General features: G+C 44.7%; 3 protein-coding genes, 1 long non-coding RNA gene and 1 other non-coding gene across 5 annotated transcripts; 1 reads left to right on the top strand and 4 right to left on the bottom strand.

Moving 5' to 3' along the window:
• Positions 1-2,674: 2,674 nt before the first annotated feature.
• Positions 2,675-75,618, bottom strand: STK10 (serine/threonine kinase 10). The gene is made up of 19 exons (XM_037906216.2): positions 74,810-75,618; positions 57,227-57,391; positions 31,965-32,013; positions 28,974-29,123; positions 26,593-26,665; positions 25,509-25,703; positions 25,282-25,363; positions 22,974-23,108; positions 19,632-20,210; positions 13,989-14,119; positions 11,733-11,856; positions 10,222-10,401; positions 9,874-9,966; positions 9,576-9,705; positions 9,057-9,181; positions 7,870-8,058; positions 6,756-6,881; positions 6,262-6,375; positions 2,675-6,144 (listed from the first exon to the last, which is right to left on the bottom strand). Exons 1-19 carry the CDS (start codon positions 74,963-74,965, stop codon positions 6,004-6,006), a joined length of 2,937 nt encoding a protein of 978 aa, XP_037762144.1. The 5' UTR covers positions 74,966-75,618; the 3' UTR covers positions 2,675-6,003.
• A 6,173-nt stretch (positions 75,619-81,791) lies between these two features.
• On the bottom strand, positions 81,792-84,087 carry LOC122461567. Its single transcript, XR_006283519.1, has 3 exons — positions 83,983-84,087; positions 83,542-83,654; positions 81,792-81,897 (listed from the first exon to the last, which is right to left on the bottom strand). It is a non-coding gene; the product is annotated as an uncharacterized LOC122461567 (long non-coding RNA).
• Positions 81,865-88,261, top strand: EFCAB9 (EF-hand calcium binding domain 9). Its single transcript, XM_007062377.3, has 4 exons — positions 81,865-82,000; positions 84,506-84,654; positions 85,774-85,950; positions 87,579-88,261. Exons 1-4 carry the CDS (start codon positions 81,865-81,867, stop codon positions 87,729-87,731), a joined length of 615 nt encoding a protein of 204 aa, XP_007062439.2. The 3' UTR covers positions 87,732-88,261.
• Positions 88,262-91,175: 2,914 nt separating this feature from the next.
• On the bottom strand, positions 91,176-197,772 carry UBTD2 (ubiquitin domain containing 2). The gene is made up of 3 exons (XM_037907000.2): positions 197,551-197,772; positions 146,486-146,722; positions 91,176-98,347 (listed from the first exon to the last, which is right to left on the bottom strand). Exons 1-3 carry the CDS (start codon positions 197,618-197,620, stop codon positions 97,950-97,952), a joined length of 705 nt encoding a protein of 234 aa, XP_037762928.1. The 5' UTR covers positions 197,621-197,772; the 3' UTR covers positions 91,176-97,949.
• On the bottom strand, positions 196,145-196,341 carry LOC114020095. Its single transcript, XR_003565004.1, has one exon. It is a non-coding gene; the product is annotated as a U2 spliceosomal RNA (small nuclear RNA).
• Positions 197,773-288,358: the final 90,586 nt, after the last annotated feature.

Genomic DNA, 288,358 nt, shown 5'->3' on the forward strand with positions numbered 1-288,358 from the left:
CCAGCTTCTCGTCCACTGTCACCCCTAGGTCCTTTTCCGCAGAACTGCTGCCTAGCCATTCGGTCCCTAGTCTGTAGCGGTGCATTGGATTCTTCCATCCTAAGTGCAGGACCCTGCACTTATCCTTATTGAACCTCATCAGATTTCTTTTGGCCCAATCCTCCAATTTGTCTAGGTCCTTCTGTATCCTATCCCTCCCCTCCAGCGTATCTACCACTCCTCCCAGTTTAGTATCATCCGCAAATTTGCTGAGAGTGCAATCCACATCATCCTCCAGATCATTTATGAAGATATTGAACAAAACCGGCCCCAGGACCGACCCCTGGGGCACTCCACTTGACACCGGCTGCCAACTAGACATGGAGCCATTGATCACTACCCGTTGAGCCCGACAATCTAGCCAGCTTTCTACCCACCTTATAGTGCATTCATCCAGCCCATACTTCCTTAACTTGCTGACAAGAATACTGTGGGAGACCGTGTCAAAAGCTTTGCTAAAGTCAAGAAACAATACATCCACTGCTTTCCCTTCATCCACAGAACCAGTAATCTCATCATAAAAGGCGATTAGATTAGTCAGGCATGACCTTCCCTTGGTGAATCCATGCTGACTGTTCCTGATCACTTTCCTCTCATGTAAGTGCTGAATGGCTGAAGGAGAGGCAGAAACTGTGTAAATGGTAGGTACAAGATTCAGACACCTTGTCCCTGTAGGGCCAATACTATACAACACCTCAAGCCTGGCAGGAACTTGAGAGAAGACACAGATGTTACTCTGTATAGTTTTTTTGTACAGGCAACAGCTTAGTTTTTAATTTGGTGTTTGGAGGGAGGTAGATAAGGATATTTTTAAAAATTCACTAGATCTTTCAACATTTTCATAAAAATACATTTATCCTGATGTTTAAATCTGACCCAGGTTTTTGTACAGGAGGTACAGTTTAAGCGAGGATAATCTTATAGGATCATCCATTCTACACTAGCATAATCTGAAAGCTGATTAGGAAAAATGATTTCTGAGCAATGTACAGGAGACTGTCAGCCCTGGTGGGGAGGTGCAGCTAAAAGTAAGATAGTTTGCTAGATTCTTCTACTCTGGTGCTTGTCACATCATTACTGGAGCATTTGCCCGCTGGCAGTAGCTATATTGTATGGAAGGGGGAAGCCAGGGAGTCTATTTGCGATTACATTTTTGTCAGCATGGCGTTGCAGGTGTAAAACAACATGAGCGGTCATGTTGGCTGAAGGGTTGCAGATTCCAGTCTCTAAAGCCAAGACGACAAGAGTGCAACACCATTTATTCAATCTTGGCATTCCATCACCCAATCAGCTCTCAGTCACATTTGTTTTGGGGTTCCTTTCTAGCCCAGTGACTAGAGTAGACTGAAACAAGAAGGGGGGTTCTGACTGCACCCACTGAGGAGAGGAGCGTTGCTTCCCAGGCCAATTAGAAAAGCAGCAGTGCTGTTTCTGGCAGCAGAGCTACCCCTCCTTCCCCACTTCCTATAACCCCTGCCTGAGTTCCCATCCTACAGACCAAGATAGCAGAGCTGTAAATCCTACCTTTCCATCCTTAGGCCTCTCATGGGCAGAGATTAAATGCATGTACTCAGAGGTGTCTGATCTCTCTGTTATTCCACTGGGGTCCATTACATCCAACTCTTACGCAGACATCAACGCACAGGCAGTTCTTCAAAGTCGCTTTGCTTTCTATTTCCACCACCTACTCTATTGTCCTGGAGCACATCACGTTCCCATTATAAAACTATACAGTCTCAGCTGAGAGCCCCTCCTCCAACTTGATGCTAGACTTCAGGCACCAAGGGGATAATATAAACTGGTTTATAATTTGAATTTATAGCAACATTTATTAAAAAATGAAGTTTAAACAGGCCCTATGGCCTGTTACAGACAGAAACATTTAGACAGAGCAGACTAGAGAAGTAAGTAATGTAGAAGCCACAGACAGCCCTCCTGAATAAACACAGTAAAGAAAGAAGTACTGTATCACAATCTTATGATGTTCCCAAAGCCAGAGTCCACCCCAGCAAAAGATGAAACCATGGTCTAGGGGTTCATGACACAGAACTGGACATTAGTCACTTAACCTCTGGGTCTCATATGTAACCATATGCAGCATCAGAAGTTGGCATGGCCAATTCACAAATGTTTGTAAAGGGTTTTGAGCTCCTCAGAACTAAAGGTGTCACAGCACTATTACTATTACTGACGAGTTCAAGGCAGAATACAAGTCCCATTGAAAGTGCAGTTCCTCGCTCTGCCAAACAGCGTCACTCTTTAACTACCTTTAGATTAACATCAGCAGGCACTTTAGAAGAGCTACAGCTTGAAGCTGAGATCTAGAAGAGAGGTCTAGCTTCCCTGCAGAGATCCATCAATACAAAGTTGCTACACGCAGCGACAGCATTTTCAGAGCCACCAGCTCGATTCCGAAAATGGAGACTCTGCTTTGCAAGGTTCATAGCCCAGAACAGGTATCACAGAGTCCCCTCACACAGAGAAACCCAAGTATACATGCAGAAGGCTATCTCTGCCAATCTGAAGCCAAGTTCACAGAGTACACAGAATGTTAGACACATTCAGTATCTCACTTTGTTACTTTATTAGATTATTATTCAGAGTGACTGCCCCACTGAAGACACTTTACAAAATATTTCCAAAAAAACCTTTTATTCAAAGTCACATACAAATGACATCCCCTCCCCACAACAGACAAAAATAAGTTGGTTTTATTTGCCTTAGAAAAAAGGTTACTTCTAAAGAGGGGAAAAAATCTGGCCCTTAAAAGGAAGAACAAGCTTCCTTTAAATGTTGCAACTGTAAAACGCACTTCACTGCTCTCCTTTTAGAGATCAGTATTGCACTTTTGTAAAGCTACAGTGCACCTATACAGCAATCGAGAGGCAGCAAATGGCATTGGAAAAAGAGTTCCCAACCCCAGGTTAAGAAAATGGCAACAAAGTTACAGGTTCCCAGCCACCAATAAGATGAACTGATGAGCGAATAACTGTTGATTTACAAAGAGCTGGCATATCCCATTCAAGCTGGAAGCCCCCATAAGTTGTCCCCATCATCTGCTGCTGCACAACATACAAATCAAACTCTTGCCCAAGCTAGGAGTAAGTCTAGGTCTGACTGATTCTTCAGCATGGAGTTCGGAGAAGCATCTGTCTAGAATACCGTGTTCATGTTTTGACATGTTCCTCCTCTCTGTATTTCCAGCATAAAGATTTAAACCGGAAAAGTATCTTATGTGTAGGTATTCCAGAAAGTCCTTCCAATGATCAACATTTCAGCCACACACGCATTAAAGATGAGGGGGCGGATTCCAATCACAGGGACACTAGTGATTTCACAGAGTTCCTCTAAATTTTACAGCAGCAAGACTGAACAAGAAATGGCCCCAGGGCTACTGTAAGGTATTTCTAACACTATCAGAAGGCTCAAGTCAACCCAGGTCCTTCTTCAAAGACAACTCACTTCCTTCATTCCTACATCGACTCCCAGACAGACAACATCACCATACAGGATGGTACATCACGAAGGCACAGCTGATATGTAGGGAAATGGACCAGTTATACTGCAGATAGAGGTAAACTAACCATTTCAGAAAAAGTGCTGAGTAGTGAGTAAAAAACAAAAAAATGAGGACCCCGAGGTCTCAGAACGCATGGTGCTTTGAGGGAGGTACAACCAACTATGCAGTTCTTCTGTGTGCATTTCTTTTTCTGTTGAAGTATCAGTCAAGCCTCCACTATGTATGGCTGGCTGCTTAGGTCAGTCTGTCAGAGATACTGGGAGAAAAGTAATAAAATAGTAATACCTTTAATTTCATAGGGAACTCAGAACAGCTAAGAGGACTCAAGTTTTCAGGAAACTGAAAGATACTTTTTAAAAATTCTAAATGGATAGAAAATGTCCCCCGCTTTGGTACAAAGCTGTTTTGAAACTTACACCTTTGAGCTGCAAAGTCTTTTAACGTCCCATGTATTTAGGATTCTACGCTATCATACGTGTCTCCTCAAGCTGGTGCTACCTAGCAGAGTTAGTGAGTCTCTTGGGACACCACCTGAGATGATGACACAGTTGCTCTTAGGTGGAATATTTTTTCTAAGGATCCCATGATTGGAAGATATGATTTAAGCATAAAATGACAATGTGGCACACAGACCAAAGGAAGCAAAAGCTAACTGCTACCAAATGATGTTCTGTGATCAGACAGTCACACAGGGGATAGGATGCTACATATCAAGGCGCCCCGTACCCTATGGCAGCTCTGTGCTCTTGTCAAAATCAGAAAGCAGCTGTATCAGAAACACAAGAATCACTTGCTACTCTGCTGACTGGAACAGTATAAGGAGACTGGCCGCAGACTGGATTCCTTGGGACTTCTTAGGATTGGCAGTGCCTAGGCTTGGATAAGGGAATCTTACTCCTACCCAGTCGCTATTACAAAATGCATTGTGACAATTAAACAGAGATGTAGACCATCATGGTGCCAATCTGTGTGTGTTGGGGATGGAGAGAGACTCTGATTTGCAGCATCGTGTGGACGTGGGTGAAAAAATGTAGACTGAACGTGAGGTACAACTGCCCTATCTAGTTTTGTACAACCCCAACCCCTGGCAGGAAGCCAGAAGAATGTGAGATAAAGTCATGACAAGTCTTTGCAAGGTCTTTGCTTAAGAAGCTTAGGCATCACTTCTGGAAGAAGTTACTCTATACAGCTACAAGCCAGCCGGAGGTGTCAATTGCATCTTCCCCTATCACCAATTTAAGATCCAGACTGCATGGGTCTTTGCCAGTTTCAATCCTTTGAAACTAAGCTTTGCAGCAAGTAATGTGTGTTGCAAAGGTCTGGCTGGCTAATCTACATGCTCCAAAAATGCACAGCACTTTCCGAACTCCAGCTCGTGCACAGCTCTGAGGGCTGATAAAAGTCTTTTCTGGAAGCAGTAACCCCCCATACAGAGGGCACATGATCACTATTGACACCTCAGTGTGTTGAACTGAGTAAAACCATGAACCTCTCCCTGCTCCTCCTTCCAACCATAACCTTTCTTAGTCGGCAAGAGTTTTAGGCTGGCCTAGCAGCTTAGCTGTGATGCTTCATACTGCCCTGTGGGACAGCCAGGTTTGATTCTTAGACACCATACCCCACACAGTCCTGCGGGGTCAGCGAGTGCCACAGAGTAGCTAGGAACCTGAGGGGGAGCTGTGCCACTTAACAGCAACTCCCAGGGCAAACAAAGGAAAAGCAGACACATTTCAGCGGGGGAGCCCAGCTAGTCCCCCAGGGTTTAAATTGGGAGGAAAAACTGCTGAACCCCTTTCGAGCAACCAGGGGAGATGGAGACCACAGTAAAACGCAGGTAACTCTGCTTTGCGTTTTGTAAGAAAACCATCTGAACCTTTGTAGGCCTCACGGATCCAGGAGGCCAGGGTAGCATCACACAGTGCTAATGCTGACGAACTGCACCCAGCCACTGCCCTGGCAACAAAGAAGGGAAGGAGGTAGCCACAAAGAACAGGGATGTTTAAATAACCACTTTGAACAGCATTTGAGCCCCTCTAACACCCCTCATGTCCATAACATTTGTTGCTCCAATCTAGGATTGGACGCAGCATGGGCACCAGGCTCATCCACAGGATAAAAAGAGTTCAGCAGACAGCACGAGTAGGATCACGGGCAGAGCCCTGCCAGCTCTCCCGGCAGGGAGTGTCACTGCAGCTCTTCTGGAAGAGTGAGCCAGCCCCAGGAAATGCCACCTCTGCTCAGAATCAAGCTGATCTCCCACAGTGTCAGAGAGAAGTAGCAGGAGGCCGTATTTCTCTCAGGCTGAGCAGAGGGACAGAAGGGCACTGCCCTGCGGGAGGCTGGTGTGTCACTGAGAGGGTTCCAGCAGTCCTGAGTTGCTTATCCACAGCTAACCAAGGTAGAGCGAGCGCCAGCTAGCTTGCCGGCCTGCCCGGATCCAGGCGTTATGAGCACTCTGCAGAGCTGAAGGGAACGAACTTGACAGGTTTGTTTGGGGATGCTGGGGTTTGACCATCTGCCTCCTCGCTCAGTCTGAAGAACATCTCCTGCTCCCACTTCTTCTGGTTCAGCTCGTCCTCCAGAGCCTTAATGCAGAAATGAACAAACAAGAGAGTTGTACTTGCGGTCACATGCTGTCACTGTATTGACACAACCCCTGCCAGCCAACCAGGCTCCAGTGGCCTGCATGCAGGGAATGTTACCTTCTTCCGTGGCCTCAGCATATCCCGCCACTCCTTCAGGTGCTGGTTGTGGTTTTCATCCAGGGCCTTCAGCTTCTGGGTCTCATGTTCCACCAAGAGGTGACACTTCTCATTCTAAATAAAACAGCCAGAATAAGGTATAAGGAGTCTGTGGGTGGACTGTATCAAGGAGACACTAGAACCATCCCCTCCCTACATGCCCCAGATGAAATGGAGACCCCTCTCCACCCAGGCTCATCCTATGGTTTTACACCACTTCTGCTGAACCTTAGGCAGCTCAGAGCTCTGAACTATGATCACATGTTTAAGGGAACTCTCTAACAGGAACAGGTGGGAGGGTTTAGTCAACCTGAACTGCCAATTCCCACAACCATATTTCTCACAGCAGCCAAGACCCCTCCTCCGTACAGGCAATGCTAGTGGAATGGTGCTCTCCCCCACTCAGCCTATACGTCTGGCTGCATACGTGCAGCTCTGCCGCAGTGTCAGGTTACCTGCAGTTGCTGCAGTTCATTCGCGTTGCTCTCACACTGGGCACTCATTTCCTTCATCTGGAACTCATGTTTCTGCTGCTGCTGCTGCCGCTCTGCCTTTTGCCGCTTTTCTTCCTGCTGAGCAAACTGGAACAGAAAGCAGGCCCCAGGACCCTCAGTCACCCAAGCGCAGAGGCTGGCTAAGAAGTTAATGAGCTGACACCATCAAAGGAATAAAGAGCCAAGGTGGGGGACGCTTCAATGTTCAGTTTAACTGTGACATCCATATATAACCCATTCAAAACAAGCTGGCCAAAACTCAAGCCCAACTCCACAGAGTCAGGCGAGAGCCGGTGATCAAAACAGGTGCTCTTTTAATTGAGCAACTTTAAAATGAGGCTTCACCTCTAGCCTGGAAAATAAACATATGATGGACCTAAATATAGTGGTTGCTGGCACTCCCCTAGGCTGCCCCAGAACATCCCAGACCCACGTGGACATGCAGTACCCACACGCAGGTATTTTTATGTGAACAAGAGCTCATCCTGGAAGTGATCCACTTCATTGTTAAGCTGCTGGGCCTGCAGCAGGCCTGTTATGCTGCTGTTATTTTACTGAAAATCCACTGAGCGGTTGGACGAGCTGGGGGCATTCAGCAGCAACCCCAGATCCGAGGAGCAGTTTTCACCTCCGGCTCCTAACACTAATGAACGTGGTCAATTCATTTTAACAGGAGATGAGAAATCATTTCCCTTACTCCTTATAACGGGACCTGCAGGGACGTGGCTGGGTTCTGGGGGTCTAGGAGCACACATCCCACTGACTTGTTCTAAGTCACTTAGGTGCCGCCTTTGGAAATCCCTCCCTGAGTGCAGGACTCTGCACTACTTTGATACAGGCTTTCATGGGTTACAGGAGGACCGACAAGTTATACCACTGCTTTCCTCCCACAGGGCATATCAATGCTGCCCCTTAGTTTCCCAGGGTGGGCTACAGTTGAAAGATGGCTGGCGTTTCCCTCTAGCACTGCTATGTCGCCTGCAAAGCAGTGCAGTGCTCCACCTCTAGGCCATGGGGGAAGTTTCCATAGCACCATGTGTTCTGCAGCATTACCACTTGGCTCAGTGAGCCTGACCTGTTTTATCTTCTCCCTCTGTTCTGACATGCTCCCGCTGGAGTTTATGTGGAGGCTCTTCTTGTACATAGCCATGCGGGTCTTCCCTTCACTCCTCTGGATTTTGGGGAGACGACCTTTCTCCTGCTGCTGCCGAATCCTCAATTGCTCTATCATTCGCTGGTTATACCGTTGCATTTGCTCCCGCTCCTGGAACAGCAAAGCCGAAAGGGAAAGAAAGCAAGGTCAGCAAAGAGAAAAGGCAAGTCAGGCCGATGGAAAGCATGAGGGTGGTTACCGTGCTGAGGAAAGGTGGAGAACACCACAGCACTGGTGACTAGAACAAAAGCTCCTCCCTAGGGCTATAGGAAAACAATGTGAGGGAGGCTGTCAAACAGGCCACAGGAAAAGCGGGGGATGGAGGTTAAGATGAAGAAAAAGTGGCAACCCACAACAGGGATTCAGATCTGTCTGAGCTGCCATGTGCTCCCTTCTGAATCCGTGACATGGCCTGGTGGGCAAGGATTCCCCATGCTCCAGGTGGGAGTGGGGCCCCTTCCATCACAAAGGGAGAAATGAAGACACAACTGATCATGGGCAAGATGCAAAGAGCCAGAATCTGAGCAGATAGTTCTCCAGGTAATTTGTATCATGGCAACATTCCAGGTGCAGAAACACAGGTGCAGTGCTATCCTTGTCCCTCAAGGGTGGCAGGTGGGCTCTTCTCCACAGAACAGCTAGGATCCTCATTTGCCAATCCTGATCACAGGTATCTTACTGAAGGATTTCAAGTGAGTCAGGTTAACTACAAAGCCCTGCTGCTTTCATGCAACTATTTCATACTTTCAATTCCCCTGCCATCCTGTAAACCAGCAACACATCAGAGACTTTCTGGAAATAGCTCATTGTCTAAGGTCTCTAAGCACATGCCTCTCTCCTTAAGGCAACGCTCTCACAGCCCAGGGAAGGGATCCCACATATTAGCAACAAAGCAGGCTGATATTCACTCCTTGTCCTGCTACATGCCCACTCATCTGCAACAACCACCATCCCCCTTTTCCCATTCCCTTCGCTCTCAGGGGCACGCAGTTCAAAGAGTGGGAATGACAACTCCTTGCAGAACCACCAGGGGAAGGTTCCAGGCAGTGGCTCACTGCCTTGCTGGGTGGCAGAAAGGGTCAAGGTCAGGAAGGGCTGAACTCTGTTACCTTGTCATGCTTTCGGACCAGCTCATGTCTCTGGAGGAAATACTGGTCCTTCAATTGCTGCTTGATAAGCTGGTGTTTCTCCTGTAGGTGGTGCTCTTCTAGCTCCCAGATGGAGGCTTCTCGGTCTAAGGAAGAGGAGAGAAATTAAACACACACACACAAACTCTCTTCTCCTGAGCTCTAGCGATCCCATTACTCAGGAGCAGTAAAGCAGATGAAGGGGCAATCATACACCACCTCCTGTTTTCCAAGAGGCCCTGGTTGCAAACTATATATGTGAATTGTCTCTTGTAATTATGAGGCCTAATTGGTTCGTATTTGTAAAGCGCTTTGGAGATTAAACCGCTAAGTATTATTATTATTAAACATTCAGGCAGGATCTGGCAAGGCTGTTTATTGCTAAATCCTTCTCCTGCCAGCTTGCAGCTAGGTCGGCATCTGTTGTGTATGAAGAGCCAGCACTGGATAAACCCATCACTACAGCATTTGTTTTCTCCCTCCCCACCCAATCCCACTCACCTCTCATGAGCTGCTGCTTTTTGTTCAGGCACTCGCGCTCCTTGTCGCAGATCTCCTTCCTGTTCTGCACCGTGATATTATTCATGGCCAGCTCCAGATCCTCTTTCTGTTTGGCTACAAACTCTCGTTCCTGGGGGGAGATGGCAGTAAAGTGAGCAGTTTTCCAGTTGTTACTTTACGTGCACCTTCGGTATTTTAAGCCCTGTGGCACTTGGAGGTAAGAAGCCAAGTCACCATGTGCCCCTCTCCTGCATCCCCTCTGCTCTTTGGTGTGGGGCTAATTCTTTCTTGGGCTTACCAAGACTTGCTTCTTCTGCGCGAATTCCTCTGTCTTCACCTTCATGCTCTCCTTGCGGACATACCGGGGAAGCTTCTCAACCTCGGTCTTGACCTTTGAGAGAGGAGAAGAGATTTCTCAGTGGGTAACTTAGGCTGAAGCTCCACCTCAGGAGCTGGGCCACAGGAACAATCCTAGGGCATAAGAGAAAAGCAGAAGCCTCCCACTGAAGACAGCTACGGCTGCCTCTCACCTCCCCACCCTCAAGCTATCCCCTGGGTAAGGATTCCGTGATCCACTCCTGGAAGAAAAGTTCTCCATAACAGCTAACGCATACCAGTTCTTCCTCTATCCCCTTCCCATTTTTACCTCCTTCTTCTTCTGTTTAAGCTGCTCCTGGAATTTGTTGTAGTCTCGTTCCTGCTCAGCACGGATGCGCCTTGCCTCTTCCCGCCGGCGTAACGAGTGATCTTGTTCCATCTTCTCGATCTGCTGCTTCTGTTGACGTTCTAGGTTCTCCAGCTCAGTGTCGTAGAATCTCTTTTTTGCCTATATGGGGGGGGAAGAGAACGAGGTTCAGACTACACCCTCTCTGGGCTCTATTCTTTCTCAAATCAAAAATAGCAAGCACTGAAGGAGTTGAGCCTCTTTTCATGAGTAGACACAAGAAGTTTATGAAAATGAGATACTAATTGTATTGGGCAGAGCCAAGCCTGAGGTGGGCAGGCATTGTGCAAATGTCTCACCCCCAGTTCTGCCAATGCACCTCCATCTTGAGCGGCAGAACCCCCCTTATTCCATCTCTGGCTCAAACAGCTCAGCAGGTGAATTTCTTTCCGAACGTGCAATATCTTTCTAGTAGCGACAGTCATGGGCAGAGACTGGTGCTGGGAGAAGCCCAAATGTAAGATTTCATGCTCAACATCCCTAGGTATGCAAACCACTGAAGGACATTGCCTTCTGCAACATTTCACTCTGTCGATACAGACATATCTGTCTTCTTTCTACTCTTGAGTCACACCAGCATTATACCAGCGTCAGGAGAAACATGGGCCCTTATGGGATATGGTTTGATAGTTAAGTGCCTCAGGAGAACTGTAAAGGGAGCACATCTTAATGTTCCTTAATGTGTCACACCACAATGTTGGCAAAAATCCTAGCAAGCAGGTACTTCCTTTTAAGGAGGGATTCAACTGGACACCATGTCAAACAGGTCAAGAGTGTCTCTAAATATTTAGGGAAACGTGAAATGCATATAGTCCCTCTTGGCCTCCAAGCAGAACTGGGGGTTACTGACAGGACACACTTATCTGCTGGCTACTGAAAGGTTTTTTAAAAAAACCTGGACTTGGCTGTAAAAAACATCCATTTACTTCACCACATGCTAACTTCTCTCCCTTGACCAGGCTCAGCTCAGCACACAACCTGTAAATTACTGCAGCACAATTCACCTGTATTCAGTTAATAGTACCCAAAATCTCACCTATGGCCTCGGCTCTGACACCACCAGAATATGGGGACAAGAGCTGGCCCAGCACCTCCCCTTTACTATTGGATAGAGTGGGTATAAAGGAAGTTCTGGCCCACAGCAATGGGTTCTGGCAAACAAGCGTAGGGCTGTGGCTCCCATAGGGTTTCCTTGTTGTGCCCTCTCTGAGTGATGCATTCCACCAGCAAAGTGAATGCAGCCAGCATCGCTTCAGAAGAGTGAGCAAGGGTTTAGGAATAGTTTTTAGTAGCTTGCGTAGGCTGGTCAGCAAGGATATTCAATGCCTATTGTTAGAGCACATGGCATCTCTCACTCTGTATCTGAAGAACGGCTGCAAAGGAGAAGTCAAAGCAACCAGGACGTTTAGGTTCACCTTCCCCTTCTCACATACCGTCATTTCTTGTTCAAAGCGCCTCAGCATTTGTTCCAGCTGCAGGTGGTGTTTGTTGTTCAGTTGGGTCTGGTTCCGGTGTTCCTCTTTCTGAAGCAGGCGCAGCTCCCGCAACTCCTGCCGCCTAGAAGGGTTAAAAAAACCCACCAGTAAAATTCCAGACTTGGTGCCTTCCCCATGTAGGCAGAATTTGTAAGTGAAATAACATGGGAGCAGAAATAGCATTTTCAATGACTATTCAGCCACAGTGCAAGCCAACCAACCGCACAGGCACCCCACCTAATGATCAGGAAAAGGTTACTGCTTTGAACTTGGGGAGCGAGGTAAATGCAGATTCATTGATTTGCATCCAGGCTCCATGGCACCAGTTCTCTGTCTGTAGGAAGGCAGGATGTTAGCGATATTAACAAGGGCAAGAGGGTCAAATCTTACAGGCAAGATCGATTAGCCAGCAGAATAGCAGTGGAAGCCCCATTGCTTGGGACAGTTAAAACTTGTCTAGAGAAACTCCTTGAAGATATACTTGTAGGAAACAAGCCTTTCCTACCCAGCAGGATAAAACTGGTCTATTACATCCCATCCAGTCTAAATTTATAATAGTCTTTGCAATACAATTCAGCCTGAGTTCGGGCTGCCCTGCCCATCCTGCAAGTTCAGGAGTGAGGGCAGTCCATGACACAGATGGTGGGAAGGGTAATTTTCCCATGTGAACCAAGGAGATGTTACACCTCAGATCTGATCTAGTCATTTGCCTTGCACTGAAGCATCTATTAGGGAGTCCGAGTGTGGTTTGAGTATCACATCCATGCCCATTTGCCAGATTTACAGGCTGGCTCAGCTGGAAACTGATGATGTCCTGGGGTGGGGAGTGTGTGTGTGTGGGGGTGTTCACGGTTTTTAAGTGAAATTCCCAGTGTGACCTTTGCTACAGTGCATTAGCGTTATGCTCTTCAGCACATCACACAGTCTGGGAATCCTGCTGGGAAAACCACTTTAGAGCAATTTCCCTTATCAAAACACACTCACCCCATTACATCAATTGGCCCAACAAGATCAGCTCCTCTCCACTCCAGCCTTAAAAATCACTATCTTGGCACGTTCCAACAAGCAGCAGGAAAACAACCCAGATATGAATCTTGCAAGTGGGAAAAGATATGCAAAGAAAATGCACTAAACCTGCAGGGCAAACCCTGTGAAATAGCAGCTTTCCCTGAATGCACTTTTGTGCAGTGACATGTGAGTTTTCAACCCCTTCTCCGTCCCTCTGCCAATGGGAGCTGTGGGGGGCAGTGCCTGGAAGCGAGAGTAACGCATGGAGCCCTCTGCTCCCCTCCCCCCTCCCAGCGCTGCAGAGGCATGGTTCCGGCCGCTTCAGGGAGCAGTGCGGGGCTCGCGGCGCCACGGGGCACGCAGAGGGGCGCATGGGAGGAGGGGCACGCAGGAGCTTGGTGGGCCGCACTAAAGAACCCGCGTGTTTGAGACCCCTGGCTTAGAGACTTGTCATCAAGCAAGGGATATCCTCAGCGGGCCCTCCAGAGCAGTGTTGAGGGATCTTGTTGTAACAAAGAATCAGGCCCTAGATTTTTATAAGCCTTTCATTTCACTGTCACCACTAATCATAATGAAACCAGCAACAGCCCTCTCTCCCCACACTAGAATCCTAGAGGCTTGAAGGCTACAAAAATGTAACTGAATCAAAGCTTTGGAGGGCCTGAACATGCCCAATTCTAAGTGATCCTCAAAGTTTTACAATTCCTCTTAGTTCTTCCGTTGTTAAAAGTATATCTGAGCAAACACAAAAGCCAAGGAACAAAAGCACCTTGAGAAGTTTTATTAGTTTATTTTAGTTGAGTTGATGGGTCACACTGATGGCTCTGGAAATGGAAGTAAGCATATCCACGCAACAGGCTTAGCCAAGACAGAGGCAGGGCAAGCTTCCCCCACAGAGTGCCACTAGTAAGCCTCAGCAGAGAATGCGTGGCCCATAAGTGAGAGGGTACCGCAATGTCCAACGTCAGTGTCCAATCCTTAGCCTATACTGGGACTGCCAACAAGGGTGCCAGTGAGGTGGTTTGTACGTTGTGCACAGCTGCCCATTGTGAGTTGGCCTGTTCCCATTAACATTTCGCTACCATGTGAAGAATTGAGGTCACTACTGGGTATGTGCTCAGGTGAAAGGCTCTGTGTCCCACTGTTAGTCCTAGGAGCCAGCCAAGCCAACCCTCCCAAATTCCCAGTGACCAATTTCCAACTTGCCTGAGGAATCTCATCTCTTCATCTTTCTTCTCATCCTCGCTGATGATCTTGGAGGTGGTGATACTCACTTCCACTCCATCCACCACAAACTTCCGGGTCCGTTTCAGTGTCTTGTTGTGCATCCTGGAATCCTAACACGTAGTAGGAGAGAAGGAAAAAAACAAAAACAAAAAACACAAGAGAGGTCATGAAATGGAATTCTAGGTTACTGTTTAACGCACACTATGAGCTGAAGCTGCGCCAGTGGCCTGTATGACAGCCAAGCACTATGGCCAGAGATCTCAAAATAATTCCATTAGCATTTTTAATAAAAGAAACATCAGCCTCCCAACAGAATAAACAGAACTCATTCAAAACTAAGCATACAGCTTTGCCTCATTTATCCTGCAAATCCACACTGTGCTCTCATTTATTGTTAAAATGAAATATTGGGATCATATTAGGACAGTCAGCATCCTCAGTACAAAAGCATTACTTAAAGGAAAAACAGAAGCAATCCAGCAATCATAGAACTCTCTCCTCCATACCTAGCCATATAGATGGCTGACGTCAGGGTCCCTCTTGTTCATATCATGAGACTAAGGCATAAAGAATCTATGGATGTAGGAATCCACAGACAGGACATTTGTGACCTTTCCCTTTTTAAGTCGGTGACAGCTTGTTGAAGGTCCCAGGGCTATGTCTACACTGCAATTAGACACCCACGGCTGACTCTGGCTTGTGAGGCTTGGGCTGCAGGGCTGTTTAATTGCTGCATAGATGTTTTGGCTCGGGCTGCAGCCCAAGCTCTGGGAGCTTCCCACCTTGCGGGGTCCTAGAGCCCAGGCCCGAACGTCTACACCGCAGTTAAACAGTTCCTTAGCCTGAGCCTGCTGGCATCAGCTAGCTGCGGGTTTTTAAACTACGGTATAGACGTACCCCGAGTCACTGCAGCTCCCACTAAACGCAACAGGAGCTGCAAACACTCAGCACCTTCAAAAGTCAGGACATAAATTCCTAACTGGTGCATTTAGAATGATATCCAGCTTTGTCTGCTGGATCAGAATTTGGGTCCCTATATTGCTAGGGATTTATACTTTGCTAATCACCAGCAGCTCTGAGCTCCTTACAGGGAAGAAGCAGAACAAACAAATCTTTGGCTCACTTTCCCTAGTACAGGTAGAGACAAGCGTTTTCGCTCTCTCGTTCAGTGGTGCAGTAGGCTGCAGTTGCCATCTGTTCTTACAGAGGCACTGAATACGGTTAGGCTGGAGGATAGGGCCCAGTGACTGAATTTCTTTGTCATGAATGTGGGAAGGAAATGACATAAGCCATGTGGCATTTTGGAAGGTGGCCATAGGGGTGGAAGGAACAGCAGGAGGGTGAAAAAGAAAGGAAGAGGGGAAGGCTAGAGTGAGTCAATTCTTTTACCTTCCCCAGCAATGACGACTACGTTAGGGGAAAAAAAGGTTGCAAGAGCTTCCAGTGAGCCTGAGAAGCCCAAAGTTTACTGGGCCCACGAAGAGCCTGTTGCTCAATTCAGCAACGAAGGGAACAATCAAAGGACTTGTTTATATGAAGGAGTTGCGCCTGTATAACTTAAATCTGTTTTCAAACCAATACATGGGTGCAAAAGGCTGCCTGGATATTCTTGCCTAAGACTAGCTTCATCTGGTTTAAGTCAGTAAGCAAACTACTTAAGCTAAAAATCAAAAGAAGGCACCTGTAGCCTAAATTACAGCCAAATAATTATGTTAAGAGAACATGATGGTTGCAAAGCCAAACATTCAGAGGTTAGGAAATGCCAGAATTAAGGTTGCCCAGGCTACCTTAATTTAGTCCATTTCTGCATATGTATTATGGTATAGTCTTTAATTACATGATCACACACTATTTTTCCTGCTTCATTCAGTGCACAGTGCTCAGTTACTAAGCAGATATTCAATATCTCAGTGTGGCCTCATGTCTTACTACCTGCACAGCATTCAAACTCCTGCTCTAAGACGAATTATTAATTTCCTCAAGGGCATATCTGTGGCGCTCGGCACTATAGCATTCAAGTGCTTTCCAAAGATTAGTGAGTTTGTTTTCACAATACTCCAGAGAGAGGCAGTGTGGCCTAGAGGATAGAACACTGAACTGGAACGCAAGACCGGGGTTCTAGTCTGGACTCTGCCACTGGCTTGCTGGATGACCTTGAGCAAGTCACCTTTACCTCTCTGTGCTTCAGTTTCCCCACCTGTAAAACAGGAATAATGATACTGACCTCCTGTGTAAAACTCTGAGATCTAATGACAAAAAGTGCTCTACAAGTACCACTATCATCATCATTCCATTCTACAGATGGAGAACTGAGACAGAAATTAAGGTCAAGTGTCCACTAATTTTAGGTGCCCATCATGAGATGCTTGGGCCTGATTTTTCAGTGTACTTAGCATTATATAGCTCTTTATATGTTTCGAGCACAGCTCCCATTGACTTCATTTGCAGCTGAGTGTGCTCAGCCCTCAGAGTAACATGCTGGGCACTCTGAAAATGAGGAACACACAGTTAGGGGCACCTGTGAAGAGTCCGGTTTAGCTGACTTGCACAATGTGACATAGAAATTGTGAAGTAGGGGCAGAATCCAATTCTGCAGGTATTTACTGACAGCAGAGGAATGTTGAGAGACAGGACTCTCAGGTTCTGTTCTAGGTTCTGAAGGGGAGTGTACCCCCCAGTGGCCACAGACCCTTCTGTCCCTATTTCCTCCAGCCTGTGTCCTCATCCCAGTCTCCCCTCCACAATCTCCAGCTCCTTGTCTTAGTCTCCTTGCCCAGCTAGTCCCAGCCAGTCCCAACCCTACCCCCCTCGTCCCTAACCTCGTTACCAGAAAAGACTGAACCATTCTTGCTGATGTTTCCAGAAAAATTCAACCCAAGGCAGACATCCAGCATGGAAAATTTCAGCCAAAATGGTATGTCTGGCAAAGAGTTATAAGCAACTAAAACCAAGGTCATATAATGGAAAGTGTTAGGCAAGCTTGACTGTAGGTGTCTTTACAGCTCAGACTATAATAAGGACATCCACACACAGGTAACTGCACAGGTTTACTGATATTGGTTTAAATTCACACCCTAAATTATTTCAGTGCAACTTTCCACATAGACAAGCCCTTAGTCCTGTATGATTCAGTGCAATGTGCATGGGGCTCCATCTAGCAACAGCACATGTACGTGTTGAGATTCCATCTGGAGGACGACGAGTAGGCAGTGAAGACCCCCCATGTCCCTCAGCTGCCCCCGGCATCTGTTCAGTATATGAAACAAAACAGATAAGCACAGCCACTTCCCCTGAATGTAAATCGGAGCCGCCTGGAAATCCCAAAGCATGCCAGAAACAACCTCTGCAGAGCACAGGCTAACGGATCCCCTCCCCGCTGCCCAGCTGGGAGGAAGGGAATTCAGCACACAGACCTCAATCCAGAAGGACTAAACATGTGAATGGGGGGGGCTCAACACCTCTCAGAATCAGGGCACAGAGAGGAAGTTTGTGCCTGAGCTCTGCTTTCACATGAGAACTTTTAAAAGAGCCACTAAAAGCCACACTTGCAACTGGTTGCATACTAAAGCAAAAAGGAAAAGTTCTACACAAGTTTGTAGCAAAATGGCCTTGCCCACTAAGATCTAGAAACCAATGGGGAATTCTGCCGTTACAAGCAATGGTCTAGGAGAGCCAGTCAAAGGGCTGGGAACTAGGAACGCTGAAGCCCTAACTTTGGCTCAGACATGGATCCCCCTCTCTGGAGCTGGACAAGTCACTTCACCTTAAGTATATGAGGGGCGGGATTTTACAGATGGGGACAGGGATGCCTCCCCACTTCATGGGAGTATGGCAAGAACTAATGTTCACGCAGTGCTTTGAATGGGTCATAGGCTGCATCATGAACAGCTAGTGGGTTGGGGGAAAAGCAGCACAAGACTTCAGATTAGATTCATTGACTAAATTGGTGCCAGAATCCCAAACACGCAGTATGAAAGGTAGAAATCAACCTACTGTCTTGTGGGCCTTTCAGACAGTGTTACTGCTTCCCAGCGAGTACAGTACAGGATCCAAAGCTCTCCACTAGAGCTAGATGTCCTCATTTTTAATCTGAGGGTGCTATCAGTATAGTTAGAGTCACATCTAGCTAAAAACGCAACAGCATCTCTCGTCACTTATTGCTCCCTACAACCCGCCCCCCGTCAGGGAGAACGATTAACACATGTGATACGTTCTTGGCTAGCCTCTGGAAGTGGATCATTTATCACAGGGAGACTAAAGAGAAGGGATGAGACTGCTATACACAAGAGCCCCCACCAGCAGAACTGTGGACTCCTGGTGGGGAAGTGCCAATTATTCCTCTCCCAGCAGAGAGCAGAGCTGGAGGAGGAATTTTGTTAGGAATGCTATTTGGGCATGTTTCTACACCTGGAAACCATCACTCGCACAGACAACTGGACAAAGATCTTGTGCAATACACACATCTGTGGCTCTCCACGTCACATTGCACCTCGCTTCTCCTTCCAGGACTCAGCAAATAAAGTCACTTCATTTATTTTGTGTCCTCGATCAAAGCAATACTGACCCTTCACGCTGAGCTTTGCAATCATCCTCACTGGTCTCCCTAAAAGCTAAGACTGCATGAAGATCTGAGTGCAAAGAACTGTTCAACCTCTGACACAAGCTAGGCCAGAGACATGGCACATTTGAGAAATCACAAGTGATCTCCATCGAAAACTCACATCAAATTAAGTTGTCTTTTTATCAGTGTTTAGGGGAGAGAAATAGGCTAATCAGCACCGTACAAAGGTGCAATTTAGTTCTTTCGTTTTTCTGGCTGGGACTTGTTCACAGACTCTGTTAAGGCCCCGCAAGGGAGAAGGCTGGAGCAGTTATGTCAGCTTCAGGTTTCCCGCTGATTTACCAAAGACTATAATTAGTTGCAGAATGTAAAAGCTTATCTAGATTTCACTGGCTTGGAATCTGCGACTGTCAAGGGAAAGAGCATGCAACATACAGTAGCAACACTGAGAAAGTACATGTTTAAAGGGAGTAGCGGTTCGGCTCATTCCCCGTACCACAGATTAATAATCATTACATACAGCCTCTGCTTCCAGGTACATTATCTGCCCTTAAACCAAGCTATTCCCCAGCCTATGGGGTTGGTACCCATTTAAAGGTCTATTGCTGAAAGCTTTGGATGGAGACTGGAATTATTTTGTGGCTTGGTGTTTATTACAGTGTCACCTGCCTGGAAACTGAAACCTGGGTGCTTTGATGCGTTTATGTGATTGCCTCTGCTGGGATGATAATTTGCTGATCCTTACTGCAGTATTCAGCCATTAAACACAAAGCAAAACCAAATTCCTGCACTATTCATCTTTATCTACCCCACCCATCACCAGGGTATCTGGATCCTCCAGTAACATCATACACAAGGGATAACTCCCTTTTTCTTCCATGACAAAAGATCATCGCCATCCGGAGGGGAAAAAAACACCCAAAAGTTTGCCAGGTGCATCAGGAAAGGGGGCTGTCTGGAAGGAGTCAGGGGAGTCTAACAGGGTCTCAATGCCGAGGTCTGAATATTTAGTTCCAGATTAAAATCAATTTTTAATCTTTGATTAATGCCCCCTACCTTACCTTCAGGGACAGCGATCCACTCTCCCTGTTAAGGGACAGATCGGCAGACAGAGAGAGGGTGAGGTCCATGCTTTCCGAAGCAGAAGTGCTGCCAGAATCCGAATCCCTCTTGGACTTACTGCTGGCAAACTGAATAGGCGAATCCAAATTCCCATTGGCAAGTTTTTCCCCAGCAGCATTTTCCAGGTGGTTGCTCTCCGGCCAGTTCCCAATGCTCTGACGATCTTTGTTCACTGGCTCCAGGGGCTTGCTTTGGCAGCTTCTCTCCTCCATTGGATTAACCTTGTCATCCAACAGTCCTGACTGGGAGTTGGTGATTGGCTCTTCCTGGGTGTTGGGCACGGTTCTGCCATACTCCGTCCCAGACGACTCAGAGCTGCTGGTGGTTTTCATGGAGTTCTCGCTGCCGATCCCTTCATCTGAGAGTCTGTTTCTCTGCCTGTCTGCAGTCTCCTTGGCCGGCTCCACAGACAATTTGGGTCCATTCATCTCCAGTGGGGAGGGGGATTCTGGAGGTTTCTCTCCCTCAAAACTCAGCTGACTCACCTCAGAGGGGCCTCGCTTGTGAGTCCCAGAGGGCTGAAAGGACAGGGAAGAGAGATGGGACAAAGCTGAGGCACACACAGCATCAGAGTGAAACTCAGATCACACAAGCGAGGAGACCCAACTGAGCACCCGAGTGACACAAGACTGTGGGTGCTTCCTAGTGAAAGATGCACGTCCGCCAGTCTCACTAATGCACTGAACTGGTATTCCTCCTGCCAACCCCCACCTCTTTATATTAACTTCCATTCACAAGAGATAGAAGCCCACATGCTTTAGGACTCAGCTAGCCATTAGCTGCTTAGGGTTTAGGAAGAAAGGTCTGCCCAGGGTCATATTGTTGCATTATTGTTCCCCATGGGAGGTTTTAAACACTTTACCCTTGAGGCATGTGGTACTGGCTACTGTCAACGTCTCATAAGACTCGACGGACCACTGGCCTTATGCAATATGTTCATTCCTCTCTTAAACTCTCCTCCCCAGAGCCAGGATTCTGGAGCTGTGACTGGATCCTGAGATGCTGCAAGGTTCACTCAGATTAGTGGCATGCACAGGTTTGGTTTGCACCAGTCAGACTCTAGTTAGCTTGGGGATGAGGGTCAGAAGTTTGGGAAAATTCTAACAAAGTGTTGCGTTGAATGCTGCCACAATGTGGTTTAGCAAACAGAGTCCACAGGAAGAGCCTGCATTCTGGGGAGGAGTGATGGTTTGAGTCCCGATGTCAATGCTGTATACCTGGGCTCAGCAGGCAAAGAGCACCTGGACTGTTTGGATCTGGAGCTGCAGGTCCTAGCCACATGCGCTGACCTCAGCATTTTCCAGAGGTCTGTCACAGTGTAACATGGAAGGACAATACTCCTTATGGCCCATGAATAACCAACACCATAGGAGACCCAGAAGAGCTGTTATGATCTACTAGAGCTGGTTTCTGTGTTATCAATCCTTGTACGGGGAAGCAAGGCTTTGCTAGGTGATCCCTTTGGGAGACAGCTAACAGCAAGGCACAGAGAAGAGTTACCCCATTGTATCTTCATTCTGCCCGCTCCTTTTAGGCTACATCTATACTGCACACCACTGGCAGCAGCGTGTAGGGTATGCGTAGCTACATGCTGCAGTGAAAAGCAGGTTGTGTCCACACCACGATGTGTAGCTACACGGGACAGAGAAAGGCTGCCGGACCCTCTCCTGCAGCAATGGGAAGGCAGTGGGGCACTACACTGCCACAAGTCGCAGTGTTAAGGAGGGAAACAATACTTGGATGTACAGAGAGCCATGTAGGCTACATAACCTGAAGCTCTGGAGTGTCTTTATATGCCTAAGTAGCGCCTCAGTGTCTAGACTGCTATTTATACCCATGCTAGGGGTGTGTGCAGTGTATATGTATCTTTAGACACCGCAAGTGCTGCAGCCAAGTGGCTTTTGCTCCAGAAGCTTTCCTGGGAGAAGCTGTGATTGGACCTGGGTCCATTTCTCCTGCACAGTGTGTTTAGCTGGGTTTTGCTCTTGAGCTCATACGGCTGTGAAATCCTGGCAGGGCAGTTTGGGTTCTTTCCCAAGATACCGTGCTCGGCCCAGACTACTGCTGCTCTCTTCTCTTGGCTAAGACCACTGGGTTTTTAATAGCTCCTCTTTTGGAGCTGGGTCCAATTTCAATAGTGACCATGCTGTGTGAGTTTAAGTCCCTGTTGGATCAGAAAAATCCTGACCTCCTGCTGGCATCTCTCCCACAAAGGTTCTGGGGTAGCCACATACTGGCCTGCTCTCAAGAGCCTTAGACACTGGCATCGGAGGCAGCTCTGCCAGCCCCTGTCCTGGATCTATTGGTTATGTCTCTCTGCCACTTCGCTGAATTTTCTGCCTCCATCTCTACCTTGTGCTGTCCAGCCCCAAGCTGCCCCAGCCTCCTGAGTCCTTACCCTGCTCACCATCTTCCTGGAACAGCACTGGACCACTTCAGATGCTCTTATTACTGCTTACGTTGTCTGGGGAGAGGAGAAGGGGCAGGAGGGCAAGGCACTCACCTTTCTTCCCTTAAGCTTGGAGATGAAGTCATGACCCCACAGCCCCCCACATCCCGTGGGGCGTGGAAGTAAGAGGGGAGCACACAGACAGCTCCCAAGCCTAAAATATTTTCTGCTAAGTCACCAAATGGGCCTGGTTATTTTAGCCTTTGTTAGGAGTCAAACTGCCATTCCCCCTCTGTTCTGAGCTTCTTGGGGTGACCTGTCTCAAGGAGCCCCCTGGCAGCACATCATGAACCAGAACCCAGTGCTGCCAGGATGATGTTAATACAGTCAGCAGTGCCCTGATCCCAGAGCAACTGGCTGTTGCTTCAGCTACCACTGCCCAAGAGCACTGCGTCACTGGAGGGGTGTCAGCAGAGGGGAATGCCTTCCCTGCCCTTGGAGCCAGCTAGCCAGGCTGCACTAGCGCTGCCGTCCTGCTGAAAGCCCGGCATTACCAGCAGCAGCAGTAATTGTGGGTTCCTCCTCTGAAGGGAAAACTTGGCATCCCTCCAGCGACATTATTTTCCAGTACCCTAGGCAGGCGTGGAACTGCGGCCCCCACCCCTGACTTCCTGTCCACCTGAATGGACTTTACAAGGCAGCAGCCTTTCCTCAAGGGAGTCTGAGGCAGAGATGGTTAAAAAAAAGAAGTCACTGCTTTCAATCCTGACAGTTTTCTGTAGCAACTTTGTCCTGCAGCTCTCCCAGTCTGCACCTTTACAGCCACTTTATAGGAACTTTCCACCCTCTAAGAAATAGGAGAGGCTGAGCGGAGGGAGAGAACAGGACTTACAGACAGAAGTTCCGATGATTCATCCTCTTCTCCTTCCTCCCGATTGTCTTCGATTTCCTCCATCACTTCGGCCTTTGCCTCCGCCACCAGCTCGCGCAGGGCTCGGTTGCTGGTGACCTTGTTAACGAAGGAATGCTGCAAACCCAATCACACACGTGTCAGAAAGACTCCCACCTCTGAACCGGCCGTGTCAGAGCACACTGGGGCAAACAGACTCAGTTTATTTTCTATTTCTAGTCAGTTTCTAAGGCCCTCGCCAGCTAGCTAGCATTACCAGCTTTCCTAGGTTGAAATAAGCCCAGTCTGCCCTGTTTGGGTCCTGGATTCAAATGTCCCGCCAGAGATCAGAAAGCCTGGCAGTTAAAGACAGTTTCAGCCATTAGCTGTGCCTATTTGTGGATACAAATCCAGAGCTTTACGTTGTTTTGAACTCAGTTTTGTGTGGTATGAGGGACTGCATGTGGATACAAATGTTGTAAACACTACACAGCCTTGCAAAATACAGCGTTAACATTTACCAAACAGAGCCACAGCTGTATTTAAACAAAAGGCACTTGCTGCAGTCGTGATACAGTACGATGCCCTCTCCTTGACACCGAACGACTCGGGAGCAGAATCTCAGGTCTCCGTGATGCATGCATGGTGTGGGTCTCATCTGAAGGAGAGCGGCATCTTTAAGAACCATATGTATAAACAGAGTGGAGGGATGTGTAATGGAAATTGCAGTCAAATCCCTAGTCACACACAGAGCGTAGATTTGTGCTAAGCTTCATCAAGAGGCCATGGAGTATATTGTATACTTCCTGTTATTGAACAGGGTAAACACAGCCCCAGTCGAACTTTTCTGGGTGGCAAACCACAGGCTAGTGCTCTCTCATCCACTCAGGGTTATTAGGCCAGAACTATCAATTTTCCAGATCAGAAGCTGATTTAAAGAGGCACATTACATACCAAATGAAATGCTCATCAGTCAAACAAAACCACATGACTGACCATTGTGTAGAGCTTGAAGCATCAAGAAGATACGCCAGCACCATATACAAGTTATTCAGATAGGCGGTAAAAAGCATTTAGCATTTTAAGTTTTTGAAGGCTGAGGGTGGGGATGTGAATTTAACTTCGAACAGCATCTGCCACCTTGGCACATCTAGGAAATCAGAGCCCATTCCTGCTTCCATTAGAGTCAATCGCAATTTTGTCATTGGCTTCAATGGGAACAGCTTTCGAATGCTGTGGGGCCCAAAACGCAGCAGGCACTTTCCAAACAGAGGATGAGATTGTGTACTCTGGAGCAGGGACAACCTACACTTTGATTGTTAGACTTCGTTATGGATATTCCGTACAAAAGGTCAATGCTCCTGAGTGAAGCAGCCAGACGTCAGGAAGCGACAGATTAAGATGGCCTGTGCATCCTTAACACTGACCCGTCTGCATCTACATCACGGAAGTCCATGGTACAGTCAAATGCCATTCCCTCCCCTGGATCCTACAGCCATCCTGGGCTGGACTGCGAACTCTCCAGTTGCTGATCAGCCCCACGCTCTGGCCGTTGGTGTTTAAGCATTCAGATTATTTTCTATTTCCAGTTTACGGCAGAAGCTTCTCCCTGGACAATCCCCCTCAACTAGGTCATCTGGCAACCATTACTGCAATATCTTGCTCCCTCCAGACATTCAGGTGACCAGACAGAATAGTGTTGTCGGAGCTAGCCCGAAAGGCACTGCATGCCAGTAGTGGGCGCTAAACAACTTGCAACCTCTACCCCAAATACTACGTACGTCACTTCCACTCCTTACTGATCTTTGGGTAAGAAGGACCCCCAAGCTAGGGTGACCAGATGTCCCAATTTTATAGGGACAGTCCTGATATTTGGGACTTTGTCTTATATAGGTGCCTATTACCCCCCACCCCCTGTCCCGATTTTTCACCATTGCTATCTGGTCACCCTACCCCAAGCATTACTCCTAAATTATTGTCTGTTGCACAAGTGCACAGGGTATTCTGGTCATACCAGAGAGTTTGTCCAGACACAGCCTTTCAACAAGCAGACACATGAAAGCTCATAGCTCAAAGCTCATGTATAGCTCAGTCTGCCTGTAAGAGGGTGTTACCAGCACAGCGAGAAACCTGGAGACGTACAAGTGGACTAGAAAACTAGGGAGGACCAGTAAGTTTGGCTTAAGACAAGGTTTGGGATGTGCACAGGTTACTTAGACATGTGAAGTGCTTAGCAGACTCCAAGACAAGCTAAACATGCAACACAAAGGCCAGTCTGAAGGGGTCAGCTCTCTTGAGGACATCTGCCTACCTCCAGTAGCTGTGCTGCACTTGGCCGAGTCTCAGGGTTCTTATCAAGTGCCGTCTTCAGGAAGTCTTTGAACTCTGGGGACCTTAAAACACATAATGATTGGCAAGGAACTCCCTGGATGGAGTCTGCATAGCACACGGTACAAACAGCTGAGCCCAGCATCACTGGGAAGCCACAGCAAAGAGCTTCCGTGCTCTCATACGTGTGGGAGTCATTTGTCTTCTTACCATTTAGAAGGGCAATTGAGAGTGGGAGGGTCAGACTTGGCAATCTTCAGCAGGACTCGCATGGGGTTGAGTTCATGGTGAGGGGGCTCTATCTGAGCCATTTCTATCAGTGTTATACCCAGGGACCAGATGTCGGCCTTGTAGTCATAGGGAGTGTCCTTCATGGTTTCACACATCACCACCTCAGGAGCCATCCTGCGAGGGAGAGCACAAGGGGGAGTGAGGACTGTCCGAGGCATCCTGCTACCAACACAAGCATGTTTCCAAAAGTAGCCTGACTGCATACAAGCCCCAGGAGTCAGTATTTAAACCATCTCATTGATCTGCAGCACTGGACCTTCACCTGAAATAGGACTTCAGAGCTAGCCAAGGGGGAACAGCAGCCTTCCCACGGTTTGACAAGACCCATATTTCCCCTCCTCCTCCCCCATTCCCAGATCGGCTGAGACAGCCTAGGCAGTCTGTGAAAACCTCCAGGGCGGTGACATCTGGCACGGATGCTGCTTCAGACAATAAATTAATGCTCATTGATCCCATTCCTTCAGCACAAGGGTGATTTAGAGATTAAATTCCTAGAGTGAGTTGTGGCTCCCATGCACTTGGAGCTGCTTCAAAGAACATTCCACCATATGTGGTGGGGGAGGAGGAACGAGAGAGAGCACATGTCCCAGATTCCACCCACTTCCAAGTTGTAGAAATTGCACTGGGTTTGAGGGAGGGGTGCCATTCCAACAGAAGAGTATTCTGAAGAGCATTTCTGTTCATCTCCAGCTGCCCCAACACACTCCTTGATGCCCCTTTACGATATACACAGTTGGGGAGACTCTTGAAAGCAGAGAGGGTACAGAACGGGTATTTTCGTTATTTTTTTCTTAAGATTTCTGAACATATGCTAAATCCTCCTATCCACACTCGATAAGGCAACCTGGTTAAGTGGACCCTATGTTCATCATATCCTCGTCCCTAGCAAGACAATGTTATACTCCTAGATTTCTGGTCTGACCTCCAAAAGGTGCTGAGAATGCACAGCTCCCACTGAATTCACCTTTCAACATAAGGCTGCTGAACAAGCCAGTTTACTCACCAGTAAGGGGTCCCAATGAAGGAATCTCGTCTCTGCAAAGTTTTAATGTTTTTGGCAGACACTCCAAAGTCAGCTGCAAAGAGATTAATCACATTAGATGCTCTAAAAGAACCAAATCGTAAAGCAAAGCCAAGAGTGCCATGCAGTATGAATATGCATCCTCTCTAGACCAAATACTGTGAATTAAACATACCTATGAGTTCCTTCCACCTGTGAGACCCTAAGAATATTTCTCCAGGTTAATGGACCTCTTTGCAAGACATAAAAGAGCAGATACTCCATGCAAGCCCATTTGCCAAGTCTCTTAGAGGCACAATTTGTTAACAAGAAGTCTGCCTTATTTATGTCTCAAAAGTAAAAGTCAAAATTACCTCCTTTCCCTTCCCCACAATCCAACAAATGGTAATTATTAAGTGACATTAGCCATCTCCCTCCTGGTTAACAGGAAGAATTCTGTGCCTGCTACAGAAGAGACACTTTAGGCAGCACCAACCAACTCAATAAGACTCCACAAGCAACCTCATGCCTTGGGTGTCCCTAAGCCTCTAACTGCCAGAAGCTGGGAGTGGATAACGGGGATGGATCACTCAATAATTGCCGTGTTCTGTTCATTCCCTCTGAAGCACCTGGGATTGGCTACTGTTGGAAGACAGGATACTGGGGTAGATGGACCATTGATCTGACCCAGTATGGCCATTCTCACAACTCTAAGAGGTCATCAGTTTTGCTCTCATTCCAGCCCAGCCCCGTCTCTGTGGTTCTTATTCTCTTTGGAAGATTCCTTCCCCCATCCCATCATATATCCCTTAAGGAGCTGAGTTAGAAGGGTCAAGTGATTCTGGGTTGCTGATTGAATGTGGCCCACAGGAAGATTTAAATGGTCACCTGTTGCCTGTTCACTGGTTCCCATGTAATGAACTGGAACAGATCTCAGTCCTGTTCCCAGACACATCATAAAAGCCCACCATCACTACCAGCACCATCATTCCTGTTGGCAGCCTCAAGAGAGAGGCCTTGTACAATACGGGCTGGGCTGCAGAGAAAGAATTGCCTCTCATCCCTAGGGAGTAGAGGGAGGTCAATTCAACTCAGGCTCACAGCATGTTGGCAGAGCAGCTCTTCAGGGAAGCTTGCCCTGCCTTGTGCCAGGCCTGCTCTGTGGATAGAGGAATTAGTCCAGTCTCCAGCCCTGCCAGTCTGGCACATTACTCCAGCATTGATATTCCCCTGGGAAAGGGGAGACTGTAGAATACTGCCTGTTTTTGCATTGCACATGTTTCACACCCAAAGTACAATTTCTGGGCATCCCGCAAGATGCGAAACAAAACAGAAACAGTGATTAAAATAACAGAAGAACCATCACTGCAAGGAGCGACTGGACAGAAGAGAGATGCCCTAAACGTAATACAACTCTGTTCCTTTCCCTATTGTAACCACAATTGCAGAACAGCAGGAAAATTCTGCACCTTTTATGCAAGTGTTGGCATCACCTGTGGTACATTTTTCAGAGGAGAATTCATAACGCATGATCCAAAGCCGCTGCCTGACCCTGAGTGACTGTTCAACAAGCCAGTGTGTTACAGTACCCATGAAGACATTCGGGCGGAAGACCTGGTGAAGCAATTTCCTGAAGGATGTGCAAGCCAGACCAACACTCCCTCACTGTAGGAAGTCCCCTTACACGATAGCTGATGGGAAAAAAAGAGAGACATGCTCCCCTTCCTCATTTCCATCTCCCATTTGCTCAGCTGCCAAACCTGAGCTTCAGGTTAAAGAAAATCTATAGAGCAGCAGGTTTCTGAAAGCTGAGGTGCAGCCAGAAGGCAGCCGGCTTTGCTCAAGCAGCAACGTCTTTATTCCTTCCAACTGTCTTGCTTCCGTTCTAGTCTTCTGCCCCAGTAGTGGGCAGAAAGCTTCCCAGCATCTTTATTTCCACCAGGTATTAAGTAAACTCCTCAGATTAAACACACTGGCTAGTTTCACAGCAGATTTTGCCTCCCAAGCGTGTATCCTACTGAGTGACATCAAGCCGGCCCCCTTCCTCCTATAACCATACCCAATAGATAAGGATGAGAAGCAAGGCTTCAGGGCAAGAGACCCTTACAAACCAGTGCACATTACCCCTCTCCCATTGGAGGAATGTTTTGCATTTGAAAAAATGTTAACCTGAAGTTTTGTTTCTGACGTACAGATAACAACCAAGGCTTCTTAAAATGTGGCTTGTAAGAGACTGTGCACAATTGCTAAGAGTTTATTACAATACAGTCACAAGTACAGCAACGCTACTCAGGGGAGACTGAATCGCCACCAATTCAGAATTATACACCTAGCAAGCATGCACCCATCTTCCCTCACTGTGACATCCCCAACTAAAAGCTCACCGAGTTTGATATCTCCATCCTGGGTCAGTAGTACATTGCCTGCCTTTAAGTCACGGTGGATGATCTTTTTACTGTGGAGGTAGACAAGAGCCTCTAACATCTGGCGGCAAATCACTTGAATCTGGGGTTCCGTCAGGCCTCGATCCAACTCTGCAGAGAGACAGCAGTTAAACCAAGAGGGGATTAGAGAGGCTTCACTTGAGCAACAGATGCAGCCTGTGACCCAGAGACTGTGCAGCAACCTGTATATGGCCACTATACATCGGTTAGGTCAGTGGGACACCAATACAAATCGCTCCAGTATTGAGAAAGTTAATTCCCTAAACTCAGAGCACAATATTCCCACATGCTTTCAGAACTGGTGTTCTATTGAACTCCCTGGGACACACACGTTGGTCAACTGGCATGAGAGCGTCACAGATGGCACACACATTTCCCTTTGAGGGAAGCCTATAGATCAGTCATCCCTGGAATCCTAAAAGGGAGTCTGATTTCCCACCTTGAGGGCTGGACAGAAGTACTCACCACTGGTGCACTGTGGAGAGAACAGACCTGAATTCTAATTGCAGGAGACACCAGAATCTGCACTGAGATACTGATTTGCACACTAAGGCAAGGAGGACTGCAATCCCTGCCCCAAACAGTGAGAAGCTGGCCACAAGGAGAGACATGACCTGAGTGGTGCTAGGCCTAGTCACCAGACACGTGCACAATTCATACAAATTTGTTGGCCCAATGGTAACGACAGCAACCTTCTCTTTCTGCAGCTCGTTGAGACGCCCAAGAAACAAAGTTATGTTCCTGTGTGCTCTCCCTCACCAATCAGGGAGATCCTCACTCTATGACCTTTATCGCAAGGCACCATCTCAGCAAACCGTCTACCTTGCAGAATGTTGAGAAGAGTCAGGCCTCCACTCCCCTCTCCCCACCCAGCCTCCTTGTGTTAAATCTTCCCTCTGTGCCCAAAGTTTAGTAAAAAAATCGACAACACTGGAACCTGCAGATCCGGGCAGCTGGAATAGATGTAGCTGTGTTCCAGGCAGCTAGAAGAGCCTATTGTACACCAAAGGAGGGGGCAGACTCAAGGACTGAAGAGAGCTTATGTTAAGTAGGACAGCCATTCATTCAAAGCCAAGGAACTTAATCGCAGAATCAGAGAAAAGATGCTGGTTCAGCGGTTTTGTTTTTCTTCCTACTTTTCCACCTCCCGCTTCCCTTCAGTAACTCAAAGCTGGAGATTTTCAGTGACCCTCAGCTAAGAGCCTGGCCGAAGCAAGGCTTTCAATGCACAGCTGTTCAGGAGCATGCTATCAAGACAAAGTCAAAGGCAAATGTAAATGGTTGTGACTTTCTCATTCCCCTGTCTTCCAGACCACCTCTACTGTTAAGAAACTCTTAGTCAGACCCTCTTGGGACTGATTTACCTACATGGGCAGCAGCCTTTCCCGATCCCCAATAACCTATTGAATATACCCCGATACTGGTAACCGTGGAACTGGGAGATTATGGCAACATCACCATCTCCTGGTTTATATGGCCAGGCCAGTCAGTTAGGATTTTGTAATACCTATTTCCTCCCTCCCCCATTCTAAACCAAATTCTCTGCAAGGCTGGCTGCCTGGCTATGAAACAGGAGATACCAGGCCTGATCAGACAGGAGTCTAGAGCCCCAAGAGACTTAGCATCCCTAGTTTCTGTTAGGTGGGTTGGAGCTCTCCTGCCCCACTGGGACCCACCACTCAGTTGGAAAGCTCAACCATAGCAATTCCACACCACAGCCCCAGCACTGAGAGTGCAGCTTCGCGGTAGAGAGCGCATCGTCCCTTATCAACTGGGTGTCCTTGCCCCCAAACACAGATGCCAGGCTACCATAAGATATGGTGATTTGGACACCACAGCGGAACACTGCAGTTCTTTAGGCAAGTTTCCTGAATTAGGCACAGGTTTCCGATTTGCAGACTGGGAACTGAAAGTGATGGGCTCAGCACACTTCTGCAGGAGAAAATAGTCAGATCTTCATGACCACTGGGGAAAAAACCCCAGGAGAAAGTGACCTAAGTCGAGGTTGTGACCTTATCCCACAGCCTCCAGATGAGCAGAGACCAGGAGCACTGCTGTCACTCCCCGACAGGGGGAGCCTCTTTTAGGGAGGGACTGTGGCTTCATATAGGTTTGTACAGTGCCCGGCACAATGGGGCTGTGATGCCAATTGGGGCTTCTGGCTGCAACTGTGCTACTCTAGCTGACATCAGTATGCTTCATAGCAATCAAAGGCCAGCTCCTCTCAATGGGAGGCAGGGCCCACATGTGGAAGGGAGGAGTTAAAGTGGTGGCTTCATGGCATTAATGTAAGTCTCAGTCTACTCTAACACTAGCTGTTTCGATGGATTACTGACGCCAGGGGTAGAAAGAGACTCCGTGAGACTCAATGTCAATGACGCCCAGATTAACAGCTAAACCCCTTTTCCTTTTACTGCAGGGCTTTCCTTAGGCGCATACAATTGACACGGCATCAGCATGCTGTATAAAAAATGGAGTCCCAAAAGAGACCTCCTCAGGCTGAAAGTATTATAGGCACCCATCCCCCCTTAAAAAAAAAAAAAAAAAAAAAAAAAATCACTCCCACCCCACTGCTTGCCAACACTGAGCAATCTATAGACCACGCAGCAGAATGACACAAGGAGCTAGGAAGATGCCCAGAGGTTGCCAACTTAGCCAACACGCAGATTATGGAGAAGAGGCAGAGGCTCCATAGTTAAGGCTGCAGCAGGGTTTCTATTTAGTTACACAGAAAACCACAACCCACCCCCCTACAAAAGCCATGCAAGAAGCCACGCCTTGGGAGGATAGTGGAGGATGTCACGTCTGCTGCTAAGGAGCACAAGAACATTACGTGGCGGGGGGGGGCTGCCCTGCAGTCCTTGGCGTGCTGATTTCTCTGTCTCCGACATGTCCCTAGTCAAAGTAAGGATATTGATTTGCAGCACTTACCTAGCATGACGGCATCCACTGCCCCACCAGGGCAAAACTCAATCATGATCTAGCAAAACAAAGAGAGAGGGGTTAAAATCAGTTATAAAGAGATCTGAAACCTGTATTTCTGAGTACAGCCCATGTGACAGGGAAAAGGGAGCAAAAAGGGCTTGTGCTGGAGTCAAAACTACTTCCGCCTCCCCACTCAGACAAGGCTAGCTTTTGCTAACCCTCTGTCCTGCTCAGATTTATTCACCACTCCGGAGGCAGCACAGAGACACTCAGTGTTTTTTCAAAAAGAAAAGGAGTACTTGTGGCACCTTAGAGACTAACCAATTAATCTCTAAGGTGCCACAAGTACTCCTTTTCTTTTTGCGAATACAGACTAACACGGCTGTTACTCTGAAACCTGTCAGTGTTTTTTGTTAGCCAGAGTTTCATTCCTGATGCTACAAAACCGCAAGTTCTACATATGCCATGTGCTCCTGGAGTGAGAGATCTCCCAGGCGATCATGGGACAGAATCCACATGGCACTCTGTTGTTCCCGACAGAAAGGATGCACACACGCAGAGCACATCCCTCCGAGAGCTTCCCTGAGGTCCCCACGGCCCACAATCTTAGGAAGCAGGACAGAGCTTTACTTGGCTACAGTGAAGGAAGTTTTGTTTTATTATTATGCTGACACACACGTGAATCAAAGCCAGCCTAGACCCCCATACCTGGAGGCCCATTTGGAGCAGCCTTAAGGCTTCATGTTTGTTTACAGCTTTTGATACAGCAGGGGCTGTTCCAGGGCGGTGGACTTGCCAACAGGATGAGATAACTGTCACAGCAGAGAGCTGACGTGGCTGGAATTACTAGATCACTTTTTTTTTTTTTAAAGGGGCTTTTTTACGTTTGGTTTTGATTGCTCCACAGTTAGCAGCTTTCTCCTGGTTTTATAAGTGATTTAAGGAAAAAATTTTCAGTACAGAGCTGTAGTAACTGCCAGATCTTTGTTACCTCCACTATGGAGGATATACTACGTATCGGCTGGTATCCCCGCATCCTCCTGCACCATCACCAAACACCCTTCAAGGCCAAGTCCCAGAAAGTTTGGTCAGACCCAGCTATGTCACTCAACCATGTGAAAAATTCACACCCCGAGAGATATAGTTTAAGCTGACCTAAGCCCTAGTGTAGACAGCACTAGGCCACTGGAAGAATTCTTTCTTCGAACTAGGTACTTCCTCTTGGAGAAATGGATTTACTACAGCGATGGAAGAACCCTTTCCGTCTAGTACAGACATAGCCACAGTGACTAACCTTCTGGCATCCCCTCACCCAGTGCTGCTGCTTAATCTGTTGATATGATCACTGCTGAAGAGCCAGGCCCTGCGCCAATAGCCCAATGGTGAGATAGACAAGACAAATCTCCCACATGTGCTACAAAGCTGCAGCCACCAGGCTAGCCCTCCTTGCCGTGCTGCTCTCGCCGCAGCCAACATGCTACTTGCAGGAAGTGCCAGCAGAAGCCATGTGGATACCATATTTCCATGCAGAAAGCTAAGAGGCTTTCCAAATTGACCAGCAAACGCTAATACGATTGCAGCCTGGCTAGTGATTTACTCCTCGCTCAAGAACAAAAGCCTCTACATAGTAGGATTAGACACAAGAATGGATTAGTGACATTTGAGATTATGCCTCAGCGTGCTGCAGTGCTAGATGATCACACAACTGCACCCTTCAGGAGATCCCAGGCAAAGAAGCTGCAGCATTGGAGACTCAATCACATAAGGCCGCTTTACTGTATGTTAGAGAGGGATCTCATCCAGGTTGGTGGGTCCAAAGTTGGGCCACCCAAGCCCACTGGCACTGGTCTGCAGACTGCCTGGGTTTCCAGCCCGGCCTCTCACACCCATCCATCTCAGTGAGAATGCTTCAAACACCGTACTTCAAAAAGAGCTGCTCTGTGCCAACAGCGCAGCTCCCCAGAGCAGCCCAACAACCACAGCATGCATTCATGGGACAGAAGTGGGCTCAGGTAAGCAAAGAGTCCATTTTCAATCTTTCAGGGTCTGAGATAAGAGTATGGAAAGATACCTTGCACTATAAAACCACCCTGACTGTGTCTCTTTTCACATCCTGGTACCACACAGGGCAACATGCAGAGAGGTTTAGTGGCCAGAGTTTGCTTCTGAGGACAATAACCAACTAAGCTAAGCCCCCTTTTAGATGGGGCGACTGAGGATGGAGCGGAGTGACCTACAGCTCTGTGTGGAGCCAGGCATTTCACGCTGAGGTAATACTGATCCACACCGCTTTGGGGAAGGACACTCTTATGGTTAAAAAGCACAGGACTAGGACTCAGGAGATTTGGATTTAATTCCCAGCTTTCCAACTGACTCACTGCGCAACTTTGGCCAAGTCACATCGCACTCCTTCTGCCTCAGATTGCACAGGTGCGCAATGGAAATAATGCTTCCCTGTTTTCGAGACCACCTGAGGTATAATTCATTAGTCTCTACAATGCTTTGAGCTCCTCATACTGAAGGTGCTATAGAACAGAAGAACTGCAACACTGGGTCAGACCAAAGATTCATCTAGTCCAGTATCCGGTCTTCCAACAGTGGCCAGTGCCAGGTGCCCCAGAGGAAATGAACAGAACAGGTCATCATCAAGTGATCCATCCCCTGTCGCCCATTCCCAGCTTCTGGCAAACAGAGGCTAAGGACACCATCCCTGGCCATCCTGGCTAATAGCCATTGATGGACTTATCCTCCATGAACTTATCTAGTTCTTTTTTGAACCCTGTTATAGTCTTGGCCCTCAGAACATCCTCTGGCAAGGAGTTCCACAGGTTGACTGTGCGTTGTGTGAAGAAATACTTTCGTTTGTGTTAAACCTGCTGCCTATTAATTTCATTTAATGATCCCTAGTCCTTGTGTTATGAGAAGGAGTAAACACATCCTTATTCACTTTCTCCACACCAGTCATGATTTTATAGACCTCTATCATATCCCCACCTTAGTCATCTCTTTTCCAAACTGAAAAATCCCAGTCTTATTCATTTCTCCTCATACGGAAGCTGTTCCATACTCCTAATAATTTTTGTTGTGCTTTTTTGCCCTATAGAAGGGAAATGTACTACTTTGTGTCCCTTACAATCACTGTACTGAGTGCCAGCTGGCTCTCTGGAGTCAGTGAGGAAATTACCCTGGACCGGGTTAAGAGATCCACGGCAGATGCAGCAGCACGAGGCAAAGGCGTCTTCACCTGCAGAATTGCGAGGAATGAGGCAGAGGAGAAAGTGCCAAAGGGGAAAAAGCACTTCCCCTGGACTGAGCATTAGAGGGCAAACAATCCAGAATGATGGGGACTGGCATGGAGTTTTTTAGCAGTGGTACATTCAGTCACGTAATGGGGAAGGATAAGATGCTAAGGCTATTGAAAAACAAGAATCCCCCTCTGCTCTTTCCGGGAGCAGCAGTGTCAGAGCAGGACCATCGAGAAGGGATTGGACTCCCTTCATTCAGACAGCTCAGCACCACTTACATTGCTTTCATGAAGAAGGGCCAACCAGAAGCTGCCAGTAGTTCCTTGTACCACCAGGCAGTACACCTGGGTTCAGTTCTTGGACCTACCTTCACCCTGGGGTTCACAAACCTCGAGCTCAGCCCAGGAGAAGTCAGTATATAAGGGTCAGTTCAGATTCCCAATGAGCAGTCACCAACATGCTTCCTGCGCTGTGCCAGAAGGTTCCAGCCACATGCAAGTCCTGTTCTGGGAGCATCCATGTTTACTTTTGTACTTTGAATTCTTTGAAGCTGTAAATGGCAGGGGGCAGAGCTCCAAGAAGAGATCGGAACTCAAAGCCCAGCCCTGAGGCACTTACACCTGTAAGGAGTCCCACTGACTTCAATGGGCAGAGCAAGTTCTGAGCATCTCACAGTCAGCCCCTTAGGGTATGTCTACACAGCAACTAGACACCCACTGCTGACCTGTGCCAGCCGACTCGGGCTGGGGCTGAGAGGCTGTTTCACTGTGGCATAGAGTTCTGGACTTGGGCTGGAGCCCTGGCTCAAGGACCCTGCAGGGTGGGAGGATCCCAGAGCCTGGGCTCCAGCCCCAGTGCAAACATCTACACAGCAATAAAACAGCCCCTCAGCCCAAGCTCCATGGGGCCAGCCCCAGGTTTTTCTTTGCTGTGTAGACATACCTTTAGACGCCTGGATGTTAAACTGGTTCCCAGACCACCCTTCTGCTGGGTTACACCTCCCACTGAAGCATTTACGGTCAAAATACTCTAAAGCATCCTCCCTCAAACGCAGTCACCCTTGAAAGAGAATGGAGTGCCACAGAGCCAGTCAGCTGACACAGGTGGGAAGCGTCATCTAGGGGGTTCTTGTGCAACAGGAGCCTGCCGTCACTCCAGACCCCCAGAGTTCCCTGGGAATGGATACTTGTGTTCCCAGCACAGCGAGTGGAGGTTGTTCTATAGGTTTGGCCTGAAGAGAGATTACGAGTTTGTATGGGGCGGGGGGGGAGCAACAAACCCAGCTTTGTTTGGATCAATATTTGATGTGTTTGACCTTTGCAAAACCTCATTTTGGTTTACAGTATGAGAAGGGGAGAAGGCAGAGAAAGCCAGGAAAGTTAATACATCTGAAACACAGGCTGAGCACAGAGAAAGGGGGCGGGGGAAGGGAGGCGGGGAGGAAGAAAGCCAGACAGTGGGAATCTTGGAAGGTTTAAAAAAAAAGTATGCATTTTCAACTAGGCCGGGGATGCTAATGAATAACTAAGGGTCGGGGCTGGTTGGTCTAAACATCTAGAAAGCATTTGTGCTCCTTTCAGCCCTGAAATCAGAGTTTAAACAGTCCAGCTCTCACAGTTCCAAATGCATGAAGTCCAATGACCTGAGTTCATCTTTTAGTGCTGGATACACTATCCCATACATTCCATCCCACAGAATGCAGTGGGACACACACACACAGGACCAGCCTGACACAAAATAAAAACCCAGGCATCATTACTATTAATAAACTGAAGCCACATCGAAAGCCAGTCCTGGATGTCTCCAGGAACTAAGACTCTTGAACTTGAAGCCATGAAAAGAGAGAGGGTTGAGGAAGGTGGCAAAAAGCAGGATTTGGACATTACACAGACAGGATTTAAAGCACGAAGGGTAATGATCTCTCAGTCATTCACATGCCACAGGGCAGGCACCCTGGTGGTCCGATTTAAATGAGGTTCTGGGCAAGTTTAGACAGTTGTAAAAAGAATTGTTGACAAGAGTCCATGTTTCTGCACACTGATTATGCCTGTAACTCATTAAAAGACATTGGCTACAGATTAACCCTTTACTCAGTTCTATTTTCACCTGTTTTGATAAGCTAGCTAACTGTACTGTATTTTCTGTCAATGTCACCCTGCAAATCACAGGTAGCCTGGTACCACCTCACTCCATGAATGATGCCAATGTTAATACCCTGTTTGCTCCCATCTCCTCCTCCCTGCCCTGTGCCATGCTGACTTGTCTAGATATCACACCCTCCCCATGACACGCCCCCCTTAACTCTCCCCAGTCCCTTTAAAAAAAAAAAAAAAAGAAAGAAAAACCCTCACTAGAGAAGAGTTTAATAATAATTCAAAAGGGGGCGGGGGTTAGGGAGAGAAGAAAAATCCACTGCCTATTCATCCTGCCCTCTGGCTTCCCTCAGGCATCTTTCAGAGGGCAAGCTCTTTAGGACAGGGACTATGCATGCTGTATGGTACAAAGCACATGCCTGGCACTTAACCCTTCAGCAACAAGGCACAGCGGCCTTACAAAAGGCACGATAAACCAGGATTCTAGCCACTCCCTAACCAAAAGCCTACAGGTTTCGTACAGACTGCGAACCGAAGATTCAGCATGTGCTGTCCAGTCACCTGCAGCCCTAATGGTGTCTTGCAGAAGCCAGCCAGCAAAGGCAGCAGTTATTCTACAGAGAGGTCACTCAATATTTATAATCCTTGGCAAGCACAGGATCTAATGCTGTTAGGATGCAGATTGCACAGCCTTCTCAGGAAGCTGCCTCCTAAAACTACAAAGGTTGGTTTGGAGATGTGGTTAGCCGCCGCAGCGCCCCCCGCCCCAAAATCAGGAGTCTCAGAGTCAACAGTAGAGCCAACAAAGTCTGGGCTGGCATTCTTATGAGCAGTTAGGAGAGGGGCTTTGGCAAACATCCTGTTTATAATAATTTTTTCAATGCAACAAGTTCAGGACTTCCTTAGCAAAACCTGCTGGGCCCATCTACGGGTCTGAGCTCCAGAAGAGGAAATTTAGCCTCAACAATAGCTTTTTTTCCCCTTTTCACTCAAGTTGTTAAAGCAGACACAAATCTCGTGGGTTACACTCTTCAGTCTTTGATTAACACTTTGTATGCTGTAAATGCAGCACCACCCAACTACATGCTGTGTTTGTATTTGTTTTCATCACAGAGGGACCCAAGAGACAAAAGACAGACTGCTGACAATATACTGTTAATGTCACCAGAAATCACAAGGACCACTGATACAACAGAGAGTCTAGAGAGATCTCTTTACTGAAAGTGCAACAAGCAGTCTCTTGTCTAGCCCTGGCACCAGATACTATGATGGGGGCTTTACCCCCACCACCTTTACCCCCAAATTACTTACACACACTCGCGCAGCAAGGAGAGTATTTCAGACTCTTGTAGCCACTACAGATGTTGATAGGTTGCAGACAACTGCACAGACCTGAGCAGGACGTTGGAGTGAAATACCTACAACACTGATCTAGTTTTCAGTTTAATGGGAAGTCCTGCACCAAAGGGGTTAATTTTGTCCCCCAGAATCAAGCACATGGGCACAACCTACCTTTTTTATGATCACAAGGGCGAACAGACTCACCAGAATCCCGCAACAATAGTTAACTTGGGCACCTGTTATGTGGGAGATCCTGTCTCTGTCGCATGTTGGTGCCAAGCAAGAGCCCTCCCACGCCCTCTCCTGTGCACTTGGAAAGCTTCAGGGAAGCAGCAGGAAGGGGATTTTAAGAGGATCCAAAGAATCCACACGCCTTCCAAGTTTTTTCAAACCGCCGCAGAGCACCTGTCCCTCCCCTTGCTCTTTGCGCAGCCAGCCAGCAGCTGTATTTACACAGAAAGGGCCACAGGAGGGACACATTTCCCATATGGTAAAAGTAAAGCTCATCACTCCACCACATCACCCTCACCCCCCCCCCCCCGCCCCCCAAAAGTGCACATTTAATGTCAGGAGCACTTCTGACTCAATGATTATAGAGCTCGTGCTGTGTTACAGATCTGTTCCTTTGCAGAAAAAGTAACTCTCTCAATATGTAAAGAAGGAATGGTGTATTGGACCACCTGGGCTTTCACTCTGGTTACAGCCCCATTAGGACTCTTCAGATTTGGTAACAAAGAAGCCAGAATAATCCTCATTCCCCAAGCCTGCAATAAGTGAACACACCCAATTTTCCAGCAAAGCTGATGAGCACACAAAGCCCAGTAACTTGCTCATGCTCACACATTTCCAGGAGCTACTCAAATCTTTAATATAGGGCCTCTGATTCCTAGGGGTTTGCTGAAGTCACGCTAGTGCTCTGAAAAACAAACACTCACAGAGGACAAGTGTCGCTTTCTGCCTTTACCACTGCTTCTACTAGAAGCTACAGTTCATTGGTGCCCTGTCACAAAAACACTTTAAAAATGTTCTGCTCCCATCAGGTCACGGTTAAGGCCAAGTGCTCCCCAAAACAATGTCACAGCTAAGAATGAAGAGTAAACCGTGTTTTTTCTCACCCACCAGCCACTGCATTTGCCCATGCAGAATGGGTGTGGAACGAATTTGATGGAAGAAGTTGGGGGAGGAGAGGAAGCCTGCCAAAGGGTTTACAATGAAGAGACCCAAACCTGCAAGTCATCAGATTCTTGCATGGTTTCTGGTTTCAGATGAACTTCCTTTCTCTTTCACAGAGCTCTCTTGCTCGCCCCTTCCATCATCCAACACAGAGTAGGAAGTAAGCTTCTTTATAAATGGTTTCAATCTTCCTGAAGCAAGTTTAGGGAGCTCATTCAGCTCAAGCGTAACTGTTTTTTCTAGGGTATGTTTAAACTCATGTATGTAGCTTCTCTCTTTTTAAAAAAGTTTGCACTTATTTTGCCTATACACTGAAAGTTCACATGGTGAGGAGCAGCTGATGTCTCTGAACTATCACTAGTAGTTGTAATTAAAGTTGGATTAAATGAGCAAGATCTGCCTCTCAATTAAGCCCACTCCTTGAGCATTTAAGAGGCATGAAGGGTCACATAAGCCTATGCACTGAGCACCTGTGGTCTCCAGGTCAAGGATGAGCCATGGTGGTCATTCAAGACTAAGCAGGGAGCGCAGAGTCAATAGAACAGTTTCTGCCCTGCTATGATGCTGCAGAGATATTATCTTTGTGGCTGAACATTAAGCAGACTATTGCATCTTAACAGCAACACTGCTCTGGAGTGTCAAGGCTGCTATTAGATAGTACAAACTGTGCTAGGCAAAGTGACAGCAGCGTTTAAAAGTTCCAGGTCAGCTCCCTTCATTTAAGCATTTATTATTGAGCAGTTCACAACTCCTGGGTGCTGGATTGTGTACACCCCCAGGCATGAATTCTCCTCATCCCCAGCCACATGGGCTGAACAGCAGTAACTTCCTCTGCAGAACTGTGCTGAGGTTTTTAACCTTTACCGCTATCAGCGGGCTGCTTTTCGACTACAACAAAAACAATAAGCAGCAGCATCCTGCAGCTGTGTGTGCTGCGTGGAGCGGGGTTTGAAGCAGAAGTCGTCTGTGCCTCTGTGCCACAGCCACCTTTCAGTGCGGCATTCCCATATTCTTTGCTATACTACTGCCAGGCCTATGTGGGAAGCTTACGATCTCCCCTCATCACATAAGCTGAAAGTGCTCTGGGCACCATCCCTTCACCTTAGTCATGTGACACTATCAAACTCTCATTTATCTGGAAGGCTGGAAAGTGCCAGCATTCCAAGGGTTAATTTCTAGGGAAAGGGGAAACCACTTGATGGGGGGGGGGGAGGGGGAATGTGACAGTGCAGTGCAGAGAATCATCTGGTGCCGCTGGCTGCAGATTCACTACCCCAGTATAGAATGTTTACAGCCTTCTAAGTAAACACACAGATGCTGCCTTAGGTGGTGATGGGAGAGATGCGAGGCCCATGTTCTCTGACTCATTTACAAGCTCCTGCTGTTAAAGCTAGGAACTGCCCCATGTGCTGCAGTACGTGCTTCATCTTCATTTACACCTATACAGAAATTAGGCTAAATTAATCATATACTTTCCACCTTCCCCCTTTCTTAAGAACTCCCACTAAGCCTGCACCGAACTCAGTAGCTAGTTACGTCTTGTTTTAAGGCTAGTTCCCACGTCATTTTTCCCCTCTCCCACCCCAACCTGGGCAGTGTTAATATTTTTCACGCTGAAGCAGCTATCCTTTAGGAGACCATGTTGCCACTTCAGATCTGGACTAAAAAACAAAAGGAAACCGAGTAGCGGGAATGATGAATGGCAGGGGAGAGGAAGAGACAGACACTCGTAATGACAAAAAAAAAGAGTGAATGTTTGTCTCGTGACCTCCAGCTCAGCGGCTGTATCTCGGCCTGGAAGGCATTCACCCGTATTTCCTGTTGTGCCTTGAAAATCAGCAACCACTGATCTTTACAGCCAGATGGAGTGATCCATCTGTTTGAGCAGCAACAATCCTGGCAGGTGTGTATAGGGGGAGAGGATAAAGAGATGATCTATTTCTCCAGCCCTGCAGGGAGTTTACCCACACTCCCTTACCAAGTCTGCTTGAATCCACAAGACTGTTTAATTATAGGCCGGGGCAGTATTTCCACAACAGTATGGCTGCGACCTCAGCCCAGAAGCAGCAGAGAATAGAAGATCCTTCTCGCCTGCACAGTTCACTGAAGTAAAGTGGATTTGAAGAGGGGAGGGGGAAGGAGGGAAGAGTCAGGAGCACATGGTACTGAGGTGCGTTAGTAGCAAAATGTGTTCAGTGTTGTAGATCTCAACAAGAGCTGAGGTTTCCTGGCATATATCACACCCGCTTACTGGAAAAGCAGAAGCAACACAGCAAATAGCAGCAAGCCCTGTGATTCACAGACCTCTATTATGCAGTGCTGAGTTAGTCAAGCCTGAATAAGGAACCCCGATTCAGCACATGTGCTTTACAGCAGGACAAAAAGGTAGATGGGGTTCTCTCGGGAGTCCAAGATAAGGGGGCCCAGACTACCTCCAAAGTTTTTGGTGTCACAGGGGAAAACAGATAACCGAACCCTAGATTAGAGAGAGTATGATGGGGGATGAAGGATCAGAAGAATGGTCAACAGGGATTTCCACCTACTAAATAAAAAAAGCCTTTTGGATTTGTTAAGAAAAAGTTAGCACATGTGACTCCATTTTGGTTTGGGGCCCACCATTGTTTAAATGCCAGCACATCATACACCAGGAGGAGTAATCCTTAGATACTGAATCCCTGTGAAAATCCTCCTCCTTGTCTCCAGCCTGCCTTGACTCCCAGTAACCAGGTGTAATTTGTAGCACTTGTGTGCGTGTCCTACCAGGTGTAATTTGTAACAGATTCCACTAAGTGTCAGGAATGACGCTGACAGAACATCCTCTTCCTGTTCTGCTGCTCGGGAGAGATTCTTCCCATGAACAAATTCAGAAGGGGGGGGGGGGGCCTTGGTGCTCTGCTTTCAAGTGTTGAGACGCAAAGTACAGTTCTGCTCTGAAAAGCAACTTCCTGGGTGCATGTGTCAGCATCCTCTCTGCCAACATCAGCCACTAACATCTTCACCCCTTTACACACATTAGCAAGGCAGAGCCAGCACCGCTGAGTGAGAGCGGGATTCCCCTCCTCCTCGTGTACATCAAGCTGATTAATGCAATTTAGTAAAGAATTATACCCAGGCAGCCCACTGAAAGCACAGGGTCCTCAGCAACATCTGTAATCCCTTATTACAGTAATGATATTGTAGAAGTAAAGAACCCAGCTTGACTCTCAGAGTCCAGGCTGCATTTGCAGGGGTGGTGGTGAGAACATTTTCACTTACAAAACTGAGCACGTTTTGAAAAACAAGAGACAAGAAAACTCCACAAGACCAATGTTATGTGGCATCATTTTTCCAACTGCAACCTCTAAGCAACATGAGGGCAGGGTCTGCTTTAACGGTAAAGAGACGGTCCAGGTCCTCCTTCCACTGTAAGAAGATGGAAAGCAGGAGGACTAATAATATACCAGGGAAAACACTCTTAAGCAGTGTCAGTTTGGGTGAAAACCACGAGTCTTGTTCTGTTGATTAAATTTCAACAGCCCAGTGGCATTGGGTAACACCCGGTTGGTTGCCTTGGTAATAATCATCCCCATCATGGGTGAAGTCCTTCCATTTTCATTTCTAACAATGGAGTTCCTCTGATTGCACCATCTGTGATTAACAGAAAGTCACCCCGCTAGCTTCAGAGGGGAGAAAAGAAAAGAAAAAAAAAAAAAAAAAAAAAAGAGAAAGATTCAGAGTGATAAAAGCCATTCAATCCCTGTAAACAAGTCGCCATCTATATCTCAAAAGAGGACTGGAGCTCTCTGGCACTGCAGTTAAACTATGGAGAAAAAGAAAGCAAGTGCAAAAGATTTCAGTTGCAAACCTGGCACCACCCTTCTTCCTCTATTAAAAAAAGAGTCATGGCCTTTGGTCCATTCCTTCTCCCCTCCGCCCAGTCATCCTGCAATGCAAACATTTCAGACCAGTGTCCCCGACACACTCTGGGTGCAGCACGCATTCCCCTCCCACTCTCCCCAGCTATACATAAAGCTGGAGGAATTCACCTTTAGAACAGTATCCTCTATGTGAACTATCCCAACCCACTGAAAACATTTCCTGCCTTAGGTGCAGGACAGAATTTCCCTTCATAGCACCCAGCCCAGGAAAGGATCACGTTTCCTGGCAAGCTCTTTACACAGAAAATGCTGGCATCCTTTCACCACTTTACCAAAGTGACTTGAGGTATTCGTGTTGGCAGAGGCAGAAGGTGTGGTTCAGAGGCAGACCACTCTCCAGCAGGCTGTTGCCCGAGGGGACACCATACTAACTCTCCCCTCTAGACTCTGCACAGACACAAATTAACATCTTTCCTTAACCCATCCATGATGCTCTTTCAGCATCCATTGACAGAGGCTGGGAGGCACTGGAGTGATGGGAAACAGGTTGGTCTCCAATCAAGGAGAGGTCAGGCCATCTCTAGGAAGGGGTGGAGTGGGGGCGAGGCTGGGGGGCAAAGGGGTGGGGTCGAGCACCTATGGGAAAGAGGGGAAGTCGGTGCCTATGGTGTGTGCGCGCATGCCCACACACACACTACTGGGCAGCATTTCATGATGGGGTCTGGGGGTGCAGAAATTAAAATTTCTGTGGAAAGAAAGTACTTGCCATTGATAAAATGAGAGGGCAAAAGTAATGTTCGCATTGTGATACAGAACAAGCAGACTGAAGGAAGCAGACAGCCTGCCCTCCTCTTGGCCTATCTGGCAGAGCAGTGGTTCTCAAACTTCATTGCATTGCAACCCCTTTCTGACAGCAACAATTACTACATGACCCTAGGAGGGGGACCGAAGCCTGAGCCATCGCAAGCCCTGCCGCCCTGGGTGCGGGGGGCCAAAGCCAAAGAGCTTCAGCCTCAGGCCAGAGGCCTGTAACCTGAGCCCTGTCACCCAAGGCTGAAGCCCAGGGTGACAGGGCTCAGGCTTCAGCCCTGTGCCCCAGCAAGTCTACCGCCAGCCCTGGTGACCGCATTAAAATGGGGTTGCGACCCACAGTTTGAGAACCTCTGTGGCAGACGCAGAATTATGAAGCTGGGCAGTTCTGCCAGCTGCCAGAGGAGACACTCCATTTATCTCAAACTCACCCGCCTTAGAAGGGTTGTTAATAACGCAAGAGAACATCTTTTCCCCCTGCACACTGACTAAAAGCTAGTCTGCTTCACACTGCTACAAGTTACACCCCAAACTTTATTCAGAGTTAACTTTCCTCTTTTTCCCAAACACCTGAACTATCTTCTTCAGGAACATAGGAGAGCATAGAATACTAAGTTGTCGGGTTTTAGTTTTAGCAACTACTGCTCACATAAACTGGCCTCAAATTTGATTGAATCCACTCTCTGTTTTTTTGTTTTGTTTTATTTTTAATCACATAAGCATTGTTTTCATTACTGAAAGTCAGTTTTGACTTTGTTACAAAGTCCAGGGGATCTCCCTGGTACCTTAAGCCACATTCCTTCCCTCAATAAAAAAAAAAGAAAAAAAAAAAGAGTCTGAAGTCCAAGGGTTAAACTCCCATCAGAAGGCGAATGAATAGATAGAAGAACACATTCCTGCACCTGCTTAGCTTGGCACCTTCACTGGTACTCTCCTGTTAGCTGCTTTCCTAATGCATGCCGAGGGCTGGAAGAGAGGGGTGCCAGTTCCACTGCCTTCAGGCTCTAAATCTGGCCCCATATGATGCTCGTGAGCTGTTGGTGAACCGTCTGGCACATTGAACAACAAGACAGAATGTTCTTCTAAGAGAGATGCTATAGCTCACCAGTAAGTTCCCAAGCAAGAATGTATGGCCTGTTTTATGCAGGAAGTCAGACTAAATGACCATAATGCTCCCTTTTGGACTTAACAGCTATGAATTTGCTTACATAGCCCCATGCCCCCACAGGATCTGCTCCAAATGGCACAGGGGTTGAGAGAGTCTTTCATGAACTCTATTTCATAGAATTCTGCAAGGTCAGCGTCACACCCACGCAGAAATGCACGAAGGGCCAACAAACAATCAGCATCCACTCCACCCCATCAGCTGCACCCTCCCTCCTAGGCAGCAACAAGCCCTCGTGCATACTAGAGATCTCTGGTTAAGCCATAAAATAATACAGAAACCCTCATTGCTAATACAGTAAAAACCCAAATGTCAACAGCTTGTCTGACATGGCAAATATTCTGTAGGTGGAAATGAAATAATTAGCTCTCTGTAAGACAGGCAGCTACAAGCTTGCCAATACTCTTTATGAGAAAAGGGCACTATTCACCAGGGACTTGAAGTATAATAGATCATTTTCCTGGAACAAAATAACCTCCAAGGAGAAATATTTGGAATAAAAAAGATCAATCCCCATCAGCAGGGGAAGAGGCAGCAAGACAATAAGCGAAAAAACCCCATACATATTTTTGGACTTCACAATGGAGAGCTTCATCTATAACGAAGCATGAAGACAATCATACCACCACCACCACACTCTCATATAGTACTTTTCATCTGTAGATCAACGTGGTTAGCATTGTTATCTGCATTTTCACAGATGGGGAAATTGAGGCACAGCGAAGGGAAGTGAATTGCCCAAGGTCACACAGCAGGTCAATGACAGAGCCAGGAATGGAACCCATCTCTCCTGATTCCCAGTCTGGTGCCATATTCACACTGCCAACATTCCCATGTTGGATGTATGTTGAAATGCAGGGTTCCCGAGAGGCTGGAATGGAGCTTGGTAACAGTCTTTTCTCTGCTAAGTAACCACTTCAACCATACTCCATGCTGGCAGCAGCCCACAGTCATCACCACATGAAGGTACCCTCCAAAATAAATTTGTTGTCCCAGTCCCATTCTTTGTGGCTACATCACAGAACCACCATCACAACGGCACCCTGTTGGCTGTCTCAGCAGAGAGGCTAAAGAATAAGTGGGTCATAAAGCGATGCTGTGAACAATGCTATCACAGCAGTCTCATTATTACCTTGTGTTCCCATCTGCTGTATCCACCGGATGAGCTGCAGACTTAGGCTTGGTCTACACTACAGAGTTAGGTCGACCTAACTATGCCAGCGTCTACACTACAACCTTGCTCCCGCCAATGTATGTGCCCTACTACACCCACATAGTAACTCCACCTCCAGGAGAGGCGCAGGGCTTATGTCAGTGTAGTTAGGGCAATGCAGTGTCTGTGTTTACAATGTATTCCTTACATTGGCTGTTGGCTAGAGCCGTGAAATTGAGAAGAAAGCCTGGCTCCTCAGCTGGGCCTCCGCTCTGAGCTGGGCTCTCCCGCAGGCTCCCGGCTTGGGCTGCCCCTTGGGTTCCCTGCTCCCCCCTGGGAGCATGGCAGCCAACCGGACTCCAGGTGCAGATCTCCCCGCCAGAGGCAAGAAGCCCCGGGTGGTCCCCCCCAGCAGGGACTGAGAGCTGGAAAGCAGCTGAGCTCCTGGGGGGGAGCTGTGCAGAGCTGAGACCCTGGCTCTCAGCCCCTCCCACTGCCCCTCTTCAGCTGGTGGAAGTGCTCCTGGTGAGCATGCACACCACCGACAGAAGTGTGGGCACCAGCCACCGTAGTAATTACTGCTGTGGTTATAAGTAAACCCAACATAGGTTGACTTAGATTGTAGTGTAGACACGCCCTTAGACGACGCTCTTCATGGCAAAGGCCATCTCTATTATACATCTGCACAGTGCCTAGCACAAGGAGGCTGGGGTCTTTAGGTGCTAGCACAAATACAAATAACCAATCCTGCTCCCCTCGGCACTGCAAGATGGGCCCTTCAGGGGGCGCTGAAACACACTGGCAGAGGGAGACATTGGCCGCACCTTGCATTGCTGCTCTTGGGTGCAGATTGGCCTTTAACCTCAAAGGCACCTTCCAAAAACATTATTTCCCCTTAAATAAATAAATAAATAAATAAATGTTTAAAAAGCTATTTTGAGTATCTGAGCACAACTGCTAGTCTGTGCTCTGTCACCTGGTTTAGTAACCAGGGAAAGCGCCCTTCTTTGCATTGTCGAGATTAAATAAAGTCCTTCCAGCTGTGCAAGCCACTAAAGCACAGATCCATATCCCAGGTACTCCTCCGAGTCAGACTCACATTCTGAAGTAGCAAAACACTTTCTTGAACTAATGACAGAGCTGGGGAGGGACATTCCCATTCGAGTTCAAAACCAAGCACAACACAGGTTGAAACACTTCCGATCTAATCAAATGGGTGCAAAAGGCAAAGACAAGTCCATTCCCCCGGTAAGTCACAGTTAGTTTTTTTGGACATCACAGGAAGTTAACTTCCGGCCCACTGGCGTTTCCACTTTCTGACCTGTCAGTTTGATTACTCTCATTACTCAGCTTCCCCATGGGAAGAATAGTTCAAAAATACAAGCAGGCAACAGATTCCACTCACCGCTCTGGAGTCAGATGGAGCACGCCTATGGCTACTAGGAGCTGCCATCTTTGTGACTGGGTGGGTCACTTATGTCACCTCACGCCAGGGGCATGAGAACTGCAGTATCCTGTTTTCAAAGGAACAAAGCTGCATGGCTCCACTTTGTACTGAGGTCATCACAGGGAGGATTAAAGGCAAAGCCTGACGGGTTTTTCATGAGTCTCCCCCTTCCATCCGAGTGGCCAATCCCAGTAATTAGTGTGTTTGGGATTGTGCTCTGGCCATTAAGTACCCAACTGCAGAGTTTGCTGCTGTGGTACTTATCCCGCTGCTCGATGCAGACCAGAGGCAGATTGGTACGGAGAAACCACCTCTCCCCCTTTGTTGTGCCCTAATAGCTGAGCTAACATGCCTGGTCTGAACACCTGGGACAAAGCCTTCACTGTTAGAGGGTTCTCAGCTGGAATTTGCTTCCCACACTGATCTGATATGGCTTGAGTTGGCTGGCCTTCAAGGAATGGTTTAAAGGCCCCTCTACTCACGCTTTTGCCTGACAGGATGAGGACTGAAGATTTAATAGCTAAACACTCAGGAGGAGCCTGTCAATTTCAGTTAAGATTCACCAATTTGAACAGACCAAGGTTTCTGCCTAGAAGGTGGTGGGTGTGTTTTTAAAGGAATCACAGTTTAAGATTCACTGAATTACATCAAGCACACGTTTCCTAACATTTTACTGACACGATAGAGTACAACTGAATTTTAAAAATTTTACTTAGTTATGATACTGGCTATTCACTTTTTGCACATATCTATCAGCATTTCACAGTGGAGAGCCACTAGTTGGTTTCCCTTTTGTTTCTAGTCAGCTTTGAGCTTTAGATTCTCCTAAGCGATCACAGTGCTAGGATGCTTGGGTTGGAAACACAGCAGGGAAAATGTTTATTTGCATTTCTTAATTGTTTTTATGGAATAGTTTTTAAGTTAATGGAAATATTTCCATGGCTCTCAAGGCTTTGAAAAAGCACTTTTAAAAAAGAAAAAAGAAAAAAGAAACCTTCAAGTTGAGTCCAGAGAGGAACACTGCAATTTATCACTCATCACAGGATGGGCTCTCAGTTTGGTTTTGAATCACTGTAATACGCCCACCTGGAAGCACCTTCATTAATATCAATTTATGTGCAAAATTTATGTTCTTAGCATTTCATTTAATAAAATCAGTGATGGTGCAGGCAGGGGGTAACATGGTGAGATGGGATGGAGGTAAATCCTATCTATAGCTCCCTCAAATTTATGGGTAATGAAATTAAGTTCCCAGGCTAGTCTTCTGAAAGTGTTGTGCAGGTTTCCTTTGAGGACTGACAGGTCAGATATAGAGGGATCACTTTGTGAAAACAGGTCATAGGGTGTTTTTATGAACTCACACAGGAAAATGATAAAAAAAACCCAAAAAACAAACAAAAAACCACGTCTCTCCGGTACAATAAAAACTGACATTCACTAGATCACCCCACCTCAAAGATAAATATTCCTGCTGCACCTGTAACTTTAAGTTTGTCAGTACCTTGGAATGTACGACTTTCTGGTCATACACCAGGTGTGGTAACAAGCATTAGAAGAGGGGACTGGAAGACTCAGTGGAACAGTGAGCCTGTGGTAGCAAAATAGTATAAATTGTCATGGATCTACTGATTTCAACACCAGCTGAGGATAAGCCCCCAGGTCTTGGCAATTTCACACTGAGCAAAAAGCCAATCACTCATTTAAGCAACCTGCAGGAGCCAGTTTGTGCTACTCTCTTCCAGTCCTCAGAGGGAGCTACTTGGATGTCAGAGTCCAAACAGAAAAGGAGTACTTGTGGCACCTTAGAGACTAACCAATTTATTTGAGCATAAGCTTTCGTGAGCTACAGCATCTGATGAAGTGAGCTGTAGCTCACGAAAGCTTATGCTCAAATAAATTGGTTAGTCTCTAAGGTGCCACAAGTCCTCCTCTTCTTTTTGCGAATACAGACTAACACGGCTGTTACTCTGAAACAGAGTCCAAACCTGCATCCCCCCACAAGCCGAGGATGTGCTAACGCACAACAGCCAGGCAGAGATTAGCTGGATCACGTAGCAGTCACATCTGAGTTCTAGGGCATGGGTAAGTATTTAGAAATAAACAGAGCAGCCAGTGAATCCTCTGCTGTGCTTGTGCAGAGGTTCTCCGGTTAGACCAAGTTTGGGGTGAATTTTAGTGACACAGATATAATCGTTGGTTGATGAGAGACCTAACAAGGGCAGGAGCTGTGCTGTACTTAGGTTTATTCAGTGCCAATCACAGTATAACTGTTCAAAGCACTTTCAGGGAGGAGAAACATTTACTACAAAAGCACAAAACAGTGCATAAAAGCGCTGATTTAGACCTGCAACGCTCCTGCTAAGTGAGATGTTAAACATTAAAACATAACAGTATTCATCTCCAGGGGAAAGGACTCTGGGGGAAAACATCCTGGGAAAAGGAAAGGAAAGGATGCACCTGATGAAGTGAGCTGTAGCCCACGAAAGCTTATGCTCAAATAAATTGGTTAGTCTCTAAGGTGCCACAAGTACTCCTCTTCTTTTTGCGAATACAGACTAACACGGCTGCTACTCTGAATCCTGGGAAAGTATCTTGCACACATGTTATCTGCTGAATACACCTTTCTATGACCCAAGCTTACTGTATAAGGGAGAATATTTCCCTGGTATTTAAAGTTGGGACAGCTGGACTTAACATAGCAAATCTGATACTTCAGTGTCAGCTTTAAAAAACAAACAAACAAACAAACACCGCACACATTTTATTTCTAATTAAAAGAAGTTAAAAGCCACCCAGCGCCTCACAGGACTCAGTATCCTGGGGCAGCAGGTAAAGAACTTTTTATTATGATGCAGGATTTTCAAGAATGCTTGGTATGAACTGGTACAGGGAAAGGGAACAGAAACCTGCGGAACGCACCATCTTGGTACCATTTGCTTTTGATAAGGATCTTTGAAGCTGGGTGTTCCCAAAGCAAAGGCCATCACTAGAAATGGATGCAACAGGACATGCTAGTGTGAAAAGGTTAATTTCTTACCCAGGACTTCAGTTCTCCTCTTTAGTTACATTAGTCTTATTTTTGCCCACACTGTCCATCCCTAACCTCACTGCTCCCTTGGATGGCTACAACAGAGTGTAGCCCAGTGTTCTTTCCCTCCCCCCAATCAGATCTGGAATGCAAAGACACGGACATGACCTATTCCCATGGGCAAGAGGACAGGGAAACTGTGATGGTGCCATATGGATAGTTACATACAGCTGGAATTCAGGAAGCCCACACAATGTCCATGCAATATGCACAATGATCAAAACAGACACATTTATCTGCCCACTGCAAATTCAAAAGGTTTTCGTGGTGGAAGTGAAATACCTGCAAGGTAACAGAATCTGTTCTCAAGCTACTTCAGTTAGGTACTTACACATACAGAGCAAGCAAACTGGGCCAATTCCATAAACTGAGTCACTAAGCCAAACCGTTAGCTAAATAAACTCTGATGGCCTACAGATGTGCTCTGGCAAAGGTAAGTTACCAGGCCGAGGCTTGAGGTTTTAGGGCGCCTGGGACCCCTGCAACGAGCGGGTGCTGCGGACCTGTGGGATCGGTCGACGCTACGCACGGCTCATGCGGCGCCTCATGGTCTCGGACACCATCCGATGGTCCAGGGACATCTACATCGAACAAATCACCAGCCACCGACAGTACCAGGTGTGAGCCAGAACGATATCGTGCATCAACTATGAGAAAGGGACAGAGAGACTTTTTCCATTGGACCATATGAACTGGAACCATAAACTCACTGAACATTAAATCTCACCAAATGAGGATAAATCCATCCTCATCATCGTATCCATTCATTGTACTCCACACCTGAACATAGCCATTATATGAACAACATACCCTCATATCTCAATGTCTGTACTTTGACCCGTTAACCTTTTACCCCCAATCGGGGATATTGCATATTATGTATTCCTTACACCACCCAATACTAAACCGAACTTCACACCCCTTGATAATCTGTACCTTATTCCCTGATAACCAGAAACTTCTACGCTTAAACTCTGTACCAATTTTAACATATTAATAAAATTATTAAATTGGTCTCAGGAAAAAGCCTACTTACATGATAATGGGGGTTTCCTTTAGTAACCCACAGTTTATAGCAAAGCAGTAAAAGTATCCCACCCACAACTTACTTCAATTAGAACTTCACACCTTATGGAAGAGCTTTGTAGACATTAATAGGGGTTAAAGCAATAGGGTTTTATACAAATTACCCTAAAAACCTATTGATTTAACTTAGGTTTTTCAACCCACCTGTAAAATTCTATAGCTGGGAGATATGAATGATCCTCTATCCATCCTATAGAATGGTCCAAAAAAACCTATAGGGTTCAAGCCTGGTTTTACTGAAAAAAATCAATGGAAAAACTCCCACTTACTTCAGCTGGCCCAGGATTTCACACAGAGAGGTTCTAATTCTGTATTAAGTTCACAGGACTTTTCTTTTCAGGATGCCAAAGGGATATATTTGTTACTGTTAAAACAGACTGTCAAGCTGTAAGCCAGACTCCCTCTCTGCAGGTCAAAAAAGTCAGGTGCTCCGAATAAAGGCTGGTGGAGAAAACATCAGTCCAAGAGAAATTCCACTCCCCCCGAAAGGTTTTTTTATTCCCCCCCTCCTGCCCTCCCAAAAGAGAACACACACAAACAGGTAGAGACATTTGAAAGTAGGAGACTGCAAGCTCCTCTGGCCCAGGGCCATTCCTTATCTGCTCTAAGCATGTCTACAGCTCCTAACACGTGCAGTGTCTAGAAGTCAATAAGCAACGAGGAAGACAGAGCATCCAACAGCTGCTATTGTCTCTCCCCAAGAAGAGAAATTTCAGTAGTGCCGACGCCAAGCATTCAAAAATCACGAGGTCCAGGCCCCAAAGAGTTGTGAGTTTATTTTTAATAATAGATATTGCGGGCAGGTGGGGGGATTGTCTTCAGGTTCCTGAGCCCATAGGCTGCACTCAGGTCACGTTTGCAAGCTTTTCTCCCCAACCACAAGGGCTATAAACTTGCTTTTATTTGCATGAGGGTCTCCACCTTGGTTTAGAGCCCCAGTTCCAGCAGCTGGGCTTTAAGAAACGCACACCAAACATCACCAGGCTCGCGATAAAAGTCATGGGAGGTGGCAACACTGCAATTATGGGAGCTTCTTGGGGCGGTTTATAAGTAGCACAAGCTTGCTTAGCCCTTGCCCAGAGCAGAAGAAAGTGGGGTGAGTCAGTAACTACTGGCACAGTGCATGGAGCACAGCATCACAGTGATGTATTATAACTTAAAATTCCTCATACAGAATGCTGTAATGAGGCCAACTCCATCCCATAAAGCTCACTGTGGTTTCCAAACTCAGCACTGCTTTCACCTGTGGCCTGCAGCAGGCTTTCACGCTCACACTCGAGAATGCAGGGGTTTCTTTTCACTCAACTTTGTATAGCTCAGGGGTTGCCGGGACCAAAATGAGGGCGAATAGTTATTTTAAATGAACCAGGGTCGGGAGCATTTTATACACCTTCCACCGTGCAAAAGTTAGCTCCACAAACACTGCACTTAGCGGCCTACCAAAACCTGGGAACGGCAAGGGCAGTGACTGGAGCTCCCAGCAACACTGAAAGCAGATGCTGCTGAATCCCAGGTTTCTTCACGTCTTTTCTTTATTAATTCAGGAGCACTTGCTCTATCCACTCAGTTAGCTGCTCAAAGCTGGGGCCAGCACTGGAACATGGACTTCAGTCCATTGAGACTTCAGTGTCTGTGTCACGCAGGCTGCAGCTATAACCTACGCACCTTCTAGAGAGAGACACACACAAAACGGGTCCGCTCTACAGCCTTAGCGAAGAGCCCGTTGGCTTTTAGCTCATGCGGTAGAGGCTCGTGCACGAAGCTCCAGACGTCCCAGGTTCGATCCCACCTACCAACGACCAGGGTCCGTCAGCATTACACAGCAATAAGATGCTGGGAGCGGAACGTGCCACTGACAGGGAGGCTGAGTAAGTCATGACCTCCGCACCGGCCAGGCAATGCCCTACCGTGCCTCTACACTTGGGGCACGCCACTCTCAGAACCCTGGGGAACCCCACCTCGCTGCCGATACGGCACAGCACTCCGATTTCCTTCTGCTGGAGTGTTCCAATAGCACTTTTAGTAGGGCTTGGCTCCCGCACTGACCGTCTGAGCCAAACATTTTATCGGTTCTGCCTCTCCGACTTCTGAACACCTCCAGAAGAAAACATTTACACGCCATTCTATTTAACAGACATTTACGTTCTTAAAATAAAAAAAAACAACCCAAAACCACCCCTATCTGGATGCAAACATTCCCCTGCAAAGTCTGCAACCCGAAAGCTGCAGCCTTGTATTTGTTGCAAGAGAATCTTGGAAATGTTGTTGACTGAGGCTCAGCTCTTGGGTAGGTTTGTACTCCGGCAACTAGCCTGAGCAGTGGCCACACTGCTATTTTTGATGCACTAGAGTTGGCGCATGTCTAGCCAAGCTGGGAATTACATCTCCTAGCTGCAGTGTAGATGCAACTAGGAGTGGAACTGCCTGGCCTCTTTACTTCCACCAAGCCCAGTGAAACACAGGAGTATTCAAATGAACAGCATAAATGATGAAAGACAAATACCACTTGCAAATAACCAAAAATAGGACACGGGCCACCTAACAATGAACTGAGATATAATAAGATTTCCCCTCATGGGAGGTTTTGATACAGAGATATCTTGTTTTATTAGTTTCTAAAGGACTGTTTAATTTTAGCAGGCAATGACACGTTACAGAGTTTTTTGCAGAGAAAAGCAGAGCAAAGGGGAAAATGCAGAATTTCCTACAGGAAGGAAGGAAAGCTTCCTACGGAGAGAGGAGGTCAGAAGAACAAGCTGATGTTTTAGAAAACAGAGGCCAATAAATAAATCGGGAAGACTAGTTAAAGTGAGGGGAAGCTGAAGGAGGTAGAAATGGAGTAGGGAAGGTGTAGAGTAAGACAAGTCTGATCTCTAATCCTGAGCTTGTCGGTTTGTTTGACTTTTTGATTTCTGGCAAATTCACAATGTCAGTGGATTCCCTCCTCGGGAGGACTTTTGCCTTTCACTTTGGTGGAACATTAGAGATTTATTTGATGCTTGAACCTAAAGTGACACTTAAAATGGAGATCAGTTGCCACCCGAATGCTAGTTCTCAAGACAACGTGCAAGCCGCCTTCCCTTCAGAGTTGCAGCGCTCTTGGAAAGGAGGGTTTCAGACTCACATTTAAGAGCTCAGATGCTGCTCATTTAACCTGCATTTATGGCAAGGGAGACGGGGGAGAGCGTTAGTGCGCTTCTCAGAGAGGACACTGATACATGCCGGCCTGACAGGCTTCGGTCTGGGCTGCATCCTAGCACACAGCCTAACGTGAAGCAAGAGACCCTGGCTTTGGCGTTTCATCTCGCAGATGCCAGTGACCTTAGCAGCTAGCAGAGTGCTACATTCAGATTTCAGAAGCCACTAATTTAACAGTGAGGGTAATTAATCATTGGGACAACTTTCCAAGGGTTGTGGTGGATTCTCTGTGATGGGCAATTTTTAAATCAAGATTGGATGTTTTTCTCAAAGCCATGCTCTAGTTCAAACAGGAATTAATTCAGGGAAGTCGCATGGCTTGTGCTACGCAGGTCAGGCTAGATCACAGTGGTCCCTTCTGGCCTATAACCTATGAATAAAGAGAGAGAGAGTCTTCAGGAATCTGCTGGGAGGTTGTGAAGATGCTTGAGGGGAAGGGCATTAAGATTGCTCTGGAACACTGCATCTTGTACGCTTATGGTTTGACATTATAGCCTTGGAGGCTTCTAGGGCCACCCAGATGTAGTTGCAAGAAGGGGCAGCCGTACTGGCAGATATGAACAGAGAGGGAATAGAATACTTTGATGAAAGATCTACATACACCCCAATTTCTGAAGCCCCATCCTCACTGACATGTACACCACAGTCTGAATCCAGCAAGGAAAGGGGGGAAACCTTCTCTAGCCCCACAACCCCTTCTACCCTCACCGCAGCCGCACGCTGAATATCAGAGGGTTTTCCTCTAACACAAAAGGGAATGATTACTAAGAAGTGTCTGGTTTCAGAGTAGCAGCCGTGTTAGTGAGCTGTAGCTCACGAAAGCTTATGCTCCAATAAATTTGTTAGTCTCTAAGGTGCCACAAGTACTCCTTTTCTTTTTAAGTAGTGTCTGTTGACAGAGAAGGAACGGGGTTGGGGGGGGGGGGGGGAAGGAAGTGTGCCATTATGGAGCTGTTCTTCCAGTTTTATGGTAACTGGCCACTGAAGTAACCGGTTGCTGTAACATAAAATGCAATCAAACTGAATGCCCAGAAGTTTTAAGCGTACATGCAAGGAGGCCCATTCCAGGTGAGGGCTTTCACATTTCCTAGAGCTAAGTTCTTAGCATTGGTTCCTAGTGCCACAGAAGCCTAAACTGTAATAGTGACTCATGCCATTAAAAACCTGTCCAGATTCCTCTTAAATCAGGTTCCATAATAAGAGGGGCTGGGTGGAGAATTGGAAGGGGGAGGAGGGGGAAGAGAGAAAGTGGGCTTTTAAGCTTTTCTGTAATCTCCAAACAGGAAAACGAGGCTCTTGCCCTACATGAGCACTTCTGACTGGACAGAACATCCAACCACTGTGGTGTTTTTCCTAAGGAGAGAGTCTCGAGAGCTTGTCTGGGCTGTTTCTGAGCAGCTCGTCCAATGAGAAGAAGAAATGAGGGAGACAGGGTGACTATGAGAACAGTGTCTAGTGCACAGTTTGTGCCTTGCTCGCAACTCCCAGAGACTTTCAGAATGTCAGCGGCTCTACGGAGGTTGCTTTGCCATGAGCCAATGTGTTTTGCCTTCCCAGCACAGCAATGAAGAATGTACAGAAGAGGGGATGGCATGCAGTAATAGTCTCTTACCCACAGTTTGCTGTCATGGTAAAATGCTCCCAGGAGCTTGACAATGTATGGATGATCACAGGTCGCCAGGATTTCAATCTCCACCATATAATCCTCCAGTTCCTCGTCATTCTTAGTCTCGATGACTTTTGCAGCAGCTAATGCCCCTGTCTCCTTATTCTTGGCCTGTAATGTAAAACCCACAGTAAGTACATGGACCTAAGGAGAAAACAAGATGAGGCTTTGGTGTTAACCCAGTCTCCATTCTCCCAATTCTCACCCTCAACTCCTTTAGGAAGTGCCTGCTATAAAAGGGGGGAGAATCTGCAGATGCAGCTTTGCTACACAGACGCAGTGGATAGGATTACTGATGTAAGGGGACAAAAATCCCTCTTACCTTTCTCCAGTTTCTTGATCTCTGCCACTTCACTGCAGGAGGGAAGATGCTTTTCAAGAAGTCAAGAGACAGCCCCCATCAATGTTACTGTGAAGGAGTGGGAAGCTAAGACAATCCCATAGCATAAGAAGTAATGGCCTGATTTTCAGAAGTCCTACGGGATTCAAAAATCCCCTTGGTTTTGGCAGGAACTGCAGGCCTCAGCATCTCTGAAAACGCCCAGACCATAAACAGCTACAAAGCAGGGGCTGCTGCTGTACAGCTCTGAACCAGCTCCAGCCTTGGAATTTCCCCACTGCCCCCTATACATGCTTAGCATTTGCCAATGTAGCGGTACCTAATGGAGATGGGACCCGCAGGCAGCTGTTTGGTTTTTTTTTTTTTTTTGGGGGGGGGGGGGGGGCGGCGCGGGGGGGAGAACAGGGCAAAGCAGCAGCAGAAGTTAAATCTAATTTTCCTTGACAAGCCAGCACCTTATGTTTTATTGATCTTTGTTGCCATGACACTTCTGGAAGCCTTAGATCACTTTGGGGAAGATATGAGATATACTCCCTTGCCCACATCCTCCAGAGGGCTTGATAAGGGCCAGACATACTAGCAACAGCTTTGTTTATCTCAAGCTGCACCACATCAGCTGAAGTGTTCCTTCCCTTGTTCTCCTTCCCTCCCTGCTTCTTAAAACAGATCAGCATGCAATGTAACTGAAGCAGCCAGAAATGACATGCAGATTGCAAGCTTGTCTCTCACCAACAGAAGTTGGTCCAATAAAATATATTACCTCCCTCACCTTGTCACTCAAATTATTATCACTCTCAGTTGAGAGAAACAAGCTCTAATCTACATTTGCATCCATTATACTGTATGCTACCAGTGAGGGGAAATGCCAACATATGCAAATAGGCAATATGGTCTTCTCTTTCCACACAGAGCATCAGCCTCCATCACACCAGCATCTGTGATCTGAACTACCCTGCACCCAATGTATTATCTAGACCATCCCTGACAGGTGTTTGTCCAACCTGCTCTTAAAAATCCCCGATGATGGAGATTCCACAACCTCCCTAGGCAATTTATTCCAGTGCTTAACCACTCTGACAGTTAGGAACCCAGATTTTCCAACCAGTTACGCACCCACCTTATAGTAGCTCCATCTAGAGCTGTATTTCCCTAGTTTGTTTATGAGAATGTCATGCGAGACAGTATCAAAAGCCTTCCTAAGTCAAGATATACCACATCTACCGCTTCCCTACTATCCACAAGGCTTGTTACCCCTTCAAAGAAGGCTATCAGGTTGCTTTGACATGATTTGTTTTTGACAAATCCAGGCTGTTACTTATAATGAGGGAGGGGCCTGAGCAGCGGATGTATTTTAGTAACTGAAGCCCCATACACATTGCTGCTCTGTAAGGAGGTTATTGACAGGGTGGTTCCTCTGTTCGCAGCCACGCCATGCCAGCAGCAGGCTGCTTGAGCATCAGCCAGGAATGTTTGCGGCATTATTTTTCTTATTACTTTCCCCCTCCCAAGGCCCCAGAAATAATTTAAGAGACTTTAGTCAACAAGTGGCTTGGCTAACATAAAGCGTTTGTTAACAGTTGACAGACACTGGTCTCCCAGCCAAGCCAACTGCTCCACAAAGGCAATGGTAACAGTGACACACCAGGCGCTCAAACATTTGCCTGACTGATGTGTCCAATACACAGGGCACAAAGCTGGGCATAGGACACATGTGGAGGAGGGGGTCTGACAATGCATTTTCTGCTCACATGCCCAATGGCAGCTTGTTCCCACTCCTTGAGACATCCATTCCTCCACTCTTAGGTCCCCGCATCCCCTCTCTCCTGTGTTCTTCCCCCTATCCTCCCCAGAGTGCTCTTAGCAGCAGCTAGAAATTCTTCAGAGACCCACCCTCCAGGCTGCAGTGTGGGGCATCACAGATCAGGATGCTAGTCAATTTCACTTGGCTGGCAGTACATTCAGAGCAGACCAAAGCAAAGGTGAGAGCCCATAGAAAAAAGCTTCCCTATAAGGCACAGGACTGCTAGCATTCTTCACCCAAGGGGGAAGGGACTAGCCCTCAGCTATCTGACTCAGGAAGCCACACCCTGCACAAAGACTGTTTTCACAATTTCAGAAAATCAACAGTTTGAGGGGTAGCAGAAATCCCTCTCAAGTCACCCAGTCTATTTCCCTGTCAAGGCAAGAGTCCTCCCTATGGTGTATTTTCTAGTGCTCTGTCCACTCTATTTTTAAGTGTCCCATGTACACTGTATGTTTACCCCTCCATCTGAACAAGCAGGGGAACCTGGCGCAGAGTATTCTAGGCAGGCAGGCAGGCAGGCAACTGCTTTCATACAAGAGTTTAGCATGATGCATTCAGCCATGACCTGAGAGAGGGGGAAGTCACATTTCTGTGCGTTATTGTTTGAGGGGGAAAGGCTGGCAGGCTCCAATTATGATCTACCTTGTTGCTTTCTCTCTTTATGTATCTGTTTGGAAGGCCTATGCAGAGAGCTTAGAAAAAGGATTAGTTCCCAACATAAACAAAGGAGGTCCAGCTGAATCAGTCTTACTCAGTTTAGAGGATACAACCATATATTGAGTAAATGGCCTGGCAGAGGATAAAAGAATGGGGGGGGGAAGGGGGGAAACTGCATGAAGCATGGAGAGAGTTTACCGTAGAAGAAAGTAAAGTCTTCTCTCTCCAAGCTGGACATATTTGCATTCTAGTGGTTTTAGAAGAATCCAGCACTTGCTGACCCAAGTACACCCTAAAAGGATGAAGTGGGTGGTGACCCCATTTCCATTAGGACTTGTGTAATTGCTCCAAGCTCAAGCTAGTTTTACACGGGTGCTTCTAATTTTTTTCCTCTTAAGTTTTAAAGAATGAATTACCACCAGGACACTGAAAGCAATGGGCGGGTAAGTGGACCGGTGGGAAAAACAGGAAAGTGCTGCCTTCCAAATCGAGTTATTTCAAAAGAATGGACAATAATGACTGTACAGAGCAAGAATAAATACCCCCATAGAGCCTCTGTGTGCGTTAGAGGCTGGTGCAGATCTGGGAGAGGAAGTATGTGCTGTGAGAAAAGGTGTGGCTTCCCTTTGTGGTTACAACACTACACATGCACTTCCCCTCTGATCAAGGCCAGTCAAACTCAACATCCTCCAGTGCCCCATGCACTTGAGAAGCACTCAGAGGCCCTGCACTCAGCTGTCCTCAGCAGTGGCATTGTTTATAGCTACTGTCCTTGAATTCTAGATGGGTTCTCCCTGGCAAGAGGGGACATTGATCACTGTGCATCACATCCAAACTATTTTAACGATGAGCCTGAACCAAACTCCCCAAACTTTGCGGGGTCCTTTTAGTTCAGATCCAAGGCAAGAGAGTCCAGCTGCATCTCTAATACCATTGCCTCTCCTCCATGCTGGGGGCAAGGCCCCTTCCAGCCCTACTTTTCCATGAATCTATGCTGAATAACCCTCTCTAGTGCATCCATGCTCTCATAGCTTACAAGCCTCACATCAAAACACTGTCCCGTCCACCGTCCACCCCCACTCTATGCATTTGCTTTTTAGGGCTTCCCATCATCATGAACCCAAATCCTCTTCTCTCCCCACTCCAAGATGGAAGCCAGAGTGCATTTAGAGGACTGTATTAATCACTTGAGAAGCGCCAGAAAGCCCCACCAGTAAGCATTCAGAGCATCATGCAATTCAAACATTCATTTTAATGTGCAGCAGCCCATTTACAATATAAATATCAGAGAGTAGAAGGTGAGCATTCAGCAGGTGTGAGGGGAAGCCTGTCTGCAAGGGTGGGGGTGGGGGTGTTTTTCCACAGACTACTCCAGGGAGATGTATCTGCAGTACAGTTGCCATCCCTCAGCAGCACTGCTGACTTCTGCAATTAGTTCAGCGAACAGAGTTTCACTTGTGCAGGGAGCCAGAAGCCCCAGATGGAAAGGCCCTCCCTTCCTGCCAGTTTTTAAGAGGGCCACCAGATAAAGCCTCCTTTTGGCAGGCGTTTAGAAGGTGCATTTGTAGCACAGCAGCCCCTCTAATTTCAGATTTGCACTGAGGTGCCATATGCAGTGCACAGAACAGCCGGGGGGAAGGAACCCCTGCCCTCTCCTAGGTGCTTAGTTGTCAAGCCCTCCTGCGTCCCCCATCCCCTGGCCTGTATTCCACAGCAAGGGGCCTTTGCTCTGATGCAGCGGATAGGAATTCTGGGGAAGTCCCAGATTTTTTAATAGGGATAGTATTGACGTAAATATGATATTTGCTACCATAGCCAGGAACATGAGCCATTGTACTAGCGTAATTTTATATTGAAAATTACGAATGATGAGGCAGAACGTTGCACTGAAAATGCAGAACCACACAGCGGAAGCTGCAGGGATCTCCCCAAAAGCTTCAACTCTGAAGCACAATTCTGCCCCCCAAGGAATGGCTTCTACGGCAGATTCCACAGCCCTGCTGGTCATACTAGGCTTGGTGACACACCCCCCGGCAGAAAGAGAGACAGTGCTCAGAGCACCCGTGTTCTGACCCAAGGGGAAAAACCTCAGAGCAAGGACACAATAGCCCAACTTACAAGACTGGCCAAGGCACTACCAAGAACTTGCTAGCAGAGACCTACAGGACACCCCTGCTAGAGAGACTTCAACCACGTTAAAGGTTGCTTAGAAGCTTCACAACACTGAAGAGTTGGAGCTCTGGCAGATTTGAGCAGGAGGTCTGCTCCCAGCTTGACCACTAACTGTGTGTGAAGTCTGGGCAAGCCACTTCCCTCTCTGCCTCAGTTTGCCCAACAGTAAAAAGATTGCAAGGCCTCATGAAATTAGGGATTGCAAAGCAGTTCAAAACCCCCAGAGGAACAGTCTCCATGCCAGTGAGAGGTGTTACTATGACTAACAGGCTGAGTAACCACAGAGCAACCCCCTCTGTTACAGTCTCCCTTTGGGTATGAGCAATTCTTATTCAGAAAACAGGATGTTTAGGAAACTATATGCTTATGTATCCATTTAGATTGAATACTTCATGAAGTACTTGTGTGGGCTGGAAACTCCTCAGGGCAGGGATGTCTCCCCTGGCTTGTATCTAGCCAAAACCAGTCAGCACTAACAGACTAGCACCCAACGGCCTACAACTCAAAGTGCACAGCCCTATTAAAGAGACACAATAGAACAGCCCTTTAGACTGCACCCCTTGAGCTGCAGGTTTTTAAGTGCAGTGTAGACATACCCAATGAGACTTTAAGGATGTCCCCAATCCGGTTAACAGCACAGGGACTGCTAGCTTTCCAACCAGGCCTTGTACTTTAGGTAGCACTGCAGCAGTTACATTTTTGACCACCTCAGCTTCCTCATCTCTTCTCCCCATTAATGGAAGTAGGAGACTACTGGTATCGGTTCAGGGAAGACGAGGCTGGAGCTGCTGAGCAGCAGAGACAGAAAGAGCAGAGCCCTCTCTCCACCATGCCTGCAGGCCATCTGGGGCAGGGAAGGCAGATTTACTGAACACTGCGAGAGGAAGCTCCGAAGTCACATTTCAGAGGAAGTCTGCGTAAGAGCAGATAACTTTGAGCGAATAGTCAGAGCGCCTGCTGCTCCCATTTCAAACCCAGCGAACCAGTGACTCAAGAAAGGGAATCTGTATGTCGAAACCAGCGCTGCCCTGTGGGCCCATTGTTATAAATAAGCAGCACTTACACCAGAGGGTCTCAAAGTGCTTCACATAAGGACACTAATTCCCGCCGCTTTCCGGGGGATGGGGGGGAAAATGAGGCACACAGGCAAAGTGATTTACGCAAGACCACGCAGGTCAGTAGCAGAGCAGGGAACTGAATTCCGGTTTCTGGACTGGGAGTCTAGCCCCTACGCACTGAACTACGCTGCCTTCCCCAAGTGACTGCACTGGAGAGGCCAAATCCAAATCTGCTACAGTCAGGTGAGTTCTTTTCTACGGAGTTCCACGTGCTCACTCCAGATCTGAATTTGGCCCTAGGTCCTCCTACTACATGAGCTTTAGAAAAATGGCTATAGCATACACCCCAGAATTACACTATACATAAGTCACATTTACAATCCCACTAAGAGGTTTGGAATTCAAGCCAATTGTTTCCAGTCATGTTCATAAGAATATTTTGCACTTATACCATCCCCTTGTATGCTTGAAGTTAGAGCTACTATTACCTGCCAACTTCATCTACACTGCGCTGAATGACATGGCTACATCTCCACAGTCTGACAGCTGTACCATGGATCATTGACCCACCCAGCCAACCTAGAAAGCAGCTTTCAGGACACCAGATACACGCAGACCATACCATCAGACTTGGGCTGTGTTCTGGTATGCAGCATTTCTATAACTTATGGCTGGCCATTTCCCTGAACTCTGCTTGTTGGAGTTTTGCTAGGCATGACAGAATACAACACGGACATACTCCCAGATAGATTGGTTTTCACTCTAAGTGGGTCACATGCTTGCACTGCTATCCATACAACTACAATTCAGATTTACAAGACAGACCAGTAACAATTTGAAGTCTCAAGCCAACTTCTGATATCAATTTCCACATTAATAGATCAGAATCTGCCCCATAGATACGGGGGAGAGAGAGAGGAGAAGAGAAATCACGTGAAGGTAGACTGAAAACCAAACAATTATAAACAAGGAATCGGTGTCCGTCTAAGTTTCTGACCTTGGAGCCAGGACAATATTCCTATTAGCAATGAGAACACACATCTCTGGGCTAAGTAACTGAAGCTATAATCACTCTCTACAAACTGCCAGCTGTAAGAAAAGAGTCATTAAATGTAACTTCTCTACTGCCTTGTGTTACATGTAATCTGGCTCCCCCTGCGGCCTGCCTCGGTTTCCCTCTCTGTAAAATGTATCATAAGGGGGTTGTTTTTTAGGGGTGGAGGGCACTGAGAAAGCACCAGAATGGATCAATGTTGGTAAAGCACCATATATGCATTTATTGCTTGAGCCATGCATTAGGATTGATGAGGAAAGCATTTTGGACTACGGGGACCTACTGCTCCAATTTATAATGCAGACTTGTTAAACAGCAAACCAATTTGGGGTTCACCACTCTAAAAGAAAGCATAGTTTAGCCACCAATCCACTGTCTTCAGCACACATCTCCCCAACTATAGGGGCTCCAGAGAAGGAACACCAGCCAGCTATCCAGCCAGAAAAAGTGCTGGTGCATGAAGAAGTAGGGAACTGAAAAGCATTTCTGCCCTCCAGTAAAATACTCAGCTGTTCAGCGTTTAAAGAGCTAGCAGCATTTCAGAGGCAGTCAGTTTTTCCATTGAAGTTCACCAACGTAAGAGACCTTCAGGAACTCAGCAGGTGAGTGCCCAGATGCCAAGAATATAAACTGCCTGATACCCATCTGATTATGAACCACAGCAGCTTACTCCAAAGTGCATCACATTGCGCCTTTAAGCCCACACTCATGGCCATTTTCACACCAAGGTAAATTTATCCCTAGACTGCTGCTTAACACTGAAAAAAGCAGAGAGCTGCCACTGGGCTGCCCAGACTGTACTGACGAGCGATGGATGGAATTATAGCCCTGGTATTTGAAATCCTCAATGCTTTTATGACCAGCACCCACCTTTCTGGAGATGAAGTCACTAAGCAGCTGAGACTCACAGCTTTTGAAAAGAGTAAATGCAGAAGGAAGATAGGAGCATGCACACTTACCGCTGGGAAATGTATCAACTAAAAGTCACCCACTGAAGCACGTCTACAGAACCAAGCAAAGGATCAGAATCTAAGGTTACAAGGCAAGAAGAGGATTTAGCTGTAGTTGTAGAGAGCGAAGTGGCTGCCAGCCATGTTACAGCTGAACACACTGGGAATATCCAGAGCAAGAGAACGTATTTCTAGGATTACACGCAAGAGGCAGAGGCAAAAAAAGTTATTGCTCGTGTTATGGACATAGGGAATAAAGACTGAATACTGTAGAAGAAAGGATCTCTACCGAGGACTATGTATAAGAAATGTCCAATCTTCTTTCTACACATGGCCTCCCCACCAGACAAGGCAAAAGGGTTGGTCTGGATTCCAGTAAAACAACCCTGTAGAATGCAGAAATGGAAATACTGGATTGCACAAAACCTAGTCTAAGTGAAAGGCCAAAGAGATCATCTTCTTTGCCTCTGAATCATCTCATGAGCTATTGCAAAATTCAGAGGCTGACAAATCCATCCAAGAACTATTAGAAGGCATTAATGCACATGCTACCAGAGGCCAGGTCTTGCTGTCCATTGAAACAGAAGGGAGTCATGGGTATGGAGGTGATGTAAGGATAAGGCTCCAAGTAAACTTACTCTTTTTCATTATAAAAGGAGAGATCACTACTGAAAGCATGTCTTTTTTAAAACAAAGCTTTATCAGTACTATAGCACATTCTTCCTCCATTTGCTTGTCAGCACTTCCAAATTACCCACTTACTCCTCCCAAAGCAAAGCCTGATCTTTCCAACGTTGTACTGGAATAACATCACTCCATTTTCAGGGTGCAGTTTGCATTATCTATCACTTCCCTCCCACTCCTCCCAAAAAAAGGCTTTTCTCTGTGTTGAGAGGAGTTCGACGCTTCAAATCTGTTTGAACTGGAAAGTCCAGTTACTTTGTTTAAAACAGAGTGTATGTCTATCCTCTCTCATCAAGCGCTGCATTTCAAGGTTGATAATCTCAACAACAAGACTTTGCATGCAGCATGGTCACATTGTGTAGATCTGGTAATTGCTCGTTCAGATATTTCTCAGGGACAACACAATGGTTAATTGCTTTCAAATGAACTTAGCCTGAGCTGTCTGCATCAATAAATTAACGCACTATAGAGACGCTAGAGTTAATGTTCATATAACAGTCAGATAATCAATGAGAGCTGAAATTAGTTTCCTAGCTGATAAGCCCCGTAGAGTCACTTAGGTTTGTCACAATAAATGATGCATTTTTATACCCTCTGAACTCAGTGTTTGGGACCACCCAGCAGAGCGCTATGACAAACGGCAGAGACAGAGATACTAAAAAGGTCAGTGCTGCAGAATGAAGCACTAAGGATGCAACAAGAATCTCGTGGGATTCCCAGCACTCTGCTGGGAGGCACCATGGCACAGGTAAGCCTAAACTCACGCTGGGAGGGCAGAGAGACTGATCTGTGAGTGAAACAGTGAACTGCACAACAAAAACTCGCTTACTATTAGCAGGGGAGAAGAGATATACACCAATATCCATTAGTTGTTGCTTTTTAAGAGGAATCCCCACCCGCTCCACTGGGTGTTGGAACTAACACTGGTTAACACCTGGTAGTAAAATGAGACCTTGACTGACATTACCCAACTCTTTGCATGCAATGACGTTGGTCATTCATGTCCTTTGTCAGTTCCGTGTAAGCAGGAAAATGGAGTGGTGGGCACAACCACTGTGCCAGGTGACTATGAATCCATTTGTACAAAAGGAGTGAAAATCCGGCCCTATCTCAATCAGTGAGAAAACTCCAATTGACCTCAACAGTCTGAGGTTTTCACCCAACACGTCACCCTCATTCTAACCTCGCTGCCTCTACCAAAGCAACATGCTGGCAGTACTGAGTGAGCCAGACAGCGTGTATGGGTTAGGTTCTTACCCTACGTTCAGCTGAACCACTGGGGCTTCAGATCTCTAGTACAAGAGTTGACCAATAAATCCTCCTAAGGGAGCTGTTCCACCCACAGGAAGAGGAGGGGGAAGTACTTTCCTGTAAAAAGGGATTCAAGGATTGCTTTATGAGGAATTTTATACAAGAGAGCGTAAGCATTAAGGTGCAAATGCCCAGTCATTCCCTCTGCACATGAAAGGAGGAAGATTAATAGCACTGGGTAAGAACCCGCCTTGGGACAACAAGAAACACTGGCAGAGCAGGCCTGCTTTGTATTTCCTTCCTACCCCTCTTCAAATGCAAGTCAGCGTGGAGGTTCAACACCCCCTACTATTTTGAGCCTACTGGAAATGAGGTCTACATAGATAGGCTCATTAACTCTCTTCATCACCCCACCTCTTATAATCCTCTCTACCTTCAAAAACGCCACCCTAAACCATCAGCAGGCTAGACCTGGTAAAATTTTACCCCAAACCAGAAAGAGGAAACCTTACTCTACCCAGCAGCCATTGCTGCCCGACCACACACACAAGTGCTTTCATTTCTGTTCACGTGTTCTTATTTGTGCCGCAAAGCTCACCAACATAAAGCCCTCTCTCTTATTCTGGGACCGCTGTATTAAGTTATGGTGACCACCACTGACCTGTATAACTCTGCCTCTCTCTGAACAAGCATTAAGCCGGGAGCTTAACAACACGTTTCAATTTAAGGCTTTGTCTGATCAATTCTTTCCTCAGTCTCCTTGGCATGTTTCCTTCCCCGCTATCCCCATTCTTGTTTACTTATGTCAAATCCTGCAGTGCTTCATTTGGCACTAGATTCACTGGGAGAGAAATGGAGTGCACCATAAATCATGTGCAATGACTGCTCCAGTTACCAGGCTATGGGTGAGGGAGGGTAGCCTGTTTCTAGGGTCTATCTTGCTACATCGCCTTTCAGGAAGAGACGTGTGTGTGTAAGTGTGTGTAAAAAACGCTGATCCTTAGCAGTATGGAAGGAAAAGTGTTTTCCTCAGGGAAGGTGTGGGGAGGGAGAGAAGAGTTAGTGATACCTCACTTTTCAATAGCACTGTTTAACCACAGTTTATCAGTCCTCACAGACTGACAGGCCAGGGTGTCATCTGTAGAATGAAGAAACTGAGGCAGGCAAGATAACATCACACAGCTCTTCTGAGACAAAGAAGCCCAAGTCTGTGGCCCAACAGTCCTAGGTGGTAAGCACTAGCTGAGGCACAACTCCCACATAAAATGCATAAGCAAAAGCTTTCAGCCCACTGTGTGTGATTTAGAGCCTTCTGGTAAATATGGTGCAACATATTGGGTTCTGTCCCATTAATATAATTTCAGCCAGGATTAGAAAAACCACAGTCCAACTCTTAATGAGTTGCACCAAGATCAGTTACTCCGGCAACCATGGAAACCTTATGGAAGGATTAGGGGAAGAGAAGTGGTTTGGAAAACAAATTGTGAAATGTTAATGAGAAGCAGAACACACATCCCCCAGCTTTGCAGAGTAGGTGCAATGAGAAGTCACACAGTCAGAGAGCGGCAAAGAGTCCTGTGGCACCTTATAGACGTATTGGAGCATAAGCTTTCGTGGGTGAATATCCACTTCGTCAGATGCATGACGAGAGAGTCAGAGAGATCAGCCAACAGCTGTGGATCTCCCAGCTCCAAAACATCACAAGGACAAGCAAAAAACGTGATCAAAGCATGATACAAGACCCTGACACACAAGTGCTTCCTCACTGAGGGCTGAAGGGGAACCCAGCATCATTTCTCCTGGAGAGTGGAGGAGAGATTAAAAGGACTAAAGCAATGGCACATCAGACAAAGATGGGTGGCAATTACAGGCCTTTAAGGACTAGCTCAGTATTGCTTCTCACGCACCAGTTTGTGCCCATGTACCATGGCCCTGAGTGCATCAGAAGTGGCAAGGCCAAGCAGCTGCCTTTTTCTTTGTTGATCCTTTTAAAGTGCTGCCCTGCAGCATCTGCTCATGAGCCTTCTGCTCAGGTCGTATTTGTGGGTATGGGGCAGCGTGACTAGCAAATGGATTTATCTAATAATGCATCTGCTCCTTCCCGGGGCGCCCCTCATTGCTTTGAAGCAGGGGGAAGGGATAGAGAAGATTTAAGAGACAAGGATCCACTAAAGAAGAACACCCCACCCCCACCCCCCGCAGTCTCCTGGAGATACTCAGCCAGCATAGACCCAAGAGCTTTGTAACACTGTGCACTGCTCACTATTAACCTCTTCCTCCCCGGGGAGGTAGCCTGCCTGCTTCAGTCCAACCTACAGCCCTGGCTTTGTCAAAAAGCCTTAAACAAAAAAAAAAAAAAAAAACCACACATGCGACCACTTGTTGGAAGTTTCCTAGCAACTTTCTACATTGAGCTGGGTGCAGAGGAAGCGCACAGCTGAGTAGCGGGTTGAATAGCTGGTGTGAGTCAGTGCCAGGGAATGAAGCTTAGGCAGCCAAGCCTACAGTATTTTGGGGCACGTTTTGTTCAGCCTTTCTGCAACATGCCAGAAATGCGTCAGATCAATTGGGCCCTTGTAGGAAAAAAAATCTGCTCTTCGCTTCCCTGCCTCCGCAATTAGAAACCCAACAATCATTGCTGGTGTACTGAGCTTGTGAATTGCTTTTACTCTACAGCACAGATCCTCTTGAAGGACTTTGGTGATGGAGATGGGTGGCAGGCTTGAACCTGCTTGCAAATGTTACACAAAACTCAATACCGACAACAATGCAAACACTTTAGAAGTTCCAGCACACACACACACTTCGCCCAGCAGGTGCTCCAAGACCTCCTGTGTGTGCAGTTTCAGTCACTATTTCCAAGATACAGGAATGCCAGGCAAAAGTGTCTCAAGTTAGGTTAACTAAATACTTTTGCATGAGATCACAAGTAGCTATTGAGGAAGTGAACACAAAAGCAATAGAATGCTATTGCAGCTGACAAGAGATGTTTTATGGCCTTTATACTTTGTGAGGTGGCTGCTTCGGGAGCTGTTTTTCTGTAATTAAGTCAATTGAAACACAAGAAATTGGACTGACTTAGACTTCACTTCCAAGCAGAAGCAGTTCCCTCAATATTCTCCTCACAAATGGCAGACTGCCCCACCGTGACCCCACATCGCTGAGAGAGCACTAGGATACAATGCTCAGGCATCGCTTCAGAGGCAAGGGAACTGTGGGCTGTCTTAACTGAGAACTAAGCAAAGGTGGGAAATGGGAATGAAGTCTGAGACCTAGTGTCAGGCCAGACAAACTAGACTGTGAATGATCCAGTTAGTTAAGCCAGGAGCCTTTGCTAGTTTAACACCGTATGCATCTCACCCTTTAAACTCTCCAATACCTTAAGCATGCCAGTGCCAATGCTACGTCACTTTCTTAAGAGAAATGTTTGCTGACACTTAGCACGAGGGATAAAAGACCTTGGGTAAAGTTTTCAAAAAGTGACTTAGGCACTTAAGAGTTTAAAACCCACTGAAAGTCAATAGGTGCTTAAATCACTTAGATGTTTTTGAATATTGTATCCATGTTTTAATCCAAGTCTTCAGTTGCAGAACCATTTGAGAGATTGGGGGCTCTATACACAGAGCGGTATAAGTGTGGTGCTTAGAGCCCTATGTGGGGATCCTGGCCACACTGAAGTCAATGTGAGTTTTCCCTTTGATCTTAATGGGGCCAGGATGTCATCCATAGTGGTTGTTATTGTAGGGCCACTAGGATGCGGATACCCATTTACTAAGAAAGAAGCAGCTTCTTCCCCTCCCCCATTTTAAACGGAAAATAACCCCCTTGCTGTTCGAAGAGACAAGGCCAAAACTAACAGGCCAAAATGTGACCTTACAAAACATGCAAATATTTTGTGAATGTTTTATGATACAGTTGGAAAACTAATGGGGTTTTTTAGAATGACCAGCAACTTCGAAACTTAACGTGCAAGTCGGTAAAACTGCATGGAGATATTTTAGCGGAATCAGGCCCGAGTTACCAAAATCTACCCCAAAAAGTCAGAGCGTTGAGGCAGGTAGGAGAGGAAACAGACCAAACACTTCTAATGTATCTATCACCTTGGGATCCAGGCACAACCTGCAGCTATGTGCTGCATGGTAAATATGCTGTTTTATTTTCATTCTCTTTCCCCACACCAAGTTTTAAGCAGTAGTTATATTCTCCAGGGTACATAATATTATGCACCTTACTGCCATCACAGACTGAATAATTAGAATAGATTTTTTTTTTTTTTTAAATTGAGGTGGAGAAGAAGAAAAAGAGGAAGCATAAAACAATTTCTTTATAAAGGAGACACTACTTTGCGCTCCTGAAGTTGCAGTCAGATGGTCTCTGGGGCTAGGTGGGGCGGAATAATATCTATATAGAACCTTTTACTGAAAGCCCTTTGATCAGGAATTCAGATTAATGCATTCAGTTTGCTGCAAAACTGGCATTGCAACTGCAAGCAGCAGGATAGATCACACTATTGAAGGGGCCATCCTGTCCACACCCTGCCGCAGGCAAGTGTTATCAGGGGAGTAGGTGTTCTCCTCTGTGCATACTGGAACACAGCGATAGCATTTCATAAAAGGCATAAACACAGCAAAACAATCCCATGATTAAATACAGCAAGTTCTAACGGAAGAAGTCTTTTGACATGTACTGTCAGCTTGTACATGCACTCGTAACTAGCCCCTTTGATATTCGTGCCACTGTAAGCACAACACACTAATAGTATTTGCAAGATGGAACTGCTGGACCAGGGCTCAGAGTCTCCTTTACCTGTTAGACACCACTATTGATTTAATCAATTGCGAGCGTAGTGCACACAAGCCCGAGATTAGTATACAGAGGAGCCAGCTCAGCTGCCTGAAGTTGAAGCAACTAGCTCCACTCCAGAAAACTAAAAGTCAATGAAGCTATGGCTGTACGTTGTATAAGACTTGTCTTAGTGCAGCCATAGTGAAGAGCGTGAATAATCCATGATCACCATCAAACTTCTTTCTCTAGTAATCACTTCCTTTGGAAAAGGGCGGTGGTTTTAAAATCCTACAGTTGTCCTTTGTATTTACAGGTCTCCAAATCTAGAGGTATTGGAGGCTGCAAAGACCCCTTAATAAAAACTGAATAGCATTCACAGCTAACGAAGGCTTCCTGTATCTACAGGCCTGCTTTTACAGGGCCTGATCCAAAAGACAGAAAGGCTCCCACTGATGTCCCTGGATTTTGGATCAGGCCACTAGCAAAGTGTGTTTGAAAGGTCACATTTCCAGCTGACAATGCAGTACCCACACTATAGTTACTTATAACACCAGAGATTACAACAACTGACAGTTAGAGGGAAACTGCTTCTCACCCCTTGTCCTCCCCTGCCACTTTTCAGCTTCTTAGAGACCCTGTTCCAATTTGTTGTTATTCTCCCCACAATCATATTTTTACTCTTTTGAAGGCATTCTTTCCCCTGTCTTTGTCTGAAAGACTCACACAAACGGGGCAACTGATTATACAAGGGAAAGAGTTAAAGCGAATATCGACAAAGTGCCTTCCAATACACAAAGCAGGATGAAGCCAGAGAAAAATATTCTACTTTCTAATCTCAGGTGCTATTGGTAACAGCAGGGTAAAGATTTCTGAGAAGAGTAATTGCTAAGATGGTGCCACTTTCAGCAAAAGTTGTGCACTATTAGATCATTAATGCTTAAGAAAATGAGGGTTTTCTAACAACTTGAGACAGACAAGTAATCGTTCCCAGGGGCTCTGGCAAAGCACCTCAGTCCTGATCTGCAGCTCACCTGCTTCCTTCACATATGTGAGTTTTGACCCGTTCTTCAGCAGTATTTACTTATCCATCAAATTCTTTGGCAACTTTGCAATGTAAACTGATGCCCATGAGTAGATTCAATAAGACCCCTAAATTCATCTTTTCCGACTCCAAACACCCTTTGAAGCCAGGTCTTGTAATACGGCTGGAACATCAACCCTCCTCATGAAAGCTTATGCTCAAATAAATTGGTTAGTCTCTAAGGTGCCACAAGTACTCCTTTTCTTTTTGCGAATACAGACTAACACGGCTGTTACTCTGAAAGTCTCTAACTGTCTGAAGTGTCCATCCCCACTGTGCAGGCTTGTTTGTCTGATAGTCAGCATCGCACAAGCCTGCTGTTTGACATGCAATAGAAAGTACAACAGAGTATCTGGCCTTTGAAAACATGGTCCGGTAACAGACAGGTTAAGCACTCATAGCACTGCATCTGTCCCTGCTGTCAACGGGCATGTCTCCTTTGCAAATTCCAAGAGATTCTCACCGTTTCCTGCTTGCAAGAACCACAGCGATATGAATATTTTTATCGCTGGAAGCATACAAAACTTGCATGCCGCCTTCTGAGTGCTGACTTCTAAGTAAGATCTCTTCATTCATATTACCTAGAGGCTGGGCAAGGAACACCCAGCAGAGCTATTAAAGTATCACTCAGAAAACAGCATCTCACCTCTCCTTGCACCTACCACAGGGATGCTTTCTTCTCTCCCACCCCCTCATGCAAAGTACCTAGCTTCTCATCAGTTTCTAGTCACAGTAGCTAGTGGGATCTGCAAAGCTGACTCAGGCTCCCGAAAGGATTTTTCCTGCAATGCTGAAGACAGCTCTAGATTTGTTTAACAAGTCAGGAGACAAACTGTGAACAAGCCCTGGACAACAGGGCACAAAGATCTTTCAGCCCGCAATGCTGCTAAGATTTGACAGAAGAGGAAAGTGCAGAAGGTGATTTGCGGTGTGTTGCTGAGCTCTGGGACAGCCTCTGGAGGTGCCCTGGTCACCACCTGCGACATCTGCTAGGACACAGCTTTATCTCAGCTGACACATGCTGGACTAGGAGAGGGTTTGGGAAGGACAGAAGGAGGAAATGGTAGATATAACACTCAAAAGTAAATCGGCACAATTGACATATTGTTATTTCTACTTATGTAGATTCTAGGTCAAAAAGTTCCTCCGCTCCAGGTTCTGTGCAAATACCCCCCCACCCCACCCCGGCAGCCTCCAAAGGGTGCGTGTGTCTCCCCACAGCTTCCCCACACTGCACACACAGACCTCAGGCCACCTGCACTCAATGGCTAGTGGCTGTAAGATGCCAGTCAAAGGATCCTGGAAAATGAACTGTAAACACAGCCAAGGGGACCTTGTTATCATAGTTCCGGAGCGTCTCAGCCCTGCCCGAGGGCCACAGCTTTAGGTGGAGACTCCGAAGAGCGAGGCGGGGAAATGGAGCCCCCTGGGCATGGCCTGAGCCCCCTCCCCGCCCGTCCTCTTCGCTGCTTCCCCCTAGTCCTCCCGGCTGCCCTGCACCGCTCCGGCTGTAACCCTTCCCCACGCTGCTATGCCACAGCCGCACCAAGGCCAGGGCACCCACACAGCCACCCACGTGCCTGGGGGTCTCAGTTTCCCCCCAGGCCAGCCCCGCCACATACACACCGGGGGGGGAGGGGGAGGTCTATGCACGTTCCCCCAAGGGCACCCCCAGCATTGCCCCCGGACCCACCTTGTACACTTTGCCGAAGGCACCGTCCCCCAGCTCCCCGACGATCTCCCACACCTCGTTGGGGTCCAGGTCCCGGCGGACGTGCTCGTACTCCTTGGATCGCCTCCTCTCGAAGGTGGAGAGGCGCAGGATGCGGCGGAAGTTGGCAAAAGCCATGGTGCTGCCTGGGGCTGGGGTCTCTCGACCATACAACAGGCAGAAGGGGACTCCGGGGAGAATCTGAGCCGGTCAGTGCCCGCACCCCGGGGGCACAGGAGAGAGCTGGGGCCGGCAGAGCAGAGGTCGCCTCGGGAGATGGGGCGAAGGGCGCACTGGAGAGGAGCGGCTGGGGAGTCGCAGGACTGAGGCACTTCACAGCCCAGCCCCCAGATCCAGTATCCCTGCACCAGCCGGGCGAGCCGCTGCCCAGGAAGGTGCCGTGCCCCTGGCCAGCCGGGATCTCAGGGCCCGGCAGATACGCCCTGCTTCTCTGCCTGCGGGGAAGCAGGGCGGGACAGCAAGCAGCCGCTGCCAGGGCAGGGGCGTGGAGCTGCCGGGCACAGAGCTCCCAAAGGGGAAGCGGCAGCCGGCGACTGCCCGCGGCGCTCAGAGCAGCTGAAGCTGCTGCCCGCCCGGTGCGCGGCGGAGCTTCCCTCGGGACCAATACACAGAGCGGGGAGGGCGGCGCAGCCTCAACCCGAGCACATGGAGCCAAGACCGCTCCACCTGCCGGAGCTCCGCTGACAACTGCCCCTGCCCATTGGATACACAGTGTTCTATTGTCCCCGCCCCAAGCCTGCTAGATACTTTACATTCTGCTGGCCCCGCCCCTGGCCATCGTTTACCCAAAAGGGCACTGGCGTATCTCTTGCCATGCAGTTCCACTGTTCCCGCCCCCTTCGCGGGGAGCACTGGGAAGTGTAGTTCTCACTCTGCCTTCAAACCCGACTTTGCCATTGAAATGATGATTTGAAGAATTGCTTTTTGGTAGTAGTTACAAAGGCCATGAACCATGGAGCTCTGGACTGGTGCATGGGGTTGCCTGTCTTGCAGAAACCCAGAAGGCTCACACCAAATATTACAGGAGGAGGTGCTGTGAATGAACTGTATGTAGGAGAACGGAAAGTCTGATTTAAGACTGGGGCACACACAGGGCAAGTCTGTCTAGGAGAAGGAAAACTGTGCTTTCAAATCCAAGCAGTTTAAGCTCATTAGCCTTGGAAGGCTAGTGGACTAGGGTGGAATCACTGATACCTGTTCCTAGCAGGCCAGCAGGTATTCCCTGGAAGTGGGGAGGGGGAAGGAGGTTAGGGTGGACTGGCCTAAAAAGCCATTACAGCCAAAATTTACTTGTTATAGAAACAGTACAGGAAGCTAAACTGACATGGATTTTGACACAGGCCTATCAAGCCTAGCAAATGGAAATAGACTTGGATTTCAGACAATAGCTAAACATATTACATGTACTGCAAGCTGGAATGTTAGAGTTCCATTCATTCTAGGCCAGACTGAGCTAATAGCAGAGGAGTTAAGAGATACAAGTTTCCTTTGCTGCCATACAAGAGACAGATTGGCTGGGTACAGGAGTGGTCACAGTTGGAAATTATACTTTCCTTTATTGCAGACATTCAAGTGGACAAGTGAAACATAGAGATGGAGTTACTTCAATGAACAGCTAGCTGGAAACTTGTGTCTGAGTAGATTGTCATAGCAAGGTTGCTATAGACTATGCATTACTGTGAACTGCTGTTATGCACTAGCAGAAGTAGCAGAAGAGGATGAGAAAGATTAATTTTATCCATGGTTGGGTAACACTGTAAATCATAATATGATTTTGATAATGGGAGCTATGAATGCAAATGTTGGTAACAGACATGGTCAGCAAATGAATAGCATTGGACCATATGGCATTGAGATAGCAAACAATAATGGGTAAAGGTTAAGAATTTGCTGTGAGATGCATAATCTGATTATTGGCAGTGTTTGGTTTCCTCACAAAGATATGCACAAGTTTGCATGGAATTCACTAGATGGTCATATCAAAAACCAGACTGACCACATTATTATCAGTAAAAGGCAAAGAAGGTCAGTTCTGGATAATAGAGTCTATACAAATATCAAGTGTGGCAGTTATCATGAAATGCTAATGGGAAAGATTAATATGAAATTAAAATCCAAGAAAAAGATGGGTGCAGCTGGAGCCCAATTTGATCTTGATACATTAAGGGATAGCTCTGGGAGGAAGACATACAAGGTGAGGCTTGGAGGTTATTTCAACCATTCATTTGCGATGATGAAGAAATTGCACTCCAGACTGGATGGGAAATATTCAAGGAAGCAATATAAAATACAGCAGAGGAAGTTATTGGAAGGCGTAAGCAAACAAGGAAAATCTGGACAAGCAATGAAACAAGAACATTACAGGAAAAGTGTGAACAAGTCAAGACTACTGGGAAAGTGGAAGAAGTGAAAGTGTTACCAAAGTGGTGAAGAAATCACAATTGGACAAGCAAAAGTTCTGGAAAGAAGAGGTTCCACAACTAAAGGAGGCACGAAGAAAACAAGATATGAAAATGATACACAAAAAGGTTAGATTGTATGGAAACACAGTCAGGCCAATTACGCAAGCGGTATGAAAGACTACTGGTGAACTGACCACAAATGCTGAAGAGGTGCTGCAAGTATGGAAGGAGCATTCTGACAAAGTGCTGAACACTGTAATTCAGTGGTTCTCAAACTTCTGTACTAGTGACCCCTTTCAGAGTGGCAAGCCTCTGTGTGCGACCCCCCCTTTTAAATTAAAAACACTTTTTTACATATTTAACACTATTATAAATGCTGGAGGCAAAGTGGGGTTTGGGGTGGAGGCTGACAGCTCATGACCCCCCCATGTAAGAACGTCCTCACCCTCTGAAGGGTCCCGACCCCCAATTTGAGAACCCCTGCTGTAGTTCGAGATGCAAGCATTCTCGACATGCTAGACGAACAGTGCAGATTGCAAGACAGAATGGATATCAGCACTGAACCTCCATCAGAAGAAAAAGTAGAAAGAGCAGTGAAGCAATTAAGAAATGGGAAAGCTACAGAAACAGACAATATAAGAGCTGAGCTGCTGCAAGCCAGCAGGAGAAACACTATCAAATCATTATGAAAAATATATAAGAAGATATGGGAGCAAGAGGAGGTACTGTATGACTGACTAAAAGGAATAGTTGTACTAATCCCGAAGAAAGGGTATCCTACCGATCTGAATAATTATAGCGGTATATGCTTATTATCAGTACTGGGAAATCATGATGAAAGTAGAAAAGGAGTACTTGTGGCACCTTAGAGACTAACCAATTTATTTGAGCATGAGCTTTCGTGAGCTACAGCTCACTTCATCGGATGCATACTGTGGAAACTGCAGAAGACATTATATACACAGAGACCATGATGGTCTCTGTGTATATAATGTCTTCTGCAGTTTCCACAGTATGCATCCGATGAAGTGAGCTGTAGCTCACGAAAGCTCATGCTCAAATAAATTGGTTAGTCTCTAAGGTGCCACAAGTACTCCTTTTCTTTTTGCGAATACAGACCTAACACGGCTGTTACTCTGAAACCTGTCATGATGAAAGTAGTTGTCAACAGATTAAGACCAGTTTTAGAGGAAATAGTAGGTGAGGAACGGTGTGGCTTCACACCAGGCTCAAGTTGCTTTGATCAGATATTCATGCTCCGATAGTTGATGGGGGAAAAAATGAGAATGGGGATTAAAGATGTTTACCGTTTTCATTGACTTCACAAAGGCATTTGATTCAGTGTGGACCGATGATACTGCCTTGGAAAATTGGTGCAGTTGATTTGGACTTATAATAAATGCCAGGAAGACAAAGTGGTTGCATCTTGGAAAAGGGACAATAGATATAGTGTTGACATAGAAAAAGTAAAATTTTATATGTACCTAGGAAGCTTGAACCGTGCCAATGGTTAAAAGGAGGTGTGCCTTAGCAACAAGTGCTGCAGAAAACTGATGAAATTATGGACTCACAAAAACATTGTTTGCTACCAAAGTGAAAATTGATTAAACCAGTGTCCTAACAGTATAACTCTACAGACTGGTCAGAGTTGCATGAAATTAAGCAGCCATCAGAAGGCTGGAGGTAGTAGAGAGTTCTTTGGAAGATGGCAACAGTAAAGTGAAATGATTTTAAGACAAATAAAATTAGAAGAAGAGTAGGAAGTGAAATCAGTACACAGGATTGGCTGCAATCAAAAAGATTACAGTGGTGGTGACATTGTAGAAAACAACCAGATGATAGGATGCCCAAGAAAATAATGCAAATTCATCCAAGGTCAGTCAGGCCAAGAGGCCAACCCCCAACTAGATGTGAGGACTTTGTGCACAGGGATATGACCAGGCTGGGCTTAAAGGAGGACCAAGCCATGGACAGGAATGAATGGTGACACTGTACTGCTCCCTGTGTCTGTAAAGATGTCTTGGGATGAGAAGAAATGTATATCTAAAACATAAACTTTTGAAGAGAGAGTGTGGAGGAAAACCATGATCACCTGTGCTTCATACTACGTAAAAATAAAATAAAATGTAGTTTAAAAAAAAGATTTCAAACAAGTCACAGCTTCCTATCCTAATTCATGGCTACCTAGCAAGGGTTCAATTCTGCCAGCACTTATGCAGGTGAGTAACTTTACATAGGTTACCAGACCAACTGAACACAATGCGGTTACTCATTTGCATAAGTGCTTATATAGGATCAAAGGACAGGATGGAAATTGTAAAATAAAGATGTTTTTGAATCATCTGAGTGTAAAAAATGTGTCTAAAACTATCTTAACAGAAGAAAATCACTTCTCCTTCCCCAAGTTCAGCTCTTAAATATAGCCACTAAATATTTAACTTCTGGGTGTTTGTTTTTTTTAAAGATATAAGCATATGTAAATATGGATAGACAGGGTGGGACCCAAATTGTTTAAAGTCATAATAGTCCTTCACATACTTTAAATTAACTACAGCACATTTAAAATTGGAATAAAATGGGGACATCTAGAGGAATTATTTGATATTGCAGCCTTATGTCTAGGTCTGAGACCAACTAGTCTTGCTTGACTGATCAGCTTTTTACTTTATGTGGTGGTGTTGTAGCCATGTCGGTCCCAGGATATTAGAGGGACAAGGTGGGTGAGGTCATATCTTTTATTGACCCAACTTCTGTTGGTGAGAGAGAAGGTCGGAAGCTTGTCTCTCTCACCAAAAGAAACTGGTCCAATAAAAGATATGACCTCACCCACCTTGACTCTCTGTTTTTTACTTGTTCGTTGAAATGGTTCCCTCCTAGACTATTGAGTCTGAGTCTCTTCTCACACTGAGTTCATTGCTGTGATTCTGGATTTACACTGAGTAGCCAACTGTTGTGATTTTATCTTGAACCTCATGATGTTTGGTGCTTGATATAAGATCCAGCTGCTGGAAATAAGTGCTCATGTGCGGATTTCAGTTTCATTTAAGAAAAAATAAGTTTCTAGCCCTTGGGGTTGTGGAGGAAAGCTTGCAAATGTGACTGAAGTATACCTGTGAAAGAAGAAGGCAAATGAAAATAACCCAACATTGATTTGGTTTTAACAGCTCATTATTTTTCAGCTATTCTCATGATTTTGGAGGGCTGATACAATGTTTGAGTTTGGCAATACTGGAGTGAGAAGAGAATTAGGCCAATTGTTTTCAGAGTTATAGATCAGTTAACCTGCATTTCTTCCCAATATGCCATGTACCTACCTATTAATTATTATTCATATTACGGTAGTAACCGAGAGCCTCAGCCCTCGACCAGGACCCCTGTGTACAAACATAGAACAAACAGTACTCCAAAGACTTTACAATCTAAATATAAAACAAGATAGATACAGACATATTCACATCCCCAAACTCACTTCTTTCCTGAAGCCCACAAACCTCAGTCCATGTTGGCAAATCTGCTGTCACCAATCCAGGAATTGTTTTCTTATTGTCTTTTTAAAACACTAACATAAATATAAGAAGTAGGCTGCAAAAATATTCACAAAGCATTGGAAATCTGCCTTTGATTCACGAGAGTGGGCCTGATCCTGTACTCAGGGGTCTTACTGTCATGAGTAGTTCTATTTATTTCAGTGGAGCTACTCACAGTAGTAAGCACTTCACTCAGCAGTAAGTGTTTTCAGGAATCAAGCTCTTAAACAGGATCGGGGTGAGGGGTGTGATTATTTACTGATAGAGTTATACCAGTACAACCCTTTGCATAGATGCAGTTATACTGGTATAACGATACCTTACTGTAGTATAGCCATCCCCTTTCCTGTACAGGCATAGCTGTACAGGTATAAAGCACCAGTATACTGATATAACTGGGTGTGCCCTGGGGCGGTGTCTGCCTTTAACTACACCAGCCTAGTTTTAGTGATACAACTTTCTAGTGTAGACAAGGCTTTAGGGCCCTGATTCAGCAAGGTGCTTAAGCACATGTCTAATTTTAGCATGTGAGTATTCCCACTGACATCACAATAGACTCAGTGAACTCACACATATCTTGCTGAATTGGGACCTTAAATCTACGTTTCCTTGCCAATGTGAGTTTCAGTCTGATTCTAATGTTCTAGAATTGCATTTTTTAAAAATATGTGATAAAAGAATAATTCTTCATGCTCATTTTGGATGTGTACCCTGACTCCTCAGTGGTGGAGAGCCATTTGCTCCACAATGTTCAGTGGATCACTCAATGCCTAAGGTGCTTGCAAGAGCTCTGCTCTGTTCAGTGTCCTGTTCCAACTGGCTGATTGTGCATAGCAACAAGACCTTCACAGCGACCCACCCAGCCTGTCTGCCTGGGGAATTCAGCCCTTAGAGGCACAGTCTGATGATGCTTGGCAAAAAAACCCAAACAAAAATAAACAAAACCAAAAAAAAAAACCCCAAACATTTCAGTCAGGAGGATACATGATTGTGTTCTGGTTCCGAGATGGAATTCTCTTGCTGTGATGTGGGCATCACCTCAGCTACTGTGAATGTTCATAGGTAAACAGAATTAGTCACTGCCAAGATGAGGCTGAAACCTGGATGTTTTCTGCAGTTTCTGTATTTAGATAAAATATACTGTTTATTATCAGTGAGAAATGCTAGAGCACTTGCAGAATATTTCCAACTCCTAGATGTTCATAATAAGAATACTTTGAATAGTAAGTACTTTCCACAGGCCCTAGAATTTGCTATCAATAAGATTAATGTTTATATCTATCTTTATATAAAAGAATTATATGATGCTATCAAGTTTAGCATTTAAAAACTGTTTTGGATTTGTTTAAAAATTCTTTAGGGTTCAAAATAATTTCCAGAGACACTATAAATACCGTGTCTCAGCTATTACAACAAATACTGCACTCTGTAATGCTAACTGACTTGCTGGCTTGGTTAATGCAAAGTTTTGGAATTGCCCCAGATAGATGGCTTTCAGTTGTAGCATATACCACTGTGTCTCGACTGATATAGCACTTTCCATCCATTCTAAAAGGTTATATGGCCTGACTAGTAACACATCAAATGATGAAATGATACCCAGCCCTCATACCCAGCCTACTAGCATGATTGCAATAACTGAAATGTGTTCAGCTCTTGCCTAAGACGTAAACTTTTTTGTTCTCTCTCTGGTTCCTCTTAAAGCTGACAGTCCTGCAATTCAAATTAACTTGTGTGGCATCATCACCATCATTATTATTTATCATTAGCACTCTGGTAGCACTGAAAAGCCCTGATCAGGACTAAGGCACCAGTGTGCTAGATACTGTACAAACACTCAATAAAAGATAGTCTCTGCACCAAAGAGCTTACAGTATAAATCAGTGATACTCAGACCTCAGTGGTTCAGGAGCCAAATTAGCGATCAGCATAACCCAAAAGAGCCACAGGAGTGTGAATTGTTTTATTTGCTCTCTCTCTCTCTCTCTCTATATATATATATATAAATATTTCTTCGTTATTCTGACCAAGTATTATTATTTTTTCAACTACAAACTATTTTTTCAACTATTTTTTTAACTGTTATTGGTTAATAACATAGTAAAAGCAGCCTAATTGGTTAATAGTTAAATCACAGAGTGTTTGAAAATCATGTCCTGCCAAGAGCTGCAGGAGACAAATTAAACAGTCACTTGCAGCTCCCGAGCCTCAGTCTGAGTATCACTGATCTAAATAAATACCACAGATGAAGGCTCAGGCGAAAGGAGGTATCATACACACAGGGTGATGGGGCTGATGGGTGGCAAAGTCATATTCGTTCTGAAACACTTTGGGCCAAATCCATTCAGAGCATTGAAGTGGACTGCAAAAGTTGGTTTTTTCCCTGCCCCCTAGGTGCACCTTACACTTGTACAACATCACTGTCAAGCTAAATATTGTTTAAAACAATTATTCAATAGTTAAAAAAAATAAGCAGTATCTGCAGGGAGTTTAAGCCCAGTTTTTGACCTGCCTGAAGACTGTTATAATGAGCAATGGGACCCCCAAAAACTCTGTGGACATTTTGATCCAGATTCATATCCAAACATAATGAGCCTGTGTGTTTAAAGGACATAAATCAGACTACTGAATCCTTTTATCCCTTAATAAGGCAAACGTTTGGGTAGGTCTCATGCCTTGGGCTCAGGTCTTATTTAAATCTGATGAAGAACATCACATGGAGTCTAAACATCTTTTAAAAGAGACCAAAATGATCAGAACTCACCAAAGAAACGAGTGGTGTGAGTTCCCCCCGCTGTCCGTGCCATGGTAGTGATCTAACCTGATTGTGGTGTTGAGCCTCATTTCCCAGCACTGTGCTGGAACCATCACCCCACGCTAGTGACAAAGTACAAGGAAAAAAACCAGAAAAGAGTCAAAGGATCGGTGGGGTTGGTTGCTATATAAAGGGCTGAATTCTGGCCTCATAATATGCACATGCAACTCCCTCTGGCCTAAAATCAGCAGGGAAAGACACGCTGGAGCCAATCCAGGGAGGTGCTGAGTGCCCTCAAATATGGCTGATGTCAATGGCAGCTGAGGGCACTCAGCAGCTCATAGTTTCCAAGACTATAATTAAAAACAATGGGAAGTATAAATCTAAACAAAATAGGTGGCTGGATCTTTTCAATAAAACCCTGAAGACCACACAGCCATGGCCTGGTACCTCCTATGGGTAGATGAGGTTCCTTTGCAGGGGCTCCATCATCACATTTCAGGGGAGCATGTGACTGAATGTTTGTGGCAGTTGCCTCGAAGGTGTGGCATTTCCTGGCCCATTCTGTAAAGAAAAATCATCTGAAAAGATCTTTCTTTTAGCGCATGTGAAATACATTTTTTACAAGTGAAAAATTACAACTTTTAAGCTAATTTCTCGGGCGTTTTGTTCAAACACCTAAAAATGAAAAATGTCACTTTTGGGCTGCTGATAACAAGCAGAAACAAAACAAAAATTTTAAAAAAATCACACATGCATGCACGCGCGCACACACACACACACACTACCTCTGTCTTGACAGATGTCACCATGTGCGCATTATTATTACTGAACATTTCTCGGAGCGTGTTACTATATTTTAATTGTCTGTGCAGTAACCTGAGCACCTTGGAGCAGTGTGTGCATTATAAATCCTATTAATTATTACTAACAGCTTTGCGCAGGTTAGGCCTAACAACCCACTGTTTTCCAGACCTGCAGCTTTATCACTTTCTCCGTTATGTGACTGACCTGACGAAGAAGCAGATCATGCTGGTGTTTGACTTGCTAGACTGGAATGCCACAGGGGAGATTGGCTTTGATGAGTTCTACATGCTGGTGTGCATCCTGATATCTCATGAGGCAGGTAGCCTGGGGTCCCTGTTGGTGTGACTTCAGAGAAGCTGATGTTATTCAGTGCCTTCATAAATTGAATCAGCCAGCTGGGAGTCTAATCTTCACTTATAATGTGAGAAGTAGAAGGTAGAGGAACTTTCCACAAGCTAGAAACTGTCTAAATGCTCTTATGTTCTGAGGCAGCTCACTGAAAATAAACAAAAACTCAGCTCACAAAATGAGCTGCAGGCGCCTGCTGCTTTCTGCAAAATAGCAGGACTAGAACAGGATCCCATTTTCAGAGGTCAGCATTTTCCACCCTCTCCCTGTTGCGCAGTAGAGCACACGATTCTTCTTCAATCTTCGTACTACGACTCTTTCTCTTATTGATCGTTATTAGAGGTCAGACCTGTTCCGAAAGAAAACAGTAGCCTGGTGTGAGAATTAAAGGGTGTGGGGGGGAAATGAATGTTCACACAAGCCAGAGTTATACACAGCTCCCCACTTTTGGGGGGTCATACTGTAGCCCAAGCTTCTCCTTTTTGGGGGCAGGCTGCTAGCAGTGTCATCCTGGGGAGTCCTAAGAGGCAGTGCTTAATTTGTAATGAAAGAGGTGCCAGGGCTCAAGCAATTAGGTGCCGGGACTCAAGGAATTTTTTTTTTTACTTGAATAACTGATGCGGCAAGCCCAGAGGTGCCAGGGCTATGAACTGCCAAGTCTAGAGGTGCCAGGGCTCAGCCCTGGCACACATTAAGCACTGCCAAGAGGGCAAAGACCATCCATGGATGTACAGCAGGCCTGAGTACTTAATCATTTCAAGAGCAACTTGTGGCTTTGCTGGCTGCATGAAGGAAAGTGGGAGACTCAGTGTGCTCAGTTCATTTCCATGGCCATCCAGCTCAGAATTATTTTGCAGCACTAGTAGGGTCTGAAGCCCTGGGGCAAACAAATCTGGATGCATAGGGCTAGGCATGCGTGTGTGCAAGGAAGCACTGAGTTCTTTTCTCTTTGTATTGCAAGCTGGAATTAGGAAGGTTACCAGCTTTTACCATCTAGACTTTAACTGTGTTTGGTATTATATGTATTTTCTAAAACAGGATATCTCTGCTCATTATTTGTTCTTAAACATTTCTGTCCTGAAACAGAATCACCTGGAAAAGCAGTTCATTTATCAACACTCTGGGCCTGTGTTTGAGCTGCTGGATATGGATGGAAGACACACAGTTGGCCCTAGGGAGTTCCAAGCCACTAGGTTCCTCTTTAACATCAAGAAGCACGAGCTTGAGAAGATATTCAAGGACTTTGATGTCTCTGGAGATGAGGTAAGATTAGAGGAATAACAAGCCCTTAATAATGCCGCATTTTATTTATTAACACAGAGGCTCCAACTGAAATCAGAGCCCCATTGTATCTGCCCAAGGACAGTCCCTACCAGGAGCACACAATTAAAATAGATAGGACAAAGTGTGGGAGGGAAAACAGGCTGCAAGATTGACTGTCCAGTGTCACAGAGAGGGCAGTAGTTGAGCCCAGGTCTAATGAGTCCTGCTGACTGGCCATGTAGCTCAGTAGAGTACCTCTCTTGAACACTGCTCTTGGCTCCAGCTCCATTCAGAGAAGCTTTATGTTGCCCTGTTACCTTGTGCTAGAGCAGCAAACGTGGTTATGCAGAGCCTGCCATTCAGACAACTGCGGGGCCACGTTCTTTTTCCCCCACACTTTTATTCCATTCTTTATACTGAGGTCCCAGGCTATGCTGGGCTTTAAATCAGCTGAGGTGTCATCTGGAGACTGAGGGTTTGATTATGGTGCCCTTCTTACTGGGTAATTCACTTTCACCTTGGAATATAGAGCACTGTCAGTCAGTGAACGTATGTAAGCCTGACCTCTATGATCTCCACCAACTCCCCCTTCTTCACTGTATTGAATATAGGATTCGTGACCTCACCTTCAAGGCTCATAACTTTACCCCTCCCTACCTACTCTTCTACTGATTACACCACTCTCGCTAACAATGCAAGCCTCCATAGCCTGTTTGTCTCCTCCTATAAGCACCTCCATGCTTTCTCCCCTGCCCTTCAGCCTGTCCTCTTTCAAATCCCTCCACAAGACCCATGACCAAGGTGAAGTCTGATAAATTGCGAGCCCATAATGACTAGATAGGTAGGGATTGCTGATATATTAAAAGGTTTATTTAATCACGTTTCATATCACCGTTCTGTGGGGGTTTGTATAGCAGCCTCATCCCCGTAGTATCCCAGCACCTTCCAGCAGTATATTAAATGACAGACTAATGTCTGTCACAGGGAGTTCATTCCTTCTCTCCACAGGTGGCAAACTGTGTGTGCAATGGACTGCTCTAATTAGTGGTTTTGTTTTCCCCACTGTTATGTTCCCTCTCCCCTGCCCTCCAATTATTTAACAGCCACTTGTTGCATTTTAACTTAGATATTCCCTATCCTGTAGGATTTACAACCTCCTAATATGAGTTTGTACAGTGCCTTGATCTAAGGACTCTAGTGCTTGGGGCATCCAGACACAACACTAATGTAAATAATAGACCTGAACCCAGTTATTTCCGCTTTGCAAATGGGCTGCTTGGTTAAAGAGCATTTTGTAAGAGCTTGCTTTTGTGGTTGTGCCGGATATAATTCTAAAAAACACAGAGATTTCCACCCAGAAGCATCATGACATCTGCAACCATTGCGGAATGGTAGAGCGATATTCACATGTAGGGGAGATGCCCTCTCAGCTACAGTGTGGTCCTTTGAGATGGGCCCAGCCCATGAAGTTCAGATCCAAACTTCTCCTAAGTTTGATTGGAAGGACCATTGTATGTATGTCTCTCTGAGATCCCAAATCTTGGGTCAGGCCTATCTCTGACATTAAAGTGGTATCAACCATCACTGTCTTGTTAAGATGCTACTTCATATTTTTTCCCCACCACTAGCAACTGAACTACAAGGAGTTCAAAATGTTTACAATCTTCTGCATTGATAGACAACAGAAAAAGAAGGAGAAAAAGAAGAAGAGGTGGAATGAAGCGATTCCAGAATCATCTGGGCCAGACCTCACCAAGATCAGCATGCAACAACTACACTAGTAAAAGAACACTATTTGATCCAACCATCTCTTTCCCAGGCCCCAGGCGCAGGGGGTTTTGGGTTAGCTTAAAACACCAACTTTTAAGAAACCTATAACTCAAATAATGGTCCAAATAATTATAGCTGTATAATTTTGTCCCCAGATCCCATCTCAGATACCGCATGCAAGTGCATAATCAGGTCTGATGTCATCCCATGTGGAATAGCTGATGCAGCTTGTACTTCAGGCGCATTCCTCATATTTCACCCCAAGCCAGTTGCTGATATTCATGTCAACCCTCCCTGCCATACCGCATTGCTCAAGTATTTTAGGATAGCAAACCTGCCCCACCCTCCATCTACATTACATCTTGCTTGAGACAGAGCAGTCCTCCCCATACAACCATTTTATCACCTTTGAAGAGACAGATGAAATAAAGTTTAGCATAAAACCCAGCTGGCTCATCCCTTCTGATACTGGATTCATTCATATTTGTCAGCTTTTCCCCCCTATGCTGTTTTCTGTCCAGATTAAAATGTCTCCATTAAAAATAAGCATGGGGGAAATTAGATTTGTCTCATCTCCCTGCACCCATTACTGTTGTTGTGGGGAATGGAGCCAGCCAAAGGCAATGCTCTTTTCTTTGTTAAAATAAATCATTGAATTAAATCCATCTGTGGAGAGAAGAGAAGGGATGGGCAGTTTCTCTTGTTAAGTATTGACCATTTAAACCGTAAATGGAGCAGTTTTCTAAACCCAGTTCCCCTTCTCACCACTTTTGCCTTAAGCCTCTGCGTATTGAACTTTCCAAGCTGTAATTCTATAACAAGGCAGCCGAATCACATATGAAGGCCCAGCTTCTGAATGGAGGAATTGCCACCATGGACCAATGTTGTTACTTTAACGGTGGCATAGGAATTCATAACAGGAAATAGGACCCCATCCCTTTATTTCCCCACTCCCAAGGCTTTATTCCCAGGAATCAAGACATTGAAGCTGTTGAAGCCCCAGTTTTGAGGTTATTCAGAGAAAACAGTTCATGTTTTCTAATCTGACAAAGGTGGAATGGCTGTTGTGACGCTGGCCCCTTTTAGTAAGTGACCTTTGTGTTTATCACTTTTTACCCAAAGATTCTGAAGAACTTTCAAAAACTAAACTTTCCCAGATTCCCCTCTTGTATACACTGGTTTAAACTGGAGTCACACTGCATGGGCTGCGGTAGACTTCCTCCAGATGTAACAACTAGGGCTGACCAGAAAACAAGAATTCCACCTTGCAGGAAAAAATGGAGGTTTCAACACTGGTTTGCCTGATTCACAGCTGGGACTTGAACTTGGGTCTCCCACATTCCAGTGTGTGCCTTAATCATCAAGTGATTGGTGATTCTGGGATGAGTGCCTCTCTGACCAGAAATTCTACCCCAGGCCTGCCAAATCTTCTGATGGATGTTTCATCTGAATAGATTCATTGAAACTAAAACTTTGAGCAGAAACAGTAGTGGCATTTTCCAATAAAAACATTTAGTCAAAAATTTCGTAACCAGCTGTATCGATGCGAGGAATAGAATTAGGCCCTCAACTTAAGAATCATTTCACCTACCACTATAATGTGACCCATTTGGAGCAAACTCTGTCAGCTTTTGATACAATGCACAGTACCATTACACAAGAGCTTAGGAGCAGAAGGGAAGAATGCAATATCCAAACCTCAGCTGGAGTGCTGGTGGGCAGAATGTAATTACCCTGTTGGAATTTGACCAGCTCAGCAGGGTTAACACCTACTTCAGTTAAGCAATGCTGTGCCATTTATAGGATATTATGTAACGTGGTAGAGTGAGATAGAGCTGAATAGTTAAATAAAAAAGAAAATACATTCACAAGTACAAATAGTACATTTATTCCATACTCAGGAGTGAGGACAGAGTATACTGGACACACGCAGCAGCCATAACCATACAATCAGAGCTGCTGCAACTGGACAGTGGTTTGCATAGTCTTTTATTAGGGATATAAAATGTTAAACAGTTAACTGATAAGCATTAGGCTTACTGTTAACTGACCTTAACCATTAACCCCCTGCACGCCATCCGGAGTGGCCCCAGCCCCAGCCTCCCCGCGCCAGCCAGAGGGACCCCAGCCCCAGTTGCCCCACCCCAGCCGGCCGGCCAACCTCAGCCCCAGCGCTGGCCTAAGCAACCCAAGCTCCTCTCCCTTTAATTGGTTAACGTTTGACTTGGAATTCACTTTCCTGTTAGGTGGTACATCAGTTATTGTAAATATAGACCTAAAGCCCATTTCCTGCATTGGGCTTCTGGACACTAGCAACAAGTTGTGTGTGTCTTTATTGCCACTTTACATGTGACCATATGTTACTTGAATGAAGGGCACTGTCAAAAGGGGAGATTGTGTTGTCTCAACATCTTGACACACCAAACTTTCAAAATGTAAAGTGGCTGCAATTACTGGGCTCCAAAGGAACATCTGCCCATTCCAGAAGAGGAGGGATAGCAGCTGTGACAACTCTTGAGGATGGGTAGCAGTAGACCATGCTCCTGTTCTTCCCCCATCAAAAAAGGAGAGAGTCAGGAAGGACACACAGAAAAATCTTCACATTCATTTCTTTATATTTAGTTCTTACATTATTTTTTCTATATGCTGTTATGAAAACACTCTCTCCAAAAAGAAGTTAAACAGGTGACACTAACTGTAAGGATGATAAAGGGAGCAAAGCAACTTAGCCAGGATCATTCAAGCTCTTTTGACATGATAGGCAGTTAAGACTATAAAAATGGGCCAAACTAATGGTTTGTCTACATGGTGCATTAATCCTAGAGGGGTACAAATTCTAGTGTGCACTACTGTGTCATGCACTAACTGGCTTGTGTGGACCCTGCTTATGAACACTGTGTAGTACTGTTTGAAATGGGACTACATTAATATGCATTAGGGAAGTTACAGTGAATGCCAGTGGGTCCATCCTGGCCAGTTAGTGCATGACATGCTGTTGAGTATTCAAATGTACTCCCTTCTGGTGTGGACTAAGGCACCATGTAGACATGCCCTAAGAGATCCATCTAACATTTCACTTAATATTAAAGGGCAACTTCACAGATAAATTACTTAATATTTCCCTCCATCCATAAAACCCACAATACCAGACCATGTGTAATATCACACACACTACACTTTGAAGGTGTTGGAGAAACTTGACCTTTGGTTCCCTACCCCACTCCCCAGGGACCTGGATTCTTCCACTGATTGCATACCCTATTTTACACTATTCCTAACAGACAAATTGTGTGAGATACTGCTGAATGATACATTTGTTTTTATGACCTGAGCATCTTAACCTTCCATGGCCAAAAGTATAATAAAAAGATTGCAGAAATACAACTGGGAGTTAAATCACATTCCAATAACTTAAAAAGAGAAAAATGACACTCAGTTTGTTTCTTAAGGCATGGTGTTTCCAGTATTAATTTTATTTTTAAATCCAGAAAAAAAAATTGTTTTTTCTTTGCTTTTTTTAATACAAGAAGTTTTGTACAGAGTTTCTGACTCATAGAAATTCATGTTTTGCTCTCAATGTTACAGACGTCTAGCTATGTAAAAAAAGTCACATAATTTAAGTTTAAAGACAACCTACTTGTGCTTTGCAATTGATTAAAAAATATGTGCGCACACTACTGTGATATGTCAACCAAATAACAGAGGTACAACATAAAAATATACAATGAATCTTAATGTAACTCAGTGTTCACAGCATCTCCAGATAGGCTAAGAATTAATCATTGGACTGAACTAGCCAGGGGGGAAAAAGCATGTTTCACACAACCGGTGTGTTCAGTGCTAAAAGATTTAATTTTATAAAAGTTACGGGGCGAGGGGTGCGGGGGGGAAGAGTCACATCATTGTAATCCCCTCATCCTTCTCTCAATAGCTGTTGGAATAATATTTATCTGCATCAGTACCAAATTATCTAGCACCTTATCCTATGTAATATGACTATTTCTTTGATACATGGCACACAAACTGCGTACAAAAGAGATTTACCATAAAAGAGAAGATATTTCAAGAAGTACAAATTTGATGGTACCAGCCATCTTTGGAAGTCACTACCATGAGGCAAAGAGGATATAAACCTAAGTCCCTTGCACATAACAAGTGAAAATGAAGTGTCTTACACATCTCCAACTGACTAGTGCACAATATTGCACTCATTGCTCAAAGATATCTCCAGTTTCTAGACATTCCCTGGACTTGGAGAAGAGAGGCACAAATAGGGTCCTTGATATAAGACCATTTGATTACTTTAATAAAGCCACATCAACATATTTTATTTGCTTCAATTTTCCTTAAACTGTCTCCAGTCTTTGGCTAGATTCAAATTGCCAGAAAAAAACACACAACAGGATTAAAAGTAATAAAACTGGATTTTTTGGAGTTCCAGGTGAACAAAATATAAGGCAAGAGTCAGGATTTTAAGTTCTCAATTTGCCACATGGTTCTGATTCATTGGTCTTCATATTTAAATGTACAAATACAGCATTCCATTGGACAGATACCCAACAAATGGCCCTGCTCAAAAGGATAGGAACACACTTCTTCATGGATAGTCCAGTGGCTATATTTAATAAGAGTTTCAAAGTCCATAGTAAGAAGCTCAGCTGATTAAAAAAACCCACGTCTTCAAACTATTTGACTTTTGTAGGCTCAGTGGCATATGCACTATTATGTTTCTCCCTTGGAAGGAGAACTATAGCCCTAGATTTATCATGGATGGTCCACCATGTCCTATGAATAGGAAGTAGCATCCACACCACTAGGGAGCATTTGTTGAAACTGATGAAATGTGAAAGGAGAAGAGCCATCTGCAGAATGAAGCAATTAAAAATGCTTTATGAAAATGAAGCAGTTTTAAACAGGCAGATTTGTATTGTCTGACAATTTTGTAGTTGCAAATGCAACAGTATGATATTATTTACTTTGGTACAAGAGAGAAGCACGGTTGTTTTAACTCATTGGACAAGCTGGGATATTAAATAAATTTTAAGGGGCGCTGATTTGGCTCAAAATGCATTTCTTCCTTTTTTAAAAAAAAGTTTGCCATGTGCATGGAATTCACCCAGTTTCCGAAAGCAAGTTCTTTAGACCTCTCTTTTTAAACACACAATCTATTCCAAAAGAATGTCTGATGTCCAACATTCATGAGCAAGCCTACATTCAGTGACAGGTGGAAAACAAAGGAAACTTTTTTCATTAATGGAAATTATTTTCATTTCAAACACTTGACACGCATCTATAAAGTGAAGTGGACAGATTATGAAAAGAGCTGATTGGTTTTCTTAAATCTTTTATAAAGAACACATCAGCTCTTTTCATAAGATGCAGGGTCTTTAACAACGTATTTACAATGATGTGTGAAAGATTCTGCAAAATATAAATCAAGAATCAGAAATGTAACTTTAGCATTTGCGTTTATGAATAGAATAGTGATGGACAAATTTATAGCACTCATTTAATTTGTCAACATTTATGCAGCTGAAATGCTTTCAAAATTCCATGGGTTAAAAAGCAGCCCAACCATTGCATCAAACTAACAAAAATATATTTACTAACAATGCATACGTATGCAGAAGCATGTCTGATATTATAGCGATATTTTATCAATAGGCCATTTGCTTTATTGAACGTCATGATGTAAACCGAATGTGTTGCTTTGTCACATAAATATTAATCCTGATTGCTTTTTCTCTCCTACTAAATCAACTGATTCAGCTTTTTGAGAAAGGCAAAGGGAGGTGGTTTTATTTTTACATGGTGCCCTTAGCCACCCAATCGCTATAAAAAAATCCCCTATTTACACTGCACTTTCACATCACTTAGTTTTCCAAATATTTCCCAGATACAGACAAGTAGAGATTGCAGGTTTTGACAAGGAAGTCGAAAGTTTTCTTAATATTACTGTCTCAAATAGAGTTTTCTGTAGACGATATTCACAAAATGTAATGCACAAAGGGCCAACATAGTGGAAACATAATTCAAAAGTTACATACTATGGAAAAGTGTGATCACTTGTTCTTTTTGTAAAACTAAACACTTTGTAACAATGTTAGCAATACATATCCAATATGTCCCATTTCTGATAAATTTTTACATTAGACTATATGTAGTGTTGTTGATCCTCTGCCTTTAAAGCTATTCCGAGAGTGTAGAGTTTAGCTTGTCCATTACTTCTGGGTCAGATACAAGTGACACCTTTGCAATAACAAGCACAAAAGTCTAAGCTCTGTGTTAAACAGACCTGTCACTGACATAAGAATGTAAAAATGTAATTTCCTGGAATCACTTCCTGGCCAAAGTTAATCAGGAGTGACACATACAAGGCCTATGAATCTACTGAAAACTTTATCCTATTACTCCTCACTTGATTATGTCAACTCTTGGGTACACATTATAAAAATCTCCCAATTAGTGTATCCTGTCTGAGGACACTGAACAGTGTGATACTGCACATTGATTGGGGTGCCCAATCTATAATACAACAAATAAAGGTCACATAGGAAACTTGTCAGGAGCACAAATGCCATATTGAATCTGAGTACACATATTCAAATAAAAATGCATACAACAATATGTGCTCATACTTGCCTTTCTTGAATGATGGATAGAAATTGCTTGGAGTAATTCAGCCCTGCAGCTAGCTGGGATTTTCTTATTATGACTGCAAGGTGAGGACAGCATGGCCAGAAGCTGCATTTTAGAACTTCACTAGTCACACTTTGGGGATCCAAAATCTACCCACAAAGTTCTGCTTTTCCTCCTTCTTGCCCCAGAATGGTGTCCCATGCCTATCTATTTCCTAATGCTACACATGGGCCCCAATTCTGCTCTGGGATGCAAGTGCACAGTTCCCACTGAGTCCAGTGGAAATTGCATAAATTTGTGTGGGGGCAAACTCTTGTCCTGTTCATTTCTGTTTTTATAGCCAGGGGTCTAGTAGGAATACCAAACCTGGTCATCTTACAGATAAAAGGAAGTATAGTATTCACTGAATGATTATAGCCACATACAATATGTTCATCAGCATGAACACACATATACGCACATTTTCAGAAATGATCTCCTTGTTAGAAGCATTACTCTTTTCCTTAATATGGATCTTATGAAATTTCTTTGTTTCCAGTTATATCTTCTATATTCAAAAATAAAGTTGTGTGGTTAGGTTTGTCAGCTTATCAAGACGGGGATAAGAGACCAGTATTCATTTTCATCTTTTTAAAAAAAGGGGTTTGCAATCAGACTGCTTGGTTTTGAGATTTGTGCTTATGTGCTTAGGGAGACGGGAAGGAGAGTATGTTTTCTATGCAACGGCCCCATGGGTGATCAAATCCAGCAATGCTCACACCCCTACATGCATGAAAACCAATTCAAAATTGCTTAGACATCCTTCTCCTCACTCTCTGCTATCAAAATACTTAATGTAAAAAATTGTTGCATGTTACAGCACAACATACTACAGTTGATGCTTTTTCAAAGGAAGTGTGAAAATGCATTTAAATTGTTTGTCAGAAACCTGTAATATTGAAAATTATATTCAGTAAATCACCTCAAACTATCTCTGAAAATGCATTCTACAAAAGGATGTTGGAAGTTACAAAATCATCATTATCCTAGTTACAGCTTTGTTACTTTACAGCTGTAACTTTTCCCCCCTTCCAGAATTGATTCTAGGGAAACTCCATCACAAAAACAGATTAAAACAAAAATTTGTACTATGTTTCACAAGACATGCTGCTCCAGATATGAAATGACTATCTGTTGCTTAGATATAAAATAAATGTTATATTTTAAAACAAACAATCTAGTTTTACCAGGCACATTTGAACAGCGAAAAATCCATGAGATTTTTAAGGTGGTTGTGCAGAAATCCAGTATTATTTCCCCCTTCAAGATGCAAAAGATGTGGTGAAAGAATCACTACATATTAGCTGAATTTTGTCTTAAAAATTCTGATTTTTGTGAATTTTACACCCTTTGTGAAAAAATCCAAAGGCTTTGGTGCAAGTCAGGGCTTAAGTCTAATTTTTGCCTTTTTTACAAAAAAAAATGTGGAAGTCAATTTGGTGCTCGCAAAAATGAGGGACTAAATGACATGGCTTCCTCCATACAACCCTGTCATTGCACTTCTGTGTTGCCAGGCTTCAACCTACCTTGAGTAGATCTGACAGTGAATTGTGCCAAGGAGCATTTTGGTTTTGTGACATACAACATGGGAACTATGATAAAAGCAAAGCTCATGCTCATGTGTGATGTGGTATCAAATATGAACTTCAGTTTCTAAAAGAGAAAGACTAGTGTACTAAATCCAAAGTGCCACCTAGCCAGTGAACAGATAAAAAGGTTAGAGCAATATGGAAAGCCTCAGGAGCTGGCAATTTCAACTGAACTCTGCTAGTTCCAATTTTACACTATTTGCCAAGTAAACCACCGCCCATTAAACTGTACAGAATTAAAGAAGCTCTCTTCACTTCAAATCTAAAAGTGTCAATCCTAAAATAGTGACTCCACTATCAGTGGAATAAAAGCCATTCTAGGCAATTTTAGATTTAGGTATGGAAGACAGAAAGAGCAATATAGTGAACCATGTCTGAATAGGCAGAATAGAGGTTTGGTAGGAATTAAGTCATTTGAGTGCACGAGGATTGAAAAACTAAAAATAATTGTGTTTATAAAAGGAGTGCGGGACATAGTTTCAAAGAAGGATATACCCTATATCCCAAACTCTGAGAGATGCAGAGCAGCCAAACAAAGGAACTAGATCAGTTTCTTTTAACGTGGTAACAACTACTCAATAATTACATTATTTTTTTCAACATTATATTCATCCTATTAATTTATTTTGTTAGGTGAAAAACTATCATAAATGTTGTCCAAAGCACACTGCAACATAGGTGTCTGTTCCCAGAAAAAAAGGCTCCTTTTACATTCTAAAGGGAAAGTGCCGGATATTAAACTGAGTGATCACATTCTAAGCTCCTGATGCATTACAGTGAACATATTTCCACAACTACGGACTAGAAAGTGACCATGTCCTCCAACACTGAGACTTAGGGAATGGCCTCTGTTTCTACTGGTAGTGACATGAACAACTGAATGTAGTGTGCTTTATAGTCTCCTTTCTATGATTTTCCACAGAGTGTGTCCTCTGAGAATTCAGAAAGGGGAAAATTGCATTCAATCATATTTGGGTGTAACTTTCTGATTTTATCTGGAAACATTCTAGGCTAGGATACCAATGTCAGCTGATAAAGGTCGTGCGTTTTTTTTTAATCCCATATCAGTGTCCCTCTTGTAATCAGCTAGCCTTTTGTTAATTGTCTTTTACAGGATGGAGAAGGGTACAGTAATTTAGTAGGCACATTATTCAGGTGCCAATGAGCCAGAAAACTTCAGCAAAAGTCAACATTGTAGCAAGTAACTTTACAGTACAGTACATGAAGGATTTATTAAAATGTGTATACACTTCCTAAATTATTGCCTAATGCTCCAGAACGCAGTATTTACCAAACACTGAAGCCTCAAAACGGCACAAGCCCATTTATCACCATCCTGGAATGTGCTAAAACCGGTTCGTATGAACATGAAGAAGAGCCACATTTGGGGTGGAACACAGCATTGATAGAACGCAACACAAAAATCCGTTCTTCAGTCCACCTCTCTCTGGATGAGATTCACTACGCCACAGGAGTAATCTGACACAGCACATGAGTTAAACCAAAACAGAAAAAATCATCATAAATACCGAGCAGAGTGGACCTACCAGAGAAGCTACACTTCTGGGATGAACTGTAAGTGGTGCCGATTTCATGAAGTACTACAATTTGGTTTATTTTTTTCTCTTTTTTAAAAGAAGTGCTTTCTCCATGGATCAACGCTCCACCTACAGTTCCAAGCATTATTACAGGTTTTTATTGTTTAAATGACAGACTTCCCCCTTACACAAACCCTTCATTGCATTTGCCATGTGTTTCTTTCTGTGGTGTTAAAAAATATCAGATCAGGCAAATCCCAAGGGACAGTTTACATTTGTGTTTTGTTTCTGCAGATCTCCATCACAGATGGAATTTTTGCTAGTCATTTCTTGGAACCAATCCATTAGCAGGAAAAATAAGAGCAGAGAAAATAAATCCCATATGATAGAGGAGGAGGAATGGAGAATCAAAAAACAAACAGAATCAGTTTTCCACTGGGGTTGGATTTGTTAAGGGCTGGCTCACAATGACTTGCACCACATAATCCTTCGGGATTTTCAGCTCCTCCAGTTTCATTTTGTCTGCGAGCGGCCTGCCTGAGAAGAACCAGCGCTGGCTGCTGGGCTCCACTCCTTCCACCGTATGCAGTCGCCTCTTCATGTGATATACTGTGTCCATACTGCGGACCATAAGTTTGAGGTCTTTGCCTGTTGAGAGGCGCAAGCGAAGCTGGCATTCATGCCCAGAATTGGGTGGTGGATCGGGAATATCTAGAGTCTCCAGGTCTCCCTTCTCCTCTATCATATTGACAGGCGGGGCCAGGCAGTAGACTGGAAGCTGGTATCTGTTGCCCAGTTCATCATAGCACTCTGTAAGAGCACCTTTGGGAAACAGAGGAAAAAACAGTATAAATAAATGCATTTTACATGTAAATCAAACTAGTGGTAACCACTAAAACATTTGTTCTTGTTATTAGAAAAATGGAAGATTGCATTATATGCATGTGATTAAAATTACAGAAAGTTTTGGACAGATATTACACTATTATATGCCTGAAATTTCACAAATTAGAATCCCTTTTTCTCCCAAGCTCATTGTGGGTGGGCACCATCAAGAAGAACAAAAATACCATTCAGCATTCAACGTTAAAGCAAAAGGAAACTGATTTGCATTCTTGGATATGGAGTTCTCTCACTACTGATGTTGTAAGGGAGGTTCAACAGACAACTCAGGAATTATAACTTACGTTTACAAAGCTATTAATAAGAATCACAGTGTGTGCACTGTAAAGGCACACTTCTCACCATGAGACTTTCAAGAATTACACTAGAAAAATGTGGCAGAGCACTCATTTTTAGCAATGAAGTTTTCAGTTAAAGTAAGGTCAAGCAAGAATTGAAGCCTGACTACCTGCGTCACATATCACAGTCATGCAGCTTGTCAGGAAAATGAGATGCAGTGCAAACCAGCCTTTGCTTTCCTAAATCAGAGCAGAAATCCCCTCTCAGTGGAGTTAAAAAGCATACATTTGCATACCAAGGAAATGCTGCGACATTGTCTTGCATTTACCTGCTTGTAATGAATTTTCTCATTCTTGCCCCTAGATGGGGCACATACACTTGCAAGATTATCCATCTTTTTGTAGTTACAAATGTTTGAAGATGAGCCAATTCCCTGAGCTACAGAATATTTTAAAAACTCTTTGACTCTGCAGTTCTGCACACACCATCCCAACTGTTCCCCATTAGAAATTAAGGCCTCTTCTAGTTGGAGGCTTTTTTCATGCTGACAATGAGCTGCCTTAAACCTTGCTGTTTGGTTGATCAGCAAAAATTACTGCAACATGAAATTATAACTTGGGGACATACTGCATAGCTCTTTCATTTCATTCTAACAGTAGCATCTGATGCTGAGAACTACTTTATTTGAAACAGAAACCTACATATTCTTTTTAAATATTCTGTTTTTTAAAAAGAGATACTTTTACCTCATTCTTCACCAACATAAATTAAACATACAATGAGCATTGACGAATTAAAATATAAATGTCCCAAAAGCTGTCACATGTCAGGACTTCCATCTCTATTTGTGTGACCAGCAACAATCATGATACAGTGGGTTTCATAACAAATCTAGAGGAATAAGGTTTTCCTGCAGCAGAGCACGTTTTGAAGAAGTGAACAAAACGTGAAAGAATTATGTCTGGAGTAGACAAACTTCTCTGAAAAATGGAGCACTCTAGTATTGGTCAAGTGAAGTTGTACTGAACTCAAATATTATCCAGTGATAGTTGTGTCCCCAAACTGCCTGCTCACTTCTAGTAGAAGGTCCTTTTTTCCCTTAAAATGGTCAAAAGGGCAGCTCTACTACATGAAAGAAGATAACAGTCTGTACCACCCATTTCAATCTTGTGCTGTCTTGTGGATCCCACAGTAAACCAAGCAGGACTAATTAACACTTAATCTGTAGCTCACCCGGTATTTTATATAAAGTATGACAGGAGAAATAACTAAGTCCTTCAGTTTTCACAGCCCAAAGATTTCCCCTCCCCCCTTTTTTAAACAGTACACATTTTTCTTTTGAGTACCTAATCACTATAGCAAATATCCAACACAGCAGGATTAATTTTTCCTGTGAACAGTAATTTTATATTTTTGAGTGCTTTGCTACATGCAACCAAATAGGTCTAGCATTTTTATAGTCCCAAGGAAGCGAAACTATATACCACTATCCATTTTTAAAAAAACGTATTTGCTGTGGCAGGGCAGGGCCATCGAGGGGTTAATATGAAATACAATGATAACGTACCATTAGGATAGGCTTGCCAAGGGATTTCTTCATGATCCATATTCCTAGTCCATTTGAACCAACACCAATGCCAAAGTATATGCTATAAACAGCAGGTTGCTTAATCATAATCAGGTAAGCAATATTAAAAACCAACTACAGCTAAGTCAGAGCAGTTTTCTTGGAACATGCACACAATTCTTTGAGGACTCTGAAAGGGGAAAACTAAAGTTGCCGTCTTGCCATTGAAAAATGCACAGGTCTAATGATAGGACTAGGAAAGGTTTAAGATAAACCGTAAATACAAAAAAATGTATTTGGAACCCCGTCTTCAAAACTTTCAATCTTTCTCCACCACTGTGAAATATTTTTAAGATTCTTGGAAATCTTAAATGTGCCAATGTAGCTGCGCCCCTGCAGCGCATCTGGTGAAGATGCTCTATGCCGACTGGAGAGAGCTCTCCTGTTGGAATAAAAACACTACCTCAGCGAATGGCAGAAGCCATGTTGGTGGGAGAAGCTCTCCTGCCGACACAGCGCTGTGCACACGAACGCTTAAATCAATGTAACTCATGTCGCTTAGGGGTTTATTCGCATCCCCGAGTGACATAAGTTATGCCGACACAGGCTGTAGTGTAGACATAGCCTGAGCATGTACATAACTATATGTAAGAGGCTGGGAATACAGAAGGATATGGCACCAATGTGAAGAAAGGGGTGGATGAAGCTTCATTAGAGAAAGTAATGTGTAAGATGGCCTACTATAATTTTGTGTCTGTCTCAAGGAAGTAGAGACCAATAGTTTACTTCCTTTGGCAGCATGTTTATTTTAAGCAGCAGTTTTAAAACGTTTTTGAAGTGCAAATCACATCCCTTCTATGCCACTGGCACATAACATTGTGGCAACTACAGCAACTGCTTTCAAGGAACAGTATTAGGAAAGCTGTGTATTTTATCTTCTAATGCAAGTGAGTAGGTGGATACAAGGGGAGATGGCACCACGTGAGAGATTACAGAACTTTGTGGGCAACCAAGTAGTGCTATGTGGGCCACAAACATTCCATGAACCAAAGACTGAGAACCTCTCAATAACAGAGAGCCCACTGTAATAATAATTACTTGAGTAATCTGATACTGACCTTCCCATGTGGCAGTATCAGGTATTAACCTTTGAAACCGCTGACTCACGTCAGTTGACTGACGCCAGAGAACAATGCTGAGTCTCTTATAGTAATAAATATGCAACACAGGCTTACAAACAGAGTAAGGGTGGGGGGAACGTCCTGCTAACTTAAAGGAAGTAATATATTCTTGGAGAACAGGGACATTTTGGCATAAGTCAGAAGGCGGCACAGAAAGCTTCTTAATACTTGTTGCACAGACTTGCAACAGTTTTAGGGTTTTAAACAGAAAAACAATCAAAACTGATTAAAAAAACAAAGTTAATATCAAGCACACTGGATTAGAAATTTTTTTAAAGATGAAGTACTATATAGACTATAAAACTGTGTCTTAACTCGTTATAGGGTGACCAGACAGCAAGTGTCAAAAATCGGGACGGGGGTGGAGTGTAATAGGAGCCTATATAAGAAAAAGACCCAAAAATCGGGACTGTCCCTATAAAATTGGGACATCTGGTCACCCTAACTAGTTATCAGCGTGAAGAACTTTTTCCTAGACTAGTAACTGAAAACCCTAGTGGAAAAAAGGACTGGTTTCTGTGCTTGAACGGGTATGATGCTATCAGAATTTGGATGCATCTGTCCTGCATGTTAAACATTATTAATTTAATAGATCCAAACGCTACTAATGTAAAATTTCTGGAATAGTTTGATGAAATCAAGATCAAGTTTGTATGCCCACACTTATTCAAAGCTATAAAAGAATCTTTAATGCATTCCAACAGCCCTTTATTCAAGCTACATAACACTCTAACTTCAGGAAGATGCAGCAAAATCTTATTTGCTGTTCTCAATGGTGCTTCACTTTTACATAGATCCTCAGCAGTTTCAAGATAAACCCATTAAGAACCCAAAATTTAAAACTGACCAGACTTAACCCCCCCCAAAATACAACAACAGATTTGCTGTCTGAGGAGAATTTTTTTCCTAGCATGCCAAGGACAAGTAGTTCATCTAAAGAGTTTAAATGTCTGTGTATTTATAACATTTCAATCATCCTAGAAACAGCTGGTTCATTTGTTCTTATTACTGAAAAAAATCTCCATTCCTAAAGCATGTATATTATTCAACTCAAGGACGCTTGGATTGCTCAAAACACTGGCAATTGCAAGACTTTCATCTATAGATTGCTGCTCTGAATCTAGCCTGGGTCACTAATTCCTGAAAGGTTTCAGAGTAGCAGCCGTGTTAGTCTGCATCCGCAAAAAGAAAAGGAGTACTTGTGGCACCTTGGAGACTAATAAATTTATTTGAGCAAAAGCTTATGCTCAAATAAATCTGTTAGTCTCTGAGGTGCCACAAGTACTCCTTTTCTTAATTCCTGAAAGACATTGCCATCCGATGGTGGTTTGAGGGCCTATATGAAGTGAATCTATCTTATTCTAGTTCATAGTGGTTAGGGATTCCTAGACGGCAATAACTATTAACATGAACACTGAACCATCTTCTGTGATATTTTGTGTTTATGCAACTTACCATTAATACAAACTGGGAGAGTAAAAAAAAAAACAAAAACGTGCAACTTTGCAGTCAAACCCATATAACTTAGTGATTGGAGCAGTATTAAAAAGTTAAACAACTGTAGTTCTTGAGTTTTCCGGAAGGTGGGGCATAACAATATTTGCAGAAGCCTATGTGCCACACTAAGCACTAAAACAATAAACTAACTATGAATATCAATGGTGTGGGTGAAGTACTTTAAAGTAAACAAGTGTGAATTCCCCATGCTCTTTTCATGTTCAATTGCCAGCCACACTAAGCCTACACCTGCGACACAAATTTTAACATCTGTAAAGCTACCGTACATTACATTGCCTCATCAACTCCTCATGAAGTGTAAGTGCTTTTCCCAGAATCCAACAGTCTCACAACTGCTTAAATAACCAAAGGGTTCCAACTGAGCTTCTATCTTTATCCTCTTTTTAGCATAAAACACTTACTCAAGCAGTTTGAAGCAAGGGCTTGTAGACAGTAAGTGTTAAGCATTTAATAATTCTCATTCCAAATTCAATGGAAAAGAACTCTACCATTAAAAGAACATTACAGGTCTGGCTCAAGTCCACAAAAGGAAACTACTTTCTGAGCCAGCAGGAGTTCTGAGCATAGGCGCTGACTCTGTGGGTGCTCCGGGGCTGCAGCACCCACGGAGAAAAATTGCTGGACAGTTCAGAGTGGCTTTAACCAGTTTGAAGATAGACAGCTTACTGCCTAAAAAAAATAAAATCAGCATGGGGACCTGAGGATGTACAGGTAGCAGAGGTAGGTGTTACAAAAAGAGGAGAAATTAAACGTTTTATGAAAGTGCAAGTTCCATCTGCACTCACACTGTGTGCACTGCACATTAAAATGTTGAGGTCATTACAACCCCATTTCTTCAGCACTGAAGAATGAAAGAACACTATTCAGCCTGAAGATGCTCTGCTGGGTAAAATACAATATACTAAATTATGTTATAGTGGAGCGGCTGCTCTGCTATAGTTAAGGATAATAAGTCCTTTCTATTTAAAGGATGACCTTTCTAAGTGCTCTAAAATCTTCATGGTTACTAGGATTGTCTTGATATTTGATGTGCCTCATGGAGGCACTGGGCAGTGTTAAAGGTCCAAATCTGAGGTCATTTGAGCAAAGCGTTCTTGAGATACTGCTCCCTGAAAAAAAACACCTTTTAAAAAACAAACAAATTCCAGTCTTGTAACTAATTTTTGCACTCACTGGGGACTCAAACTATGGCTCTGAGCACCCACAATTGATTCCAGTCACTTGACATTTATCTCAGCTAGTGCATGTCACCCACAGCTCCTTTAGGGAAGCAATATAAAATGAAGGGATCTAAATTAGCTGTTACCACTCAGGAAAGAGATCTTGGAGTCATTGTGGATAGTTCTCTGAAAACATCCAATCAATATACAGCAGCAGTCAAAAAAGCTAACACAAATGTTGGGAATCATTAGGAAAGGGATAGATAATAGGACAGAAAATATCATATTGCCTCTATATAAATCAATGGCATGCCCACATCTTGAATACTGCGTGCAGATCTGGTTGCTCCATCTCCAAAAAGATATACTAGAAGTTGGAAAATGTACAGAAAAGGGCAAGAAAATATAGACAGATATGGAATAGCTTCCATATGAGAAGAGATTAATCAGACTGGGACTTTTCAGTTTGGAATAGAGACAACTAAGGAGGTCTATAAAATCATGACTGGCGTGGAGAAAGTAAACAAGGAAGTAGTATTTACTCCTCCTCCTAACACAAGGACTAGGGGTCATCAAATGAAATTAATAGGCATCAGGTTTAAAACAAACAAAAGTAAGTATTTCTTCACACAACACACAGTCAATCTGTGGAGCTCTTTGCCAGAGGATGTTGTGAAGGCCAAGACTATAATAGGGTTCAAAAAAGAACTAAATAAATTAATAGAGGATAGGTCTAGCAACGGCTATCTGTTGTCATGTAGCTATTATCTGCCTCTATCAAGTGTTTTGTTTTGTTTACTTACTTTTGTGGAGTCTGCCCTGCTCATTTTACAGCTAATTTAGAAGGGCTCTAGCTATTTTCTGAAAGATAATAAATTACCCATGCTCCACACAGATATGAGAGAATGACTGCTGGACATGTTGTTACTTTTCCACTTGGAGGTTTATTATACCAGAGCGCAAGCATTAATCCATTAGCATTGATTAACTAGAGGGAAGATGAAAGACAGGATAATACTTCTGAACAATGGAACTCTGAACATGAGATGCTCACAACACTTTTAGATTCTAATAACTTTTTGGGTGCAAAGCTAGGGAATATGGGCAGGTTGGGGCAGTTGAGGAAGCATGTGGAGGGGGTGCTGGGGCTGTGGGGATTGGGAGAGTGCAAGAAGGGGACATGGGTTGAGGGCTCAGGCCAGTGGAACGGTCAGCCCCATATTCTCCCCTGCTACATGCGCTGGAATCTGGGGAGTCTGAGCCCTTCTCCCTGTCCTCAGTGAGGAAGCTGGTGTCTGGGGATCCCTGCCCCTGGGGGTGGGGGGGAGAATTTGACCCTTTTCCTTTCTGCCCCCCTTTCCTTGTGGGTGAGTCAGGGTCTGGGCCCTGTTGTCCCTTTGGGTGGGGGGGCTGAAAAGGTATACTTGGTGTATGACAGGCTCCCAAGCACTGACATGGGGTGGGAGAGGAGAGGAGAATACAGGCTGAATTCAACAGAGCAGTTCACACCTCTCAAAGCTATTGTTTTAAGCTATATTCAGCTCTATGGAGTGTTGCCATTCAGCTGAGAATGGATTATTGAGATGAATGGGCTACTTCACACTTCTCTGTGGCTCCTATGTTGCAGGGTGATGCGTAGCGCACCTTTCCCCATACCTTAGGGCCTAGGCCAGGGGTTTTCAGACTTTTGTACTGGTGACCCCTTTCACATACCAAACCTCTGAGTGCGACCCCCCCCCCTTTTACATTAAAAACACTTTTTAATATATTTAACACCATTATAAATGCAGGAGGCAAAGCAGTGTTTGGGATGGAGGCTGACAGCTTACAACCCCCCATGTAATAACCTCACGAACCCCTGAGGGGTCCCGACCCACAGTTTGAGAAGCCCTGACCTAGGCCTAGTCTTGGGGCAGGGACTTTGCATCTCCACTCTCCTGCCTGTTCCTGCCTCCAGGTGATACCATGTACTCCTCACAGCCCTACCACCTTCCCACCTCCCTACATAGCTCTCCCACACTTATTAGGGCCATGGAGAGGCAAGGAGAAGTGTGGTGTGTGCATGGGAGGGGAAGCTCAAAGCAGTGGACATGTGTGTATGGGAGAGGCTCAGGGAAGCTTCTTTTTACAGATGAGAAACTGAGACAGAGACTACAGAGTTTGTCAACCTAATGCTGTAAGCATCTACACTGAAATGCAGCTCCCATAGACGCAAGTCAACCACTACCCTGATTTAACTCCACCTCCATGAGAGGTGCAGCGCTTAGGTCGATGTAGTTAGGTTGACGCGGTGTCAGTGTAGACACTGCATTGTTTACATAGACTGTTGCTGCCTTTCAGAAACCATCCCACAATACCCCACACTGGCAGTTAAATCAGTGCAAGTGCTCCTGGTGAGGATGTGCACTGCCGACACAAGGAGCATAGTGTGGACATGTAAAACTGATTCAACACTGTAGTGGTTGTACATCAATGTAACGAAGGTCAACCTAATTTTGTAGTGTAGACATGCCCAAAGTGACTTGCCCCAGGTCACACAGGAAGTCTGTTGAGGAGCAGGGAATTGAAGCCAGCTCTCTCAAGTCCCAGGTTTTTACTACAGGTCTATCCTTCTTCTTATGCCTCTCCAATGTCTGTCCCGCCCTTCAAAGTATTCCTACTAGCTGCATGCTGGTCTCTGCACGGATTCTGCATTCTCTCTCTATCACCTCAACCTGCAGGTCCCATGCTGATGCCTGCCTCTCCACAGCAAGGACGGTTGAGGAGGGAGAACCAGGCTGCTGGACAGGCAGAGATGGGACGCTAAGCAGAGGCAGCGAAGGGACTAACATGCAGCCTATGCATTCTGTGACCAGGTAATCATTGCCAAGGAACCAGAGGCAGCGGATAGGGAGAGCTGGGCTGTGGTAAGTTGGGTTGCGGAGACCCTATTTAAAAACAAAAAAATAATCAAGGAAATTAAGTGCTAAAGCACTTCACTAACACACAGTTAAAGTTGTCCAGTGGTGCTTAGTGGCCTTTCAGAATGTAGCAAGTGGCTAAACTTAACCCCCTGAAAACCAGGCTTCTTCTGGGGCTGGAACTCATATTTCTTAGGGGGGCCCCCAGATTGGCTGGGGGCCCCTGTCTTAATCTGTCCCTGGCATGGACTAGCAGCTAGGAGTCTCTGTTCAGGGTGCTCCCAGCAGCACAGGGGAGATCCTACCCACCTCCGGGAACCTCTAACTGCAGGAAGCTGGGAGGGTGCTGCCTTCAGAGCCCAGACAGTGAGGGTGGCAATCTTGGGACCCCCTCTACAACAACTTTGCACCCCCCCCCCCCCATGATCCCATTTTGGGTTGGGACCCTCACACTTACGACACTGTGAAATTTCAGACCTAAACATCTGAAATCCTTGAATTGACCAATGTAAAAACCCTCTGGCCGTCAAATTGACCAGAATGGGCTGTGAATTTGGTAGGGCCCTACTCACATGCTTAAAATTAGTGTAATCAACACAAATAAAACTGTAAAAGATTTTGGGACACAGACCATGTTGGTGAGTTCTCTCCCTGCCCTGTCAGCAACTCTACCATCCCAAAACTGCAAAGCACGATCTAAGTGCCCTCTAAGCTGCGTGGCTGCATAGCTGCCTATTAAGCCCTGTGCAGGGGCTCAGGGCTGCAGTGGGGAGAGGCACCCCTCCCCGCTGGCCCCAGTGTGGACCTGCCCTGGACTTGCTGCGGCCGGGGAGAGGAGACCCTCCCTCGGTGTGGCCCAGGCCCGCCGGAGTTGCCGCAGCCGGGGAGAGGTGCCTCTTCCCCGGCCGCGAACTACTGCGGTAAGAGAGGGCTGGGGGGAGTCCTCTCTCCCCAGTGCAGTCCCAGGGCAGCCTGCACCCCAAACCCCTCATCCCCAGCCTCACCCCAGAGCCTACCCCCCCATACCCCAACCCTCTGCCCCAGCCCTGAGCCGCCTCCTGCACCCCGAACCCCTGATCCCCAGCCCCACCCCGGAACCTGCATCTCCCCACACCCCAACCCTCTGCCCCAGGCCTGAGCCCCGTCCCACACTCTGAACCCCTTGGTCCCACCCCCACCACATGAATGTATCACACATCACCTCCATATTGGTGCACATAAAATTCTTTCTGCACATGGATGTAAAAAATTAGAGGGAACACTGAGCATGATTATCATCACTAATTGCATAGCATCCTTTGGCTAGCCACAGTAGCACCTTAAGTACAAACCTACTACATCTGTCAAAATGAACACTAACTCCTGCCAAAAAACGTGTCTCAAAAAAACCCCAAACCCCTGAAACTGGGCAATGGGAACGCGGCGCCAGTGCTCAGGATGGGGAGCAGTGTGTGGAGCCCCGTGGCCTCCCCGCGTAGGAGCTAGACCTGCTGCTGGCCCCTTCTGGGGTGCAGCGCGGTGTCAGAACAGGTAGGAACTAGCCAGCCTTAGCCGGGCAGCACCACCGACAGGACTTTTAACGACCCGGTGGGCGGTGCTGACAAGAGCCGCTGCGACCCAGTGCCTTACATTCCGTGACCCAGTACTGGGTCGTGCCCCGCAGTTGAAAACTACTGTTCTAGAACATCAAGATTGAATGCATGCTCCAGCACTGCATGGTATGAGCTGTTTTTCCCTTTACTGTGTTCCTGGTTGAGGGAACAAACTTGGGTTTGAAGCATGAAGCAGAGAACAATTTGCAGGGGACCACAGCTCCAGGCATGTTCAGTAGAAAACATTTGCTAGGAATAATTCTGAGACTGCCAAAGGGTTTGGTATCCAGTAAAGTTTTAGGTTGTTTGTCTAAAGTTAAAGAGGAGAAGTACAGAAAAGGACCTACATCTCCAGTATGCACATAAAACTCTACAGTAATCTGAAACCTCCCACTACAGTTATTCGGAAATTGTCCATCCACAAAATGTAGTGCTGGTTAAAGATAATGAACTGAAGGCATTGAAGATGGAAGTCCTCTATCCACCAAGCACTCAAAGCACAGGTAGAGTGCCTGTTTCCCAACAACATGCCTCAAAGATTTCCTGGAGGAAAAAACCTTGGGGGGGGGGGGGGGGGGGAGGGAGAGGAGGAGGGGAAAGGATAGTACAGACTCCACAGCCCATTCAAGCTTTAGCTCCCTCATTGGGAGTCCCAACAACTGTGCAAATCAGCTCAGCATGTAGTAGTGGTTTGCGATGTGGACAAATGTCTTCTCACCAGACAGACTACCAACAATTTACTTTGGACTAATGAACATTGTCAGAAGGCAATGGCTTTCAATCATTACCAGCCTGAACCAGAGTCTAACTAGTAACCTAAAGGAGCAAGACTGAATTTTCCACTGACAATTTTCTGAAGTTGATTTATCTTCCTCCTCATGCGCACCACAAATTTTTAGCACATTAGACTTTTGCTACATGAGAAACTCCACAAGGAGAATAGATGTGTCAGTCAACGTTGCTTTATCCAGAAATCAGATTTGCCAAAGGAAGTCACTTATGTGTTAATATTCTGTGATCTTGGTGTCAACATCACCATACATACTGCCACTTTTCTCTAACACTCTGTAGAACATAGATCTAATATGGCAGCAGGATCATAGCTTCCACATTCAAAAAACACTACAGCAGGGCTCAAAGATGACAAGTCCTGTTTGCTAATAATAAAGTATTCATGTGCCATTCTGCTTTGCATTTCATTAAAATAGATTCCATGCCTAGACAGTCTTCTTAAAAATACTCCAGTTATCTTTGTTAGAGGTTCTTCTCTCCCACTCCCTTCAAATACATTTACTGTTCTGCACTCTTCATCTCCTTTTTTAAAAAAAGGATTCACTGGTGATCAAGATCTACTGTACCTATACTGCATACCCCATGGAGAATTAATTTACCAGCATTTTAAGTGACCAGGCATTTGGTGAATTTGAGGCTGTCTGTAGAGCTGAATTTACAGAATTACAGAAATTGTCACAGCCTTTAATATCATTAGGTTTTTATTTTTAATAATCTTGGAGTTGTGCCCCAAAGGAGAGCCCTAGCAGTCAGACGCTCATATACACAAAAACCCAGTGAACAGCTCTCAGTATGGAGAACCAACCATAAAAATCAAACAGTGTTTTATGCAACACACGCAGATTTGCTTCTCCTTGTTGTTAATAAAGTGGGCATGAGCAGTCTTCTCTATCTTGGTTCTGCTGGAGGCTCTTCTTGCGCAGAAGCTTTTCCCTCTACCCTCCTAAACCAGATTTGTAAAGCCTCCTTCAATTCCTCCTTCTGAATGCAGAGGACAGAGCAGTTGGGCGGCAGCATCCAACTGCATTCTCTATCTGTGAGGTTGTAATGATGTTATAAAATGGCCATTAGGATTAGACTGGGAAAAACGCACACACACCCCACTTCCTCCCCAATGCCGGAAGTTTATGACATAAAACCTATACACTTCTAGAAGTTGCAGAGAGATGGGAGAAGCTGCAGTAGACCTGAGCCAGAGTCCTCCAATACATTGGTAAGAGCACTCCCTGATCTTAGTAGCAAAAACTTTTTCAGTTTCCCGAACATAGCAATGTCTTTATGGGCAAAAGAGGTATTTTTCAATTGTTTTAGTTCAAGTACGTTAATTTAATATGATCAAAACCACACCCTCTTTTTGCCCATCATGACAGGACCCAAGAGGTTAATACAGAGACAGTAACATTTTTATGTGCTGACTAAAACCAAAATAATGTAAGAGACACTCTCAATTTAAGGGGCTTAAACAGAATTCTAGTGACTTTGGTTTTTAGTTACTGCTGGTATTTAAGATAACATATTAGATCTGCTGCTTGTATTTTCTTACTCGTAAGAGGATTTTACTTTAAGTCTGAACAGCAGCACACTACTCAGCAAGACTACAAACAAGCTACTTCCTGACCTGATTAATAGTAACACAAGAGTCTATTGCAGTATTGTATGAACGGGTTGATTAATTATATACATATGAATGCAATCAAGTTTCACCTGGGGCTTGCCTTCACTACAACAGTTAGCTCAAGTTACTTCACTCAAGATAGCCTAACTTGTATTCACTGCTAAAAAAGGCATTATTTTTTACCACGCGTTAAACACACACATATAAGCTACCCTGAGGTAAAAACAGGCACTTGTTTTACCGTGAGGTAAACTTGGTGAGGTCAGCACTACATCTACCTTAGGCTGACCTCACATAGAGCTTGAGCTTGCCTATACAGTGGGGTAATGTGCCTATGGGGGTGTGATTTTTAAAGCATGCTAATTGGTCTGTGTAGACCCTCCGGATGCACACTGAAGGTTCCCTAGCACTTAAAGTGCACCAGCGGGGTCTACACAGACCAATTAACGCACAATACATTAGTGTGCTTTAGACATCATGTCCCCATAGCGCACATTACCCCACTGGGTAGGCAAGCCCATAGTGTACCTTGGTTGTGCCCCAGTAGATACAAAGGAGATATCTCAAAGCCCATAGCTACCTGGAAGTAAAAAAACAAAGCTTTTTAACAGTGAACAGAGTCAGTGTATCAACACTTCAAAACACTCTTGAACACAGAGTGACTGGATTAGCAGTTGATGAGTTGTAACTCCAGTTGCTGCATCCCCATTGCATTACTAGCTTGAGTGAACAAACTTGATCTTCAAATCCTCCCATTCCCCTTGGGCCAGCTAGCTTGAGATTAAAGCACCACTTTATTTGAGCTAGTGTGTGTGTGTGTGTGAGTGAGGTGGATGGGAGTTGGATTAGGGCAAAACTCGCATTACAGCACACATTAACAATAAAGTGAAGACAAGCCTCGGACTGCACATGTGACCAAGTGAGAATTCTGTGTGGGTGGGAGAAGTCCCAACTCAGTTTTAAACAGGCACTGTATGAAAAAGATTAGCAGAATAAGATATATGTATATTAAAAACTGTCTGCACACTGCCCGCCTGAACACAATGTAGCAGAAAGGCACACACAGAATGGAGAACATGGCAATATAGACGTGCCTGTGTTTCCACAGTGTGCCATTTTTCTCCTGCTAGCCCTGGATTTGCCCACATGACCATGTTGACATTCAAGACCAGATTCTGATAAGCCTGCTCCAAGTAGTACTTTACACACAGTCCCATTGAGGCCAGGGAAACTACAAGGGAGTAAAGTGCTACTCAAAGTGAGTGAAGGTACCGCAATCTAGCCCTCAGTGACGGGCTTTTTTAAAGTTGCAAAATTAAGAATACCTGCATTATTTAGGCTAAACAGCTCAAATTAGCTAGCTGTGTGTCTAGTCTGCTTGGCACAGCTGTGCCAAGCACACTTGCCTGCTTGCAAAATGTTGTTTAGAGAGCATAAACCTATTAATATAGTGAATGAGATTACCTTTTAGAATAATCTGGAGCCAGCACACACCCAGGCTACCTGTTCTACTTTACACATTAGAACTCTATCAAAATGAGCTTTCTGTGATCTTTCCTAGCAGCATGGCACCAATTTATGCAATGTCTCTGGGAGAGGAGAATGCACGTGTGTGCACAGTACCCAAGGAAAATTAATCAACAAGACTCCAGGAAAGCCAAACAAACTATCACAATCCCACACTTCACCTAGGTACAAAGATAAAGAAATCTACAATATACATTTGTTTAAAAAAAAAAAAAAACTGGGTGATTCACTGTATGACAAAAAGCATAAGCATTGTTATCTTGTGAATGCATCTGAGAGGTGGACTGCACGTTACAATTAATTTAGCTACAAAATATCAGTTTTATTTATACCTTTCACCTTCTCTGTATTTTATTATACAAAGTATATTTCATAATTTTTGATGTGAAACATTCTTGTCTTGATCAAAGTCATTTCTGCCTCTTCTGCAGAAAACATCTAGCAAGAACACTTTTAGGGATCTGTATTCTGATCATTAAGCCTCAGTCAGGTTAATTACTGAAGGTCGTAATACAGCTGTAGCACCTTCATAAGACTCTGGTTTGCTACAGGACAGAGGTGGGAAAACTACGGCCCATGGGCCACATCCGGCCCGCGGGACCCTCCTGCCTCTCCCCCACAGCCTCAGCTCATTGCACCGCCGGAGCAATGCTCTGGGCAGTCGAACTGCAAGCTCTTGCCAGGCAGCACAGCTGCAGAGCGGTGGCCTGACCCGGTGCTCTGTGCTGTGTGGTGGCGTGGCTTGCTCCAGCCGGGTGGTGTGGCTGTAGCGCCGGCAGCCACCGGTGCTCCAGGCAGCGCGGTCAGAGGGCAGGGGGGGTTGGATAGAGGGCAGGGGAGTTTGGAGTGGTGGTCAGGGGGCGGGGGTGTGGATAGGGGTTGGGGCGGTCAGAGGGCAGGGGTTCTGGGGGGCCAGTCAGGAAGGAGGGGGGGGTTGGATGGGGCAGTGGGGGGCAGTCTGGGGCAGGTTTCCAGTGGTGGTCAGGGGACAGGGAGAAGGGGTGATTGGATGGGGCAGGAGTCCTGGGGTGGGGGTGGGGCAGTCAGGAATGAGAGGAGGGGTTGGATGGGGTGGCAGGGGGCAGTCAGGGGCAGGGAGTCCAGGGGCAGTAAGGGGTGGATGGGGCAGGGGTCCCAGGGGGGTCGTCAGGGGACGGGGGGATTGGATGGGGCAGGAGTCCCGGGGGGGGGGGGCTGTCAGGGGGCGAGGGGTCGGATGGGGCGGGCGCTGGGCCACGCCTGGCTGTTTGGGGAGGCACAGCCTCCCCTAACTGGCTCTCCATACAATTTCGGAAACCCGATATGGCCCTCAGGCCAAAAAGTTTGCCCGCCCCTGCTATAGGACAAACTCTGAAGTCTCAGCAGGCTATTCTTTATCTCTGCGTAATAACATATGCTGTGAAGTACATTTAGTGTGACAACAAAGTATTTTTTTTATTGTTACACATTTTCTTTGCAATGGTGTACCATGAAACACCTCAGGTTTATTGTGTGCTTTAGAATCTCTGTTCTGCCCATAAACGCATGATGTCATGAAAGTAGAGCACTTTTACTAGAAACAACAGAGAGAATTAGGGAGGAGGCAGGTAACTGGCTAGTGAAAGCTGTACTTAAAATATCACTCTCGTACCAGTTTATGAACTTGTTCTAGAAGTTTTCTGGGGGGAAAAAGCAGTTTACTTATACTAACTGTGATTCTTTCAGCTGTGCTGTCGACGTGGATTCCACTCTTGCCTCATGTGCCTCATATGTGAGATCAGATTCTTTTGGCCAGGAGAGGCTGTTGGGGCCTGCACACAGCTTGCCCTGGGGGGCTGCATGCCAGACGTTGCCGACCCCTGTGCTACAGCAATCTCCCGTACAGCAATGGCTGTTACAAGACAGCATAATTTAGAACAACCTAGAGTCTAAAGCTCAGGTGTATTTGAGGATCTGGGCCAGTACTTGGCTGTTTCTATAGTAATGACCCCTGAGCAAGCAGTATAATGTACATGCTTATCACTGAGCTTGTCCAGAGGCTGCATGTCCATCAGAACAACTAGATGTCCTGATGTGTAATAAAAACACTTTGAGTCATAAAAAAATCAACCCAGCCTACTTTACAGGGCCTGATCCTTCTCGCACTTACAGCATCTGAGCAGTAGAATAATGGCTAATACTGGCCAGCATTATAGTTTTTGTATTATATTTATAAATGTGTAATACTGGCCGGTATTATAGTTGCTGTATTTTGTTATAAAACAAAAAACAAAAAAACAAAATGTCTACGCTACAGTTAGATATCTGGGGCTGGGCTGTGCCAGCTGCCTCAGGCTCATTGGGCTTGTGCTGCAGGGCTGTTTAACTGCAGCGTAGATGTTCGGGGTCAGGCTGCAGCTGGACCCTCCCACTTCACAGGGTCTTAGAGCCTGGGCTCCAGCCCAAGCCTGGACGTCTACACTGCAATTAAACAGCCCCTAGCCCAAGCCCCGCGATCCTGAGTCAACTGGCACAGGCCAGCTGTGGGTGTCTAACTGCAGTATAGACATATATACCCCTAGGCCTCTAAAGAGAAGAGAATATCAGGGGGTAGCCGTGTTAGTCTGTATCCACAAAAACAACAAGGAGTCCGGTGGCACCTTAAAGACTAACAGATTAAAGACTACACAGGTGTCAGTGTATAATGCCTGCATCTGTCATTTCACTCCATGCATCTGAAGAAGTGGTTTTTTACCCAAGAAAGCTTATGCCCAAATAAATCTGTTAGTCTTTCAGGTGCCACCAGACTCCTTGTTGTTTCTAAGGAGAAGGTTACACACCTTGTGCAGTAACTGAGGTTCTTTGAGATGAGTGTCTCTGTGGGTACACCACTCCAGGTGCTGGTGCATCCCTGTGCCTTCGCTAGGAGAATTTTACAGCAGTGCCCCTACGGACTGGATGCCGTTGGCGGATCCTGTGCGTGACTCAGACTCCTCAATTCCTTCTCTACTGCAGAGCCTGAACCAAGCTCCGAAGTAGAGAGGAGGGTGGGTGGGTAGTGGAGCACCCACAGAGACACTCATCTTGGAGAACCTCAGTTACTACACAAGGTGAGTAACCTTCTCTTCAAGAGATATGTCCCTGTGGATGCTCCACTCCAAGTGATCGTAAAGTAGTGCCTTCTTAGGATGGTAGGGGCTTCGAAGTTGGTAAGATAACTTGGATAGTATCGCTCAGCCAAGCTGGGTGTCCGCTTTAGGGCCCTGCGTGATAGCATAATGTCTGGCAAAGGTGTGTTCGGAGGCCCAGGTGGTGGTCTTGAATATGTCTATCAAGGGAACCTTGTTTAGGAACACTGTGGACGTTGATATAGATCTGGTTGAGTGTGCCCCAATCGTTGATGGGGGCTGGGTGCCTTTTAATTGGTAGCATAGGCAAATTCATCCAGATATCCACTTAGAGAGTCTCTGCTTGGATATGGATGTATCCCTGGATCGTTCTGCTATGGATACAAAGATTTGAAGAAGCCTGAAATGGCTTGGTTCTGTCCAGGTAAAAAGCCAGTGGTCTTCTAACATCCAGGGTGTGCATCATAGCTTCCAACAAGTTCGCATGTGGTTTAGGGAAGAAAGTTGGAAGCTATATCGTTCGTTAATGTGAAATGATGAATGTACCTTGGGTAGAAATTTGGGATGGGAAAGCATAATTTTATTCTTAAAAAAGATCATATATGCTGGGTCTGCCATAAGCGCCCCTATAACTTCCACGTCTGGTTGACGTGATAGCTACTAGAAATGACACCTTCATGGGCAGGTGCAATAAGGAGCAGGTTGCTAGAGGTTCGAAAGGTTTCCGAGTAAGGGTCGTTAGCACCAGATTCAAGTCCCAAGGTACAGAAGGTGATCTGACGTCAGGATAGAGAGTTTGTATGCCCTTGAGGAATCGTTTGGTGATTGGGTGGGCAAAGACTGTAGTGTCATCAATCTTTTGATGAAAAGTAGTGATGGCCACCAGGTATACTTTCAGTGAGCTGATGGAAAGGCCCGATTGTTTTAATTCTAAGAGGTAGTCTAGGATCAGTGGGAGTGGTGCAGATGTTGCATCAATTTGTTTGGCGGTGCACCATGTTTTAAATGTCCTCCACTTATATAGATAGGTGCTACGAGTAGAGTGCTTCTGGCTACGGAGTAACACCTTTGGACCAGGTCTGAACAGTTTAGTTCATCATGAGAGAGCCATAGAGAAGCCATGCCTAGAGATGTAGCATCTGCAAGTTGGTGTGCTGTAACTGTCCCTCCCGTTGTGTCAGTAGATTTGAGTGGAGAGGGAGAGTGATTGGGGGACGTGCTGATATGCATGTCATGTAGGGATACCACAGTTGTTTTGGCCATGTGGGGGCTATTAGGATGACTCTGACTTTGTCAGTCCTTATTTTCTGTATTACCCTGGGTTGCAATGGTTTCGGTGGAAACGCATATAGTAGGTCTGTGTTCCAGCGGATTAGGATTGCTTCCCCAGACCTGCCCTGGGGTGAAATTTTTGACACTTTGTGTTGCCGGCAAATAGGTCGATGCGTGGGTGACCCCACTGTTGGAATACGTGTTGCAGTACTGGATTGCTTAATTTCCATTCATGGTCATGGGGAAATCGTCTGCTGAGTTCATCTATCATCATGTTCCGACATCCAGGTAGGTATGAAGCTGAGATATGGATGTTGTATTGAATACAGAGATTCCAAAGTTTGATTGCCTAGGTGCAAAGCGAATGTGATCTGACTCCCTCCCTTGCCTGTTTATATAGAACGTGTAGGCTATGTTGTTGGTCATGACCCTTATGTGTTGATTCTTTATGAAAAGCAGGAAGTGGAGGCAGGCATTGCGGACGGCACGGCGTTCTAGAAGGTTTATATGTAGGCTTTGTCTTGGTTGTGGACCATAGTCCCTGAGCGGTTTGACGTTGCATTTGTGCTTCCCACCTGATAAGGGAGGCATTCGTCGTGATCATCTGTGACAGAGGGTCTTGTGTGAACGGGATCCCTGAGCACAGGTTGCATGGGTGAGTCCACCAATCTACTGAGTCCCTGACTTTGTGGGGCATTGTTAATTGTATGCTCATTGTGTGTTTGTTTGGTCTGTTTACAGTCACTAACCATCCTTGGAGGCAGCGCACGTGCAGGTATGCATACTTGGGCCAAATGGCAGCATGCACATTTATAATCAAGAATTGAAGACATTCATGGACCATGATTTGTGGACTGTGTCGCACTGTGGATATTATTGTCTGTATTGTGTTGAATCTGTCCAGTGGGAGTGACACCCTCACTGTCTGGGAGTCAAGGTACGCACTGATAAACTCGAATAGTTGAGTTGGCTGTATTACTGATTTTTTCAGATTTATTTGTAGGCCGAGGCTTTCAAAACAGTGGATCGCCGTTTGTGTGGAGCACATGGCTTCTGACTGGGTGTGCAGCTTCAGGAGATCATCATCCAGGTAAGAAAAAAGTATTATGCCTGGCTTTCTGAGGTGCTCCGTTACAATGGCGAGGATCTTGGAGAACACACAGAGTGCTGTTCATAAGCTGTAGTACTGATAGTGGTCAGTGCCTACAGTAAATCTCAGAAACTGCCTGTGAGAGGGATGTATTGTAACATGAAAATAAGCATCTTGCAGGTCGATGGCGGAAAACCAGTCTCCCTGCTCCAGCGTCAGTATTATCATTGTCAAAGTGACCATCCTGAATCTTTGCTTCCTCATGAACTTATTCAGTTACCTGATGTCAAGGATGGGTTGCTACCCTCTACTTTTCTTTTGTGTTAAAAAAAAAAAATAGTGGGAATAAAACCCCTTCCCTCTGTGTTGTGCCAGGACAGGCTCCACTTCCCCTAATTGGAGGAGATGATCTACCTCTTGGCGTAACAAGTGTTCGTGAGAGGGGTCCCTGAAGAGGGACAGGGAAGGGTGATGGGTGGGGGGTATAGACATGAAAAGGATGGTATAGGCCGAGCTGATGACTTCTAGGGCCCATCTATCTGTGGTAATAGCTGCCCAATTGACGTAGAAAGGGAGCAAGCAGTCTCCAAAGAGTTGAATGGTTAGTGTATGTGCTGGAATGGGTGAGAGGTCTTCCAGACCCTCGACTAAGACTTCAAATTTGCTTTTTCGAGGGAGGAGGTGGGAATACTGCTGGTGGTGGTGGGAGTCACCGTTGTGGTCTTTGTCTGTCATTCATGCTGTTGTTGATCATAAGGTCTCTGTTGTTGCTGTGTATATGCAGGATATCTAGGGCATTGATAAGGTTGATACCTGTACTGTCTCCTTCTCGTGGCAGGGGTATGGATGCCGAGGGACAAAAGTGTGGCTTGGGAATCCTTTATTGTGTGCAGTATGTCGTTGGTTTTGGCTGCAAACAATTTCTATCCATCGAAAGGGAGGTCCTCAACTGTGTTCTGGATCTCCCATGGAAATGCTGATTAATTGAACCACGAGGCCCGTCGCATGACCACAGCCATGGCAGTGGATCTGTCTGCAGTGTCAGTCATATCCAAAGAGACCTGTAGAGCCACACGTGCAATGTTTTGTCCTTCAGAGACCAGGGATTTAAATTGTTGTCTCTTGTCTTCAGGAATGTCATTAATAATGTCCATAAATTTCCCGTAATTCTTGTGGTCATATGTGGCTAATAATGCCGTATAATTTGACACGGAATTGAAGTGTGCAAGATGCATACACTTTGCAGCCAAAGAGGTCTAGCCTCTTTGCTTTCCTTATCAGAGGGGGTGGAGCGAAAATGCTGCTCTTTGCCCTTTTGATTGGCCGCTTCCACTACCAGCGAGTTGGGAGCTGGGTGTGTGAACAGGAATTCAGATCCCTTGGAGGGGACATAGTATTTGCGGTCCACCTTTATACAAGTTGGCGGAATTGTGGCCGGAGTTTGCCACATTGTTTTCGTGGGTTCCATGATAGCCACATTGATTGGTAGTGCTATCTTGGAAGAGGAAGAAAGTTGTAAAATGTTTGTCGTCAACTCATGTTGCGTTTCTGACACTACCTTGAGGGCAATTTTAAGCTCATTAGCCACTCTTTTGAACAGATCTTGAAATTGAGAAAAGTTGTCCACCGTGATTGGTGGTGGGGGCATGATTGCCTTGTCCAGTGAGGAGGAAGAGTTATTATTGGGTGGTGAGGTGTCAGGAGCACCGTCCTCCTCCTGCTCTGCTATTGGTTCCTCCCATGTGTCCCCTGCTACTGTCTCCGAGATCTGGGGGCGGAGATCTGGCTACTTCCCAGCGTGGGCTAGGACATCTGCTATGGTGTCATCTATATGACTCCCATGGACTCCAATATGGCCAGTGACCCAAGTAAGGCATTGGCGGCCCCATCCAGGGGTGGCCATACCAAGGAGGCATGTTGTGCCAGTATGAGGACCATGATCTCGATGGTCCAGTAGCAATCGGTGTCCTGAACGAGGAAGAGTGATGCGGGGAGAATTGTCCTTCCACCTCGTCCTCTTCATCACTGCAGAGCTGTGATGGAATGAGTAACAGATGTTAGCATGGTACTGATGGCCTCGGTGATACATCAGTGCTGAAGAGAGGAGACTACGAAGTTGAGGAGACTAATAAATTCCTATGGTGTGGGAAGTAGCATGGTCCTGATAGTGTCGGTGCCGCAGGACGTGGTGGCGATTGCGCCGGCAGTGTGGTGAGCTTTGTAGGTGCTGGTGTCACTAGCATCACCACTGTGGTGTTACTAGCATCACCACTGTGGTGTTGGCAGCATTAGACTGCCGCGCCGGGGCAGGAGCGGTTGTCGGTGCCATCTCCTTAGAAGGTGACGACGGTGCCATAGTGGAGGCAGCCAACTTAGAGCCATTAGCCTTGGCACCGGAGTGATGAGTGCTGGCAGTGGCCACCTTGAGGATGGTGCTGTAGGCGCCCAGAGTATCATAGGTGTGAGTCTCAGTGCTGTCGGCAGAGATGAGTGCAATGTCATTAGCAACCATTTTTTGCTTCTCTGCTCTCTTTGAGATGTGGACGATGACCGTCTCTTTGCTGGTCCCTTGGATTTTGGGGACGTCGAGGTGAGGGGACTGGTGACCCGTACCGGGAAGGAGGTTCTTGTACTGGATCAGAAGCTGGTCTCAAGGACTTCTCCATTAAAATGAGCTTAAGCCTCAGGTCTCTGTCCCTTCGTGCCCTAGTTTTTAATCTGCTGCAATGGGCACATTTCTGGGGAACATGGGATTCACCCAGACAGCAGACAGATTGAGTGTGTTGGTCAGATACCACCATTGCCTCTCTGCATGTAGTGCACTGCTTAAAGCTTGGTGAACCCGGCATTATCACTGAACTAAACTATAGAGTAAATAAGAATTTTTTTTTAAAATAGGAACTAAGCTAATAAATGAAACCTAACTACTAGAAAGACTACTAAAACTAACTATGTAACTTGACTGAATAAAACTGCAGGTTTGAATGGGACTGCAGAGCTCCGTCTCAGGCTGGGGACAGTTGAGAAGGAACTGAGGAGTCAGAGTCGCGCACATGATGCTTCAACAGCCAACGGCACGCGAGGCAGGCACCACACGTTTGCAATCCATATGGGCACTGCTACAAAATTCTCTGAGCCAAGGCGCAGGGATGCAACAACACCTGGAATGGAGCACCCACAAGGACATCTCTCGAAGAAGCAACCTTTTTCTTTCTGAAACCCCCCCTTCCCACAACATGCTATAAAAACTCCAGGGCTGACCTGTGCCACAACAGCTGTTTTTCTGCATATAAAAGCCAGGGCCCTAGTTAGGGGGAGGCAAGCAGGGCAATTGCCTGAAGCCCCATGTCACAGGGGATCCCATGAAGCTAAGTTGCTCAGGCTTCGGCCCCGGGTGGTGGGCCTCAGGCTTCAGCTCCATAAGGTGGGGCTTTGGCTTTCTACCCTGGGCCCCAGAAAGTCTAATGCTGGCCCTACTTGGTGGACCCCCTGAAACCTGCTTGTGGCCCCTCCCAGGGGGCCCCGGACCCCTGGTTGAGAAACACTGCTTTAAGGGGGGACCCATCAACCCTATTGATATAATATTAAGGTCTGAACAGGGAGGCAGCTCTTGAACCGGGAGAAAATGTGGATAAGGCCCTTAAGGAATCTAACCACTGTAAGGTGAGAAAAAAATGTAGCCTTGAATAGTGAAGGGTGATGGGCAGATACTGCTGCTAGAGCGACTCTTATGGAGCTGACAGAAAGTCCAGATTGTTTCAGGGCTAGCAAGTAATCCCATATTGCTGAAATGGGTGTTGTCAAGGGAGATCTCTCGGGGTGAGATGTCCAAATAGAAAACCTCAACTGCACTGATTTATAAAAGCTTTCCTGCTTTGGAGCAGAATGTTCTGAACTTCAGCTCAATGGTTTTCTTCAGGGGATGTCATCTAGCCAGCATTCAGGCTGTCAGATGTAATAAAGCTGGGTCCAGATGTAGGCTGCCCGCTGTTCTATCAGACTATGTCAGGCAGGACAAGCAAGGTGACTGGCTGTTGCATTGAGAAGTTCAGTTCTTAATCCCAGAATTGTCTGGGCTAAGCCAAGGGTATCATGATAATCAACCATGCCTCTCGTCTCAGTTCTCTCAGGACACTCGGTGTCATGGGAATCTGAGGGTTGGGGGAAAGCATACCTAAGGCTAGGCCTACACTACGCACCTTTTAGCGACATGGCTATGCCGCTACAGCGGTGCCACTAAAAGGCGCACAGTATAACCGCAGTTTGTCAGCAGGAGAGAGCTCTCCTATTGAAAAAAAAACTTCCATCCCCAGTGAGCGGCGTTAGCATTGTTGGCAGGACAGTGCTCCTGCTGACAAAGCACTGTTCACACCAGCGCTTGTCATTGGCAGAACTTTTGTCTTTCAGGGGGGTGCGTGCATGTTTTTTTAACACCTCTGAACAACAAAAGTTGTGTCTTTCACTTGCCAGTGCAGATAAAGCCTAATCCCAGGGCCCAGGATGAGAAAGGCATCCAACAGGGAGTCTGGACTGGAATTTCCTCTGGAGCAAAACATCTTGCATTTCTTGTTCTGGTTGATGGGTATCTTCACTCGTGAAAGTGTTTTAACAGAGTCTCCAAATCACAACTTGTGGTTATCTGAGAACTGTCAGCTATTGTGATCTGTTAGGGAGTTCTGAATGCCCGTGTGATGAATATGGGAATTTTAATGTTATTCCTATGCATGCTTCAATTTCCCTCTGGGCTTTGCATTGTTATGCACAGAGTGTAAAGAGAAGGGATGCAGATATTTGACTCACATAGCAGCCTGGTTGGAGATCACAGCCATCAACAAACTGAATAAAGCCTAAACATGTGAATGGAGGATCCAGAAGAGACAACAGAAAACCTAATGGCTAGGACATTCACATCTAGCAACCAACAGCCAAGAGGAAAGATTTCCCCCACCTCTGTGGAGGGAAGCAGCAAAAAGGTCCTGAGCTGGAAAACAAAGGGAAAAGGTGACACATGGCTGTCTTAAGAGCTGAGCTCTTGGAGACACAGGGCCCCAACCTGGGATAAAAAAAAAAAGGGGGGCTGGGGGAAAGAGCGCAAAAAGATGGATTCTACAGCAGCTCAGCTGGGTGATGCTCTGGTATTGACCCTTCTGAACTCTGTTTTATCTTTTGCTTCTTTATGCTAATCTATGGACTTTCAGATTCTTTATGCCAGGTGACTAATACATTGTTACCTTGTTTTGGAAAGGGTGTCACTGCGAATACTTAATGGAAGCTCAGAACAAGGACAGAAAAAGTCTCCTGTGGGAGCCCAGCTTGACTGGATTTGCTATAGGGAGTCACAAAGACAGGAATTGCTGGTGCCCGAAATGCCAGTTTTGGAGTCATGGAAGTCAGAAGAAACTAAGAGCCAGCTGTGCTGGCTTTGCCTTTTATGCTCTTGGGTGAGGAGCATGGACATTGATGGCCAAAAGAATCTGATCCTGTGAGCGTGTGCACCAAGAGAGTGGAATCCATATGGACAGTCACTTGCAGAGCCACCATTTTAGAGTTGTAGTGATGGTTGTAGTTATAACTGATGTTACCGTGGAATCAATACATTTTATAAACAAGCTACAGTGGGAAAATCCATTCAAAATAAATCTATTGATTAACTGCATGCTACAAATATTCCAATAATCTTTGGGATATGTGATGCATGGCTAGAAAGGGTTAAACATCCTGCAAAATAAATAACCCTCAAAAGAAATGTATGGACATAATGTTTGTGTTTTTGTGTATTTACATATATATGAGTAGGGTCGACAATGTAATCAACAGTCCCTGTCTATGCTGTATTCTGATATAATTTAAATGAATTGTAAACACGGGATATTTCAGTATTCATCTTTCTTTGAAATGTATTGTGAATGGTGGAGGAAAAAGCAAATGGCCTTATGTTAATTCATATAGTTAAGTACCAGTGATGGACCTCCTTCAAAGTCATCCTAATTACCGTTTGTTCCCCGAGGAAATCCCAACTTGTCAAAGAGGACATGAAATTGTATAAAAGATCCTTGGGTCCTGATTCTGTCATCTCAGATCTGCTTAAGCTTCATCGGGGAAGCTGAGTTGCAAGACTGAGGTCCCAGTTATGCTGGTACGCCCTGAATATGATATTTGGACATTGGACTATGACCTATGAACTCTTTGCAACTACAAAGCTCATCATCTCTGCTATGAATCTGAACCTCAATGGATTGAACTCATGTCTGTATGTATATTGATCTTTTAACCATTCTCTCTCTCTTTTGTTTTTTAATAAATTTTAGTTTAGTTAATAAGAATTGGTTGTAGTGCGTATTTGGGTAAGATCTGAAACATTCATTAACTGGGGAGATGATGTGTCCGATCCATTGGAATTGGTAGTACCTTTTCTTTTATATGATGAAATAAGATTTACAGAAATTTTCATCAGATGTGACGTGGGTACCTGGAAGGAGGTCTGAGGCTGGATCACTTTAACGGAACCGTGTTGTTTGGATTCTGAATAACCAGTACGGTAATAAAGAAGCTGTTTTTATGCTGGCCTGGTGAATCTAAGTATTGGAATATCAACTAGCTTTACAGGGATTGTCTGCCACATTCTTTGCAGTTCACCCTAATTGAGTGACCACAGCTGGCTCCTCACTAGGACCCCGGTCACAGCATATTTAAGAGTAGAATACATAATTGCACCTGAAGTCTTACAATTATTTTAATACTCCATTGCTATGAAGGCAGCACATTTTTGAATGTAGGAATAGACTTTTAACAATACTCTTGAGATAGAAAGACAGATTTGTGAATGGCTCACAAAACAAAAATACTCCTGATTGGGGTTTTGATGGAAACAAACAGGTTCACTATTAGCAAGTATCTTCCACTTTATGTGGCTCCTTACACCATTTCCCCTACACCTTAAAAATGCCTCCCATCTGTGACAGAAATGATATATACCTATCAGAAAACAAACTGGAAATGGAAATATTTAAGGTTTACTTTAAGTTGATTGCAATATCTCCAGACATGAAAGGTTTTTTCACCTTCTTTGAAAAAATAAAAAAATATTAGAAATACTCAGCATTGAATTAATTCATTTAATGTCTAACTAAGGGTCACTCTCGGACCAACCTATGCTTTAACCAAAGAGTCACTGTCAATGTGAGAAATAAAAACATTTCCATCAGAAAGTTTTGTATCTATTGTTATAAGTGACCTGTAAGATGACTAACTGGAAGTTGAGGGAAGTTTCCCTCTGCATTTTTTCAGTTTTTACTTGATGCATTTAACAGTACACTGTGTATAGCTGGTTTCACAGTTTTGTTGATAGTTAGCTGCATTTCCCATCTCTTGTACTAGCATGACATCACTTGTGCTATTTGAAAAGAGCTCTTGTGCACAATCTTACCCAGGACAAAAGCACAAACCAAAGAGGCAATAGGAAGGCATATGCTAAGGAAGGGAAGGTCCAAGCATGTTTGGTGGTGGTGTTTGTGGGCTGGCCCAAAAGACCGCCAGCATCATCAAGGGAACAGAAACTTAAGAAAAATGTTATAGGAGTTTAAAAATAGTTCAGAACATCCTAGTTAGAGGGTATTTATCGGAAAAGCTGATTTTTTTTGACAATGTCTAAAAATTCCAATTGACCTCCTGCCTCTTAAGAACATTATAATTTTTCTTTAACCTCTCCATTTGAAGAAGTACATTATAGTGATTTAATGTTCAACTAGAAGGAAGTCATATGTCTGACATATTTTAATAAACACAATTCAATTACAGGCAAAGTTAACAAAACAGCATGATCATAGCCACATGAATGAATTCTGCATGTCCTCTGAGATAGGCAGTTTTCATAGATTTCAAGGCCCAAAGGGATCATTATAAAATCTAGTCTGATCTCCTGCATAACACACCATAAAGCTCCCTTTCATTGATATCAATATGCTGAACAAGAAGCAAACCTAACACCACATAAGGCTAACAAATAAACTTGGTTCATTTTAGACTTAAGACATTGGATAAAGAAGGGCGTTCCCATAGAAGAAGACCACAGTAATGAATAATCCATGGGAATAAATTAAGATGAAAAAAAGAAAAAGAGGATGAAAGGAATGAAGACATGAACAAGTTCCCAAAGATATATGGAAGCAGTGGTCTGAAGGGCTTTAAATATCAAAGTAGTCCATGGCACTAATCCCCATTCATAATAACTTTGTGTGTGCACAGTGTACATGGTGTTTACATACAGTCATTATTAGCTTATATTACAGAACTGCACAAAGTATGCGGCACCAGGCAAAGAGAGAGCGCTGTAGCTGTAAGCTCACGATTTAAAAAGGACAAAAAACAAATAAAGGAAGTGAGGGAAAGGGATACAGTATTATGACCACAGCAGTTAGGATGGTGATAGGCCTATGCCTTGTTAAGCACATTTTTAAAAAAAATTATCCGTAACTGCACCACTAATTAGACATTATCCCCCGCCCCCCCCCCCCACACTGTATATTAACTATCCACAATCATGTAACTACTCAGCATTATTACTCACATAATACACTGAAGTTGCAAAGTAGGAAAAACTGCATTCATTAAACAATGTACCACAGAATTATTTCTTAGTCTAAGCATAGAGGAAAACCTGTTATCTTGGAGAGTACTGAACAGTAACCACTGTAAAATGCTGACTTCTTAAATGGTGATCACTAAATATAAACCCATTTACTTGTTTCTCTCTAATTTCAGTCATGAGATCTCTGGAATTCTTCATGTTTAAACATGCTTCCATTTGATGAAAAGCAGCATACAAATATGGGGCTTTAATTTGGTCACACTATGCACAGCACAAACCTAATAAGATACCAGTCAGGTGCTTTGATGGCATCTGCTTCTCCACCCCTCAACCGCCATCAGCAGATTCAGTTATTTGAAGATAGTTCTTTCAGAGTATGCAAGCTAAAAGCTGGAGCTACTCAAGAGCTGGGGAATTAAATCCAGCCTACACTTCTTCAGCGGAAGCAGTGAAGAAGGAAAATGAGCAACCCATTTAATTATGCTGTTAAGGATCACTTTGCCACACAGTATTCCAGAATTGCTAAGCAATGCACAGCATGTTATAACAGCACTAGTTTGCATTTCTTCAAGTAAGTATTTTGGCAGTAAAACTGGACTATGAAATTATTTCAGACCTGTAAAAAACTAAACTCTTGACCATGGTATACTGTAGTCAACTGCCCTGTTTTTCAATCCCAAACCACCAGCCTTAAAATGTTTAGGGGTGAAAGACAAAAGATGAAGTTACTCACCTTATGCAGTAATGCTGGTTCTTCGAGATGCATGTCCCTATGCGTGCTCCGCTGTAGGTGCACTTATGTCCCTGTGCTGCTGATCAAAGAATTTTTATAGCAGTGTCCATTTGGCCTGCACATGCGCTGTCCCCCCACTTGTGCTCTGCCACTAGGCTAACCAGCTTTGCACAGGCAAACCCGCCCCAGTTTCTTCTCTACCACAGATTCTAAGATGAGAACTCCGAAGAAGAGGGGAGGAGAGTGGGTCATGGGGCACCCATAAGGACACACTTCTCAAAGAACCATTGTTACTGCACAAGGTAACTTTGTCTTCTTCTTCGAGTAGAATCCCTATGGGTGCTCGACTGTAGATGACTCCCAAGCAGTATCCCCAATGGGAAACTGGGGCTTCGGAGTCGAGTCTGTTATGGATGATAATACTGCAGAGGAGAATCTAGTATCTGCAGCAGAGTCCCGCATAATTGCATAGTGTTCTGAAAAGGTAAGTAAAGATGCCCAAGAAGCTACTCTTCAGATTTCTGGTATGGGGATGACCCTGAAGAAAGTGACCGATGAGGAAATCGATCTTGTACAGTGTGTGGATTGTAGATGAAGGTGCTAAACTGCGAATATGATAAACAGAGCTTGATGCAGTTTTAGACCCATTTAGAAAGTCTCTGAGCTGAAATCGCTGTGCCTTTAGAGCTATGTCTAAAAATGTCTAAACCCAGTACCCAGAGCTCACACGGTACTGTCCCAACAGAACATGGGACGCCTAAGGACCTAATAGGCCCAGGCAAGGAAACATCGGTACCAACGGGGCAAGAGAGAGACAGAGACTCTGCCTTGGAGAAGGCTCCTTCAGTGTGGACATCGGCATTGGTACCATCAACGGTACACCAAACAGCGGCAGACCGTTCAACCAGGACTGCACATTGCATGAAGGGAAGGAGCCAACTATAAGAAGTATCTTTATTATTTAAAGGGAAGCACAGCTTAACTGCATCTTTGTTTACTATTATTACAACACCTAAAATTAATTTAACTGTAAAATGAGCAGACTTTTTTTTTTTTTTTTTCCCAGTTTCCTTTGTACGCTGTAGTCTATTTCACTGTTTGCCCTATATAGGCATTTTCCCTGGTTTGTTCAGGTCTTTCAGAGCAACAGGGAAGGGAAAAACCATTTAAAAAGAAAGAAAAATGGGATTATAAAATCACAGCAATTGACATTGGGACTCCAGGGCAAGTGTTGGATCTCAAAATGCTTTAAAAATCTTTTAAAACTGAGCAGAGTAAGTTAACAGTGTCCCTTTTAAAAAGGGACATGAGAAAAATATTTAGCAAAAATTCAAAGAAATTCAAAATTCCAACTGAAAATTAAAACAAAAACTGAAGGTTACTAGAAAGTACTCAACTTCCACTGATTAACAATTTGTTTAATCAGAAGCAAGGGATGCTTCCACACTGCTTTTCTATAAGCTAATGCTGTAAACCTGCCTTTAGTGGAAAGCTTAGGAAATTTATTGCTCAAGTAAAGGGAGCTTCCAGGAACTGACATATTATAACATGACGTACTTTCAGCTATGAAGAACTATTTTCTCCTTCACATTTAAATACTGAATGCCACCGCCCTACAGTTCGAGCAAGAGGACAAGCAGAGAGAAAGCAGTAAATCCTGTGTGCTGAGGCTTTATGGACTTGACAATGCTTTTAAATATAACAGAAAAATGAAATAGTTAAAAAAATTCAAAACAAGAAATGAGATTTTAGAAATCACTTAACCTTTTACAGTACTCTATACACTGTGCCGATACTAGCCTTTCCACAGAAGGACAAAAGTGTGATAATTTAAGAGGTTATTACATTTTACATTAATCCACAGCCAAAAAAAAAAACAAAAACCCACTGCAAATTAAGAGAGCTATTCCCTTACTGTTAAAAGAAAGAAGAGTTTGCCACAGACATTTCAAAGTACCCTGCCCTCAGCTGTCTGCAGTCTAGGGAGTAAGGGGGTCTTTTTTGCTCTTAGTTCTAAAGACTAGAAAAGCTCTATTCACCAGTAATAAAATAAATCGTGTGTAACACACAGAAATCCTATGAGAATGTTAATTTTGGTGAAATCTCCCAAAGGAATGACAATTACTGCACCTGACCAGAACCAACACAGCCCAAACATTTCACACATTGCTCAACACAGGTTGTTTCTGGAAGACAGCAGTTTTCTGAAGCAGACCGGACAGACCAGAAAAGCTCCTCTCACCCAGAATTTATTTACTCTAGATAAAAAAAAACAAACGGTTACTTACTTTCTCGTAACTGTTGTTCTTCGAGATGGGTTGTTCACGTCCATTCCACATTAGGTGTGCGCGCGCCGTGTGCACAAGCGTCGGAAACTTTTCCCCTTAGCGGCTCCCGTCGGGCCGGTGGGGGCCCCCAAGTGGCGACACTGAGCTGTGCATATATACCCCCGCCGGCCCGACCCCCTCCAGTTCCTTCTTGCCGATGACTCCGACAAAGGCGTAGGAGGGTGGGTGGTGGAATGGACGTGAACATCACATCTTGAAGAACAACAGTTACGAGAAAGTAAGTAACCATTTTTTCTTCTTCGAGTGCTTGTACACATCCATTCCACATTAGGTGAATCACAAGCTTACCTCTGGAGGAGGGTAGGAGTCACGGAACAACTGCTCGGAGGATCGCTCTGCCAACTGCCGCGTCCTCTCTGGCCTGCTGGTTCACCGCGTAGTGGGTTGTGAAGGTGTGCACCGATTACCAGGTGGCTGCTCTGCAGATCTCCTGGATCAGGACCTGTGCCAGGAACGCCGTGGAAGTCGCTTGCGCCCTTGTCGAGTGGGCTGTGACCGCCGGGGCCAGACCACCTGCGAGCTCAGAGCACGCCCGGACGCAGCTTGCAATCCAAGATGAAATCCGCTGCGCCGACACTGGGAGGCCTTTCATCCTCTCGGCTACAGCCACAAACAGCTGCGCGGATTTGCGAAAGGGGTTGGTGTGCTCCAAATAGAACGCCAGCGCTTGACGCACATCCAGGGTGTGCAAGCTGCGGTGACTCGGGTCCGTATGGGGTTTTGGAAAGAACACTGGCAGACAAATGTCCTGGCCCAAATGGAATTGGGATTCCACCTTAGGGAAGAACTAGGGGTGTGGCTGGAGCTGCACCTTGTCCTTGTGAAATACCGTATACGGTGGCTCAGAGGTGAGGGCCCTCAGTTCGGACACCCTTCTGGCCAAGGTAATGGCAACCAGAAATGCCACCTTCCAGGAAAGGTGGAGGAGGGAACAGGAAGCGAGGGGCTTGAAAGGGGGTCCCATGAGTTTAGAGAGGACCAGGTTAAGGTTCCACGGAGGGACTGGTGGGTGGGAGTACGGGAACACCTTCTCCAACCCTTTAAGAAACCGTCCCACCATTGGGTGGGAAAACACTGAGCCCCCCAAGAACACTGGATGGAAGGCGGAGATGGCCACCAGGTGCACGCTGAGTGAGGACGAGGTTAGCCCTTGCTGCTTGAGGTGCAGGAGGTACTCCAGGATGGCCTGCACCGGGGCCTGGCATGGCCACACCTGTCGGGGTTCACACCAACACGAGAACCTTTTCCACTTGGCCATGTAGGCCACCCTGGTAGAGGGCTTTCTACTGCCAAGCAGAATCTGCTGCACTGGAAGGGAGCACTGGGTCTCCAGGGCGTTTAGCCACAGAGCCTCCACGTCGTCAGGTGCAGTGACGGCAGGTTGGGGTGGAGAAGCTGCCTGCTGTCCTGTGTAATGAGGTCCCAGCATAGGGGCAGGACTACTGGGGCCTCCACTGACAGCTCTAGAAGCTATATGTACCAGTGCTGGCGGGCCCAGGCTGGGGCGATGAGGATCACCGCTGCCCTGTCCCTGCGCACCTTGAGTAGGACCTTGTGCTCCAAGGGGGGCAGGGGGAAGGCATACATCAAGCCCCCACTCCACAGGATCGCAAATGCGTCCGCAAGAGAGCCTGCGCTGTGGCCCCGGAAAGAGCAGAACTGCGGACACTGGGCGTTGGCCCTGGTGGCAAACAGGTCTACCCGGGGGAAACCCCCACCTGCGGAAGAGCAAAAGCATGACATCCACCCTGAGCGTCCACTTGTGCATACAGTATGACCAGCTAAGGGAGTCCGACAGTTTCTTTCGTACCCCCGGGAGATAGGATGCCTCGAGGTGAATTGCATGGGCTGTGCAAAGGTCCCAGAGGAGGAGAGCCTCACAACAGAGTGGCGAGGAACAAGCCCCACCCTGTTTGTTTATATAAAACATGGCAGTAGGGTTGTCTGTCAGAACTGTTATGCTGTGAACACTCAGAGTGGCGTCAAAGGTCTGGCAGGCGAGACGAAGCACTCTGAGCTCCTTCACATTGATATGGAGTGACCGCTGTGCTCCGGACCACAACCCCTGTGTCATGAGGTCCCCCAGGAGAGCCTCCCATCTGTGGTCTGACGCGTCCATCACCAGCATCAGGTCCGGCTGTGGAGCGGCAAAGGGGATGCCTTCACAAACCACAGGCTGGGATTGCCACCACAGCAGGGAGTTCAGCACGTCCCCAGGGGCTGTCACTACCAAGTCCAGGGGGGTCCCTGCCTGGGCGGTACAACCGAGTGAGCCACGCCTGCAGAGTCCTGAGTCTCAGTCTGGCATGCCTGACCACATGCGTGCATGCTGCCATGTGGCCCAGCAGCCGCAGGCAACACCTGGCCATTGTCGTTGGAAACTGGCGCAGGGAGGCCACCGCTTGCTGGATAGCCTGGAATTGGGATACTGGAAGGCTTGCTCTGGCCTGCACCGCATCCAGGACCGCCCCTATGAATTCCACTCTCTGCGTTGGTACGAGTGTGGACTTGGGGACGTTGACCAGGAGCCCCAGCTCGCGGAACAATCTCAGGGCCACCTCCACATGGCCCTGCACTTCCACCTTGGATTGGCCCGCCAGGAGCCAGTCATCGAGGTACGGGTACACCCGGATTCTCTGCCTCCGTAAGAAGGCCGCCACCACCGCCATGCACATGAACACCCTTGGGGCCGTGGCTAGGCTGAATGGAAGAACTGCAAACTGGTAATGTTCTTGGCTCACGGTGAAGCGTAGGAACTGCCGATGTGCTGGGTGGATGGCGATATGAAAGTACGCATCCTTCACGTCGAGGGCAGCGTACCAGTCCTCCGGATCCAGGGAAGGGATGATGGTGCCCAGAGAGACCATGCGGAACCCGGCCTTGACCAGGAACTTGTTGAGCCCGCGCAGGTCTAGGATGGGGTGAAGGTTCCCTTTGGCCTTGGGGATGAGGACGTACCGTGAGTAGAACCCCTTCCCCCATAGGCTGTGCGGCACCACCTCTACCACCCCCACCTGTAGCAGCGAGCGGACTTCCTTCTCTAGGAGATGCTTGTGAGAGGGGTCCCTGAAGAGGGACGGAGAAAGGGGGTGGGAGCGGGGGAGGGAGGCGAACTGCAGCGAGTACCTGTTCCGCACCGTGCATAAGACCCAACGGTCTGACGTAATGGTGGACCACGCACGGGAAAGGCGGTTCAGGAAACAAAGGGACAGATCCGGTGACTGGTCTGGTATGCTGTCCTCGAGCGCACCTTCCAAAGACTGGTTTAGTGCCCGGCTGGGGTTTGTGCCGGCCTTGGATCTGGCCCGACGCATTATTGTTACTATTGCTGTTGCGCTGCCGGCGGTTATCCCTGCCTCGTCTACAGTAAGGCTCATGCCTATGGCCAGGCTGGTACTGGCGTTGAGGGGGAGGCTGAGGCTTAAAGGGCTTCCTCTGGGTCGCTGGGGTGTGCGACTTAACCGTAACTCACGAGTCCTTGAGGCTGTGCAGCCTCGTGTCTGTCTGGTCCGAGAAGAGCCTGGACCCTTCGAAGGGGAGGTCCTGGAGTGTATTCTGGACCTTGGGTGGCAGGTCTGACTCCTGGAGCCACGCTGAGCACCTCATGACCACCCCTGATGTGATTGTTCTAGCCACCGTGTCTGCCGAATCCAGGGAGGCCTGGAGAGAGGTCTTGGCTACAGCCTTGCCCTCGTCCACCAGGGCCGTGAACTCCTGTTGGGAACCTTGCGGGATGTTGTCCTTAAAACTCCCCACCGCGGCCCAGGAGTTGAAATTGTGCCTGTTGAGGATGGCCTGCTGGTTCACAATCCCCAACTGAAGGCCCCCAGATGAGTACACCTTTCTGCCAAAAAAGTCCAGGCATTTAGCCTCCTTGGCCTTAGGGACCAGGGCCTGCTGTCCATGGAGCTCCCTTTCATTTACCGCTGAGACCATTAGGGAGCATGGACTCGGGTGGCAGAACAGGAACTCATAGCCCTTAGATGGGGCAAAGTATTTATGCTCCACTCCTTTGGCCGTTGGAGCGCTGGAAGCTGGAGTATGCCATATAGTCTTATAGTTGGACTGAACGGTCTTAATGAACGGGAGCACTATTCTGGATGGACATTCGGGGCTCAAAATGTCCACCATGGGGTCCTCCTGCTCAACTGTCTCCTCGGCCTGCAACCCCAAGTTTTGGGCGACCCTGCGCAGCAATTCCTGGTGAGCTCTATGGTCTATCAGCAGAGGGCCGGACACCTCCGTACCCGCCACCGCCTCACTGGGGGAAGACGAGGAGGTTGGCTGCTGCTTGACCCCCTCTGGTTGGTTCTCCTGCTCCCCTTCTCCCGTGGGTGGGACCTCTGGCTCAGGCCGGGACAGGAGTCCATGGAACTGCACCAGGCTCGGTGCCGGTCTCTCCGGTTTATGCTGTGGGGATGCTGGAGGCCTGGATACTGTAGCCTCCAGCACTGTCTGGCGTCAGTGTGGGGACCGGGCCGCTGCACCGAGTAACTTGCCCTGGACGGGGCCCCTTGGCTCTCCTGATAGGCCCAGGGGATCCAGAAGGGCCAATGGCCTGGCTGCCCCCAGTCTGCGGGAGTCCTCTGGTGAGGGCTGTCTCAACTCCTCCCAGTGCCAGTCTCTGGGTGGTGCCGGAGAGTGGCGTGCCCTTTCCGGTGCTTCTTCATGCTGACCCGCTGCTGGTGCCGCAACCTCCTTCTGGGCCGCAGGCAAGTGTGAGTCCGCGGAGTCGGAGCTCGACCGGGACCAACTCCGGGAGCGGTGCCGGGACGGTGTCCTCGAGCGGCACACCACTGCCAGCTTACCCCTCGACGGCACCCGAGGCATGGGTACCGGAGGGTTCTCCCATACGGGAGGGGGCTCACCGCTGACAGCTTGATGAAGTCCTTTGCAGCCTCAAAGGTGCCAGGCATAGCGGGCTGATCCGTTATGCCCCCGAGCCCATCGTCCGCAAGGAGCTCACTTAGGTCTGGGCTGGGTAGGACTTGTGCTGCCGGGACCGCTGGTGTCAGCGCTGGTACCGCGGCCTTCCCGCTCTTATCAGTGCTTGGGAGGCGCCAGCCTCCTGTGCGTGGAACGACCACGCCTTCCTTTCGGCTGTGCTCGGGGCCGCACCAGGGAGGACTAGTGGTGCTGGGGCCTACCCTGGCGCTTTGGGGCCAACAGTTTACGGTGCTTAGCTGGTGCCGGGTCTCTTGACGGCTCTGGGGCACTATGCACTGAGGAAGCCTGAGCCAGCGTTGGGTGCTCCGAGCCCGGCACCTGCAATGCAGCCTCCATCAACAGGTGCTTTAGACCAAAGTCTCTTTCTTACCTTGTCCTTGGCTTAAACGCCTTGCAAACCCTACACCATTCAATTTGATGTCTGTCCCCCAGGCAACGTAGACATGAGTCGTGGGGGTCACTAACTGGCATAGGTTTGCGGCACGTGGCGCAAGCCTTGAAGCCGTGGGCCTGCCCCGCGGGCCGGGGTGGGTGCTGGAGGCCTCCAAGCACCTAATCACTTATGTGTCCACAATATGTATGTTAACGAACTGATAACAGCTACTCTAAAGGCTAAGGGACTGCTCTTCTAGGAGAGCGAGAAAGAGAGAGAGGTTGTTCCAACCCTGCCATGGACGGTAAGAGGAACTGGAGGGGGTCGGGCCGGCGGGGGTATATATGCACGGCGCAGTGGCGCCACTTGGAGGGCCCTGCCGGCCCGACAGGACCCACTAAGGGAAAAAGTTTCCGACGCTCGTGCACGCAGCGCGTGCACACCTAACGTGGAATGGACGTGAACAAGCCCTCGAAGAAGAATTAAGGGTCAGTCTACGTTGGCAATGCTAAAGCGCTGCCGCGGTGAGAAAGCAGCAGTGCTGTAAATTGCCAGTGTGGACAAGCCCTAAATGTGCCCTTCTGGCTGAAAGGAAAATAGAAAGTGAAATGATTAAAAAAATAAAAGAGACTGAGAAAAATATAGTATTGTCAAGCATTGAGATAGTGCTTGATATGTAAATAAAACGAATGTAGCAAAAGCATAATATCAAAGCAACCATAGTTTAAAAAGACAGCAGCAGAACTGTAATCTATACAGCTGTCATTTTAGTTAAGAAGTCCAGGTACCGAATGCTATAAAAGGAGAGCTAGCAGTTATAAATGAAGGTGGGAAAAAGATTCAAAATGTATTACGTTAATATTAATAGGGCTTTTAATTTACTTGCTGAACATGCTTGCTGAACAAGGAACCTAATGAAGCAACTTGATATGTCAAGGAACTTTTCTAAACTGTAATGTCAATTTTGAAAAATGTTAGATGTCAATGACCTGCTACTGTACAACACTACACAAGTTTCAGCAACGGAAAAAAGTTTAGGCTACATCAGTCCTTCACATCTGCAGAATTTCCTAAAGCAATCTCTTTGGATCACCATGCTCATTGTGGCTAATCTTATTTCTTCTGAGACCTTTGGCAGTAATCTTGAATTATAACATTAGTACATCACTATGAACTTCAAACAGTGCCAACTGTATTGTTCCCCTATCCCTGCCTTTGTTACTTTTACCAGGCACGATGGCTCTAAAGCAACAATCTAGTACAGTTTTGCTTTTTAGATGTTTAATAATAAATAGGAAGCTAATTTGCTACAAATCTAGGTAAGTGATGACTGTGTTTTGATGTCACATCCCTTACAATGGATAGAGATTCCACAATCTTTTCCTTATAGTCCACAGGCCCACCACAAGGCTATTTTTGATAATGACATTGACAGAGATGACTTAATACCCAGAGTTCCCAAGAGCTTTCAGAACGCTGCTGAAGTCTCAAATTAAGCACAGACAGATCTGCAGTCACTGTAAAATCATTCAATAGCATTTTGAAGTGAAACACCTTAGAAACCATGACTGATGGTCAAGGGCCCACTGAAGATACTTTTCAAATGCAGTTTTGTGTTTTAGGGCAGAGACAACATAATACATCATAGAAAGGCTGATTTTGCTGATGACTATTAACTTGGGATTTAAAGAGCTTGTGTGTCAGTTGTAATGGAAGCTCTTTCATTGAACTAGTAAGGAAGGCAACTCCCTACATCCTTAGTCCAACAGCATCAGAGACCAAGTGATGGATATATCTTTGAAAAAATAACCCTATTGCTTTATGTTTGCAGTGTTGTTCCCAGGATATTAGAGACACAAGGTGTGTGAGATAGTGTATTTTATGGCGAAAGAGACAAGTTTTGAGCTTACACAGAGCTCTTCTTCAGGTCTGACACACACTCCGTATCGTAACTAAATACAAATAAACATACCTTGTATTTAGCTGCGACACTGAGTATCTTTCACAGACCTGAAGAAGAGCTCTGTGTAAGCTCAAAAGTGGTCTCTTTTGCCAACAGAAGTTGGTCCAGTAAAAGATATTACCTCACCCACCTTGTCTCCCTATTGCTTTATGATCAGAAATTTACAAAAGTAAAGCGAATTTTAAAAAGGTAACGTGCCCTGGAAGAATTTAAAGCACCAACTCATTCCACGGCCTCAGATCCATCAAACCACTGCTGAACAGCCAGAAATAGCAATGACACTGCAGTACTTCTCAAAATAGGTGTTCTGTTTTTGAAGTTATTTATTGCTTTAAAGAAACTTGTGTTAACTGTTCATTATTAAAAGTCTCCATTTTGCTGTGGGTACTTCCAGACTAACAAATACAGGTTATTGCCCGATTCAAAGACCAGCCTCAAGACTCTCTTCTCCACCTCTTTTCTTCTAGTGTATAAGTCTACTGGGTGGGTTTTTTAGGGATTAATGTTCTGGAAGTCAGGTAGTATCTGACTAGCCAAAGGGAAATAATGATGGCTGCATATGGGCCCTTATACAGTGCTTATTTAGAACAGCATCCAAATACTAGCACTTAAACATTGCAGCTTTGTAGTGCGCCTAAACTCTATTGCCATCAGGAGGAGTCTTAAGGCTCCGACTAAGAGACAATGTGAGTTGTGCAAGTATCCCCATTTTACAGATGGAGAAACCAAGGTGTACAGGGTTAAGGACTTTCCCAAGGTGATGTAAGAAGACTGTGGCACAGCCAGTAATAGAACTCAGGTCTGCTAATTCCCTGTCTTGTGCTTTAGCCACTAGACCATGCTTCATTCCATCATTAAAAAAAAAGCTGATTTCATTCTCGGATACCTTGACAAAAAGAGGCCAGTCTATTTATAATCTCAGTAGAGATTTAAAATTAACTACTCTATACGTCTGTGATGGGATAATAAAAGTAATTACTATATACAAATGGCACTGTCATGTGGCGCTGGTACAACCTTAAAAGGGCTGGTGGCACTTTGTAGCTAACTTTATATGTCCAGCCTAGAAAGCTGTCTGGTCCTGGATCAATAAAAGCTATGAATGTTAGTTTAATCACTGGTTTCTACAAAAACAAACTTTGTAATCCACTTAAAGAAAGTCACATGTGGCTTCTGGAAGTTTTATATTGCAGGGGAGGGCTCTTCCCACACTATTTTCTGTCAACTAGGTCAAGGCTGCATGGGAACACCAACAGCTATATTGATGAAAAGACATACTGTTTAGTCTGTCCAACACTGCTCTGTTCCTTGGCTGTTTGAGGATCAGAGAAATGATCTTTTTTGCCTTAGTATGTTCCAGTGTTGCAGTAAATGCTAACAAAAGGTGGAGTGTTTAAAGCACCAGAACCAATAGCAAAATTTAAAAAAGTTGGCTATCAAATAAACTAGATGAACTAGACATTAAATGTCATGTATTCTATGGAGTTGAGCTATTTCATAATGGGAAAACAAGAAACCTACAAACCTGAATCTAAAAATTCAGAATCCTGAAATAATTTAAGGCAGGGGTTCTCAAACTGGGGGTCAAGACCACTCAGGGGGTTGTGAGGTTATGATGTGGGGGTCGTGAGCTGTCAGCCTCCACTCCAAACCCCGCTTTGCCTCTAGCATTTATAATGGTGTTAAATATATAAAAAAAGTGTTTATTTATAAGGGGGTCGCACTCAGAGGCTTGCTGTGTGAAAGAGGTCACCAGTACAAAAGCTTGAGAATCACTGATTCAAGGACATTCATGCAGAGTGCTTCAGGTACTCCCGGTTAGTCTGATTTTCACTAACAGGTTTGTCTTTCACAGATACTTGTATGTGTTTGGTTCCATTTTATATGTAGTACCTCAGAAGGACACTGCCATCTTGAATCTTAGTCCATTTAAAAAAAAAAGGAGTTAAAGTAGTTTTAGGTATCACATTTGCCCTGGAGTAATTTCATTTCTGTCCTAATCCAAGCATCCTTCATTCCACTGTTGCTGTGTGAAAGACGCACAAAAAACAGGGAAAGGGGGAATTTACTATACATGGCATATAGAAAAGGTACATACAAAGTGTGTTAAACGCACACAGTAAACAAGCTGAAATAGAAAAAAACATTTTCCTTTATTCTCAGTTCTACTCTGCTCGGGTATTACTTATAACAATAATAGGGAAACTTTTCTCCAAAAGTAATTTTTAAGTTGATAGTGTTCCTTTAAGACAATATCATCTTGGGTTTCTTAGAGTGGATTGATTTAAAACCAGGAATGTAAATATTGTTTAAAAAGTTAACCGTTTAAACAATTAAGATGACATTGTTTAATTGGTTAACCAATTAAAGGGAGAGGGGCTGGGGCTGTCTGGCGGGTCTGGGGTGGACCAGCGGGGTCGCTACCACTGGTCTGGGGTTGGGGGTTAATCGGTAAGACTAATGCTTACTGGTTAACCGATTAACTGTTTAATATTTTACATCACTATTTAAAACATTGATTTTAATCATGATTTAAATCAGCAAGCACAAAAGCTTGATTTAAATCAGATTTTAATCTTGTTTTGCATTTTACTTTAAGTATAATAAGCAGTCATGGGATAAGAGGGAAAGTCCTCTCATGAATCAGTAACTGGTTAAAAGACAAGAAACCAAGGGTAGGAATAAACAGTCAGTTTTCAGAAAGGAGAAAGGTAAATAGTGGTATCCCCCAGGAGTGCATACTGGGACCAGTCCTAGTCAACATATTCATAAATTATCTAGAAAAAGGGGTAAACAGTGAGGTGGCAAAATTTGCAGATTATACAAAATTACTCAAGATAGTTAAGTCCAAAGCAGACTGCGAAGAGTTACAAAGGGATCTCACAAAACTGGGTGACTGGGCCACAAAAATGGCAGATGAAATTCAATGTTGATAAATGCGAAGTAATTAACGTTGGAAAACATAATCCCAACTGTGCATACAAAATAATGGGGTCTAGATTCGCTGTTACCACTCAAGAAAGATCTTGAAGTCATTGTGGATAGTTCTCTGAAAACATTTGCTCAGTGTGCATCGGCAATCAAAATAGCTAACAGAACGTTAGGAACCATTAGGAAAGGGATAGAGAACAAGACAGAATATGTCATATTGCCTCTATATAAATCCATAATATGCCAACATCATGATACTGCGTGCAGTTCTGGTTGCCCCGTCTCAAAAAAAAGAGGTACAGGAATTAGAAAAGGTAGCAAGAAGGGCAACTAAAATGATTAGGAGTATGGAACAGCTTCTGTATGAGAAAAGATTAAAAAGACTGGGATTTTCCAGCTTGGAAAAGAGACAACTAAGGGAGGATCTGATAGAGATCTATAAAATCTTGACTGGTGTGGAGAAAGCTCCATTTCCTCTCCCTGTGATCTACTCTGGATCCAACTGCAGAACGTGAAGCAGTCATAAGTAAGAGAGCTACAACAGGGATTTGAACTATGAACTACTCTTTTTCCCATTAACTGATAACAAACTAGTATCAGACAGAACAGCTCTGGCAGGAGGTCCATCATAATTCCCAATGAGAAAAACAGTTGAGCATCTCATTTTACTTTCCATTAAAATCAACACTCAAACACCACTGAACGCGCACTCTTTAAGGGTATGCCTACACTGCAATTACTCAGCCCTTGCTGGCCCGGGACAGCTGACTCAGGCTAATGGTCTAGTTGATTGCGGTGTAGATGAGGCCCAGGCTGCAGTCCAAGATCTGGGACCATACCACCTTGCAGGGTCCTAGAGGCAGGGCTCCAACCTGAGCCTGAACATCTATACAATTCAACAGCCCCTTAACCCGAGCCCTGGTCAGCTAGGGGGTTTTGACTGTAGTATAGACATATCTTAAGGGTTGTCTTTTCATCTACATAGAAGCATACTGTTTGGTCAGCTGTTCTATTTTACTTGTCATTCTTTCCCTTATTATATAAGTATCTTTTCCATTTGCACTGTGCTGTTCAAAGTCAAAGAACTGTATTCGTTGCCATTTAGCCACTCAACCTCAGTGGAGTGGTCAATAAGGTAGACTACAGCATTGCTTGTGAAGTATCCAATATACATTAACAAGCACTTAGGTAGCACTTTTCAAGTTTCAAGTACTCTAAAAACGGTCAATCTGCATCTATATGAAACATATGAGTCGATGGTCTCAGTATTACTGGACTTCAGTACAGTCTGTAATAGAACTATTAGGTTGAGAAGCAATATAGTACTGAAAAAGCATGTAAACATCTTCAAGTTATATAAGGTTCTAAAATGCCTTTTTCAAAGAGAATCACATTGGCTAAAGCAAAACGTATAAAGGAAAAATCAGTAGAGGGACACAGCACTTAGGCATCGACATGAAAAGCTACTCTTTACTATAGCAAACCAGACCCAAAGGCAGAAAACATTACATAACTACAGTCTGATCCCTAAAGAGTGGGAATTATGCCTGAATCAAGAGCAGGCTCCTTAGTTGTGTTTAGAATTTTTTCTAAATGTGCATAGACAAAGTTTCATTTCTTTCAAACATCTGATTTTGTATTTCACTTTTCTGTTTATATAGTTTATGTTTACCTATATTATCTGTGGCATGTTTTCTCATGAAGGGAAGGAAAATCCTTTACAAAGGTCTACTAGATTTAGCTGGTTTGCTTAACTAGATCTTTCTAAGGTCCAGCAATATATTTAGCATTACTATCCCCACTTTTAGTGAACACAACTGTTGCCTACCTTACATGTGACAGTTACGCTTATGTACAAAGAAATATTGCAAGACTGCTTATTGAAAAATCGTGCCCCTAGCTAGCTGACAGTAGTGGCTCTCTACCTTTCCAGACTACTGAACCCCTTTCAGGAGTCTGATTTGTCTTCAGTACCCCAAGCGTCACCTCACTTGAAAACTACATGCCTACAAAATCAGACATAAAAATACAAAAAAGCGTCACAGCACACTATTACTGAAAAATTGCTGACTTTCTCATTTTTACCATATAATTATAAAATAAATCAATTGGAATATACATATGGTACTAACATTTCAGTGTATAGTCTATAGAGCAATATAAAAAAGTCATTGTCTGTATGAAATTTTAGTCATATTGTACTGACTTCGCTAGTGCTTTTTACATAGCCTGTTGTAAAACTAGGCAAATATCTAGATAAGTTGATGTACCCCGTGGAAAACTTCTGCATACCCCTGGAGGAGAACCCACAGTCTTAAGACACATTGTAGTTGACTGTTCCTGAACAGAAAGCTGTTGGACTTGGCAATGAAGCCCTTTCAGGGCTGTTTGATGAAAGATAAAAATATCATGTGCAGTATATCAGAAACTTCCCACACGACAGAAAACACCAAGCCACAAAGTTTAAGTCGTCTAGTTAAGGGAGTCAGATTTCAATTAAATTTTAATTATATATATATATATACACACACACACACACACACACACACAATGTGTGCTGAAAAGTTAAAGTAACATTGCAACATTTTAATAAACATAGATTTACCACAACCTTAATTATTATATACTTTTTGCATTTTCTTTTTGATTGCTAAGATGTATGTAAAAAGTGCTGTTCATTAAATTCAAATAGCCATGTTAATATAATATTAAAGCCATACTGCTTTAAAGCATTAGAAAATGCTAATGTTATTCTATTTTTCTGAATTATAAATCCAAAATGGTATAGACTAAACTCCATTTTGTCATCTTGGCATTCCTAAGCAGTATCTTTTAGTGTTTTGTTCTTTGGGGCAAGGTGTGTGTGGGGAAATTACCAAGATACAGAATACTTTAACTGTACACAGACCATTGTCTAAAACATAAAGGAGGTGTACTGTTGGAGGAACCAAGAGAGGGGCAAGGAGCTATGCTGCCTGGTCTCAGAATGGGGGTGCAAGGTAGCAGACTGGCCAAGCATTGAATGGAACCAGAGGGCAAAAAAAGATATGGAGGCAGGGGATCCATTTAAAGAACAAAACCAAGAAGGCAAAGTTAAAGACGGCTGCGTGGTGTAAATCATATCAGGGAAGAGTGATGACAGATTATATGGCAGAAGCGGAGTGGCTGAATTCCTTAACTGCACATTTACAGACTAATTTTGGAGGTTTTGTAGTTGATTTCTTGTACGTAATGCACTCTTTTTTAGTGTTATTTGGAACAGGGTAAGATTAAAATGTGATTCCTCCCCCCCCCCGAAGTCCAGCTAAGTTTGTGAACAACAGTTAGGTTAGAGTGAGCCTATAAACAGAAAGCCTTTCTTTTAATAATTTATCGATGTAAGACACCCAGGTTCTTTGGCAATTGGCAGAGATATTAATTTCTAAAGTAAGTATCTTGCTTTGCAATGTAAAGGTCATTCAATCTAGCAAGCCTCCCAGCTGTTCAAGGCACAGAATGAAACACCACCCGGGAAGACACTTGGCATACCAGAAGACAACAGGGGCGAAAAAAACCCAGCTTACTTGACTGGCTAATATTGACTATTCTCTCTGTACAAAGATCAAAAACTCCTCACCTGGAAAACCTGACAAGGATTCTAAACATTCTATAACTACAGGCTACCTGTAACTGAAAGTTAGCATGAAAATTAGGCACTATTTTGGGCAACAGTGGGCACGTGATGCAATTTTAATTCCTACATTTCAGAAATGTTCTGTGTACAAAACTTCCAGTATGGGCCTCAGAAAACAGGCTTCAGTCTCCCTATGGCAGGCAGTATCCCAAAGGTACTACCCGCTGAATGCCAGCATTAAACTATATGTCTGTGTATATATAAATATGTGTACACCCCCCAATCATCTGTGGGCAAGGCACTAGAGGTGGCTATAGGTAACACTGAAGGGAGAATTTTCTATTTTTATAATATTCCTCCTAAATTCCTAAAAATGTTCAAAGTAGTGCCTTCTTAATTACCCGAAGATTTTCAGATTTTTCATCGTTTTTTGGCACTCAGTTAAACAGTTGGGATTTAAAACTTCAAACTCTGAATGCCCTCAATGACATAGGTACAGATGCTTTGCAAGAGAATTTGAAAAGAAAATTATTTCTTTTCCATTTGATCAACAAGTCAGAACTGCACATTGAACACATGGGTTTCCGTAAAGAATGTGTGCAGACACATGTACATATACAAACAAGCACGTACACATCTGGATATCTATGCACAGCCCTACCCCTCCCAGCAACCTGCTAAACCAGCGTTTCTCAAAGTTTGGGTCACTGGGTCGCTCTGGTCAGCGCCACTGACCAGGATGTTAAAAGTCCCGTCAGCGGCACTGCCCAGCTAAGGCAGGCTAGTGCCTCCCTGTTCCAACACCGCGCTGCGCCCCAGAAGCAGCCAGCAGCAGGTCTGGCTCCTACACCCCAACCCTCTGCCCCACCCCTGAGCCCCTCCCACACCCCAAACCCTTCATCCCCAGCTCCATTGGCATCAACAATTTTCTTCAACTGGGTCCCCACAAAAAAAGCTTGTAAATGGCTGTGCTAAACCATCCCACCCCTACAGAACCCTTTCCTACACTGATCTTCCATTCTATCTTTAGGATGGCAAAGATCTAACAAGTCAGACAGTCTCTTTGCATGGCTTGCTGTCACAAGTTTCACATTTCATCTGAAAATGACAATTCATTTGTACCCTTGTGCAAAATTTAAACTGAATGCATGATCTAATGCTGTCAAAATATCTCATAATCAGTGTCCTGTATAATCCAGTCATTGAATTTGAGACAGAATCCACCTCTCACTGCAGAAATGTGCTCCAGGATTCAAGCTTTCATTTTCTAAAACAGTTATGGTTTGATTAATCATTTGTATTATGGTAGCACTCAGGAACTTCAATCAGGATCAGAGCCGCATTGTGTTGGGCTCCACACATACATTTAGGCTACGTCTACACTACACAGCTTTTAGCGACATGGCTGTGTGGCTACAGCCGTGCTGCTAAAAGTCGTGCAGTGTAGCTGCTGTTTGTTGGCTCTCCTGCCGACCCAAAACTTCCACCCCCACTGAGTGGTGTTTGTGTTGTCAGCAGGAATGCGCTGTTCACACTGGTGCTTGTTGCAGCAAAACTTGTGTCTTTCGAGGGAGGGATGGGGTGGTTTAACATCTCTGAAAGACAAAAGTTTTGTCGTTCAGTTGCCAGTGTAGACATAGCCTAAGAGATAGTCCCTATCCTACAGAGCCTAAAATCCAATACAACAGAAAAGACTTAACAAGTGAGTGTCATAAATGCAAGGGAAGGAGAATGAAGGTAACAGAGAACAGAGGTTAAAATGATAAGAACATGTAGTGAGAAGCAATCCATGTGACAATTTTATTATAAAATTAAATAAATTAGACACCAGTAAACCTACTGATCCTTTTGGTTACAAAGAAAAACCTTCAAAATGGAAACGAAGTGAAAACCAGTGCATTGTTGTATTCCCAAGTCTGGACATGATCACTCCCAAAAGGATCACATACAATATCCCAAGTTAACTGAAGCTCCCAGATAGCCATTTTTCACGTCTGTCCCCTTGGGCTGTACTGTGAATTAACACTTCAGGCAAAACAAGGTTAGAATGTGTACACTGCCTATCAGAACTTCATCATTCCACTTCAGGCATGGGAGACTAAAAGTACAGCCTAACCAGAGCATGCAAGCTTTGAAGCCTGTGCTCCACTTTGGTCCTATTCCCCATATTTCCTGAATCCTCAATCATCAAATACTTAAAATAAACTACAGCTCTGATTTCCTGAAAGTGGATATTCAAATCTCTACCTCTACTACCAACAATCCTTAGAAAAACTAGAACGGAACAAAATCCTGCTAAACTTAAAAACAATGAACATGAGAAGCAGTTTATTTCTTACACTGACCGCTATATGTAAGGAAAGAAGAGAACTTCACAAGAAGGAGATCAAAAGTCAAACTACAGATTCAGTAGAAGTGAAAACACATGAAATAGGGACATCCGAGATCTCAAAGCATTTGCAAACTCTACTAGGTGTTTTAGATGATGATCTTCCCCCATGAAGAATCAATTAAAACACCATGAAATCTGCCATATACAGTTATCCTATAGACCAGAAGACAAACATGATTGCCCAGAAGAGGTGGTTTTTAAACGGTACAATAAAGCAGTACTGGAAATCACATGTGGGTATTTTGAAGTAACCTCTTGAAACAGAGCATGCCTTTGTATGTCATGTCCTTAGTGCAGGTGTTAATACACATTTTAAACAGCATACATCTGAGACTTAGCTAACTAGAAAGATTATATGTTGTCAGCTCCCTTTTGAATCCCTGCAAAATTCTGGTTTCTTTCAACATCAATATGGTAAAAAGAGAAAAAGGTCACTCGATAATGACAGTCATATCAACAAACAAGGACTTCTAGGATATTGTGTGTCTCATAAATTTATTCCCAGATGGTAAACTATACTCACAAGCCTTCCATTCCCATTTACCCTGTTACTATTCTTGCTCAGGTTCTGGCCATCTCAGACAAACCTACCATGTGGTAGCGTTATGTTTGCACCATCAATGATTGCTTGTGCCAGTTCATGATCATTGCTCTCAAACGCATGTGCAGCAGCCTTGAGGGCATCCCAAATCTCCTTGCGGCCTTCAAAAGCTGGTGCTGTGTCCCAAAACTCATCTCTTTTACTGCGCAGCTGTCCATCTGTCATTGGGTAATCACTTTTCCATTTTGGTTTCTCTTTTTTCAGGGGTTGATTACGACCTAAAGCAACTGTAGAAAAAGATACAAACACACATTACTAAAGTCAATGTGGTTATATTTTAGTTGTGAGCAGCTTCAGTTTTCTTTCTGGAAATTCCGGTCCACTGTAAGCTCTCCAATCCTGCACATGCTCCCTACACTGCTCTAATTCCTTTTTCAAGGCTCTCTGGTCATTTCAAAAAGTTCCCCCCCCCTCAGGTTTCACTGTTCAATTCTTTCAGGGGTTTCCCTTCCACTCTTCAATTATACCTGCCTCTCTAAACGTCTAAAGATTCCCTGAGTGCCCTTGAACTTCTCTCCAAGCTCCCCTGGTAACTGTCTCTTCACTCCTTATGCCATCTGCTTCAGCATGCATGACTTATTCATAAAACAATAAAATCTTTCAGCATGCTACAACAGCTATACAGTGAGAGAAGCAAATCAACTAGTAGCATCCCACTGTCAGAGAGGCAATACTGCATCAGGATCTTTCTTTTCTATTCTGCCAGCAATGAGTTCTGCACAAATTATGCTCCACTACTAAATATAAGAGTTTTATAAAACAAAGTATTTTTTATTGTCCTCTTTGTACATCTTATTTCCCTTTTTGCATTTATTCAGCTTTTTAAGTATTTATGACTTCAAAGCTAAAATCTTAGTGCAGACACAGAAATCTCTAAAGAACATATTGTAACTTTACAAGGTTTCCCATAGTGGATACTTCATTTACATGAAATATTTGAGGATTTGCGTCATTTTAATTATAGCAATATTCATTTAACACAGAGACTGCTAAAAAGGAACTATAAAGGTTTCTTGCCATACTATTAGGCCTACTTGTTCAGTTTTTAAGCATTATGAAGAACCACCCATTATGTAAGCATGTGCTGGTGATCAAAGAAACTATCACTTTGGGTTTGTTAGCAATTGGCCCAGCAGAATCATCCTTAAGATAACATTAAAGAACCCTGTTTATTTTGGAAGCCTAAAAGTTTCCCCATCTTCCTAGGCACTCAGATACTACAATGATTCATAGAATCACAGGACTGGAAGGGACCTCAAGAGGTCATCTAGTCCAGTCCCCTGAACTCATGGCAGGACTAACTATTATCTAGACCAGTGGTTTTCAAACTTTTTTCTGGTGACCCAGTTGAAGAAAACTTTTGATGCCCGTGACCCAAAAGAGCTGGGGCTGAGGGGTTTGGGAGGGGCTCAGGGCTGGGGCACAGGGTTGAGGTGAGGGGGTGAGGCCGGGAATGAGGGGTTCAGGGTGCGGGAGGGGGCTCTGGGCTGGGGTGCGGGAGGGGATCAGGGCTGTGGGTGCAGGCTCTGGGGTGGGGTCAGGGATAACGGGTTTGGGGTACAGGAGGGGCTCCAGGTTTGAGGGGGGGCCTCAGGGCTGGGGCAAGGGATTGGGGCACGGGCTTACCTCAGGCAGCTCCCGGTCAGCGGCAGTGCAAAGGCAGGCTTCCTGCTTGTCCTGGCACCATGGACTGCATTGTGCCCCGGAAGCGGTCAGTAGCAGGTCCGGCTCCTAAGCAGAGGTGCACAAGCGGCTCTGCGCAGCTCTCTCCCGCAGGCACTGCACCCCCCTGCTCCGATTGACTGGTTCCCGGCCAATGGGAGCGCAGAGCCAGTGCTCTGGATGGGGGCAGCATGCGGAGCCCAGTGGCCCCCCTGCCTAGGAGCCGGACCTGCTGCTGGCCACTTCTGTGGTGCAGCGTGGTATCAGAACAGGTAGGGACTAGCCTGCCTTAACCAGGCAGCACTGCCGACGGGACTTTTAATGGCCTGGTTGGCGGCGCTGACCAGAGACACAGTGACCCAATGCCTTACATTCCGTGACTCAGTACTGGGTCACGATCTGCAGTTTGAAAACCACTGAACTAGCCCATCCCTGACAGGTGTTTGTCTAACCTGCTCTTAAAAATCTCCAGTGATGGAGATTCCACAACCTCCCTAGGCAATTTATTCCAGTGCTCAACCACTCTGACAGTTAGAAAGTTTTTTCCTAATGTCCAACCTAAACCTCCCTTGCTGCAATTTAAGCCCATTTAAGTCCTATGCTCAGAGTTGAAGAACAACAATTTCTCTCCCTCCTCCTTGTAACAACCTTTTATGTACTTGAAAACTTATGTCCCCTCTCAGTCTTCTCTTCTCCAGACTAAACTAATCTAATTTTTTCAATCTTCCCTCACAAATCATGTTTTCTAGACCTTTAATCATTTTTGTTGCTCTTCTCTGGACTTTCTCCAATTTGTACACATCTTTCCTGAAATGTGGCGCCCAGAATTGGATACAATAGTCCAGTTGAGGCCTAATCAGCGCGGAGTAGAGCGGAAGAATTACTCTTCATGTCTTTCTTACAACTCTCCTGCTAATGCATCCCAGAATGATGTTTGCTTTTTTTGCAACAGCGTTACACTGTTGACTCATATTTAGCTTGTGATCCACTATGACCCCCAGATCCCTTTCCACAGAACTCCTTCCTAAGCAGTCATTCCCCATTTTGTATGTGTGCAACTGATTGTTCCTTCAAAAGTGGAGTACTTTGCATTTGACTTTATTGAATTTCATCCTATTTACTTCAGACCATTTCTCTAGTTTGTCCAGATAATTTTGAATTATAATCCTATCCTCCAAAGCATTTGCAACCCCTCCCATCTTGGTATCATCTGCAAACTTTTTAAGTGTACTCTCTATGCCTTTATCTAAATCACTGGTGAAGATATTGAACAGAACTGGACCCTGTGAGGCCCCATTCATTATGCCCTTCCAGCATGACTGTGAACCACTGAAAACTACTCTCTGGGAAACGTTTTCCAACCAGTTATACAGCCACCTTATAGTAGTTCCATCTAGGTTGCATTTCCTTAGTTTGTTTATGAGGTCATATGAGACAGTATCAAGAGGTTTACTGAAGTCAAGATATACCACATCTACCGCTTCCCCCCTATCCACAAGGCCTGTTACCATGTCAAAGAAAGCTATCAGGTTGGTTTGACATGATTTGTTCTCGACAAATCCATGCTGACTTTTACTTATCACCTTACTATCTTCTAGGTGTTTGCAAATTGATTGATTATTCGCTCCATTATCTTTCCGGGTACAGAAGTTAAGCTGATTGGTCTGTAATTCCCCGGGTTGTCCTTATTTCCCTTTTTATAGATGGGCACTATACTTGCCCTTTTCCAGTATTCTGGAATCTCTCCCATCTTCCATGACTTTTCAAGATAATCTCTAATGGCTCAGCTATCTCCTCAGTCAGCTCCTTGAGTATTTGATTGGGACCATACAAATCCTCAGGACTAACTGGGTTTTTTCTAAATATTTCATAATTAATAAAATTTTGGGACAGCCCAGAAGTTGTTTTGGAACTTTTGCCTTGTGTACAAACTGCACAACTGTGAAACCTTGTACTGATCTTGGATTTTTTTCATTTTTTTTTTGGTAAAACATCTTCTGAACTGTAGAGAGGGCAGGGGCATGATGGAAACTATCTCATGAGAGGGGGGAAAGCCCCTATCAGTAAAAGTTTAATACAAACAGTGGTATTTGAATCCATCACTGGCAGTAGCAGCCTTGTCAAAATGGGTCATTTCCCCTGACAGCAGCATGGGAAAGCAATGAAAAACAACGAGAATGTCTACCCTGGTCAAATATCACAAGACTGAGTATGTAGTTCAGTGTTTACAGGGGAACCAAATGTCCTTCAGCCAAACGTAAGGATGTTTGTGACACCCTGAACTTCTCATTCCCGGCCTCAGCCCCGCACCTCAACCCTAGTCTGTCAATCAGTCTAGGAGACCAGCATATCATATGGTGGGAAGAGTCCCTTGACATGTTCTTAGTGAAGGAGCCTTTACTTTTCCAGTACTGTGGAAGAATCACAAACATCACTGTCTGGTTAGGGAGGCAGTAAAAGACCTAATCCGTCACCCCACCTCTGCATTACAGAAGACAAATTGTTTCTGATCAAAATAAGACTGCAGCTGCTGTGCCACTGAGGTCCAGGGAATACAGTTTCTGTTTAATAGAGCTGCTAATTATTAGTCCTTAAAAATCTCAAAGCACTGATGGAACAGGAGAAATGTTTATATTTAACGTTCTACAAATCTACATTTACAAGGGGTGAGGTGAGTGACATTCCCTTCTTCCCATACTCTGCTCATTTTGGCAAAGATGATGGCACAAGCAAAACAAAACCCATGTCCCTCTCAACTTTATTCCACACATTTTGGATCAGCAATTTAAATCAGAATATTCTCCATAACCCCTCCCCTTCACGCACACAGCTACAACGAAGACATTTTTAACAGGGGACCCACTAAGGTTCTACTGTACTGCAAAGAATAGGAACAATTTACCAGATTATGAAAGATTAGGAAAACATGAAATAATCTGACTCCCAATGGCATGAAATCACAACTTTCACTAAAGCTTCAAACAAATTGAAAATCTTAGTTTCTGGTATCAGTTATATTTTCAAAGAGTGGCTATTTTATTCCAGGCATGTCCCCTCCTTCCTTAATTCCCTTCACCACAGACAGGACTGTCCCTAGACATTGTGGTGCCCTATGCAGCACCCCCGCGGGGGTGGGGGCATGTCCCCAGGCCTCCGCAGGGAGTGGGGAGGAGAAGGGGGCTGCGCCCAAGGTCTGTGGGGGGCAGGAGCAAGCTTGGGGGCAGGGGCAAACCGCCCCCCAGCATGAGCCGGAGGAGCGGAGCAGATTGGGGCCGGGTCACTCCACTTCCTCACGTCTGGTGATTGCAGGACTCTGCACTCACGGGGCGGCAGGAAGTGGAGTGACCCAGCCTCAGCCCGCTCCGCTCTCCTCCCCTGGCTCCCAGCCTTGGGACTTGGGGGCAGGGGGGAACCGCCCCCCAGCACTCACCGGAGGCACGGAACAGGTTGGGGCCAGGTCTCTACACTTCCCACCACCCAGTGAGTGCAGGCTGCACCCGACCCCTGCTGCAGTCCCCCGGGACGTAGCTCAGGGGAAGGAGTGGAGTGGGGGCAGAGATGGGTGTGGAAAGAGGTGGGGCGGGGGTGGAGACTATGGGGAAGGAGTGGAGTGGATGTGGGGTGGGAGCGGGGGCAGCTTTCCTGGTCCGCTCAGCTGGCTGAGGGAATCAGGCTGGCCGCTGGAGCAACACGCAGCTGCACAGGGCACCAGGAAATTTGGGGCAATTTGGTGCCCCAAATTTCCTGGTGCCCTATGCAGCTGCATAGTTTGCGTATGGGTAAGGATGGCCCTGACCACAGATATTTCTCTCTCACTCTTGACCAGTGAAAGCTAGATGCTACTTTAAAACCAAAAAACACATGAAAATGGAATGCGCCTTCCATTGCTGGTGGAATGCGGTGGCATATACATGAATTATCTTCCTTTATAAAAAAAGGAGTGTTTAAATGGCTTTAGAAGATCAAATAGGATGTATTTAAGAAGCCTAATTTACTCATTGTCTATACTGGCACTGCAGAAAGAATTCTATATCCACACACATTCTTTAAAGAATGAAGAAATACACCCAAGGTTACTGGTAGCAGAGTTATACAGTTTGACTTTACACAGCCAATATACCACCTCTTTTAAACATGAATTCAAAGTGGCATTCATGTTTTAGGATCTGGGAATGTTAATTCATTAAAATGAAACATTTACAAGAATTTCAGACAGCAAGGTGACTTTTCATATTATATGTAGGTACAGCAAAGGTTCTTCAGATTAAAAAAAAAAAAAAACAAGGGAAATGTTTGAGTTGTGACTAAACTAAAGAACGACAAGAATGAAACCACCAGAAAGCCAAAGTAGCTCAGCACACAGGCTGTGTTGTCATTGCAAAACTGATATTCTTTCAGAAGTTTAATTGACCATATACATTTATTGCTTTTAGTTAACATGGGACTAGTGCCATTTGCTTTAAAAGTGCTATCTACCAGATTTTAGAACAGCAAACGTAACTGTTTACAAAACAGACATTGAGTTTGCTGGCAAAGCCAAGATATTAATGTTCCAAGTCTTTGTTGAGCATATGCAGCTAAAAACTAACAGTGGCTAAGTCTGGAACAATGAAAAGGAGTACTTGCGAATACAGACTAACATGGCTGCTACTCTGAAATCTGGAACAATGGTGACACATGCAGTTCAGACCAAACAGATGTGTGTGTTAGTTAGGCAGCAGATTCTGAAATGCTAAAAACAAGCTTGTTAAAACTTAAATTGTTTCCTGAAAAGTGGTTTGCAGACAACGTATGAAAATGTCTCTCACCACATAAACTTAAAAGACCAATGAAACGTGTCATTTTTAAACAAATGGCCAGAGCACCAGATTCTAAATGGAATCTTACCTCTGGCAAGGAAAAGGCAGTTTGGGTCAGTGGATATTTGCTTTAACATTAGCTAGCCTAATCTTTGTTTGCATATAAACCCAAGAAATGCTAATTCATCCCACAGGATCTTCTCCCTCCTCCCCCAAACATTAATTATGAAAGCGGGTTAGAGGCACTTCCTGCAACTCTTTAACAGTGCTTTTTCTACAAATACTGAGTCTTTTCTGCAAACAATCCAACAGTGTATTACAGCACTGGAATAGGCAATCTCTTCCCCTCTCCTATGCTCACATCAGTTCTCCCCCACTTTCCTTGGCCCCAAAACTGGTCTGCTCTACATGAGGAGGATAGCATGGAAGATCTGTAATTTCTGCCATTCTAGAACAATTCCGTCCTGGCAAGATAGCCCAGTCCTTCCTACGTGGGCAGAACAGTCATGATATAGCTAGAGACAAAGTGGTAAAGATATTTTATTAGACCAACTTTTGTTGGCAGAAGAGACGGAGACAAGCTTTTGAGCAACACAGAGCTCACTTGTCTCTGTCTCTTCCATCAATAGAAGTTGGTCTAATAAAAGATTATCTCACCCACCTTGTCTCTCATATCCTAGGACCAATACAGCTACCACAACACAATAAACAACATGATCTAGCCAGTGATTATTAATTTCATGGTTTATTTCATTTTTATGTTGAAGTTAGGTCTGGTTAAAGGTGTCAAACAGGGAGGCTGAAGTCTAGCAGTAGAAGTGACTGGGTTTCAATATATCGAACAGATTGTCTATTTCTGCATCTTACTTTAAAAAGTTTGTCCAGCTTTAATATAAGTTCAGGGTGAAGAGGTCAATGTCAAATTTACAAGTATTGGTCAAGATACAGGCTGCTGTGCAAAGACATTTATAAAGTCAATATATTATTTGTATAGCACTGCAGTTTCAAGGATGAAAGATCTTCTTCCTCATGGCTAGCGGATACCTCTCCCTCTCCCCCAGAAACCCCTTGTCACAGAAGCCTTCTTTCAGTGGAGGCCGACCAGATGGGACTCCCTTTCAACCTGTCAATGCTGTTCCTAGAACAGTGTGAGGAGTCACTGCAAACACATGAAAAGTGTTCCTTACCCTCCGCGGATTAGCCTATTCTCTCTTTAGTAGTTCCATTTCAAGATGCACCTCTCCCACAAGAATCAAACCCAGGTTTTATGTTGCAATTAGAGCATGAATCACAGGGCCCCTGAGAACCACCCCCCACCACTCTCTCACATTCCACACACACAATATTAAAGCCACTAAAGTCTCATTTAGGATATTTTCCTAATAGAAAATCCATCAAAACTTATTGTCTTTTCTAGCTAATTACCAGGACTGCTGTGAATTTCCCAGGTTCAGAAAACAGCATGAGGTGAAAAACAGCAAGACAGATGTTGGTGAATCTAGAATGCTGACTAGTGGGGGATGTAAGTAAAGATTTATAGTAGGTATATCTGACAATTGCAGATGTGAAATGTTAATCTCTTCCTCCAAGTCTTCTGGCTAAAAAGTCATACAACTACTATAATATTCTCTTCCACATCTGCATGCGCATGCACACACATAAAACCAAAAATGTGAACCCTTCTCAACAAAAAATGTTTTTCAAGTATAAATATTAATCCATTGGACTCAAAGAAAATGATCTCCAACATGAACACACTGAAAGCGTATGCATCAGACAAACAGTCCCATAAGTAGGATTAACCACCACAGAACAAATGTGGTCCACCCAGTTTGCTTTACATTTTGTACAGTGGCAGATCCTTCAGAAGACTGCAACTGCTTCACTAAATCTTTGCTTTGGGCAAGTTATGGAACCTTATTTTTCAGGTGGACAACATGTTTCCAACCCTCTGCAGACTATCATGAAGTTTTTTTCCTCACTGTCATCAATTTGATTTATTCAGTGTAGCCGTCTGCACTATTGACTATGGACTTTTGAATAAATCCATCCAGACTAAAGCCCAAAATGGTCACCTCGGTTTCTTAAGTGAATTTCACAAATGATATGAGTAAAGTTGTTTCATTCTATTAGGATCATGCTTGCTAAGTCAATTTCAATGTGATCTAGTAATTCTCCTCCTGTGAGACCAGATAAGGGGAAGCAACTGATTAATCTTGATCAAAAAAAAAAAAGTCTCATTATTTTGAATACTGTTATCCCATTACCAATGACAGAAATTCAACTCTAACTGCCAACTTTACTTGTAGAGTACCAGAGTTGTGAGACACCTTACAATCAAATAAGATAATGTGTCTACCCCAAGAACTTAATGTCCAATCAAATAATGAAAACAGACTATTGAAGAAAAAGAGGAGCAATTTTTCAGTGGAGGGAGTGTCTTAAGATATGTGCAAAATATATTGATTTTCATCATTAGAAGCAGCACAAGTTGCAAACCCTTAGTTAAGGGCTGCACAACACATTCCATACCACCACCCCATCTTCAATTCCTTATAATTTTGCCAAATTTTAACCAGCTGGGTTATTTTAACCATGCTCAGTGTCTGCCTCAGGCTGATTTTTTCCAGAACATTTCAGCAGAAACAGTTTGGTCATTTATTATAATGAGGTTAGGGAAAAATATTTTTTGCCCACATTAAAATATTCTTAAAATTGTCCACTGAGAAGCTCTAGTCTAGTGACTCCTTTCTTTGCAACAGGAACTTGAAATTTGATAAGGGGGAGATGGCTGCCCTGGTGTCACATGCCTTTTGCTGTTCTCCTGAAAAAACACACCTGTTTTTCATGTTGCTTTTTTAAAAACCTATAAAATTACAAACAAAACCTACATGAAAAGAGCATTAAGGTTTCAAAGTTAAACACTTAACAATTAGGAAATGCCAGAAGTAAGGTTGACGATAGTCTGGGGCCCTGGTGCGCACGAATTAGGATAGCCTCTAATTATTTGATGACATAATTTTTTTCAACAAGACCCTTCCCTTTGTCCCGTGCACTGATTGGACAATCCCCACTGAATGGATAGCTATTCAATATATCTTTTTATCCTCAACACTATGTGGCTGCCTTATTTACTTCACATCATCAGACCCTACACTGAATAAGAGTTGATAATTTTTATCCTGGGTTTTTCTGTGATGCTCAGATAGTAGTATCTTAGTTCTTTACAAATATTAATGAATTTATCTTCACACCACCTCCATGAGGTGAGGCTGTACTATCCCTATTTTATACCTGGGGAATAGAGGCACAGAGATTAATGCCAAAATTGACAAGTGTCAAACATTTTGGATGCCCAATCTGAGAAGCGCATGACCTAATTTTTCTCACAGTACTTGGCATTTTATTGCACATTACATGTTCAAAGCAAATCTCCCACTGACCTCACTTGTAGTTGAGAGCACTCAGCAATTCTACAAATCAGACTGCAGGGGTCTTGAGCTGGGTACCCAGACAATGAGGAACATGAATGAATTTTTTGAGTTAGGTGACTTGCCCAGAACCATATAAAAACTCTGAGACAGAGGCAGGGATAGAATCAATTCCCAGGGTGGCATTCAACTGCCTTACCTATGAGACCATCCGTCTTCTTCCTGCAGTCCCCTGCCTCATTCACTTCACACACCCCTTCCAACTTCCAGAACAATTTAGGCAGGGGTCATACAAACAGATTCATTCAATACCCAATGCTATTCACTCCCTGAGTACCATGCATCCTAAGCACTGAATTAAATAAAAATCCTGGCATTTTGTAACTTGAGTGCTTGACTTCACAAAGTCAAAATTATTTTATTTTTTTTTCTCCTGGGTGCAATATACATACTTCAAAGAACGTCAAAGGAGGCTTCACAGAAGCAGTATATTAAGGTAGCATATGTATGAAAAGGTGGTCGGTGGGTGGGGAGAAAGAGTGACACAGGGACAAACAAACAGTTACAACTGTTGGGAGAGGGCAGGGTTTTGAAGCAGCATTTTGGATGGACTGGTGGGGAGATGCAGGGAGACCCCAACAGAAGAATATTACCGTTGTTAAGACAGAAGATGACCAAGAAACACAAGGTTATAAGCAACTGAAATGGGAAGGAGGGGAACAGATTTTAATCAGTGTTCTAAAGGAGGAAGGGACAAGATCCAATGACTGCCTGGCTGTATAGAAGAGAGTGGAATACATTTGTAAAGCAGGATTTCATGGCAGGGAACCCTACTGAACTTGATAGCAATGGAGAATGGAGCTAGTGGGGAGGGTTTGGCAGAGAAAACTAAGTTCAGTTGCTTAAACTGTACACACCCAAGTATAATTGGTGAAATAATCACTGCATCCTCTCTGGGGATAAGTAGGTTGAAAGACAGAAAAAAAATATTAGCTTCAAGAAGGGAGATAGGTCAGAACAGGCTAACTTTGTATTAAATACAAATTTGAAACAATTATGAATATAAATAATGATCAAGAATGTTATTTGAATACAAAATTCTCTTCCTGTTAAATTGAGGAGCAATTACCAACTCAAAGCCCTTTTAGAAAACTGAATTTATTATTCCCAAATTTCAACAAGAAATAATCTCAAAGAAATTTTTTCTTTGCCACTGAATAGAGTTGGAATAAAGACAGACTTATTTTAGAAAGTATTTGTGCCCCTTATTTCCCTTATATATTTTGTAAGATTTGATATATCATCTGGGCTACTACTAATTCTGCCCATTTTCTCATATCATCCTCAGTTTCAACACTACTAATAAATGAATTACACCACTATGGTTGAAAAACCAACCACCAAGACTCACTATAGAAATTTGGTTCACAAGAACAAAATAATTGAGAAATGTAAAAAAATTTTTTCCCTACATTATAAGGTGACCAGGTGTCCAGTTTTCGACCGGAACACCCGGTCGAAAAGAGATCCTGGCAGCTCTGGTCAGCACCACTGACCGGGCTGCTGATTGTCCAGTTGGTGGAGCTGTGCAGCGGGGATGGTAGGCTCCCTGCTAACCTCCGCACCACGCGGCTCCCGGGAAGCCACTGGCAGGTCCCCCCTCAGCTCCTACAGCTAAGGCAGGAGTGGGGAACCTATGGCCCAGATCTGTGGTTAATTTCATCCAGCCTGCGGCACTCCCTGGCAGGGCTCGAGCCACAAGCTCTAGCTTGCCCCATTGCAAGGAAGGGGGAGGCAAAGCCCTGAGCCTCTGCGCCCCCCCCTCCCCACGGTGCTGGAGCTTTGAGCGCCTGCTTGCCCTGTTGCAGGGGGAAGCCCTGAGCCTCTGCGCCCCGCCCCCTCCATGGGGCTGGAGCCGCGAGCGCCTGCTTGCCCCTTTGCGGGGGAGGGGGCCTGCTCGCCCCTTGTGGCGGGGAGCCCGAAGCCTCCATCCCCCCCGTCGGGCTGGAGCTGCGACCACTTGCTCGCCCCACTGTGAAGGGGAGCCCCAAGCCTCCACGCATCCCCCGGGCGGGTGAGTGGCCCACGATTGCTTTTCTCTCTGTGGATCTATGGCCCGTAACAGAAAAAAGGTTCCCCCCCCAGAACCTGCACCCCCAGCCAGAGCCCTCACTCCCACCCCCATGCCCCAACCCCCTGCCCCAGCCCTGATCCCCCTCCCACCCTCCAACCCTCTGTCCCAGTCTCCTGCACCCCAAACCCCTCAGCCCTGGTCCAACCCCAGAGCCACACCCCCAGCCAGAGCCCTTACCCCCTCTTCAATCCTAACCCACTGCCTCAGCCAAGAGCCCCCTCCCACACTCTGAACTCCTCATTTCTGGCCCCACCCCAGGGTCCGCACCCCCTGCCGGAACCCTCACATCCTCCTGCACGCCAGCCCCCTGAGCCAGCCTAGTGAAAATGAGCAAGTGAGTGAGGGTGGGGAGAGCAAGTGACAGAGGGAGTGGGGAATAGAGCGAGCAGGAGCAGGGTCTCAGAGGGGCGGGACAAGGGTGTTTGGTTGTGTGTGAGTAGAAAATTGGCAACCCTACTACATTAGGTCAACAGCTTTACTACTTGAGGGGATAGTATACAGAGAAAGATCTCACAGAAGTGGAGAACTGGCTGAAAACCTCAGCTGTTCGTTTATTCCAACATTAGTTGCCTTTTTTTTTCTTTTTTCTTTTTTTAAAAGGACTGAATTGTTGTAAACAACTACAGTGTTTAGGGTGGAAGACATAAACTGGATACCACTGAAACACTCTCAATCTTAACTGTTCTAATGAATTTTTGTTTTTACCGAGGGCCAAGAGTTACTATGTAAGATCAACAGTAGATAGCCTATGGATAGATCTACACTGAAAAAATCACAGCTGCCAGTTGACTTAAGTTCGCAGGGCTCGGGCAAAGGGACTCTTTATTGTGGTGTAGACATTCGGGCTCAGGATGCAGCCTGAGCTCTGGGACCCTCCCACCTCGCAGGGTCTTAGATCCTGGGCCTGAATGTCTACACCACAATTAAACAGTCCCTTAGCCCAAGCCCTGCGAGCCTGAGTCAGCTGGCACGAGCCAGCCGCAGGTTTTTAATTGCAGTATAGACATACCCTATGAGACTCAATGAGGTGTTCTCTTCCCACAGGCTCCCTGGGAGGAGAAAATATATGCACATACCAAGAGACTTTCTACTGAGGTCACTATGTTTCAGATGTTATATCGACTCATGGACTAACCAGTATATGAATTTAGAAGCTAAGTATAGGTCTGTGTGTGTGGCGGCTGGCTCGGGGGCAAGGGAACAAAGAAGGTAAGCAAGACAGCATTCTCTGATGGCATCTTGAGCGATCCATTCAAATTAATTTGCAATAAAATGTAAGGCACACAGTATAAAGACAAATGACAGGATGGGATGAGTTGTAAAAGTGAGTACTCCAGGAAATGAAATCACAGGGAGAAATGTTTCAGAGTAATAAACCTCAAAAAGGGGAACCACACACAACAAGCTCAGCAAGTACCAGAAATGATTTTTTTTTTATTTTTTTTAAAAGCGGGTCAATGAGATAGAAACAGTGGAAGACAATGGACTATGCACTTGAATCAAGGCTTGCACTCCCTACAAGATTAGATTGCCAAACACTGCATGTACCAGTGTTAAATGATGTGCGTAGTCTCCACAGAAAAGGGAAATCAACCATCTGTGGCATCCTTATGCTGTCAGCCGGCGTGGCAAATGGCACTGTGCAATCAGAAAGACAGTGCTCACCTGTCCTCAGAACTAGGGCACAAAGCCAGGCAAGCATCACTATGGAAGTAGGAGGGAAGGATAAGGACTCTCAGTGTTTATCTGGACTTTCCCCCCTTAAAGGTACATTGACTGCAATGTAATGCAACAGTTGTTGCTAGTTGGTGAATAAAAAAGTAAATTATATTGGTAATTCTTAGCTGCTGGAGACAACTAAAAGTCAAATAAGCATGCACCACTGTCTTCCTGTCCATTCCTCCTTTCCACACACAAGGCCCTAAATCACTGCATAATCAGTTTGAAGGTTTCCTTCACAGCATGAGAAATAAAGCACAAGGGAAGAGGAGGGTGCATAAAAGTGTGGTGGCAAAGAAAGGAAACTGACTCAAGAGTTACCGGTAATTACATTTTATTCTTCATCCTTCACCACCACTATAGTCTCCTTGTGATGATCTGCCAAAGAAATAAGGCAGCAAGTGAGGGGTATAGAGCATGAAAAGCTGCTTGTAATATTGGACTCACATTTGGAAGCAATATCAATTTTATAACACAAAAGCCCACCTCTCAAGAGGAAGCAAGACAGCTATCCATAAAAATGGCAAAGGTCAGTATGATCTACCCATCCAGATTTTTATGACAACAATAACGTTTGTGGTTCCAAGACATCACAAAAGTAAGTACTCAGTAGTTAAAGACAAATAACGTGAACTTTATAAATGCCCTGAATCAATTTATTACAACAGGCCAATAAAAAAAATATCAAAGGGCACAATTCTCCATTCTATGGGTCAAATCAAGGGAGGAGCTCGAAAGCCAAGTGGCTCGGATAGAAACTATTGAATTAGTATCAGGAAATACCAATACCATGTTTTCCAGGGGGTGAGTCTACTTATTATTAATTTGTAAACTTAAGTATTAGGGTTTTTTTCCAGGCCTGCCTGCTTGGCTGCCTGTCTAATGGCAGCACAATGAACAAGACATCTCTAATCTTCTTAACAGATCTCGCAATACAAAGTTCAATTCCTTTCTTCTGAAAGATTGCGACTCTTAAGGGAGCGGGACATCTTGCAGACTCACTACATCAAGTTCAGGGTTGACAGCCAACTCCTCTGCTCCTTAGTCTGACACACTGCTGCCAACTTAGCAGGCATGTTCTCAGCCCTGATGGGGAAGAGAATTATATGTATCCTACTCCAGCATCCTCTCATCAGCAGTGTAGGAACCATATTAAACTTGTAAGAAACCCTTGCCTTCCCAGCTATATTGTCTGTGTAGCAACACTAGCCTGTATGGACACACTATTTTCAGCATTTCTTCAACCATTAGTGCAGCTGCACCAGTGATATGGTGTAAGCACCATGACAGATTTGGTGTAGGCATTTTCAGCTGTCATTTAATACCACCTATACTAGAGCTTATAAAGTTGCTACCACTGGTAGATCTGTGCACATGCTAGACTGACACTGGGAAAATGCTACAGCAGACAAGGCCTTTGAGGAATGCTAGGACAGACATAAAGACATGTAGCTGAAGCCTCAAAACCTTTACTTGAACCACTTAAAATCCTGAAGTGGAAGTCTTCTTTTGAGGTCAATAGCAATCACATGCTCCTATTGAATGTTTGAGCTTGACAGCACTGTTTGAGCTTGACAGCAAAATGCACATTTTTACTTCTGGAGGGATGGATTTAAATTTAGGATCACAGCTGAAAATGAATATGCTGGCATCAATGCAGGTTCTTTCAAGGGGGAAAACACCACACAGTACCTAGGACAATTCATTCAGTATAATTAGTAACCTCTTCAGGAATGCAAGAGAAAGCTTGCATGGAGATTACTTAAAAACTGTGTATTGCTTTGAGTCCCTCGCCAAGAATGTAATTCAGCAGTTTTATCAAGAAAACATTTTTTTTAAAAACAGCATTAAATGCCTTTTATATCTTCTCATGGATTCAGTTAATAGAGAAGCGTTAGACGTATCAGATGGAGTTGCAGAGTACACAGTTCCACTGATTAGTAAATCTTATGCTGACAATTATGCTACTACCTGCTTGCCATTCAAAGCCAACAGCATAAACTGGTCTTCGTCTGCTAGTTCAGATAGTGTAGTTTTGAAGTCATGAATCAGACCATCCGCTTCCTGCTGCAAATGAATGCCGTGCTGGCCCAGGATTTTAATTGTAGCACAACAATCATTTTTATGAGGTACAAGGGAAAGGATTTAAAGAAAAAATAATTGACATTTACTGGAAGCTGAAATAAAACATATATCTCGTTAAAAATAACTTACAATTCAAGATGTTCAAAGTGTTTCCCCTGCATGGAAATGCTAACAACCACCAATTTGTGTGCTTGCAGCAAGATCAAAATAAGATTAAACTAAGCTGGAAGTCTTATAAAGAAAGCTTTGCTTTTATGTTGACCGAAACTTATAATGGCAGCATAATAGTTGAGCAACCAGCTATCTCAGATTCTCAAACACACCGCAGAAGGTCAACAGGAATTCAGTGAACTGATAGGCAGGGACATCTGGTGTACATCAGGTCTATATTTTGCCACAAATTGAGTAGTTATAATATCCAGCACACTGTGCAGACACCTTTTCCATTTTAAAAATGAAAGCAATATACTGTTATAAATAGAAGAGTGCATTTAGCGAAATATTTTTTCTTTTAAAGAACTGCCACTGACTTTCCCATGTAATTCAAGAACTCATGCCTGAAGCCAGTACACAAATAAGGACACCAATACAATACATATAACGGAGATATGAGACAACTTTTAAAGACTGAAGACGACAAAGTTTCATGAAGATGACTCCTTAGACCAAAACCAACAAAATAAACCCAAACCTTTATAATCTTCAGCTCTCTTTTCCATGAAAATCGGGGGAATGGACTGAAGGGATTCCAGCTTGAGTGCCTCTGCTGATCTAAACCATGGCAGGATAGCAGAGACTCTTTAGCTAACCAGCTCCCAAACAATTTAGGGTTTTATAGGTCAATGCTGAGGTCTTGAATTCTAGCTGGAAAGCTCTTTTCAGCAAGCACAGCTCCAACAGTACTAACATAATGTGCTCCTAATGTGAAATTGCTTAATAAAAGCTGTTGATTCCGCACTAGCTTCAGTTTCGTACTGATCTCAATATGTAGCACCATGCAGAGCACATTATGGTAATGGTGATAACTTTTCATAGAAGTATGACATTTACACTGGACAAACATACAGTGATAGGATATGAATCACAAGACCAAGGTCCCTATTTACTGCATTTAAAGAATGTGATGTTCTAGCTCAAGTATTCATTGTGAAGCCACTAACATTTTTAGCATGAGAGGGGCATGAGTTCCATAAAGAAATGTACAAAAATAAACTTGCAAACCTCATAGCTAACAATTGTTTTACAATGGGAAATGATGAAGCTGGGTAACTTCAGTTAATGCCACACCTTGAGTTTATCCTACAGGCATAGTTATTAGCAGGGATCAAGTCTCACATCAGCCAATTAACCAAATGCAGTTAATAACCTGCTTCAGCTACTTAAGCTCCTCAGTTAATTAAAAGATTGGAAAAAGCTTGAGCTAGGGTTTTTACCTGACAAATTCACTATGCAGTATCTTTAATGATTAAGAGCATGGCTACACTTACAGATGTGGAGCGCTTTGAGTTAAACCCGCCTTTGGAGAGCGCAGCAGGGAAAGCGCTGCCATCTGTCCACCCTGACAGGAACAAGCGCCCCGGCGTGGCCACATTTGCGGCACTTGCAGCGCCACTGGGAGCGGTGCATTATGGGCAGCTATCCCACAAAGCACCTCTTCCCATTCTGGCGCTGTGGCTTGTGGGAAGGGGGTGGGGGGTGCAGGGCATTCTGGGTCCTGTCCCAACACCCTGTGATGCATCAGTTCGCATCCCAGCAATCCCTGTGCTTCCGTCCGCATTTGGCGCCATCTTTCCACGTTTTTTGTACTGCACGTGCTGTCTTCCCTTTCGGTCTGCGGGAATGGAGCCCGAACGGCTGAGGAGTATGCTGATGAGTCTCGCCAGCACGTCACGTTTGGCAGTCGAGTTATTCCTTATGATCCAAAGTGACAGTGAGGGCTCTGACGATATCGACTTGAGTAACGCATATGACACGAGTTTGCTTGTCGCATTCACGGACATGCTCACCAGCGTTGAACGCCACTTTTGGGGTCGGGAAACAAGCACTGAGTGGTGGGATCACATCGTCATGCAAGTCTAGGATGACGAGCAGTGGCTGCAGAACTTTCGGATGAGAAAAGCCACTTTGATGGGACTATGAGGAGCTCGCCCCCACCCTGTGGCGCAAGGACACAACACGGAGAGCTGCCCTGATGGCGGAGAAGCGGGTGGTTATTGCAATCTGGAAGTTGGCAACTCCAGACAGCTACTGATCAGTCGCTAACCAGTTTGGAGTGGGAAAGTCGACCGTTGGAATCGTGTTGATACAAGTTTGCAGGGCCATTAATCGCATCCTGCTCAGAAGAACCATGACTCTGGGTAACGTGCATGACATTGTGGATGGCTTTGCACAAATGGGTTTCCCTAACTGCAGAGGGGCGATAGATGGCACACATATTCCAATTCTGGCACCAGCCCACCTAGCCTCCGAGTACGTTAATCGGAAGTGGTATTTCTCTATGGTTCTCCAGGCGCTTGTGGATCACCGTGGGCGTTTCACTGACATGAACGCAGGCTGGCCCGAAAAGGTGCATGACGCACGCATCTTTCAGAACACTGGCCTGTTCAGGAAACTGCAAGCCGGGACTTTTTTCCCAGACCAGATCACCACCATAGGGGAAGTAGAAATGCCCATTGTGATCCTTGGAGACCCCGATTACCCATTAATGCCGTGGCTCATGAAACCCTACACAGGGAGCCTTGACAGCAGCAAGGAATGGTTCAACAACAGGCTGAGCTGGTGCAGAATGACTGTGGAGCATGCTTTTGGCCATTTAAAGGGCCGCTGGTGCTCTCTGTATGGGAAACTGGACCTGGCCGATGACAGCATCCCACGGTTATATCTGTGTGCTGTACCCTCCACAACATTTGTGAAGGGAAGGGTGAACGATTCACTCAGGCATGGAACTCGGAAGTTCAACACCTAGAGGCTGAATTTGAACAGCCAGAGGGCAGGGATATTAGAGGGGCCCAGTGTGGGGCTGCAAGGACTACGGATGCCTTGAGGGAGCAATCTGAGGCTGAAAGCCACCAGGAATGTCTGGTGCCCTGCACGGGAGTGAAGCGCAGTGGTTCCAATGTTAGTAGGAATCTGTGTTTGCTATGCTGACTTGCAGCGCCTGCTTCTTTCCTGGGCTAAGGTATCTTTTACTTTATGCAATAATAAAGAATGTTTTCAAAGCCAAAAAAGTCCATTTATTGAAAAGAAAATTCATTTATTGAAAAGAAACACAACTGCTTGGGAAACAGAAAGGGCAAGGGGGTGGGGTGGGGAGGGGAATGGCACAATCACAGATTTGCGTATGTCCTGTTATCCTACTCAGCCTTCCTGTCTGGAGTGCTGTGCAATGAGTGCTGCACTTCAGGATGGCTATACTGCATGGTGATGGGGGTTGAGTGCAGGGGGTAAGGGTGGTAGTTTTCAGGGTTGGGAGGTGAAGCTACAGGTGTTGGAGGCAGCTGGTGACGGTAAGAACCCAGATGTTGGGGAAAGTGGGTTGGAGGTGAAATGGGGACACAAGGGAAAGAGTTTTGGGACAAGGGCTGCAGGGGGAGTTGGGCACGGTAGTGCTCCGCCTACATGGCTACAAGCGCCTGGATCGAGTCTGCTTGGTGCTCCATTATGCTTATCAGCCGATCCGTGCTTTGCTGCCGGAGCTCGGTGCTTTTGTGCCAGCGCTCCTCATTCTGCTGGTGGATCCTCCTTTCACTGTCCCGCCACTCCTGCACTTTTTGATTTTCATTACTTGAATGCTACATTACTTCATGCAACATGTCTTCCTTGCTTCTGTGTGGCCTCTTTCTGATTCTTTGGAGTCTTTCGGCCAGTGATAACACAGACGGCTGAGATCCCAAGGTCGTATCTGTAAAGGCAAAATGCAACACTTAACAGAGGTTACATTGTTCACACCAGACAGAACAATGATTCCCCCATACTTAAGGGCAAGCAATCTACACAATTTGCCCATCCCAAAGCGAGCGCACATAATCCACAGGAGCCCCAAAATGGTGAGCAAGCACAGGGTCAAGCGTGCCTGCTTGTTTCATGGCTGTACTGTCCTCTGGGTTTCTGTGCCTTGGGGAGAATCAACAGTGGCAGGGGGCCCCTATCCTGAACACTGTCCCTATATCTTCCACAGGAGTTCGTCCTGGAAGATATCTCGCTGCTGAGGGTGAACTGGGAAGTAAGGGAGAGTCTTCTACTGCAATGCGGATTCCGCCCTGGCCCATATGCAGCTTGCCTGTGTGCAGCAATGGTCCCCCTGCCCCTCATGGCACAGTGGCGCGGACAAGTTAGCCTTACTGGGACAAGGAACACAGTGGCTCTCCCAAGAAACCTGCACAAGTGCATTGCCCATGTTCTGGATTAGACTTTGAAGAGATCACTGAGGCTGATTACCACGATGTGAGAGAGCACATCAACGCCCTATTCCGCATCTAGGCATGCATGCAGCCCTAAACCTCTATGCCCCAAGGGCCCGCACCGAATGACTTCCTTCCCAAAATAAAAGCTGCTTACTGGGAACCTCCTCTGGTGTTTGTCCTTCCCCAAGCACCGGCCGCCGCAACTGGCTACCTTCCTCCTGGCTTGAGAACAGCTCCTGGCTGCATGCATCTAGGGATTCCGGGGTGTCTTCCTCTGCCTCATCACCCTCGCTCCCGCTTTGCTGCTCCTCCTCCTCCCTTGATGAACTGGGCTTTGAAGCGTCCATGGTGGTCCTCAGAGTAGAGGTGGAGTCGGCCCCAACTATCGCGTCCAGCTCTTTGTAGAAATGGCAGGTGGCAGAGGCAGCACTGGAGTGGCTGCTTGCCTCGCGGACTTTGCGGTAGGCATTCTGCAGCTCCTTCACTTTAATCCCGCACTGCAGGGCACCCCTGTCATGGCCCCTTTCTATCAGGTCCCTTGATACCTGCGCGAAGGTACTGTAATTCCTACAGCTGGAGCACAGCTGGGACTGGACAGCTTTCTCCCCCCAATCACTGATCAGGTCCAGCACCTCACCATTGCTCCATACTGGGGATCGCCTGGCACGTGGAGGCATGGTCACCTGGAAAGATTCGCTGAGAGCACTCCACGCCTGGCTGAGCAAACAACAAGGGGATTTTCAAAATTCCCAGGGGATTTTCAAAATTCCCAGAGAATTTAAAGGGCGGGTCTGACGGTTGGTCACCTGAGGGCAGGGCAGTAGAGTTCAAAGTGATGACCAGAGTGGCTAGAACAGGCATTGTGGGACACTTCTGGAGGCTGATCAGAGCGCACTAACAGACCAGGGCGTACACATTAGCGCCACAGTGCTCCAGCGGGGGCGCACGAAACGTTATTCCACTCACCGAGGTGGAGTACCAGGAGCGGACCAGCCGCTGAGTCAGTGCGCTCTACATGCCTTGCCAGTGGGGACGGGTAGTGAGCTAGTGCACCCAGAGCTCCTTTAGTGCGCTGTAACTCGCAAGTGTAGCCAAGCCCTTAGTTTTATAGCTGGAAATGGAGATCCACTCATGCCTTACAGGAAACTGAAAAACAATTGCTCAGTTGAAAGTAAGTGTCCTTATTTATCTCTTCTCTTGTTCCTTGAGACAGACATCTGACTGAAATTCTATGTTTCTAGGCATTAACAGAGTTCTCTCCTCGTTTTGCAAGTCAGTATTTTATGATTTAATTACTGTTTTATGCTCAGTTAAATCACTAATAGAAATAATTTGTACACACTCCTGGCTTATTTTATCAACATTTTTACACCAGTGTCTTGCTCAAACCTACTCCTCTCATTTTTCTTAACACTATACCCCGGTAATTTCTGAAAAACTTTTCTGTCCCTTTGAGATCAAACGCAGCAGCTGTGTGTGCATGCAACTATGCTGATCACTGTGGTTACAAAAAAGACTGCATATAGAATGTATAGTGACAGGAAAATGTATTCCCTATACTCCTCAAATGTCAGATTTCTTTCTGTGAAATAATCCATCACCCATCTCCCAACGGTGGGCAGTAAAGTCTCTCCAATTTTACCTATCAACAAAGGCCCTGTAATATAGAACCTTGCCACAACAGTGAATTAGGGACAGAAAGCGAACTCTAGCACTGACTTTGAAGTTATTGGTTTAAGATGCGAAATGCTAACAGATTTTGGCACTGCAATATCACTCAAAGCTCCACTCAGGATTGGGAACCTAAATGTCTATAGTCATGAAGCCTGTCCTGTAGGAGTACTTCCCTACAATATTGACCACCACCTTTTTGACTCCTTTCCTGAGGAAGGTGGAATTTAAACTCAAGAACTTAAATTTCTTCTTCTTTTAAAATTACTATATAGGGAAAAAGTCACTTTAAAAAACAAGTTGTAGTTGACACTAACGAGTGTAAATATAGAAGTTCGTTAGCTTTGCTATTGAGTCTCCAAGTAGTTCAGATAGCAAGATACAAAAAGAACATTTATGATTTTATTTTAACATTCACAAATTGGAGTGCTCACAAATGAAACTAGTACCAGGTGGATCTCCATCATAAAATGGTGACTTAAATCAAAGATAATGATACAGGGAAGGAGGGGAGAGACAGGTCAGCAGTTTGCTTTATTCTCCTTGTCAAACATTTCTGGACTAGATATTCAACTAATAAGCCTGAAACTTTATACTTGGGTATGCATGTGTTTGCCCTGAGCTAACTCCAAGTAAATATCAAGTTGACCAACACCATCCTCTAACAATAACATCCACTGAGAGAAAAATTAGAAAATAGCAAACTAATTTTTTTTTTCATAAAAATGAACTCCCACCTGCTATACTGGCCTGTTACTCTATAATAAAATCAGACATCTAACAGCAGAGTAACCTCAGTAATTGAAGTGTTCCAGGTGTGGGTGAAAGGGTAAAGAGGAATAAAGAGGTCAGCTGCCAATGCTCTCAATCATCTCAGCTCAGAGTGCTATGGAACCATCAGCAATGTACTTGGTATCAAATTTCAGATAACTTCTACTCCTGGTTTGTTTTGCTATTAATGCATAGGATGATAGAGGATACTTGAAAATAAATTTAGGAAGGTCTGTTTAAGTTGTTCCAGAGTAGCAGCCGTGTTAGTCTGTATTCGCAAAAAGAAAAGGAGTACTTGTAGCGCCTTAGAGACTAACAAATTTATTTGAGCATAAGCTTTCATGAGCTACAGCTCACTTCATCAGATGCATTCAGTGGAGAATACAGTGGGGAGATTTATATACACAGAGAACATGAAACAATGGGAGTTACCATACACACTGTAATGAGGGTGATCAGGTAAGGTGAACTATTACCAGCAAGAGAGCAGGGGGGAAAAAACCTTTTGTAGTGATAATCAAAGTGGGCCATTTCCAGCAGTTGACAAGAACGTCTGAGGAACAGTGAGGGGGTGGGGGGATAAACAAGGGGAAATAGTTTTACTTTGTGTAATGACCCATCCACTCCCAGTCTCTATTCAAGCCTAAGTTAATTGTATCCAGTTTGCAAATTAATTCCAATTCAGCAGTCTCTCCTTGGAGTCTGTTTCTGAAGTTTTTTTTGTTGAAGAATTGCAACTTTTAGGTCTGTAATCGAGTGACCAAAGAGACTGAAGTGTTCTCCAACGTTAGAATTCTTGACGTCTGATTTGTGTCCATTTATTCTTTTACGTAGAGATTGTCCAGTTTGACCAATGTACATGGCAGAGGGGCATTGCTGGCACATGATGGCATATATCACAGGTACTCCTTTTCTTTTTGTTTAAGTTGTGGTAGAACTCCAAAGCTTCCATGAGTTGCAAGACAAGCCTATCTATTTTCAGTTTCTGACCCATCTGTAGCATGCAAGCTTTGATTATCAAAATGATGTTGGTGCTAGCCAGTGAAAACCACAGATACTAGAATCTGATTGGAGATGACCAAGGTTACAATAATTGCAATGGGTAGTAAACTTGAAAGCAGATTTCAAGAGTCAAAGACAAATTGATCAACAGAAAAACTATTCTAACTGAGAATGTTGGGGACTATGAAACACTGAGAAATCAAACTGACTGGGAAGAATGTGTTCAAATTGAGAATTATCATAATGTTAGGGGTTTCTGACAGCAGGGTGACAGGACAGAGATTATACCCTGCTACAATAGAAGTAAAGTGCTAAGGATGGATAATTTAAAATTTATTCTACAATGTGTTATGGGGGACTATATACCAGAGAAGGCCAGATGGACCTATGAGGTATGCTACTTTGATATCCAATATGTCCTCTTCGGACTATATTCTGCGCTGCCAGGCTGACAATCACAAATTAGTCTATCATCTAATTTCCTTGGATCATGGAATATGCAGATCTTGGAACAGCAGCAAAATGCGCCAGAGTTCAGTTTTCACAGTTAAAATCTACTTTGAAATAGCATCTCATATTTGCAACTTGAAATGACAATGAAGACTTTTAGGCACAGAATAAGCATCATGTTATGTAGCCAGAGGATTCACCAGATAGACAGGTATTTACAGATGACAGAGGGCAACAAACTGTATGCATCTGAGAAGAAATTATTTCAGGTAACTATGCTTTTGCAATCAGCACATAGGACTTGCTTTTCCTTTCTCACTTTCCTAAAAGTGTTTGCCACTGAGTTTAGTAGGATTTAAATGATAATGTAATCATCAATTACTAGCATTATCTTTGATTAATCCTCCTCATATTGAAAAGTTGTGAAAATTTCACATTTGTGCATTAGCAGTGTATAATGTGAGATGACAAGAACTGCTAGCACATGAAGGGAATGAGAACATGAACTCAGGATTACCTTTTTTGGCAGGGGACTAGTTGGGCACATTCTACAGGCTTAATTACTTCTCAGTAGTCTCTTGGTCAGGACTGAAGTAATTTGCAGGGCTGGGTGGTTGTCAAAAATCCTCTCAAAACATAACATTCCCTAAATGAGGTTTCAAACATTCTTAATTCAAAGTGATTCATTTCAAGACAGTTACACGTATGAGCTTTACATCTTTATAGGTTTCAGAGTAGCAGCCGTGTTAGTCTGTATCCGCAAAAAGAAAAGGAGTACTTGTGGCAACTTAGAGACTAACAAATTTATTTGAGCATAAGCTTTCGTGAGCTACAGCCGATGAAGTGAGCTGTAGCTCATGAAAGCTTATGCTCAAATAAATTTGTTAGTCTCTAAGTTGCCACAAGTACTCCTTTTCTTTTTACATCTTTATGAGATTTACATGGCATGTAATTACTACTGTTTGTATTATTTAGATAGTAGCATATAGGTAAATGATGCTTCACAGAACAAAGACATTATTTGACCATAAGAACGATACAATCCACAATCAGAGCTAGGTATTAACTTGAGACACAAGAAATCCATAGATTAGCCACAAAATATAAATGTACTGTATCCATAAAGTGTACGGAACAAGAAAATTCACATAAATGTTCTTAAAGCCAGAGCAGCTTTCACTGCTTATCTCCGTTTCCACTAGATTACCTGCTGTCTTCATTAATCTGGGCTAGTTTAGTATGCCTCTGCTGCCAAAAGAGTACAAAACATTCAGCTGCATTCTGAGTCACTCTATGAGAAAGCATTTTCCTTCTCAGAAAGGACTTGTAGTTTGGATTCACTTGGACAAGACACCAAAGAATTTGTTTGTTTTGATAGACTCACAGAATACTTCCGCAGAGACATTTCTTCTGAATTTTTGTTACCTCAAGAAAAATAACCCGTAACTCTTATACAAGGAAGGAATACTGTTTTGTTAGATATACATACAGGAACAAAAATAATTTATGTATGGCAGTATTAATTATAAATAGGCAGAGATTCCATGCTACTCAGGAATTATGCATTATTTACCAATATGCACAATTGATTCCATAAGAAGACTAAGTCAAGTCAAATTTCCAGTGTAAAGAATTCCTGTTTCATGTACAGGTGTGTTTGGTTTTTTTTTTTTTTTTGGGGGGGGGGGGGAGGGGGGTTTGAGGGGAGGGTAGCCTACATTTATTTTGGAGTTAGATACTAGCAACAGTATGAGAAGTTCTTCACACCTTGCATGGTGGATTAGAAACCACTATTATTAAACAGATTTTCCTACCTTCACAGCTGCAAAGGATAGCCTTGTGTTGCACACTGCATACAGTTAGTGCCACCAGTTTCAATTATTGCACAAATAGATGTTGGCAAATTATAGTCTAGGAATCAGACTTATTTATGAAGAGTTAATGCTAAAATAAGTTGGATTTAAAACTGATGGGATAGGAGTATTTTTTGTGTATTATATGGGCTATGATATGCTTTATAATACACAAGGTAGCATTCATGTCACACCAAATCAATTTTCCTTCCTTTTTAAAAGGAAAGTACGGTTACAAAATATAATTTGGTTTAATAAAGCACCTTTAATACTCAAGAAAGCAGAGAGCTGGGCACAGTGAAATAAATACTGGCAATGCAGCGATTGTGTAGGCAGAGGGATAAGCCATTATGTACTCAGCAAGAGCTCAAATACAGGTTTGAACATCGTATCTGTCAGGACATGAGTTTACTCTTTTTGAAAGGCACTATAGGATTTAAAAAACCCACCAAGAAGGGGCACAAAATACCTCTTATTTCCCATTGTAACACTCCACTCTAAAATTAGGAATGTGAGTTATTGGGCCAAGTGTCTCCACTTCTCTTTCCCCATATCATTAAAATGACATGAACGTTTTAAAATCAGACTAAATACATGTATCCTTTTAAAAAGTGCATTCAAATTAACAGAATAGGAAAAATTAGATTTTAGCAAGATATGTCTTTCTTGGCTCTGAGTTTACTTTCCAGATCCTTTGTTCTTTTTCTTTATTTTTTTTAAGTGAAATTAATTTTTTTCTGAAAATTAAATAATTTAAGGACATGGACTTTGTTGGTACATAGAGGGTAGCCAATGAGTTAAGAAGCATTAGCACAAGATATGCTTAGGCACAACTGCCACAAGATTTATCAAGTACAAATATCCCAAACCGCAATTATTTCAAAATAAATAAGTACTATGGATTTATTCTTACCATGTGGTTTTGAATATATTTGCTATTTTATAGGTATACTACCACTTTTGCTTAGATAGACATATTATTGAACACAAAAAGTATGCATTATGTATACTGTAATATTTAGAATAAAAATAATTATTAAAAGTGATTGCATGGCAAAGTCTTTTTCTAGTATTGCATAACTGCCAGTAGAATACTAATCTGGTAACTATATATACCAAATGCTTCCATCTGTAGACTCAGATTACAAATCTTCAGGGCAGGGACCATGTCTGTGTGTTTATATATGGCTTTGCACAGTGGGACACCAATCCTGACTAGGACTTTGAGTACTACTAGAATATAATTAATGAGAAGAAGCCCATTCTGCTCCCATGATAATGTCTAGTGTAAACACTATATAGTCTTCAAACTTCCTGGTTTGCGTAAACCTGTGTGATAACACTAATGACAGGTTTCAGAGTAACAGCCATGTTAGTCTGTATTCGCACAAAGAAAAGGAGTACTTGTGGCACCTTAGAGACTAAAATTAATTATAACAAATAAATTGGTTAGTCTCTAAGGTGCCACAAGTACTCCTTTTCTTTGTATAACACTAATGTCTATGGTTGGAGCTTGAGTGCCTAAGGATCTAGTTTCGCTCATCAAAATCCACCCACAGCCCATGCAAATTTCATCAAAGATTCACTTCATTATGATTTGTTTTGTTCTAGTTTCTATGCTTTGGAGTATTTCTTGAACCCTTGCTCAACGCAACTATAGAATTTGGTTCTCAAGATCCTCACTACTATAAAGATGTTTAGACACATCATTAGGATATAGCTCAATATTGTTAACAGCTTTATTAATATTTTAATCACTTGAAGGCCTCTCGCATCAATCTAGTGTAACCTCCAGAGAGTTTACCTCGGCTTCTGCAATGTTGGTGCCAGTAGCTCAGGTGTGGAGCACTGTGGGTTGCCGAGGAAACCCCAGGGAGAGGAATGCTGCTTCCAGAATGTCGCAAGCCCAAGGGCAGGCTCAGAATCTCAGCTGCCCAACAACCAAGAGGGAGAGAGGAGAGACACTAGCTTGAGTGGCAGAGGACTCTGCCAGCTCAGGGGAGTTATTGCTGCACATGCCTGGATGGCCACCAGCATGCCTGCTCAAAGGAGCAAGCAGATTAAAGTGAGGATGATTGACAGGTTAAGACCAGGAACATGAAGCTAGCCTAACCAAAGAAGAAGGTTCTCAGGATAGACTGCGCCGGGGTAGCAAGTGGAGAGAGAGGAGTCAGCCACTGAAGGAAGGACATGCTTTTTGGCGAGCTTGGGAGTCACATGCCTGCATGCAGGGTTGCACCGTGAAAACTGGCCTCTGGCTATTTGGCAGCAATATCCCTCAGTTTGTTCCAGACCCTGTTCATGGTCTCTCTCAGTTCCTAGGTTTCAGCTGGGAAAGCTCCCAATTAGTTTAGAACTCGATTAGTCCCTTAGCTAAAACAGTTACCATAAGGCAAGAAATACTTGTTGCTAGATCAAGAGTCCCTGCCTGTTTCAACCTACAGTTGGGTTTTTTCGAATAAGAAATGAGGATTTAGGGTTTACACAATTTTTTTGTATAGTCTGCACTGTTCCCTGAGTCCCTCTATGGGAAGAGGTACCTCAGAGGCAGAAGCAGTACAATTTTAGTAGTGAAAAGTTCTACGTGACTAGCATAGCATGGACAGTCAGACGCCTCCTACAGCTGGTGAGGGAACTGGACCAGGATCTGAAACTGAGGAGCCTCCATGTCATGGAGTTTGAGAGTGCATCAACCATTACTTAGGTAGTCAGGCCCATTGTCTGGAAGATATCTATCCAATGACTATGTCCTACAGTGATGGGATAACTTTCTATCTGCTACTATTCAATGCATCGCCCTCACCAGCCAGCCAGGGCCTCAACATAGTATGCATACCAACAGGACATTAAAGTCTTATTCCCCTCTGGTGTAAGTTACAGGGTTGGGCACAGGTGACCCTATGAATATTTGTTTAACCTGGTTTGATATACTGTATGTCTCTGTTACACTCCATGGAAGTCTCCATATATCAGGTGGCTAAATCAGAGTTAAATGGTAGTTAGATTTTTTTCCTTCAAAGCAGCCCCTCGGATACTTTTGCCAGGAAGGAGTGTGCCAGGTGGAGGCACTGCCAAATAACTGTGTATCAGAAAAATACAAAGAAAACACACAGATGTGGCTGGAGGTGGGACCCAGAAGAACAGAGACCAGTCTGAAGAGTAACAAGGAGAAGGTAACCAGGTAGGATCGGGTATTACATGTATCTGCTCTCCCCACAGCAGAAAGAAATGTTTCACTGATGTATACATAACTAACTAGAAAGGATGCAAACTCCTTACAAGTGAGGTAGAAGCCTAGAATGAAATATAGAGATTAATCTTCTTAACTATTCCAACTATGTTCTCCTTGACTTTGAGTGCTGCTGTTTTCATGCTTGAATTTAGAATTTACATTCCCTCCCCACCCCAGGGCATAGTACTGCACAACTGGCTGTGCGCTTCACATGAAGGTAAGCATCTTCTTCTGATTTATGCAGTATAGGCCCTTCAAACAGAATTTCAGACTAGCTAGAATATTGGTCTTTTCTACTTTGGCAGTTCTTATTTAAGAAATAATTTCAAGATGAGGCAAACACTAAAAAACCTAACTTCTTTAGCAAATATTTGAGTTTAATATGCAGGTTTTTAAAATTCTCATAATTCAGAACAGTAAATTAAAATTAATTTCACTTTTAGTGGGGTGACCTTTAAGCCCCCTAATGCTTCTTAATGGCAATACAAATTATTTTAAGATTGTCTCCAAAAGATTAGAGAAGCATCTATCAGTGATGATTAACAGGCCTCAAGACTGATTTCTGTTGATATTTAGTAGTCTATATATATCAAACACACTATTCAGTCAAAAGAATTTGTAACTGCTGTACATCATTTTAGGTTGAAAAGCTTTTGACAAGTTACATGGAACTTTTCTATTAGTGCACCCCGGGGGGAAAAAAAATGTACTGGAGCTAAATTTTTTCAAAAATAGGTAAAGCTAGTAAATTCATCTCCCACTATAAAATTAATGGTTATTGGATCTGAATCCAAGGGGAATTTCATCTTGTGAAGCGTTCTTTATGCAAGTAGAACTAGACAAAACTGCTCCCCCTCAACTTTTTGTTCTGGCTGTGGAGCTGCTTGCAGAAATTAGAACCAGTCCAAGTTTATCAAGAATAAAACAGTAGAAATATAAAATGAAGTTGATTTGGTTGCAATTAAATTTGCTGATATTTGCTACCAGTCCTGTGATTGTTAACTCTCATGCAAACATTCACATTTTGGTTACGTTTCAGAGTTCTACCTAGAGTAGAGCTGGTTGGAACAGGGGCAAAATAAAAGTTTGATGAAAGCTAAATTTTACAAAATTTCAGTTGTTGAAATTGAGACCTCTGGTATAGAAAAAGCAAAACCTTCCACTACCATTACTTTTCTTAACTTTTATTTTTTAACTTGGCAGTTTTAAACTATAGACATTTTACCTTTGATAATATTTTTGGATTAGGATCAGTCCTTATGGTTGCTAAACAACTGTTCAGAAAAAAAATAAAGGAAAACTGCCAAATGGAAAAAATTCCTGGCATTTAAGACACCCACATCTGGAATGGCAGGAGTTGATCCAAACAGCCCAAGCTTCTAATCCAAGTTACCGCTCCAAGAAAGCAACTGAACGCATAGTGAGACCACAGACAATGTGTTTGGAAGAGCTAGTTTTACCAATATATAAAATTAAAGCCTGATTGGTAAAGTGAGCACACATGGTACAGTACCTGCTATTAAGGACTTGAGTCTTTTAGTTTGATTTCTGTAGAGGTGCAGGGCTGTAACAGTCCAGAACAACAGAAGACAAGCTATGTAACACAGTCAAGACACTATGTTGCTTTTAAATATAACTGTGATTGGCACCTTAAAAATGCTAAAGAGAAACAAAGCTATATAATACTTTGTCCCAAAGTAAAATTTTGCTGTGCAGATGTGCCCATAATAAATTAAACATTATGCCCCAGTCCCACAGCGAGATCCAAGTTGCCAGACCTCCCCATTGATTTTCATGGGTCTCTGCCTGAGCAGATCCCATTGTAAAATTGGGTCCTTAGTCCCCAGAATTACATCAGGATAGTGCTTGAGTATCATAGCAATAGATGCCATATTAAAAATTAAGAGAGACAAGTTGGGAACTACCTTTTTTTTTTTTTTTAAACTGTTTCTCCCTTTTCACGCAGTATGGAAGTTGTGGATTTTTGGCTCATGAACAAGACAGGAATTTTGTTAATTTTTTTTATTAGCCTGTGACCTGAATCAATCTTCTTGTTGAATTGGAGACTTTAGTCAAGTAGTGTTCCAGACACACTGATCAGAGGCATCCTTGTTTGGGAAGGGTCTGTGAAATTCCACCCTATACCTTGCATAAACATCTATATGTAAACATCTTGTTTATTTATAAAATATTTGAAAATGTTTCCAAATGGCTCTAAATTGTGTTCCTCCTTTGCCAATGTCAAACAAATAAGAGAAGATACAACAGAAAGGTATAAAATATGAGCAAGTAAAATAGCACGGGGACTTGAGACCATACCTTTCATGGTAAAGAAATGAGTTTATTAAGGAAATGATAATTACATAAATTCTTAAAGGGTAAGAAATGTAAATGCTGGAAAGGTGGCTCTTTATGTTGGAGGACAGCAGCAGACTATGTTAATGAAAGACTAATTCAACAAGGAAATTTGGAAGAAGTTTCCTGCAGGAAGAACAATAAGATAGTGACCGTTTAACTGATTAGACAAACTCAAGAGTGAAGGCAAGATCAGATCAGTTGGTGGAACTTCTAATATGGAGTCTTCTCTGCTTGATGGAAGCTGTTGAACTAGATAACACAGAAGGTTCCCCTTTCAATGCTATTACAGGTTTCAGAGTAGTAGCCGTGTTAGTCTGTATTTGCAAAAAGAAAAGGAGTACTTGTGGCACCTTAGAGACTAACAAATTTATTTGAGCATAAGCTTTCGTGAGCTACAGCTCACTTCATCGGATGCGTTCAGTGGAAAATACAGTAACTCCTCACTTAACATTGTAGTTATGTTCCTGAAAAATGTGACTAAGCAAAAAGATGTTAAGCGAATCCAATTTCCCCATAAGAATCAATGTAAATGGGGGAGGGTTAGGTTCCAGGGAAATTTATACACACACACACACACACTAAACAAACAATTTAATACTGTACACAGTGATGATGATTGTGAAGCTTGGTTGAGGTGGTGGAGTCAGAGAATGGGATATTTCCCAGGGGATGCCTTACTGCTAAATGATGAAGTAGCAATTGTCTGAGCCCTCAAGGGTTAATTCATTGTTGTTAATGTAGCCTCACACTCTACAAGGCAGCAGGAATGGAGGGAGGGGAGACAGCATGGCAGACAGAGACACACCCTGTGTGTGCGAGAGGCAGAGATGCGCATTTTTCCTTAAGTACGCTGACACCACACTTAAGTACACTACCTTGTTAAGTTAATCAGCAAGCTGAGACCGCAGCAGCTGCTGCCAGGTCCTGAGCCCTGTCGTGAGTCCCCCCTGCTCTACAGAGATAGGGTAAGCGGGGTAATGGCAGGAGCACGGGGAAGGGGGACACCCTGACATTAACTCCCCTCTCTTCCCCCCGCCCCCAGCAAGCAGGAGGCTCCCAGGAGCAGCTCCAAGGCAGAGGGCAGGAGCAGCACATGGCAGTGGGGGGAGGGACAGCTGAACTGCCGGCAATTGGTAGCCTGCTGGGTGGCTGCTGCAGAGGAAACTTAGGGGAGCGGGGAGCTGATGGGGGGCTGCCGGTCCAACCTGGTTCCAAGCCCCCACCAGCTCGCTCCAACGGGCTGCTCTTCCTGCAAGCAAAGGACAAAGCAGGCGGCTGCCAAACGACGTTATAAGGGAGCACTGCACAACTTTAAATGAGCATGTTCCCTAATTGATCAGCAACAAAACAATGTTAACCTGGAAGACTTTAAGTGAGGAGTTACTGTATTTGATTCTCTGCAACACTGTTTCAAACCTGAAGGCCTCACACAAGCCTGATAATGGTAGTTCTCAGCTATGAAATGGTGACTACTTAAAAATGTTAAGTCAGAACAAGACTCTCCTCACATCAGTTTGCAAATGATGGAAATAGTCCCAGCAAGCAAGGAAATTAACAGTGCTTTAATTATATTTTTCTTCCTCAGGGGAACTGGAATCTTGTCCCACCTCACTCTTACACACAGGGTAGGGTACAAATGCAAGGCATTAACTCCTAACAGGAGTTTCCCACTGCATCTGTGTGTATTTTAAGAGCTGTTCTTAGCATTGAGCATTGTTCAATCTTTGGAGAAGTGCTTCCATTGGTTTTCCGATGCACTGCTTTGAGAGCGCTGTGGCAAACAGTAAGGGAGAGTATACTTTTTCTTAATCTCCTAATCCATTCCTGAAGCAGAACCAATCATCCCTGATTGAGCTGAGATCTCTGAAAGAGGGGATTGCGGGCCTGCTGTTTGTGAGTGCCTCTGTTCCACAACAGGTGTAAGTCTGCAAATAAAATGAGTTAACTATGAATATATTCCAGACTGCCATCACTGGGAATACCTCTTCTAACAGGAACCCAACCAGCAAGGTCCCAACACCTGCTACTGCTCGGCAGAAGGTTGACATTCCATTTTGGGTCCATTCACAAATGCAACATTCCCCCTCTCTGTTACTAGGTTTGGAGAAAGTCCTTATTGAACACACACAGTATTTGAAATTCTCTGCTAATGAAACTAAAGCAATTGCAGATGACAGCAGTCTTTAAGAATGTATCATTTCCCTTTTACTGAAACCCAGCACATTTTAGTTTTGTGTTTTTTTTTAAATTCCTCATATTTGAAACCAGTTTGTGATACTCTTCCCTCTTCTGGATATCGACCCCATCCCAAATAAAGTTCTATTTTGCATCTACAGCTACCCAAAAAAAAAAAACCAACCCAAAAACCTACTATGATCATTTAATCAGAAGATATGAACTTTTACCTAGATCCAATTGCTGCTCTTCTTTCCCCTAGACATACTAAAACACTGTCCGTGTACCTGATCATTATTATTCAGTTTTCAGTGAGACGGAACATGAATAAGTCCAGTTTTTTATTTTTAAGAATATAATTAGCTATGGGGGTTCTTGTGAGCAGTTACAATATCAAGCTACCAGACTATGAAGCTGATAGTCTCCAGTGAGAACTGACATGGGAATGAGGCACTTTCCTGCTCCAAAGACAATATAAGCCGCTCCAAAGTTCACTATCATCTTGCCCATTTAGGATTACTTATAAGAGCAACAGAAAGGTGCTCAAACATCAGGAGTCAAATTTCTCCTCAGGTTAGAGCTACTTGGCCCAATCATCATAATACGGGGAGGGAGGAGATCAGAGAGCCCAAGCAGCTTTCATCTACCCACTGGGTGCCAGTTAAAACAGCTAACCTCAACAATATTTCTCAACTTGTGATGCACTTTGTTCTAAATTGTCACCGGTGTCAAACATGTATCTTTTAATCATAAAAATAAAAGAGCTCAGCATGAGTGACAAAACTGGCCTAAGTCTGGTATAGCCAGTATAGTTGACTTTTTAGATCCAGAAGCTCCAGGTGACACATGCAGGACATGACTACCAACCTTCAGAATGCATTCAACACTTGCAGTTACATGAAAACAAACACATTCAGTGGGATACTCATATGCATGCCTTCCAAACTTTGATTCTATGGAAAAAAACCTGATCCTACTGATATATTTACAACCTTCACCGAGGAAAACATGGAAAGTGCATTTCACAAAAGACATAATTCTGAGTAAGATCAAGAGGATAGCATCTTCAAAGTAACCACAATATGATAACCCCACAGGAAGAAAAAAGGCCTTTCAAAATGCTGAGCCCCCTCTCCTTACACAAGCCAGCTCTGGAAAGTACATTTAAGCAACTGTTCCTTCTATAAGAAAGAGCAATGAAGAGATATTAAAATACTGGACTTGGATGCTTACGGATGCAAGAATTAGTCATATAATGCCCTCTCTTCTGAAAGAGAGATCTGGGCAACAGCACTAAGTTTGTTTTTAAGAAAGCAGAAAAGAGGTTTTGCAAGGAACCGCTTCATTTAGATAAGGGCGTTAACTCCCCAAATGGGAAATACAATTCATTTGGCTTCAATAGAAAAATAATCCTTCTGTGTATTTTATGAATCATGCAGCACTTAAGAAAAAAGTCATCTTCTGAAGTGTCTAATGTACAGAGAGCATTTATAAAAACTAGAGGCTTATTTGGATCTAAAGTGCATTAATTTCTTAGTATTTCCATGTATTATCACATTTTAATATCCAGTCCCTGTTTCTACAAATGCCAAAGTTATTCTATTGCCAGAACAGCTGTAAGATTGCAATTTGCCTTCCCTCCCTGTCTAACCTGAAGGCATTTCATTCAAAACCAAAGAGTGAGCTTGAGTTATTTCTAAAGACCATGCTTAAGTTTTGACTACAACGTAGCACTCAAAGCATTTTGGACAGGTACAATGAAAGTATTTGTCTGTTTCAGTTGGACTAGGAGACCTATGGAATGCTACTTACGTACTATCAGCACAAGTGTATACAATATGTGACCAGTTTAAATCATGTGGACTTAGCTCAGGGTGGACAACCTGTCGCTTCGGAGCCACATGCAGCTCTTCAGAAGTTAATATGTGGCTCCTTGTATCGGCACAGACTCCGGGGCTGGAGTTATAGGCGCTAACTTTCCAATGTGCCGGGGGGTTCTCACTGCTCAATCCCTGGCTCTGCCACAGACCCTGTCCCCACTCCAGCCCTTCCCACCCTCTCCTCTGAGCCTACCATGCCCTTGCTCCTCCTCCCGCCCCTCCCCAGAGCCTCCTGCATGCCATGAAACAGCTGATCGGGAGGTGCAGGGAGGGAGGGAGAGGCGCTGATTGGCAGGGCTGCCGTGAGCAGGAGGTGCGGGGAGGGGGGAGCTGATGGGGGACTGCTGACATATTACTGTGGCTCTTTGGCAATGTACATTAGTAAATTCTGGCTCCTTCTCAGGCTCAGTTTGGCCACCCCGACCTAGCTAATCAAGTAGTCATGTACAACACATATTCAACTTTAGGATTGCCATCTTTGAACTGTTCTGGATACAGAATTAGTTTTGCATTTAGACAGCAACATGGAGAAGTATACATCTGAAACAATAAGAACTGAATAGGACAATTTACAAAAATAAAATATTTGTTACACAGCATTGGCGAACATTTATAAATCTGACAGTGATAAGAACATTATAGAACCTACTGTAAGTTGGCAAATTTGTTACCATGCTACTCTCTGTATTTGTAGAAATATGCATTCCTTTGAAGCCCTCCTACAACTTTACTTCACTAAATACTTCTGTGTATTTTATTAAGCAAAACACGGTAAAGACCTTAGAGATGGCACTCACAAATATGCTATAGCATTTTACAAAAGTATCGTTTTAATAGGTATTTGACAGCTTGCACTAAAAAAAGAAGCAGCTGTTTTTTTTCCTCTCTGAAGTGCCAGAGCACAGCTGGGACCTGCAACTCTATCATTCAATTACCTGTCCAGGACACACAATATCTAATGAATTTCATACACAGTACAAAGGAAATTATTTGTTTTTATTATTACAGTGAGCAGCAAGTTCTGATGACATTCCTAATACGACATAGCACCAGATGCTGGAATAAGAAGGTTCCATATTAGTTGAAGAGATCTCAAGAAAGGGTAGCAATAGCACAAAGAATTAAGGATGAGAGACAGGGAACATGCAGTAAGGAAACGTTTAAAGGAAAAAAGGATGGCATATGAGGACAACGTAATGGAGATGAACACAAATTAAAGGTCAGACTAACCTTTGTACTGAGTCACTTGTTAAAGTGGAGGGTCAGGGTGAGCAACAACTCAATATGGGCCTATTTTTAAAATTTTGAGAGGTATGGGGGACGTGGGGGCCATGATTACTCGAACTGGAGACTCCACCTATGGTAGCAATCTATAAAAGTACATGTTAAAAATCTTAAAATAGGCTTCAAATATGTGAGTAGTCATGTCTTACATTTTCCCTTTTCAGCTTAGCTGAAAGTGACCTGACTCTGCATTCACAGTAGAATCTTACTATCCTGATATTACAAACACTCATTGTAACAGTGAGCAAGATACTGACCCTGCAAAGATGAACTAGTAGTCCTACCGACTTCAATGGAATCCCATTATCACAGATGCTGCATCAAAATGTTTTGTTCATTTAGTTTGATATTTGTGGTTTAATTACACTTAATTATGTACAAGTAAGTGCACTTGAAAATATTTTGTAAGAATTATGAAGTCTGGTGTACCAGACTTATGCAACATTTTATGCCTTTGCCAAGAAGTATTTTATGAAAGAAATATAAGGTGTGTGGATTAGCAATTTTCATTGTAAATAATTTACCTCCTCACCAGAGGGCCATTGTCCAGGAATTACCAGTCTTCCAAAGGACTCCTTTGTTTGTGCGGATATTAGGATGTTGATGAATCCAAACCAGCTGGTCTGATGTTATTCACCCACTGCTGCTACACTCCACTACTTCATAGGCACTCTCTTTTAAAAGAAACTATATTTACTCACACAGGCAACTCAGAGGATGGTAGTTCTTCAGCCAAAAAAAAAAAAAAAGTGACAAAACAAATTATTCTCTTTCATAAGAACATAAGAATGGCCCTACTGGGTCAGACCAAAGGTCCATCTAGCCCAGTATCCTGTCTTCTGACAGTGGCCAGTGCCAGATGCCCCAGAGGGAATGAACAGAACAGGTCATCATCAAGTGATCTATCCCCTGTCGCTCATTCCCAGCTTCTGGCAAACAGAACCTAGAGTGCCCTCAGCTCACAGTATGTGCGCCAGATACTTAGCTTTGCGGTTCCATTTTAAATATACAAAGATAAGAAACTTTCTATAAGAGGTGCCTGTACTGTAGTGCTGTACCCTAATTTTGACACAATTTAGCCCTGAGAGTATTCTCAGAGGATGGGCACCTCCTTACTGTGTAAAGGTGAAAAATTTCTTCCTGTTAATATGTTGGCAAACTGTCAATTTCTCCATAAATAATAGTTCTAAGTGTCAATAATAGTAGCTCCAACAGATATATCATAGCTCAACGTTCTCCTGTTTATTAAGATTGCATGGCATCAGTCCACACTGTATACAACATTATATCATAGGCTATCAAAATTTTAACCTCAGATTTTTTTTTTTCTGAACACTCTCTCATTGAGCGAAGTCCAAGCTCTCCTCTTTGTTACTGTTATTTGAAAACCTGCCTTCTCTCACACTTAAAACTGTGGGAAACCAGAGGACAGTTCATGGTCGTTCTCTCTCTCTCTCTTCCCCACGCTCCCACCCTTTAATAAAACATTTCCTTTTTTACATAGTAAGCTTGCAAATTAAGTTTTCAAATTCCAGTCTTTGTGTAGAGGATTCTCTGCTCTAACTCCAATGATAATATCTGCTCCATTACAAAAATTATCTGCTACTGGCTCTATTAATTTAAAAAAGCTTACAGAATGAATACCTTATTTAGTTCTTTGGTAGTCATCTTATTATAGCAGGCAACTTGTAGGGCTAAAAACAGTTTCTGTTATAAACTTCATTGTATAGTTATGCCTTTTTTTTTAAATCATCTTTTGGGGCAAATTATCAAGTATGGAAACTTCAGCATAACAGGAATTTAGTTTTGTTTTTTTTAAGTTTCATCAAAATCCCTGGTCATATTAGACTTTTGCAGAAGAGAAGGAAAAATTTACACTTTAACCCTTTAAAAAAAATGGTAACCGTGGCCCTCTCATAGATAACTTCAAAACAGCCAGAATTTGAAGTTTTGCTGGTAAGCTCTCATTGAGAAGTCAGTCATTCCACTCTCAATTCTGGAAAAAAAAAATATGAACTGAAAGTTAGCTACTACACATGTGCAGTAGAAAGTTTTGTTCAGTCAGCGTTTGCACTTTGTGTGCAGTTTCTGCTGTAAACAGGCTTTAAATGGCCATAAGGTCTTAAAACCGCTCAAGTAAGTTAACCAATGCACCCCTGTTGGCATATGTAATTAGCCATTTCTGCACTTGCATTGAGAATGTACAGTGCCTCTACATTTCACACTACTCTAAGATTTCAGGGCATTAGGATACTTAGCTCACTAGGGCTTGTCAACACCTACCTGAGGATCAATGCTGCGGCGATCAGTATATCAGTGGTCATTTTAGTGGGTCTAGTGAAGACCCGCTAAATTGACTGCTGATCGCTTTCCCGTCAACTCCAGTACTCCATCTGATTGAGAAGAAAAAGAGGCGTCGATGGGACAGCATCTTCCGTCGCATAGTGTGGATCCTGCGGTAAGTATATTTAAGCTATGTCTATTTGGGTTACGCTATTCACATAACTCAAATGGCGTAGCTCAGATCGACTTTTCCCTTTAGTGTAGACAAGGCCTTAGAAAGTAAGGTAGCTTAAAAAGTTCCAGTCTCTTCAACATTTGGAGCAGTGTACGTGTTCATGCTGCCTTAGGTATGTTTAAGAACACTGGGAAATTAAAAGCAAAATGTGTCATTCAGCTTGCACAACCACATCCTTTAGCCATTACTCACTTGAGCCGTACTAGTCCCACTAAAGTCAGGAACAGAAAAGGACTAAAGAGAGTAATGGCTGCAGAATCAGGTCTATGGTTAGCAAAAAACAGGAAATGCAAAGTTAATGTTACAACTGCAACATTAAGTTGACCACATCAGACCTCCTGAATATTTTATTGTATACAGTTCAAGGTAGTCAAATATCAAACTACACAGTAAAGCACAGTCCATAAAATAGAGGCTTTGCAAAGTGAAAGAGTTAAAGCTGCTCTTGGAACCTTAACTGTTGCACTTGCTGATTTTTGGTAACTGACAGTGAAACTTCAATGATGGTTTGATGCCACTTTTTATTTTTGTATTTGAGACAGAACGACAATGAAAAGAAACAAAAAGCATTTTATTGGTCTACTGTCCCAGGCAGAGAAAGTAACTTTCCTTCTCTTAGTCTTAGGTTTCAGCCAGATAACAGAGAGAGAGCAGATTCCTCACTCCTTCAGGTCTCCAGTTACAGTTTAAATGTCTCATTCAACAACCATTCTAGGCAGAAATATTGGAGTCAGTGACTCCAGTTTTTTTCCTTCCTTGTGCTCATGCAATGGGTCATTTCACACCCTTTCGCTTTAGATTTAGGGTAATTTGAGGACGGCCGTGTTCACTGGGTTCTTATGCAGAGTGATGTCATGTGACAGCATCCAACTACTATGAAAATCTGCTGCTGTGGTACAGCCAATTCCACAGAGAATTTAACTGAACAGTCCCTGTGTATTAGCTCCTGACAAGCAGAATCACCAGCGGTGCCAAATCTGTCTGCAAAGTCACAATATAAATGCCAAATGCTTATCATTATCATTGTAAGTTAATAAAAATCTTATATTTTTGGTATACAAAACAAAGACTACTCTAAAAACCAAATATATACATAAAGCAACCTGTAGCTCTGGTCATCAGACTTTCGGCATGTGAAAATTCATAGCTGTAGTGTCCAAAAATAATAAGATGTCAATTAAGATTGTATTACAAGCTCAGCAACTTTATTCCTATAATGCAGGGATCAGGAGTTTGAAGTCCAATATGGAGTACCATTTTAATTAACATGTATTTAGGAAATTTAGCTTTTCCAAATGTCACTAATTCAACTCCCATTAACAGAAATATAGGATTGCTACAATTGGAGAAAAGTCACAGTATAAAGCTTTCAGTTCCTGAATTACATCCTAGCCACTTGCTAGCCCAAAGCAGACAGGAAAGATTAATAGGTTTTTAAGGCCAGAAAAAAATCATTGTGATTGACTAGTCTGACCTCCTGTATAATACGGGGCATAGGATTTCCTTGTATTAATTCCTATTTCGAGTCCAATAGCTGTGCTTGAGATAGAACATATTTCAGAAAAACATCCAATCTTGATTTTAAAATCTCCAATGATGGAGAATTCACTGCAACCTTTGCTAAGATACTCCAATAGTTATTTTAAAAGTTGTGTCTTATTTCTAGTCTGAATTCATCTAGCTTCAAGTTCTAGCCATTTGACCTTGTTCTATCTTTCTCTGCTAGACCAAAGAGCCCTCATTATCAAATTTCTGTTCCCCTTGTAGGTGCTTAGATTGTGATCAAGCCACCCCATAACTTTCTTTTTGATAAGCTAATTAGATTGAGCTCCTTAAGTCTTTCACCAGAAGGCATGTATTCCAATCCTTTAATGATTCTCAGGGCTCTTGTCTGAACCCTCTCCAATTTATCAACAACCTCCTTGATTTGTGGACACCAGAACTGGACACAATATTCCAAGTAGTGGTCACACCAGTATCAAAATACAGAGGTAATGTAATGTCCCCACTCCTATTCAATCATTCCCTTGTTTACACATCCAAGGATTTCATTAGCCCTTTTGGCCACAGCATTGCACTGGAAGCTCATATTCAACTGACTTGGGGGCCATGGTGGATAATCTTTTTCAGACTCACTGCTTCCCAGAATAGAATCCCCTATCCTGTAGGAATGGCCTGCATTCTTTGTTCCTAGATGTATAACTTTAGATTTGGCCATACTAAAATGCAAAGTTAGTTTGTGGCTTACCAAGCAATCCAGACTGCTCTGTATCAGTGACCAGTCCTCTTTCATTATCTACCAATCCCCCAATTTGAGTCATCTGCAAATTTATCAGTAATGATTATATGGGATTTTCCTACAAAATCATTGATAAAAAAAATATCAAGCAACATAGGGCAAAGAACTAATCCCTGCAAGATCCCACTTGAAGCATCTATTTGACTATGTTACCCTGGTTATAATTATATTTTTGAGACCAATCATTTAACCAGTTTTTAATCCATTTACTATGTGCCATGTTGATTTTGTATTGTACTAGTTTCTTAATGAAGCTGTTGTGTGGTACCAAGTCAAATGCCTTACAGAAGTATAAGTATATTACATGAACACTATTACCTTTATCAGCAGATCAGTTGTCATCAAAACATATCAAGTTAGTTAGACAAGACCTATTTTGCATAAACCCATGTTGATTGGCATTATATGATTCTCCTTTAATTCTTTATTAAAGGAAACCAGTTATCAGCTGCTCCATTATTTTGCCTGGGATTGATGTCAGGCTGACAGGCCTAGAGCTACCTGGGTCATCCCATTTTCCATTTTTAAATAGTGGCATAGTAGCTTTCTTCTAGTCCTCTGGAACTTCCCCAGCGTTCTAAGACTTATTGAGATTAGCATGAATGGTCAGAGAGCTCCTCAGCCAGCTCTTTTAAAAATCTGGGATAAAAGTTACCTGGACCTGCTGATTTTAAAATGTCTAACTGATAGCTGCTGTTCAGCAGTACTGGAAAGTATTTAAACATACGATACTAGTACATAATTTGCCCCGCGCCCGCCCACCCGATGAGGGTGGGCCAAGAAAGTTCTCTCAAATATACACATCCTTCTAGTATATATCTGATAAATGTGAAGGCCCTTCTGAAAACCTTTGGCTGCTGGGAGACAGCTCCCTTCCATCACAAACTTTCCTCCCTCTCCACCAAAGTGGAAAGATCTTCCCAGTCTTGGAGGAGAGTCTCTGCCACCTTATCCAGCCCCTTTTAGGAGTCCTCTGCCAGCGTCTTAATATTAGCCATGAAACCAACCTCTTTGTCCAGTTTCACTCTGAGTAATGCTTGGAAAAGCTATGAAGAACAGAAAAGTACTGGGGGCTGCCTCTAGAGCCTATAACAGAGATTTGTTTGATAAGATATAGGTATAAGGCAATAATGCATGAAGCCTGCACACCTGACCCTGTAAGACAACAGCTTAGCATATGGATATAAGACTTATAAAGCTTTTGCATAAGTAGTTTAACCAGGAGCAACTTTGAATCACAAGACAGCATAAGACAGAATCCTGTGATAAGTATGACTAAACTACTGACAGGTAACCGCAAAATACCAATTAATGCAAGTTTGGTTATTTTAGGATAGGAACATCAGCAGAAGTTGAACTGCAAGATTGCCTTAGTAACCACTGATCTATATGCTAATAATTTTGAGGTAACTAATATATTAACCTATAATATGAGAATACCCCAACATTATCAGGGTGAGGAAATTTAGTAATGGACCAAAGAGGCTGGACATCCTTATGAATATTTACCATGGCCACCGACCCTACAATAGGGTAAACCATCGCCTAAGCAGTTGGGATCTTTTGGCATGCCATATATAGGATAAGATCTTCATGGACCACCAATTCTAGTCTCCACAAAGACGAAGTGAGTGTATGATTGCTCTGATGCTGGATGTATGGACAATTCTGTAGTACATTTACCTACTTCTTTGGGTTGGAGCATCTGTGGTTTTATTAATTGAGTTAATAAAAACTACTGCAAATTCAAAAGGTTTTTCTTCAGTGTGAGTGTTGCTCCTGTGCACACCAGGGTTCCCATACTAATTGTAATTCTAATAACTCTAGGCCTGATCTCCTGATGAGACCCTGCCAAACCACAGAGTGTTGATTGGGGATTACTAAGAATCAATGTAACTAATACGCAACCTACAGATCAGGCAACAACTCACTGCAGGAGGAAAGGGTATTGCGTCAGGTCATGCTCAAGAAGTTACTGGCTATGCCTACTCTGTTTTAGAACTGTGGCAGTGAGTCTCAGTCTGAATCTACAGACTTAAGTGGTTACATCAAAACAGTATAAGTTTTAGGGAAGTAGAGATAGTAAATGAAAAACAGTTGCTTAATAACTTAACTGACTTTTTAAACACAATGTATGATGAGTTCATGAGAGAGACTGGGAATTCTTTTATACACACAATCTCTCAAGTACTTCAATCTTTCTTTGCTTATAAAAGCCAAACACTGCTTAAGAGTAGGGGTTTTTTTTCATTTATTTCATTTTAAACAAGGACATTAGATGAAAGGAATTTTTGGAAGCTTGATTTTAAACTACAATGCCAGATCAGCTTTAGCTATCTAGAACCTATTTTCCACTTGCAACAAAATTTTTGTGGGGAGTGACCCAGTTTACTATTGAAATCAGATTTTTATTTCTCGGGAAACATTTTACAAGTACTCAAACCACCAACTTCCAACATGCATCATTTCACCTTCCTTAGTACCTACTAGGTAGAGAAAAAATATTTACAAGAATTCCTTTTGCCAGAAAGTCCATATAATTTTTCTTAGCTAAATTACCTGAGCAAGACTTGAGCTATTAACACTTTACTATGATGTTTGGAGCACTATACTGGTGGAGTTCTCGTTAACTACATGAACGGTGTTGCAACTTGAAAAGGAGTACTTGTGGCACCTTAGAGACTAACAAATTTATTTGAGCATAAGCTTTCGTGAGCTACAGCTCACTTCATCGGATGCATTCAGTGGAAAATACAACTTGTGACTCAAAATATTACTCAACATTGCTATGAAGGAAAAAAAATTATATTCTTTGCTGTAATAAAAAGGGATCAATCCTCTTGAAAATTCAATTCACAGGAACAGAATACTAATTGTGATACCTTCTCTCCATATCTACTATAGTCATAAATCTTTAAAGCACCACTAATGTTTCATTTATTATATTTACTTAATATTCAGTGGTGGATGATTTTGCTGCATGCAGCATTGGAAATGGTAGTAATCAAATAGAGTAGAGTAATCAAACATTTGTTTATTTCTATACCCCAACCAGTAACTGAACTCAAACAATTGCTGGGGGAGGGGAATGATGCTAACAAGCAAATGAAAAGAACAGTTGCATTAATTAGTCTGCTTCTATTGACAGAAGAGATGACACCTTATTTCATTTGGTGAAACAAGACTGAAGTGATACTGAAGCAACTGCATAAACCTAAGCTGGCCTTTTAGTTTGTTAAAATGACACATACTTCAAAAGAAAAATGTTTTGATTTCAGAAGTGCTGTGCACAGCAACTGCAGATGCCATTGGTTTTAACCGGTGTTGTTTGGATGCTCAGCACCCCCGGAAATCAGGAGTTCTAGGCTACCTGAACAAGAAACATTTGACTGATTTTTGTACAAATCTCTGACATACTGACTGTTTTACAGTTTCCACAACATTCTTATGACAGATCTAGAGCAAATTATAAAAAAGTGTCAGTTCATGTTTAAACTTTTCTTACTATGTAGCTTTTAAAAGTAAAAAAACTTTTATACTACATTTTCACAAAATTCACAAAGACAATGACACACCAAAAAGTATGATGAAAGCCAACAGTATACGTCATCTGTGAATTCAAGACCATCTCTTACAAAAATATACCTGGTACACGGTGTGGAGAATACTGAAGTAAGCACTTTTTTCTTAGATAGCAAGACAAATCAAATGTTCTATGTACTGGCATATACATTAAGGTCAGAAGGGACCATTATGATCTTCTAGTCCGACCTCCTGCACAACGCAGGCCACAGAATCTCACCCACCCATTCCTGTGAAAAACCTCTCACCTATGTCTGAGCTACTGAAGTCCTCTAATCGTGGTTTAAAGACTTCAAGGAGCAGAGAATCCTCCAGCAAGTGACCCGTGCCCCATGCTACAGAGGAAAGCGAAAAACCTCCAGGGCCTCTTCCAATCTGCCCTGGAGGAAAATTCCTTCCCGACCCCAAATATGGCGATCAGCTGAACCCTGAGCATGTGGGCAAGATTCACCAGCCAGATACCCAGGAAAGAATTGTCTGTAGTAACTCAGATCCCACCCCATCTAATATCCCATCACAGGCCATTGGGCCTATTTACCATGAATATTTAAAGATCAATTAATTGCCAAAATCATGTTATCCCATCATACCATCTCCTCCATAAACTTTAAGTTTAGGGCTTAAAATAAATAGCTAAAACAAGCCAGATTACCTTATATAGAAGTGGAGGACTCTTTGCATGGGTTCTGATACAAAAGGTATGTACCAAAAAGCTACTGACCTTTCAGCCACTAGACCTTTTTAAAAAAAATCTAAGCTAGCCATGGTTGGAGCTACTGCATTGGTCAGACTGTGAGAGACAAATCTCTGACTACTTAATACACAAACTCCCATTGTCAGTCTTCAACAAACTATGAAAGCAGTTATTGTCACCTCAAAACAGAAGTGCTCAGTGCAATGCTACGCTACCATCCAATAAAGATATTTTAAAATTGTTTTTTCTACAGTTGGCCAAAGTTTAGACCAAGGGCTGTAATTGGCCTTCCAGTGCTTTTGAGCCAATGGCACCATATTAAGCACTGTAGTAAGAATTTGCACTCAGATCAATCAGTTATCCCAGTGTGCCAGCTGAGCATGCAATCACCTGCTTCTATTTGTTCCTGCTGTCACCACAAGTTAGAGGCAAAAGGAGAGAAGACAAAGGTAAAAACACAACTACTGGAGTTTTTTTTACCAATGGAGAAGACAAGAACTCCAATGGGCAGGCTAACATCATGTCAGAAAGAGAACAGCAGCAGAGAGACAGCTGCAGCCCAAAGACTTAATCTGTAATGACTTGCGGTGCCCATACTTGAAGAAGTTGGATCTCTTGCCTCCTCTTCACTCCATACAAATAACTGTCTTGCTGAACTTTGCAGGCAAAAGAAAGGCAAGACAAACTTAACATTGCACAATGCCTAACAGAAAAGATTTTAACAGACTTACCAGAAGAAAATGAAAAGGGAATTTCAAAGGATAGAAGGTAAAATAAATAGCTTGCATGAGGGGATGGGACCCAGATGTAGCATTCTGGCAAAAAGAATTCTTCTAAATGATTATGTAATGGTGAACCAAGCTGAACATAATTTGGTGCAGATCTTTAGAAACCCTAAAAGCAGGCACAAAAATGTGAAGCCCTCCATTATTTAACCCCAGATCCATATACTGGAAGACAGCACACCTGAACAGATCAAATAACCTGTAGTATGGAGTGGCTAGGGATGAGAAATTTCTCACCAACCCACATTGCCCAGGATTGTAAAAGCTCACCATGATCTTTAAAAAGGCATAACAAAGAGAAATCTGAGAACATCAGTTGATGGGTTTTTATGGAGTACTGACCTGATTAGTATACATCAATCATCATCCTTTTCTTCTTTCACATTTCTCCTGGAAATCCCCAATTCCACGAAGACCAACTATGGTAATGACCACATATCACTCTGTTTACCTCTGCTAGCTTTTACACAGTAAGCATTTTGGAGCAGCAATTTTGTTTTATGCTTAGCTTATTTTTCCATGTTATAAAGTATTGTATAACACTATAGTACTATAAAAAAAAAGTACGAATACTGGAAAAGCTGGAGCTAGCCTGGGGAGACAGTTCCTCTTCCAGGATGGGCACAGCAGTGCCTGCTGATGACCAGATATTTTTGTTAAGTAACAGCCTGCTCCTCCTATTGAAGTCAATGGGAGCAGGAGCGGGCCTCAGGCCTGCACTCCAGAATAACTTATGACAAACAAAAGAAGTGCCAATATTTCTGGCCAGCTCATTGTGTACACGTACACACACCTTAATGAATTTACCCTAAGGACCAGCTAATTTAAATATCTTGCTGACTTGAAGTATGCTAATTGCTCTACAGCAAATCAGAAGACAACGAAACTGTATTCGATCAAGCCATTTTAGCAACTTAACTGAGCAGCAATGGATATATAAAGTGCTAGTGATTGCTTGAAGAACTCATGAAATTATAGGAGAAGATTCTGATCTGAGTTACACTGATTTAATCCCACAAAATTCCATCAACTTCCTTGGGGTTTTTATAGATTCAGACTGGTGCAACAGAGATCAACATCTGGCTCTGAGAGTCCTCCAGGATCAAGCATGGTTAACCAGTCTCATCACTAGGAAAAGTTGCTTCATGAACTAATATTACTGTCTTTAGGAGACAGTATAAAGCTTTGCAACAAACAATTATCACATCATCATTTCAGACACTGGCAATGCAGCATTTAGCATTGAAGTTTTGGTTCTAAACTATTTTCCTGGAGTTTATGATATGGCCCTAGTCACTTGCAACAGGTTGAAAGGTGGATAACACCGTACTAGATCACAGAATCTGAAATTAGAGACAGAAATGACCTACTAGATGATTTAGCCCATCCCCCCTCTAAAGTAGGATTGTTCCTTATATTATGTGCTCTACTGCTTTGCCTAGCTCAGTGTCAGATGTCTCAAGTCATAAGTTCTCTTGAGACACCAAGAGTCAGATTTTATATTTATCACAATCATTTTATAAAGTTTTAGATCCAAGAGTCAGAAAAGTTGGTCTTTGATAACTTGACTGGTAAATTATGGTATATTAAAAACATATTGTGATGCACTTTCAGCTTAACTATAGCTACTTTTAAAAAAAAAAAGTGAACATTTCAAAATAGGCTACTATACACACACAGCAGTAGGTAGTTTATAAATATATTTTCATTCAGTCCCATATAGTTCAACGGAAATATCAGATCATTTACATGAAACAGACTCGGAGTGCATAATCCTTAGAGTTTGAGCCTGCACTCCAATACGTGGTTTGCAATTGTGGGCTTGGAAAATCTAGTTGCTGTGCTAATGCACCCATGCACAATAGGCTATTTGCCCCAAAATACACAGTGATGTATGCTGTGTAACTGCAAGCAGAAGCGAGTCCTTCCCAGCTAAATCTGGGAACTAAACTTCTCCAATTCCATTGAAATTGCCCGCCTCTCACACCACCGTTGAGAGTGTAATGATATGGCATTACACCCTCCGCTGAAGAATTGTAACATATTTTGTGGATACTGTATGTAATCCACTAGATATCAAAGGTGAGATAAAAGTGAGAAAATTCAGAGTCAAGGCTGTTTCTGCAACTTTGCCTCACTTCATAATGCTTAGTTACTAAACAATGGCTGACATTGCATGGATGTGCTGAAAAATCCAGGCCGCCTGTAAGTAGTATTAAAAGCTATAAGACAACTTTTTGTTGTAAATTTTCTTGTTTGGCTTTCAACATGAACCTGTTCTCCCCACCCCCCTAAAAACTCTACTATTCTTTGTTAACTGGTCACACCTAGTCTGGTATTGAAAAATTTGTTAGTCTATTCACTTCCCTCCTAAAGTCTGAAAAAAGTTGATTTGGAAAGAGCTACCAAATTCCCTTGTACTTTAATGGGAATTGTGACACTAAATCTTATGCAGCTTTAAAAAAAACAAAACAAAACAGCAGGAGTTCATTTAAGATACACACATAGTTCAAAGAGCCATTGAAATGAACAGGCAGCTGCTTCAAAAAGTTCTTTTAAGATCTGTACTTTTTATATTTTATGCAATACACACAAAATCAACAGTGTTTCTAAAAATACTCCATCACTAGGGTCATTTGAAAGAAGATCAAACAAAGCAATACATAGTATACTGTCAAGAACAACGTTGCAGTGGCAGGGGGATGATTTAGGTGACCCAATAGGTCATATTTCTATCTTATGTTTTCCTAAAAAAAAATAAATGTCAAGTAGTTAAGAACAAAAAGAAAAGGAGTACTTGTGGCACCTTAGAGACTAACAAATTTATCTGAGCATAAGCTTTTGTGAGCTACAGCTCACTTCATCGGATGCATTCCTTCCGTTCCTGGAGGCCCTGCAATACCGGGTCAATGCATGGGGTGGACAGAGCAAGCTCCTATTCCATCCCCCTGTTCCAAAAATCAATTTAATATATAGTCCTTAAATAAAGGACATATCAGATATTAAACTGATAAGAACAGACACTATGCTTGATCTTAGCCATAAGGCCGAGAAGCGATGAAGTGAGCTGTAGCTCACGAAAGCTTATGCTCAAATAAATTGGTTAGTCTCTAAGGTGCCACAAGTACTCCTTTTCTTTTTGCGAATACAGACTAACACGGCTGCTACTCTGAAACTAGTTAAGTACAGAGACTATTTACATTGCAGTACTGTTCCCTGCCCACCCTCCCCTTTTAAACAGGTATGTAACTAACATGATAGATAAAACACACTGCCTTCAGCACTTAATTGTACTAAAGTGACTATTTAATACCAATAATTTAAACGGGGGAAAATGTCCATCTGTTATTGGAAAGCAGAGAAACGCAATGTAATCAGGAGATAATCCCCACCAGCTAAATTATTTTCTATATACTGAAACAATGCGGGTAAGTCCCAGACAGAGAACAGAGTTCAAACACTACTTTATAGGATAAAAACCTATGCAAGTTAAACAAAATGCAAGGCACCACTCTGATCAGCACACTGCTTTGAGTGCAGCATGATCTCCACTGAAGGGACACGTTATCAAGAAGAGTTTCTAGCGCCTGGTATTGGGTTTTAGGCTAATTATGGCTTTGTATGGAGGAGAGACGAAAGCTGAATTTTTTTGAACATTGACAAAAATGTTTCCTTCTCAGGGATGGCCTCTGAGCAAGGCATGGGAAGGGGGGGCGGGCGGCTTAGGTCCAGCTGGACCACTCCCAAAGCCCTTTTGAACCCTGCAGAACTGTGCATCCGTAGGGCATTTTTGAAAGCTCCCGCGGCTCTTGGGGAGCTTGAGCCCTGCGGCTGGGCACAGGGAGTGCGCGGCCTGGGCTGGGGACTAGGGCTGCTTTCTCCCCACGCTCCTGCCTGCCCTACTGGCCCGGAGCCGGGCAGCTGATGGCAGCTGACTTCGGGGAAGTTGGAGTGAAGGCGGAGGGGGCGAGGCTCGCTCGGGGGATGCCCCCCCGGGGGGGGGCAGAATGGGGGAGGGGTACGGGGGGGGGACTGTACCCCTAGGGGGAGCGCTAGGGGGGGTGGGCCAGGCACCCCTTCCTGAACAACTGTACCCCTGGGGGGGAGGGGATGGAGGGCCCGGGCAGGGGGCGAGGGTCCCCGGAGGGGCGGCGATGCATGGCGAGGCCCCCCAGGGAGAGCCCCTCAGGCCCGAGTGCCGCGGTGCCCAGGGGGTCCCTGGGCTGGGGGACGGGGGACCGCGCGGAGTCCCGCCCGGCCCCTCTCACCTCCGGTGCCGTCCGAGTTCTCGTTGAGGCTGCCCGAGGAGTCGTGATGGGAGCCCACACACCCGCCCATGGGGCCCGCCCGGCCCGGAGACCCGCCGCTCCCCGCCCGAGCTCCGCCACCGGCCGGGCAGGCGCGATGGCTCCGAAGCCTCCGCCGCCGCCTGCTCCCTGCCCGCCCCGCCGCGCCGCGCTGCGCTTGGGCCCGCCTCCGCCTCCTCCAGCCCCGGCGCTGCGCCGGGCCCGCCTCCCCACGTACCCCGCCTCGGGGCGGGTCTCCCCGGCCGCCTGCCCGGCCCATAGACCTGCGGGCAACACCCCTCAGCCCCCCGCCCGGGTAGGGAGCAGGGTGGGCAGCCTGGGGTTACCGTCACCCCATCTCTGTTTCCACCACGGGCAGAAGCGCCCCAGTACCTACAACACATCCCTACCCGTGGTACAGACCCGGGGACAGCCTGGGAGAGCCCCCTGCCTGCACCTGTGTCAGGAACCCTGGGGGAGTCCAAGGTAACTCCCCCTCCGTGATGGAGGGCAGCCCTAGGAGGGCAGCCTGGGGTCATCCTCCTCCCTCTCACTTCACCTCTTTCCGCCACCCCAAAGCTCAGAGATGCAGGCAGCAGCCAGAGTAACCTCCCTGTCTCATGGCAGAGTCCACACTCCTGCGCGCCCCCCGCCCCCGCATCTCAGCTCAAAGTGGAGGCCTTACTCTTCATAATGAATTTGATTTATTATTTTAATCCTTGTGACTATTTGTTATTTATCCCGTACATAAGGGACTCGGCCCTTGACAGACGGAAAATGATGAGGCCTGTAGAATGTAAGTGCCTGATCCTACAAATGTTCAGGGATTGGAGTATTTTTACACATCAGAGTGGTCCCATTAGTTTCAAGGGGACTACTCACCTGAATAAAGTTATTCATGTGCGTGAGGGTGTTTAAGCTTAGGTTCTAAATCAGACATAACACACCAGAAGGTAGCCATAACCCAGTCTCAGCTGTGAGGATGCGTTAGAGCTTGCAAAGTATTTGAGATGAGAAGCACTAGAAGATGGCAAAGGATTATTATTATGACTCAGATTGAGGGCTCAATTTCCAAGAAGTTGTGCAAAACTCTTTGTACAATTGCATATCTAATATACAGGTACAACTATGGTGTCTGAGTGCACAAAATATATTGCTCCCCAGACAGGGATCATGCCAGCCAGACACATATAAATTAGTTACACATTTTTGATTGTACAGTTGTACTCCTGACTTTTGTTTTTAAATCAGGCCCTCTGTGTTATCTAGGTTTTCATGTAATTTATTTTAGCAAATGAAATATTGCACTAAATGCATGTTAGTAAAATACTGATACACATCTGTAATACTTATGAGTGTATAAACTGCCCCCAATATTTTCATTGTGTTGTACTGATGATCTCAATAAACCCTGCAAATATTAAATAATTTTCAAGATACATAAGTGTTATAATCTCCATTTCACCAATGAAAAACTGAAGCCCAGAAAAATTAAATGTCTTGCTGAAGCTCACACACTGAGTCTATTCTAGTCTGTGGTCTAGTCGAAAAGATTCTTATACCATCCTCATTACTGTAGTATCTGACCACCTTTCAGTAGTTCATTAAGCAAAGTGACTAACATCTGTCACACATGGTTTGTTCTCTCAGCCCTCTCCCCAGGGAGAAAACTGTTCATGCAGTAGTGTTTTGATATATTTACATACATGCTGGTCTGTGTTTACAATACAGAAGAAAGATTGAAGAAATGCACCTTGCAAGGTGGTGAAGTTTGTGGTGGTCCTTAGTTCCTGTGGCAGTTCATTCCACAATCTCAGACTGGACTTTGAGAAAACTCCATCTTTTGCACAGCCAAGCTTTACCCTTATGGTAGAAGGTTCCACTTTGCATGAGAAGCAGAACTGTCAATTGTGGTCTTCAACCCGGAACTTTAGGTGATCTTTTAGATATCCTCGGCCCAGGCCATTGTGCACCTTGAAGAAAAGGACCAAGATCTTCAACTTGAATTGATACTCTATGGGAAATCAGTGTGGAGAACAGAGGACAGATTTGATGTGCCCCCGTTGCTGAGGATACGCGCTGCAGTATTCTGTACTAGCTGGAACTTCCTAAGGATTGATGTGTTCATGCATAGGTGTATTGCCCTGCTGAAGTGTGGACAGGTGGTGACAAAGGGGCAGGTCATTGTCCACCAGGATGGGAAGGAATTTCCTAGCTAACCAGAGATGGTAGAAAGCATTACTTGTGGATGAATGCGATGTGCGAGTTTAGCCTTAGTGAGGAATCCAGGAGGACTCTTAAAGTATATACTGAATTAACCAATTGTCAACAGCCAGCAGTAAAAGGGAGAACTGAACCTCCTGACTGCCTTGCTCTAACTATTAATCACAGCTGATTCCTTATATAGTTTGGTGTTTTAGATAATAAAATACATTAATTTTGCTAAAGTGCCTCATGAAAAAATTCTTTACCCTTTTGTATAAGGACAGGAGGCCATATGCTCAACTGGTAAAAATAGATTTTTATGTTTTACACCAATTTATACCAGCTAAGCCTGGCCTAAGATATTTTGTATTTGCTATTGGGAATGAATACAGATGAGTCTACAAACAAAAGTGCTATTTTAAAAAAAACATGTAATGATATCTTTAAACTGAATAAATATTAAGAATGCAGAACCAGAAAGTTGTGAACAATATTCCAGATTAGAATAATATATTTGTTTATATTTAGATCACAAGAAAAGAACACCAGCCTGTCTTCTACCCCATATTATCTGTTTATTATGCCACACTTTTATGGTGGATTTTGATTTGTCTATTTTGCAGTAGTCTTATCAGGACAGTAGCATGAGTGACTAGATTCTAATAGAGCTTTTTTTCTTTTTTATTTAAGGATTTTTTACTTTTTCCTGTTGTATGATTTGTTTTCCTTAATTTTTGGGTAGTTTCATAATAACTTAGATTCACACAAGATGACATTGCTCACTAATAACCACTACCTATTAAATCCTCAATCCAAGTTAATAAATTATCAGTTCAAATTAAAAGCTCAAAGTCACCGCCGCCACCGCAGTTAGTCAATATCTGACTTCAGTGCTGTGGGAAAAAAGGTGGGGGTTTTTTGGTGTTTCATGTCTAAAAGCATCATTTCAGTTTCAACATCACAGTAGGCTTTGAAAGTTATGGTTCACATGTGCTATCAGATGCACTGTAGCTCTTCAGAACAACTCAGCAGTAATTCAGAACATTTCAAGGGGAAACAGAAAGTGCAAAAAAATAAAATCTGGTTAACAGACTGAGAATTAGGATCCCTACAAGTTTGTGCAGGGAAGAAGTCGGCTGTTTTTCTGATAAAAAAGGCAACAGAAAACAAAACTATTTTACCTGCTTAAAAACACATTGCAGAGATACTTTTCATAATTAAAAAAAAATCATAGCTGTTTATGGGACTGCAATTCCCTAAAATCAAAGGAACAAAAATCTATTGACAAATTCATTTTTCTAGTTTTATTTGGATTTGCAACTTTTAAAAGGAACTTGAGTAACCTTTAAGAAAATGCATGTATAAATAATTAAGATCCCAAATAACTGGTGTGATATAGGCAGAGGGCCCATTGCTACAAGATGCTGAGCACTTTCAACTCCCATTTGATTTGAAAGGTGAAGGTGCTCTGCATCTCACTCAGTCAGGAGCAAGCATGATGCTCAGGACTCATAAGTAAACATGAGGAAAGAGCTCTCTCTGAAGATACTAGCTGAATATGAAAGTAAAGAGCACATTAGTTACAGGGGATGGCAAAGTATTTGGGTGTATAGAAGAATTAACTACAAAACAAAGGAGATATTGATTGATCCCAGTTGTCTAGGTATCTTGTTAGGTCTTATTTGGAAATTTCTGTTTAATTTGGTGTTTGCCTAGAACACAGGTATAATCAGGGCAAATCTTTTCAGGAAAGGCTTAGAAGAGTCAACCTATTTTGTTCAGAATTGCAGAACTACTGTGGAGAGAAGTAATGACAATTTACAAATTTCTGAGATCGATTGTGTGTCCACCCCTAGAGTCTGGAAATTTAACTCTACAGGCTAAGAGCATGAGACTGAAATGAGACAGACATTCAGGTTACATAACATAAAGAGCTTTCCACTCAGTGATCATGAAGTGGTATAGCCTATCCAATGAAGTTTAAACACACGACATATTAATGCATTTAATAGTAGGCTAATTAAATAGTGAGAGAGGGGGATGGGCTTCAGCATCCAAGTCGCAACTTCAAAGAGCTGCCTGTACAGCTAGTTTTAGAGCATCAGTGCAAGCTCTGCTAGTCTGAGTCTGTTGACCTGGGTTGGGATGCTCGCTCCCACTTGCTCCAAAATGTTGTAAATCTACCCATTGTGGGCCAAAGTCAAATTTACAGCAGGATCATACTGGCCCAATATTTCTGGATATACTTGTAATTCAGGGAATAGGCCACAGAAGACAGACCAATGGTTGTTTCTAAATGCAATTTTTATTTTGAAGGCTATACTATATGTTGTTCTGAAACGTTTTATGAAGGGTATGGCCTAAGCTCTGGTATGGGCACTAAAGAATTCCTGTGTTCTAATCATGGCTCTGCCATAGACTCTCTCTGAGGCCTTGGGCAAATCCCTTAACTTCTCTATTTTTCTATGTCTGTAGGTAAGATAGTATGTATATACATACATTTCAGGGGTATGATTAGGATTAACTCTCATCTTCATTACTTGTTAACTGCTGACTGCATGTTGGTGGTAAAATACTTTTGATCTTCAAATAGTACTTGTATGACACAACAGTGGTATGAACTGGCATCAGAATTGTTCAGTTATGAGTCATAAACTCTATCATGCCAACAGCTCAGAGCGATTTTCCTTTGGCACAAGTGCTATGGGGCTGTGTTTTTGTGGCAGGAGGATCTAAGGTCCAGCCTCACTATCCAAGTAGCCTTTCGTGCAGCATAGAGGCATCCATAAAGCCCCAAGAAGGCCCAGATTTGTGTGTTACAGGATTAAATTTTTATTAAGATATTTTGTATGACAAACTTGCCATTCTTGCTTGTCCACCCTGGGCCTCGCAGATTGCTTGCAGCGAATGATAGTGCTTTTGCCATCACATTGATGATACAGCATGATAAATCCCTGTTCTCCAATGATTCATCTTTGCGTGGGAACCAGTATGAGATGCTGATGAATTGCATGAGTACTCAAACTTCTGGCTGAGGCACCAGCATTTTTATATTTGTTTAGAGGCTTTTCAGTGGCACTCACGACCAGAGTATCTGAGCCATACTGCACCCCCGCAAGATAGAGAATTATCCCCCTTTTATAGATGGGAAACAGACAGCGATTAGTTGATTTGTCCAAGGTCACATAGAGTCTGTGGCAGAACCAAGATCAGAAGCCAGATTTCCTGCAGCCCAGTTCAGTGTAACTATGAGACCATCCTTCTCCCCAGAGAGTTTCAGGAAATCTGGTATTGTACAATTTTCAGATTTACCTCTATACTGTTCTCTTCCCTCATCCTACTGAGGCAGTAGCCCCATTTTGAAATGGGACATGAGGAAGGTTCCCCTCTTCTGCATGATAAACATGTTATATCAATAAAATAAAAACCAGCAGGATCTTATTAAAGGGAATAAGGCAAAATGCCACATTTATTGTGAATACAGAAAGAATCATAGTAAGCAGTTAGTTATAGCTATAACATTCCATTCAATTTCATATTTTTTCACACATTAATTCATACACACACACAGAGGTTCTGCAAGGTTGTTATAATAGTTACCAGCCTTAGAGTTGCTCGTGCCAAGCCGCTGGCCAGGTGGCCTGGACACGAGGAGGGAACAGGGCCTTGTCAGATGCTCATCTGATGCTCCTGAAAGTTGGTTTTCAGAATCAGACCCCAAAGTTCTCAGTTTCTAGAGTCCATTTTTATAGGAATTTATTCCTATTCCAGTCTATGGGAATTGCTTCATCATGCTGTTGCTGAATCAGTCAGCAGATGGCACATTCCTGACGGCTCCATGCTGCCAGATGTTATCTTGTTCTTCGGTTCTCCCATCCTTGAGGCTGTTGGGTGGATTCCAGTCTGCCCTCCGGGGGTCCTCTGGTTGTTTCCACTTGACGCCTTCTTCGGCTGATCGACACTGGATTCTTAGGCTGGCACCTCCCTGATCATTCATTTATTATCCACACCAAGCATCCATCCACATACATCCGCTATCTCTATTTTAATCACAATTGTTAATAAAGTGAGATAAATACAACAAAAGGGTAGGGAGTCTCTGTGTGCTGTTTCTGTTGTTACAAAGTATCGCTTTGAGTCTCTCTCTGTGTGAATAGTTGTTGTTACAATGTGTGAACAGTTGTTGTTACAAGTATTGCTTTGAGAACAGACTCTATCTTAGGATGTACTAACACAATTAGCAGCTTGCAAGTTTCACACAGAGAGGGAGAGAAACAGTAAAACCAAGAGACCAAAAACCAAGAGACCTCTCAATTAGTAATACCCTGGAATTTAAACTATGGGGAATCAAATTCATTTGTGATTTTAATACAGAACTTCTTTAATATGATCCAACATAACAAACAGAACATCCATTTAGATGCAATTCTAGAATTCTAGCTCCCAGTAAAAAATATCTACCTGCTAGAGTTAGCCTGTCTCTGGGCCAACTATACTTGTCGCAGTTCCGCTGTGCCGGCTTTCTGTGCAGAGCTGGGGCAGCACACAGGAAGAATATATAAAAAGCACACATGCAGCAGAACATCTAACCACAATCACCTATGGAAAAACCCCAGAGGAAGGCTAAAGTTACAACCCTCCCGAAGCCTGGAGACTTCAGAGTTTTCAAAATCATTGTGTCAGGGTGGGCTGAATTTGCTCCATCCTCATGGAACTTGCAAAGGAAATAATTCTCCCAATCTGCAGAGACCCCACAATACTTGAGGAAACCCAGCAGATGTTAGGACTTCCACAGCTGGCTGAGACATGTCCCATAGAGACCCAATGCCTCTATACTACTCCCTGGTCCTCCCATTTCCCCTAACATGTCTCCCTCAGTAGACATGCCCTCATGCATTCCAGTGGGCTCATTATTGCATTCAGAAAGGACCTATCCCTGGTAGATAAGATACTGGTAAGGTCAACTTGTTTTATGTGAGGAAATCCCCATGCAGTTGGAAGAGGATAATGCCACAACAAGCAGCTTTCCCCTATCTATGACCTCTCTTCCCACTCACAGAGCCCCACATGTTTGGAAATAGGGTGACCAGATGTCCCGTTTTTAAAGGGACAGTCCCATATTTAAGCCCTCTTGAAGGTGTCCTGACTTTTTCTTAAAAATAGGCAATCTCCCCTCTCATCAGTACTGATGCATAGGCGTGGGAACTAGGGTGCAGGGGGTGCTGCAGCACTCCTGGACTCCCAGCTGTCAGCCCCCCAGGTCCCGACTGCCAGCCCTGTGCGTCCGGAGCCCCGGCTGCTGGCCTCGCGCCCCTGGAGTCCTGGCCTCAGCTTTGGGGGGTGGGAGGTGGATAGGGGATAAGGGGGCTGGCTTTCAGCACCTCCACTATTAAAAATGTTCCAGCACCACTGTACTGGCCGGTCCTGCTGCTGGCCGGATCTCTGCTCGCCAGCCATCCGCACACCAGTGGTGAGTCGGAGGGGCCAGTGGCTGACAATGGGGGTGTGTGTGCAAGGCTGGTGGTGGGGCAAAGATGCAGTGTGCAGGACTGGCCGCTCCCTGTGCTGGTCTGTCAGCGCAGCCCCTGCTGTGTGCTGCCTCTTGGCCAGTGGGGCCCCACCGCCTACCCCGCTTCCAGCCAGCACTGGTTGCACGCTGCAAGCTGCAGTGGTTGGTGTGTGCAGGCAGGCGCCAGGGGGCGGCAATTACATGTGACCTCTGCTGCCCACCTATTGGCCCTTTATGTGCTCCCCCCCACGCTGTCCTGTCCCTGCTTTGCCTCTTTGCCCCCACAGCCCTGCTGCTCCTCCATATCCCCCTGGCGGGACACATCCCACTCTCAGCATTTATGGAGAACCAGCCCCAGGTCGGAGTGCTCAGCTCACCAACAGCCTGGCTGGCAGGCTCCTTCCTTCCCCCACTGCCTCTGGCTGGGCCGGCGCTCTGGGAAAGCCCAAGACCCTCCGCTTGAGGCGCTGGTCAGGAGGAGCCAATCCCTGCATGTGCCAAATCCCTGCGCAGCGCTGGCATGGGGAAGCCTCTCCGCCCCTCAGCTAAGCTGTGGAGTGGGGCGGAAATCAATTTCCAGCCTGTTCAGGCCCCAAACCTGCAGGCTCCACATCAGGCCCCAGGGCAGGGGCTTAGCACTCTCTTCAGCTGACCCCCCACAGTCCTGGGTCCTGCCCCCAAAGGTGCGTGGGGCTGCTCCGTCCCCTAGGCACCCTCCCCTGCTGAGCCACCTCTCTGGCCAGGTTCACTGAAGCCCCTGCAGTCAGGTTCCCTGGGCCCTGGTGCACAATGCATCCTTAGGGCTTAACCCCTTCCTGCCTGTGCTGTAGCCAGAGGTGACTGGGTTATGTTGGTGGCCAGCAGCAGCTTGGAGGTGTTAGCTGCCTTTTGACACTGTGTTAGCAGGAAGGGAGAAGCTGCTTCCAGCCAAAGGAGGGTGGGGGGCAGCAGGAAAAGAGATGATCCCTGCAAAGATACAGGCCAGGTCATCCCTCCCTCCGCAGTTGGAAGCAGCTCCCATCTCTCCCCTCGCGCAAAGTGCTGAAAGGCTGCTGCTAGCCACATTCTGGTGTGAACCCTGGCAGAAATCTGGGGAGGGAGGCACGTGACCCTGCATGCCCCCCCCCCCAACATGTTGCCTTGGAAAGAGGCAGCGCCAAGTACCAGCAGAGGCAGGTCCATCCTGGGGACCCAGCCCAGCATAGAGGGCAAATAGCGCTGGGCAGAGAGGGTCAGGTAGGTCGGTCACCCCCCCGTGAGAGAGGTGTACAGGAGTGCGTGTGTGTCACCTTTCCCCACTTGTGTGTGGGGGGGCTAGGGGTGTGTGTGTCACCCCTCCCTGTGTGACCCCTACAGCCTTAAAGATAAGAAGGTAAATAAAAAGAATCCAGCTACACAGTATTTCTTGTTAACAGGGGCTCAGTCAACTTGATATAATTTGAATGTTTGTACTGCATAGTTCTGATTGATTGCCATGGAACTTGCTTGAATTCGAGTAATTTTAGCAGGTGTCCCATATTCAGCATAGGGAAATATGCTCACCCTATTTGGAGACCAGGAGAAAGAGTAAAGTTTGAAAGCTGGGCTATATCTGCAGGTTTTCTCCTCTCCCTTCATAACAACAAAATTTATGTTCTAACTCTTACAAGCTTCATGCTGGGGGACTGTGCAATATGTGTCATTGTTATAACACTGTAGAGAAGAGTTTATTTGCTCTGGAGATTGCTGAAAATAGCTGTTTAATGTATAATGACAATGGTTGGGATAGATCATTTCAATAGGAATCTAGCTGCTGTGAGGCAGATTCTATTGCAGGATGCCACAGAATTCCCCCAAATTCCTCTGTGGAGGCATCTCCACTTTTCAGAAGTCTTCAATGTACTGGAGGCAATGGTAGATAGATACTCTGCTGACAAACAATCTTCTTGAATCTCATAAGGAAACTCCAGATCTTTCTAATTCAGGAGACACCTGGATTTCCTAGTTGCTTGTCTCAGGGCCTTTATTTTGAACAAGGGCTCTGAAAAATCTTTTGCCTTTTACACTGAATTTTGAAAGTAGGGGAAATCATCAGCCTACAGTTTAAGCAGATATTTCACTGTTAATTCTTCAAAAAAAAAAAGTTGTAAAAAATCATATTTGTCAAACATTTATTTTTATGTGGGCAGAGTTGCAATCAGTTTGAACATCCAGTATGGCCAAACATTTATATACGCACATACACACAATTTCAGTATTGGTTCAATTTCTTGTCCACACTGGAAGTTGAGAACTTGCAAACTCATTTGATGGATCATTTGGTTCTAGAAGTGCTATGAATGTACCATAAAGCAGTAGCTGTCAGCTGGTGGATGCCACTGTGATAGACCAAGTGGTAGGGCATCTGACATTGTGGACTATAATGAAGCAAAACGAAAGATGACAGCTTTGCTGCATCTTTTGCTTTTAAAAGCACTTCTCCTTTTTAACAAGTTCTGACTTCTGCAAGCTGTTCTGAAATCAGTTTTTTTAACCCACAATCACTCCAGTGCCTGTCACCTTCAGTTCTTGGAATGAAATATTTAATGAGTGCTGCTTTGTCACCACAGTGGAAGCTTATCTATTGGCCAAAGTATACTATTTCTGATTTAGCCTCAGTTCTTAAAGAGCCAGAAATGAAACTCAGCTTCCCCCTTGTGGTGAGCTTGCTGTAATGCACAAGAAAAAGATTCACAAATACTGGACTAAGAAAAGGAGTACTTGTGGCACCTTAGAGACTAACAAATTTATTTGAGCATAAGCTTTCGTGAGACTAACAAATTTATTTGAGCACACAGCTCACTTCATTGGATGTTAGACTAAACTACACACACACAAAAGGTTACTCTGATGATCTTTTTTATAGTGTCATTGGTGGTCTTTTACATGTAAAATACTATGTAAACATGAATATCACTGTATATAATAACATTGCATCTGTAGAAATCGAGTCCCCTATTCAAAGTTCAACCATACTGTTTAACAATGCAAAATTTCAACCAGCAATACAAGTCTTGTCTCTCTATGGACTGAAGAGATATGCGAGTATAGATCTTCCTGCACTTCCAACTGCATTTTAATTTACTTGTCCTTTTGGGGCTGGATATTATGTATCAGTGCTTTAAATAATGAAGTGGCTTAGTGGCACTGGGACAAACCAAGTAGCCCTGAGATCTCCTTGTAAAACACAGGTTTCAGAGTAGCAGCCGTGTTAGTCTGTATCCACAAAAAGAAAAGGAGGACTTGTGGCACCTCAGAGACTAACAAATTTATTTGAGCATAAGCTTTTGTGAGCTACAGCTCACTTCATCGGATGCATTCAGTGGAAAATACAGTGGGGAGGTTTATACACACAGAGAACATGAAACAATGGGTGTTACCACATACACTGTAATGAGAGGTCTTGGGTAGCAGATAGAATACCCCTGGTCGGGGTTCCAGGGGTGTGTCTGTGCGGATTTGTTCTTGTGCTTTTTCAGGGAGTTTCTTGAGCAAATGTTGTAGTTTCTTTTGGTAACCCTCAGTGGCATCAGAGGGTAATGGCTTGTAGAAAGTGGTGTTAGAGAGCTGCCTAGCAGCCTCTTGTTCGTATTTCAACCTATTCATGATGACGATAGCACCTTCTTTGTCAGCCTTTTTTATTATGATGTCAGAGTTGTTTCTGAGGCTGTGGATGGCATTGTGTTCTGCACGGCTGAAGTTATGGGGCAAGTGATGCTGCTTTTCCACAATTTCAACCTGTGCACGTTGGCGGAAGCACTCTATGTAGAAGTCCAGTCTGTTGTTTTGACCTTCAGGAGGAGTCCACCCATAATCCTTCTTTTTGTACGCCACTAGCCATCACGTTCAGCCCTCAACTAAAACCTCTCCAACGCATCATCAAGGATCTACAACCTATCCTGAAGGACGACCCACCACTCTCACAGATCTTGGGAGACTGGCCAGTCCTTGCTTACAGACCGCCCCCCAACCTGAAGCAAATACTCACCAGCAACCACACACCACACAGCAGAACCACTAACCCAGGAACCTATCCTTGCAACAAAGCCCGTTGCCAACTGTGTCCACCTATCTATTCAGGGGACACCATCATAGGGCCTAATCACATCAGCCACACTATCAGAGACTCGTTCACCTGCACATCTACCAATGTGATATATGCCATCATGTACCAGCAATGCCACTCTGCCATGTACATTGGTCAAACTGGACAGTCTCTACGTAAAAGAATAAATGGACACAAATCAGACGTCAAGAATTATAACATTCAAAAACCAGTAGGAGAACACTTCAGTCTCTTTGGTCACTCGATTACAGACCTAAAAGTGGCAATTCTTCAACAAAAAAACTTCAAAAACAGACTCCAAGGAGAGACTGCTGAATTGGAATTAATTTGCAAACTGGATACAATTAACTTAGGCTTGAATAAAGACTGGGAGTGGATGTGTCATTACACAAAGTAAAACTATTTCCCCACATTTATTCCCCCCCACCCCACACTGTTCCTCAGACGTTCTTGTCAACTGCTGGAAATGGCCCACCTTGATTATCACTACAAAAGGGTTTTTCTCCCCCCGCTCTCCTGCTTGTAATAGCTCACCTTACCTGATCACTCTCGTTACAGTGTGTATGGTAACACCCATTGTTTCATGTTCTCTGTGTATATAAATCTCCCCACTGTATTTTCCACTGAATGCATCTGATGAAGTGAGCTGTAGCTCACAAAAGCTTATGCTCAAATAAATTTGTTAGTCTCTAAGGTGTTTTCTTTTTGTAAAACACAGTGATGCAATATGAATTGATTTACAGGTTGCGGGATACTACAGGGCCAGCACAGAATGACTGACTGTGTAATGAAGGATTTCAATGGCCTCTCAACAATTACTTGTATTACAGTAGTGCTTAGAGACCTCCATTAGGATCAGGGCAAGAGTTATGAAAATAAGATCACATGGTTACATATGTGGCTAATGCACAAGCTGATTGTTCCCAGAGGCACCAAAATCAGCTCTCCCTGAATGACATGCAACCAAACCACTGTGTACTGGCTGATTTCATGTAGGCATCACAGCACTTGAGTGTCTTGAGAAGAGAGGACAGAGATGAAGGAGAGGATTGTGGCCCTACATATATCAGATTATGAAATCTACCAACAAGATGGCAGATGAAATTCAATGCTGGTAAGTGCCAAGTAATGCAAATTGGAAAGAAATATGTGAACTTCTATGCCTTACTGTGTTCTATATTTACAATATCAGCTAAAGAAAAGGACCTGGGTGTCATTGTAGACAGTTCAATGAAGAGTTCTATTCACTGATCAGCTGTGGTCAAAAAAGCAAACAAGATGTTCAGAGCCATAAGGAATGGGATGGAGAACAATGCAGAAAACAGGATAATGCACTATATAGATCAATGGTATGGCCTCATTAGGAACACTGTGTGCAGTGTCTCAAAAAGGGATGTTGAAGAATAGGAGGGGACTCAGATGAGCAATGAGAATGATTAAGGGCATGGATAATCTCTCCTATGAAGAGAAGGTGAAAAGGCTGGCATTGTTTACTTTAGAATGATGACAAATAAGAGGAGACAAGTATGTAAAATCATGAATGGGACAGAGAAATTGGATCAAGAGAGTCTGTTCTCCCTGATTCACAATGCAAGAACAAGGGGAGATTCAATGAAAGTTAAAGGTGACAAATTCAAAATTGATTAAAGGGAATGTTTTCATTTAACGTGTAACTGGACTGTGAACTAATAGCCACAGGGAATCACTGAAGGCAAGAACTTGCAAAATTCAAATAGGAAATGAGTTTTTATATAGATAACAAGAATAGCCAGAGTTATAATAGTAAATACAAAAAAGTTTTAGAAGGAATGAGAAACCTCACACTTCTGGGGCATAAGACAATCTTTCTAACTTTTGGGGGTTAGGAAGAGATCCCCCTGGGTGGCAGACTATGCCAGATCTTCTCATTGCAGGGTTTCTTTCACCTTCCTCTAAAGTAGCTGGCATTGGCTACTGGCTGAGACTATCTGGGTCTAATCCAGTCCTCCAATTCTTCTGTTTCAATTAATTCACAGAGGGAGATGGTGTTCTATGCATAAGGAGCAGCATGGAAGGAAGCATGGATCTGGTTGAGAGACAGGCTGACAAACTGGTAGGTATGGTTGGTCTCACTGGCAGAGCAGAGCATGCAGGGGACAGGAGGAGACAATACGCTTTTGAATTTGAATGAGTGTTTGTAGAAAATCCCTCATCCCCCATCTCTCCCATCCCTCTTTTACTTAGCTCTGATGAACAGCAAGACACCCTCTGGAAAGATAGAATTCCTCTGCTCTTGCCTTCAGCCTTGCTTGGGAGAAATGTAAAGCACTCACTCAAGTTAAGGAACTGTTTGGTAGGGGGAGCATGGAGGTAGCCCTCCTGTAGAGCTCTAAAGGGTGGGTGCATTCAAGGGGAAGTCAGACCGCTTTCGGGGAGGAAAGATTTTATCGCCCAACAAACTGATTTTGATAAAAGAAAAGCAGTGCCAGGCATTAATGATGCAGACTAATGTCCCCGTATGGTGGGATCAACCATGCTCGAAACATGCTACTTTAAGAGATGTACAAAACTGACTGATCACAAATATTTGGAAAATTAACATCTCTGTCTCAAACAGTCTCTTGGGCTGCTTATTAGGAAGCAGAGTCATATCTGGGAAGCTTTCACTTGAATAGTACTAGCTTCCTCCTTAACACTATGCAGTGGCTGAATAGTACAAATAGAAAATGTCTGTCATAGCTAATGCTGAGCTCTTATCCATAAATCTCAAAACATGTTACAAGAGAGGGTGTACAGCATGATCCCTATTTTGCAAAGAAGGAAACTGGGGCACAGAGAGGGCAAGTAACATACTCAAGGCCACACCGTATATGAGTGATAGAGACAGAAATAGAACCCAACCCTAGGCTGTGTTACTCTTTGCACCCGAGCTCGGTAGGGTTGGGAGCAGGACAGTGTTCACAACTGCTGGCCACCCCACTCCTCACAATGGCCTGCCAAGTCACTACCCTCTCCTGCACAGATGGCACAGATGGAGCACTTCATGTGGTCCAGAGGAGGAAAAACGCTTTGGAAGCAGTTGAGCCTCTGGCCATGTCTACAAAATTAAGTTGACCTAACTTACGTTGGCATATAGCCACTGCAGTTATTAAATCGCTTGTGTGCATGCACACTTGGCTCCTTGTGTTGGCAGTGTGTGTTCTCCCCGACACTGCATTGACTTAATTAATCGACTGTGACTCTATGCCACTTGGGGATGTGGTGTTACTAAACTGGCAGAGAGAGGCATGTCGGTGCGAGCCAAATTTCCGTGAAGACACTGCCACAGCTAGGTCGACGCAAGGCAGCTTATGGAGATCTAACCGTGTAGTGTAGACCTGGCCTATGTCTGCATAGGAGGCACTATATCCATAGCAGAGAGTCCCCATCCTGCAAGTGTGTGTCTAACATGCAGGTCTATAAACCTATATCAAACAGCTAACAGAGCACTCAAAAACGTGGATAATGCATTTTAGAGCACAGGGAACAACCTCTGTTTTGTTAGGCGGGACACTAACAGTAAGATTGGGAAAGGTCACTTTTTAAACTATACAGGATACTCACAGACTGTTAGTTCCAGGTGACATATTTTGTCTCAGAGAAGTTAGCATTACATGCAACATCCGGAGGTGAAGTATTTTTGTTCTTTTTATCTAAAATAAAGTTCTGTGTTGGAAAAAAAAAAGGTTTGACAGCACCTGACAGATTGTCTTTATTAAGTCAAAAACTTGACCCCTCTTATAACTTTACTTAATGAGAACAAGCCAGATTCATCCCTCCAGTAACTCTATTGACCTTGACAGACTTGCACCAAAGACAAATTTGGCTCAGTATCTGGTTTGAAGTTTTGACGATGAGTTAAAAAAAATAATAACCAAAAAACCCATCACCAACATGTGTCAGCCCACAAAAAGCATCTAGGCAGCCATTTATGCTGCATAGTGGCCCAACAATTTAGAATAGAATCCTATTGTTATATTTCCCATCAACAAAGAGGATCATATCCTCCTGACCGAGATGCTTTTCATTTGAAATCAAGGGAAATAACAAATGTCTCTGGGAGAGAGAACAGCGTGTAAATATCTCTCTTAGCCTGCCATGGTCCAATCGTGGGGTGCAATTGAGCCAAAGACCCCAAGTGAGGGACACATGCAGGGAATTTAAGGCCATTTAGGATGAATACCTGTTTCTATGAGCTCAGCCCCATGATTCTGTATTTCTACTGCAAGTCATTTTCAACAATTAAAATGAGGGCTGCCAAGTTTATCCAGAAGCTAAGTTGGGACTAATGTGAGTGCTAGCCCATGAAGTGAGGCCCCTTTGAGACACAATATCTGTCACTCCATAAGATTCTCTATTTCTAATTGCCTCACAATACTCCCCATTCCCTGATGATCATTCAAGAAAACACACAATGCACAGAAAACAGAATCATCACACCTTGTCATGGGGAGGCCTCTGTCACTACACAGCCTGCCACACTGCCTGCTTCTTGATCTCTTAACCACCCCCCCACCCCCCATGGTCTAACCCTGTCACCACACATGTATTTATTCTTCACTTACAAAGGATGATAGACTATGTTGCAGGTTTACAGCAGGAAGAGACTTCTGCACAGCTGTCTCTCCTCAAACCAGGATCACCCTGTGAGCTTCCCCTTGCTTCCTATCCTCTCACTCACATCCTCCCTGTTATTGAGCCACTTGTCTCATTAGCCAAACAATTGACACCCAAGTGTCTGTAATCCCCAACTGATACTGATTAATTGGCTTCAATTAAGCCTGCACTCTTCCCAGTGCTGCAGGAACCTCAGTGACCAGGGTGCTACGAATAGCGCCCCATTGTTACACACCTCCTTACAAAAACACAGCTCTCTATGCCACCCCTACCTGTGCAGGTACACAAGAGCACAGCTACATAAAGTTCCCAGTAAGCGAAGATTCAGGTGAGTTATACAGATATGGATCTACTTTAGTGCAAAGTCAACGATCTGTGTGCAGCCTCCATGTACTGGAGGTGGGCGAGAGACTGGTACTCAAACAGCAGCTGGCTACTTGTTGGGAGCCTTGTTTAATATGCTGAAATACAGTCAAAACTAAGCAATGAGTGCATGCAGCTGTGCCAGTGGGACTGCTCCCTGCCACCCATCAGCACATAAACAATCTAGGGAAGGTCTGACTGAGAGGTTACCATGCCTAGGTTGGTGGTTCTCAACCTTTTCAGACGACTGTCCCCCTTTCAGGAGTTTGATTTGTCTTGCTTACCCCAAGTTTCACCTCACTTAAAAACTACTTGGTTACAAAATCAGACATAAAAATACAAAAGTCCCATAGCACATTGTTACTGAAAAATGGCTACTTTCTCATTTTGTATGAAATTTTAGTTTGTACTGACTTTGCTAGTGCTTTTTATGTAGCTGGTTGTAAAACTAGGCAAATATCTAGATGAGTTGATGTACCCCAGGAAGACCTCTGCGTACCACCAGCGGTACATGCACCCCTGATTGAGAACCGCTGGCATAGGTGACAGGTACAGTATAAAACCTGGATAGAGAGAACCTGCAGCATATGAAATACCCTATGTAACACATAGGAAACCACATAGATCAAAGTGTAGTGTTCATTAAAAGCCAAAGAACAGTTAGAAATATACCATCACCCACCTAAGCAGCCAGTGTTTATGATTACACCCATGTGTAAACACCTCATTACTCTGATATGTTCTAATGTGATTGGGGAGCCTATGAAAAAGCAAACTCAGTAATGGTGACAGTATAATAACATCCAAGCACCTAATTTCAAGTGTACAAAATAGTGTTGTTAACCTGTGGAAATCACTGACACAAGATAATACTGAAGAAAAGAGCCCGGCAGTATTCAGGGAAAGGATTGCATATTGATATAAATAATAGGAACATCCAAAGTTTCATTAGATAAGCCAACAATGTATAAGAGCTATAAACCCTCATGCTTCAGGATCTAAGACAAGGGACGAGGAAGAAACACCTAGTAAGGGATGGTTATTTAATAAATGACAGTTCTAAGATCTCTTGTGCCTTTCTTTGAAGCAGCTGGTACTGTTAGGGACACTACTGAACTAGATAGAGCACTAGTCTGACGAGGTATGGCAAATCACATACTCCTCAGGTGAGTATTATAGGACTAATATCTCTCGTCTGTAGATGGCAGCACACTTCTGAAAATACAGCTTTCCTGAGATTAGCATTTTGTGTTAAATGAGAAGTGTTTGGCTGTGTGGGGTGAACTCCAGAAGTATATGCAAGATTATCCCCCAGCTTTGCTATAGAACTGCCTCTTTAGCTCACCTGGTACAGAAACAGCACAGATGGATTTCAGGTCAAATTCCTGCTCTTTTGTCTTTTTCTTTAGTAATGTGTGTGAGGAGGGGGAGGGCAGAGTTATATCTTGGTAACTAATTTCCACAGTTTTGATTTTAGGAGGGGATAGGAGGGATATAAAATAATGATTTTTTTAGTGCACGCATGAATATTATGGTTCAAGCAAGTCTCTTTTTTAACAAATCTGCTCCTTGTTGAAATTCATGGCTGATGGATGGAAGCCATTGCACACAGCTGACTGGAACTCAAATGACTGCACTACTAGGACCATAATTCCACCCTGGTGTGAGCAAATGTACCTTTCATTGATTACAGAGAGAGGTGCACATGTTTATTCCTGAGCTGCTTTTGGTCCATTGTATCTGTATGCTGTAGATATTTCAGATGAAACATTTGGCCTAATTTTATTATTTGTATTACAGTAATGCTTAGCGGCCCCAACTGAGATCAGGGCCCCATTGTGTCAGGCTCTGCACAAAAACATGGGGAGAGGAGACAGTCCCTGCCTTGAAGAGCTCACAGTCAAGACAGAGAAATGGTGGAAGTGGAAACAGAAGCACAAAGAGATGAAGTGACTTTCCCAAGGTCAGTGGCAGAGCCAGAACTAGAACCCAAGTCACCTGAGTTGTAACCCAGTGGGCTAGCCACTAGACCACACCATCTCTCATTTTAAACACATTCAGAATTATGGATCCTAAAGAGACACTCAATACCGACTGTTGTTTCCCTTAGGAGAGTGTATGGGGGAATAATAGAAATGCATCGAAGGGCAGGGCAGACTGAAAAAAAAACCCCAACAATATGAAGACTCTGAAAATGGAGCAGAGGAAGAGAGAGACAAATTCTAATGGAAAAATGAACTATGTAAGTCACATACTGTGCCGGCTGAGATTTGGTGGTATGGTTCTATTAGTCCTAATACATACCCCAGGGCTCCCTTCAGCTACATCCTAATCAAAAAGTATTTTCTTAGGAATCAGCTTGGGAAAAAAATAAGTTTTGATTACAGAAAAAAAAGTTCATGAGCTTTCACCAACCCTGCACATACCAAATAGTATCTCAAGAGGTTGCCAAACCTCAGGCCCCAGGCAGTTTGCCCATCCCTAGTGGAGAAATGCTGTGTACACAGTAAGAGAAGGAGTAAAGTCATTGCTGAAATCACCCTTTCTGAGATCCTGCCTGCCATGCCAGAGACCTGTGTGTCACTGCCAGTCAGGTCTGCTGCTCCCCTAGAGGAGGGGGGCTTGTATTGGGGACTGAAGTATTATATACTTAGTTCCTGGAAGGGGCAGAGGAGCACCTTGTGGGCAAAGACCCCCATGATTGTTCCCTTCAATAATGCGAGCAAATATAACACGGTCAGATCCCGGTCGTTGGCGGGCAGGATCGAACCTGGGACTTCTAGAGCTTAATGCATGAGCCTCTACAGCATGAGCTAAAAGCCAATTAACTATTAGCTAAGGCTGTAGAGCAGACTCATTTAACTCTCTCTCTAAGTGGTCTCAGTGCCACTAGATGGGATAGAACACCACACCCAGGAGGAGTGTGGGTTACACAAACATCAAATGAAGTTATGTGTGTGATTTCATAGGATACATGGACTTCAGCTCTTGATTCCTCCCCACACAAATCCATCTCTTCTCTCCCCCCACCCACCTGCCATTCACTTGGCTCCAGAGAGTCAGGACTGAGTCTGCAGCCTGGACAAACAAAATGAAAGCTGGTGCTTTGAGTTATTGGGGAGCAGGTGATTCCGTTCTTCCAAATGGCAGCAGTACTGCTGGGTGTCATGAAATGGGACCAGCCCTTGGTCTGCTCAGCCTGACATGGTGTGGAGAGAGAAAGCCCTCAGGCCTGCCACTCCTTGTGCCTGTTAATGAAGGCCCCGGACAGGGGCTGGGGGACTGCAGTTGAGGTAGTCTTGTCAGCTGAGTTCTCTGTCTGGTGAGTCACGGGCAGCAAAAGCAAGAGGAGGAACTGTCAGAATCAACGTGAATTCCCTCAGAACATGACAGATGTGGCAGAAAGAGGGGTCTCATAACAAGCAACCAGCTTGAAGCAGAGTGGCCCCTGAGGCCAGTGTCCATTCACCCAATGGCTCTGTCCAGGCCTGCTCAATCTACTCAACTGTGGCCCTTCCATACCAATCAAGGAGAATCAGTGACGGACTGTGAAGGAGACTTCATCATCTGTGTGGGGAAACCATATCAATGTTAATAGGGATTAAACCAAAGAGGTTCTATAGCAATTACACTAAAAACTTTTGCTATTGAGCACAGGACTATTGCCTTAATTACTTGTGTGGGTTTTTTTAAAACCAGCCTATAGAATTCTATAGCAGGGATTGAATTCTCTGGCCAGTTCTACTGGGTGATTCGATAACTATCTCTAGAAAGTTTATCAGCTTAATATAATTTTCTATTAAATTGTACAGGATAACGCTCCTTGGCCAGATGGCTGGTGACACAACATAGCTCTCTGAGGGCAATCAAGCCCCAGACAAGGGTGCAGAGGCATTTATGGGCCTCTCTAGGAACTAAACTCCAGCCTGGAAGTCTGAGCTGAAAGTGCTTTTAAAATGAAACCAGAAGTATAAGAACCCAAACCTCTGAATAACTCTGAAGATAGTAGAACTATTTTGCTGATGATTTAGGCTTGGTCCGAAGCCATTGAAGTCAATGGAAAGACTCTCAATGTCACCAGGCTTTGGGTCAAGGCCTTGGTCTGCTGTTTTGCTGTGTCATGTTTTATGAGAGGGACCCATCATTTATGTGGGTGTATTTTTGCCTTAAGTCTCAACCTGCAAATTTACACATGCACAACACTGAAGCCAATGGTACTACTAACACCTAGAAAGATACTTGTATGTAAACATTCACAGGATCAGTGCCTAAGTATTTAATTGTGCAATATTTACTGTCACATTTTGTTACAGTGTCAAATATGAAAGCACTGATTATCACTGGCAGGTAGTGAAGGATCCAGACTGGGAGCTTCCAACTCATTTATGTCATTCATTCATTCATTCATTAATTAGCTCTCAGCCCTCTAGGAACGTATTTATGAGATGGGGGCAAGATTAGATCAGATCAGATCAGATCATGCTCTTGGCTTTCTTAACAGTTCAGTTCTTGATTATATTGCCATCCAACAGGCGAGACCTTATGTTGTTGAAATTATTATTTTAGTAACTATGAAATGTACCATATAAAACCAAATGATATTGCAATGCAGCAGAAAAAGGAATTTCATGAGATTTACAAAAAAGCACTTATCACCTGGCAACAGATCACTGAATCTTCAGCAAAACCCACTTTGCTTTTGGATTTGTTTATATGAAGTGCTCAAAAGCAATAGACTAACTTTTGCTTTGTAACAAAACCACCCCCTAAGCAATTACACAGATCTCACTAAGTACCCTCTAGCGTGCGCCAGATTATATCCAAAGCTAATTGTGACGTAAAACCTAATTGAAATGCAACTACAAATCAAGATAATATGAGCAAACAGGTTTGGATAAGAGAAAAATCAATTAAAACTTCTACCCAACATCTTTTGGGTAAACTTTTTTCCCCTCTTCCCTTGTTTTGCAGACAGAGCGGGAGATGAGCTCTTTGGAAAAGCTGGGCCTTAGTGCACTATTAGCACAGTGGGTTGTATGTAATTATCCATTGCTTTTCCCAGCAATCTCAATAGTGCTAGATGTCTTTAGGGGTGCAGACCTCTAGCTCTCTGGCCCTGTCTTCAGTTGGATTAAAACCATGTACATGATTTTAGTACAGGCTTTATCTACCCTGAGCTCTTCTTTAAAATTCCCCATCTGCGGTAGTAGCAGTGGAAGCTCTTGCATAGCCCAGGCACCAGTAGCTGCTCGTGATTCTACCACCTTGTCACCTAGACCTGCTCTGAGGAGGATTTGACGACGATTTGTTGGTTAAAAATGCTGGTGTCCCACCAGTGGTACTGCACCAACAGCAGTGCAACAGAAGGAAATTTAAAGAAAAGGTTCAGTACAGATGTAGGTTAGTAGTTGATTATCTAGTCTCAGTCCCTTAATAAACAGTTTAAGTTCAGTTTAACGCTGTCCACAGCCTTGCTAAACTGTTAAAACAAGTTTGGGAAATGCACAATATGTCCTCAGTGAGTGGAGGGCCTAAAGTCAAGGCATGGAGGTTTGATAGGGTGATACACAAACAATAAATGTTATTGATCTTATTCCCGGTGCATGAAGATTCACACCACACTGACAAAACTTCCAAAGTCGTAACCCAGCATGCACTGGGCTCAGTTTAAAAACTGGGATGGATTATCTGGGGAAGGCGTTCCAAATTCCTGACCAGGAATCTACCCAGGATATTTCAGAAGTTTTAATAAATCAACACAAGTCAATATGGGGCTTGGGAGTGTGGGGGTAGATGGAGAAAGTAGAAAGAAAATTATTACAAATTAATTGGAAAGGAAACCACTAGTGAGCTGTGAAGACTATTAGTGTAGGAGCGCAGATGTTCGTCTATTTATTCATCTGCCTTTCTAGCTACATGGGGAAAGGTGGAGACAACAAATACAATGCAACCTAAATAAATACAATTATAAACCTGGCAGGGGCCTGTTCTAAGTCATTTACAACCCTAAAAGGCCCGTGAGGTCTTGGCTCAGTCACACTGGAGGGTGAATACCCGAGCAGTGTGAGTCCTGACAACACGTCCATGGAGAACATTTCAAGGGGTGGCAGAGGCTCTTTCTTATTTAAGAAAAGGCCTCTTGAAATAGTTTTAAAATAGCCTGCCAAGTACTTGTGTGCAATATTGCTGATTAAACAAACAGGCCTCTCATGTGAGTGCAGAAGGCTTTGCATTATTAAGATTAAATGGTCACATAGTTCTTCCCTTCATGTGCGTCCAAAAGCAAAAAACAAAAGCTGTGGCTTGACATCATTTATTCCCCACATTCACTAATGCAGAGCAGTGAATAGTCTTTGGGGAATTTTTACTGCCTTGAACAAACAGCATGAAATCCACCCTATTCTCTAAGAGATGGGTGAGCCAGAGCAGAAAGTTTAGGCCCATGGATACCAGAGGATGACATTCAGCTTCTTTAAGATTTTGCCCAGGCCTGGTATATGTTTGTCATTTGCTATTTGTCTACTGCTAACATGTGTTCAGGCAGCTCAATCCACACAACAATGCTGTAGCTCCTGGGGAAATCACAAATAAGTTTCAGGAGGTCATGAACACCTGCCTTCTCTGTACATCTAGATGGAAGAGCGGTCCCAAAACATTTTTCCTGTTATAACATAGGGGCATGGGTATGGAAAAGGTTGAGAACCATTATTATAACTAAATATATTAAACAAATTCCCAGTTAGGAACAGTCCTGATTCAGACCAGCATTTGCCCGTCCACTTCTGTATCTATTACATCTCTCAAAGCATTGAGTGTGGTACTGTGCTTCCTCTGGTTAGGTTGCCTCCTGCTTCATTCACCTCTCACTGAGTGGATCATTTGAGATGATATGAGCCCTACCATTAAGGGTGAGATTCCTGCTACTGCTAGCATAATTTACACTGTCAGTAGCACCCACCCTTACATTTGATGCCTGTGATCAACCCTTCCTGCTGCTTTCAGCATCCTCATCTTGTTTTTCAGTATTTTGGTGTATGTTTTAACAATCTAAATATGTTGCTTATTTGGCTAGTGAGGGGTGGGGTAAATATCCAATGGGGGTGAATATTAGGAAACTAAAGAAGGGATTTCACATTCTAATGCAGGGGCGCTCCACTATAGATACATGGCACTTAATATCCAAAGGGACTCTAATAAATAGCGCACACATTGTCTGATAATGGAATTTCGTAGAGTTAAGATTCAACCTACTTTGTTTCTTTACTTCAGCACAAGTCCTGCGTCAGTGAGTATGTGGTTGGCTAGCCCAGAATAAAATTTTCTTTTTTTCTCTTATCTCTTTGTAAATTCCATACAATTCTTTATTTTTATTTATTTTGAGTTGTATAAAAAGTTAAAAAATTAAAAAGGGGCCTGCCTGAGCCCCTTGGTGACATTGGCAGATATTTAAATTCAGCACTTTCACCTGCACCTGTAGTGTAACCAGCAATCCTGCTCCACAACTGTTGAATCCAGGCAATGATTTAGGAAGTCCCTGTGCGATGACTGTACAGCAGAGGCTGTACGCCTCCATCTGCAAACTAAAGACCCAAGGAGCGCAGGTGTCTGTGTGTGTCCAGCAGCTTCAGCCAAAGGTACCCTTTGTGATAAGAGCCCTGGGTTCTGTTTCTTCTAGCCTGTGGGATTTTACAAACCCCAGAGGGGGGCTGGTCCAAATTTTTTCAAAATTCCAAATTTTGAAATTTAAAAACGAAATGTGGCCAACATTCCCATAGCTTTTCTGTGGTTCCATCCAATCAAGGGGCTGGTGGAAATGTTTTAAATTGTAAAGTTTTACAAAATTTCAATTTTTAGGGGAAGAGATTGGTGGGGAGAGGAGGGATTTTAAAAAAAAGTGTGATACTTTCCCAACTAGCTTAACCTCATAGCCAGCAATGGCCGAGCAAAATAGAAACAGAAACAGATTCCCCTTGCATCACCCACTTTCATTGCTCACCCCAAAAGCTTGGGGCAATAGGTGAGGTTACTTTTCCAAAATAAGGATCTGACCCAAATCTCATAAATCAATGGGAAGGCTCCTATTGGCTTCAAAGAACATTTGGACTGGCTGCAAATTATGCAGTGCTCTTTCTTCCAAAAGCCCCAGCCCCCTGGTAGGGTTGACAACTTTGGTTGGATGTATTCCTGGAGGTTTCATCACATGACATAATCTCTACTGAAAGATTAATCTTTAATTCCTGGACACTCCAGGACAACCCTGGAGGATTTGCAACCATCTGATGGCAATTCTGGAGACTCCCTGGAGCAGGGACCTTAGGGGAATTGGTTTTAATATTTCCACAAATGTCCAATTCTTATTTAAGAATCCAAAGTTTATTTAGCGTTGGTGAAGCGAGAGACTTCCTGCTGGTGTAATGGATACACAGCTGCCCTGCTACCTTGTCCTATGTGGGAAACTCAGTCCGACCAAACAGCAGCCTCACAGTGAGCGGGTTCCACTTGTAAAACAACAGTTAGCAGTAAGAGTCGTCTGACAAAGTTAAAGGAAAGACTAACCGTAAAAAATCTTTTGCAGCCAAAATAAGATGAGTCATTTCATGCTGCTGTATGGTCCTGGCCTTGAGCAGCTCCATCATAGTCAGTTCACACAAGGAAGCTACACCCTGCATGCAGCTAGCAATGTGGGGCAAGTAACATGCCAATAAGAGGCTAAGAAAGTAGGCTTTCCCCGAGGCTATTTGTTTACAAGAACAAAGCACCTGATTCTGGGGAAGAAAAATATATTCCAGAAAGTCAAATGTCAGCAAAGGCTTCAGTGTTTTGCTTTTTTGGACCAGGTGGTCAATGGTCATTCAGTGGGTTAGTGGGTGAGAAGCCAAACTGCTTTTTGTTTCTCTTCCTTCCTTATTCTCTTTTCTCTGTTTCTCTCCCTCCTGTCAGGGTCTGCTCTATTCTTCCCTCTACCTTTCCTTCCCTACAGGAACTCCCAATTCTCACCTTCCCATTGTCTTTCCTCCCACCCCTTACCATGCTATACCCACTAAAATGATAGGCAATGAAATAATTAATGTTGACATTGAAGTGTTCTCATGGGATATGGAGTCATTATTCCAGTGAGATTAATAGGAGACTGAGAGTTTGCATTTCAGTGTCATTTTTCAAGGCTGGCTGCAGACTCAGGAAGGCTTAGCCACATCAGCGGACATTCAGTTTACGTTTGGAAGGTTTTCTCCGTAACCATAAGGACTAGACACTTATTTTTTCTTAACACAAAAGATGAGACTCTGGACAATCTGAATATGTCCTGCAGGCCACATACGTACATCAAGTGGGCTGTTTGACATCCCTGCTCTAAATAAAACAGTAACAGGTGGCTGACAAAATTGAGACACATACTTGGATCAGCCCTAAACTGAGAAGTGGAGAGTGAGTGAGCGTGAGAAAGAGATGAAAAGGGAGAGAGAAAAATAAGCAGTGGAAAGGAGGTGGAGAAAACATGTACAGATAGAGAGACACAGAGACAGCACAGGAATGAGAGAGAGATGGGGAAGAAGAGTGAGGCAGGATGTGAAAGAGTGAGAAAAATGGATAGAGAAATGGAGATGGAGAAGAGAGAGAAAGAGAGTGAGAGTGAGCACACCAGTGGAAGAGTGAGACAGATCAGCAGGTGGAGAGACTGAAGGATGTGAAAGAGAAAGAAATATTTGGATAGCTGGAGAATGACATGCTGAGCTAAAGAAGGGTAAATTGTCAGCTGAGAAAAGAGAAGAGATCTGCATGTTGAGCACAGCAGGTGGAAAAAGGGGGATCTCTCATGGGAGCCCCTTTGTTAAAACTCAGCTATGAAATTGAAGAGAACATTAAATCCAAATAAAGAATTTATTGGATTTGACAAAGAGAGAATAGAGGGAAAAAAGGTAAATCCAATTTTGGGCTGATGAGCCCACCCACCCTCTGTCCCAAGACCTGTGCTGAAGGAAAGAAGCAAAGTGGGCTGCCTGTGATGGAATGACTCCCTTTCGGGTTGCCACCTCTGAGGTAAAAAAAACCCAGCGCATCTGGGATGATCCTGAGCCCATAAAACTGGACAGCTGCAAGTGTGTACTGAACAGCCTGACAGATTTCCCAGGACAGCTACCTCAAAACAGTGCTAATCCTGGGGAAACCTGGATAGGTGGCAACTCTACTCCCCTTCTGTATACCCCTGAATCACCAGCCCTTGTCCAGTAGGCTCAGAACCATACTTCTGAAGAACAATTTTTCCCCTTTGCTAGGCAGCTGATTGCACCAAAAATGGCAGGAATTAAAAAAAATTGTGGTGGGATGGACATTCTCTCCTGCCATCCCTAAAAATGCTCCCCCCAATCCCAGTTCCAAGTCACCCCATTGAACAGTGCTACACAATCAATATACTTAGCATACTTTTCAGGAACAAAGCATAAACATTTTCAGAGGGCACTTTAATAAGTGTTTATTTGCCCAGCGCTGTTGCCTCCCTCCTTTCCTTTATGGGAAAATATTTTGATTTAAACGGGAAACTGAATAGATTCTGCTGTGTTTCACCCCTCCTGCCTGTAAACACATTTGTTCCTGAAACACAGGCTATGGGGGGAAAAAGTTGTTGGAGACCCAAAGAATATTGGCAGCACATCACTGGATGGAAGATTAACTTTGTACAGCCACCACATGGGACCAAATTCATCCCTAGTAAGACTCTACTGAAGTCCACCAGGGATACCTTTGGCTCAGTGAGTGTAACAACGATGAAACCTTCAGACTATTTCTATTCCAACCAAAGAATACAAATGAATAAGTCTGGATAACAGCTAGATTTCTCGGGACTGGCTGGTCCAAGAATTCTATCGCATTTGCCATGATCTGAGCAGGAACCATGGAGAGTTTTCATCACTTCTCTCTCTCTCTCGGAGTAAGCAGTGTGCACTGAGTATCCAGAAGGAGTGCAATGTGCCATCAGCTTGCCAAGGCTGAAAAGGTCTCTCCCTATGCAGTGAATAAACAGTGAATGCAAGCAAATAAACAACATTGGCAGGGACATGAGAGAAATGCCGTGGAACTGCCTGCACCCTACTTTCAGAACAGGAAGGTGAGTTTTGATCAAAGAATTATCCATCTCCCCGCACTGCTGTGGATCAATGGGAACTAGCAGGTTCTCTCTTTCCCCTGCCAGTTCAATTTCATTTCTTCATACAGGTCTTAAAGAAGGGACCTGGTGCAGGGCTCCAGGCTAACAATCCTAGGACTTGCAGAAGGGAGTGCTGAGGACTAATAATGATACTAAGTAGCACTTGTCTATCCCTTGTCAATGTTCATCTTCAGAGCACTGCTTAAACAGTAACAAACCTCCCCTCCCGACCTCTTCTGTGAGGTAAGTCATAATGTCCCTGTTGCTGACAGCCAAGGCCTCCAAAGGAGTAGGGATGTGGACTCTGATGTTACTGCTTGCTAGCCCTGTACTCAGATTGTAAAATGGGCTCATGGGAATGAAATTAACTTTTTATTCAAGTAAAACAACTTTAAGGAGCACAACTGAACCCCTGAAAAAATATTTGAGACCAAGTTAAGACTGATAAAGATTCTCTCTCCTTCCCCCACCTCTCAGCAAAAGTCAGGCAACTGTCCATCAAGAGGCCCAAATTTAATTAATTATTTGTCACGTAAGCACCTTTTTTGATATTATTATTATCATTTATATTGCAGTAGTGCCCAGCAGTCAGTCAAGTAGGGACCCCGTTGTGCTAGGTTCTGAAAAAAAGGGGAATATTGTTCTTCTTCAGACATCTGATCTCTCTGTTTATCTACAGTAGATACTTATATGGCCCCCATATTGCCATGGTACCTGAGACTGCAGTTCCATGCCCCAGTAATGCAGACAAGTGATATTCTAATCCCTCCTGAAATGCAGCTCTTGTGACACTGCATCCCAGAATTACTCCTCAAATTAGACTGTGGAGGGATCTAACAGATTCTCTGGGGTATAACGATGTCTTCTTTTGTATGTGGTCAGTCCCTAGCACACTGCGGATACTACCAGAAAAAAACCCAACTAATTATTATTATTATTATTTATTATTACTGAAGTGCCAAGAAGCACCGGTCAGGCTGCAGCTGCATTGAGCAGAGCTCTGTAGACATAAGAACTGCCATACTGGTCAGATCAGTGGTCCATCTAGTCTAGTATCCTGTCTTCCCATGGTGGCCAGTGCCAGATGTTTCAGAGGGCAGCAGGATCAGGGAAATTTATCAAGTGATCCATCCCCTGTTGTCCAGTCCCAGCTTCTTGCAGTCAGAGGTTTAGGGACACCTGAAACATAGGATTATATCTGTGACGGATTGGACCCGCACTTCTGGGATGCTACCTGATGTACTGGGATTTCACTGAGCCTGCCTGCTCCACTAGCCTGGGTTCCCTCTCCCTGTTTTGTTGAATTAGGCTCTCTGGCCTCTGGCAGCACACACACAGATAGGGACGCACAGCTGTAGAATCACACAGAGTCTGCAAACAGCTCTCTGTGAGAAGACTCAGCTAGGAAATGGCCCAGCACTCCAGTGCAATTCCCCTCTGGGAAGGACAGCCAAGATAATATTGTCTTGCACTGTAGAAAAATCTATACAATGTAACCTCATAAATTCACCCCCTCCCTCAATGTGGAGGGAGATGTGCACAACTTCTTGCACCCCCCCAGGCATAAATTGCACAAACCAGGTTTAATAATAAACAAAAATAAGTTTATTAACTATAAAAGGCAGATTTTAAGTGATTATAAGGGACAGCAAACAGAACAAAGCAGATTACCAAGCAAATAAAACAAAACACGCATAATAAGCTTAAGATCTTAAAGAGGCTGGTTTCAAGAAGTAATTTCTCACCCTAAATGTTGTTTTAGGCAAATTGCAGTTTCTGTAGCTTAGAGTTCCAGTTATTTCTCTTTACAGACTAAACTCTTGTCTTAGTCTGGACTCAGCCCTTGCCTTTCCTACTGCTCAGTTCCTTTATCTCATCAGGTACTTTCAGCAATCTTTCTTCTTGGGCAGGAAGGTAATGGAGAAGAGTTCTGTTTGCCTTACTCCCCAGTCTTAAATAAGATTTACATAAGGTGGGAATCTTTTGTTTCCCAATCTTGACCTCCCCCTCCTTTTAGTGGAAAATTACTAGAAGTCCAAGATGGTGTTTAGTACCAGGTGACAGGACCACCTGACCTAGTAGTGTCACAGCTACATTCTAGGATGCCTCTCAGGAAGGAGAGAGATTAGTATCTTCAAAGTCTTATTGTTTCTTCCTAATGGCCCATCAAGGCTGATGGCCTGTTGTCTGGTGGGTGTCTCCCAAATACACACACAGTTGTAATTGTTACATACTCAATATTCCAAACTTTAGATACAGAAATGATACATGGATACAAATTGGATAATCACATTCAGTAAATTATAACCTTTCCAATGATACCTTACAAGTCCCATCTTGCATAAAATATATCTCAGTTATGCCATATCCATATCATAAGCATATTTCCGTAAAGAATATGGGGTGTAACATCACAGATCATCTTGGCTAATAGCCATTGATGGACCTATCGTCCATAAACTTATATAATTCTTTTTTGAACCCAGTTGTACATTTGATCTTCACAACATCCCCCGGCAATGAGTCCACAGGTTGACTGTGAGTTGTGTGAAGAAGTCCTTTTAAATCTGCTGCCTGTTAATTTCATTGGGTGACCCCGGTTCATGTGTTATGTGAAAGGATAAATAATATTTCCCTATTCATTTTTTCCACACTATTCATGATTTTACAGACCTCTATCATATCCTCCCATCAGTCATCTCTTTTCTAATCTGAACAGTCCTAGGATTTTAAATATCTCCTCACATCAAAGCTCTTCCCTACCCTTAATAGTTTTTGTTGCCCTTCTTTGCATCATTTCCAATTCTAATACATCTTTTCTGAGCTAGGGAGACCATAATTGTACAAAGTATTCAAGGTGTGGGCATACCATGGATTTATACAGTGGCATTATGATATTTTCTGTCTTATTCTTTATCTCTTTCCTAATGGTTACTAATATTCTGTTAGCTTTTTTGACTGCTGCTGTCCACTGAGCAAATGATTTCCTGAGAATTATCCACAGTGACCCCAAGATCTCTTTCTTGAACGGTAACAGCTCATTTAGATCCAATATTTTTGTACGTATAGTTGGGATTATGTTTGCCAATGTGCTTTGCACTTATCAGCATTGAGTTTCATCTGCCATTTTGTTGCCCAGTCACCCAGTTTTGTGAGATCCCTTTGTAACTCTTTGCAGTTAGCTTTGGACTTAACTATCTTAAATAATTTTGTATCATCTGCAAACTCTGCCATCACACTGTTTACCCCTTTTTCCAGATCATTTATGAATGTGTTGAACAGCACTGGTCCCAGTACAGATCCCTGGGGGATACCACTATTCACCTCTCTCCACTGTGAGAACTGACCATTTATTCTTACCCCTTGTTTACTGTCTTTTAACCAGTTACTGATCCATGAGAGGACCTTCCTTCTTGTTCTATGACTGCTTACTTTGCTTACTAGTTTTTGGTGTGACACCTTATGAAAGGCTTTCTGAAAGTCCAAGTGTACTATATGCACTGGATCACCATTGTCCATATGCTTGTGACTTCCTCAAAGAATTCTCCTTCAAAGGTCTTTCCCCAAGCAGCTTACAATATAAGACAGGGCAGGAGGTGTACAGCAGAAAGGAGAAGTTGCAGGGAGGAGGAAGAGTAGGCTAAAAGTTGCAGGAACACAATTGCGCAGGGATTTCCCTCAAGCCTTGTCCAGAGCTGCTAACATTACAGATAATTTTTCTAGGTGAAAGTTCCATGCAAAGGCAGCTGCTCCAGAGCCCCAGGCTACATAATGCATAGTATGCACATTTTAGCAAGGGGCTTGTGATGGGATGTGTAGCCCATACAGGCCCTGAATGGGTTAATGTGGGCGTGAGAAGCCAGTTATGTTACCTGGCTGCCCCTGGAGGGAGAGCCAGGCTTCACAGATCATGAAGCCTAGCTCGGCGTGAGCAGGCTGGTTAGTATAAAGAGAGGAAGTTTGTAGCAGAAGTGGGCTGCAGGGAGAGAGTCTGCAGTCACTCTCTGGGGGATAGAAGAGGTAGGAAGCAGTCCACGGAGGCAGCAAGGAATCTGAGGGAGTAGACTTTGGGTTTCTCAACCAGCCACCGAGCAAGGTGGCGTGAAACCCCTTGAGGTAAGGACCATGGAGCCCAGACACAGATGGAAGATCTGTGGTTAGGTCACTGGACTGTAGCTTAGTTTGACTCTCTGTTACCCTGGAGGGGAGGGGTTAAAGCATGACCAGCCCAAAGGGTCAAGTTGCGGGAAGAGTGAATATTACAGTGATGGAAGAACCGTTTGCAGGGGGCACCGTATGGGGAGAGAATTTCTATCCTGTACCTGGCCATGAGGAGGTACTCCTGAGGTGAGTGAGCCCCTCACAGGGCTCCAGAACAGCAGAATAGCCTGGCAGACACAAAAGATCACTGCGGCACTTTCAAAAGTATCATTAAGGAATGAATGCATTTCTACAGGGGATTCCAAAGCAGCAGCAGCAGCAGCACGTGGATCACTTAGAATTTTCGGTGAACTACTCTAACTTGACTGACAGAGCCACCACTGGGCCAAAGCGCATCACATGAGACCTACAGTCTGCTGCCCCATGCTCTTTATCCCTCTAGGTCATGTATTTGGATCAGTACTCTTATCTCCCTTCCTCTCAGAAGCTTGTAGCATTGCCACTCAGTCTGCCTGTACATTCCCGTTGTAGTGAATCCATGGTTGCAGGGAACCTAAACAGGGACACCCAGCACTGAAGACAGGATTTAGGATTCTATGCTCCCAGGACTCTATTTTTGGAGCTAAAGAAAATTCCACATTAGCTGTGGTGACTTAGTGTTCATATCTTCCACAGGCTGCAGCCATTAGAGGGAGACATAATTGCATGCATTGGAGCAGCTCTGGCAGTACATCCAGTAGAGGGGAGGGTCTAGTCAAGAATATTGAGCCAGAACAGTACAACATGGGAAAACACATGATGAGAAAAAGGCAAAAGAAGTTAGCGGACGGGGCCAATATAGATAAGGCTTTAGGTCCCATGACTGGAAACTCAGTGAATTATGCCACCTCAGCTGTGCTCGTTAAGTCAGCCTTTCCTTATTTGCTTAACTAATAGATTCCAGCAGCTCTTGCGCATCTGCTGTATAAATAGAGGCTAATTTCTATTCAGCATCAGCACAGCCCTGCGCGTGCTCCACGAATGGCAGAGATTAGCAAATAAGCGTTAAATGTAGAGCTGGTGCCTTACAGGAAGCGTCTCTTCTATGGATATGGGAAACTCAGGGCTGTTGACATGGGAACGGTAACTCACTGTACGGCCTGTTCCTTCTCTCTAACTGGAAGGGAGATTTAATTATTCAGATTGGGAACAGACTTTGGATAAAAGAGTCCCTCAGAACGGCTTTATACTGAAGCCAGGCTGCTTCTCTCAAGAATCTGGATGGGAAGCTAAACTAATCCTATTTGTTTGGTGGGTCTTCCTCTCTATGCTTATACTCCTCCTCTGATGTATTGGAATGGGAGGTTGGAACATGTGATTTCATCAGTATACACAGTCACTGAGTGATTCTGCCCTACACTGTAGGGATTCTATACATATCCCATCTAGCCACCACTTACAGGGGGCAGCCTATGGTCGTACCAGGGGGATTCTAACCTGGCCAGCTAAGGAGCTTTTATAGCCTCTGCACATCACAGTAGGAAGGAGAATCCTCCCCAGTATTGGGATTACAGCACTGCTATAAAAGGACTCAAAACACACCAGGGCCTAGGGTTCAAACCCCTCAATATTGGGAGCCAGAGTCTTAGCTTGTAGTGTCTCAAGTGCACTCTGACATCTGCACATGCAGTTACCAAAACTGTTCATGCAGTTATTTGCATGCTTGTTTGCAATAGTACCTAGCCACCTGATTCCTAATTTGTCTATGAAAACACAGTAATTCATCTTGAGAAATTATTTAAAACATTTGAATATTCACAAATTATCTCTCCGTTCTTATTTTAAAGCCCTGTCTACAACAACAAGACAACTTAAATGACTTTAATAAAACCCAAATAAAATTTGAAATCAATATTTAATTAGCCCTGGGCCCTACAGGTCTTTGGTTGATGGTGCATTCTACTGCGCTTTGACATCTCCATTTATCTGGAATATCAGGTCTTGTTATCCCTGCACTGCTGTGGTTTGAAAAGTGAGACAGCATTGTGAGCTCATTGTATATCCAACAATCCTGCTCATTTATCTGATGGCTGGAGGGAACTATTATTTGGTCTCAGATGAAGCCAACATAATGATTCATTACATCTCTACATCTAAATGCTTCTTTTCTCACTTTATTTTAGCGTTGCCAAGTGGCATCTGCATGATTTAAAATAAATTATAAAAAAATATGGGGCTGCACTGCAAGTGCTAAAATTGATCAAGTCACACTGTCAGAAAGGAAAACAACTGATAAAACCCAATGAAATATGCAATAAACTGTTAAATGAAACCCTCTTTGCAATAAATTTTATATCTGTAAGTGATTACTTTCCCCCTTTTATGGGGGTTGCAGATTAACTGTACAAATCAATAAATTCTTTATCCTTTAATATCTTGGTTTATTTATTCACCAGTTGTTTAGCTCTGTGTCTGCACTACCCAGGAAAAATAATTCTCTCTTCATTATCTACTGGTGGAGTAGCCTTGGAGTGCTGAAAGAGGACACCTTCTACTATATTTTTTCCTGGGCCTACAGCAGAGAGGGATCATGCTGGTCAGGATTCCATCAGTTGCAGAGCCAACTGTTCTTCTAAAAGGTACTGGAAGGTGAATGTAAATTCACAGGCTACATTTAAAGAAAATCCAGGAACATAGCAAAGTGAGTTGTCTTTTTGCTCTCAAGGGCTTCCCATTGGCATTGTGATATTAACAAAATATTCACAGCCAACCAATCTTAACCTTAAGTCAGCCAAGAAAGAACAATGGAGACAATAAGGGGGTTGCAGGGAGAGCCCAGGTGGACTTTCTAGTTAGACTCCCATCCCATGATAGAATTTCTGCAGTAGGTGAGTTGATGCTACTCCTGGGGGAATTCTGCTCCAAAAAATTTAAAATTCTGTGCACAATATTTTCAAATTCTGCATATCTTATTTGTCAACACACAATATAATCACACCAGTTTCAATTATTTTTGGTTATTTATTTCAAAATACCCATCAGCAAGTATGTTTGTAACAATACAGACAACAGAAAAGATTCATGACATCTTTGACAAATAGATTCCTTACTAGGCATATTAATACAGAACTCTGTGTAATAATTCATTTAAAATACAATACAGAACCATATTTCCCGTACCACTCAGAAGCAGTGCAAAGGCTTGGGTGAAGTCGGGGTAATGGAGGAGCTGAGGGAGTGGGAAGTAAAGGCTGGGAAGGAGCCTGGTTGTGAACTTGGAGGGTTGTTGGGTATGGGTGAGAAAGTATGGAACAGAATCTTTTGGGGGTCAGGGAGGGATTGTTAAGGAGCTTCCCCCATGCAGACACTGGCTGACCCCTAACCTCTCCCATTCTGTCAGGCACATCTGCCCCTGTCCACATGTGTCCCTCCACCCCCATTCAGATGCCCACTGCCCCATCCTCATGTGGCCCTGCACCCTCTACCTCTGTCCCCATGTGCCTCTGTACCCCCACTCAGCCAACCCCTGCCCCTATGTGGCCCTGCATCTCCATGCCCCTGCTCCAGTCTGTCCTCCCCCACTAGCCCTTAAAAGCCTGTCTGAACCCCCAGCAGCCCCACACTGTCTGTCTCCCCATAGTCCCTATCTCCTGACCTGGCCGAACAGGGGCTGTGAGGAAGGCCAGCTCTTTCTCTTCCCTAGCTGGTTGGGAGCTGCTGCTCTGTTCTATCACCACAGTGCCCTCTGGTGAGCAAAAGTTGGAACGGCAGCAGAATTCCAACAGCAGCTTTTTTTGGCGCAAAAAATTAAAAATATGCATGGCTCATTAATTATGCATGCACACAATGGTGCAGACTTCCCCCAGGAGTCGTTGATGATGGATCCATCAGCCATCTTTATGCAAATAGTTCTTTTGCATCACCACCACTAGGTGGCATTATAGCAACATACCAAACTGTTTTAACTATAACAGGGTTCAAAAAAGAACTAGATAAATTCATAGAGGATAGGTCCATCAATGGCTATTAGCCAGGATGGGCAGGGATGGTGTCCCTAGCCTCTGTTTGCCAGAAGCTGGGAATCAGCAACAGGGGATGGATCACTTGATAATTACCTATTCTGTTCATTCCCTCTGGGGCACCTGGCATTGGCCACTGTTGGAAGACAGGACACTGGGCTAGATGGATCTTTGATCTGTCCCAGTATGGCTGTTTTTATGTTCTCTTCTGTCAGATCAAACCTATTTTTGTTGCTTCCTCCCCCAGCCCTGAGGCCAAGTTCAGATGGAATATTATTTCCTTTGTTGGGTCCTTGTAGTGTCAGAGCTCCTGTGGTGGCTCCTTATTTCCTTGAAACAGATAACCTCAGAAATAGTGGGTTTGGAACAGATTAGAAAATACAATAATAAAATAATAAATAATAATAATGAACCACTCATACAAAAGCAAGGGTTGACTTCAGGTTTCCCAGGTGCTATTTTTATACCCAAAGGGTGTTTCCAAGCTCCCAATGGTTTCCTAGGTTAATTCAAGAAGGAACAGTCCTTGAAATCATGTGGCCCTGGAGGAATCACTCGAGGGCAGACCTCCAGTGAACTTCTCCAGAGTGTGGCTCACTAGAGTGATTGTGGATATAGTTTAGTGCCACAAAACTACTACCAATGGCCTCTAGTCCTCCAGGGCCTTATCACAATCTGTCTGGTGGTCTATTTTTCCATCTACCTATTCTTGTCCCCTGGTCTGAAGTCACCTACCACCACATACATGACTGTTCAGCACCCTGATCCATTAGAGAAGGAGCAGAAAGCAAGGAAAATCTGAAATAGCGTGGTTGGTTTGGTGGGATGGGGAAGTTAAGTCAATGTAGGTGCTTGTTACAGAGTCACTGTCTCCAGAGTGCCCCTCCCCTCCAGCTAGGGGTGGCTCTTCAAAAGCCCTGCCTCAGTTTCCCTTTGAGGTTCTGCAAAATAATCCACAAAGGCTTTCTGGTGACTAATAACTCCACTGCTTGGAGTTGGTTTAAATAACAAAGTTCAAAACATTCCTTCAAGTCCTAAAGTAAAGTCCATCACCACAACCCACAACTGCATACTCAAACCTATTTTCTGCCAGTCCTGGGGCTCTTCTTAAGTCTCAGCCTGCTCTTCATCAAATAGTCCCTTACAGACCTTTCTAGCCCTTCTCTTCAAGCATCTACTCCCAGGCCTTCCTACCTGCAGTCCATCCTTCCCCCGCAAGAGAGGATCCAGAACTCTTCCTGAGTTGTCTTCTCCCTAGCTCAGAAAGGCCAGCAGCTAAACACCCTCTGCTGCTATCCCTGGTATCTAACAATGTCCTGGAGGAGCCTTGCTGCTCTCAGCAGTCTTCTCCAGGCCTTTATCAAAGTATCTCTCTTCGTCTGCCCAGCCCTGTCCCTTATTTATTCCCAAGGCCTGATTGAATCACATGACCCATCTTAATTTTTCCCACCTGGGGAGGTGAGTTAACAGTGTAACTGGTGGGATTGAAGCCTCTTTTTCGTTGAGGGGCCTGCCACCCTGTGACAGTACCTATATGGGCCTGTACTGAGGTATATTCAATATATGCTATCCAGCCGTGTCTTATTTAGATGGTAAGCTCCTTAGAGATGGGGATGTCTATTACTCTGCTTGAAAAGCACCTAGCACAATGGGCACTCTGTTCTCAGCTGGCCCCTAGATACCACCCGTGTCTGTCCGACATCACAGCTGGAAAGAGGCTTAATAAATAAATCTATGCGCCATATTGAAAGATAAATGAATTCCTGGGACTGCTGCCCAGAAACAGTACTTCCTTCTCAGAATGGGCAGTGACTTCCCTTAGATGATTTTAATCACCGCAGCAGCTGCTCCGTTTCTGTTGTCCCTCACTTCTGGGAGTCCTGCCCTTCACAGAACATGCCCAGCACTAACTGGTGCAATTGAAATTCAACGGCATTCGCTTCTTGTCTGGAGGGCATTTTGCAGCCGTTCTTGAGGCATGAGCAGCTGAGTGCTCAGGGTCAGCAGAAGAGTAAGGTACGGCACCAACCCCCGTGGCTCTCAGACAAAATGGAGGGTCAGCTGCTGCCCCTGCACCTCACATACAATCTGATCAGCTCCCAGTGCCTGGGAGGGACTACTTATGGCCATGGTATCTCTTGCCAAACAGCCCATTCCTTGTCCAGAGCAAACATCAATATCCCAGACTCCACACTTCAAAAGAGGCCCATGAATGGCTGAGATTGTGGCACATCCAGTGGAGAGCCCCTATGAACATGGCTACACTCAAATATTTTTTAAATGTGTCACAATACCTGGGCATATCTGGGGCCTGGCCAAGTAGGTAACCCCACCAAGGTGATTCTAGCACAGTGTGGGTGAAAATATTGCCCTGAAACATAGGTGCTGGGTTTGCATGTCTAAGGGATAATTAGTTATTGCACGGCCCTCACTCGGTAATGCTGGGCTGTTCACTTCCAACAAATCAGACTCCCAGGAAATGGATATGGTTGTGAACATTTAGCAATAAATTTGGGGCCATCACTACTGCTGCACAAAATGGACACTGGGCAATTCCTAGTGATGGCAGGGAAAGAACTCAGACCTGTCTGCTCCAGAACTGCTGGCCAACAGCCAGCTGTGATACATATGTGTAACAAAGGGCGGGAGGAAAAGGGGAGAATGCATGAAGTAATAAATATGCAAAACAGTGAGAAATAACATTGACCTCTTTATATCACACCTAGCAGAAATATGCTATAAACAGCATATCCCTGTGTGATCCTCTAACACTTCCTTACTGAGATAACAAACAGCTTATTCTTGGAGAGAGAGTGCCAGGGTCAGTTTATAACTCACAGTCCAAGTAAATATTAAGTTGCCAAATGAGAATGTTTACAAACTTTATAGCCTTCCCCTACATGAAGTATTAGGAAGCAGAGAGAAGCCATTCTTATCCTGCTGCTTGGGCGTGCTGTAGACTCTCACTTCTTTTTAAACTTTTTTGGATGTATTTCAGCAGGATTGGCATTGCAAAGAGCAGTTACTATCTATGTGGAGTTAAAGGAAGCATGGAGAGAATCATCTTCAAGGCCCCTCAGCACCACTCCTGGATTGCCTGCAAGGGTCCCTACAAAGCAGGGGTTCCCAAACTTTTGATTAAGGTGACCGATCAATTGCATGTTGTGCTTTTTGAGACCCACCATTAAATGCACGCACCCTCGGCGCTGGCACTGCAACCCTACACCCACCCCAGTACAGAGGGGAGGCCTAGGGCTGCGGGCGGCTGTGAGAGAGTGAGCCCAAGCTGCTCTTACCCTGCTTCTGGGGATAATGGGGGTGGCTGGACCATATTTGAGTGAGTGGTGTTGCGACTTGACACACAGGACCACGGCGCCACTCAGGTTTGGCCCAGCCACCCTTCCATTATGATGACAGGCAGGCAGGCAAAACCTGAGTGGCACTGCAACCCAGCATGCCAGGTCACAATGCCCAGAATGGGGAGCCAGGCCCAGCCCCATGGGACAACAGCCACCCCTGTGAGTTGAGTGTGGGACTGGCTCACTCCCCAACCTCCCTCTCACCTCCCGCGGCCTCCTCTGTGCAGCACGCTGGGAGAAATTTATGTTTTCCTAGGCCAGGGTCCAGTGATGGGTTAATACAGCGGTGGATGTGGTGACCCATCAGGAACGTTCCTGGGACCTACTGGTGTGTCAGAACCCACTGTTTGGGAAACATGGCTCCCTACTCTCCTTCTCTGAGAGGGATGTTTTTTACAGCTTCTCCGCATATATGCAAGCAATGCCAGGAAGGGGGAGATGGTGTTTTTTGTGTGCACATGGGGTGGAGTTTTGGTGCAGCTATGTTTTTGGTGCAGCAACCAATAAATCAATTGATGTATGGTAAGAACACAGAATGGGATGTGCACACATTGCAAGTGTTTAAGACCAGTTATGTCTCAACTGGAATCGTGGAGTGAACTTGGCCCAGGCTAGCCTGGGGAATGAGACCAGATATGGGCATCAAACTTAGGACTTTCATGTGATACCATGGAGTACTCCCCAGTTGGGGAGCAACAGACCAGATATGGGCATTGGATCTGAGTCACTTGTGTGCTGGCATGATTGTTATTTATTCCTCTGTTCATATAACACAACGGATGTGTGAGGTGGTTTCAGAAGCATATGAAAAGAGGGTCCCTGTCCTGAAGAGCTTTACATTCCAAATTGCCAATTGAGAGGTCAAGGGTTTGGGAGTGGAACCATAATTGGGACAGATTCAAATCCCCACTAAGGGCTCTTTGTACCATCAGAGTGATGCGAAAGGACCTTAGATGAGCCCAGAACCCACCTGTCCTGAGTTTGCACTAGGCCACATGGGGAGATCCTCAGTGATCTGCCATGCACACAGCAGCATTTCTGGGGGCTGTGGCCCCCCCCTACATTTTGCCTCAGTGTCTCTTGATCTTGTTTTCCTGTTCTTTCAAGCCAGAAGACATTCACCGTGCTGGCAGCTCCTGCGGGGCAGAGGGGAGAGGTAATGGAATGCCACTCGGTGCCTATATGTTCTCCTCTGTCCCAGTCTACTTCAGATCAAAGGCAGCGTGGCACTAATCTGAGTGTACTTGAGCTCTGCACTGTTTGCTGTGGATTTTTGCCCAGAGGAGTCTGAATTGGGGCCAACAAATCTGGCTCATTTATATCTCCTGAGACGGCTTGATTCCAGAGCCCAGGAAGGGCAATTTTATCCATCCAGACCCTCCCCTTCCTTCCTTGCATCAGAACCAAAGAGTTTTCTTTGGCCTAAAAGCTATGCTGATCTTTGGCGAGGCTGAAAGGGAAAGAATCACTGAAGCTTTAAGTACTTTTCCAAACTGCCTGCCCTGGCTTCCAGTGAATGCAGTACAGGGCTCGTTGAAACACTTAGCTGGGGTTAAATACCACTGGATATTCAACTGTCTCTCTGTGCAACAGCAGCTCTACAATGCCCTGGAGTTCAAGGAATTACAGTAAAGGGGTTACAGTAAAATAGCCCAGGAACCTGTATTCACTCCCTCAGACACAGAGAGGAAAGACAATCCATTCACAGCAGCACTGCTCTCCTATGAGCTGAGGGGGTGCTCTGTAAATTGAGTGGAGCTGCAGAGATCCTTATGGAGTTATCTCATAGAAACGTCCTGGCATTGTATGGTGTGTGTGTGCATGGAGTACATAGAATCATACTGAATCCCTGAGTTTTAGGCCAGAATGGACCACCAGATCTTCTCGTTTGACTTCCTGTAGATCACAGGCCACCAACACCACCAAGACACCCCTGCACCAAACCCAACAACCAGCATGAGACCAAAGTGCTACAGCCCTCCTGAGATGAAACTATTCTGTGCCACAGGCAGAAAACAGGAAAGACCAAGATGCACCAAGGCCTTGGGTCCCTGCAATGGCAGAGAAATGACTGAGATATAACCATATAATCCTGGGAAGTAAACATCACTCATGCAGCCGAGGAAGGCAAAAAAACCTCAAGGCCACTGGCAGTCTGGCCCACGGGAAAATTCCTTCCTGACCTTGCCTTCAGCATGTGAGCCAGAACCAGCCAGCCAAGCACCCAAGAGAGAGACTGCTCGGTGCCACCTCAGAGCACATAAGGCAAATATGACATGAGACAGAATGTGGTGTGAGGATGTCACCCCACTCAGATTCAGCATCACCATGTGCACTGATGTACTGTTGCCCAGGCCATATCAACGCAACATCGCCCCTTCTTCACTCTGCTCTCAAGTCTCAGGCCTTGTCTGCTTTGGGGTTATAGCCACTGGTACAGCTGCACCAGTGCAGCCCCGTAGGCTACGTCTACACGTGGAGCTAGGGGTGTCATTCCCACCTCCAACAGACAGACTCATCAAGCTTGTGCTAAAAATAGTAGTGTAGCTGTGGTAGCATAGGAAGCACCAGTGGCATGGGCTAGCTTCCCCGAGTACATTATCACAGGCTTTGGGTGGGTTTGTACTCAGGGTGCCCATCCCTGGCCTCTGCTCACCACTGCCCATGCCACTGCAGCTACCTGTCTATTTTTATAATGCTAACTCAATGAGACCTAGCCTGAGTATGCCTTTCACACCTCCAGCTCCAAGTGTAGATGTAGCCTTTGCACAGAACTGATTTACACCAGGGCTGCATGATTCATATTGTGCAGCTCACCCTAGTTTCAGATCACACTGGAATGCTATACATTTTACCCCATCATATCAGTACACATTTAGCTGCACTGCCCTTGAAGTCATGTCTACACTAGGGTGTTGCACCAGGACAGGTACATGGGTTGTTAAAATCCCAGGGAGAAATCCTGTTCCCCACCCAGCAGCGTACAGGGCATGTATGGACATTGCAAGGGGCTAGGGGATAATTCCCCTGGGACAGGAACAGAGTAGGGCTGCCATAATCAGCCCTAAATCCCCGGTATAGGATGCAGGGGTATGCCAGGGGCAGGATAGGATGTCTCAGCACTACACACTTCTGTGGAGCTTCTGGACTATGGAGCAGCCCATAGGAAGCCCTGGATAGGCTGCTGTAGTGTGATGTCAGGCCTGCTGTTTATCCTGGGGACTTCACTAGCTCCTGTAGCAGTCCAGAGTCTGGCTGCTGCAAAAATGGCCTAGAGCCACCTGCCTCTCTGGGTTGTGCCTTCTGTGCTTCACCTCCAGTGTAGACAAAGCCTCAGAGGCAGGAACCTCTCCCTGCTGCTTTCTCTCTTTTCTGCTCCTTCAGTCAGTTGATTTTCTGAACAGTGAGTACGTGCTATCTTAAAAGCCCTAGGGCTCCTGTATGTCTGCACACAGTTAAGTGCAGTAAATGCCACCATTGACCCAACTGGATTGCCAACTGGAACACGCTGTCTGGATGCTTGGAGATAATGCTCCAGCTCTGGAGATGTGAATGCAAAACCTGGCTTGGATCACAAGACAAACGAGTTTGTTGGAGCTCTTCACAGTCCTAAGTGGGCCCATGCCCATGTAAGCGGGGGAATGGTCCCGCTATTGTGGGGAACTTTCCTGGCTTCTGCACTACCCCGGTGAAGTGGGCTAGCAAAAGGATCAGAGTGCTCGTTCCCATTTCCTTTACCTAGAGACCTCCCTGCCCTCGAGGACTCCCCTTCCACTCTCCTGTCTGGCAGAGTCCTCATAACCCTGACAAGGCTGGGCCCAGGATTCCTGGGGGGCTCGACCCCCAACCCTGCTGTGGTCACCTAGGACAGGGGCTCTCTCTGCACTGGGCACTTCCCTGACCCACTGATCATTACATACAATTTAAAGCAAATACAAGTTGTTTAATCAACAATTAATTTAAAAAAGAATAAGGAAAAATGGGAAAGGTTAAAGGGAAACACATCACCCCGCTCTGTGGCAGGGAACATCACAAACAGTGTCTCTGGAACATCAGGGCAGTTCACAGGCTGTTCCATGTAGGTCCCAGGCCTTCTTCTCAGGCCCTGGCTGTGCTGCAGGGATGCTGTGGGTTGGACACTTGCTCTAGTGGTGGCCACACACCTCCAGGCTTTGGGTGGTGGGACCCTTCTTCCCAGCGTCAGTCCCCTGTTGGGTTAAGATCCCCCTCCCAGTCTGGCCGGCAAGGACCCTTGGCTGGGGGCGTCTTTCTGCATCAGGCCCTTTGCCCAGGGTCCCCGCTTGGCTGGCCCCAGTTGCTCACCGCACCTAGCTCTGTGGCTGCAGCCCTGCTCCCAGCACAGGATCTGTTCTCCATGGGCTGCTTCTGTGACTGCTCCCAACTCTGACCTGCTTCCTGGGCTGCTTTTCTGGCCCCTCTGGATCTGGCACAGCTCTGCTGCCCAGCTCAGCTCGGGTCCCTGCTTTCTCCTTAGCTCAGCCTCACTCTGTCTGACCCAGGCAATTCCAGCTCACATGGAGGACAGGACCCCCCTGGCCTCCTGACTCCCTGATTAGCCTGCCCGCCCTGTCATGCAGGCTGACCTGGAGCATTGGCCTCTCCCCATTGTTCCTGAGGACTGTCCGTCTCAGGGTCCTGATTCCCATCAACCCTTCCCCTTCTAGTACTGGGAGCTAGCCAACCAAAACCCCCCACTGAATGTTAGTAAGGGGGCAGCAGTCCCCTTACACTCACATCACAGAGTTGAGTATGAAAGGAAAATCTCCCCTTAAAATAGGCTCAGGAGTGAGCGAGCAGAGGATGTTGCCCGTCAGGACTGAGGGACATCAGCAGAGCTGCATGGGAATCCAGAACTGGGAGTTCAGGGGTTGCTGCAGGTTGTTACTGACATGCACTAGCAGAGTTGTATGGGGGTAAGGGGCAGGACTGGAATAAGAAGGAGGTACAGGTGGGCAGAAATAAGGGGCATTGGCAGAGCTGTGTGAATCTCCTAGCGGCTCCAGTAATTAGGGGAGATTAGCTGACATTACAGTACACACTCCAGGGACCCATATAATGGTAATCAATGAGTAGCAGGAGCTATTAGGAACAGCAGTTTTCCTGTTCTTTTGTAGTTAGACAGCAGGCTCCTGTCATTTGCCTTCCCCAGCTGGGGGGCAAATCATGGTCTTAAATAGCAAAAGGATAATTTCAGGCATTTTAAAATAATGCCCTGTGTTTTTCTTCAAACGAAGGAGAATATGAAGATCAATCAGGCCACTCTGTTCCTTTCCCAGCAGCAGTGCAGGAAAGCTCCCAAAATCATTGAAACTGCAAGTAGGCAAATTGCTCTATCCAGGCAATTGTTCACAGCCTGGTTGGAACGTCCTGAGACAAATGGAACAATGGCTGAGAGGACTACTCAAGGCCCTCACGTGAGGGGGCCACGTCATTTAGCCTCCTGCTTCCGCTCAGCCCAGCAGGGACGATTTGACAAAACCGTTTTGCTCTGACTAGCTGCGGCAGAGTAGTTTCCTCAAGTCCAAAGTGCAGAGGGCGGAGGGGGTGGGAAAGAGAAACTTTTTGTCCCAGGAGCCACTTGATGTTTCTGTTTGTTTATAGTCTTCACCTAATGGAGGAAGGTTGGGCTTGGGGGTATGGAAACCCCAGACTGATTGACTGCCACTCTCTGTGCTTGATTCTCCTTCTCTGTAAAATGGGAATAATAACAGTAGTCACCTCCTCTACCCCACGGCTCAGTTCATTCATGTCTGGATAGTGCTTCGAGGTCCTTGCTGCTGTGTGGACCTGACTCAAAGCCCACTGAAGTCAATGGGAGGCTTCATTGCCTTCCAGCGGTGTGGATCAGGCCCTGCATGTGCCAAGTCTTATTCTATAAATGTAAATGTTATTAACAAAAAGCACCCCAGGAGGAAAACCTGAGCTGGGGCAGAGTGGGGAAAGGGCTTTCTTTTTGTAGCAATGCTATGAAACAAGAGACTACGACTGGGTTTTCTAATGCACCAATTTGTGCTCAGTGCATCCCAGAGCAATCAGTTAGGTATTAGTAACTCATAGATGGGGCAGGCTAGTTGCCATTCTGCATCTGGATTAGCTCTCATAGTGCTGGATATTGCAATAGTACTGAGAGAGGGGATAATGCAGCTAAGCTCACTACCCAGCTCCTGGAGAGATGCAGAAAGATCCTTTTTTTCAGAGGTGTAGCCGTGTTAGTCTGTATCAGCAAAAAAACCGAGAAGTACTTGTGACACCTTAGAGACGAACAAATTTATTTGGGCATAAGCTTTCGTGAGCTAAAACTCACTTCATCGGATGCATGCAGTGGAAAATACAGTAGGAAGATATATATACACAGAGAACATGAAAAAATGGGTGTTGCCATACCAACTGTAACGAGACTAATCAATTAAGGTGGGCTATTATCAGCAGGAGAAAAAAACTTTTGTAGTGATAATCAGGATGGCCCATTTCAAACAGTGCAATGACCCATCCACTCCCAGTCCTTGACGTCCATCTGGACAGAGATTGTGAGCTGGGCCAAAGAGACCTCATTTTCATGTCTCCTCCAAAGCATGGCCCGACTGACAATACATAATTAGTCACATATCATTTTAACTCCTCTATACGGGACAGAGTAGTGCATGTGATTACCCTTCCTCTGGAGAAGGACAGCATTGCTCTGGCCTGTGGAGAAGAAATCCCTAGAAGTGACGCTATCATGAAGTCACTGAAGTGTGTCGCTGGTTTGTAGCAGGAGCTAGAAATCGGCTGAAGACTGTCTGGCTCTGGCCCACCTTTCGTATGTGATCACTTGCATGTTTTGTGCCCTTTTGCTGAGCTTGCAATGGATACTTGAGGCAGTACTGGCCAAACCACACCCAGTGATGGTTTGTGCAATGTCACAAGCCAAGTGTGTCAGGTGACCATGACTGTAGCATGATGAATTCCAAACTCAAGGGCATAATTAAAACCTATTGAAGTGGTGTGTGGGTGTGTGTGAGAAAGCTGGTCCCATGCCTCTGTTTATCAGAGAATGGAAGCAAATGCTAATTTGCTAATTTTGTTCCCGATTGTGGCAGAGAGCAGGAAATAAGATTTGAAGAGTACATGAGCCCTTCTCTGCTCCAGGAGTATCCTGTGATACAGGAAATGGCACTTGTGTCTTCTTCAAACGTTATATCCTTGCCCTGCCAGAGGAAAAATGCATTGCTTTATCTTGTCTTTTCCTTCCAGGCATCAAAGCAAAATCCCTAACACAGCCACAGAGATGGGAGAATCCTTTGAAAGAAACTACGTTGTTATACCAGTAAATATCCAGCGACCAAGTAAAAAAGGGGAAGACAACAGGAAACCGGGCCAGATGTCTCCTGTGCCATTATGCTGTGTGTACCTGCTGGGAAGCGAGCGGTGTGATTACTGCCGATTGCACGAACAAAGCTCTGTGCTGTGGTAAGTTAGATAATGAGGATGCCAAAGTCATAAGACAAAATGTATCCAAGCTAAAGGAAGAAAAGAGTAGGAAGGCTTGCCAAGCACAGCGAGGCTGATGATAAATGAGATGAAAGCAAAGTGCTCATCGTTGCAGGGAGGAAGAACCCCTTGAAGTTTCTTCCTGATGGGCCAAAGGATCCAACGACTCTACACAAAGCGATTAATCAGTGCAACTCTGCCTTGGCCTTGTGCACTCCAGTGAGACTGAGCGCCACTCATAGCAACAGTTACACGTACGTCAGCCCTGGGTTTTGAGAAGCGTCAAAGGCCTTGGGAGATGGTCTTGTGCAGTGGTTCCCAACCTGCAGCCCGTGGGCTGCTTGTGGCCCAATCAGCACAGAGCTACAGCCCGTGTAATATCCTCAGGGCCATATGGGTAGTAGTGGATGTGGCCCACAATGGTAAATAGGTTGAGAACCACTGGTCTAGTGCCACAGTGGTGTTAAGGAAAGAAGAATTTGGCCTAGAGTATGGTGGTGGGCTCCGTCCAACTAGACACTTCCCCAGAAAGAACAGGGATCCATAAAATGAGAGTGGCATTGTACTGCCTGTCGGAAGGACCAGCATGGTGTCACTGTGCCTGGGCTCGCTGCAGCACTGGGGGACTGTGGGCAGTGGCTCAGAATAGGATATGGAGGCAGCCACAAAGGGATTGTGTTTATAACAAGAAAGCAAATGCAGAAAAGGAAACAGAAAGCTCCCCAGCTTGGGGTTCAATGAGCTTGAGGACCCTGGATATGGAATTCTCTCTTTCCAAAGGCGTCTTCCCCACTTTGCTTTCCAAGTAACAAATGAAGAGACCTTCTGTAAGCACCTGTGCAAGGGTGGGGGTAAGGCTGAGCTGAGGTTAACTCCTTGTTTACCAGGGACCAAACAGTTCTCCTGCACACTCCGTGGACAAAGCGCTGGAGAGACTTACCTGAGGGTGCAAGCATGCACTGCTCAGTGGTATGTACAAGATGACCTAGTTCTAGAGGTCTCATTTCTCAGGTCCTGTGATGCTGTACTTCATTACCATGCAATAATAATAAACATCCTGGTATGAGCCCTTTGCCACCTATCCTCTGCCAAAGCGCCATGTCAGCTGCGCTCTCATGGGGAGTGAAAATTCCACCTGCCATTCCAGACAATGTGTTCTTTCGCTGTGCAGCAGGAAAGTCAAATGGCCCTGTGTACAATGTGGTGTGTGTGGTTGGCATGCTGGCTGTCTTCAGGAGGCATGGGCTGCCTTTGTGGAAACAAGCAGTGATCTGTAAGAATTAATACATATGCAAACAGAGTGGAAACCATCAGGATGGAACATGATACTGGGAATGCGTCATGAAGCAGGAGCAAGCAAATATACTTTCCAATTAAAGGACCAAGAGGAGGCAGACAAGATTGTATGGGGGGCTGATTCTCATCATTTACACCTGTACAGAGTGGGTGCAAGAAGCCACCAGATCACAGTGGTAGACTTTTACGCTCACTCTGCAAGGTGTAAATGCTGACACAAAGTGCGGGGCACTAGAGAAGCAGCCCTACTGTTCACACACAGGAGATTGCGCCCTTGGCCCACACCTGTGTGCTACCTTTAGTTTTTATTCTGAAACATCAGTCAGCCATCACAGGTAATAAACACAATGTGCTTATTTCCCTCTTCAAAAGGGAACTGTCAGAATCAAAACAGCATGTTGCGGTAAGGGACCTTTTATACACTGAAAATCTCCTTTTATTAAATATTTGTATTTTGAGGTTTATGCAAATCACATAATTCAAGACTGTCTATGGTAAGGGCTTTATAACAGCTGGTGTCAGAGATGATGATTTACTGTTCTATGCAATTGTCTGCTCTGAGCTGTTCATGTGGAGGTTTCAACACTCTTAAGAGACCATTTTTCCTCAGTCTCTTGAGTGGTTGCTGTAACAAGTATGGCAATTTCCTGCAATATCCTGGACAACCCTTACTGAATTAAGTTAAACCTTAAGGAATTAAATTTAAGTATTTGAGGAGTTCATTATATTAAAATGCAAATGTTTATGTGTTGTTGTAGGATTGTATGTAATGTCTCTGGGGAAGACACGACTAATGTAAACCCTGGGAAGTGTTATCCGCATAAAAGAACTATTTGAAACAATATGCCAGACACGAATGGACTTCTAAAGTTAAGTGGGGTTCCCAGGATATCTCTAGGGGGAGGGGCATACAAATGTACCACCTCTGGTTAAGCAAGAAGGCAGCCTTTTGAAGCTTCGCTTTGAGAAGGGGACCTGTGTCTGCTGGTCACCTGTTACACAATGACAAAGTCTGAGGCCCAACTGGTATAAAGGCATGGGTGTTCATGTTCTGAGCAAAAGGTGTTATGAACTTGTGAGCACAGAAATATCCCTGTGTGAGGTTTGAAGGACTGACTCTTACCAGAGCCCTTGTGGGAGCTGAGGTGATCTCTGATAATCTTATTAGCATACGTGTAGGTATTTTTATTAATAAGTTCTCAGTAATGCTTTCACCTTAAAAATAAATGTGCTTCCTTAGGAAAAGCTGTGTGGTACTTTATAATTGTGGGTTTATAGTCACTAAAGAGAAAGCAAAGCAGGCCTGCTTAGGCAGTCTGACCTGCTGGGGAATTCACAGTGTAGGCTGAGAGCCGTGCAGTCTGGAAGGAGAAAGATATGGATCTCTGCCAGGAGTGATGACAGCTGAGGAGCTGGGAGTCTAGAGTGGGTGCCTGTGCTGAACCACAGATGGGGGAATACAAGTGCAGTCACCCTGAACTGTGACAGTTGCTTTATACAAGTTTCACTCCATACAGTACCTACTCCTATCTGGATTTGCCGCTTGTCTAAATACTTTGAATTGGCCTCTCTCCTCTCTCCCTCTGAGTTTGGTTCTCCTCCTCCTCACACCAGCTTTATACTGGGGTATATCCATTGACTTCAGTGGAGTTACTCCTGATATGCCCTGCTATGAGGGCAGAATCAAGCCCAGGGCCTTTAACACAAGTTTCACTCTAACAGCATGAAGTGGTCTTTTGCTGAAAGGCCGAGATTGGGGGTGAAATCCTGGTGCCATTGAAGTCAGTGGTAGAAAGGGTCTCCCTCTGTAGGAAAGGCTATTGTATTCGTTTACTTTTACAACACTGATAAGGACAGCCTCCATGAGGAATGAAGCACTTCTCATTTGGGTTTTGTCAAAGGGTGAGACTGGCTCTTTAAGAAGGGGGGCCAGTGCTCCTGTGACTTATCAGCACACTCCAATTTGGCCAATTAATTGGTGTTCAAAGAAGGGACCTGGGTGCTAGAGGAGGAAAGACCTGGTGAGTCAGGGCTTCCTGAGAGGAGGAGAATGAGTGGGAGATGACAGCTGGCAGAGAGCCTATGTGGTTCCTGGAAGACAGCTGAAAGGAGGAGAGTAGCAAGATGGGTTTGCTGGCTGGTGTCCCCAAGCCAGAGAGCCAAGGGCTGAAGAGGGCTGAAGGCAGGGCAGCAGTGGAGGAGCTTACCTGTTGACATCTCCCAGGCTGGAGAGCTGGACCCAGAGGAACAGTGAGGGCCAGGATGTGAGGAATGTTCCCCTGGCAAGGATGGTCCCAGCAGAGGGGCTGTGGGCATTACAAAGGGCAAGAGTGGGCTTGCATTCCAGAAGGAAGGGCTTGGGTAGCTGGTCAGGGCCAGAAGATGTGATATGTAGGGCATGGAGGGATGAGAAGTCGGGTGATCTTAATGACTGTTTGCACGGGGGATGATAAATGAGTTTTATGTCGTGACTTTTGTTATGAACTATTTTGCATGAGGCTTTAATAAGAAACCAGCTCCAATGAGGAGTATTACTGAGAGAGCAGAGCTTGCATTAAGTTAGTGGGTTACTTGAGAGGGGACACTGAGGCCAGGTGCTGCTGAGCCACCCCAGGCCATGGGGAGGAATAAAGGAGGCCCTCAGGGTGCAGCTGACCCTGTTACAGGCACCATGTAGGGTTTGTTTATAACTGTCTTTCTGGCTTTTTTCAGTATTAGGCTTGAGGGTTACAGAGGTGAAAGTAAGAGTATCCGAGAAGCATTAGGAGTTAAAAATAAGCACGGGGGGAAAAGTCTTTCCCTGTATTTCAGTCCTGAATACTTCTTCCCTACCCCGTTCTGATAAGGCACCTCAAACCTGACCTGCAACATCTCCTGGTGTTCCAGTTATGGGTCCCTCATCTTCAATCTGTCTCGATTCTGACCAGCAGCCTCCTCTCCTATTCCAGTCCTGACCTTCCCAGACAGCTCTGCCAAGGCACCTCACTCCTGACCTGAACATCTGTTATTCAGTTCCAGGGTTTCCTCTGAGCAGCAATTGCCAGTTGTGTCCAATAATTATATACTGGTTTTGTTAACTGCAAAAATTAGTCCCAATGTGACATTATGAAGCATAAGTGAAAAGCTAGTTCTCCACTGCACTGAACCCTCCAGCCCTCTGCCCTACATCCTTGTCCTTCATCTGCAGCCAGCCACGAGTGCTCTTGAATCATGCTGAAAGAGCCACCTTAAGTGGGTTTGGAAATGTAATTGTGTCCATTAAATACCCCCCTTCCCCAACTGTAGCTGTGCTTTATCAGTAGCTACTGATAAAACACTCACATTCTGTCAGTAGCAGTCCTGGGTTCCCAGGATACTAATGCATCTGGGAGTGGGTGCCCATGTGAACAGACAAGACACACACGAGGAGAGGGAGGAAAAAGTCAGCCATGTGCAAAATAGTAACAAGTCAGAAAGTCCTGTAAAGTACATTAAACACCAGACTGATGAGTCTCCTCCTCCAGTGTCACTGATGGACAAATCTCAAAGTTTGGAGGTTAAGTTCAGAAAGTACCTAAGAGAGTATTCTGCCCTCTTTGGTCTAGCTATCAGGATGCATAGAACAGGCTCTCCTGGAAGACTACGTGCTTCCAGGTAGATTAGAAATGTTTCTGTGGTACTGTGTTTCCTCTTTCAGGCCTGGATCACAGAACCATTGAAGTGGGAAGGCCTGATTCTCCATTGCCTTTACACCATGAATGCAAGCGGGTGTATAAACTACCCAATCAAACAGTAGTGTCTTATGCGCACTTTGCACTGGTGTCAATGACCATACGAGGTGCAGGACAATGTGGAGTGAAGCCCCGAGCTGGAGAGGGTCTGTTAGATAAACCAGCCCATCTCTCCAATGAAGTGTTGTTCCATACCTTTCCACCCTGCCCATGCCATAGCCTCTCTCCCCCTTTGAGTGGGCAGCACAGTGGCAGGTGGCAGTATCGTTTCAGTCTGTTCCACACTGAGCTAGAGGTTCCCCTACAAAGGTGAATTCGCCAAGAGGTGTGGTACTTATATGCTATGAACTAAGCATACCCAAGAATCCTGCTCTCTGGCACTCTCCGAAAACAGGATGAGAAACACATGGAGTAAGTTATCCAGGAAGGTCATTAGGGCAAAGAGACTACAGGAGTTCCAGAGACACCTAGGAGATGGAAAGAGGAGCCTGATGAATAGACAGGGGACTGTGATTCATACTCTGCCATTCTCTAGTGCCTGCCACCCAAGGATCTCAAAGCCCTTCACTAAAATTAGTGAATGACGCCCCTCCCTGATGCAGTTAAATATGAATATCCATGCAGCAAGGATGGAGAAAGTCAGACTCAGAGAATCAAAGTGGCTTGCCCAACATCACATAGAAGTCTGCAGCAGAGCAGAAGATCATGCAGATGTCCTGCCTCCTAAGTCCTATGCTTTAGCCACAAGACCATCTTTTCCAGGTCCATGAACCACAGGTATGACTCAAACTACATATCACGTGTTATGTGGGTTGGCTTAAGTACAATATCAACATAATCCATCATAGTGACACTGATTAAACTTACAAAGGTGGCACCCCAACTCTTCTAGGTGTAGTATGATGGGTCAAAGTCTGAGGATGATTGTCTCATGCTCTTATGCCCTTATGGAGGAGAAGATGTTCTCTAAAGTTTGGAAGCTTTTAGCTTTTCATGCCTCTCAGTTTTTCATTTTACAGCAATTTAACTCAGAGCAGGGACATCAGCAGCCAGCATTTATATTCTCTCTGGTTAAGGCTATTTTTAAACTTATTTAGTGCTGCAGGGTGTTTTGTGTTTTTTTTTAAAATTCCCTTGGTTTCCTTTCTTTCTTTTTTGATGCTTCATTTCACAATCCTCCCAGGTGAAGGTCAAAGCCAAACAGACAGAACAGAACCTGTTTGCTTCAAAATCCAGTGCTCAGAAACAATAAAGAATAAAAGGGAAGTCCTGCAAATCACTATCATGCTAAAGAATCCAACACAGGCTGCACAATGACTGACAATCTTCAGCTTGCATCACTCCTGTTTATCAGGATAATTGAAATGCTCTTCAGGAAAGTTGCTCAGATTCAGAAAGATCTTTATTTTCCTGTTAGCTATGATCACTCTGATTCACATTCACTGTGAAAGCATTAATGGGATAAACTCTGCTTAGATTTAACCTGTTTTGTAAAAATAAGCTTTTATCAAATGTAAGTATTTGCATTAGCAATGATCTTAGGTGACTACAATTGCAGTGTTTTCCACTTCAATGGAGCCATCATTCTGAGGATCCCAAAGCAATTTACAAAAATTAATTAAAAGAGCCTCGTATCCTCCCAGCTGTGAAGTAGACAGGTGTAACTACCCTGATTTTACAGATGGGGAAACTGAGGTACAGACTGGTGAAGGCATGCAAAATGGCGTAGGTTGTGCATGTACATTGGATAATTGTGCGTGTATGTGGCCAGTTAAATGTGTAACTCTTCTTACTATTCACAGTTACTTGATCTGCATATGTAATTTATTCAGATGCTTGTGTACCTATTTTTGAAAGCATAAAAGTGTGTGCCTACATTTGAAAAATCAAGTCATAAATGATGTGACTGAGGCCACAGAATGTAATAGTGGCAGAGTCAGGAATAGACCCTGGGTGTCCTAACACCTGGGTCCTGCATCTGGGCATCCCTTTTCTTACCTGGATGCAGAAGACTTAGCCTTCAGCAAAGCTTCCCTGTTTCTCTCCAGTCTTTGAATATGGATTATCCAGTCTAACATACATCTCTGTTCCTAGTGCATTAATGAAAGAGCTGTACTTATCCCTTTAAAACAGTTGGCTTATAAAAAGCATCCTTTCTTCCTCCCAAGGAGCAAAGAGAAGAAGTCCATTAAAGAGGAGACGCAGTAAAGTCTCATCATTACAGCAGGGACTGAGGTACAGAAGACCTGAGGGGAATTCATCTCTGCGTTACACAGCCCTCTTAGTCAATTCCTCGCAGCGCAAGAGCATGCCCCCACCTAGCAGAGAGCCATCTCTGACAACTCTGTCCACAGATGCCCCAGTGCAGGGAGTGTCTGGGGGTGGATATATGGACCAGAGGAAGAAGGGGGGCAGGAAAAGGCAAGGCCGAGGCAGATGTGTCCCAGAGACTCTCCTGTGCAGCAAGCAATATACGGGATATGGAGAGATGGGAGGTGCAAATCAGGGCAGCCCTAGCCTGCACTTTGGCCCCCAGCAGTATAGAGAAGGTGCAATCACCTCGCCTCTATTCCCACATCCTGCCTTAGTGCTGGTGTAGGGATAAATTTGACCCTTGACTGCTGTCCTTCCCCTTGCTAGGTGACCTTGGGCAAGTCACTTCCCCTCGTTGTGCTTCACTCTCCCCATCACTGAAATGGAAACTCTCCATTGTGAAGTGCAATGCGTTCCTTAGCTGAAAAGCACAACATGAGGGCCTGGTATCATTATTCAGCTCAAGCTCTGTAAGAGCAGCTGGCTGCTTCCAAAGCGGCTAACTCAGTAACGATGGAACCCTGTAAATCCTCCACAGGCAATGAATCCCCTTTTACTCAAGAGGTTTATTCGGTTACTCCCTGTTAGTTTCAGTACAGGAGGCATTTTAATACAGAAATTCGATGAATTACCAAGGACTGGTGTCAATACCCTCCTCACTATGTCAGAAACGTTAAGCTTCAGGTGGCACTGATCGCATTATGGGCCTAATCACATTCACTTCACCCCAGATAACTGTGTGAGAAGGGGTCAGATTTCCTCAGCTGCCTTTGTGAGTATGCTAAGTTTATTATCCCCTCCATTGTTCCAGACAGGAGATGGGCTTGCATGCCCTAACCTCATCTGTAATTATCCATTTTGGTTAAGGGGGCACGGGCAGTTCTTCCTTGTGAGATCTACTTAATAGGATATTATTTATCAAGTCAATATTCTCCCCCTGTAGGCTTTTCTCTCCCTGCATTTCCCTCTGCTATGCATTCTGCCCTTGCACAACATTTCAAAGACTGAAAGCCCCTCCTGGAGAAACAGGACATGCAGGCCCTTTAACAAGGGAATGGGACAAGAGCCCTTCTTTCCCCATCTCTCTTTGATCGCAGTACAAGGTTTGGAGTTTCTGTGTAGCTCACACTCTGTTACTCCAGATTGTCTCCTTACACCCTGCCGGAGGGAATATTGTTGTATCCTCACGGTTTGATCATTTCAAGGTTTCATTTTAAAAAGGCAATCGGATCGCAAGGTGACCGGAGCACTATTGAAGTGTCATTTGCAAAACACATCTCCTTTCAGCTGGAACGCTTTCAATTTCTGCCTTCTGCTATATGTCAGACTCTGTTCAGTTTAATGAGGGGAAAATGCCTTTATGAAAGCAGGAAATAGAAGGAGTCTTCTAGATGCTACAGAGATGGCTCACCCTGGAGCAATGTGGCTTTTTTGGGTGGAGGGGGTTTCTCATCATTTTGAAAGTCTTGCCTGATTTTCACGGTCATGCATTATTTGCCTGTCCATATCTGAGAGTTTGCAAAGGAAGGACTCACAATGTATATACCATAATGATATAGTAGCAAAGAAAAACAAAGACTGTTTTGGGCTGCGTACATTGAGATATTATTATCATTAGCTATGACTCACGCTGTCCACGGTTAGGTCCATCTCAAGCATAATGGAAGTGTGGTGACTAGTGAAGCATTGTGAGCCTTCCACTAACTATCACACCAAATGGTTTTATTATGGTTATGGCTCTGAACTGGGACTCAGGAGATCTAGGTTCTATTCCTGGCTCTGCCGCATATTCCCATGTGACCAGGATGAGTTGCTTAGGTCACAGGTGGCCCGTAGGGCTGGTCAAAAAAATGATGGAAATTAAACAAAAACCCTCAAGTTTGTCATTGAAATTACAAATTTTCAAACAATGGTGATCAATGTGAGTGGCTGCTAATGAGGGGAGTTCACGCTGAGGTATTATGGGAGTGATTTTCAGAAGTGCTGAACCCCAGGGCTCCCACTGACTTAATAGAAGTTGTGAGTACTCAGCACTTTGAAAATCAGGCCTGGCCTGTCTCAAGTTGAACTCTTGAGATTTGAGGCGCTCAGAATCACTGGCCATTATTGAAAATGTTGGCCCTAATTTCTCTACATCTCAATTCCCCATCTATAGAATGGGGCTAATGACACTCCTGTACTATATAGGGGCATGTGAGGATGAAGTCACTGATGACTGGGCAGTGTTTAGATAAGCCAGTGATAAGCAGAACCCCCCCCCCCTATAGGAGTCCCCTTCCCAAGGACAGGTCAGCTTTGGGTCCCCATTTGCAGGTAAATTGAGCAGTGACTGTTTTGTGGGTGGTTCTCATTTGCTTTGTTACCAATATCATTACGGCCAATGAAGTGTTAGGGTGCAAAGGCTGCTTTCCTTAGGACCCTTAGCCCAGGGTGGGCACGCTGATAAACAAAACCAAACCAAAGAAGTACTAGACATACCTAGAATGCACAGCAGCCGCAAAGTTGCCGAGAAGCTGTTTTGTGATGTAAATGATCCCATTTCCTCCAGGTGCCTATTAGTATCTGGCAGTTTTCCTGACACCATTTATGTTTTTGTCACCTAAAGCGATTGAAGAATAAGTCAGAACACTATGTTTGGCCAGCTGTTACAGTATGTGAGTGTGAACGCAATACACAGTCATATAAGCACTTCTAGAGGTCATTATCGGTGCTTCAGGATGCCCCAGAAATATCTGCTTATGCTTGATAAACCATATTGGAGGGGGCGTGCACAGGAACATAAACAAGAGGGGGAGTTGCTAACATTCCTTTTCTCAAGGACACTGCCAGGAATCTGCGCTGTTATTGTTTCACCTCTGCATAGGAACTCTTCAGATTTAAAACTAACAGTATTGCCATAGTTAATGCTGTCTGGCTAAATCAGTTGTGAACTGAAGGGATGCTGCCATTAGATAACAAATAGACAAATCCCAGGACATTGTTATTGTTTCAGACCCTGCCTGCTCAATCCTGCTCCCATTGAAGTCAATGGAACATGTCCCGCTGGTTCCAAGGAGAACTGGATCAGTCCCAGAGAGGGAATAGGAGTGGTTGAACGAGTAGGGTTGTCGCCTGTCCCAGTTTGTGCCTGTTAGTCTTATAGATGGGCTCGAGATTAATTCAAAATCACAGCTCCGGCAAGCAACTGGGCCCCAACCATGGGCAAAATACACCTCCAGGCATGCTGAGCACTCACAAAAGCCATTATGGTGTAAGGGAGCTGCAGTGATCATCACATTAACCTCTCTTCTGTCTCCAGAGCACTCCCTCTGCAGCATGCTACAGCCCCTGCTGACTCAGACTCTCCTTGTCTTCTGTTCTTCCACCCCTGATGCACAAAGAGCTCTTTCCCTGAGGTTGAGTTTCCATGGTTACCTAAAGGGTGCTGAGGCACACTGGACTGAGCAGCGCCCCCTACAGCCTATTGGGAAACTTATTACCAGGAGTGAATTTCCCCTTTAATGCTCTGTTACCTCATCAACACCTACGCTATACCGCAGAAATTACACTCATTGGTCTAGAGCCTAGAAGCCCTAATTATGGACCACTGTGCTAATTGCTGTGCAAACATGTAACTAAAAGACAGTCCCTGCTCCAAAGAGCTAACAATCTGAGCGGTGCCGTGTCACATAGCTCTTGAAAGGCAGGGCGAGGCCAGATTGGCTAGGGAAAGAACTTGTAGCTGAGAATTTGGTGCATTAGTATCACTCATCTGTTACCTTTGTGGAGTACAACTGATACTTGTTAGCTATTGTTTGCATGACACGTCACATAGGAATAAAATTGGCCAGGTCTTTCCCCAAGGAGCTTTCACAGTAGATTAGAAATAACATGACAAAGAATGACAAACAAACAAAGGGGAACAAGGAGGGTTACAGCAGCATGAGATCTTCTCAACCCACTCATTCTCATGCTACCCTTTCCCCAGTTATTTGGGCCCACTGCCTATTGTAGTGTTGCGGTGCTTTCCTTCCATGTTGCTGTGTTCTATGGGGTACGAATAGATCCTGGCGGAGAACAATGTCTCCCTTTTCATTTGCTCTTTCTAACATGCTTTGTTTAACACACAAGAACTGCCCAGAACAAAATAAAAACATACGAACAACCCACCCATAAACTGCTACTCATGAGGCACCTGAAATCCAGAACCGCCTGCTGTGAAATCATAGCTGGATCTCTCAGTCCCGGAAGGAATAGCTAAAGATAGCTCTCAAAGAGATCTACAGGAATTAACAAATTAAACCTCTCAGCTGCTCTCTGCCCATTATGCTCATTTTACCATTTATCATTTTAGCTTGGGGAAACCGAGGCAGAGAGCAGTCTAGTGACTTGGCCAAGGTCACTCATCAGATTAGTGACAGAGCTAAGAATAAAACCCAAGAGCCTTGATCCCAGCATCTGACTCGAACCATGAGACAACATTGCTTAACATCATTGTTTTCCCATCAGTATCTACACTTCTTAAACATTGTTAAATATTCCCTTCCCCTGCATTTAACTTTGGAACTCAACTTAACTTTCTTTTATGTCAATGACAATTTGAGAAGACAGAGGCGGTCTGGTGGTAGATAAGTGTGCTGCTCTAGGTGCACTGAGATTCTTTGCTGATGGGTGCTCTAACCAGCCTTAAGCAGATAGAGATAAATGAAAACAATGAGCACCTCTCCCTCAGTCCCCCGTATGCTTATGAACACCGTCTGCCCACCTACAGCACCAGAGAGTGGATGCCAGAGGCTTAACTGACAGCTGCCAAGGACATGGAATCTATGAAGTCGAGAACGTAACATTTCATTTTCACCTGGTGCGGAGGATGTTCTGTGGAAATGATAGAGCTGTCACTGAAGTGTCAGAATGAGAAAATTAACAGTGACTATTTTTTCTCTCTGGTGTTCTATTTTTAATGAAGTGTATGACATGTTGGGGGAAATCTGTGTGGGAGAGGGGGAACAGGAGGTGTGCTTAGCTCTTTTTGACACAGAAATGGGGCTGTGCACTTTATGTGTGCCATGCAAAAATGGGATTACATTAAAAGAAAACAGCTGGGGCCTTGTGGATCATCATTTCTAATCCATCATCCATTTCTTACCATACATGATTTGTGGTTGCTAGTCTGCTCACTTAAGACCTTCGAGAGTGCAGAGGGAGAGACTTGTTGACAGGTCTGGCTGAGAGCTTCCCCAAATTTATGACATCGTCTCTTTCTAAATAATATAATAATGCAAAAACTTGGAAGGGCTGCTCCTGACTGATCAGTTTCTGAATTCAATGAGCTCCTTTCCAGACTCCACTGTGTATGCCCTCTGCTATGGAGGGACTCCAGGGACCATGCAAAATAAATTCTTATGCTTTGAAAGGGGCCTGTAATCTAGAGGCCTGTGTCCTTCAGCCTCCCTTTGTGGTGAGATATGGAGCTACAACAACCTGACGCCATCCTTTTATGTCACCACACCCAATTCTGCATTTATCAAATCCTTGTTGTGCCCTGAGCCCTCCTGGCCAGGTCCTCAACAGTCTCTGTCCCCTTCAGCGGATGGGGTCAAAGTTCCATGGTTCTAGCAGTGGCTAGTCAACCTTAGATCTCCTGGGTTTAAGACCTCCTTCTCAAAAAGCCCCTGGCTGGAGTAGGTAGAGGAACCCAGGCCTGCCCACTCCACTGGGTTTCAGCTCAGGGTCCTTGTTTGGAACAGCCAGAGCCAGTCCTTCTCAGTCCCTTTGAGGCACCCTAGCTACTCCCTACTGCTCCTGCTCTGTAGGCTTCCCAAGCCTCTTGTCCTGCTTCTCCCTCATTGGAGAGTTGGTTTGTCTGGAAGCCTCTCACCAGCCAGAGGGGGAGATCCTCTCCCTGGCAGTCACCCCACCCTACCCTCCTGCCTTACAACCTTTTATCCTCACAGTCGCTGTGGGGCTGCCAATCAGTTCTGGCTGAGCAAGCAGTTGCCTTGTTAGCCCTTTGGCTGCCGAACCAGCATGGGGTGGATAGAGCCCATGACAGGGCCACTAAGCTTCTAGCATCATAGGACAGTGACAGTGGAAGAGTGACTGTACAAATTGTCACCGTGGAGCTTTCATACTTATTCTTTCAGGGTTGCCAGATGATTTTTTCTCTATTTACAAGTGAAAAGCTGACTTTCTATTCACTGTTGCCACAGATTCAGCCTGGGATCTGGGATCAACATAGCTGGGCTATTCCTGCCTCTTGGGGTCCTCCCCAGTAATAAAGATTCCGCAGTCAGGACTTGGTCTGGCAACACTGGTTGATGAGGCATGAGGCAGAGCAGCCCCAGCTTGCTCTCTTGTGGCTTTGCTGGCTGTGCAGTTTTAAGCGGAATGAAGACTTGGTTTTGAAAGCTGGGTATGCAGATGTGACTCAGAGAGACCTAGGGAGCAGGTAAGCTGAACAAGGAGAGGATATTTTGGGTGACTGCAATGGCACCTTAACAAGGAGATGTTTGGCATGAGAGAGAGAGAGGAAAGCCCATTGCTTCACTCAGACACAAATAAGGGCAGCAAGATGGTTGATGCATAGTTCTGTTTGGGTGGTGCTAATAACTGGGAATCACTCAGTGTAATAGAGCAGATGCAGAGTGGTGGGAGACCTCTATTTCCTGTGACAACAACATTTAGCGTCATTTCAGACTAAAGTGAAGACAAATGTTGCACAGGTCTGTATTGGTTAAGATCTCTCCACACTCTGGAGAGAAACATTTCAGTGGGAAACTCTTCCTCTTATGCAAAATGGTGCCAAAGAACTGTAGAATGCCTCCTCCTCCTCAACCTACCTGTCAGCAATAGCAGAACACCTGGGTCCACACCACCGTAGATTTGTGTCTCCTCAAAGAGGCAGGCCCCCCTCATTAGTTCACATCAAATTCTCTTCGTCATGCCAGTGCAAACTCATTTGAACCAATTGCAACCCTGGTGGGCTTGGCCTTTCCGGACTGAATCCATTCCACTCATTAGTGGAGCAAGTGCAGAGCCCCAGGGAGATGGTCTAACAGATCTCAGCTGAGGAAACTTTTGTCAGTTTTATACCTTTGGAGTCCTGGAATCATTACCCTGGGTGAAAGCATATTCCCACAGGCTATGGAAGGAGGGAACAAATTCAACTGGAGTTTTGCCATTACTCAGCAGGAACGATTTCAGTAGGGAGAGGCCCCTTTGATTACTTTCCCCCCGTACTGAGTCTGAGGGGTGCGTTTGGACTGAGAACCCCTAAAAAAAGTTGCAGTTACTTTTAATGCTTGAAAAAATGGCTGGAGTCCTGAATGTGGCCGAATCATAGATACAAGAGATGGAAAAGGTCTATCCAGGCCATCGCCCGCCACTGCCTAGATACAGTCATCTAGAACTCTGTCCAGTATTTACTGGCCCTACTAGACATACCACAAAGCCAGTTAATTTGTAAGACAGAACACACACAGGGGCATGTACACTGTATTGTATCTAAACCATATTTGAAATTTTTGCTTTGCCATTTAATTCAATATTTAATTAAAAGTGGTCAGTTCTACAACACTGTATATCTGAAATAAGTATATTTATTTTTACCTGTCTAGGTACACTGTTTCTATGTAGCAGCTGGCAAATGCTTTTACTTTAGCTTGGCAGCAGTGTTGTACATGAATGGAGTTTATTCATTCCTCAGAGTGCCCCACCATGCAAGGCAGTACAATACAATGAACTACTGTACAGAACAATAGAGCACAGTGTAGTTGTATATAGTACAATAATATCTAGTATGACACATCCAAATTCAAAGCTATTCAATCATACAGGGCAAGATTGTGTGCACAAGTGTGGTAATTGCATAGGCAAGGCAAAAAGCTACTTAGCTTTCTGTGCATTTATACAAGGCACATATATATAAGGGCTGTCAAGTGATTAAAAAAATTAATCATGCGATTAAAAAAATTAATCACAATTAATCGTGCTGTTAAACAACAATAGAATACCATTTATTTTAAATATTTTTGGATGTTTACTACATTTTCAAATATATCAATTTCAATTACAATGCAGAATACAAAGTGTACAATGCTCACTATATACTTATTTTTTATTACAAATATTTGCACTGTAAAAAACAAAAAAGCTGTATTTTTCAGTTCACCTCATACAAGTACTGTAATGCAATCTCTTTATCACAAAATTTGAACTTACAAATGTAGAATAATGTACAAAAAAACTGCATTCAAAAATAAAACAATGTAAAACTTTAGAGCCAGCAAGTCCATTCAGCCCTACTTCTTGTTCAGCCAATCACTCAGACAAACAAGGTTGGTTACAATTTGCAGGAGACAATGCTGCCAGCTTCTTGTCACCTGAAAGTGAGAACAGGCGTTCGCACGGCACTATTGTAGCTGGCGTTGGAAGATATTTATGTGTCAGATGTGCTAAAGATTCATATGTCCCTTCATGCTTCAGCCACCATTCCAGAGGACATGCTTCCATGCTGATAATAGGATCTGCTTGATAACGATCCAAAGCAATGCGGACTGACACATGTTCATTTTCATCATCTGAGTCAGATGCCACCACCAGAAGGTTGATTTTCCTTTTTGGTGCTTTGGTTTCTGTAGTTTCTGCATCAGAGTGTTGCTCTTTTAAGACTTCTAAAAGCATGCTCCACACCTGTCCCTCTCAGATTTTGGACGGCACTTCAGATTCTAAAACCTTGGGTTGAGTGCTCTAGCTATTTTTAGAAATCTCACATCGGTACCTTCTTTGCATTTTGTCAAATCTGCTGTGAAAGTTCTTAAAATGAACATGTGCTGGGTCATCATCTGAGACTGCTATAACATGAAATATGTGCAGAATGCAGGTAAAACAGAGCAGGAGACGTACAATTCTCCGTCCAAGGAGTACAGTCACATTGATGCATTATTTTTTTTAACGAGCATCATCAGCATGGGAAGCATGTCCTCTGGAATGGTGGCCAAAGCATGAAGGGGCATACAAATGTTTAGCACAGGGATCGGCAACCTTTGGCATGCGGCCTGTCAGGGAAATCCGCTGGCGGGCCAGGACGGTTTGTTTACCTGCAGCGTCTGCAGGTTCAGCCAATAACAGCTCCCACTGGCTGCGGTTTGCCATTCCACCCCAATGGGGGCTGCGGGAAGCTGCGTGGGCCGAGGGATTTGAATGCCTGTTCTCACTTTCAGGTGACATTGTAAATAAGAAGCGGGCAGCAGTATCTTCTGTCAATGTAAACAAACTTGTTTGTCTTAGGGATTGGCAGAATAAGAAGTAGGGCTGAGTAGACTTGTAGGCTCTAAAGTTTTACACTGTTTTGGTTTTGAGTGCAGTTATGTAAACAAAAAAATCTGCATTTGTAAGTTACGCTTTCATGATAAAGAGATTACACTTCAATACTTGTCTGAGGTGAATAGAAAAATACTATTTCTTTTGTTTATCATTTTTACAGTGCATATATTTGTAATACAAAATAATAATATAAAGTGAGCATTGTGCCCTTTGTATTCTGGTTGTAATTGAAATCAATATTGAAAATGTAGAAAAACATCCAAAAATATTTAATACATTTCAAGTGGTATTCTATTGTTAAAAGTGCAATTAATCGCGATGAATTTTTTTAATCACGATTAATTTTTTTAGTTAATCGCGTGAGTTAACTGCGATTAATTGACAGCCCTAATATATATATATGCATGAAACAGACATCTCACCTGGAGTTTGCAATCACAGTAACTGAGCATGCAAAAAAAAAATGCATGTGTATTTTTATACACACGGTTCTAAAAAATCTGGCTACAATCTCATTTGCAAAGCAGGTGATCATGCAGGCATCACAAGATGCTGTCTGACCTTTAAAGATGACAATCAATCAATCTTCCTAACTTATATTGCAGGCAGGCATCTCAGAGCACTTCATAACAATAATCAAAGTAGGGCTCAGAGTAAAAATAGGTATGTGCCCTGCAATGCTCTTGTAAATATGATGCTAGTTGTGCCTCCTCGTGAACTTTCCTTTCCACCTGCTAACCCATGAAATGCCTTGCTGGCTTGGTAGCAAAGTGTTTGTTATCTGCAGACAATGGGACTGGATGATGGATCAGTTAGCTGTGGTGCAGCAAAGCTTTTCCCATACTGTTGCAGAATGGCTGAGTTTACACTGTATGTGCAACCAAGCCCAGGGGTTAATTTTCTGCTTTCAGTTTTCCTATCCACTGCACTGTGCTATAAAGCCCTGTGTCATTATAACCTGGGGACCGACTGCAGCACTCAACAGCTGAACAGTGGGAAGCACAGGGCATGTGCAATTAGGGAGACATTAGGAAGCCAGTCATCCTTTAAAAGGAAAATGGAAAAGCAGCATCCAGGCCTGCTCTCTGGGCCAGGCCACCTGAGATGTATTATACTGTCTGTAACAGACAGATCCTTTCCTGTGCCAGTGGGTAGAATGACAGTCCATGCACACAGCACTCAGAACAGGCATTAAAAGGACAGTGTCAAGGTATGTGAAGCATTATGCAGTCAGTCATTTTATTCACTTTTTTTTTTAATAATAGAGTTGTGGGATTCAGCAGATGAATCTAGGCCTGGCAGCTAGGGAAGCCCGAGTCCCAGTTTGGGTTTTCACAGTCATTCTTTTGACTTTGGGCAAGTCACATGACCTCTGTGTGCCTCAGATGGCCCCACAGTGGGGCTGTTAGGAGAGATTAATGTTTGTCAAGTGCTTTCACCATGAACTTCTGTGTACGGGGTAGGTAATAAAACACAACCCTAGCATGTGGGTGTAGGGATATGGACACGGGTTTGTTATTGCAGGGGAGCTGGGAAGTGTGGAAGAGCTGGGATGGATTTTTTTATGTCAAAGCCCATGGGGGGAAATTAAAACCCTTCTATATAATTCTTTAGAGGGTCATACAGAATTGCTCTCATGTTAGCAGGATTTAGGGTACAGATGTGGTACAATACCTAACTGTCTTCCATCCCCAAGCTTTTCATTGACCAGGCTGTGTTCTTGGGTGGGGAGGGTCAGAAATGTTACAGTCAAGGATTATGGAAGGTTGAAGCTGGGGCCCAGGACTCTAACCACCCTGCAAATGTGGAATGGATCTAGGCTCTGTTTCATCTTTACAGGTTGTGAGCTGCTTGTCAGATGCTGTAGTCAATGTAAGCAGTTTGCTGGAGGTGCAGATCTTGCAGGGCAGACACAACACAGTGCAGTATTATATGCTTTGCCATTATTCATTTGTTACCGCACCTGGAAGGGAAATAAAAGGGTCACTCAGTTCATGAGCTTTTCACAGCTGATCCCTAGATCTAGCTTACCAAGGTTCTTTCATTACAGGGAAAGTTAACAGTCCTGCTATTTTTCAGAGAGATGCTTAAGTCACAGAGTCTTGTCATACTGACTCTATGCTGCATGTCAAAACCGTCACAACAGAATAACCCATATCAGAGTCTCCCTTCCATCCTCCCTGCCCTCCATTAACAATAAATCAAATCATTACATAAAGTCCATAGCAGGATGAATCCCTCTTCTGGTTAGTGCCCTATCTAGTGACTTAGGCTGGGGTGTGAATGTCCAGGGCAAGTGGGACCATGCACTGCCCAATATTGATTGCCAGGGCTATGGTGGGCATTGTGATGTTCTAAAGAAGTTTTGCTGAACAGTCAAAGAAGCAGAGAAATGGTTAGCCAGGTGGTTACTTTCTATCAATCTTCTATAAAGGGACAGCTAACAAATCATTCACTGTAGCAGGGCTGCAGTTTAGCCACTAAAGATAGTAGGTGGGAAACACTTTCATTCAGTATGAACCTCCTCCCTGCCCCATCCATCACAGGAAGTAGCAGGGCTCCAGTGCCAGTGCCAGGCAGGGTTCAGGGCTGGCATCACTCCAATGTTGGTCTGAATGCTTCCTCCTGGGAGCTTTTTGTTCCATTCAAATGAGAATGGGTGTGAAGCTGACCTGACTTTTATAGCGTGGTCAGCAAATCGGAGCATTTCGTGGAGGAGCAAAGCTTTGTGTGGTACTTTGCTGATTAGCCTGTTGTCCTGAAAGGGACTGAAGTCTGCCACTCTGATTATCACACAGAAGTTCCAGATCCCATTCCCAGAATCCAGGGCAGAGCATATGACTCAGAACAGCCACTGGCCTGTACCTGGCGGCCAGCTGAAAGCTGAGTGTGGCAACTAGTTAACCCTAGTTAGCGCACAGTGGGATGATGATACATGTCTTGATATTTATAATTGTCCATTATGTTCCACTTACTACTGAATCAAGTGAGATTCAAGCCAGGGACCTTGAAGTGGGAGACTCACTGCCAGTTGCTTAAACCAACCAGTTCCTGTTCAGAATATCCATTTTATTTATAAAATAGTAATAGTGATTATCATGTAAATATAATTACAAATATAGCGCTCATCCTACAAACCCTGACATACATGTCAAAGTTGAGTGTGTGGGTGGATTTGAAGGATTGGGGCTATATTTATTTTTGGTTTAAATTACAGCTTAGTACCAGCATGATAAAGAAGTGGAGTGTTTCCCTTGAGCAGATTCCTGTCACTACAATGTATCTAGCCATCTGGCTGTTAATGCGTTTACAGCACAGTGTGGTATCTGAGGCCGTTATGCAATGACACAAACCCATGGCTGTGGTCTACAACTAGGATCTGAGTTTTCTCGTCTCTTCTTTCCCAGGGACTGGTGGGAACTGTCAAGAGCTTCATGCCATTCTCCTAAACTTCTGTCCTCATTCCTCTGTTACTCAAGGGGAATAAGGCAAAGCTTCAGAAAGGAAAACTTTAGAAATGGTAAAGGGGAGATAAAAGGAAAGCCCCTTTTCTCAGAAGGTGCAGACTCGACTCTCTCCTGTATCTGTCACCAGTCGATTTAGCTGACAATAAGGGTGTCTCTCCCTCCTTGTGTAACGTAAATAAAATAAAAAGAAGACAAGGTGATATGGTGCAAACAAAGGTAAGTGTATTCAGGGTAAAGATACAGAAAACTGGGAGAAATGGGGTGGGGGAGGAGAAGAAACACAAACCTAACCAATACAATGAAACAGTGACTGGCTTTAGGAGCTTGAAGCTCAGACCCACAAAACCTCTCTTGGTGTTCAGAAAAATAGTAAATGAAACCCCAATACAGAAACCTCTCCTACTATATTCAGGCACAGTGGATGCTATGGACAGACGCAAGGCCCAGGACCTTCAACTCTCTGGCTGATTGGGAGCCTTCGAGGAGGACCACTGGGGAGTCCTGACAACTGGTGGACTTTGTCGCAGGCGGGGAGACCCTCTGGGATGATGGACACCAGGAAAGCTGCAAGATTCCCTCACAGGTAAGATGCTTTCGCTGTGGCAGGGATGATGATGATGACAGGCCTCTCCTTCCTCTGTCTCGCTTCGGGATAGACGCTGTTCTTCTCGCTAGCTCTGGAACGTTGGGAAGACCCGACCGTGCATGCGCTGCTGCTGGAATGGACAGCCCCGCGCAGGCGCTGAGCAAGATCTTATACCATCTTTAAGGCGGGAAAAGTTCTGATGGAATAGAGTGTTGGGGGTTGGTTTTGGCGGGAAAAACTGGTTCTGTCCGGTTTGAGCCAGGGGACTCCATTGTCTAAGTTGTAAACAAATTCGCTTACAAAGATGGAGTCCAAGGGTCACAGATGATATACTCCATATTGGATTTCATTAGCGCCAGTGATTTACGTAACCTTTATCTTATATACATTGTTAAAACAACTAATTAAACTCATTTAAACAATACCAACACAACATTTTTTTCTAACACCTCTCTTGCACCAGTGATGCAGCTAGGTCAGGAAACCAACAGCACTATGAGAAGGGAGAACGAACATGCTAAACTGCCTAGACAAACACTAGGTTATGAGCAAAACTCCTCAAAGGTTATAAACTAGATCTAATACATGATGTAGAGTTAAAACACCTCCGGAGTAAACCATCCAGCCCATAATTACCTGAGTTGATTCTAAAGGTTGGGCTCTGTATGGCCAATAATACCCAATGCAGATATGAAGAAAGGGCCATTGTCCTTAATCTCCATTTCCATGCAGTGTCTGAATGGCGGATTATGTAACTATCTTTGGCTGTGTCATTTCATTAAAAACAACCACAGTGCATCACACAAACTGCAGCCACCGGGAGCCAGGAATTGGCAATATTTTGTAATTAGCTTTAAAATTTATGATACCATGAACTCTTCCTGTGTCTTTTTGCACCTGTGGCTATAAATGGAAATTTCCTTATCTATGACACCCAGAAGGCTTGTGTTGGCAGGTCCTCACTCATTGTTAGGACTTGAACTTGGTTTAAGACTCTCTCTCTTCATTTCCTTTGGTTTATCCTGCTCAGCGACATCTGTTAGGTCTGGCTTGTGATTAGAATATTGCTTATGAGTACTGGGCTGTACACGTTGGTTTGTTATTATAGGGCTGCTTATGAGGGCAAAATTGCTAAGCACAGGGCTACACTTTCTAAAACAAACTGTAAATCTGCACTTTTGCAATCTTTTGTGCATTCACTTTCAGCAATGAGATGTCTGACTATCCCATCTGAATGCACAAATCTGGTTTGCAGGCAACAAATGACTGGCTCAGAATTATTATTATTTATAATTTGCACTGCAGTGCATCTAGAGACCCCAACTGAGAAGGGTGCCCCATTGTGCTAGGTGCGATATGTACAAGTTGAAGGCCCACTGAAAATCGGAAACGTAAAGAACTACATGGCATTTCCAAATCAGTAGAAGGAAACAAAATACACCAATGCAGAGCAAGTTTCCTCTTGTTAGTATATCTATCACTGCTGGACAACTCTTTGACCCGCTTGGTGAAAAATGGGACTGAACCAAAGCCCTGGTTGGAAACACCCCCAGATTTTAAATCTGGGTGCAGATCTGGATTTTACAAATGGTCCTTATCTCTATAATGCACTCAGTTCAAAAAGAGGATCCTTGAACTTGGGGCATGGCTACACTTGCAGATGTAGAGCTCTTCGAGTTAAACCAGCCTTTGCAGTAGGGAAAGCGCTGCAGTCTGTCCACACTGACAGCTTCAAGCACACTGGTGTGGCCACATCTGCGGCACTTGCAGCGGCATTGGGCATGGTGCATTATGGGCAGCTATCCCAGATTGCAAGTGACTGCAACATGCTTTTCAAATGGGGGGTGCGAGGTGGGGTGGAGTGTGACAGTGAGTGTGTTGTGTGTATGTGGGGGGAGAGAGAGTGGGTTTTTGAGGGGCTAAGAGCATGTCAGCATGCTGTCTTGTAAGTTCAGACAGCAGCAGACTCCTCTCCCCCGCCCCCCTCTCTCTCTCACGCACAGCATTCCACACTAATGGTTGCTTTGTCTCGGAGCAGATAAACATGCTGGATGTCAGAAATGGAGCTTTCAAAGGGCATATCCGCATTCCTACAGTGATTCAAAAACAATGACAAGAGTGGCCACTTGACTTAAGGGGATTATGGGACGTTTCTGGGGGCTGATCAGAGCTTAGTAATGCAACATCTCGTCCACACTGGCGCCGTGGCACTCCAGCGGGAGCGCAGCAAACGTTATTCCACTCGCCGAGGTGGAGTACCAGCAGCTGTGTAGCCGTAGAGTCAGAGCGCTCTACATGCCTTGCCTGTGTGGACGGAGAGTGAGCTAGTGTGCCCGGGACTCCTTTATTGTGTTGTAACTCGCAAGTGTAGCCAGGCCCTTGGTGGGGTATGAAATCAAGGTGTGAATCCACATCCACATTTTAAGCCTTGTTTCAACTGTGCTCATGGTCAGTGGGGACCTTTCTCAAGCACTTCTTTGTCTCTCCAGGAGTCCATTTTTCAAGCAGTTTTACAGATCTCAGAGGGCTCCCACCTCCAGGCCAATGAGAGCTGCTGGAAGCGGCGGCCAGTACGTCCCTCGGCCCACACCACTTCCAGCAGCTCCCTTTGGCCTGGAGCAGTGAACCGCGGCCACTGGGAGCTGCGATCCGCCGAACCTGCGGACGTGGCAGGTAAACAAACCGGCCCAGCCTGGCAGGGGCTTTCCCTGCACAAGTGGTGGAACAAGTTTGGGAACCACTGGTTTAAGGAAATAAGCTTTGGCTTAGTTTAATGCACATGAGCTTTGAAGAACTAAAATCATCTGCTGGCCTGAGGTGTAAGGTGGCTAACAGCTGTGAAAGAAAACTTCTTCCCCCAGGCTGTCCCGTCCTGACAATGCGTCTCAGCAGCACCCCATGCCACGCCACTCTGTCATCTCTTGTGTATTAAAGATTGACCAGCCTGGCAAATTATGTTAGGTCTTGTGATTATTGCATTAGGTGGACAATTGCTCACAGGCAATTAGGATGGGACCAGCCAGCTCATTTCACATGTTTAAGGGATCTGAAATCAGGTCACCCTGAGGTAAAATAATTTTATCGTCTTAAAATGCCAGGCTTTTTTTGACTCATGAGATTTTCTTTAATCAGGATAGTAATGCCCGTTCCTGTATCAGACAAGCTCTTTCCTCTCCAGTCAAGTTAGAAGAATAAAGTTAGAAGAGTTAGAAGAATAAAGACATATTGAACATGCCAGATGGGTTGCCACTGCAGACTGTCTTGCATTTTTTCACACAATATACAGCAAAATTACCATGGATTGTTGGAGTTTAATAATTGTACGTCTGAGGCATGTGATCCAATTTCAGTCCACTTCACCTCCCAACTGACAGGCTTTAGCCAAACACAAGTTATTGAACTCAATACAGGGGTAACTGGATGAAATTTAGTGGCCTACGTTATACAGGAAGTCAAACTTCTAACCGTCTGTTTTGGCCTTAAAATCGATGAATTTATGACACAGGAGGACTTACATGTTACTTATTTCTCTTGAGTCCTAGAGGTAAGGGCCCAATCTGCAAAGTCCAGCCACTTTGCAAAGCAGACTCCTATGTAATGTTTAAGCCCAAATGTATATTCTATCAGTGCCTGGTTCTCAGTGGCATTCCACATGTGCTTTACAGCCAGCATCTTTAATGGCATTTCTGTCCGAGAATGTCAGCTCTATTGTCACCTGGGTTCATTTATTTCTTTTTTGCAGTTACCCCTTAAGGTACTCAGTTGTTGGATTATTTGCCATTCTGTCCTTGATTTGGGCTGTGATTCACACTTTGTAGTTATTAATGTGCAGGAGATTTTCATCTTTCATCCAGTGTTTATGCAATTTTTCACTCCTAGGCTAACACATTAAATGAGAAAATTGCATAATTGATGCTATACAACATCCTAAATACTTATACATTCACATCTGGAGCAAACCACATCCCGGGTTACCTGCCTCCTCTCCCTGTCATTTCAAGCAATACAACAGCTTGGAGCTGGCTCATTACACTGTACTCTACCAACGCCCTTTCATTACCATGCCTGCTATTCACTCAGATCCCTTAAGTTATAGATGGTCTGGATCAGATGAGCTTAACTGGGAGCTGATTTCGTGTACTCTTCAGTCTGTCACACCCTCTTTGATGCCACTTCTTTCACAACAGGTTTAGTCATTTTCCCATTCAATCCCACCCTCATCCAGTTACGATGATGCACCAACCAGCATCGCTTTGTCCTAGCTGCTTCCTCGCACCCATCAGCTCTGCCAATGATGTCATCATTGTCAGCATGGCATGGGGACCATGGCGATGTCTATGCTACAGAGCCCATGATAGAGTAGCTACATTGGCATAGCCCCTACGTGTAGATGCAGCACACGCCAAGAGGAGTTTTTCTGCCAGTGTAGAAACACCATTTCCCCTTACATATACCAGGCCGACAGACACTCTCTTCCATTGACATGGCTTTGTCTACACTGGGGTTTTTGTTGGCAGAGCTGTGTCACTAGGGGTGTGTTTTTTCACACCTCTGACCAACGTAACTCTGCTGGTATAACATTTTAAATGTAGCCCAGGCTTAAGGTTTGTTAGATAACGTCTGCTCCCTCTGCTCTGTGGGCTGCAGAGATACACAGCAGGCCAATAAATAGTGCCATTTTCATTTCTCCATCACAGGGGGATGGATTTTAATTCTGCTTTTCAGCAGACCTGGACGAAGTCCAGAGGCTTCAGTTCATAAGGGTTTTTTGTAAACATTTTTGCAGATGTGATCTTGAGTTAAAATCCTCTGAATTTTGCAGAGTTGGGGTTCAAAGTAAATGGGGGGGAGGGAGTTGTTTATTATTTGGCATTAAACAGTCTGGGAGACAGGAACTGGGTCAGTGGGACCAAATTCAAACCTAAGTTCCTTCTAAGTTACCAAGTTTGACTCCAAACCATAAATTTCCCAGGGTTGGAATCCAAAAGGCCATGAGACCTTGTAATAAAGCTGGTCTGAGTTTTGCACTTGAACCAAACCCTAACTTTTCCCAAACCTAGTGAGCGTAGTGCCAGTCTGGGCCAGACTGTGAGCATCTTACCCAGCTAAACCTTTCACTAGAGTGTTCAGACAAATTTCCTCAGGGAATAAGAACAAATTTACAGCAGATCAAATCTGTGGGCCTAATTGCTTGCGGCAGAAAATGTCCCCTTTAATTTTTATCCCAGATAGACAAGAATGGGATCTAGACCTGTGTGCGGGATGGATGGGGCTCTAAATCCATTGGATCAAAATGAATTGGCTAGAGGGTCTTTACCCAAGGGGAGAAGAAAACAAGCTTTGCTTTTCAGTGGTGAGAGAAGCCCCGTTTCCCCTCTCCCTTCCCACAATAGATTCCAAGTCCTCATGAAGCAAGACAAAGTACTGCAGGGAGTCTGGAGTAAGGGGTGTATATAGCTCATGCACACACACAGGCAGTACAGTGTGTACCCAGCTCTTCACAGTGTGCTGATTGCGACACCCTCAGCTGCCGGCTTTTGTTGTGCTGCCAGCACGTAGCTCTTTCAAGTAGTGGCTCAATGTCCATGTGTGCGCAGCAGCAACTGCAAGAGGAATGACAGTGGGGTCAAAGAGGTAAACGAAGCCTGCCAGGTTCCACCTCAGTGGATATGGGATACATCCTAGACTAGGAGGGAGTGGAGCCAGTACATAGCATGAAGCACCAGCTGAGCAGGAAACTACCATTTCATCAACCCTCTCCATGCTGACACCTGCTACTCTCCAGGCTGAACAGAAAGGGGTCTGCCAGGTGCTCTTGGGGGCACGGAGCGAGCCCGGAGGTAGAGCTCAAGCTTTTCAAAGGACAGCAGCCTGTTACAGCAAAAGTGTCCTCGACAGCAGGCCAGGGAAGGGGCTAGTGTGCTTGCCAAGGACAATTGTGTTCAGTCAGGAGCTCTGGGGGCCTTGTATCCTGGCTACCACTGTGGCAGAAGCCGCCCACGACCAGGAGCTGCTTCAGCAGCAGCAGGCCGACACAGAGTCCCCATAGCGAGACACACCATGGACTCATCCTGGCCTGGAAACCTGCATGTTACAAACTAACTTTTAATAGAGACAGGACTGGAGCAGGCACCCCAGGCTCTAGGCTAGGTTGGCCTTAACCCTACATGAACTGACCCCAGCAGCCAAGCCAGGAACCACTGGGATTTACCTTTACGTGTCACTGCTTAAGCCCCTGCACTTAGGGATATTTGCAACCTTTCCCTTCCCTACCAGCCCTAGGCAAAGATCCCCTTGCTTGAGCCTTGTTTCTGAGTGCTTACTGAGACCCACCAGGGCTGGCACTTTTAGGGCCCAGACGAAGAATTGTCCTCATTGCTTGCCTCTGAGTCATGGTATACCTGGCACGCTGAAGAGCTTTGGTGCTGCATTTAGTGATTACACTAAGCTCTGACAACGAGGAGTCCTTGTGGCACCTTAGAGACTAACAAATTTATTTGGGCATAAGCTTTCATGTGCTAGAACCCACTTCATCAGATGCATGAAGTGAAAAATACAGGAGCAGGTATAAATACATGAAAGGATGAGGGTTGCTTTACCAAGTGTGAGGTCAGTCTAACAAGATAAATCAATTAACAGCAGGAGACCTTTTGGGTAGAGCTAGCACTTGGTTCTCTGCACTGGGGTGGGGCGGCAATGCTCCAGCTTCTGCCTGTCAGTCCATAGCAGCCTGGCCAGCTGTGCTCAGGACCACCTCCCTGTGGCTCTCAAAGAAGCGGTGCTATGGCTCAACCCTGGCAGAGATCAACAGCAGCCTCCCCACAGGGTCTTCAAAGCATGGGCACAGCTACAAGAGTGTTCAGGTTGATGAATCTAGATACCGTGGGGACAGGCCTATGACACAGATAGGTAGGTAACTAGATAGAGCTATACAACCCCCCCCCCCCTTGGAGGTACAGATCTCCCCGGGAATTCCCGCTCTGAGAAATGCCAAAAGAGGTGAGAATCTCGCCACAAATTATGGGGACAACGGTTGTTAAAAAGCGGAGGGGGCAAGCGGTGCCAGAAGAGTTGCTGCCTTTGGTGCGCGGGCTTGGGAGACAAAAGAGCCAAGGGCAAAATTGAACAGGGAGGAGAATTTCAAGGGTGAGGGCTTCTCTAAAGCTACAGGGGTAATGAATGGGAAGAGAGTCAGTGCTACGGGGGGAAAGGAGTGGGAGGAGGTGGGAAATGAATGGGTCAAGTAGAATCAGCACCTCAGTAAGGCAGTATAATGAGAACTCAGCAGAAGGGACCACTGTGGAACCAGGGGGCCTGGGAACGTAGAGGACTTCAGCATACAGGTTCATAGGCGGAGTGCAGGAGGAGCAGATGCAGAATGGCTGTGGGTGAGACTAGCAGAGATCAGGTCGGGCCTTTCCTTTGCGGAACTGGTGACAGCATCTGTGTCTTTGGCCTCCGGGGTTTCTCTGTTGTGGGAAGCTCTGCTCACGAGGCAGCATTTGAATTATGCTGAGCCTGAGTCTCCGAACCTCAGGAAGCAGCCCTGAGGACCTCTCCGAAGCAGAGATCAAAGCAGCAGTGTGCTGCCAATGTTATAAACAGCGGGCTCCCACAATCTCTCTCCCCTTAGCTTGTGATATACCGTGGAAATTAATTGATTGCCAATAATCCCATTGTTTTATCTCAGTCTTCCTGCCTGACTAACAATGTTATCCCCTGCCCAGATGGGCCATTTGTGAGTTGCGCTAATGTCTAATAAAGGATGCGCTGGCCGAGCTTGGTTGTGGGATAGCTCTACTGGAGTCAGTAGGCAAACTGTGCTCGCTCAACCCTGCCACCTTGTGGAAATCAGGAGTGCTGCAAGGCTCATCCTGCCTGAGCTTGTTTTCAGCAGTTTTGTCAACCCAGGAACGCCATGGCTAAGGTCTCAATATGTTCTCCCCATTCAGTCACTTAATTATTTCAAGTGCCTGAATCAGGAAATATTGGCTGCAGATCATGGGTGAGAGGGGGCTGCAGATCACTTCTAGGCACCCTACACCATGAAGACTAGCTACAGCAGAATAGTTTGCAGGACCTGGGTGTGGTCTTTTGCTTAGGGGAAATAATGAGAAGACTCATAATGTCTGCTTGTTGTGTATTTGGTTGTCCTCGTAATAGAATCTTGTTGTTGCTATGGCAACTGAGTTAGATTATTAGGGGATAGCCCAGCCGATTTTGGCTGGTTTTTGGTTAGTTCACTGTGTGGCAATAAATGGCTGCTTTCAAGGTTTACAGCTCTCCGTGTCTCAAGGGATTTCTTCCTAAAACTGTTGCCCCCAAGAATAAAACAACATGATGACAAGGATGGGATTCCTGTGCTGCCCCAGCAACAGAAGGAAGTAGAAGTCAAGGTACAAAAAACCACACCAAAAAACAAACCCTGCTTGCTGTTGGAAGGGGGTGAGAACTGGCTTGTTTGCATGGACTGTGCAAACTGAAACTAAAACCATGGCTACACTTACAGGGCTGCTGGAACCTTTTGTGGAGACTACAGTGCAATGGCACGTATAGACTGAGCGTTTTGAGCTTTTTGTTATTGCAAATGACATTACAGAGAAGAAGAAGGTGCCAATATTCTTAAGTGTTGTAGGGCCTAAGACCTACTCCCTGCTACACAGCTTACTACACCCTGTTAAGCCTGAGACCAAATCTTACAGTGACATTGTAGAAATCCTGGGGTCCCATTTTTCTCCAAAACTATTGGTAATTGCTGAAAAATAGAGGTTCCACAAAAGAGACCAAAAAGAAGACAAAACAGTTGTACAATTCGTAGCAACTTTGAAAAAGCTTGCAGAACACTGTGAATTTAAGGAGATATTAAATGATGCCCTATGTGACAGGTTAGTGTGTGGCCTGCATAGTGAAGGTATATGGAAGTGCCTATTGACAGAGGCTCAGCTTACCTTACAGAAGGCTGTTGATATTCCGGTCTCCATAGAACTGGCTACAAAGGAGGCGCAATACATCGGTGCATCCCTAGGGTGCATAAGGTGTCACAAGAACTTACCCACAAACTGTGGGGAGTCAGGAATGTTACCGCTGTGGTAAGCTGGGTCACCATGCATCAGAATGCTGGTGTAATGACCTGGTGTGTCGACACTGTGGCAGAAAGGGACACATTGAGTGTGCCTGTAAACAAAAGAAAAAGAGGCTGGTGGTCTGGCCGACCAAAAAGGGAAATCTGCATATCCTAGAGCAGACCCAGGATGACCAAGGAGACACCTCATCGCAAGAAGAAGTGCCACTCCACATTTTGTCTTTGGTGGTAGGCTCACATGAATTCTGGGTAACCCCGTTGTTGGACGGCAAACCTATACGCATGGAACTGAACACCGGTGTAGCCGTCTCACTGGTCTCAGACACTGTGTATATAGAAAAGTTACAGCATCTTCTGCTTAAGGCAACAAAAATTGTTCTGAAGACATATACGAGAGAAGCTGTGCCCATGTTGGGCACTACTGATGTTAAGGTGGAGCTCAATGGACAGGCTGCTAAATTTCCACTGTTTGTGGTGAGAGGTAATTACCCAGCCTTAATGGGTAGGTCTTGGCTTAGGAAGATGCAGCTAAACTGGGCAGAAGTGCACCGAATGACTAAAGAAGAAACCAGTCTGACCGCTATACTAAGGAAACATGCTGCTGTTTCTGGAGAGGATCTGGGAAGTATGAAGGGTATCACTGTGACATTGAACATTAAACCTGATAGTCAACCAAAATATCTGAAAGCCAGAACTGTGCCATATGCCATTAGGCCAAAAGTTGAAGCAGACCTGAAGCACCTGGTCACAAATGGAGTCCTATTACCAGTTACCCATAGCCCATGGGCAACTCCTATCATTCCATTAATGAAGAAAGATGGCTCTCTCCGGATTTGCGGTGATTTTAAAGTCACTGTCAACCCGGTGTTGTGTGCAGAGCAATACCCACTTCCCTGCATTGATGACCTCTTTGCGGGCCTGGCTGGGGGACAAAAGTTCAGTAAGACTGATCTGAGTCAAGCGTATTTACAGATGCACGTCCATGAAAAGTCCCAAGAGCTGTTGACTATTGTGACGCATAAAGGGCTTTATCGATACTGTCTCCTACCCTTTGGAATAAGGCTCCTGCCTTGTTCCAGAGGGCTATGGACCAGATCTTGTGTGGCTTGCCAGGAGTTCAGTGCTATTTGGACGACATCCTGGTCACTGAAAGGAATGAGGAGGATCACCTAAAGAATTTAGAGGCTACCCTACAAAGACTGGAAGAGTATGGCCTACAAGTCCGCAAAGACAAGTGTGAAGTCTTCCAGCCCTCTGTTGAATATTTGGGACACATCATTGATGCTACAGGTCTTCGTAAGGTCTCTGCAAAAGTTAAGGCTATTGTGGAGGCTCCCCCTCCTCAAAATGTTAGCCAGCTTCGCTCGTTTCTAGGACTATTGAACTATTATGGAAAGTTCATCTCACAGATAGGCTTCAGTCCACTTCCAGGCCTTGTTCTGCCCAAGGAGTTCATGAAGTGGTTTTAGCAGTGTGGCTGTGATGTTGCATTTAACAAAGCTAAGGGTGCACTGCTAAATTCTGAAGTTCTGACGCACTTTGATCCATCCTTACCCCTATGGTTGGCCTGCGATGCCTCCCCTTATGGAGTGGGAGTGGTTGTGTCACACATTATGCCTTCGGGAGACGAGAGACCTATTGCTTTTGCTTTACACGCTCTAAGCAAAGCAGAAACTAACCAAGTCGAATGTGAGGCATTGGGAATCATTTTTGGAATTCGGAAGTTTCATCAGTACCTGTTCAGATGGAAGTTTACACTTCTCACAGACCATCGACCTCTGACTTCAATTTTTGGACCCCACACAGGCATTCCCCCATTAGCTGCTAGTCGTATGCAACATTGGGCATTGTTGCTTTCCGCACACACATATGAAATCAAATATCGGAAATCCATTCTACACCGCAATGCAGATGGTATCTCAAGGCTGCCTTTGCCAGTCAAACGTCAAGATATTGCCCAGAAGGAAATCTTTTACTTTGAACAGGTAGAGAACACACCCATCACTGCTACTCAGGAAAAGAAAGCAACACGTGTTAACCCAGTATTGTCCCAAGTTATGGACTTGGTGATGCATGGAACATCTCGACGAACCTCTCCTGTCTCATCTGACCTTGTTACCTACATGTCCAGGAGGATGGAATTATCGATCCAGTCTGGTTGTTTGTTGTGGGGGAGACATGTCATTATCCCACCTTCGTCGCCACATTGTTGTATCCTTGGGGGCAACAGTTTTAGGAAGAAATCTTAAGTGATTTCTTCCTAAAACTGTTGCCCCCAAGGATACAATAATGCTGAACTCCAGAAAATTCTCCTGGGCTGGCGTTTCCCTGCTGTTTTCTTGTCACAGCCCCTTCTTTTTATGCCTGTTCTCTGTTCCATAGGGCCAGAGTTCTTAACTCCCCTTTAATGATCACTGAATTAATAACAAGTGTCATTTGTGGCTAATTCACGGGATTGCTCCTATTGTGGAGAGCCCTTTGCTTTTAGGTTGCCAGGTTGACTCCTGCGCAGGTTCACAGTAGTGACGGATAGTCTCTCTCATTTAGTGGCCTAAGTGAAATAAATTGGATGAACTCCATGGTCTCAGTCCAGCTCATGGTGAATATAGATGCCCATGATCGACAGAAGAGATGGAGTGGTTAGGGTCTTAGCTTAGCACTTCCCTGCTCTGCCACAGACTTCCTACGTGACCATGGGCAAGTCATTTAGGTTTTCTGTGCCCCCATTCCCCCTCTGTAAACTAATATCACAGCACTTCCCTCTCTCCCAGGAGTGTGATGAGGATAAATTAACTAAAGAGTAGGAAGAGCTCAGATACTGTGGGGATGGGGCCACCTAAGACAGGCATCTGGGAAACTATTATGTCAGTTGGCACTAAATTATCTTGAGAGATCAAGGACTGAACAGGCCATGGGCACTGAACACCTGTGCTAGTGGGCTCTGTCCATGAGAGGCACACTGGAATGGGTGGTATGAAGTTTGCACTGCAGCTATCCATGCTGTCTGTTCTGTGGATGAACAAAGGACATGATCGGGGCTGAGCCAGCATGAAAGTCACTAAAAATTGTCTGACGATTTAGTGCTGAGTAAACCCAGTCTGTTGCATGCTGGGCACCTATAGCTGTGAGACTCAAGTCGCTTCTCAGCTCTGTGTCAGAGCTCTTGACACATGTCCGATCTCTCCAGACACTTGGGAAGTGCAGCCTAATAAACCTGTAGGTGCATGGCGGAAGGGGAGCCATGGAGGGCAGGGGGGGGGACTCCGAAGTGGGCTGTGCCTGAGTTAGGGTGATAGGATCAGTCCTGTGTCAGAACTGGCTGATGGGCAGCATGAAATGCTGCCCGGGGACTGGGGGCCCACGCCTGTCAGCTGGCTTCCCTTAGGGCGACTAAGTTGGGAGACACTCACGGTCAAAGCCCAGCCAAAGAGAGTGTGCAGCAATGAACTGGGGTCGGTGACATTAACAATGCCTCTCTCGTCTGACGGGCACGCCCCGGTGCTGAACATGGGCCATTGCACATTCACTGATTTCCTCCTGCTATAACTCCACCGAAGGGATGAATTGAGCCCTGTATCGCCAAAAAGGAGAACACAGTGTTGCATGGTCTCCCCATCAGTACTTTTGTTGGAGAGGGCTGATGGGGCCTATAAAGTAAAGCTGATGCTGTGTCCATACAGAGGGTCTGTCTGAGAAGGCTGGTAGGCACGGTGGGAGAGAAGGACACACTGAGCCACAGCAGGGCAGGCACCTAGCACTGGTAACCAATGAGCAGGTGGACGTGCTGTGGTTAGGAAGAGGCAGTACACAGGACGATCTCCAGAAGGTGAGGCAATGATTTGGGAAATATGCATGGAAGAGAAAGAACCTCTCATGGACTCCCCTGCCCTGTCAGCTCCCAGATGCCTCCCACACGGGGCTCCTAGTGCTTAGTTCTCCAGCCACCCAAGAAGGATTCCAGGCCCACCATTGCCCCATGTGGGTCTGATAGCCTGTCCATTTTGCTCTGCATCTCTTCTCTGTCTGATTTGGTCCCATCACTGCAGTACCTGAGTGTTTCTGAGCATTAAAGAGAACAACAACAATAGCCCTTCCCCATCCCAACCTGGAGGAGAAATAGCTGGATGAGTTTGCAGGATGGTTTTGGTTTATTCACCGAGTGTGAGCATGTCGTGTCTATGTGTCTTGTGTGTGTGCGAACATTTGAAGAGCAGACTGGGTGAAAGCTAATGAAAAAAATGAGATTTGCATTTGTTCTTGGAAGTATTGAGGCATGTGGTCTCTTCCAGGAGTGAGCTCCATGATCATCCTAGGTCAAGTGGCTGTGAAAGTTTAGTCTCCTGCACTCACCAGTCTTGCTCTATGGATTGACAACGTCGTTGCAGCTGTCATAAGTAGTCATGGTTGTGGAAGGAGCGACTGTGTGGGTGAAGGCTTTGGAGGGGGAGAAGCAGTTGCTCACACAACACACAGGACCCTATGGGTTTGGTCAGAGAAGAAGGACCTGAGCTGTTTCAAGATATGTCCATTCACCCCTGACGCTCCTTGGAGGGTATTTGCTGCTCAGTGGTACGGAATGCAGCAGGGAAGCCCAGCAGAGTGAATATGGATGTAATCCCTAGTCAATAGACAGGAGGAGGTCATCCAGCAGAGCAATGTGTGCTGGTTGTGTACTATACCCTGGTGAAAGTCAGACTGGAAGTGATCCAGGACACTGGCATTGGAGACTGCTTTTTGCAAGCTTTACAGCTTGCTTAGAAGTGGGAGATTAGACTCTGGGCCCTATGGCCCCTTTGATTCCAAGACTTGGTCACCAACACCACTGTAGCTTCCTATGTAGTCCACCTGGTGTGGGGTGCCATGTGGCATTGCTCTTGTAGAATTTGAGTCAACAGACTCATGTCTTGTCTGATCACTGAGCGGGCTGCAATGGAATCAGTTTCAGGGCTATGTATTTCTTCTTCCTGTCCTCACTTTGCCTGTCTATCCATGTCAGATAGATATCACTCTGCTAGAAGTGAGAACAATCTGTCTGTTGAGCGCTCCCCAGCCCTTTGCAGGCAGTTTATTTAACAAGCCCTGTATCCTGCAGGTTTCCATGGGACTGACGTCAACAAGACACTCTGTGGTTTCCAAGCAGAAGCCAACTCTGCTTTGGATGCCCATCACAGCACCAGCTTCACAACCGCTCTGAGTTGGGTGGGGAGCCCACGGGGGAACAGTACCAAAGTGACAGACCAGACTGTAGGCCTAACCCTGCTCTCAGTCACACAACTCTGCATTAGGGAGAGTCAGTGGAGTCAGTGGAGTTGCACAGGCATCAAAACAGGGAGAATGAGAGCAGAATTAGGCCCTGCCTGTGTCCCAGGAGGTCCATGCTGCCAACTCTCATGATTTTATCACAAGCCTCTTGGTGTTTTTCATTAAGCCCCAGCTCCTGGAGTCAAGTGATTATGGCAGAATCTCAGCTTTCGTTAAAAAAAAAAAAGATAAGTTTCTAGCCCTCGTGGCTGTAGAGAAAAGCTTGAAAATGTGACCCAAGTACATCACAAAGGCTCATATAACAGAAGGCAAGAGAAAGAACCTACCTGGATTAATTGTTTTCAAAATCCCATGACTTTTAAGCCAATCGCCTGATTCTTTGGGGCCTGGTTGCTGATCTTTGAATGTTTAAGGCTGGCGGTGCTGCTTCACTAACAAGCCGTTGTTCCTGGAGTCTCTAATTTGTTAATTTGGCCATGAGAGCACTGTGCACACTGCTAGAACAGTGAATTGGCAGGTCCCCATAGGTCCTCTTCCAATACAAACAAGGCTTAGCTTTCATGTGTAGTGTATGCACGCAACTGCCTACAGGCCAGGATCCACTCAGGGCTTTGCTGGCTAAATGCAAATAGCAAAAAAACAGTAAAAAAGGAACCCTGCATGGCACAGCAGGAGGTACAGGAAAATCCAGTTCCTGCTGTCTCTCCTCCATCAGTCACCTGCAACCTACTCAGCTTCTGGGACAGTGGAGGCAGACCCTTGCATTGCTCAGTGGTGCCCCTCGTGGCTGAAAAGGGAGCAGGCTTGACAGTTCTGGTAGGACACCCATATTCCTTGACTCGAAGGATGGTGTTGGGTCTAGAGAGTGGGTGGTGGGGAGGAATGCCGGGGGCCCCCCAAAGCACCACCATTTCTCTCCTGCTTTGAAGGGAAATATAATTACAATCAATACCAAATCATCTTCCTGCACATGAAATTTGTAACCTGAAAACTTTGCTCCTCTACAGTACCTCCATACACGGATAGACAAATTACTTGATCCCTTCATTAAGCTTCACGATCCCCCTGAGGTAAGTAGCATTATCGCCATTCTACAAAGGAGGAAGCTGAGGCATGGAGAGTGGAAGTGATTCTCCCAAGGTCACCCAGCGAGCTGTTGCAAAAGCAGGAGTCACTCTCTTGACCATCCAGCCCTGTGCTTTAGCCATGAGATGATCCTTCAGCCATGGTTTGATTTAATACTGCCTTTCTTCCAAAACTAGCTTGCTTCTCACTCCAGGGTTGGAGGCAGGGAGGGAAGGTGCATGTGTATTGATATCATCCACATTGAAGCCAAGTGTCACATTACAGTTTAGTAGCGCTTGCCTCAGGGAAGCTGTCTCTCTCTGTGCTGAGTAGCTGTTACTAATGCAACAAATGCTCAAAACTGGAGATAAAATAATTACAGGACCCTGCAGGGGCGAAAGCATAGCCCTTCTTTAGAGTGAGGAAAAGATAAAATTTTAAAGCTTGTAAGAAGCAAACTCACTCCCACTAGGGCCTGGAACCCTAGAGTTTATCTAGGGAGCTCCTGCCCCCTGCCCTCCCTCTCATGAGTAAAATTACCAGTTGGGCTAAATAATACAGAGCTCTGTGCTAGGAAGATAGGACCTGTGAGGTGAGGTTGAAAGAACTGGACATGTTTAGTCTAGGGAAGGGAATGCTGATGGGGGACATGATAGTGTTCAAATACATAAAAGGTTGTTATAAAGAGGATGGTGATCAATTGTTCTCCAGGCCCACCAATGGTAGGGCAAGAAGTAATCAGCTTAGTTTGCAATAAGGGAGATTTACGTTAGAAATTAGGAAAATCTTTCGAACTATAAGGATAGTTAAGCACTGGAACAGGTTATCTAGGGAGAACATAAGAACAGCCATACTGGGTCAGAACAATGGTCCAGCTAGCCCAGGATCCTGTCTTCCGACAGTGGCCAATGCCAGGTGCTTCAGAGGGAATGAACAGAACAGGCAATCATCAACTGATCCATTCCCTGTCATCCACTCTCAGCTTCTGGCAAACAAGGCAAGGGACACTCAGAGCATGGGGTTGCATTCCTGCCCATCCTGGCTGATAGCCAATGATAGACCAATCTTCTATGAATTTATCTTGTTATTTTTTGAACCCCGTTATAGTTTTGGTCTTCACAATATCCCCTGACAATGAGTTCCACAGGTTAACTGTGCATTGTGTGAAGAAATACTTCCTTTATAACCCCCATGAGCTCCCTGGCAGCTGGGCTGGTGTGTACCAAGCTTTGCTCGGATGAGATGGAGCCCAGCCCCTCCTTGACACACAGCCTCACTATCAGAAAAGACCTTAGGGGCACGCAGGTCCATTCTGTCTGTAAAGGCAGGAGAAAGGAGAAGAAGTGACTTTCAAAGAGGGATCAAGGAGGTTGTTGAATCCCCATCACTGGTAGTTTTCAGGAACAGGTTAGACTAAAAGAATGCACAGATCTGTCAGGGATGGTCTAGGTATACTTAATCCTGCCTCAGCAGGGGATGATGGATTAGATGACTTCTGGATGTCCCTCCCAGCCTCCTATATTGCTAGGGTTCTATGACTTGGTGGTTTAGTTGATCCTGGAAGTTATGGTATTAACACCTAGTAAAGGTTTTGTGAGTGTCTGAGAGGCATCGAGGAATAAGGCCAGAGACTTTGGCTCTAACATGTGACATCACTGTTTTCTTCTCTGCTCAAACAATTTGCTATGGCACTTTGATGTGGCTGGTACTCAGGAAACAGAACCAGGATGATGGTGCTGGGGCTGGGGCCTAGGTCAATACTCTCCTCCCCATTAGGGTGGGACTGATTTCTGTGCTAGGTCCTGATTCAAAGCCCATTGAAGTCAATGGGAGTCTGTCTATTGCCTTTTGATCTGGTCCTAGACATCAGCAGTATATATATATAGACTAGCTATGTGTATGGTTGGATGGGTTCAATTTGGTTTCTTTTAAAAACATTAACGACAAGACATAAATAATACATAAAAATGATACATATCAGAAGTCTCTACTAGCCACGAATTGTGTATTGCGGGATGGGCTTGAGACGGGAGAGAAGGAGACAAAGTTTATGGCTGTCCAAGCAGCGACACAAGGATTTCCATGAGATACAGTTCAAGGCATACTACACAGTCACTTTACTGACGCCAGCTGGCACGGGGTTGTCACAGGAGTTGGTGAACTTCCCCAAAAGCTGCCCCTTGTTCCCTCTTTGAAAGTCACTTCCGCTGCCTTTACTGACAAAATGAACCTGAGTGCCCCTAAAAGGCCTTTACTGACAGTGAGGCTGTGTGTTGTGGGAGGGGCTGGGCTCTATCTCGTCCCAGGGAAACTCGGTACACACCAGCGAGCTCGTGAGGGTTATATATCGCTTCTGTGCTGAAGTCTCCAAAACAGCTTTCTGAGCTGAGCTCCCCAGGCACTGCTGGGAAAAACCCACTTGGCACCTGCCATTTCATCATATGTGCCTGTTCCCATATGTTTTAATCCACATGGTACCTGCAGCTCTGAGCTGTGGAGTGGCTGCTGTTTTTTGGTAGAGCAGTAGCTCTCTTTCCTCGTTCTCCCAAACACCTGTGCATGGACTGTCTGTCTCGGTCTAGCTAGGGACATGTCTGCACCTGGCCTTTTGCTCCACATTTCCCACCATTGCTACCATCAGTTCAGTTCCACCAGGGGATACAAGTCCTAGCTCAGGAAGAAATCCAGGAAGGCACTGACATTTTAAGCACCATGTCTTCTAACACTTCTTGGAGAAGATCTGCATAATACAGTGCTTAAAATGCCAGCAGCCACCAGCCCCTCTACATTCCCACCATCGCGAACGCCAGCAGCTGCACTGGTGGTAGCAATGGTGGGACACTGTCGGAAAAGTTTTCTAGTGTAGAGAACATCTTAGTGGCTACAACTGAAGGGAGTCTCAAAGGAGAAGGTTGCACTATGTATGTTGTTGCTTTAACATAGATCTCCCTATTTGCATTATGGTAATGCACCGTTAGGGTCAAGGCACAAACACATAGCAAGTCATGGTTCAGCTTTGTTTGGAGTGCAGCTGGGAGAATGCTGAAAACAACGGTTCACCCTGAGCATTTCCCAGCTCCCTGTCCTGGCTTCTGGTCAGCCTAACCCCCCAGTCTCCCTTAGCCAGCCTGATTTCGCTCTCAGCTGGAAGTGTCTCACTGAACTGCCTCTGAACTCTGGCTGGCAATTAACTGCCAAGCAGCAGGTCACTGTCATCCTACGGCAGGGGATTGCTGGGGTGTGGGGTCCCCTGACACCAAAAGACTTGTACACCCTGTCACCAGTCTAAACTCTCTGGATAAACCAGCTGCAATCAGTTCATCCAGCTCTAGTCTGCAGTACCAGTCAGGAAGGAGTCAGAGATGAGTTAAGAGTTTATTAGGAGATGGAGTCAGTCGAGTTTAGCTGAAACGAGGGAGAGAATTCCAGGTCTGACAAGCTCCATGCAAACTCCGCCCCAGCAAAGCTCTCCAGCACACTGTCAGTGTTTCAGCATTACACCAGAGCGATTTCTGAGATGGACTCTCTCATGGGTCTCTCACACAAAGGCCACGTTTCCTGTATAAAGTACATCAAAAATGTTCAGCTGAGTTTCCTGAAAAGGGATGTCAGTGACTTTAAAAGACCATTCCAATGGTTCTCAGGCATTTCTTAGCATGGACCACTTCTTAATAAAGACTTTGGCACATGGCCAACTCTCCTTATTCATGGCCACATGGAACCCACAGTCCCTTTCATTCATGACTGCATAACATTCCTGTGCCTAATGCTTACACAGAAAATAATAGCAGGAAAGTATTCAACGTATTTTTAGCTACCTTTAATATGATGTAACAGCTGGAAACAAGGAGCAGGTCACCAGGCAGCTTTCTACAGCCCTCCCGCAGACCACAGCTTAGGAACCACTAGGCTATTCTGTACAGGGACTGTACCTGGTACGAGTTAGAGGCTGCTCTAACCTACAGAGGACTGCACTGGTTCCCAGCCAGCCCTCAGAAGCCAGAGGCTGCAAATGTGGTGTATAGCTCCCCTGCAAGGGAGGCACAGCGTTATAGCCTGTTTACTAACCAGCCAAGGCAATGCAGTTATTGCCTTGCTTGCATATTGGCTCATGCCTGACATTCTTTACAGCAACCAGTGCCAACATTTACTGGATGTATCATGTCACTAGCATAATGAAAACATCGCAGTTTTGAAACTGTCCTCCCCTCTCCAAAATGTTTCTTTGACTGATTCATACAAATCCTTCATTATTAACGAGTTAGAATTATAAATGCAATGACAGGGAAAACAGTTCCTGGTGCCACTGACAGCAAAAATGAGAAGAGAAACTGTCTAGATCCCTGGAATTATATCAGGGATGGAGAGTTGGGAAAATAAATTATAATGTGTGCAAAGTGCAAATGACTATGAAACCCCAGCGAGTGGGTGCTTTGCATCAGAATTCTTATCGGGCAGCATGCTATCATCTTTCATTGGGCTGTTCTGACAACAGATCTGCTCCTTGTTCCTTGTAAATAAAGAACATGCAAGTATGTGCGTATAGTAGATAGGTAGGGAGAACCACAGCATAATGAGACTTAGGGCATCATGCGCCATTGGTATCCAAACTGGAGTGAGCTGGTTATACAGATCCCACGAGAGGCCCCCACCTCTCTTCAGAACAGCAGCTAAGAGTGTGGGAGAGTGAGTAATAATTATCCTGGTCAATAATTATCCTATCTTTAAGCATCAGGGTTAAAATGAAGCATAATTAAGGAGGCAGACGAGGAAGCTGCATGGGTGCTGCCAGCAGCTGTCAATGTGCCAGCTGAGGTTTCCAGGCGTGAATAGGACAGACTGTACAGCTCTTAAGGACTTGTCTGCATGGGGATTTTTGCACCCAGTGTAGATGCACTGCACCAATGCAACATACCCCAGTGTGAAACCAGCGCCTCTGCATTGGTGTTTTGCATCAGCATAGCTATGTCCGTGCTAAAACCCTGGATGTAGACATGCTGTAAATTGCCTTGTGCCCTGTGTAATGTGTGGGACTGTCAACTGAGACAATGGAAATTCTCAGGGGCCTTGCTCTTCAGTGTCCATAATACAATTAGTGGAACTGTGAGGGTAAAGGCACTGTTCGGCCCTCAGCGAGCTCAAAAGGAAACGTGGACATACGGGTGCAGGGATAGCTGAACGCACAGACTAAAGTAGACATATGGGGTGCTATGTATCAAGGAAATTCTACTGTAGAAAGAAGGGTCTGGCAGTCCTACAATGGCAAAGATGCCCACGGGGCTCAGAACCACCCCCCTCCTGCAGTGTCCTAGGGAAGGCAGGGAATGCAATTAAACACCTGTGGCTGGCCTGAGCCAGCTCAGAGGCTCACGGGACTAGGGCTCAGGAGCTTTTTAATTGCAGTGTAGAAGTTCAGTCTATCTGAACCTGAATGTCTACACTGCATTTAAACAGCCCCTTTGCTCGAGCCCTGGGAGCCTGACTCAGCTGGCATGAACCAGCCACGGGGTTTTTAATTGCAGTGTAGACATACCCTAAGACATGAGTCATATCAGTTAATGCATTAATGGAAAGAGCTCAGATGCGATGGAGAAAAGCATGGTGTAAGAACCTGTCTAGACTAGGAATGTAATGTAATAGGGAGCTTTTCATCCTTAGGTCACTGGTTGAAATCCCAGTGGTGCCAAGTCTCATGATATTGCGGGAAGTTTCAGCTGCAAGGCTAGAGATTACAGGAGAACCTCTTCTTCCATTTGGAAAAAGGACATTTCTAGCCCTCACAGCTGCAGAGAAAAGCTTGAAAGTGCGTGTGATCAAAAGGCTCAGAAACCAGAAGGCAAAGACAGATAGTGCCACATACATATTTTGTATAAAATCTCATGACTTTTGGGGCCTGACTTTCGAATTTTGGATGTGTGAGGCTGGCAGTATTGAAATGAAACCCCCAGGTATTGGTGACTGTACAGCTAACGGCTGCCCTGTGGCTTGCCACTTGAGCACCGTAATTGCACTGCTGTTTAAAGGGACCTTCGTTAGCCCGTTACCGGGGCCGTTCAACCACAACTTGGGAAATCTTTTTAGGTTTCCTCCTCGCCCTGCATCATTGTTGTAAGATGCGATTTTATACCTTGCTTGCAAACTGGGGGCAGTGGGAGAACTTGATGCCAGTGGGTGCGGTTGTCTCCTGCAGTATGACATAGCACTTCTCTCCTATTCTTTACCTCTGCTCGGTACTTGTCTAAGGGCTTGTTCATCTGACCCCCTTTACTTTCCTCCTGTTCTAATCATTTTCTTTTCCACTCCTGCAACTCTCATTGAGGATCCAGCACAAGCTTAGTCCTTGCACTGAATTCTCTGTATCATAGGCGCATAGACGGGAGCACTACAAAGCTTGATGCTCTGTTTCCTGTCAAAGTATAAGGGGTGCGAGTCCCACCAGAGCTGCCCCGCTGGTTGGAAGATGGGCAAAAGAAGCTAATCATGAATAAGTTTTAGGGAGTAAAGACTTCAGGTTGTACCAGCACAGCAGATGCTGGGTTGTAACAGAGGAAACCACACAAGAGCCAGGACTTTATCAAGAATATTAAAAATGAAAGATGACGGTGTTCGCTTTCTGCTGATCCAAGCCCTAACCACGTTTGCTTCCTGTAGGGTGCTATGTATCAATATTGTGCAGCACACGCTAATGCACAATAAAGTCAGAGAACTGAATGTACTGGCCCCGATCCTCAACAGGATAAAGCATTATAGCTCCACTGGCTTCAATCAGTTCATACCAGTTGAGGAGTTGGCTTATTGTTTCACCTCATGGCTCATTGATTGATGAGAAGCAATTTGAGCCCTGGTCCTGTGGGGTGCTGCACACCTCTTGTGAAGTGCTGAAGGTCCCCAGGTTACTCAGAAGTCTACAGTCATTGAGAGCACTCAGAACACCAAGAACTGGGCCACTGGAAATGGTTCCTTGCAATGCCTACTGGCTAGGTCAGGGTGAGGTGGCTCCCCACTGCGTCTGGCTCAGCATGCCTTCTATTGTATCAGCCAGGGACTCACTGCATTGCCTATGGGACCACAGGCCCATGGTGTGAGTCTCAGCTGTGGGATACACCCACCCACCCATCCACACACGTAGCCTGGTGACCTGATAGGCATATACAATTTCTTGCTTTCTAACCTTCTCCTTACACTCTCATGTCACAGCTCTACCCAGCCTTCTATATGTCACTTGCCCATGACAGTGTTGTGATTATTTTTGTAACCAAAATATAGTTTTACTTGTTTCTGTGCCCTATGTTTTGGGCCTGTTTTCCTCCCTGGTGGCAACTGATCACAGGGACATGTATGTATTATGAACCATTTCTTCCTTTCTGCCCTTCACAAGGCCAAGCACTGTGTGTGTGCGCGCGCGCAAATAAAAATCTAAAGTAAAAGACTCCACCCTGCATACTTCTTCCCCTGGGGAAAGGCTGAGGAAATAAACATGTGACGGATGTTAGTTGTGTTGTTTAAGGCACCGTTGGAAGGTGCTCAGATACTTCAATGATGAGGACCATATAAGACCTTATATTTAATCAATTTGTCAAGTACATTCTCTAGCCCTCTCGCTGGTCTTGCTCCATCTCCCTGTGGCAAGGACTCAGACAAGCAGTGGACATTGCAGGCTGTGTATCAAATTAAAGACACAAATGTCTCCAGTAAGGGAATACGCTGAGAAGTTTCCCCTAGTACAGTAATGGCAGCTCCTGGAACAGATTTCTTATA

The sequence above is a fragment of the Chelonia mydas genome, chromosome 8 (assembly GCF_015237465.2).
Source record: "Chelonia mydas isolate rCheMyd1 chromosome 8, rCheMyd1.pri.v2, whole genome shotgun sequence".
NCBI lineage: Eukaryota > Metazoa > Chordata > Testudines > Cheloniidae > Chelonia > Chelonia mydas.

Excerpts from the sequence above, each read along its gene's own strand:
- STK10 (XM_037906216.2), bottom strand. The coding sequence starts at position 74,965 with ATGGCTTTTGCCAACTTCCGCCGCATCCTGCGCCTCTCCACCTTCGAG. Across the intron at positions 23,109-25,281 it reads GTGCAGCACAGCTACTGGAG|CATTCCTTCGTTAACAAGGT; the intron begins GTAGGCAGATGT and ends TTGGGTTTGCAG. Across the intron at positions 6,145-6,261 it reads TGCTGAGGCCACGGAAGAAG|GCTCTGGAGGACGAGCTGAA; the intron begins GTAACATTCCCT and ends TTCTGCATTAAG.
- UBTD2 (XM_037907000.2), bottom strand. The coding sequence starts at position 197,620 with ATGGGCGGGTGTGTGGGCTCCCATCACGACTCCTCGGGCAGCCTCAAC. Across the intron at positions 146,723-197,550 it reads GAACTCGGACGGCACCGGAG|TTGCTTTAGGTCGTAATCAA; the intron begins GTGAGAGGGGCC and ends CTTTTTCTACAG. Across the intron at positions 98,348-146,485 it reads AAACATAACGCTACCACATG|GTGCTCTTACAGAGTGCTAT; the intron begins GTAGGTTTGTCT and ends TGTTTCCCAAAG.
- EFCAB9 (XM_007062377.3), top strand. The coding sequence starts at position 81,865 with ATGAGGCTGAAACCTGGATGTTTTCTGCAGTTTCTGTATTTAGATAAA. Across the intron at positions 82,001-84,505 it reads TAATAAGAATACTTTGAATA|ACCTGCAGCTTTATCACTTT; the intron begins GTAAGTACTTTC and ends ACTGTTTTCCAG. Across the intron at positions 84,655-85,773 it reads GCATCCTGATATCTCATGAG|AATCACCTGGAAAAGCAGTT; the intron begins GCAGGTAGCCTG and ends GTCCTGAAACAG.